At 47.2% G+C, this 271,507-nt stretch overlaps 3 protein-coding genes across 5 annotated transcripts in view; 2 read left to right on the top strand and 1 right to left on the bottom strand.

The window, feature by feature from the left end:
• Positions 1 to 29,075: 29,075 nt before the first annotated feature.
• On the top strand, positions 29,076 to 40,474 carry LOC139392968 (putative uncharacterized protein DDB_G0282133). The gene is made up of 2 exons (XM_071141276.1): positions 29,076 to 31,433; positions 40,433 to 40,474. The coding sequence occupies exons 1-2, from the start codon at positions 29,076 to 29,078 to the stop codon at positions 40,472 to 40,474; spliced, it is 2,400 nt and encodes a 799-aa protein (XP_070997377.1).
• A 21,125-nt stretch (positions 40,475 to 61,599) lies between these two features.
• LOC139392640 (plexin-B2-like) lies at positions 61,600 to 248,364 on the bottom strand. Its single transcript, XM_071140762.1, has 38 exons — positions 247,887 to 248,364; positions 117,849 to 118,354; positions 117,350 to 117,514; positions 116,921 to 117,175; positions 116,204 to 116,401; positions 115,771 to 115,950; positions 109,528 to 109,662; positions 109,297 to 109,397; positions 107,769 to 107,895; positions 107,071 to 107,227; positions 106,718 to 106,829; positions 103,759 to 103,870; positions 102,227 to 102,328; positions 101,161 to 101,256; positions 100,226 to 100,313; positions 99,043 to 99,206; positions 94,259 to 94,407; positions 93,321 to 93,447; positions 91,177 to 91,313; positions 90,761 to 90,949; positions 89,768 to 89,876; positions 86,828 to 87,037; positions 85,918 to 86,097; positions 84,059 to 84,195; positions 82,049 to 82,149; positions 78,107 to 78,336; positions 77,677 to 77,858; positions 76,849 to 76,915; positions 75,885 to 76,031; positions 75,581 to 75,737; positions 73,714 to 73,814; positions 69,801 to 69,885; positions 67,625 to 67,776; positions 66,523 to 66,683; positions 63,426 to 63,638; positions 63,136 to 63,211; positions 62,953 to 63,027; positions 61,600 to 61,704 (listed from the first exon to the last, which is right to left on the bottom strand). Exons 2-38 carry the CDS (start codon positions 118,350 to 118,352, stop codon positions 61,600 to 61,602), a joined length of 5,586 nt encoding a protein of 1,861 aa, XP_070996863.1. The 5' UTR covers positions 118,353 to 118,354; positions 247,887 to 248,364.
• Positions 248,365 to 265,033: 16,669 nt separating this feature from the next.
• The window catches only part of LOC139392639 (ATP-binding cassette sub-family C member 9-like), a 66,619-nt gene continuing 60,145 nt past the window's right edge, over positions 265,034 to 271,507 (top strand). The window contains exons 1-3 of one of the 3 annotated variants that reach the window (XM_071140760.1): positions 265,034 to 265,270; positions 266,046 to 266,087; positions 267,220 to 267,394. In XM_071140760.1, coding sequence (XP_070996861.1) covers positions 267,244 to 267,394 — 151 coding nt within the window. In that variant the 5' untranslated portion in view covers positions 265,034 to 265,270; positions 266,046 to 266,087; positions 267,220 to 267,243. The remainder of the gene's footprint in view (positions 265,271 to 266,045; positions 266,088 to 267,219; positions 267,395 to 271,507) is intronic. The other 2 variants (XM_071140759.1, XM_071140761.1) reach the window with 2 other exon arrangements.

The raw sequence follows: 271,507 nt of genomic DNA, 5'->3' as shown, positions 1-271,507 counted from the left end.
TAGGGTGGGCATTCTATGTTCATTTTCTATGTTTTGGATTTCTGTGTTTGGCTGGGTGTGGTTCTCAATCAGAGGCAGCTGTCTATCGTTGTCTCTGACTGAGAACCATACTTAGGCAGCCTTTTCCCACCTGTGTTGGTGGGTAGTTGTTTTCTGTTTTGGATTCTGTACCAGACAGAACTGTTTCGGTTTCGTTCATTCTCTTTGTTGTTTTTTCATTCAGTGTTCAATTCATAAATAAAGATGAACAAGTACCACGCTGCACCTTGGTCCTCACCTTCTTCAACCCACGACAGCCGTTATAGAATCACTGAGCGATACATCATTCATTATCATTTCTACACACTTTCTACCTGGTTTTAGTTGTTTAAGTCAGATTGGAGTATTCGTCATAAAATAATGACACGTGACCCATTCAAAACCTCCCGCGACCCAAATTTAGGTTGTGAGCCACCTGCTCTAAAGTAACAGGTAATATAGAGATCCTGTTTGTTCACGCTTCTACCCCTGTGCCTTTCTACAGACTCAGTAACTAAACTATTTTTCTCAAGGAATGAGAGAGATAAGGGGAAGACCAGGTGAAGGGGAGACCAGGTGAAGGGGAAGACCAGGTGAAGGGGAAGACCAGGGAAGGGGGAGACCAGGTGGAGACCAGGTGAAGGGGAAGACCAGGTGAAGGGGAGACCAGGTGAAGGGGAAGACCAGGTGGAGACCAGGGGAAGGGGAAGACCAGGTGGAGACCAGGGAAGGGGAAGACCAGGTGGAGACCAGGGGAAGGGGAAGACCAGGTGAAGGGGAGACCAGGTGAAGGGGAAGACCAGGTGGAGACCAGGGGAAGGGGAAGACCAGGGGAAGGGGAGACCAGGAAAGGGGCAGACAAGGTGGAGACCAGGGGAAAGGGAAGACCAGGGGAAGGGGAGACCAGGTGAAGGGGAAGACCAGGGGAAGGGGAGACCAGGGGAAAGGGAAGACCAGGAGAAGGGGAGACCAGGGGAAAGGGAAGACCAGAAGAAGACCAGGTGAAGGAGAGACCAGGGGAAGGGGAAGACCAGGGGAAGGGGGGACCAGGTGAAGGGGAAGACCAGGGGAAGGGGAGACCAGGGGAAAGGGAAGACCAGGAGAAGGGGAGACCAGGGGAAAGGGAAGACCAGGAGAAGACCAGTGGAAGGGGAAGACCAGGAGAAGACCAGGGGAAGGGGAAGACCAGGGGAAGGGGAAGACCAGGAGAAGACCAGGGGAAGGGGAAGACCAGGAGAAGACCAGGGGAAGGGGATGACCAGGGGAAGGGGAAGTAGAGTAGTGTTTCACATACCTCCCACCATACACACAAACACACACACACATAAACTCCGCTCTCCCATACATGCACATATGACAGCCACACACACCCTCAACCATACTCTCCTTGACTCCAGTGACTCACATTCCCCCCGTCACATTTTCATTCCTCTCCTCTAAGGCAACTGATCTTCCCTTAGACCTCCCACACATGAGAACCCAGTGTGGTGCGTGTGTGTGTGTGGACCTCCCAGGTAGCTGGGTCTTTGTGTTCCAGACAGGGCTGAGTTCAATGGGTCATGTGAAGTGTCTGCTAGACTAGAACAGCTGACCCCTCTGTACCTGCAGTGGTGTGACACACGCACGCACGGATGCACACACGAACGCACACACACACACACAATTGTCTGTGAGACTTGATGATCTTGGCTCGTGTAAAGCCTGATACTTCTTGCTCCTGTCTCTGTGTCGAGCCCACTGTCTACTCTGTCTTAGTACAACCTGGTCTCAGGGCAATTCATATTATTATGCACATAAATCTGAGACACTCATTTCCTATGACACGTTAGGGTACATTATGGAATGGAATAGCGGTCGTACAATATCATATAGGACGTATAGTATCTTAATATATTACACAGTCGTACAATAGCATACAAATTGGATAATGTATAGTGTTATCGACTTTCTCTGATTGCTTGATGCACTGTAACAACAAAGGACAATTATGTGGAGAATTTACATTGGCGGTAAGGGGAACTAACAATGAAGATTAGGATCATTTATGCAAAAAAATTTGAAGAATTTACATAGAAGGTTAGTTGAATTGTTTAAGATTAGAATAAGTGTTAGGTAAAATGCTACAGTTGTCCCAGTCCCGACACGACTCAAACGCAAAACTTTTGGATTGCTAGACATTTGCGGTATGCTGCCACCCATCCTCCCCGACCGACCTCCCTACTTCATTTAGTTTCTGTTTACAGTAAGTAGACCATTAGCACATACAGTATCGCATGTCTTGGAGGTGCTCATAAATACATATATTATGATTCGTATGGCTCTGAGAACAGGCTTCTTAGCGAAGTCTTGATCCTGGTGTTGACAGACTAATCATGCTGATTTTTAAATGGGAACACTGAATACCTGATACAGTGAGTACCAGGGGTATACAATACTTGGGGGTGGGGCCATCTGTACTACCTCAAACATCAGATAATGGTGGCCATGAAGGGACATATAGAACCAGTACTTCACACTGGTTTGTGAAGGATATCCAACAAGGCACATATTTACTTCTTCGTACTTAGCACTTCCTCCATGGTCAGTATTACTGGAGGTTACTTCCTGCATAGCGTCAGTCTTACTGGAGGTTACTTCCTGCATAGCGTCAGTCTTACTGGAGGTTACTTCCTGCATAGCGTCAGTCTTACTGGAGGTTACTTCCTGCATAGCGTCAGTATTACTGGAGGTTACCTCCTGCATAGCGTCAGTCTTACTGGAGGTTACTTCCTGCATAGCGTCAGTCTTACTGGAGGTTACTTCCTGCATAGCGTCAGTCTTACTGGAGGTTACTTCCTGCATAGCGTCAGTATTGCTGGAGGTTACTTCTTGCATAGTGTCAGTCTTACTGGAGGTTACTTCCTGCATATTGTCAGTCTTACTGGACGTTACTTCCTGCATAGCGTCAGTCTTACTGGAGGTTACTTACTGCATAGCGTCAGTCTTACTGGAGGTTACTTCCTGCATAGCGTCAGTCGGGCACACTCCCAGATCCTTGACGCACGCACGCACGCACGCACGCACACACACACACACACACACACACACCCCCGTCACTCTGGTGGGAGAAGTATACGTACACCGTGACAGGGTTATAGCATCCCTGGGCAGAGCTAGGACAAGAAGCCAGTGTCACAGACACACGTCATTGGCAGGAGACTGATGAAGGCATGATAGGGGTTCAGACGGAGGTCAACATTAAACACAGTAAAGGGGGTTTGTTCAGGAGAGGGAAAACGTCAGAGGAATTCGTAATAACAGGGTATCAATAGACCAATTAAACAATCCAGCTCTTGAATATGATCTTGTCTTTAAATTGTTGGAGAAAAAAAGCCAGACAGAGATATGAGTTCTTCTTTATAGATTGTTTTTTCTTAAATGAATAAAATCAATACATTTATTTTCAGTATATGGAGATGCAGAACACATTGTTCTCCAAAGTTATCACATCAGTCTGGTATTAGTTGTTTACTGCAGGAGTTATTACTGTAATGGGTGTTGGTGGTGGCAGGGAAGTCAGTGGATACAAAAACCCATCGGTCACCAACACATGACTTGCACAAACATAACATCAAACAATCACCGACAAGGACATGAGGGGAACAGAGGGTTGAATACACAACATTTAATTGATGGGATTAGAACCAGGTGTGATGGAAGACAAAACCAATGGAAAATTAAAAATGGATCAGTGATGGCTAGAAGATCGTTAGCGCCGACCACCGAACAAGGAGAGGGGCCGACCTCGGCGGACGTCGTGACAATTACACCATAATACATTCAGAGACTATAACCACTAGCCAGTAGCCGTAGGTGTCGGCCCCTCCACCCCCATTCTGTCCACACAGCTAGCTAGTACAACACTACTGAGACTGACCAGAGAGGCAATGTCTTTCTGACTGACAGTGAACCACCAGCAGCATGTTGAAACAGGCTGAGTGACTGACAGTGAACCACCAGCAGCATGTTGAAACAGGCTGAGTGACTGACAGTGGACCACAGACCTTTATCAGGAGACCATGGTTAATGGTCCAGTCTAAAGATTACATAATGCTCTTCTCAGGTCAAAACAAGGTGTTTTCCTAGCTGATACACACACACACACACACATTACACGTTTTTTTCCATCTTCAAGCTCTGTGAAGTTGGTTGTTGATCATTGCTAGATAGACATTTTCAAGCTGATTTAAGTCAAAACTCGAACTAGGCCAATCAGGAACGATCAGTGTCATCTTGGTGAAATTTTGGCCGCGTGTTTTAGGTAATTTTCTTGCTGAAAGGTGAATTTATCTCCCAGTGTCTGTTGGAAAGCAAACTGAACCAAGTTTTCCTCTGCCTGTGCTTAGCTCTCTTCCGTTTCTTTTTATCAACAAAAAAACTCCCTAGTCCTTGCCGATGACAATCATGCCCATAACATGATGCAGCCATGTGGTACTCAGTGATGTGTTGTGTTGGATTTGCCCCAAACATAACACTTGTTTTGGAGTATTACTTTAGTGCCTTCCTGCAAACAGGAAGCATGTTTTGGAATATTTTTATCCAGTACAGGCTTCCTTCTTTTCACGATGTAATTTAGGTTAGTATTGTGGAGTAGCTACAATGTTGTTCATCCATCCTCAGTTATCTCCTATCGCAGCCATTAAACTCTAACTGTGTTAAAATCACCATTTGCCTCATGGTGAAATCCTTGAGTGGTTTCCTTCCTCTCCGGTAACTGAGTTAGGATGGGTGCCTTTACCTCTGCAGTGACTGTATTGATACACCTTCCAAAGTGTAGTTAATAACTGCACCGTGCTCAAAGAGATATTCAATGTCTGCTTTATTTTTTCACCCATCTGCCAATACATGCACTTCTTTGCAAACCATTGGAAAACCTCCCTGGTTTTTGTGGTTGAATCTGTGCTTGAAATTCACTGCTCGACTGAGGGACCTTACAGAGAATTGTATGTGTGGGGTACAGAGATGGGGTAGTAATTTCAAATTCATGTTAAATGCTATTATTGCACACAGAGTGAGTCCATGCACCTTATTATGTGACTTGTGAAGCATTTGTTTTACTCCTGAACATATTTAGGCTTGTCATAACAAAAGGGTTGAATAGTTATTGACTAATTTAAGCTTTTAATTTTGTATTAATTTGTAAACATTCCTAAAAACACTGACATTCTGGGGTATAGTGTGTAGATCAGTGACACAAAATCACAATTTAATCAATTATAATTTCAGGCTGTAACAACAAAATGTGAACAATAATCTAGGCGTGTGAATACATTCTGAAGGTTCTGTGTCATCCAGCTCACCTCAGCAGTCATGTCTTCTGTCTCCTGGTTCTGGAAGTAACCTCAATATGGCCTATATTCATGACCTATACCTGTCAGCAGTTTTTCAAAAACCTAAAACAGTTTTTCATGCAATCTAGAGCCATAACCATAAAAACATCTGCAATGGTCATCTAAGCATACCTCTTTCCCTGTTCAATTGTCATTTTAATGACCGTGTCATTCTGACTGTTGTCAAGCACACATCTCAATATACTGCACTTACATGCCTAGGATAGTACATCCACATCACTGTACAGTACATGGTATCATAACACACATCCTCAATACATGCCACTATTGGGAAAGATACTCTGAAATATACTGTATAGTTTACCAAGCTACCAATTACTTCACACTGGAAGAAGTTAAGCTACCCTTAAGAATAACATTGTTTATTTCACTAAACTTTGAAAAAGTAGTTAACATTGCTGCAGGGATTTGCTTCCGAACAGCCACAAGAGCATTAGGGAGGTCGGGCACTGATGCTGGGCGATTAGGCCTGGCTTGCAGTCGGCGTTCCAACTCATCCCAAATCCCAAAGATGTTCGATGGGATTGAGGTTAGGGCTCTGTGAAAGCCAGTCAAGTTCTTCCATGCTAATCTCGACAAACCATTTCTGTATGGACCTCGCTTTGTGCACAGAGGCACAAAGTCTCATCTCAACAATTGATGTTGAGATGTGTCTGTTACTTGAACTCTGTGAAGCATTTATTCGGGCTGTTTAGTTATTAATTTAGTTAAGTTTAGTTATTAATTTAACATCTGAAAAAAAAAAAAAAAACTGGACAAATCTGAGGGGGCATGTGGCCTTTTTGCCCCCAATGGGCATTACTCCACTTCCTGTCAGTCAGAGCCCCAGTCATATAGGCTCTGGACGGGGCCCTTGAGGGCCTGTAGGGGCCAAGAGGGTAATTACCCGTAACAGTCACAGCACCTTTTATGTCAATAAAAAGGACTAAGTGGACGCAGATAAAACAAGATCTGACTTTCATAGGATGAAGTGTGTTGACATGCCATCTCTCTGGTGACAGTTTCATACAACCTATAGAGATGTTATTGTGACAGCCTGGTCTGGCCACTTGTCAAATGTAGTTAGTGACTGAAAAAAAATAGGAAAGTGCTTCTCTCTCACCCTCTCTCTCCCTCCCTCCCTGACTCTTTCTCTCCCTCTATCTCTCTCTCTTTCTCCCTCCCTGCCTGCCTCTTTCTCTCCCTTGACATAGTTACCTGCTGCAGATGTGTGATATAGATTAGAAATGTATTTTAACTGATCCTGGATCAGACGAGGCAGTCGTATTTCTGTCAGCAGAGCAGACTACCAGCACACGCTACACTACAGACCAGTACACTCATCCATCTCTCCACCACACCACAGTCACGCAAGCCTCAAGCATCCGGCCAAGCCAACACATAAAGCTAAGATGGCTGAGTCAACTTCCTGAAACTGTCCCATATTCAGCTTAATCTGAACCTTGGTCCAACTGGAGACTGTGTCAGACTGAAAGAGCTCAGTCTTGTATATAGAATAGTGGGAGGGCAGTGAACCTGAGTTTGACTGGCTGTCACTAGATTGCAAGTGCTTGACCTCTAACCTCTGACCTTTGTCTCTGTAGTAAGGAGAGGTCAGTCATCAACCACACATGTATACACAGGGCCTAAGGAGATATGGAGCTGTGTGTGGTAAAGTAACAGCAGTAAGGACTTTATATAAAAAATGGCGCCGGAAGAAATGGCAGCAGTTTTATGGGCGCCCAACCAATCGTGCTATTATGTGTTTTTTCACGTTATTTGTAACTTATTTGTAACTTATTTTGTACATAATGTTTCTGCAACCGTATCTTACAGCAAAACTGTAATATCCTGTGTTTCACAGAATCGTGGCTGAATGACGACATGGATATTCAGCTAGCGGGATATAAGATGCACCGGCAAGATAGAACAGAACACTCCAGTAAGACTGGGGGGGGGGGGGGGGGGGGTCTGTGCATATTTGTAAACAACAGCTGGTGCACGAAATCTAAGGAAGTCTCTAGATTTTGATCGCCTGAAGTAGAGTATATTGTGATAAATTGCAGGCCACACTACTTGCCTAGAGAGTTCTCAGCTATACTTTTCGTGGCTGTTTATTTACCACCACAGACAGATGTTGGCACTAAGACCGCACTCAGTCAGCTGTATAAGGAAATGAGCAAACAGGAAACCACTCACCCAGGGGTGGCGCTCCTAGTGGCCGGAGACTTTAATGCAGGGAAACTTAAATCAGTTCTAACAAATTTCTATCAACATGTTAAATGTGCAATCAGAGGGAAACAAATTCTAGATCACCTATACTCCACACACTGAGACGTGTACAAAGCTCTCCCTCGCCCCCCATTTGGTAAATCTGATCACAACTCTATCCTCTTGATTCCTGCTTACAAGCAAAAATTAAAGCAGGAAGCAGCAGTGACTCGGTCTATAAAAAAGTGGTCAGATGAAGCAGATGCTAAACTACAGGACTGTTTTGCTAGCACAGACTGGAACATGTTCCAGGATTCTTCTGATGGCATTGAGGAATACACCACAAGAGTCACTGGCTTTATCAATAAGTGCATCAAGGACGTCGTCCCCACAGTGACTGTACGTACATACCCCAACCAGAAGCCATGGATTACAGGCAACATTCGCACTGAGCTAAAGGGCAGAGCTGCCGCTTTCAAGGTGCAGGACTCTAAAACCCGGAAGCTTACAAGAAATCCTGCTATGCCCTGCGATGAACCATCAAACTGGCAAAGCATCAATACAGGGCTAAGATTGAATCATACTAAACCGGCTCTGACGCTCGTCTTATGTGGCAGGGCTTGCAAACTATCACAGACTGCAAAGGGAAGCACAGCCGCGAGCTGACACGAGCATACCAGACGAGCTAAATCACTTATATGCTCGCTTCGAGGCAAGCAACACTGAGGCATGCATGAGAGCATCAGCTGTTCCGGACGACTGTGTGATCACGCTCTCCATAGCCGACATGAGTAAGACCTTTATACAGGTCAACATACACAAGGCTGTGCGGCCAGCCGGATTACCAGGACGTGTGCTCCGGGCATGTGCTGACCAACTGGCAGGTGTCTTCACTGACATTTTCAACATGTCCCTGATTGAGTCTGTAATACCAACATGTTTCAAGCAGACCACCATAGTCCCTGTGACCAAGAACACAAAGGCAACCTGCCTAAATGACTACAGACCTGTAGCACTCACGTCCGTAGACATGACATGCTTTGAAAGGCTGGTAATGGCTCACATCAACACCGTTATCCCAGAAACCCTAGACCCACTCCAATTTGCATACCATCCAAACAGATCCACAGATTATGCAATCTCTATTGCACTCCGCATTGCCCTTTCCCACCTGGACAAAAGGAACACTTATGTGAGAATGCTATTCATTGACTACAGCTCAAGATTCAACACCATAGTACCCTCAAAGCTCATCATTAAGCTAAGGATCCTGGGACTAAACACTTCCCTCTACAACTGGATCCTGGACTTCCTGAGGGGCCGCCCCCAGCTGGTGAGGGTTGGTAACAACACATCTGCCACGCTGCTCCTCAACACTGAGGCTCCCCAGGGGTGTGTGCTCAGTCCCCTCCTGTACTCCCTGTTCACCCATGACTGCATGGCCAGGCATGACTCTAACACCATCATTAAGTTTGCAGACGACACAACAGTGGTAGGCCTGATCACCGGCAATGATGAGACAGCCTATAGGGAGGAGGTCAGAGACCTGGCCGGGTGGTGCCAGAATAACAACCTATCCCTCAACGTAACCAAGACTAAGGAGATGATTGTGGACTACAGGAAAAGGAGGACTAAGCACGCCCACATTGTCATCGATGGGGCTGTAGTGGAGCAGGTTGAGAGCTTCAAGTTCCTTGGTGTCCACATCAACAACAAACTAGAATTGTCCAAACACACCAAGACAGTCGTGAAGAGGGCACGACAAAGCCTATTCTCCCTCAGGAAACTAAACATTTTTTGCATGGGTCCTGAGATCCTCAAAAGGTTCTACAGCTGCACCATCGAGAGCATGCTGACTGGTTGCATCACTGCCTGGTATGGCAATTGCTCGGACCGACCGCAAGGCACTACAAAGGGTAGTGCGTACGGCCCAGTACATCACTGGGGCAAAGCTGCCTGCCATCCAGGACCTCTACACCAGGTGGTGTCAGAGGAAGGCCCTAGAAAATGTCAAAGACCCAGCCACCACAGTCATAGACTGTTCTCTCTACCACCGCATGGCAAGCGATACCGGAGTGCCAAGTCTAGGACAAAAAGGCTTCTCGACAGTTTTTACCCCCAAGCCAAGAACAGGTAATCAAATGGCTACCCGGACGTTTTGCATTGTGTGCCTCCCCCCAACCCCTCTTTTACGCTGCTGCTACTCTCTGTTTATCATATATGCATAGTCACTGGTATCACGTCCTGCTGTTTCACTGATATCACATTCTGGAGATCTGGAGAGGGATGGGCTTACTATTGCCTGGTGACAGGTTGACGGAGTGACTCGTTTTCAGCAGTGTGTGTGTGTGTGTGTGTGTGTGTGTGTGTGTGTGTGTGTGTGTGTGTGTGTGTGTGTGTGTGTGTGTGTGTGTGTGTGTGTGTGTGTGTGTGTGTGAGTGAGAGAGAGAGAGAGCGAGGAGAGCGAGATGGGTGCTTGCTACAATCTAATGGTAAGTCTAATGGTCTATAATAGTCTGTTTCCTGATACAAACCACAATCAACGATCAATGTGCTCAATATCCAGAAGAAACAACATGCCTCCAGGTTAAAACACAATGAAACATTTACTCTGCTCTTCACTAAACCAAACACACCGGCTCTTCACCACACCTGGGAGAAACCAGTGGATATGCATCCCGGCCACCTCTACCCTGGGGTACAATACACTGGGTATATCTACCCTGGGGTACAATACACTGGCCACCTCTACCCTGGGGTACAATACACTGGCCACCTCTACCCTGGGGTACAATACATTGGGTATATCTACCCTGGGGTACAATACACTGGCTACCTCTACCCTGGGGTACAATACACTGGCCAACTCTACTCTGGGGTACAATACACTGGCCAGCTCTACCCTGGGGTACAATACACTGGCCACCTCTACCCTGGGGTACAACACACTGGCCTTCTCTACCTGGGGTACAATACACTGGCAGCCTCTACCCTGGGTTACAATACACTGGCCACCTCTACCCTGGGTTACAATACACTGGCCACCTCTACCCTGGGGTACAATACACTGGGTATATCTACACTGGGGTACAATAATCTAACCATATCTACCCTGGGGTACAATAAACTAGCCATATCTACACTGGGGTACAATAAACTAACCATATCTACCCTGGGTTATAATACACTGGCCAACTCTACCCTGGGGTACAATACACTGGGTATATCTACACTGGGGTACAATAAACTAACCATATCTACCCTGGGGTACAATAAACTAACCATATCTACACTGGGGTACAATAAACTAGCCATATCTACCCTGGGGTACAATAAACTAACCATATCTACACTGGGGTACAATAAACTAGCCATATCTACCCTGGGGTACAATAAACTAGCCATGTCTACCCTGGGGTACAATAAACTAACCATATCTACACTGGGTACAATAAACTAACCATATCTACCCCAGGGTACAATAAACTAACCATATCTACCCTGGGGTACAATAAACTAACCATATCTACACTGGGGTACAATAAACTAACCATATCTACACTGGGGTACAATAAACTAACCATATCTACCCTGGGGTACAATAAACTAACCATATCTACACTGGGGTACAATAAACTAACCATATCTACACTGGGGTACAATAAACTAACCATATCTACACTGGGGTACAATAAACTAACCATATGTACCCTGGGGTACAATAAACTAACCATATGTACCCTGGGGTACAATAAACTAACCATATCTACCCTGGGGTACAATAAACTAACCATATCTACCCTGGGGTACAATAAACTAGCCATTTAACTCAGTTTATCAAAAATAAACTAGTCACATCTACCCTGGGGTACAATACACTGGCATAGAGCGCTCTAAACAAAAGCCACAACAACAAAAATATTTGGGAGACATTGTTTAGTATAGGTACTATAACCTATAGTAACACAAGGCATTTATTAGTGTCAATGGGAGACATTGTTTAGTATAGGTAGCTATAACCTATAGTAACACAAGGCATTTATTGGTGTCAATGGGAGACATTGTTTAGTATAGGTAACTATAACCTATAGTAACACAAGGCATTTATTGGTGTCAATGGGAGATATTGTTTAGTATAGGTAGCTATAACCTATAGTAACACAAGGCAATTATTAGTGTCAATGGGAGACATTGTTTAGTATAGGTAGCTATAACCTATAGTAACACAAGGCATTTATTGGTGTCAATGGGAGATATTGTTTAGTATAGGTAGCTATAACCTATAGTAACACAAGGCATTTATTGGTGTCAATGGGAGACATTGTTTAGTATAGGTAGCTATAACCTATAGTACCACAAGGCATTTATTGGTGTCAATGGGAGATATTGTTTAGTATAGGTAGCTATAACCTATAGTAACACAAGGCATTTATTGGTGTCAATGGGAGACATTGTTTAGTATAGGTAGCCATAACCTATAGTAACACAAGGCATTTATTGGTGTCAATGGGAGACGTTGTTTAGTATAGGTAGCTATAACCTATAGTAACACAAGGCATTTATTGGTGTCAATGGGAGACATTGTTTAGTATAGGTAGCTATAACCTATAGTAACACAAGGCATTTATTAGTGTAAAAGGGAGACATTGTTTAGTATAGGTAGCTATAACCTATAGTACCACAAGGCATTTATTGGTGTCAATGGGAGATATTGTTTAGTATAGGTAACTATAACCTATGTGTCAATGGGAGATGGGAGATATCAATGGGAGATATTGTTTAGTATAGGTAGCTATAACCTATAGTACCACAAGGCATTTATTAGTGTCAATGGGAGACATTGTTTAGTATAGGTACTATAACCTATAGTAACACAAGGCATTTATTGGTGTCAATGGGAGACATTGTTTAGTATAGGTAGCTATAACCTATAGTAACACAAGGCATTTATTGGTGTCAATGGGAGACATTGTTTAGTATAGGTAGCTATAACCTATAGTAACACAAGGCATTTATTGGTGTCAATGGGAGATATTGTTTAGTATAGGTAGCTATAACCTATAGTAACACAAGGCATTTATTGGTGTCAATGGGAGACATTGTTTAGTATAGGTAGCTATAACCTATAGTACCACAAGGCATTTATTGGTGTCAATGGGAGATATTGTTTAGTATAGGTAGCTATAACCTATAGTAACACAAGGCATTTATTAGTGTCAATGGGAGACATTGTTTAGTATAGGTAGCTATAACCTATAGTAACACAAGGCATTTATTGGTGTCAATGGGAGACATTGTTTAGTATAGGTAGCTATAACCTATAGTACCACAAGGCATTTATTAGTGTCAATGGGAGACATTGTTTAGTATAGGTACTATAACCTATAGTAACACAAGGCATTTATTGGTGTCAATGGGAGACATTGTTTAGTATAGGTAGCTATAACCTATAGTAACACAAGGCATTTATTAGTGTCAATGGGAGACATTGTTTAGTATAGGTAGCTATAACCTATAGTACCACAAGGCTTTTATTAGTGTCAATGGGAGATATTGTTTAGCATAGGTAGCTATAACCTATAGTACCACAAGGCTTTTATTAGTGTCAATGGGAGATATTGTTTAGTATAGGTAGCTATAACCTATAGTAACACAAGGCATTTATTAGTGTCAATGGGAGATATTGTTTAGTATAGGTAGCTATAACCTATAGTACCACAAGGCATTTATTGGTGTCAATGGGAGACATTGTTTAGTATAGGTAGCTATAACCTATAGTACCACAAGGCATTTATTGGTGTCAATGGGAGACATTAGTGTCAGACTGGAGCACAGCCACTAATGAAGTAGTGGAGGAGAGGAGACCAACTCAGAATGACCTCAAAACTGTGGCTTTTCTTTGGTAAGTTGACTTTTGATAAAGTGGGTTAACAGGCCAAACACTAGCCTGCTGTTGGTCACCCACGCCCATGTCTTCACACTCTCTGTCCCTGGGTCCAGAGGTCCTGGAAACTAAATTTAGACCTCTGGTATTACAGAAAAAAAGACATAAATCATACTCTTAACTAACCGCCTCCCAGGAGGGTGCTCATATGTAGGTTGGTTGTGACTGTGAGATGAGGTAGGTTAATGTTCACATACTTTACTCCAGAGGAGGCTGGTGGGAGGAGCTGTAGAAGGGCTCATTGTAACGGCTGGAATGGAAAACATGGAACAGTATCAAACACAGAGAAACAACATATTTTATTCTGTTCCATGTATTCTATTCCAGCCATTACAATTAGCCCGTCCTCCTATAGCTCTTCCCACTGGCGGGTTTAGGTACAGGCAACATGGGCAGCCGCCCGGGGCGGCATCTTGCCCGGGGCGGCATCTTGCCCAGGGCGGCAAGGGCACCCGCACAACCAAATTTGGAATGGTGACATTTGCACAATTGGTTTTCTATCGCTCATTTGCACGTCATGTCAATGATATCATGTCACCGTGTGGGACTGTGGGTCAATTAACCTTGTCGGAGTTGGCGCCCTGATTCTAGCTTGTGCGCTAGGCAGGCTACTGGGAAGGTCTCCCACTCAGAAGCACGAGATGGGGAGGGGGACGGGGGTTTGTTGACCTCAGGTCTCCCCACTGGAAGCCAGAGGTAGGGGGAGTGGGGTAGGTTGATCTCAGGTCTCCCCACTGGAAGCCAGAGGGAGGGGGGAGGGGGGTAGGTTGACCTCAGGTCTCCCCACTGGAAGCCAGAGGTAGGGGGAGGGGGGTAGGTTGACCTCAGGTCTCCCCACTGGAAGCCAGAGGTAGGGGGAGGGGGGTAGGTTGACCTCAGGTCTTCCCACTAGATGCAACTAGTAAAATCAGTCACATTACGAAATGCTACCAAATAAACCACAATTCATTCACAATACTGTGAATATAGAGTTCCACAGACATATTGTTGCATTTTTTTTCTGCTTTGTGTGAAATGGTTAAGAACAATATAAAACCAGTCTGCACACCACCAAGGTGGATTCGTTTAGTCTTGACTCTTGGTTGACAGTGTTGGGGGATGGGTAATGTATTGATGCTCGAGTGAAGGGGGGGGGGGGGGTTCGCCCGGGGAGCCATACAAGCTAGAACCGCCACTGCCCTCTTCCCACCAGCCTCCTCTGCTTTACACAGCATAGAAGGCCGGCATTGAAACAACTGTAATGCGATTTCTCCTGTGGAATAACACTGACACTTTGTGGCAGACAGTGGAACAGCAAGACACTTCCGTTTCGACTCTGCTGTTACATCCAACTGAACAACTACCATCAAAACTGTTCTTCTTTCAACATGAAATACTACATATAGTTATATTTCATATTACCCCATCATTTAGTTGTTTTCTAAATCTAGTCATGGGTTGGGAGAATCTTTAAAACGGCCCATCCTGTTAAGTGTAAATGAAATAATCTATCTGTGGACATGTATCATTTCAAGTGTCACAGAAAGCAGTTTATTATGATTACAGTGTTGTTGATTGGCAGTGTTTGGCCTGCAGTTAATGCCACATCACCAGTCAGAAATCCACCATCAATCCCCCTGAGAGATCCTTCAACATCCCATCTACCCCTGCAGCCTCGGGCCAAACCACAAGTGGCTCCTGGTAGAATATGCCCATAGGCACAGATCTAGGATCAGTTTACCCACCACAGTTTCTTATCTGTACATTATATCAGTGTCCAGGGGCAGCTGCCTCCTCTCTGTGATGAGATGTCCCAGTTGTAATGTTCATGCTGTTCCAATGATGTTCTAAAGGCAATAGAACAGTCATGTGACTACCATTAAACAGTGATGATTCAGCGGAAGAGGTCTGCTTCGCGTTGGTGTTTGTAACTAGCAGGGAGAAGTGACTGAGTGAGTGGGATTTAGTGTTGTGAGTCATTGGCCATGTAGGAATGGCATCCTATTCCCTAATAGTGCACTACTTATGACCAAAGCCCTATGTGGGCCATGGTCAAAAGTAGTGTACGACATAGAAAACAGGGTCCCACAGGGGACGTAGACTTTGTGTTATCACCCATTACCTGAGAGAACAGCAATTAGCCACATTGCTGAGACCAGAGGTACTGGTCTACACGCCATTTACTGTGACAAAGAGGTGCGGGGGTGTGTGTGTCAGTGGAGGCTGCTGAGGGGAGGACGGCTCATAATAATGGCCAGAACGGAGCAAATGGAATGGCGTCAGACACCTGGAAACCATGTGATTGATGTATTTGATACCAGTCCACTGATTCCTCTCCCGGCATTACCACAAACTCGTTTGTGTGTGTGTGTGTGTGTGTGCACGTGTGTGCGTGCGTGTGTGTGTGTGTGTGCGTGCGAGTGAGTGTGTGAGTGTCGTTGTTCCTGTCCATGTATTTAATCACCACAAATGAAAGATCTCTTTATTCTCTGGAACAAGGGAGGCAGCAACGTAGGACAGTCTTGAACTCATGAGTTCACACCATGTTTTGCCAATCCGTGTAGCGAAACAGAATGTAAACTCATGAGATCAAGATGGTCGTATGAGGCTACAAGGGAGGTGGAATCAAAACCAACAAGACAGTCAAGATATACAGCGAGGAAAACTATTGCATGTGCATCAACCCATCTCATTGGTTTATTTGACATCATGTTACAACATAATCTGGACAACAAGCCTTAATGGAGCCCAGGAAGTAAAGATGAAGAGGACACACACACACACACACAGATGAGATGTTACCATAGAGACTGTGTATTCTGTGTTTTCTAGGTTGATAATAACAGAGTTGGTGATTATCCAATGTTCCTGGATTAGCCAGTGTTACTGAGAGGTGACTGACACAACACCACACAACACAAAGGAAATGATGTCATGAGAAACCATCTCCTTTGAAAACACAAACTACTTCCTACTCAGCCCTCTACAAGGGTACATAGGTTCCATCCCAGATGGCACCGTTATAAATGGCACCACAATACTTTACCGGCCCTGGTCAAGGGCACAATATAGGGAATAGTGTTCCATTTGGAACGCGACCACAGTCCAGTTACGATAGTTACGGTCTCCAAGGAGTTGATAGTTACAGTCTCCAAGGAGTCCATCGTTACGGTCTCCAAGAAGTTGATAGTTATGGTCTCCGAGGAGCTGATAGTTACGGTCTCCAAGAAGTCGTTATTTATGGTCTCCAAGGAGTTGATAGTTACAGTCTCCAATGAGTTGATAGTTATGGTCTCCAAGGAGCTGATAGTTACAGTATCCAAGAAGTTGATAGTTATGGTCTCCGAGGAGCTGATAGTTACGGTCTCCAAGAAGTCGTTATTTATGGTCTCCAAGGAGTTGATAGTTACAGTCTCCAAGGAGTTGATAGTTATGGTCTCCAAGGAGTTGATAGTTACGGTCTCCAATAAGTCGTTATTTATGGTCTCCAAGGAGTTGATAGGTAAGGTCTCCGAGGAGCTGATAGTTACGGTCTCCGAGGAGTTGATAGTTACGGTTTCCAAGGAGTTGATAGTTATGGTCTCCAAGGAGTCGATAGTTACAGTCTCCAATGAGTTGATAGTTATGGTCTCCAAGGAGTTGATAGTTATGGTCTCCAAGGGGTCGATAGTTAGTCTCCAATGAGTTGATAGTTATGGTCTCCAAGGAGTTGATAGTTATGGTCTCCAAGGAGTCGATAGTTACAGTTTCCAATGAGTTGATAGTTATGGTCTCCAAGGAGTTGATAGTTACGGTCTCCAAGGAGTTGATAGTTATGGTCTCCAAGGAGTTGATAGTTACGGTCTCCAAGGAGTTGATAGTTATGGTCTCCAAGGGGTCGATAGTTACAGTTTCCAATGAGTTGATAGTTATGGTCTCCAAGGAGTCGATAGTTACAGTCTCCAAGGAGTTGATAGTTATGGTCTCCAAGGAGCTGATAGTTACGGTCTCCAAGGAGTTGATAGTTACGGTCTCCAAGGAGTTGATAGTTACGGTCTCCAAGGAGTTGATAGTTATGGTCTCCAAGGGGTCGATAGTTACAGTTTCCAATGAGTTGATAGTTATGGTCTCCAAGGAGATGATAGTTATGGTTTCCAAGGAGTCGATAGTTACAGTCTCCAATGAGTTGATAGTTATGGTCTCCAAGGAGCTGATAGTTATGGTCTCCAATGAGTTGATAGTTATGGTCTCCAAGGAGCTGATGGTTACGGTCTCCGAGGAGCTGATAGTTATGGTCTCCAAGGAGTTGATAGTTACAGTCTCCAATGAGTTGATAGTTATGGTCTCCAAGGAGCTGATAGTTATGGTCTCCAAGGAGCTGATAGTTACGGTCTCCAAGGAGTTGATAGTTACGGTCTCCAAGGAGTTGATAGTTATGGTCTCCAAGGAGTTGATAGTTATGGTCTCCAAGGAGTCGATAGTTACAGTTTCCAATGAGTTGATAGTTATGGTCTCCAAGGAGTTGATAGTTACGGTCTCCAATGAGTTGATAGTTATGGTCTCCAAGGAGTTGATAGTTACGGTCTCCAAGGAGTTGATAGTTATGGTCTCCAAGGGGTCGATAGTTACAGTTTCCAATGAGTTGATAGTTATGGTCTCCAAGGAGTCGATAGTTACAGTCTCCAAGGAGTTGATAGTTATGGTCTCCAAGGAGCTGATAGTTACGGTCTCCAAGGAGTTGATAGTTACGGTCTCCAAGGAATTGATAGTTACGGTCTCCAAGGAGTTGATAGTTATGGTCTCCAAGGGGTCGATAGTTACAGTTTCCAATGAGTTGATAGTTATGGTCTCCAAGGAGATGATAGTTATGGTTTCCAAGGAGTCGATAGTTACAGTCTCCAATGAGTTGATAGTTATGGTCTCCAAGGAGCTGATAGTTATGGTCTCCAATGAGTTGATAGTTATGGTCTCCAAGGAGCTGATGGTTACGGTCTCCGAGGAGCTGATAGTTATGGTCTCCAAGGAGTTGATAGTTACAGTCTCCAATGAGTTGATAGTTATGGTCTCCAAGGAGCTGATAGTTATGGTCTCCAAGGAGCTGATAGTTACGGTCTCCAAGGAGTTGATAGTTACGGTCTCCAAGGAGTTGATAGTTATGGTCTCCAAGGAGTTGATAGTTACGGTCTCCAAGGAGTTGATAGTTACGGTCTCCAAGGAGTTGATAGTTACGGTCTCCAACGAGTTGATAGTTACAGTCTCCGAGGAGTTGATAGTTACGGTCTCCAAGGAGTTGATAGTTACGGTCTCCAAGGAGTTGATAGTTACAGTCTCCAAGGAGTTGATAGTTACGGTCTCCAAGGAGTTGATAGTTACGGTCTCCAAGGAGCTGATAGTTACGGTCTCCAAGGAGTTGATAGTTATGGTCTCCAAGGAGTTGATAGTTATGGTCTCCAAGGAGTTGATAGTTATGGTCTCCAAGGAGTTGATAGTTATGGTCTCCAAGGAGTTGATAGTTACAGTCTCCAATGAGTTGATAGTTATGGTCTCCAAGGAGCTGATAGTTATGGTCTCCAAGGAGTTGATAGTTATGGTCTCCAAGGAGTCGATAGTTACGGTCTCCAAGGAGTTGATAGTTACGGTCTCCAAGGAGTTGATAGTTATGGTCTCCAAGGAGTTGATAGTTATGGTCTCCAAGGAGTTGATAGTTATGGTCTCCAAGGAGCTGATAGTTACGGTCTCCAAGGAGTTGATAGTTACGGTCTCCAAGGAGTTGATAGTTACAGTCTCCGAGGAGCTGATAGTTACGGTCTCCAAGGAGTTGATAGTTATGTCTCCAAGGGGTCGATAGTTACAGTTTCCAATGAGTTGATAGTTATGGTCTCCAAGGAGTTGATAGTTATGGTCTCCAAGGAGTCGATAGTTACAGTCTCCAAGGAGTTGATAGTTATGGTCTCCAAGGAGTTGATAGTTACAGTCTCCAATGAGTTGATAGTTATGGTCTCCAAGGAGCTGATAGTTACGGTCTCCAAGGAGTTGATAGTTACGGTCTCCAAGGAGTTGATAGTTACGGTCTCCAAGGAGTTGATAGTTATGGTCTCCAAGGGGTCGATAGTTACAGTTTCCAATGAGTTGATAGTTACAGTCTCCAAGGAGATGATAGTTATGGTCTCCAAGGAGTCGATAGTTACAGTCTCCAATGAGTTGATAGTTATGGTTTCCAAGGAGTCGATAGTTACGGTCTCCAATGAGTTGATAGTTATGGTCTCCAAGGAGCTGATAGTTATGGTCTCCAAGGAGTTTATAGTTATGGTCTCCAAGGAGCTGATAGTTACGGTCTCCAAGGAGCTGATAGTTACGGTCTCCGAGGAGCTGATAGTTATGGTCTCCAAGGGGTTGATAGTTACAGTCTCCAATGAGTTGATAGTTATGGTCTCCAAGGAGCTGATAGTTATGGTCTCCAAGGAGCTGATAGTTACGGTCTCCAAGGAGTTGATAGTTATGGTCTCCAAGGAGTTGATAGTTACGGTCTCCAAGGAGTTGATAGTTACGGTCTCCAACGAGTTGATAGTTACAGTCTCCGAGGAGTTGATAGTTACGGTCTCCAAGGAGTTGATAGTTACGGTCTCCAAGGAGTTGATAGTTACAGTCTCCAAGGAGTTGATAGTTACGGTCTCCAAGGAGTTGATAGTTACGGTCTCCAAGGAGTTGATAGTTACGGTCTCCAAGGAGCTGATAGTTACGGTCTCCGAGGAGCTGATAGTTACGGTCTCCGAGGAGTTGATAGTTACAGTCTCCGAGGAGTTGATAGTTACGGTCTCCGAGGAGCTGATAGTTACGGTCTCCAAGGAGTCGATAGTTACGGTCTCCAAGGAGTTGATAGTTACAGTCTCCAATGAGTTGATAGTTACGGTCTCCAAGGAGTTGATAGTTACGGTCTCCAAGGAGCTGATAGTTACGGTCTCCGAGGAGCTGATAGTTACGGTCTCCGAGGAGTTGATAGTTACAGTCTCCGAGGAGTTGATAGTTACGGTCTCCGAGGAGCTGATAGTTACGGTCTCCGAGGAGCTGATAGTTACAGTCTCCAAGGAGTTGATAGTTATGGTCTCCAAGGAGTTGATAGTTATGGTCTCCAAGGAGCTGATAGTTATGGTCTCCAAGGAGTTGATAGTTACGGTCTCCGAGGAGTTGATAGTTACGGTCTCCGAGGAGCTGATAGTTATGGTCTCCGAGAAGCTGATAGTTGCGGTCTCCAAGGAGTCGATCTAAAACTAGTCTATAGTAATTTGAAACAAGTAAACTGTACATGAAGTGTAGGCTAGTCATACTGAGGAGATGAATGGTGAGGAATAGGCCTTTCAATTACACACAGAAAAAAACACACACAGAGACAGACACACAACACATGCACGCACACGTACAGAAATCATACGTGAAGACATATGCACACGAGCACACAATGCATTTCCATGAGATTTATTTAAGAATGTGGAAACTATGTTGTGAAAATATTTAACATGTTGGAATACATTCAAGAAAAGAAAACGTGGATGCTACAAATACATATGCTACATATTGATGCTCCAAATACATATGCTACATATTGATGCTCCAAATACATATGCTACATATTGATGCTCCAAATACATATGCTACATATTGATGCTCCAAATACATATGCTACATATTGATGCTCCAAATACATATGCTACATATTGATGCTCCAAATACATATGCTACATATTGATGCTCCAAATACATATGCTACATATTGATGCTCCAAATACATTTGCTACATATTGATGCTCCAAATACATATGCTACATATTGATGCTCCAAATACATATGCTACATATTGATGCTCCAAATACATATGCTACATATTGATGCTCCAAATACATATGCTACATATTGATGCTCCAAATACATATGCTACATATTGATGCTACAAATACATATGCTACATATTGATGCTCCAAATCCATATGCTACATATTGATGCTCCAAATACATATGCTACATATTGATGCTCCAAATACATATGCTACATATGGATGCTCCAAATACATATGCTACATATGGATGCTACAAATACATATGCTACATATTGATGCTCCAAATACATATGCTACATATTGATGCTACAAATACATATGCTACATATTGATGCTACAAATCCATATGCCTACATATTGATGCTCCAAATACATATGCTACATATTGATGCTCCAAATACATATGCCTACATATTGATGCTCCAAATACATATGCTACATATTGATGCTCCAAATACATATGCTACATATTGATGCTACAAATACATATGCTACATATTGATGCTCCAAATACATATGCTACATATTGATGCTCCAAATACATATGCTACATATTGATGCTACAAATACATATGCTACATATTGATGCTCCAAATCCATATGCTACATATTGATGCTCCAAATACATATGCTACATATTGATGCTCCAAATACATATGCTACATATTGATGCTCCAAATACATATGCTACATATTGATGCTCCAAATCCATTTGCCTCATATTGATGCTCCAAATACATATGCTACATATTGATGCTACAAATACATATGCTACATATTGATGCTACAAATACATATGCTACATATTGATGCTCCAAATACATATGCTACATATTGATGCTCCAAATACATATGCTACATATTGATGCTCCAAATCCATATGCCTCATATTGATGCTCCAAATACATATGCCTACATATTGATGCTCCAAATACATATGCTACATATTGATGCTCCAAATACATATGCTACATATTGATGCTCCAAATCCATATGCCTCATATTGATGCTCCAAATACATATGCTACATATTGATGCTACAAATACATATGCTACATATTGATGCTACAAATACATATGCTACATATTGATGCTCCAAATCCATATGCTACATATTGATGCTCCAAATCCATATGCTACATATTGATGCTCCAAATCCATATGCTACATATTGATGCTCCAAATACATATGCTACATATTGATGCTCCAAATACATATGCTACATATTGATGCTCCAAATACATATGCTACATATTGATGCTCCAAATACATATGCTACATATTGATGCTCCAAATACATATGCCTACATATTGAGTGAAGAAAGATTCTTCTCTATTCGACCAATGATACAATGGGAACATTTGATCCAGCTCCTATAGATAGAATTTCTGAGAACTATTGACTCAGAGACAGAGAGAGAAAATCAAGAAATATTTGAATAGGAGTTCTGAGAGAGGTCTTGTTTTGTTTCCTGGTATTGCTGAGATCTGAATAGGCCTATCTGATCCAGTCTGACATTTAGTTCTGAGTAGAAGGTTGTCTTGTCTCATGATCCTGAGTTGTGAATGCCGACTCCAATATCCGTGATGCCCTTTGACCTGGGTCGTGTTCATTAGGGTGCCTGTTTTTAAATTTTGTGTAACCCAAATGAAAACAAGTATTTCTTATTGGACAAGTACCTCTCCCTTTCACTTAGTTTTAGACTTTTTTCTTCTGTTTTGTGCCTATTAAATACAACGCTGATTCCTGAGCAGTCACATCCATGGTGAGCATATGACCCATTGTCTGATTACTCACCTTAGAAACTGATCCCAGGTCAGTTCCTATGGCGCGAGAGAGGAAGATGATTGGTCCCCCAGGGGTTCTACTGGGTCCCATGGAGCCAATCAGAGATCAAAGAGAACAATTGCTTCCTTCATTCTTGCTGACATCATCATTATCCTGAAGGTTCTCTCTCTCTCTCTCTCTGTAGTGGGTGTGAGAGTCCCAAAATATGAACTTCTGAGATTGAGGCAGAGAGTTTAACATAGGATATTGACATCTGATATTGACATCGGGGCTGTTGACATCATACCTTTAGTGAAAGGTGTTTCAATGATGCTTCATTCATCTGTGGGGAGAAAAGAGAAAATGACTAGGACTTGACGTTGACACACGCACGCGCATGCACACACACACACACACACACACACACACAGCTTCATTAAGGCTGTAAGCCCTAGTCTCCTTGAGGTGCTCATCACTTCTGCCAGTCCCTGGTCGAGAGTGGCATTACCAATTACCTGCCACAGGATCCCAGTCTCCTCATTATAACACCCAACGGGACGCACAAACACACACATGACCACACAAATGTGTACTCTCACGCCCGCACACACATACACAATTCAGTCCCAATCAAAATCCTGTTTTCCCTTACCCCTAAACCTAACCCGTTTTCTTACCCAAAAACCTAACCTTAAACCTAACTCTAGCTCCTAACCCTAACCCATAACATAATTCTAACCCTAACACTAATTCTAACCTTAAACCTAAACTCCCTAGAAATAGCATTTGACCTTGTGGGGACTAACAAAATGTCCCCAGTTGGTCTGATTTTGGTTTGTTTACTATTCTTGTGGAGACTTCTGGTGTGTGTACACACACACCTTCACTGTGTAAAACCTGTATCTGTTGCATCAATATCACACACCACCAGATCACTCCCGCACCACCAGATCACTAACACACCCCCAGATCACTAACACACCCCCAGATCACTAACACACACACACACACACACACACACACACACACACACACACACACACACACACACACACACACCTTCACTGTGTATAACCTGTATCTGTTGCATCAATATCACACACCACCAGATCACTCCCGCACCACCAGATCACTCGCCCCATATCAGATCACTAACACATCAACAGATCACTCCCGCACCACCAGATCACTAACACACCACCAGATCACTAACACACCACCAGATCACTAACACACCACCAGGCCACTCTGGCACCACCAGATCACTAACACACCACCAGATCACTAACAAACCACCAGATCACTAACACACCACCAGATCACTAACACACCACCAGATCACTCTGGCACCACCAGATCACTCTGGCACCACCAGATCACTCTGGCACCACCAGATCACTAACACACCACCAGATCACTAACCCACCACCAGATCACTCTGGCACCACCTGATCACTAACACACCACCAGATCACTAACGCACAACCAGATCCCTAACGCACCACCAGATCCCTAACACACCACCAGATCACTAACGCACAACCAGATCCCTAACGCACCACCAGATCACTAACACACCACCAGATCACTAACACACCACCAGATCACTCTGGCGCCACCAGATCACTAACACACCACCAGATCACTAACACACCACCAGATCACTCTGGCACCACCAGATCACTAACACACCACCAGATCATTCTGGCACCACCAGATCACTAACGCACCACCAGATCACTCCCGCACCACCAGATCACTAACACACAACCAGATCACTAACACACCACCAGATCACTCCCGCCCCACCAGATCACTAACACACAACCAGATCACTAACACACCACCAGATCACTCTGGCACCACCAGATCCCTAACACACCACCAGATCACTAACGCACAACCAGATCCCTAACGCACCACCAGATCCCTAACACACCACCAGATCACTAACGCACAACCAGATCCCTAACGCACCACCAGATCACTAACACACCACCAGATCACTAACACACCACCAGATCACTCTGGCGCCACCAGATCACTAATACACCACCAGATCACTAACACACCACCAGATCACTAACACACCACCAGATCACTCTGGCACCACCAGATCACTAACACACCACCAGATCACTCCCACTCCACCAGATCACTCTGGCACCACCAGATCACTAACACACCAACAGATCACTCTGGCGCCACCAGATCACTAACACGCCACCAGATCACTCTGGCGCCACCAGATCACTAACACACCACCAGATCACTAACACACCACCAGATCACTCTGGCGCCACCAGATCACTAACACACCACCAGATCACTAACACACCACCAGATCACTCTGGCACCACCAGATCACTAACACACCACCAGATCATTCTGGCACCACCAGATCACTAACGCACCACCAGATCACTCCCGCACCACCAGATCACTAACACACCAACAGATCACTCTGGCACCACCAGATCACTAACACACCACCAGATCACTAACACACCACCAGATCACTCCCGCCCCACCAGATCACTAACACACAACCAGATCACTAACACACCACCAGATCACTCTGGCACCACCAGATCCCTAACACACCACCAGATCACTAACGCACAACCAGATCCCTAACGCACCACCAGATCCCTAACACACCACCAGATCACTAACGCACAACCAGATCCCTAACGCACCACCAGATCACTAACACACCACCAGATCACTAACACACCACCAGATCACTCTGGCGCCACCAGATCACTAATACACCACCAGATCACTAACACACCACCAGATCACTAACACACCACCAGATCACTCTGGCACCACCAGATCACTAACACACCACCAGATCACTCCCACTCCACCAGATCACTCTGGCACCACCAGATCACTAACACACCAACAGATCACTCTGGCACCACCAGATCACTAACACACCACCAGATCACTAACACACCACCAGATCACTCCCGCCCCACCAGATCACTAACACACAACTAGATCACTAACACACCACCAGATCACTCTGGCACCACCAGATCCCTAACACACCACCAGATCACTAACACACCACCAGATCACTAACACACCACCAGATCACTCTGGCACCACCATATCCCTAACACACCACCAGATCACTAACACACAACCAGATCACTCCCACGCCACCAGATCACTCCCACACCACCAGATCAGTTCCACAGCACCATATCCACATCCCTCTCTCTCAGAATGATCCTCCTCAGTCAGAAGTATTTTAACCAGAACTCTCTCATGCTTCCTCCTGACCTCTAAGGCCTGACAGGAAATTGAGAGTCTTTGTGTCTATAACGGAGGCTGAGAAACACATTGAGACGTGGACATCCTCTCAAACTCACATCCAAACCCAGCACATCTTGTGTAAGAACAATACCCAGCCTATCTCTGTATGACTGTTACCTTGGTGTGTTCCCATCTGGATAGGAGGCATAATGCTCAGGTCTGCTGGTATTCCCACATACACACCTCCATAGTTCCTGAAAGAAGAGGACACACACACACACACACACAACAACACACACACACACACACACACACACACACACACACACACACACACACACACACACACACACACACACACATACACACAGAGTGAGAAATACATAGATAGACAGGTCTTGTTCACAGTGACCTTCAAGCAAACAAAGTCACACACACACAGGCCATGTTACTCACATCCTTTTTTCTTCTTCTTGTGCAGACTCCTCTGTGCTGTAAATGACATCATCAGTCAGTAATAGTCAGTAACAATTCAGTCAGTCAGTAATAACTCAGTCAGTAATAACTCAGTCAGTAATACTTCAGTCAGTCAGTAATAACTCAGTCAGTAATACTTCAGTCAGTCAGTAATAACTCAGTCAGTCAGTAATAACTCAGTCAGTCAGTCATAACTCAGTCAGTCAGTAATAACTCAGTCACTCAGTAATAACTCAGTCAGTCAGTCATAACTCAGTCAGTCAGTAATAACTCAGTCACTCAGTAATAACTCAGTCGGTCAGTCATAACTCAGTCAGTCAGTAATAACTCAGTCACTCAGTAATAACTCAGTCAGTCAGTCATAACTCAGTCAGTCAGTCATAACTCAGTCAGTAATAACTCAGTCAGTCAGTAATAACTCAGTCAGTAATAACTCAGTCACTCAGTAATAACTCAGTCAGTCATAACTCAGTCAGTCAGTCAGTCATAACTCAGTCAGTCAGTCAGTCATAACTCAGTCAGTCAGTAATAACTCAGTCAGTAACACTTCAGTCAGTCAGTAAAAACTCAGTCAGTCAGTCATAACTCAGTCAGTCAGTCAGTCAGTCAGTCATAACTCAGTCAGTCAGTCAGTCAGTCAGTCATAACTCAGTCAGTCAGTAATAACTCAGTCAGTAATACTTCAGTCAGTCAGTAAAAACTCAGTCAGTCAGTAATAACTCAGTCAGTCAGTCATAACTCAGTCAGTCAGTCAGTCAGTCAGTCATAACTCAGTCAGTCAGTCATAACTCAGTCAGTCAGTCAGTCAGTCAGTCAGTCATAACTCAGTCAGTCAGCCATAACTCAGTCACTCAGTCATAACTCAGTCAGTAATAACTCAGTCAGTCAGTCATAACTCAGTCAGTCAGTCATAACTCAGTCAGTCAGTCATAACTCAGTCACTCAGTCAGTCATAACTCAGTCAGTCAGTCATAACTCAGCCAGTCAGTCATAACTCAGTCAGTCAGTCAGTCATAACTCAGCCAGTCAGTCATAACTCAGTCAGTCAGTAATAACTCAGTCAGTCAGTAATAACTCAGTCAGTCATAACTCAGTCAGTCATAACTCAGTCAGTCATAACTCAGTCAGTCATAACTCAGTCACTCAGTCAGTCATAACTCAGTCAGTCATAACTCAGCCAGTCAGTCATAACTCAGCCAGTCAGTCATAACTCAGTCAGTCAGTAATAACTCAGTCAGTCATAACTCAGTCACTCAGTCAGTCATAACTCATTCAGTCAGTCATAACTCAGTCAGTCATAACTCAGCCAGTCAGTAATAACTCAGTCAGTCAGTAATAACTCAGTCAGTCATAACTCAGTCAGTCAGTAATAACTCAGTCAGTCAGTAATAACTCACTCAGTCAGTAATAACTCAGTCAGTCATAACTCAGCCAGTCATAACTCAGCCAGTCAGTAATAACTCAGTCAGTCAGTAATAACTCAGTCAGTCAGTCAGTAATAAGTCAGTCAGTAATAAGTCAGCCAGTAATAAGTCAGCCAGTCAGTAATAAGTCAGCCAGTCAGTGATAAGTCAGTGATAAGTCAGTAATAAGTCAGTAATAAGTCAGTGATAAGTCAGTAATAAGTCAGTGATAAGTCAGTAATAAGTCCATCACCCCCGGGAGCTCTGACACACGGTCAAACACACGGTCACATCAGACAAAGGTTAATGAATGGCATGGCTATGAAATAGTGATCAACTCAGGTCTGTCCAATATGTAAATGTGCGTGTTCATGGGTGTTCACCGTCTAGGGGTCTTTTCTCCACCAGAGACCTGTTTTGAAGCTCTGCAGCAGTGCCGAAACCAGTCTCATTGATGACCTGGCTATCATTATTTTCAGTCATTTAGCAGAGGCTCTTATCCAGAGCGACTTTCTTACTGGTCCTCCGTGGGAATCGAACCCATACTCTCCCACAACCCTGGCATTGCAAGCACCATGCTCTACCAACTGAGCCACATGGGACCCGCTAGGCTTGTTGAGAACTTGGCTTGCCTGTCAATATGTTTATCAGGCAGCTTGTTGAGAACTCTGCCTAACTGTCGATATGCTTATCAGGAAGTAGTCCACAGTATTTGACTAATGTCTGACTCATTAATTCTAGGAAATTGTGTTTTTCCTTTTATAGTTGAGAGGCAGGGCCCTGTGGGCAAGGTGAGGACTGAGTGTGAGTGAGACCGGCTGGAGATGTTTGTGGTGCCTGGCTGGGATAAACAGAGCAGTGACGTGGAAGGTTCTTCACCTTTAATGAAAGAACATGACCTATTAGCTTACAACAACCACATATTCTCCACCTACAGCTGTCATACTGACAACAACAGCACATTCTCCATCTACAGCTGTCATACTGACAACAACCACATATTCTCCACCTACAGCTGTCATACTGACAACAGCACATTCTCCATCTACAGCTGTCATACTGACAACAACAGCACATTCTCCACCTACAGCTGTCATACTGACAACAGCACATTCTCCATCTACAGCTGTCATACTGACAACAACAGCATATTCTCCATCTACAGCTGTCATACTGACAACAACAGCACATTCTCCACCTACAGCTGTCATACTGACAACAACAGCATATTCTCCACCTACAGCTGTCATACTGACAACAACAGCACATTCTCCACCTACAGCTGTCATACTGACAACAACCACATATTCTCCACCTACAGCTGTCATACTGACAACAACAGCACATTCTCCATCTACAGCTGTCATACTGACAACAACAGCACATTCTCCACCTACAGCTGTCATACTGACAACAGCACATTCTCCATCTACAGCTGTCATACTGACAACAGCGCATTCTCCACCTACAGCTGTCATACTGACAACAACAGCACATTCTCCATCTACAGCTGTCATACTGACAACAGCGCATTCTCCACCTACAGCTGTCATACTGACAACAACAGCACATTCTCCACCTACAGCTGTCATACTGACAACAGCACATTCTCCATCTACAGCTGTCATACTGACAACAACAGCATATTCTCCACCTACAGCTGTCATACTGACAACAGCACATTCTCCACCTACAGCTGTCATACTGACAACAACAGCACATTCTCCATCTACAGCTGTCATACTGACAACAACCACATATTCTCCACCTACAGCTGTCATACTGACAACAACAGCACATTCTCCATCTACAGCTGTCATACTGACAACAGCACATTCTCCACCTACAGCTGTCATACTGACAACAACAGCACATTCTCCACCTACAGCTGTCATACTGACAACAACAGCATATTCTCCACCTACAGCTGTCATACTGACAACAGCACATTCTCCACCTACAGCTGTCATACTGACAACAACAGCACATTCTCCACCTACAGCTGTCATACTGACAACAGCACATTCTCCATCTACAGCTGTCATACTGACAACAACAGCACATTCTCCACCTACAGCTGTCATACTGACAACAACAGCACATTCTCCACCTACAGCTGTCATACTGACAACAGCACATTCTCCACCTACAGCTGTCATACTGACAACAACAGCATATTCTCAACCTACAGCTGTCATACTGACAACAGCACATTCTCCACCTACAGCTGTCATACTGACAACAACAGCACATTCTCCACCTACAGCTGTCATACTGACAACAGCACATTCTCCATCTACAGCTGTCATACTGACAACAACAGCACATTCTCCATCTACAGCTGTCATACTGACAACAACAGCATATTCTCCACCTACAGCTGTCATACTGACAACAGCACATTCTCCACCTACAGTTGTCATACTGACAACAACAGCACATTCTCCACCTACAGCTGTCATACTGACAACAACAGCACATTCTCCACCTACAGCTGTCATACTGACAACAACAGCACATTCTCCACCTACAGCTGTCATACTGACAACAGCACATTCTCCACCTACAGCTGTCATACTGACAACAACAGCACATTCTCCATCTACAGCTGTCATACTGACAACAACAGCATATTCTCCATCTACAGCTGTCATACTGACAACAGCACATTCTCCACCTACAGCTGTCATACTGACAACAACAGCACATTCTCCACCTACAGCTGTCATACTGACAACAGCACATTCTCCACCTACAGCTGTCATACTGACAACAACAGCACATTCTCCATCTACAGCTGTCATACTGACAACAACAGCATATTCTCCATCTACAGCTGTCATACTGACAACAGCACATTCTCCACCTACAGCTGTCATACTGACAACAACAGCACATTCTCCACCTACAGCTGTCATACTGACAACAACAGCACATTCTCCACCTACAGCTGTCATACTGACAACAGCACATTCTCCACCTACAGCTGTCATACTGACAACAACAGCACATTCTCCATCTACAGCTGTCATACTGACAACAACAGCACATTCTCCATCTACAGCTGTCATACTGACAACAACAGCACATTCTCCATCTACAGCTGTCATACTGACAACAACAACAATAACAACACGGGCTCAATGCCGATTCCCCCTACTCCCCAAATAATGTGTACACTCGTTTGTGCCCCCTTAAGAATTGAAAAGCAGTGGATTAGTGAGAGAAATATAGTCTTGGGGCCAGAGAGAGACAACCATACTCACACTTCTTCTTTGGAGGCTTCGGTTGGACCTGTGAGAACAAAGGTATATTCATTTAAGATGGTTGAACGGTCCTCTAATACAGGACTAGTAAAGGTCTGTTAATACAGGACTGGTAAAGGTCTGTTAATACAGGACTAGTAATACACGACTAGTAAAGGTCTGTTAATACAGGACTAGTAAAGGTCTGTTAATACAGGACTAGTAAAGGTCTGTTAATACAGGACTAGTAAAGGTCTGTTAATACAGGATTAGTAAAGGTCTGTTAATACAGGACTAGTAAAGGTCTGTTAATACAGGACTAGTAAAGGTCTGTTAATACAGGACTAGTAAAGGTCTGTTAATACAGGACTAGTAATACAGGACTAGTAAAGGTCTGTTAATACAGGACTAGTAAAGGTCTGTTAACACAGGACTAGTAAAGGTCTGTTAACACAGGACTAGTAAAGGTCTGTTAATACAGGACTAGTAAAGGTCTGTTAATACAGGACTAGTAAAGGTCTGTTAATACAGGACTAGTAAAGGTCTGTTAATACAGGACTAGTAAAGGTCTGTTAATACAGGACTAGTAAAGGTCTGTTAATACAGGACTAGTAAAGGTCTGTTAATACAGGACTAGTAAAGGTCTGTTAATACAGGACTAGTAATGCAGGACTAGTAATACAGGACTAGTAAAGGTATGTTAATACAGGACTAGTAATGCAGGACTAGTAATACAGGACTAGTAAAGGTCTGTTAATACAGGACTAGTAAAGGTCTGTTAATACAGGACTAGTAAAGGTCTGTTAATACAGGACTAGTAATACAGGACTAGTAAAGGTCTGTTAATACAGGACTAGTAATACAGGACTAGTAATACAGGACTAGTAATACAGGACTAGTAAAGGTCTGTTAATACAGGACTAGTAAAGGTCTGTTAATACAGGACTAGTAAAGGTCTGTTAATACAGGACTAGTAAAGGTATGTTAATACAGGACTAGTAAAGGTCTTTTAGTACAGGACTAGTAATACAGGACTAGTAAAGGTCTGTTAATACAGGACTAGTAAAGGTCTGTTAATACAGGACTAGTAAAGGTCTGTTAATACAGGACTAGTAAAGGTATGTTAATACAGGACTAGTAAATGTCTGTTAATACAGGACTAGTAAAGGTCTGTTAATACAGGACTAGTAAAGGTCGGTTAATACAGGACTAGTAAATGCCTGTTAATACAGGACTAGTAAAGGTCTGTTAATACAGGACTAGTAAAGGTCTGTTAATACAGGACTAGTAAAGGTCTGTTAATACAGGACTAGTAATACAGGACTAGTAAAGGTCTGTTAATACAGGACTAGTAATACAGGACTAGTAAAGGTCTGTTAATACAGGACTAGTAATACAGGACTAGTAATACAGGACTAGTAAAGGTCTGTTAATACAGGACTAGTAAAGGTCTGTTAATACAGGACTAGTAAAGGTCTGTTAATACAGGACTAGTAAATGCCTGTTAATACAGGACTAGTAAAGGTCTGTTAATACAGGACTAGTAAAGGTCTGTTAATACAGGACTAGTAAAGGTCTGTTAATACAGGACTAGTAAAGGTCTGTTAATACAGGACTAGTAAAGGTCTGTTAATACAGGACTAGTAAAGGTCTGTTAATACAGGACTAGTAAAGGTCTGTTAATACAGGACTAGTAATACAGGACTAGTAAAGGTCTGTTAATACAGGACTAGTAATACAGGACTAGTAAAGGTCTGTTAATACAGGACTAGTAATACAGGACTAGTAATACAGGACTAGTAAAGGTCTGTTAATACAGGACTAGTAAAGGTCTGTTAATACAGGACTAGTAAAGGTCTGTTAATACAGGACTAGTAAATGCCTGTTAATACAGGACTAGTAAAGGTCTGTTAATACAGGACTAGTAAAGGTCTGTTAATACAGGACTAGTAAAGGTCTGTTAATACAGGACTAGTAAAGGTCTGTTAATACAGGACTAGTAAAGGTCTGTTAATACAGGACTAGTAAAGGTATGTTAATACAGGACTAGTAAAGGTCTTTTAGTACAGGACTAGTAATACAGGACTAGTAAAGGTCTGTTAATACAGGACTAGTAAAGGTCTGTTAATACAGGACTAGTAAAGGTCTGTTAATACAGGACTAGTAAAGGTATGTTAATACAGGACTAGTAAATGTCTGTTAATACAGGACTAGTAAAGGTCTGTTAATACAGGACTAGTAAAGGTCGGTTAATACAGGACTAGTAAATGCCTGTTAATACAGGACTAGTAAAGGTCTGTTAATACAGGACTAGTAAAGGTCTGTTAATACAGGACTAGTAAAGGTCTGTTAATACAGGACTAGTAATACAGGACTAGTAAAGGTCTGTTAATACAGGACTAGTAATACAGGACTAGTAAAGGTCTGTTAATACAGGACTAGTAATACAGGACTAGTAATACAGGACTAGTAAAGGTCTGTTAATACAGGACTAGTAAAGGTCTGTTAATACAGGACTAGTAAAGGTCTGTTAATACAGGACTAGTAAATGCCTGTTAATACAGGACTAGTAAAGGTCTGTTAATACAGGACTAGTAAAGGTCTGTTAATACAGGACTAGTAAAGGTCTGTTAATACAGGACTAGTAAAGGTCTGTTAATACAGGACTAGTAAAGGTCTGTTAATACAGGACTAGTAAAGGTCTGTTAATACAGGACTAGTAAAGGTCTGTTAATACAGGACTAGTAATACAGGACTAGTAAAGGTCTGTTAATACAGGACTAGTAATACAGGACTAGTAAAGGTCTGTTAATACAGGACTAGTAATACAGGACTAGTAATACAGGACTAGTAAAGGTCTGTTAATACAGGACTAGTAAAGGTCTGTTAATACAGGACTAGTAAAGGTCTGTTAATACAGGACTAGTAAATGTCTGTTAATACAGGACTAGTAAAGGTCTGTTAATACAGGACTAGTAAAGGTCTGTTAATACAGGACTAGTAAAGGTCTGTTAATACAGGACTAGTAAAGGTCTGTTAATACAGGACTAGTAAAGGTCTGTTAATACAGGACTAGTAAAGGTATGTTAATACAGGACTAGTAAAGGTCTGTTAATACAGGACTAGTAAAGGTCTGTTAATACAGGACTAGTAAAGGTCTGTTAATACAGGACTAGTAAAGGTCTGTTAATACAGGACTAGTAAAGGTCTGTTAATACAGGACTAGTAAAGGTCTGTTAATACAGGACTAGTAAATGCCTGTTAATACAGGACTAGTAAAGGTCTGTTAATACAGGACTAGTAAAGGTCTGTTAATACAGGACTAGTAAAGGTCTGTTAATACAGGACTAGTAAAGGTCTGTTAATACAGGACTAGTAAAGGTATGTTAATACAGGACTAGTAAAGGTCTGTTAATACAGGACTAGTAAAGGTCTGTTAATACAGGACTAGTAAAGGTCTGTTAATACAGGACTAGTAAAGGTCTGTTAATACAGGACTAGTAAAGGTCTGTTAATACAGGACTAGTAAAGGTCTGTTAATACAGGACTAGTAAATGTCTGTTAATACAGGACTAGTAAAGGTCTGTTAATACAGGACTAGTAAAGGTCTGTTAATACAGGACTAGTAAAGGTCTGTTAATACAGGACTAGTAAAGGTCTGTTAATACAGGACTAGTAAATGTCTGTTAATACAGGACTAGTAAAGGTCTGTTAATACAGGACTAGTAAAGGTCTGTTAATACAGGACTAGTAAAGGTCTGTTAATACAGGACTAGTAAAGGTCTGTTAATACAGGACTAGTAAAGGTCTGTTAATACAGGACTAGTAAAGGTCTGTTAATACAGGACTAGTAAAGGTCTGTTAATACAGGACTAGTAAAGGTCTGTTAATACAGGACTAGTAAAGGTCTGTTAATACAGGACTAGTAAAGGTCTGTTAATACAGGACTAGTAATACAGGACTAGTAAAGGTCTGTTAATACAGGACTAGTAAAGGTCTGTTAATACAGGACTAGTAAAGGTCTGTTAATACAGGACTAGTAAAGGTCTGTTAATACAGGACTAGTAAAGGTCTGTTAATACAGGACTAGTAAAGGCCTGTTAATACAGGACTAGTAATACAGGACTAGTAAAGGTCTGTTAATACAGGACTAGTAATACAGGACTAGTAAAGGTCTGTTAATACAGGACTAGTAATACAGGACTAGTAAAGGTCTGTTAATACAGGACTAGTAATACAGGACTAGTAAAGGTCTGTTAATACAGGACTAGTAAAGGTCTGTTAATACAGGACTAGTAAAGGTCTGTTAATACAGGACTAGTAAAGGTCTGTTAATACAGGACTAGTAAAGGTCTGTTAATACAGGACTAGTAAAGGTCTGTTAATACAGGACTAGTAAAGGTCTGTTAATACAGGACTAGTAAAGGTCTGTTAATACAGGACTAGTAAAGGTCTGTTAATACAGGACTAGTAAAGGTCTGTTAATACAGGACTAGTAAAGGTCTGTTAATACAGGACTAGTAAAGGTCTGTTAATACAGGACTAGTAAAGGTCTGTTAATACAGGACTAGTAAAGGTCTGTTAATACAGGACTAGTAAAGGTCTGTTAATACAGGACTAGTAAAGGTCTGTTAATACAGGACTAGTAAAGGTCTGTTAATACAGGACTAGTAAAGGTCTGTTAATACAGGACTAGTAAAGGTCTGTTAATACAGGACTAGTAAAGGTCTGTTAATACAGGACTAGTAAAGGTCTGTTAATACAGGACTAGTAAAGGTCTGTTAATACAGGACTAGTAAAGGTCTGTTAATACAGGACTAGTAAAGGTCTGTTAATACAGGACTAGTAAAGGTCTGTTAATACAGGACTAGTAAAGGTCTGTTAATACAGGACTAGTAAAGGTCTGTTAATACAGGACTAGTAAAGGTCTGTTAATACAGGACTAGTAAAGGTCTGTTAATACAGGACTAGTAAAGGTCTGTTAATACAGGACTAGTAAATGCCTGTTAATACAGGACTAGTAAAGGTCTGTTAATACAGGACTAGTAAAGGTCTGTTAATACAGGACTAGTAAATGTCTGTTAATACAGGACTAGTAAAGGTCTGTTAATACAGGACTAGTAAAGGTCTGTTAATACAGGACTAGTAAAGGTCTGTTAATACAGGATAAAAAAGAAAATGAATGGGCCTCCTGAGTGGCTCAGAGGTGTAAGGCACTTCATCACAGTGCTTGAGGCGTCACTACAGACCCGGCTTTGATCCCAGGCTGTGTCACAACCGGCCATGACCGGGAGTCCCATAGGGCGTGCACAACTGGCCCAGCGTTGTCCGGGTCAGGGGAGGGTTTGGTCGGGGGGGCTTTACTTGGCTCATCGCGCTCTAGTGTGCTCTGGTGGTGGGCCGGGCGCCTGCAAGCTGACTCCGGTCATGAGTTGAATAGTGTTTCCTCCGACACGGCTGGCTTTCGGGTTAAGCAGGCGGGTGTTAAGAAGTGTGGTTTGGCGGGTCATGTTTTGGAGGACTCATGACTTGACCTTCGCCTCTCCTGAGCCCGTTGGGGAGTTGCAGCTTTGAGAGAAAATTGATATTGCTCTGTGTGTGTGTGTGTGTGTGTGTGTGTGTGTGTGTGTGTGTGTGTGTGTGTGTGTGTGTGTGTGTGTGTGTGTGTGTGTGTGTCTGTCTGTCTGTCTGTCTGTCTGTCTGTCTGTCTGTCTGTCTGTATGTCTGTCTGTCTGTCTGAAATCTCTCCCATCCACTGTTTTAAAAAGAAAAGGCAGAGAAACAGAGAAGCCTTGACTGCTTTCAGTGTTCATGAGCTTGGCCATTGTCCCATTGTGAGTGCTGTTGAAAGCATCTTGTCCCTGAGTCACCTATCGATTCTGTACTCAGGCTGTCATCAGAGCACCACTCTCCCCAGTAATAACAGATATATCTGGTCAGGTAGTCATCAGAGCACCACTCTCCTCAGTCATAACAGATATATCTGGTCAGGCTGTCATCAGAGCACCACTCTCCTCAGTCATAACAGATATATCTGGTCAGGTAGTCATCAGAGTACCACTCTCCCCAGTCATAACAGATATATCTGGTCAGGCTGTCATCAGAGTACCACTCTCCTCAGTCATAACAGATATATCTGGTCAGGTAGTCATCAGAGCACCACTCTCCCCAGTAATAACAGATATATCTGGTCAGGTAGTCATCAGAGCACCACTCTCCTCAGTCATAACAGATATATCTGGTCAGGTAGTCATCAGAGCCCCACTCTCCCCAGTCATAACAGATATATCTGGTCAGGTAGTCATCAGAGCACCACTCTCCCCAGTCATAACAGATATATCTGGTCAGGTAGTCATCAGAGCACCACTCTCCTCAGTCATAACAGATATATCTGGTCAGGTAGTCATCAGAGCACCACTCTCCTCAGTCATAACAGATATATCTGGTCAGGTAGTCATCAGAGCCCCACTCTCCCCAGTCATAACAGATATATCTGGTCAGGTAGTCATCAGAGCACCACTCTCCCCAGTCATAACAGATATATCTGGTCAGGTAGTCATCAGAGCACCACTCTCCCCAGTCATAACAGATATATCTGGTCAGGTAGTCATCACAGCACCACTCTCCTCAGTCATAACAGATATATCTGGTCAGGTAGTCATCAGAGCCCCACTCTCCCCAGTCATAACAGATATATCTGGTCAGGTAGTCATCAGAGCCCCACTCTCCCCAGTCATAACAGATATATCTGGTCAGGTAGTCATCAGAGCACCACTCTCCCCAGTCATAACAGATATATCTGGTCAGGTAGTCATCAGAGCCCCACTCTCCCCAGTCATAACAGATATATCTGGTCAGGTAGTCATCAGAGCACCACTCTCCCCAGTCATAACAGATATATCTGGTCAGGTAGTCATCAGAGCACCACTCTCCTCAGTCATAACAGATATATCTGGTCAGGTAGTCATCAGAGCACCACTCTCCTCAGTCATAACAGATATATCTGGTCAGGTAGTCATCAGAGCCCCACTCTCCCCAGTCATAACAGATATATCTGGTCAGGTAGTCATCAGAGCCCCACTCTCCCCAGTCATAACAGATATATCTGGTCAGGTAGTCATCAGAGCACCACTCTCCTCAGTCATAACAGATATATCTGGTCAGGTAGTCATCAGAGTACCACTCTCCCCAGTCATAACAGATATATCTGGTCAGGTAGTCATCAGAGCCCCACTCTCCCCAGTCATAACAGATATATCTGGTCAGGTAGTCATCAGAGCCCCACTCTCCCCAGTCATAACAGATATATCTGGTCAGGTAGTCATCAGAGCACCACTCTCCCCAGTCATAACAGATATATCTGGTCAGGTAGTCATCAGAGCACCACTCTCCCCAGTCATAACAGATATATCTGGTCAGGTAGTCATCACAGCACCACTCTCCTCAGTCATAACAGATATATCTGGTCAGGTAGTCATCAGAGCCCCACTCTCCCCAGTCATAACAGATATATCTGGTCAGGTAGTCATCAGAGCCCCACTCTCCCCAGTCATAACAGATATATCTGGTCAGGTAGTCATCAGAGCACCACTCTCCCCAGTCATAACAGATATATCTGGTCAGGTAGTCATCAGAGCCCCACTCTCCCCAGTCATAACAGATATATCTGGTCAGGTAGTCATCAGAGCACCACTCTCCCCAGTCATAACAGATATATCTGGTCAGGTTGTCATCAGAGCACCACTCACCTCAGTCATAACACACCACACACACACAAAAGGAGAAAACAGCTGGTACTAGTGGTCTACTGTTAGTCAAGGTAAACAAGCCATATCCTCAACCTCAGCTATACTAGTGGTCTACTGTTAGTCAAGGTAAACAAGTCATATCCTCAACCTCAGCTATACTAGTGGTCTACTGTTAGTCAAGGTAAACAAGTCATATCCTCAACCTCAGCTATACTAGTGGTCTACTGTTAGTCAAGGTAAACAAGCCATATGATGGTGTTGTTCATGTGACAGTTGATAATATGTTAACTGTAGTAGATGTTAACCAGTACATCAGTGGTGTCTGGTGTCTGTCTATGGTACTCTCGTTACCTGTTGATTTTCACTAGTATCCATTTTCCATACACAACATTACATGTTGAATTAGAGGTTGAAAATGCCTTCTATTGAACATCAAACCCAAGGCACATTGGCCAAACATATTGAATATAACAGACTAACATAGAACATCTGCTTTCATGAGGGTTTCTCTTTTCACAATGATCATGTCAGGGGAAAGCATTTCAAGGGGAATGTCTATTGGCTTTGATTTCTGAAAGTCTCTCTCTCTCCCTCGGAGTGTTGACGTGTCAATGATATCAAGACTGCTGCTTTGATTCAAACGGACAGTGTGTCTGATTCAACTAGTTTAGCTTCAGATCAACACACACACTCACACACGCCGGGCAAGCACGCACACACGGTTGCACTTGAATGAGCGAGCGCATACACACACACACTAACAAACAAACAAACACAAACAGAAATCATTGCCCACAGACTGTACACAGAAGGTACTTCTGTACCCTACATCTCTATTCATATAAAACTCCATAACTCTCCATAATTATAAATCCCTGTTTCCACAACTCTCTATTGTAAATCCCTGTTTCCACAACTCTCTATTGTAAAGCCCTGTTTCCACAACTCTCTATTGTAAATTCTGTTTCCACAACTCTCTATTGTAAATCCCTGTTTCCACAACTCTCTATTGTAAATCCCTGTTTCCACAACTCTCCATTGTAAAGTCCTGTTTCCACAACTCTCTATTGTAATTACCGGTTTCCACAACTCTCTATTGTAAAGACCTGTTTCCACAACTTTATATTGTAATTCCCTGTTTCCACAACTCTCTATTGTAAACCATGTTTCCACAACTTTATATTATAGATCGATGGCACACTCACCTCCTCCAGCCGTGCTGGTCGTTGAGGAATATCCACAACCCATCTCACATCCACACTGACCTGACAAGATGAACAAGGGAGACACAGAGAGAGAGATGAAGTGGAGAAGAGGGGGAGAGGGGGACAGTAGTAGTGGAGAGAAGAGGTGGAGAGGGGGACAGTAGTAGTGCGGTCTTTGGTTTGCTGCTGCTGCCTCTCTCTGTGGTGCTCTCTGAGTGTCTCCACTGTGAGACTGAAGCAGCATGTTAGGATTGGGGGAGGAAACGTAAAGAGAGGGGAGGAGGAGAGAGCAAGGGAGGAAGAGAGAGGTTAACTGTTGTAACACTGTGTGTGTGTGTGTGAGTGTGAGAGAGAGAGAGAGAGAGAGAGAGAGAGAGAGAGAGAGAGAGAGAGAGAGAGAGAGAGAGAGAGAGAGAGAGAGAGGAAGGAAGAGAGAGGTTAACTGTTTTAACACTGTGTGAGTGAGAGAGAGAGAGAGAGAGAGAGAGAGAGAGAGAGAGAGAGAGAGAGAGAGAGAGAGAGAGAGAGAGAGAGAGAGAGAGAGAGAGAGAGAGAGAGAGAGAGAGAGAGAGAGAGAGAGAGAGAGAGAGAGAGAGAGAGAGAGAGAAAGAGAAAGAGAAAGAGAAAGAGAGAGAGAGAGAAAGAGAAAGAGAAAGAGAAAGAGAGAGAGAGAGAGAGAGAGAGAGAGAGGTGGCGATGGGGAGAGTGGGTATATTCCTCTCCCTGGTGGGGTTGCCCAGGTAACAAGGAGTGGGCATGTCAGGGAGGGGGCTCAGCCAATGAGAGGGCTGTGTGTGTGTGTGTGTGTGTGTGTGTGTGTGTGTTTCCTTGTTCTCTACTTCCGTCTTGAGACAACCAGCCCGTTGAAGCAATTGAATCAATCTATTTCAACCTAATCAAAAAGCTCAACACACCAAAAGCTTACTTGCAAGGAATAACTGTCTTCAAAGGACTACATCCACATCTGTACAGGTCTGATGGCCATATAATCTTACTGAACCGGGCTACATTGTTAACATAATCTTACTGAACCGTGCTATATCACCAATATAATCTTACTGAACCGTGCTATATCACAAATATAATCTTACTGAACCGTGCTATATCACCAATATAATCTTACTGAACCGTGCTATATCACCAATATAATCTTACTGAACCGTGCTATATTATCAACATAATCTTACTGAACCGGGCTACATCGTCAACATAATCTTACTGAACCGTGCTATATCACCAATATAATCTTACTGAACCGTGCTATATTATCAACATAATCTTACTGAACCGGGCTACATTGTCAACATAATCTTACTGAACCGTGCTATATCACCAATATAATCTTACTGAACCGTGCTATATCATCAATATAATCTTACTGAACCGTGCTATATTATAATTATAATTATTATAATATCAAATCAAATCTTATTTGTCACATGCGCTAAATACAACAGGTGTTGAAATGCTTACTTACAAGTCCTTTACAAACAATGCAATTTGAAGAAAAATACCACAAAAAAATAAATTAACTTAACAAATAATTAAAGAGCAGCAGTAAATAACAATAGCGAGGCTATATACAGGGGGTACCGGTAATATGTAGATGTAGGTAGAGTTATTAAAGTGACTATGCATAGATAATATCAGAGAGTAGCAGCAGTGTAAAAGAGAGGGGGGGGCAATGCAAATAGTCTGGGTAGCAATTTGATTAGATGTTCAGGAGTCTTATGGCTTAGGGGTAGAAGCTGTTTAGAAGCCTCTTTGACCTTGACTTGGCGCTCCGGTACCGCTTGCCGTGGGGTAGCAGAAAGAACAGTCTATGACTAGGGTGGCTGGAGTCTGGCAATTTTTACGTCCTTCCTCCGGCCTGGTATAGAGGTCCTGGATGGCAGGAAGCTTGGCCCCAATGATGTACTGGGCCGCATGCACTACCCTCTGTAGTGCCTTGTGGTCGGAGGTCGAGCAGTTGCCATACCAGGCAGTGATGCAACCTGTCAGGATGCTCTCAATGGTGCAGCTGTAAAACCTTTTGAGGATCTGCGGACCCATGCCAAATCCTTTGTCCCCTGAGGGGTCAAAGGTTTTGTCATGCCCTCTTCACGATGGTCTTGGTGTGCTTGGACCATGTTAGTTTGTTGGTGATGTGGACACCAAGGAACTTGAAGCTCTCAACCTGCTCCACTACAGCCCTGTCCATGAGAATGGTCCTCCTTTTCCTGTAGTCCACAATTATCTCCTTTGTCTTGATCACGTTGAGGGAGAGGTTGTTGTCCTTACGCCACATGGCCAGGTCTCTGACCTCCTCCCTATCAGCTGTCTCATCGTTGTTGGTCAACTTAATGATGGCGTTGGAGTCGTGCCTGGCTGTGCAGTTATGAGTGAGCAGGGAGTGCAGGAGGGGACTGAGCACGCGCCCCTGTGGGGCTCCCGTGTTGAGGATCAGCGTGGCGGATGTGTTGTTACCTACCCATACCACCTGGGGGTGGCCCGTCAGGAAGTCCAGGATCCAGTTGCAGAGGGAGGTGATCAGTCCCAGGCTCCATAGCTTAGTGATGAGCTTTGAGGGCACTATGGTGTTGAACGCTGAGCTGTAGTTAACGAATAGCATTCTCACATAAGTGTTCCTTTTGTCCAGGTATGACAGGGCAGTGCAGAGTGCAATAGAGATTGCATCATCGGTGACCTCCCGAGTGGCGCAGTGGTCTAAGCCACTGCATCGCAGTGCTAGCTGTGCCACTAGAGATTCTGGGTTCGAGTCCATGCTCTGTAGCAACTGGCCGCGACTGGGAGACCCATGGGGCAGCGCACAATTGGCCCAGTGTGCGTCCGGGGTTAGGGGAGGGTTTGGCCGGCCAGGATGTCCTTGTCCTATCACGCACTAGTGACTCCTGTGGCTGGCCGGGTACAGTGCACGCTGACACAGTCGCCAGATGTATGGTGTTTCCTCCGACACTTTGGAGTTCGTACGGGAGTTGCAGCGATGAGACAAGACTGTAACTACCAACTGGATACCAAAAAAAACAGGGGAAAAAATGTTTTATAAGAAAAGATTGCATCATCTGTGGATCTGTTGGGGTGGTATGCAAATTGGAATGGGTCTAGGGTTTCTGGGATAATGGTGTTGATGTGAGCCATGACCAGCCTTTCGAGGTACTTCATGGCTACAGACGTGAGTGCTACGGGTCAGTAGTCATTTAGGCAGGTTACCTTAGTGTTCTTGGGCACAGGGACTAATCTTACACATAATGCACTTTTAATGTTTGAGTATCCATGTCTCCAGCCCTCCCTGAGCTTTCTGACACAGTTCACTGTTTATGAAGCACGTGCTGCTGATTGCGTCAGGGGAAGGTTGCGGGAAAGTTGAAGGAGGGTTACCAGGGCATTAGCTACTGGATGCAGCCGTGGATGGGCCCTGAGTGTCGTCAAGATCGAAAGTTTAAAATGAAGGCCAGACAAAATTAGAGAAAACATGTCAAGCACAAACACACACAACTGCTGTATTGCCTTCAATTAAGAGTATTTTAGAAGATTCAAAGAAAAAAGTTCATTTCTAAGAAATCAGAAAGATGGATCTTCAGAAAACGTCATGCGTGTGACTAGATTGTGTAGAACTAGATTGTGTAGAACTAGATTGTGTAGAACTAGATTGTGTAGAACTAGATTGTGTAGAACTAGATTCTGTAGAACTAGATTGTGTAGAACTAGATTCTGTAGAACTAGATTGTGTAGAACTAGATTCTGTAGAACTAGATTCTGTAGAACTAGATTGTGTAGAACTAGATTGTGTAGAACTAGATTCTGTAGAACTAGATTGTGTAGAACTAGATTGTGTAGAACTAGATTGTGTAGAACTAGATTCTGTAGAACTAGATTGTGTAGAACTAGATTGTGTAGAACTAGATTGTGTAGAACTAGATTGTGTAGAACTAGATTCTGTAGAACTAGATTGTGTAGAACTAGATTCTGTAGAACTAGATTGTGTAGAACTAGATTGTGTAGAACTAGATTCTGTAGAACTAGATTCTGTAGAACTAGATTCTGTAGAACTAGATTGTGTAGAACTAGATTCTGTAGAACTAGATTGTGTAGAACTAGATTCTGAATATACAGCCGCGAGGTGGGCTGTAAATTCACTCCGGTTGTCTATCATTAGTCTATTTCAGGTGCACATGGTAGTCATGCAATCACGGCTGTTTGGTTGTTCATGTTATCCATTCTAACCCGTAATGGCTATGACTCAGAGACATCCTGTGTGTGTCCTTTCACAGTACCCTGTCATCTAGGCTTTGGTACTTAATCTGACCAGGATGAAGACGTCCCAGTGGCACCGGAACAACCATGATGGCACCAATTGGAGTTATTTGCCTCAGTTCATTAATGGCATATATATTTAATGGACCGGAACACCATACATTCAGACAATAACACTGTTATTTTCCACATTTTCTACAAAGACCAAGACTAGCAGCAGAACAGTGATTATGACTTGTGTGACCTCGCCTTAGCTCTTATAATGCTATATATGTGTGTGCTATGTGTGTGTATATATATATATATATATATATATATATATATATATATATATATATATATATATATATATATATATCCGACCGTAACTACAGTTTCACAAAACAAACAAAAAACACTTGGAGGAATGAGTCATTCTTTGCAGTAAAGTTGTGTACTATACTCCAAGCAGGGACAGAGACATAAATCCCTCACATTGGTCCTGTTCCCAAAAAATTATTATACATATATATATATATATATATATATATACAGTGCCTTGCGAAAGTATTCGGCCCCCTTGAACTTTGCGACCTTTTGCCACATTTCAGGCTTCAAACATAAAGATATAAAACTGTATTTTTTTGTGAAGAATCAACAACAAGTGGGACACAATCATGAAGTGGAACAGCATTTACTGGATATTTCAAACTTTTTTAACAAATCAAAAACTGAAAAATTGGGCGTGCAAAATTATTCAGCCCCTTTACTTTCAGTGCAGCAAACTCTCTCCAGAAGTTCAGTGAGGATCTCTGAATGATCCAATGTTGACCTAAATGACTAATGATGATAAATACAATCCACCTGTGTGTAATCAAGTCTCCGTATAAATGCACCTGCACTGTGATAGTCTCAGAGGTCCGTTAAAAGCGCAGAGAGCATCATGAAGAACAAGGAACACACCAGGCAGGTCCGAGATACTGTTGTGAAGAAGTTTAAAGCCGGATTTGGATACAAAAAGATTTCCCAAGCTTTAAACATCCCAAGGAGCACTGTGCAAGCGATAATATTGAAATGGAAGGAGTATCAGACCACTGCAAATCTACCAAGACCTGGCCGTCCCTCTAAACTTTCAGCTCATACAAGGAGAAGACTGATCAGAGATGCAGCCAAGAGGCCCATGATCACTCTGGATGAACTGCAGAGATCTACAGCTGAGGTGGGAGACTCTGTCCATAGGACAACAATCAGTCGTATATTGCACAAATCTGGCCTTTATGGAAGAGTGGCAAGAAGAAAGCCATTTCTTAAAGATATCCATAAAAAGTGTTGTTTAAAGTTTGCCACAAGCCACCTGGGAGACACACCAAACATGTGGAAGAAGGTGATATGGTCAGATGAAACCAAAATTGAACTTTTTGGCAACAATGCAAAACGTTATGTTTGGCGTAAAAGCAACACACCATCCCCACTGTCAAACATGGTGGTGGCAGCATCATGGTTTGGGCCTGCTTTTCTTCAGCAGGGACAGGGAAGATGGTTAAAATTGATGGGAAGATGGATGGAGCCAAATACAGGACCATTCTGGAAGAAAACCTGATGGAGTCTGCAAAAGACCTGAGACTGGGACGAAGATTTGTCTTCCAACAAGACAATGATCCAAAACATAAAGCAAAATCTACAATGGAATGGTTCAAAAATAAACATATCCAGGTGTTAGAATGGCCAAGTCAAAGTCCAGACCTGAATCCAATCGAGAATCTGTGGAAAGAACTGAAAACTGCTGTTCACAAATGCTCTCCATCCAACCTCACTGAGCTCGAGCTGTTTTGCAAGGAGGAATGGGAAAAAATGTCAGTCTCTCGATGTGCAAAACTGATAGAGACATACCCCAAGCGACTTACAGCTGTAATCGCAGCAAAAGGTGGCGCTACAAAGTATTAACTTAAGGGGGCTGAATAATTTTGCACGCCCAATTTTTCAGATTTTGATTTGTTAAAAAAGTTTGAAATATCCAATAAATGTCGTTCCACTTCATGATTGTGTCCCACTTGTTGTTGATTCTTCACAAAAAAATACAGTTTTATATCTTTATGTTTGAAGCCTGAAATGTGGCAAAAGGTCGCAAACTTCAAGGGGGCCGAATACTTTCGCAAGGCACTGTATATATATATATATATATATATATATATATATATATAATTTTTTTATTTTATATATTTGTTTCTCTATAGTACTATTAGCCACCCAACCTCATAACTAGAAACCAAGAAGCCATTTCAGGCTATCAATCAAGTTAGAGTAGCTAGCTTGTCTAACAATCTTAGCTGCCATGCCTGCTGGCAAGGTTGGTAGACATTAGAAACATATTTACTGAACAAGACTCACAAACCTTTCAATCTTTTACACAAATTTTAGCAGATGTGTAGAGAAGCATATATAGTTTCTTTAAAAAAAAGAACCAAGATGAATGCTTAGATATGTCGAAATATTATTATTATTATTTTTTTACATAGAATTAAGAATAATGACTATGACTTCAGATTGCAGGAATAAGTGTTTGAAAATTGCAAAATTATCAAATTTACAACGGGGGGCCTAGCCCCCATATGGACCACCCCCCCCAGCCATCCTCATGTACTTTATGCCCTGTCAGATTTTTAAGGTGCATGACGCCCCTGGTTGGGACTGCTGCCTGTCAAAGCTCACATCCACTTTAAGACCATGGGAAACTGCCCTTCTCTTCCTTCAGGCTAGGCTCAAACCCTACATCCCAACCCAAGCACTCCATTCTGCCATCTCTGGTCTACTGGTCCTCCCTACCCTACAGGGGTTTAACTCCCACACAGCCCATGCCCTTCTCTTCCTTCAGGCTCGGCTCAAACCCTACATCCCAACCCAAGCACTCCATTCTGCCATCTCTGGTCTACTGGTCCTCCCTACCATACAGGGGTTTAACTCCCACACAGCCCAAGCTCTTCTCCCAGCCCATCTTCCGTAACCCTACCTCTTTGAAGAGTATCTTAAATAAACCCCAATGCGCCCTCCGCAGTTGTACTTAACCACATATCACAATTGTATTGTCTCACCTAGCTACCTTCAAGTGCCAATCAGCAGTTGAGACAAGGGTATCTACATATATTTCACAATGTTGTGTGTCTCTGGAAATAATCAGAATTCATGTAAACATTACAGTTTAGAAAATTGCCCTCAAAAAAGTGGTCTCTTGGCACAACTTACCGGGTATTGGGTAAGTTGAGCTGTGGGACAGGGTACGTTGAGCTGTGAGACAGGGTAAGTTGAGCTGTGAGAAAGGGTAAGTTGAGCTGTGAGAAAGGGTAAGTTGAGCTGTGAGACAGGGTAAGTTGAGCTGTGAGAAAGGGTAAGTTAAGCTGTGAGACAGAGTAAGTTAAGCTGTGAGACAGGGTAAGTTGAGCTGTGAGACAGGGTAAATTGAGCTGTGAGACAGGGTAAGTTGAGCTGTGAGACAGAGTAAGTTGAGCTGTGAGACAGGGTAAGTTGAGCTGTGAGACAGAGTAAGTTAAGCTGTGAGACAGGGTAAGTTGAGCTGTGAGACAGGGTAAATTAAGCTGTGAGACAGGGTAAGTTGAGCTGTGAGACAGGGTAAATTAAGCTGTGAGACAGGGTAAGTTGAGCTGTGAGACAGGGTAAATTAAGCTGTGAGACAGGGTAAGTTGAGCTGTGAGACAGGGTAAGTTGAGCTGTGAGACAGGGTAAGTTGAGCTGTGAGACAGGGTAAGTTGAGCTGTGAGACAGGGTAAGTTGAGCTGTGAGACAGGGTAAGTTGAGCTGTGAGACAGGGTAAGTTGAGCTGTGAGACAGAGTAAGTTAAGCTGTGAGACAGGGTAAGTTGAGCTGTGAGACAGGGTAAATTAAGCTGTGAGACAGGGTAAGTTGAGCTGTGAGACAGGGTAAATTAAGCTGTGAGACAGGGTAAGTTGAGCTGTGAGACAGGGTAAGTTGAGCTGTGAGACAGAGTAAGTTGAGCTGTGAGACAGGGTAAGTTGAGCTGTGAGACAGGGTAAATTAAGCTGTGAGACAGGGTAAATTGAGCTGTGAGACAGGGTAAATTAAGCTGTGAGACAGGGTAAGTTGAGCTGTGAGACAGAGTAAGTTGAGCTGTGAGACAGGGTAAGTTGAGCTGTGAGACAGGGTAAGTTGACCTGTGAGACAGGGTAAGTTGAGCTGTGAGACGGGGTAAATTAAGCTGTGAGACAGGGTAAGTTAAGCTGCCTACACATTTCTGAAATATTACCACTATCTTTTTTAAACCAGGTCTCTCTTTATTTCCCAAAGACAATTCAACACAATTGTTTTTTTGTCGTATTTTAATCATTTAAAACACTTTTAACAAAGGCCAGACTTTGTTGTTACCTCATATCCCAGAGTCTGTGAATTTCCTGTGAATTCATTTGTTCATGTAAAATATATGTCCATGGCAGTGATTGTTGGTGGAGTTGTTATTCTACTTTTGACCATGTGAGGGCAGCTTTGTCAAGCAACTACATCTACACTCACACCAGCCCTACGAGAGACCCAGCTACATCTACACCCACACCAGCCCTACGAGAGACCCAGCTACATCTACACCCACACCAGCCCTACGAGAGACCCAGCTACATCTACACCCACAACAGCCCTACCGAGAGACCCAGCTACATCTACACCCACACCAGCCCTACAGGGAGACCAAGCTACATCTACACCAGCCCTACGAGAGACCCAGCTACATCTACACCCACACCAGCCCTACGAGAGACCCAGCTACATCTACACCCTCACCAGCCCTACGAGAGACCCAGCTACATCTACACCCACACCAGCCCTACGAGAGACCCAGCTACATCTACACCCACACCAGCCCTACGAGAGACCCAGCTACATCTACACCCACAACAGCCCTACCGAGAGACCCAGCTACATCTACACCCACACCAGCCCTACAGGGAGACCAAGCTACATCTACACCAGCCCTACGAGAGACCCAGCTACATCTACACCCACACCAGCCCTACGAGAGACCTAGCTACATCTACACCCACACCAGCCCTATGAGAGACCCAGCTACATCTACACCCACACCAGCCCTACGAGAGACCCAGCTACATCTACACCCACACCAGCCCTACGAGAGACCCAGCTACATCTACACCCACACCAGCCCTACGAGAGACCCAGCTACATCTATACCCACACCAGCCCTACGAGAGACCCAGCTACATCTACACCCTCACCAGCCCTACAAGAGACCCAACTACATCTACACCCTCACCAGCCCTACAAGAGACCTAGCTACATCTACACCCACACCAGCCCTACGAGAGACCCAGCTACATCTACACCCACACCAGCCCTACGAGAGACCTAGCTACATCTACACCCACACCAGCCCTACGAGAGACCCAACTACATCTACACCCACACCAGCCCTACGAGAGACCCAACTATATCTACACCCACACCAGCCCTACAAGAGACCCAGCTACATCTACACCCTCACCAGCCCTACGAGAGACCCAACTACATCTACACCCACACCAGCCCTACGAGAGACCCAGCTACATCTACACCCACACCAGCCCTACGAGAGACCCGAATACATCTACACCCACACCAGCCCTACGAGAGACCCAGCTACATCTACACCCACACCAGCCCTACGAGAGACCCGAATACATCTACACCCTCACCAGCCCTACCGAGAGACCCAGCTACATCTACACCCACACCAGCCCTACGAGAGACCCAACTACATCTACACCCACACCAGCCCTACGAGAGACCCAGCTACATCTACACCCACACCAGCCCTACGAGAGACCCAAATACATCTACACCCTCACCAGCCCTACCGAGAGACCCAGCTACATCTACACCCACACCAGCCCTACGAGAGACCCAGCTACATCTACACCCACACCAGCCCTACGAGAGACCCAACTACATCTACACCCACACCAGCCCTACGAGAGACCCAGCTACATCTACACCCACACCAGCCCTACGAGAGACCCAGCTACATCTACACCCACACCAGCCCTACAAGAGACCCAACTACATCTACACCCACACCAGCCCTACGAGAGACCCGAATACATCTACACCCTCACCAGCCCTACCGAGAGACCCAGCTACATCTACACCCACACCAGCCCTACGAGAGACCCGAATACAATCACCTCTATGTCCTCTTGACTACTTGACATAAACACCTCATCTACAATCAAATCACATTTAATTTGTCACCTTTCATAACAAACAGGTCACTAACAGTGAAATATTTATTTACCAGACATTTTTCAACAATGCAGTTAAAAAGAACAAATAATAATATAAATAGCAACACAAGGAATAGAAACACAGTAAATAACGAAAAACAATTTGTAAAAATGACATGGCTATATACAGGGAGTACCAGGTAATAACATGGTTATATACAGGGAGTACCAGGTAATAACATGGTTATATACAGGGAGTACCAGGTAATAACATGGCTATATACAGGGAGTACCAGGTAATAACATGGTTATATACAGGGAGTACCAGGTAATAACATGGTTATATACAGGGAGTACCAGGGAATACCAGGCTATATACAGGGAATACCAGGTAATAACATGGTTATATACAGGGAGTACCAGGTAATAACATGGATATATGCAGGGAGTACCAGGTAATAACATGGTTATATACAGGGAATACCAGGTAATAACATGGTTATATACAGGGAGTACCAGGTAATAACATGGTTATATACAGGGAATACCAGGTAATAACATGGCTATATACAGGGAATACCAGGTAATAACATGGTTATATACAGGGAGTACCAGGTAATAACATGGCTATATACAGGGAGTACCAGGTAATAACATGGCTATATACAGGGAGTACCAGGTAATAACATGGCTATATACAGGGAGTACCAGGTAATAACATGGCTATATACAGGGAGTACCAGGTAATAACATGGCTATATACAGGGAGTACCAGGTAATAACATGGCTATATACAGGGAATACCAGGTAATAACATGGCTATATACAGGGAGTACCAGTAGCGAGATGATGTGCAGGGGTACGAGGTAATGCAGGTAGATACAGTATGGACATATAGGTAGGGGTAAAGAGATGATGTGCAGGGGTACGAGGTAATTAAGGTAGATACAGTATGGACATATATGTAGGGGTAAAGAGATGATGTGCAGGGGTACGAGGTAATTTAAGTAGATACAGTATGGACATATAGGTAGGGTAAAGAGATGATGTGCAGGGGTACGAGGTAATGAAGGTAGATACAGTATGGACATATATGTAGGGGTAAAGAGATGATGTGCAGGGGTACGAGGTAATTAAGGTAGATACAGTATGGACATATATGTAGGGGTAAAGAGATGATGTGCAGGGGTACGAGGTAATTAAGGTAGATACAGTATGGACATATAGGTAGGGGTAAAGAGATGATGTGCAGGGGTACGAGGTAATTAAGGTAGATACAGTATGGACATATAGGTAGGGGTAAAGAGATGATGTGCAGGGGTACGAGGTAATGCAGGTAGATACAGTATGGACATATATGTAGGGGTAAAGAGATGATGTGCAGGGGTACGAGGTAATTAAGGTAGATACAGTATGGACATATATGTAGGGGTAAAGAGATGATGTGCAGGGGTACGAGGTAATTAAGGTCGATACAGTATGGACATATAGATAGGGGTAAAGTGAATAGGTAACAGGATAGATCATCAGCAGCAGCTGGGAGCCATTTGATTAGCTACTTATCAGTCTTATGGCTTGTCCACGTGACTCGAGGTGTCCACACACACAATGCTGCTGTTATGATGAAGCCAAGCCACATCTGCAGACACTAAAGAATTTCTCATGTGGGTTGGTCTGATTACTTAACTACTTCAGAGATGCTGCCCTCCCTCTTGAAGTGTCGTAATCAGTGGGCTGACGAGGGACATTCAAATATAACCTCCCAACAGCAATTCCTCAGGATCACATAGGACTTCCATAGGAGACAAGTACTACATTCCAGTATCCACACTAGAACAGCACTTAGAATGAATGACCAATACATTACTTAATTCTAAGTGCTTTACTAGTGTGGTATGGCAGTGAAATAAATCAGTTAGCAGGAGAATGACAGTGATTATGCTCCAAATGGCACCCTATTCCCTACATAGCGCCCACAATTACTGCACTACATAGGGAATAGGGTGTGACTATTAAGATGGAGAGCTGTTGTGATGGTGGGATGTTGACATCCTCCAATAGTCACCCACTTCCCTGGCTATCTCAATCAGTGTCCACCCATCCCTCTGGCTATCTCCATCAGTGTCCACCCACTTCCCTGGCTAGCTCCATCAGTGTCCACCCCTCTCTCTGGCTATCTCCATCAGTGTCCACCCCTCTCTCTGGCTATCTCCATCAGTGTCCACCCCTCTCTCTGGCTATCTCTATCAGTGTCCACCCCTCTCTCTGGCTATCTCCATCAGTGTCCACCCATCTCTCTGGCTATCTCCATCAGTGTCCACCCATCCCTCTTGCCATCTCCCATCAGGTCAGTGTCCACCCCTCCCTCTTGCCATCTCCCATCAGATCAGTGTCCACCCCTCTCTCTGGCCATCTCCCATCAGATCAGTGTCCACCCCTCCCTCTGGCCATCTCCCATCAGATCAGTGTCCACCCCTCCCTCTGGCTATCTCCCATCAGATCAGTGTCCACCCCTCCCTCTGGCTATCTCCCATCAGATCAGTGTCCACCCCTCCCTCTGGCCATCTCCCATCAGATCAGTGTCCACCCCTCTCTGGCAGGACAGAGTTTTGGGAAACCTACTATAGTGTACTCTAATATACTGTACAGTAACATTGATGCAGTGTGTGTGTGTGTGGGGTCTTTGATACGCCCTCTGCTACGAGGGGCTTGTTAACGAGACAAGAACCCAAACACTTTCATCCTTTTTTACTCTTAGTCGTTGGTGCTCTGGGCTAACGAGGATGTCTTTACAGAGCTCTTGCCCCAACTGTTAGGAGGATCTCTCAACAGAATATCATAGTTAACACTCAAATATACACAGACGGGCGTCTGGTCTGCAGAACAGACTGGAAAACATTCAGGACAACGTCTTCTGAACAGACTGTATTGTATACCAAGGGGTTCTGTATGTGGTGTTGAACAGACTGTATTGTATACCAAGGGGTTCTGTATGTGGTGTTGAACAGACTGTATTGTATACCAAGGGGTTCTGTATGTGGTGTTGAACAGACTGTATTGTATACCAAGGGGTTCTGTATGTGGTGTTGAACAGACTGTATTGTATACCAAGGGGTTCTGTATGTGGTGTTGAACAGACTGTATTGTATACCAAGGGGTTCTCTATGTGGTGTTGAACAGACTGTATTGTATACCAAGGGGTTCTGTATGTGGTGTTGAACAGACTGTATTGTATACCAAGGGGTTCTGTATGTAGTGTTGAACAGACTGTATTGTATACCAAGGGGTTCTGTATGTAGTGTTGAACAGACTGTATTGTATACCAAGGGGTCTGTATGTGGTGTTGAACAGACTGTATTGTATACCAAGGGGTCTGTATGTGGTGTTGAACAGACTGTATTGTATACCAAGGGGTTCTGTATGTGGTGTTGAACAGACTGTATTGTATACCAAGGGGTCTGTATGTGGTGTTGAACAGACTGTATTGTATACCAAGGGGTTCTGTATGTAGTGTTGAACAGACTGTATTGTATACCAAGGGGTTCTGTATGTGGTGTTGAACAGACTGTATTGTATACCAAGGGTTCTGTATGTGGTGTTGAACAGACTGTATTGTATACCAAGGGGTCTGTATGTAGTGTTGAACAGACTGTATTGTATACCAAGGGGTTCTGTATGTGGTGTTGAACAGACTGTATTGTATACCAAGGGGTTCTGTATGTGGTGTTGAACAGACTGTATTGTATACCAAGGGGTTCTGTATGTGGTGTTGAACAGACTGTATTGTATACCAAGGGGTTCTGTATGTAGTGTTGAACAGACTGTATTGTATACCAAGGGGTTCTGTATGTGGTGTTGAACAGACTGTATTGTATACCAAGGGGTCTGTATGTGGTGTTGAACAGACTGTATTGTATACCAAGGGGTTCTGTATGTAGTGTTGAACAGACTGTATTGTATACCAAGGGGTTCTGTATGTAGTGTTGAACAGACTGTATTGTATACCAAGGGGTTCTGTATGTGGTGTTGAACAGACTGTATTGTATACCAAGGGGTTCTGTATGTAGTGTTGAACAGACTGTATTGTATACCAAGGGGTTCTGTATGTGAGGTTGAACAGACTGTATTGTATACCAAGGGGTTCTGTATGTGGTGTTGAACAGACTGTATTGTATACCAAGGGGTTCTGTATGTAGTGTTGAACAGACTGTATTGTATACCAAGGGGTTCTGTATGTGGTGTTGAACAGACTGTATTGTATACCAAGGGGTTCTGTATGTGGTGTTGAACAGACTGTATTGTATACCAAGGGGTCTGTATGTGGTGTTGAACAGACTGTATTGTATACCAAGGGGTTCTGTATGTTGGGGCTTTAAGAGATGTAGAGGAATGGAAGTCTGGCTGTTGGACCAGTGTTGGCCAGAGTTCAGTCAGTCATGGCTAAGACTGCAGAGAAGAGGAGCCCCAGACCAGACCTGGAAGGGGCTGGGGTATCTGGCTGGCATTCTCTACTTGTGTTGCCCACTTCTCCTCTGCTAGGCAGGGCAAGGCAGGGCTGGGCAGGGGCATTTGGTTAGAAGTCTAGTTTCCACACAGCCAGCCGATTCACTAACATGGGCGGGAGGACATCTCACCACTCTTCATGCCAACCCAGTCCAGGCCACAGTCAGGAACACCAACAGGCTTAACAGACAGAGGAGGAATCAGATCTGTCTGAGGACGCACGCACACACACACCAGCTGATCTCTTGAACAAAATTAGCCTCAATCAACATTCTCTGACTACAAAACACTCATGTTGAGTATGGGTGGCTCCATAAAGCACTCCACCAAGCTCTCCTTTCTGAACCATTAAGAAGTGGTGAGTATTGGGTTTGTCCTCACTGTGATTGATTAAACAGTTGTTGCTACAGCCCCATCTGCAGCCCAACAAATCTTTCATCTGTAGTCCAAAACACACTGTTAAGATGTAGGGAGGAAAACACTGGTCTGCTGTGTTCAGTCAGTCAACACACATATCACTTACCCATTACAGTGTTGACCGTGTCATGGTTTTACCCATTACAGTATTGACCGTGTCAGGGTTTTACCCATTACAGTGTTGACCGTGTCATGGTTTTACCCATTACAGTGTTGACCGTGTCAGGGTTTTACCCATTACAGTGTTGACCGTGTCAGGGTTTTACCCATTACAGTGTTGACCGTGTCAGGGTTTTACCCATTACAGTGTTGACCGTGTCATGGTTTTACCCATTACAGTGTTGACCGTGTCAGGGTTTTACCCATTACAGTGTTGACCGTGTCAGGGTTTTACCCATTACAGTGTTGACCATGTCATGGTTTTACCCATTACAGTGTTGACCATGTCATGGTTTTACCCATTACAGTGTTGACGGTGTCATGGTTTTACCCATTACAGTGTTGACCGTGTCATGGTTTTACCCATTACAGTGTTGACCGTGTCATGGTTTTACCCATTACAGTGTTGACCGTGTCATGGTTTTACCCATTACAGTGTTGACCGTGTCAATGGGTTTACCCATTACAGTGTTGACCGTGTCATGGTTTTACCCATTAATGTTGACCGTGTCATGGTTTTACCCATTACAGTGTTGACCGTGTCATGGTTTTACCCATTACAGTGTTGACCGTGTCATGGTTTTACCCATTACAGTGTTGACCGTGTCATGGTTTTACCCATTACAGTGTTGACCGTGTCATGGTTTTACCCATTACAGTGTTGACCGTGTCAATGGTTTTACCCATTACAGTGTTGACCGTGTCATGGTTTTACCCATTACAGTGTTGACCGTGTCATGGTTTTACCCATTAGTGTTGACCGTGTCATGGTTTTACCCATTACAGTGTTGACCGTGTCATGGTTTTACCCATTACAGTGTTGACCGTGTCATGGTTTTACCCATTAGTGTTGACCGTGTCATGGTTTTACCCATTACAGTGTTGACCGTGTCATGGTTTTACCCATTACAGTGTTGACCGTGTCATGGTTTTACCCATTACAGTGTTGACCGTGTCATGTTTACCCATTACAGTGTTGACCGTGTCATGGTTTTACCCATTACAGTGTTGACCGTGTCATGGTTTTACCCATTACAGTGTTGACCGTGTCATGGTTTTACCCATTACAGTGTTGACCGTGTCAATGGTTTTACCCATTACAGTGTTGACCGTGTCAATGGTTTTACCCATTACAGTGTTGACCGTGTCATAGTTTTACCCATTACAGTGTTGACCGTGTCATGGTTTTACCCATTAGTGTTGACCGTGTCATGGTTTTACCCATTACAGTGTTGACCGTGTCATGGTTTTACCCATTACAGTGTAATGTACAGGGTACCATTTGAGGGACACCCTAATTCTCTGATAATAAATCAAATAAGCACGTCTTCTCTTTCCTCCGCCCATCATCACTACCTTTATTACCACCAATCCTCTATTCATTAAGAGAATTAAACCTCTGCAATACTGTCAGCATGAGAGAGAGAAAACGAGAGAGGAGAGAGAGAGAAAACGAGAGAGGAGAGAGAGAACGAGAACGAGAGAGGAGAGAGAGAGAACGAGAGAGGAGAGAGAACGAGAGAAAGGAGAGAGAACGAGAGAGAGGAGAGAGAACGAGAGAGAGGAGAGAGAACGAGAGAGAGGAGAGAGAACGAGAGAGAGGAGAGAGAACGAGAGAGAACGAGAGAGAGAGGAGAGAGAACGAGAGAGAGAGGAGAGAACGAGAGAACGAGAGAGAGAACGAGAGAGGAGAGAGAACGAGAGAGGAGAGAGAACGAGAGGAGAGGGAACGAGAGAGGAGAGGGAACGAGAGAGGAGAGGGAACGAGAGAGAACGAGGAGAGAGAACGAGAGAGGAGAGAGAGAACGAGAGAGGAGAGAGAGGAGAGAGAATGAGAGAGGAGAGAGAGGAGAGAGAGAACGAGAGAGGAGAGAGAGAGAAGGAGAGAGGAGAGAGAGAAGGAGAGAGGAGAGAGAGAAGGAGAGAGGAGAGAGAAGGAGAGAGGAGAGAGAGAGAAGGAGAGAGAGAAGGAGAGAGGAGAGAGAGAATGCGAGAGGGACATACATAAGAGGAGAAGAGTGAGAAAGAACCATGGCGAACAAGAGAGAAAGTGACAAAGAAAATGAAAAAAGAGAATGCATAAATGAGCCAGTCAGTGATGACTTGTGCAGTCTGATTGTATTTAGAGATCAAAGGAGTTCCCCTGCTGTGTCCGTCTGTCTGGCTGGTGTGGGTCCTCTAGAGTGGGCAGAGACGGGGTATGTGACTGGCAGCTATAGCAACACCAGACAGTCTGCTGATGCCATCTACCCCCTAAAGGCACTACTTTTTTTAAAACCAGGGCCCTATAGGGAATAGGGTGCCGTTTGAGACTTTTTCTTAGTCATAGCCACCTGCTATGGTAACAGAGGGGTTCTGAGACCAATCACAACCTGAGGATAGAGTCTCAATTCCTGTTCATATTCATGACAGAGTTGCGCAAGTGTCTGAGTTAGGTGCTAAATCATATCCCATATTAGGATTAGTCCTCATTCATCCAAGTGTCTGAGTTAGGTGCTAAATCATATCCCATATTAGGATTAGTCCTCATTCATCCAAGTATCTGAGTTAGGTGCTTAGTCATATCCCATATTAGGATTGGTCCCCATTCACCCATATAGCTGGCAAGCAAGGAGAACCCAGCATCCTCAGATGAACTGAGACTAATCCTGTAGTTGAGGAAAGACTCGAATTTCAATTCAAAAGACGCATTAATATTTATCAGAGTTGCACAAGTGTCCCCATTTGACCCTATGAGTGGTGAACGCAGTAAGGAACAACCTAACAATGCTCAGATGAACTCAGACACACTTAGGCAGCGCCCCAAATACCACTATTATACCACTATACTGCCTTTATAGTGCACTTTTTTGGGGTAGCACACTATATAAGTAGCATTTTGGATGCACCTTAAAGACATAACCAGGTCAATATGTGAGGATATATGCAGCATCACATCATGTACCATAGAGACATTCTATTCATCTACCCCCTATAGCTTCAGCATGACAACACAGCAACACATTGGTTTAGTATTAAAATATATTTGAGGAGTGATTCAAAATGAAACAGTTGCATAGCAGAAGAAACAAACGAGCTGATGACGACGTGACAACTATTTGGCAAATGATTTAAGGATGTTTGAAATCCATTGAAATGGTTTCAGAAGAATTGACAGTGGTGACAGGGATCACTAGAGAAAGGCAGTACCTGTGCTGTAGACAACCTCCACAAGTCATGGTGGTTCACAGCTCAATGATTTACACAAGTACCATTCAATTATATACATAAGTAATGATCATTTTAGCATTTCTCTTTTCCATATCTAGTCTCATGTTTCACACACAGGCAATGGTCTACAACGACAATAAGAGCCATTTTGAAATAAACAGTTTTTAAAAAATGATACAGGAAAAACAATTATGGCATAAAACATACCAGCAAACATTCTATACTATCAGCATTGAGCTAAAGTGGTTACTATTTCAGATAAACATTAATCTATCCACATACATACTATTTCTGATAAACAGAGCCCTGATTCATCTATCCACATAGTACTATTTCTGATAAACAGAGCCCTGATTCATCTATCCACATAGTACTATTTCTGATAAACAGAGCCCTGATTCATCTATCCACATAGTACTATTTCAGATAAACAGAGCCCTGATTCATCTATCCACATAGTACTATTTCTGATAAACAGAGCCCTGATTCATCTATCCACATAGTACCATTTCAGATAAACAGAGCCCTGATTCATCTATCCACATAGTACTATTTCAGATAAACAGAGCCCTGATTCATCTATCCACATAGTACTATTTCAGATAAACAGAGCCCTGATTCATCTATCCACATAGTACTATCTCAGATAAACAGAGCCCTGATTCATCTATCCACATAGTACTATTTCTGATAAACAGAGCCCTGATTCATCTATCCACATAGTACTATTTCTGATAAACAGAGCCCTGATTCATCTATCCACATAGTACTATTTCTGATAAACAGAGCCCTGATTCATCTATCCACATAGTACTATTTCAGATAAACAGAGCCCTGATTCATCTATCCACATAGTACTATTTCTGATAAACAGAGCCCTGATTCATCTATCCACATAGTACTATTTCTGATAAACAGAGCCCTGATTCATCTATCCACATAGTACTATTTCAGATAAACAGAGCCCTGATTCATCTATCCACATAGTACTATTTCTGATAAACAGAGCCCTGATTCATCTATCCACATAGTACTATTTCAGATAAACAGAGCCCTGATTCATCTATCCACATAGTACTATTTCAGATAAACAGAGCCCTGATTCATCTATCCACATAGTACTATTTCTGATAAACAGAGCCCTGATTCATCTATCCACATAGTACTATTTCTGATAAACAGAGCCCTGATTCATCTATCCACATAGTACTATCTCAGATAAACAGAGCCCTGATTCATCTATCCACATAGTACTATTTCAGATAAACAGAGCCCTGATTCATCTATCCACATAGTACTATTTCTGGACCCAAGATGGAAAAATGAAGACAAATGATTTATTTATTGTATAAAAATGAGAAGATGTTCAACTTCAGCTCTACTGTGTATTGGCACTTAGTTAGAGCTCCCACACATGCTTGACTATGTCCAGCAGTTAGTTTCAGTGAGACGTTGATATCAATGGTACAGTATGAATGTGCTTCATCTTTTAGTCCGTTGGGCTGGTTTTACTACCGTATAGGGGAGAGCTGACCCTGAATAGGGACACAGTCATCATGTGAAGAGGTTCAAGGCTGCACCCTATTCCCCTGCATAATGCACTACACTGAGAACCCACATCCAAAATATATCAGCGACAAATACAAATCATGACAAAAACAAAGTGATTAACCAGTCATAACTAGCCAATGGCAATGCAGATTACACAGTAAGCAACCAATCGATTAAACACAGGATATGACATCATGGAACACCCTGCTTCTTCGCTTCTAGAAACTTTTTAAAAACACAAATTAACAAACTTAGTTGTGCCCATCCATCCTTTAAAAAATAATTTCATCTTGGTATGTAAAGCGTATTTTGCATAAAGCCTGTGCCATAAAAATATATTTACATACAACACCACTCTCCTAAGTCGGGTCTACTCTGGAGCACATTAAACATCTGATTCTCTGTGCAAGCTGCAAGTCATCAACACCAGGTTGTATATCATGGGACTGACAGGTATAGTTGTTATGGTTGGTCAGTGGTGGTGTACCGTATATCCTCTGTAGGCTGGGTTTACAGTCTGCTAGCTCACTCAGGGACTATACTGAAGGCCCTTGCTCATTCAGTCTATAGGATCCATAGAGTCAGAGAGAGAGAGAGTGAGACTGATGATTAGGGATCACCCTGTCCAACTTTGGCCCAGTAGCTCTGCTCCTTTACAAGTATTTTGGCCAAAACGCAATAGTTTCCCACAGCTTCTCATGTCTCTAGGGGGAAGAGATATGTGTAGCTCTTCATGGTTGATACTGTAATAGTCTGAAGTCTGCCTCAGTCTCCGGTCCCCCTCATCTTGGTCTACAGTGGTCCCATAGCTCCTCCCCCTTTCTCTAGGGGTCAGGGGTTAAAGGTCGGTGACTTTGTTCTCGAGGGCGGCGGCTATCTGCTGCAGCCGCAGGGTCAGCTGTTTACTCTGGGCGGCTGGGTCCTCATCTAAAGACTGGATGATCTGGACGGAGGGAGGGAGGGAGGGAGGGAGGGAGGGAGGGAGGGAGGGAGGGAGGGAGGGAGGGAGGGAAAAATGAGAGAGGACAGAAAAGAGACACTAGTAAACAGATTTTCCTGCGACAGCAAGTGACATTAATTTGTCTAATTTCCTACAGGATGTAGTCAACCAAGAGGATAGGGCCTTCAAACCACCAAACAAGGAAGTGAGTCCTAAGGTTCTTAACCAAGTGGATAGGGCCTTCAAACCACCAATCAAGGAAGTGAGTCCTAAGGTTCTTAACCAAGAGGATTGGGCCTTCAAACCACCAAACAAGAAAGTGAGTCCTAAGGTTCTTAACCAAGTGGATAGGGCCTTCAAACCACCAAACAAGGAAGTGAGTCCTAAGGTTCTTAACCAAGAGGATTGGGCCTTCAAACCACCAAACAAGGACGTGAGTCCTAAGGTTCTTAACCAAGAGGATTGGGCCTTCAAACCACCAAACAAGGAAGTGAGTCCTAAGGTTCTTAACCAAGTGGATAGGGCCTTCAAACCACCAGACAAGGAAGTGAGTCCTAAAGTTCTTAACCATGTGGATAGGGCCTTCAAACCATCAGACAAGGAAGTGAGTCCTAAGGTTCTTAACCAAGAGGATAGGGCCTTCAAACCACCAAACAAGGAAGTGAGTCCTAAGGTTCTTAACCAAGTGGATAGGGCCTTCCAACCACCAGACAAGGAAGTGAGTCCTAAGGTTCTTAACCAAGTGGATAGGCCCTTCAAACCACCAAACAAGGAAGTGAGTCCTAAGGTTCTTAACCAAGTGGATAGGGCCTTCAAACCACCAGACAAGGAAGTGAGTCCTAAGGTTCTTAACCAAGTGGATAGGCCCTTCAAACCACCAGACAAGGAAGTGAGTCCTAAGGTTCTTAACCAAGTGGAGAGGGCCTTCAAACCACCAGACAAGGAAGTGAGTCCTAAGGTTCTTAACCAAGAGGATAGGGCCTTCAAACCACCAGACAAGGAAGTGAGTCCTAAGGTTCTTAACCAAGTGGATAGGGCCTTCAAACCACCAGACAAGGAAGTGAGTCCTAAGGTTCTTAACCAAGAGGATAGGGCCTTCAAACCACCAGACAAGGAAGTGAGTCCTAAGGTTCTTAACCAAGAGGATAGGGCCTTCAAACCACCAGACAAGGAAGTGAGTCCTAAGGTTCTTAACCAAGAGGATAGGGCCTTCAAACCACCAGACAAGGAAGTGAGTCCTAAGGTTTTTACCCCGTCATAGTATTTGCTGGCATACTGGTAGAGCTGGTGCAAGGCTGCCTGGGTATTCAGCGTGTCTGTGTGTTCCTGGAGAGCACAAAGAAGGAAGGATGAATTTTATTGTTGTATTCTGATGATGCAATAGAAGACTGCCCACACACAAGTACAAACAGATGTGAGGTCACGTGTACGTACCCTGGACACCTCAGCCAGGTGTGTGTTCATGTCCTGGTCACTGACTGGGACCATCTGCTTGATTCCCTTGTAGTAACTGAGGAGAGACGGAATGATAGAGAGATGAGATGTCTGATTGGCTGCCAGGTCCTACAGACCTATCCCCTTGTGTTGTTTCTGCTGCACTAGAAGAGAGTACTTCTTGTGTGTTCTGACTGCAACCTATTCTCTATATTGGCCAAGAGTACTGCAGTATCGGCTCATTTGATGGGCAGTCAATCATGAAAAGGGATGAATATGAGAGAACTCACTCGTCCACCATCTTCTTATAGGTGGAGATCTCCTTTGCATAGAGCAGCTTGTTGCTGGGAGATTCCCGGCTCAGTTTGTGTTCCGTCTTGGTGCAGGCGTCCATGAAGGTCTGAGCGATGACGGACAGCGACGCGTCCACCACCTCCGTCACGTGCACGTCAAAGATGAAGTGAGGGTTCTTCAGGATGTTCACCCAGAAACGCATGGGCAGGCTGGGGATAGAGAACACACACATTAGTATACACACCAACACACACCGCACCGCGCAGAGCAACCCAGCATGAGAGCAAGGTGAAACAGTCGCAGGCTATCCAATCTAAAAGCCAACTCCTTCCCATCTAATTTAACAAGATAACAGATCCCTTTTCCTTCTGCCTCACAGACAAGCTGAGTCACTCAAACCCAGACATCTGAACTCAACCCAGGAAAGCACAACTAAACAGGTGTATGGCTGAATGAAGCCTAATAAAGCAGCCTCAGTCCAAAAATAAATCCTGTTACAGTGGTGTGATGCTCCTCCTCTGAGAAGGACTAGAAGTGCTGTGTTATTAAAACGCTGACTGGGGGAGCCTGCAGGGGTAATCTGATCTCCATCTACCTCTGAATCAGCCTTGGTCCAGCGAATTCCTAATGACTCTACGGTCTGTCTGTCTGTCTGTGTGTGTGTGTCTTATCCTCCAGGTCACCTCGGGGTACACCGAGCTACAGCCTCTTTAAGAATGTATATTTGTTGGCTGGATGCTCACTCTCCCGCTCAAGGTCTTACGTTCTCTCCCTCTATCTGTCTCTTTCCTCTCCGTCCCCTCTAGCCAGCTCAGCTTCACACCTGCTCTAACCTCTACCAACCTCTTCTTGACTGGAGAACAGGCCTGGGGAACATTATCCAGGATACTGGGGGAGAATTAACAAGCCTTTTTAGCTGAATCACATTCACTGAAAGCCCTCATTTAATTGGCTTGCTGATGTCCCCTCTTGCTGATATGCAGGAGAGGGGTGGGAGAGAGAGAAAGGGAGAGGGAGGGAGAGAGAGAAAGAGGGTTAGTAAGTGTGTGAAACAGGAGAGAGACATCTAGGAAGAGGAGAGAAACAGGGGAAGAGTAAGTGAGTGAAAGAAGAGACGATGGATAGTGAGAGAGATGTCTCTAGAGTCTAATGAATTCAGTCTTTCATCTCCTCATCCTGACTAGAGATCTTACTCTGCCACTCATCCCCCAATCCAATACGCATCACAAGCACTATCTATATTTTATAGTTCCCATCAACAGGAGTTAACTTATTCACTCTGATAACGTCCAGGGGTTTCAGGGGAGTTAGGAGTCAGACCCTAGGACTACAACACGGTAAGGAGGAGTCAGACCCTAGGACTACAACACGATGAGGAGGAGTCAGACCCTAGGACTACAACACGATGAGGACAGTCAGACCCTAGGACTACAACACGATGAGGACAGTCAGACCCTAGGACTACAACACGATGAGGAGGAGTCAGACCCTAGGACTACAACACGATGAGGAGGAGTCAGACCCTAGGACTACAACACGATGAGGAGGAGTCAGACCCTAGGACTACAACACGATGAGGACAGTCAGACCCTAGGACTACAACACGATGAGGAGGAGTCAGACCCTAGGACTACAACACGGTAAGGAGGAGTCAGACCCTAGGACTACAACACGATGAGGAGTCAGACCCTAGGACTACAACACGATGAGGACAGTCAGACCCTAGGACTACAACACGATGAGGAGGAGTCAGACCCTAGGACTACAACACGATGAGGAGGAGTCAGACCCTAGGACTACAACACGATGAGGACAGTCAGACCCTAGGACTACAACACGATGAGGAGGAGTCAGACCCTAGGACTACAACACGATGAGGAGGAGTCAGACCCTAGGACTACAACACGATGAGGAGGAGTCAGACCCTAGGACTACAACACGATGAGGAGGAGTCAGACCCTAGGACTACAACACGATGAGGAGGAGTCAGACCCTAGGACTACAACACGATGAGGAGGAGTCAGACCCTAGGACTACAACACGATGAGGAGGAGTCAGACCCTAGGACTACAACACGATGAGGAGGAGTCAGACCCTAGGACTACAACACGATGAGGAGGAGTCAGACCCTAGGACTACAACACGATGAGGAGGAGTCAGACCCTAGGACTACAACACGATGAGGAGGAGTCAGACCCTAGGACTACAACACGATGAGGAGGAGTCAGACCCTAGGACTACAACACGATGAGGAGGAGTCAGACCCTAGGACTACAACACGATGAGGAGGAGTCAGACCCTAGGACTACAACACGATGAGGAGGAGTCAGACCCTAGGACTACAACACGATGAGGAGGAGTCAGACCCTAGGACTACAACACGATGAGGAGGAGTCAGACCCTAGGACTACAACACGATGAGGAGGAGTCAGACCCTAGGACTACAACACGATGAGGAGGAGTCAGACCCTAGGACTACAACACGATGAAGAGGAGTCAGACCCTAGGACTACAACACGATGAGGAGGAGTCAGACCCTAGGACTACAACACGGTGAGGACAGTCAGACCCTAGGACTACAACACGATGAGGAGTCAGACCCTAGGACTACAACACGGTGAGGAGGAGTCAGACCCTATAGACTACAACACGGTGAGGAGGAGTCAGACCCTAGGACTACAACACCATGAGGAGGAGTCAGACCCTAGGACTACAACACGATGAGGAGGAGTCAGACCCTAGGACTACAACACGATGAGGAGGAGTCAGACCCTAGGACTACAACACGATGAGGAGGAGTCAGACCCTAGGACTACAACACGATGAAGAGGAGTCAGACCCTAGGACTACAACACGATGAGGAGGAGTCAGACCCTAGGACTACAACACGATGAGGAGGAGTCAGACCCTAGGACTACAACACGATGAGGAGGAGTCAAGTGTAGAAGAAGGTTGGAGGTACTGAACTATTGTGTGTATACAGTGTGCATATCTGTGGGTGTGGTTACGTGCATGCATGTGTGTGTGTGTGAGCGTGTGTACAGTGTTCATATGCGTGTGTGTGTTTGTGTCAGTGTGTGTGTGTGTGTGTACCTGTTGGTCTTCCAGATATGGACGGTCTCCTCCTCAACGTTGTCGTGTTTCAGAGCCTGCTCATCCAGGAAGTCAAAGAAGTATTTAACTGCAGGAGGAACCACGGCTCCAGAACACAACACACTGCGGAAGAAATCATCCACAAACTGCTGCAGAGTACCCTGCAACACACCGAGGACACACACACATTAGGGGACACACAGTAGGACAACCACATATCATATTAGGTAGTCAGTAGACAGTATCTGACAGACACGGATACAAAAATCAGCTCACATTAAGTACACCAACATACACTTACACCCACCCAATCAGTGTGTCTCCTGTCCACCCACTCAATCAGTGTGTCTCCTGTCCACCCACCCAATCAGTGTGTCTCCTGTCCACCCACTCAATCAGTGTGTCTCCTGTCCACCCACCCAATCAGTGTCTCTCCTGTCCACCCACCCAATCAGTGTCTCTCCTGTCCACCCACCCAATCAGTGTGTCTCATGTCCACCCACCCAATCAGTGTGTCTCATGTCCACCCACCCAATCAGTGTCTCTCCTGTCCACCCACCCAATCAGTGTGTCTCCTGTCCACCCACCCAATCAGTGTGTCGCCTGTCCACCCACCCAATCAGTGTGTCTCCTGTCCACCCACCCAATCAGTGTGTCGCCTGTCCACCCACCCAATCAGTGTGTCTCCTGTCCACCCACCCAATCAGTGTGTCTCCTGTCCACCCACCCAATCAGTGTGTCTCCTGTCCACCCACCCAATCAGTGTGTCGCCTATCCAACCCACCCAATCAGTGCTACATCTTCTACATGTTCCGGGTCAAATCAGTAATGTAGGAGTAATTCTGCACTGTGCTAAAGGTGTTATAACCCTATTATAACTGCTGTAGGTAGTGCTATAACTGCTGTAAGTAGTGCTATAACTGCTGTAGGTAGTGCTATAACTGCTGTAGGTAGTGCTATAACTGCTGTAGGTAGTGCTATAACTGCTGTAGGTAGTGCTATAACTGCTGTAGGTAGTGCTATAACTGCTGTAGGTAGTGCTATAACTGCTCTACGTAGTGCTATAACTGCTGTAGGTAGTGTAGTTATCAGACTGACTAACCTTGACAGAGAGCAGTCGTGTCAGGTAGATCTCAGCGATGGCTTTAGTCGTGGCCTTGGCCTTCAAACTTCCTCTCTTAGATTTGACCTCATCCAGCTCGTCAGCAGGCCGCACCAGGTGGAACACCTTGTCATCTTCCAACAGGGCGTTCTCTACAGGGACACCAGGGACATGTTCAGTGGGCATCAAACGGAAGACAACAGACTCAAACAGGGTGGAACACCTTGTCATCTTCCAACAGGGCGTTCTCTACAGGGACACCAGGGACATGTTCAGTGGGCATCAAACGGAAGACAACAGACTCAAACAGGGTGGAACACCTTGTCATCTTCCAAAAGGGCGTTCTCTACAGGGACACCAGGGACATGTTCAGTGGGCATCAAACGGAAGACAACAGACTCAAACAGGGTGGAACACCTTGTCATCTTCCAACAGGGCGTTCTCTACAGGGACACCAGGGACATGTTCAGTGGGCATCAAACGGAAGACAACAGACTCAAACAGGGTGGAACACCTTGTCATCTTCCAACAGGGCGTTCTCTACAGGGACACCAGGGACATGTTCAGTGGGCATCAAACGGAAGACAACAGACTCAAACAGGGTGGGACACCTTGTCATCTTCCAACAGGGCGTTCTCTACAGGGACACCAGGGACATGTTCAGTGGGCATCAAACGGAAGACAACAGACTCAAACAGGGTGGAACACCTTGTCATCTTCCAACAGGGCGTTCTCTACAGGGACACCAGGGACATGTTCAGTGGGCATCAAACGGAAGACAACAGACTCAAACAGGGTGGAACACCTTGTCATCTTCCAACAGGGCGTTCTCTACAGGGACACCAGGGACATGTTCAGTGGGAATCAAACGGAAGACAACAGACTCAAACAGGGTGGAACACCTTGTCATCTTCCAACAGGGCGTTCTCTACAGGGACACCAGGGACATGTTCAGTGGGCATCAAACGGAAGACAACAGACTCAAACAGGGTGGAACACCTTGTCATCTTCCAACAGGGCGTTCTCTACAGGGACACCAGGGACATGTTCAGTGGGCATCAAACGGAAGACAACAGACTCAAACAGGGTGGAACACCTTGTCATCTTCCAACAGGGCGTTCTCTACAGGGACACCAGGGACATGTTCAGTGGGCATCAAACGGAAGACAACAGACTCAAACAGGGTGGAACACCTTGTCATCTTCCAACAGGGCGTTCTCTACAGGGACACCAGGGACATGTTCAGTGGGCATCAAACGGAAGACAACAGACTCAAACAGGGTGGAACACCTTGTCATCTTCCAACAGGGCGTTCTCTACAGGGACACCAGGGACATGTTCAGTGGGCATCAAACGGAAGACAACAGACTCAAACAGGGTGGAACACCTTGTCATCTTCCAACAGGGCGTTCTCTACAGGGACACCAGGGACATGTTCAGTGGGCATCAAACGGAAGACAACAGACTCAAACAGGGTGGAACACCTTGTTATCTTCCAACAGGGCGTTCTCTACAGGGACACCAGGGACATGTTCAGTGGGCATCAAACGGAAGACAACAGACTCAAACAGGGTGGAACACCTTGTCATCTTCCAACAGGGCGTTCTCTACAGGGACACCAGGGACATGTTCAGTGGGCATCAAACGGAAGACAACAGACTCAAACAGGGTGGAACACCTTGTCATCTTCCAACAGGGCGTTCTCTACAGGGACACCAGGGACATGTTCAGTGGGCATCAAACGGAAGACAACAGACTCAAACAGGGTGGAACACCTTGTCATCTTCCAACAGGGCGTTCTCTACAGGGACACCAGGGACATGTTCAGTGGGCATCAAACGGAAGACAACAGACTCAAACAGGGTGGAACACCTTGTCATCTTCCAACAGGGCGTTCTCTACAGGGACACCAGGGACATGTTCAGTGGGCATCAAACGGAAGACAACAGACTCAAACAGGGTGGGACAACCTCAACTCTTTTTTGTTTCCTCATGCAAAATGTTTGGCCATAATGAACACGACCCAAAGTTGACAAGTTTTTCCAAGATGCTGATCTAAGGTCAGTAGCGCATTACCCACCCTGATAGTTAAGGTTAGGATTGGAGGACAAGGTAGGCTGATCCTAGATCTGTGCCCAGGGATAACATACTGAGGATATAATGAAATTGGACTCACTTTCTTCATGGCTATCCTGGTTCTGGTGGAACTGGCGATGGGTGTGAAGCACTCTGGACAGCACCAGCGTGGCATTGTCTCTCACCTGAAACACACAGTACCACATATAGTTAACACAGTACCGTACCACATATAGTTAACACAGTACCGTACCACATATAGTTAACACAGTACCGTACCACATATAGTTAACACAGTACCACATATAGTTAACACAGTACCACATATAGTTAACACAGTACCACATATAGTTAACACGGTACCACATATAGTTAACACGGTACCACATATAGTTAACACGGTACCACATATAGTTAACACGGTACCACATATAGTTAACACGGTACCACATATAGTTAACACAGTACCGTACCACATATAGTTAACACGGCACCACATATAGTTAACACAGTACCACATATAGTTAACACGGTACCACAAATAGTTAACACCATACCACATATAGTTAACACGGTACCACATATAGTTAACACAGTACCGTACCACATATAGTTAACACGGTACCACAAATAGTTAACACAGTACCGTACCACATATAGTTAACACGGTACCACATATAGTTAACACGGTACCACATATAGTTAACACGGTACCACATATAGTTACCACGGTACCACATATAGTTAACACAGTACCACATATAGTTAACACGGTACCACATATAGTTAACACGGTACCACATATAGTTAACACAGTACCGTACCACATATAGTTAACACAGTACCACATATAGTTAACACAGTACCACATATAGTTAACACAGTACCACATACAGTACCACATATAGTTAACACAGTACCGTACCACATATAGTTAACACGGCACCACATATAGTTAACACAGTACCACATATAGTTAACACGGTACCACAAATAGTTAACACGGTACCACATATAGTTAACACAGTACCACATATAGTTAACACAGTACCACATATAGTTAACACGGTACCACAAATAGTTAACACAGTACCGTACCACATATAGTTAACACGGTACCACATATAGTTAACACAGCACCGTACCACATATAGTTAACACAGTACCGTACCACATATAGTTAACACAGTACCACATATAGTTAACACAGTACCACATATAGTTAACACAGTACCGTACCACATATAGTTAACACTGTACCACATATAGTTAACACGGTACCACATATAGTTAACACATTACCGTACCACATATAGTTAACACAGTACCACATATAGTTAACACAGTACCACATATAGTTAACACGGTACCACATATAGTTAACACGGTACCACATATAGTTAACACGGTACCACATATAGTTAACACAGTACCACATATAGTTAACACAGTACCGTACCACATATAGTTAACACTCTACCACATATAGTTAACACAGTACCACATATATTTAACACAGTACCGTACCACATATAGTTAACACGGTACCACATATAGTTAACACGGTACCACATATAGTTAACACAGTACCGTACCACATATAGTTAACACTGTACCACATATAGTTAACACGGTACCACATATAGTTAACACATTACCGTACCACATATAGTTAACACAGTACCACATATAGTTAACACAGTACCACATATAGTTAACACGGTACCACATATAGTTAACACGGTACCACATATAGTTAACACGGTACCACATATAGTTAACACAGTACCACATATAGTTAACACAGTACCGTACCACATATAGTTAACACGGCACCACATATAGTTAACACAGTACCACATATAGTTAACACGGTACCACAAATAGTTAACACGGTACCACATATAGTTAACACAGTACCACATATAGTTAACACAGTACCACATATAGTTAACACGGTACCACAAATAGTTAACACAGTACCGTACCACATATAGTTAACACGGTACCACATATAGTTAACACAGTACCGTACCACATATAGTTAACACAGTACCGTACCACATATAGTTAACACAGTACCACATATAGTTAACACAGTACCACATATAGTTAACACAGTACCGTACCACATATAGTTAACACTGTACCACATATAGTTAACACGGTACCACATATAGTTAACACATTACCGTACCACATATAGTTAACACAGTACCACATATAGTTAACACAGTACCACATATAGTTAACACGGTACCACATATAGTTAACACGGTACCACATATAGTTAACACGGTACCACATATAGTTAACACAGTACCACATATAGTTAACACAGTACCGTACCACATATAGTTAACACTCTACCACATATAGTTAACACAGTACCACATATATTTAACACAGTACCGTACCACATATAGTTAACACGGTACCACATATAGTTAACACGGTACCACATATAGTTAACACAGTACCGTACCACATATAGTTAACACTGTACCACATATAGTTAACACGGTACCACATATAGTTAACACATTACCGTACCACATATAGTTAACACAGTACCACATATAGTTAACACAGTACCACATATAGTTAACACGGTACCACATATAGTTAACACGGTACCACATATAGTTAACACGGTACCACATATAGTTAACACAGTACCACATATAGTTAACACAGTACCGTACCACATATAGTTAACACTCTACCACATATAGTTAACACAGTACCACATATAGTTAACACAGTACCGTACCACATATAGTTAACACGGTACCACATATAGTTAACACGGTACCACATATAGTTAACACGGTACCACATATAGTTAACACGGTACCACATATAGTTAACACGGTACCACATATAGTTAACACAGTACCACATATAGTTAACACAGTACCGTACCACATATAGTTAACACGGTACCACATATAGTTAACCCGGTACCACATATAGTTAACACGGTACCACATATAGTTAACACGGTACCACATATAGTTAACACGGTACCACATATAGTTAACACAGTACCACATATAGTTAACACAGTACCACATATAGTTAACACAGTACCACATATAGTTAACACAGTACCGTACCACATATAGTTAACACAGTACCGTACCACATATAGTTAACACAGTACCGTACCACATATAGTTAACACAGTACCACATATAGTTAACACAGTACCACATATAGTTAACACAGTACCGTACCACATATAGTTAACACTGTACCACATATAGTTAACACAGTACCGTACCACATATAAACGTCCCATTTCACCACTCTGTCTTTCAAAGATAATTCGTAAAAATCCAAATAACTTCACAGATCTTCATTGTAAAGGGTTTAAACACTGTTTAGGCCCTTCTCCCCCAATTGCTCAGTTTGACCACTGTGTTCTTGGGGACCTTCAATGCTGCATCATTTTTCCCCCTGGTAGCCTTCCTCAGATCTGTGCCTCGACACAATCCTGTCTCGGAGCACTATAGACAATTTCTTAGACGTCAATGGCTTAGGGACCTTATATAAAAAGGAGTGTGCCTTTCCAAATCGTGTGGCATTGTGTGTAGATTGCTTGGGGGATTATTTTTATTTTTTTAATTATTTAAACTATTTTAGAATAAGTCAAGGGGTCTGAATACTTTCTGTATAGTTAACACAGTACAGAAACATATAGTTTGAGTTTCACATAGTTTCATTAAACTGTGAAATAGCAAAACCCAACATTTCAACGGAATATCTGGCATGCTCAACTCCGAACATCTTTAGCCCAGGAACAATTCAACGTTAATAAAGCCAGCCAGTCCTGATAGATATTTACATTAACTATACAGTAAGCTGAGAAGATATTCAGAGAGAACACGAATACCAGGCTGAAGTCCTCAGCCAGCCCTGATAGATATTCACATTAAATATACAGTAAGCTGAGAAGATATTCAGAGAGAACACAAATACCAGGCTGAAGTCCTCAGCCAGCCACTCACGTTGTAATGTGCCAGGGTGTTGAGTCTCTTCCACCTGCCCTCCTTCTGTGATGTCAGGTCCATGTCAGACAGGATCTGCCCTGTAGAGCCAGGCCGCCACTCTGTGGACGGGGTGGGAAGTGCACCTTATACATTAGAATATTACTGAAAGGTGCAGTTGAAGTCAGAAGTTTACATACACCTTAGCCAAATACATTTAAACTCAGTTTTTCCACAATTCCTGACATTTAATCAGAGTAAAAATTCCTTGTCTTAGGTCAGTTAGGATCACCACTTAATTTAAGAATGTGAAATGTCAGAATAATAGTAGAGAGAATGATTTATTTCAGTTTTAATTTCTTTCATCACATTCCCAGTGGGTCAGAAGTTGACATACATTCAATCAGTATTTGGTAGCATTGCCTTTAAATTGTTTAACTTGGGTCAAACGTTTTGGGTAGCCTTCCACAAGCTTCCCACAATAAGTTGGGTGAATTTTGGCCCATTCCTTCTGACAGAGCTGGTGTAACTGAGTCAGGTTTGTAGGCCTCCTTGCTCGCACACGCTTCTTCAGTTCTGCCCACAAATTTTCTATATAATTGATGTCAGGGCTTTGTGATGGCCACTCCAATACCTTGACTTTGTTGCCCTTAAGCCATTTTGCCACTTCTTTGGAAGTATGCTTGGGGTCATTGTCCATTTGGAAGAACCATTTACAACCAAGCTTTAACTTCCTGACTGATGTCTTGAGATGTTGCTTCAATATATCCACATCATTTTCTTTCCTCATGATGCCATGTATTTTGTGAAGTGCACCAATCCCTCCTGCAGCAAAGCACCTCCCCAACATGATGCTGCCACCCCCGTGCTTCACGGTTGGGATGGTGTTCTTTGGTTTGCAAGCCTCCCCCTTTTTCCTCCAAACATAACGATGAGCATTACGGACAAACAGTTCTAATTTCCTTTCATCAGATCAGTGGACATTTCTCCAAAAAGCACAATCTTTGTGTCCATGTGCAGCTGCAAACCGTAGTCTGGCTTTTTTATGGCGGTTTTGGAGCCGTGGCTTCTGCCTTGCTGAGCGGCCTTTCAGGTTATGTCGATATAGGACTTGTTTTACTGTGGATATAGATACTTTTGTACCTGTTTCTTCCAGCATCTTCACAAGGTCCTTTGCTATTGTTCTGGGATTGATTTGCACTTTTCGCACCAAAGTACGTTCATCTCTAGGAGACAGAACTCATCTCCTTCCTGAGCGGTATGACGACTATGTGGTCCCATGGTGTTTATACTTGTGTACTATTGTTTGTACAGAAGAACGTGGTACCTTCAGGTGTTTGGAAATTGCGGCCAAGGATGAACCAGACTTGTGGAGGTCTACAATTTTTTTCTGAGGTGTTGGCTGATTTATTTGGATTTTCCCATGATGTCAAGCAAAGAGGCATGGAGTTTGAAGGTAGGCCTTGAAATACATCCACAGGTACACCTCCAACTGACTCAAATGATGTCAAATAGCCTATCAGAAGCTTCTAACGCCATGACATCATTTTCTGGAAATTCCAACATAGTGTATGTAAACTTCTGACCCACTGGAATTGTGATATAGTGAATTATAAGTTAAATAATCTGCCTGTAAACAATTGTTGGAAAAATTACTTGTGCCATGCACAAAGTAGATGTCCTAACCGACTTGCCAAAACTATAGTTTGTTAACAAGAAATTTGTGGAGTTGTTGAAAAACGAGTTTTAATGACTCCAACTTAAGTGGATGTAAACTTCTGACTTCAACTGTATGTAGACTAACGTACGTGCAAAAATATGAAACTCATTGTTGTTCCCCCCAACTCTTAGCACAGGATAACAGTGGTAGAACCGTGTGTGTTCTCACCAAGAGCAACACTGTCCACCTTGGGTCTCTGTGAGTAGGGCAGGTTGCGGTACACCTGTTCAATGATCTTCTCCTTCACCTGAGAGATGGTGTCACAGTTTAGCACCTTCACCGGCGTCACGTCTGGTCCCTCGCCGTGCACCAGCACCTGCAGGGTCTGGTTGGACACACACAGCTGTCAATCATCTATCATCCAGAATCACACTGAGCTCATGATTAGGTCACACCCATTTGTTTTGGTACATGCTAGCAACATGTTGGGCACAGTCCCCTAGGAGCCCCGTGTCGTTCAGAGTGTACTCACCAGGACGCAGTACTCCACGTCGTCCCCTAGGAGCCCCGTGTCGTTCAGAGTGTACTTGGCCTTCTTCATCTTAGCGTCCACTGGGCCCTTCTCTACCTGGTGCTTGATGGCCTTGAACAACTTGTATAGGGGTTCGCCCGCAGAGTCCTACACACACAAAGTGAAGATGCACACACACACAGCGAGAGGGGAGTGAGCTCATCAGTTCTAATGAGACCGTTCTCTCAGTGTAATTACTGAAGATACGGCTCCATGTTCACTGTCACACATGACTGATTGTTTAAAGAGCGCTTTAATCCAAAAATCAATAAGACCAAATAAATTGGAACATTTCATCTAAAACATTAGAAGAAATGGAGAGAGAGAGGAGCGAGAGAGAGGAGAGAGAGGAGCGAGAGAGAGAGGAGCGAGAGAGAGAGGAGCGAGAGAGAGAGAGAGGAGCGAGAGAGAGAGGAGCGAGAGAGAGAGAGGAGCGAGAGAGAGAGAGGAGCGAGAGAGAGGAGCGAGAGAGAGAGAGGAGCGAGAGAGAGGAGCGAGAGAGAGCGGATAGAGAGAGCGAGCGGAGCGAGCGAGAGAGAGCGAGAGAGAGGAGCGAGAGAGAGGAGTGAGAGAGAGCGAGAGAGAGAGAGCGAGAGAGAGGAGCGAGAGAGAGGAGAGAGAGCGAGAGAGAGGAGCGAGAGAGAGGAGAGAGAGAGAGGAGCGAGAGGAGCGAGAGAGAGAGGAGCGAGAGAGGAGCGAGCGAGAGAGGAGCGAGCGAGGAGCGAGCGAGAGAGAGGAGCGAGAGAGAGAGAGGAGCGAGAGAGAGAAGCGAGAGAGAGGAGCGAGAGAGAGGAGCGAGAGAGAGGAGCGAGAGAGAGGAGCGAGAGAGATAGAGAGCGAGAGAGATAGAGAGCGAGAGAGATAGAGAGCGAGAGAGAGGAGCGAGAGAGAGAGAGCAGGTTTGAATGAAAAAGGTGAGTCTCACCCTGAGGAACTGATACAGACAGATGGACATCCAGTTACACAGCATCCTCTCCACCACCGTCTCTGACCTGCACACACAGTCAACATGTTAACTACGGTCTCTGACCTGTACACACAGTCAACATGTTAACTACTGTCTGACCTGTACACACACAGTCAACATGTTAACTACTGTCTGACCTGTACACACACAGTCAGCATGTTAACTACTGTCTGACCTGTACACACACAGTCAACATGTTAACTACTGTCTGACATGTACACACACAGTCAACATGTTAACTACTGTCTGACCTGTACACACACAGTCAACATGTTAACTACTGTCTGACCTGTACACACAGTCAACATGTTAACTACTCTCTGACCTGTACACACACAGTCAGCATGTTAACTACTGTCTGACCTGTACACACACAGTCAACATGTTAACTACTGTCTGACCTGTACACACACAGTCAACATGTTAACTACTGTCTGACCTGTACACACACAGTCAACATGTTAACTACTGTCTGACCTGTACACACACAGTCAACATGTTAACTACTGTCTGACCTGTACACACACAGTCAGCATGTTAACTACTGTCTGACCTGTACACACACAGTCAACATGTTAACTACTGTCTGACCTGTACACACAGTCAACATGTTAACTACTGTCTGACCTGTACACACAGTCAGCACGTTAACTACTGTCACCACCTGGGTTTACTAGGCACCATACCAAAACACTACGCAACAGAGAGATACTATCGAACCTTGTCCAATAACAAATGCCTGTTTTCATGAAGACAAGCCTGATTGGAAGGCAGGGTGTGTCTCACCTGCGCAGCATGAGTTTGGGGTTCTTGCTGTGCACGTATTCCTCCATCAGCTCCAGCAGCAGGCTTCTCATGATGTCTGTGTAGTACTCTAGTTTACCATGCAGAGCCACGGTCAGTAACGAGGCAAAGTAGACCCTGGACCTGGCATTAAAGTCTGGACGGCCCTCCAAGGTCTTGATGAACTGAGAACACACAGAGAACGGAACAGAGAGATGGGGTTAGCAACTCAGTATAACTCCATAGAACATCTGTAGGTACGACGGCAATACTCAAGCTGTATCTTGGCACAGGTACTTTAGACAGCCAGACAGACTAACAGACAGGCAGACAGAGCCAGACAGACAGGCAGACAGACTAACAGACAGGCAGACAGAGCCAGACAGACAGGGAGAGAAACAGTCAGTCATCTCAGCTAGCTGAGTAAACCTACATTGATGAGGAAGGTCTTAGAGTTGAGCAGGTTAGAGAACTGGTTGAGGGCCTGAGCTACGATGACCTTCCGCCCCTCGGGGATGTCCAGCTTGCCAGTGATCATGACGTCGTTGTCCCCGTCTTTAGAGGGCAGGAAGAAGACTCGGTCTGTGTAGGTCTTATAGTCCAGGAAGGGGATCCTGGCCTCACTCAGGTCATTGGTCTGGTCCTCCATCTCAATCATCAGGTCTGGAGGAAGATACAGAACACAACAAGACTAGCTCCTAGTAGAACCCAAACGCAACAACAAGACTAGCTCCTAGTAGAACCCAAACGCAACAACAAGACTAGCTCCTAGTAGAACCTGAATGCAACAACAAGACTAGCTCCTAGTAGAACCTGAATGCAACAACAAGACTAGCTCCTAGTAGAACCCAAACGCAACAACATGACTAGCTCCTAGAAGAACCCGAATGCAACAAGACTAGCTCCTAGTAGAACCCGAACGCAACAACAAGACTAGCTCCTAGTAGAACTCCAACGCAACAACAAGACTAGCTCCTAGTAGAACCCAAACGCAACAAGACTAGCTCCTAGTAGAACCCGAACGCAACAACAAGACTAGCTCCTAGTAGAACCCGAACGCAACAAGACTAGCTCCTAGTAGAACCCGAACGCAACAACAAGACTAGCTCCTAGTAGAACCCAAACGCAACAACAAGACTAGCTCCTAGTAGAACCCGAATGCAACAAGACTAGCTCCTAGTAGAACCCGAACGCAACAACAAGACTAGCTCCTAGTAGAACTCAAACGCAACAACAAGACTAGCTCCTAGTAGAACCCAAACGCAACAACAAGACTAGCTCCTAGTAGAACCTGAACGCAACAACAAGACTAGCTCCTAGTAGAACCCGAACGCAACAAGACTAGCTCCTAGTAGAACCCGAACGCAACAAGACTAGCTCCTAGTAGAACCCGAACGCAACAACAAGACTAGCTCCTAGTAGAACCCAAACGCAACAACAAGACTAGCTCCTAGTAGAACCCAAACGCAACAACAAGACTAGCTCCTAGTAGAACCCAAACGCAACAACAAGACTAGCTCCTAGTAGAACCCAAACGCAACAAGACTAGCTCCTAATAGAACCCGAACGCAACAACAAGACTAGCTCCTAGTAGAACCCGAACGCAACAACAAGACTAGCTCCTAAGAGAACCCGAACGCAACAAGACGAGCTCCTAAGAGAACCCGAACGCAACAAGACGAGCTCCTAAGAGAACCCGAACGCAACAAGACGAGCTCCTAGGAGAACCCGAACGCAACAAGACTAGCTCCTAAGAGAACCCGAACGCAACAAGACTAGCTCCTAGTAGAACCCAAATGCAACAAGACTAGCTCCTAGTAGAACCCCAACGCAACAAGACTAGCTCCTAGGAGAAACCGAACGCAACAAGACTAGCTCCTAGGAGAAACCGAACTGAACTTTAACTGACCTAAGACAGAGAATTTTTACTAGGATTAAATGTCAGGAATTGTGAAAAACTGAGTTTACATACACCTCAGCAAAATACATTTAAACTTCCAACTTCAACTGTACATATTACCTCGACTAACCGGTGGTCCAGCACATTGACTATGTACCGGTACCCCCTGTATACAGTCTCCACATCGACTCTGTACCGGTACCCCCTGTATACAGTCTCCACATCGACTCTGTACCGGTACCCCCTGTTTACAGTCTCCACATTGACTCTGTACCAGTACCCCCTGTATATAGCCTCCACATTGACTCTGTACCGGTACCCCCTGTATATAGCCTCCACATTGACTCTGTACCGGTACCCCCTGTATATAGTCTCCACATTGACTCTGTACCGGTACCCCCTGTATATAGCCTCCACATTGACTCTGTACCGGTACCCCCTGTATATAGCCTCCACATTGACTCTGTACCGGTACCCCCTGTATATAGTCTCCACATCGACCCTGTACCGGTACCCCCTGTATATAGTCTCCACATCGACCCTGTACCGGTACCCCCTGTATACAGTCTCCACATCGACTCTGTACCGGTACCCCCTGTATACAGTCTCCACATCGACTCTGTACCGGTACCCCCTGTATACAGTCTCCACATCGACTCTGTACCGGTACCCCCTGTATACAGTCTCCACATCGACTCTGTACCGGAACCCCCTGTATACAGTCTCCACATCGACTCTGTACCGGAACCCCCTGTATACAGTCTCCACATCGACTCTGTACCGGAACCCCCTGTATACAGTCTCCACATCGACTCTGTACCGGTACCCCCTGTATACAGTCTCCACATTGACTCTGTACCGGAACCCCCTGTATACAGTCTCGCTATTGTTATTTTACTGCTGCTCTTTAATTATTTGGTACTTTTATTTCTTATTCTTATTTTTTAAACTGCATTGTTGGTTAGGGGCTTGTAAGTAAGCATTTCACTGTAAGATCTACACCTGTTGTATTCGGCGCATGTGACTAATAACATTTGATTTGATAGTGTGTGTGTAATGTTATAGCAGTGTGTGTGGTGTGTGATAGTGTGTGTGTGTAATGTTATAGCAGTGTGTATGGCGTGTAATGTTATAGCAATGTGTGTGTAATGTTATAGCAGTGTGTGTGGTGTGTGATAATGTGTGTGTGTAATGTTATAGCAGTGTGTATGGTGTGTGATAGTGTGTGTGTAATGTTATAGCAGTGTGTGTGGTGTGTAATGTTATAGCAGTGTGTGTGGTGTGTGATAGTGTGTGTGTAATGTTATAGCAGTGTGTATGGTGTGTGATAGTGTGTGTGTAATGTTATAGCAGTGTGTATGGTGTGTGATAGTGTGTGTGTAATGTTATAGCAGTGTGTATGGTGTGTGATAGTGTGTGTGTAATGTTATAGCAGTGTGTATGGTGTGTGATAGTGTGTGTGTAATGTTATAGCAGTGTGTGTGGTGTGTAATGTTATAGCAGTGTGTATGGTGTGTGATAGTGTGTTTGTAATGTTATAGCAGTGTGTATGGTGTGTGATAGTGTGTGTGGTGTGTAATGTTATAGCAGTGTGTATGGTGTGTGATAGTGTGTTTGTAATGTTATAGCAGTGTGGGTTGTGCCGTGGTGGAGATCTTTGTGGGCTATACTCGGCCTCGTCTCAGGATGGTAAGTTGGTGGTTGAAGACATCCCTCTAGTGGTGTGGGGGCTGTGCTTAGGCAAAGTGGGTGGGGTTATATCCTTCCTGTTTGGCCCTGTCCGGGGGTGTCATCGGATGGGGCCACAGTGTCTCCTGACCCCTCCTGTCTCAGCCTCCAGTATTTATGCTGCAGTAGTTTATGTGTCGGGGGGCAAGGGTCAGTTTGTTATATCTGGAGTACTTCTCCTGTCCTATTCGGTGTCCTGTGTGAATTGAAGTATGCTCTCTCTAATTATCTCTTTCTTTATCTCTCTCTCTCGGAGGACCTGAGCCCTAGGACCATGCCTCAGCACTACCTGACACGATGACTCCTTGCTGTCCCCAGTCCACCTGACCGTGCTGCTGCTCCAGTTTCAACTGTTCTGCCTTACTATTATTGGACAATGCTGGTCATTTATGAACATTTGAACATCTTGGCCATGTTCTGTTATAATCTCCACCCGGCACAGCCAGAAGAGGACTGGCCACCCCACATAGCCTGGTTCCTCTCTAGGTTTCTTCCTAGGTTTTGGCCTTTCTAGGGAGTTTTTCCTAGCCACCGTGCTTCTACACCTGCATTGCTTGCTGTTTGGGGTTTTAGGCTGGGTTTCTGTACAGCACTTTGAGATATTAGCTGATGTACGAAGGGCTATATAAATAAATTTGATTTGTGGTGTGTTTTAGTGTGTGTATAATGTTATAGCAGTGTGTATGGTGTGTAATGTTATAGCAGTGTGTATGGTGTGTGATAGTGTGTGTGATAGTGTGAACATACCTGTGAATTCCTTCTTGCAGCGGTCTCTCACGCTCTCCTCCAGATGATCCAACTGGTGTTTCACTTTCTCATACTCTCTCTCTGCCTGCTGGCTCTTCCTCCTGTCACATAGGAACAGTCCATTAGACTACAGACATTAACACATAGGAAACAGTCCATTAGACTACTAACACATAGGAACAGTCTATTAGACTACTAACACATAGGAACAGTCCATTAGACTACTAACACATAGGAACAGTCTATTAGACATTAACACATAGGAACAGTCCATTAGACTACTAACACATAGGAACAGTCCATTAGACTACAGACATTAACACATAGGAAACAGTCCATTAGACTACAGACATTAACACATAGGAAACAGTCCATTAGACTACAGACATTAACACATAGGAAACAGTCCATTAGACTACAGACATTAACACATAGGAAACAGTCCATTAGACTACAGACATTAACACATAGGAAACAGTCCATTAGACTACAGACATTAACACATAGGAACAGTCCATTAGACTACAGACATTAACACATAGGAACAGTCCATTAGACTACAGACATTAACACATAGGAACAGTCCATTAGACTACAGACATTAACACATAGGAACAGTCCATTAGACTACAGACATTAACACATAGGAAACAGTCCATTAGACTACAAACATTAACACATAGGAACAGTCCATTAGACTACAGGCATTAACACATAGGAAACAGTCCATTAGACTACAGACATTAACACATAGGAACAGTCCATTAGAGTACAGACATTAACACATAGGAACAGTCCATTAGACTACAGACATTAACACATAGGAACAGTCCATTAGACTACAGACATTAACACATAGGAACAGTCCATTAGACTACTAACACATAGGAACAGTCCATTAGACTACAGACATTAACACATAGGAAACAGTCCATTAGACTACAGACATTAACACATAGGAACAGTCCATTAGACTACTAACACATAGGAACAGTCCATTAGACTACTAACACATAGGAAACAGTCCATTAGACTACTAACACATAGGAACAGTCCATTAGACTACTAACACATAGGAACAGTCCATTAGACTACTAACACATAGGAACAGTCTATTAGACATTAACACATAGGAACAGTCCATTAGACTACTAACACATAGGAACAGTCCATTAGACTACAGACATTAACACATAGGAACAGTCCATTAGACTACAGACATTAACACATAGGAACAGCCCATTAGACTACAGACATTAACACATAGGAACAGTCCATTAGACTACAGACATTAACACATAGGAACAGTCCATTAGACTACTAACACATAGGAACAGTCCATTAGACTACTAACACATAGGAACAGTCCATTAGACATTAACACATAGGAACAGTCCATTAGACTACTAACACATAGGAACTGTTCATTAGACTACTAACACATAGGAACAGTCCATTAGACTACTAACACATAGGAACAGTCCATTAGACTACTAACACATAGGAACAGTCCATTAGACTACTAACACATAGGAACAGTCCATTAGACTACTAACACATAGGAACAGTCCATTAGACTACTAACACATAGGAACAGTCCATTAGACATTAACACATAGGAACTGTTCATTAGACTACTAACACATAGGAACAGTCCATTAGACATTAACACATAGGAACAGTCCATTAGACATTAACACACAGGAACAGTTCATTAGAGTACAGACATTAACACACAGGAACAGTTCATTAGAGTACAGACATTAACACATAGGAACAGTCCATTAGACTACTAACACATAGGAACAGTCCATTAGACTACTAACACATAGGAACAGTCCATTAGACCACAGAACTGTTCCACTATGTGAATCTGTAGTTTGCACATTTGAGATTATTTAATTGGTCCTAGAGTGTAAACTCCAGACACCCATTTCACCGGGTGAACTAAAAACAATTCACCCATCAGAACTACATGAGTGGTGCTTTATGGGAAGTGTAGTTGTGTACCTGTAGCAGTAGACGGACACAGCTATGAACAGTAGCATAGGGACGATGACAGCTGGGATGATGATAGCCAAAGGAACCTCATACTTCCTCTCATAGTTCACTGAGCCCACCACCCACTCACCATTACCAAACTTGATCTGTTAGGGAGGGAGGGAGAGAAGGAAATAAAGATAGATATAGAAAGCAAGGGAATGAGAGAGATGAGGGGGAGTGTGGGAGAGAGATGGACAGAAAGAGAGAGAGAGGGACAGAAAGAGAGAGAGAGGGACAGAAAGAGAGAGAGATGGACAGAAAGAGAGAGAGATGGACAGAAAGAGAGAGAGAGGGACAGAAAGAGAGAGAGATGGACAGAAAGAGAGAGACAGAGAGAGATGGACAGAAAGAGAGAGAGATGAGGGGGAGTGTGGGAGAGAGATGGACAGAAAGAGAGAGAGATGGACAGAAAGAGAGAGAGAGGGACAGAAAGAGAGAGAGAGGGACAGAAAGAGAGAGAGATGGACAGAAAGAGAGAGACAGAGAGAGATGGACAGAAAGAGAGAGACAGAAAGAGACAGAAAGAGAGAGACAGAAAGAGACAGAAAGAGAGAGACAGAGAGAGAGATGGACAGAAAGAGAGAGAGATGGACAGAGAGAGACAGAGAGAGAGATGGACAGAAAGAGAGAGAGATGGACAGAAAGAGAGAGAGATGGACAGAAAGAGAGAGAGATGGACAGAAAGAGAGAGAGATGGACAGAAAGAGAGATGGACAGAAAGAGAGAGAGATGGACAGAAAGAGAGAGAGATGGACAGAGAGAGAGATGGACAGAGAGAGAGATGGACAGAGAGAGAGAGATGGACAGAGAGAGAGATGGACAGAGAGAGAGATGGACAGAGAGAGAGATGGACAGAGAGAGAGAGACAGAAAGAGAGACAGAAAGAGAGAGACAAAGAGAGATGGACAGAAAGAGAGAGAGAGAGATGGACAGAAAGAGAGAGACATGGACAGAAAGAGAGAGAGATGGACAGAAAGAGAGAGAGATGGACAGAAAGAGAGAGAGATGGACAGAAAGAGAGAGATGGACAGAAAGAGAGAGACAGAGAGATGGACAGAGAAAGAGAGAGAGATGGACAGAGAGAGAGATGGACAGAAAGAGAGAGAGAGATGGACAGAAAGAGAGAGAGAGATGGACAGAAAGAGAGAGAGAGAGAGATGGACAGAGAGAGAGAGAGAGAGAAAGAGAGAGATGGACAGAAAGAGAGAGAGAGAGATGGACAGAAAGAGAGAGAGAGAGATGGACAGAAAGAGAGAGAGAGATGGACAGAAAGAGAGAGAGAGATGGACAGAGAGAGAGAGAGAGAGAGAAAGAGAGAGAGAGAGATGGACAGAAAGAGAGAGAGAGATGGACAGAAAGAGAGAGAGAGATGGACAGAAAGAGAGAGAGAGATGGACAGAGAGAGAGAGAGAGAGAGAGATGGACAGAGAGAGAGAGAGAGATGGACAGAAAGAAAGTTCAAGTCAGCTAAAGGCAAATAGAAGAAAGCTAATTAGCTACAAGAGGTGTATAATTGTGGAGAGTCAGATATACATCAAGGTGTTGGTAGTGATATTTCTCTGTCAGGACTGAGTGGTCCCGGTCAGAAGACTAGGATTATTGTATGGTTGAATCAGGTGTGTTACTGCCTTGACTGAAGTGAATGCCTGCAACAGGACATTGGATTAAGTTTGGACAGCCCTGATTTAGATAGAAATGTACTGGAACACAAGCACCTATCTGAAATACATGTTGAGAGCCAGAGAGACATATCAGCTTGTCCAGTGCTAATGCCTGAAGCCTCTCTCTCTATGCCTTGGGTTTAGACAGAAGGCCAGTGTTGTCACCGTTAGGTCCAAAGGGTCAGAGCTGGTGTCTCTGCGCTGGCGTTTGGAGCGGGCTCTGGGCTGGGTGGACGGAGCTTCCAGGAACAGCTTGTCATCCTGCAGGATGGTCACCTTACAGGACGCATCTCCCACGAACGCCTGGGCTTCTTCAGCTGTCATGGCCTTGCTGAAACCACGACCCTGGGGAGAAAGAGGTGGCTGGTCGTTAACCTCTGGACTGCAGGGACATGCAATCATTTGTAAAAGCAGATATGATTATCTCAATATTGATATTAATTATATCAACATCAATGCACTATAATTGTCTTTTCTCTCCGAGGGGGACATCATAGTCACAAAGCAGAATACATTTGTTTGTTTGTTTGTTTGCCCTTTTTCTCTCCAATTTCGTGGTATTCAATTTGTAGTTACAGTCTTGTCTCATCGCTGCAACTCCCGTACGGACTCGGGAGAGGCGAAGGTCGAGAGCTGTGTGTCCTCCGAAACACAACCCAACCAAGCCGCACTGCTTCTTGACCACTTAACCTGGAAGCCAGCCGCACCAATGTGTCGGAGGAAACACCGTACACCTGGCGACCATGTCAGCGTGCACTGCGCCACAGGAGTCGCTAGTGCGCGATGAGACAAGGACATCCTACCGGCCCAAACCCTCCCCTAACCTGGACGACGCTGGGCCAATTGTGCGCCACCCCATTGGTCTCCCAGGCGCGGCCAGCTGCGACAGAGCCTGGACTCGAACCCAGAATCTCTAATGGCACAGCTAAGACCACCGTGCCACTCGGGAGGCTGAAGCAGAATAACATTTAAGCCACAATGGCCCATGGAAAATGATAAGCAAGTATTACTAGAAATAACCCAAAAACTACTAGACAGTAACCATGACAACACAACCCCATAAGAGTAGTGTTACCGTAACGATGATGATGGAGGTTTCAGTGATGATGTTCTTGGTCAGTTCATTGAAGAATGGGTCGGGGTGGTACTCAAAGGAATTCAGTTCCTCTATCACGTTGTCTAGCTGGAGGAAGGCCCTAAAGGACTGGGTCTCAGAGGACCTGTTCACCACTGGACTGTCAAACAGCAGCACAGTGTCGTTCTTATGTACGGCATACTGGATGAACTGGAGAGGAGGGCAGAGAGAGATAGAATAGAGAGAGAGAGAGAGAGAGAAAGATATTTCATTCCTGGCAGGACACTGTGTCTGTGTTTAGTCTCACAGAGAAGTCTGTAGTCACAGACAAAAACATACAACTCACTGTTGACATGCTAGCTACCTGCCACGGATAATATCACAGCTAGAGTACTGTACACTAGGACATGCTAGCTACCTGCCATGGATAATACCACAGCTAGAGTACTGTACACTAGGACATGCTAGCTACCTGCCATGGATAATACCACAGCTAGAGTACTGTACACTAGGACATGCTAGCTACCTGCCACGGATAATACCACAGCTAGAGTACTGTACACTAGGACATGCTAGCTACCTGCCACGGATAATACCACAGCTAGAGTACTGTACACTAGGACATGCTAGCTACCTGCCATGGATATTATCACAGCTAGAGTACTGGACACTAGGACATGCTAGATACCTGCGATGGATAATACCACAGCTAGAGTACTGTACACTAGGACATGCTAGCGACCTGCCATGGATAATACCACAGCTAGAGTACTGTACACTAGGACATGCTAGCTACCTGCCATGGATAATACCACAGCTAGAGTCCTGTACACTAGGACATGCTAGCTACCTGCCATGGATAATACCACAGCTAGAGTACTGTACACTAGGACATGCTAGCTACCTGCCACGGATAATACCACAGCTAGAGTACTGTACACTAGGACATGCTAGCTACCTGCCATGGATATTATCACAGCTAGAGTACTGGACACTAGGACATGCTAGCTACCTGCCATGGATAATACCACAGCTAGAGTACTGTACACTAGGACATGCTAGCTACCTGCCATGGATAATACCACAGCTAGAGTACTGTACACTAGAACATGCTAGCTACCTGCCACGGATAATACCACAGCTAGAGTACTGTACACTAGGACATGCTAGCTACCTGCCATGGATATTATCACAGCTAGAGTACTGTACACTAGGACATGCTAGCTACCTGCCATGGATATTATCACAGCTAGAGTACTGGACACTAGGACATGCTAGCTACCTGCCATGGATAATACCACAGCTAGAGTACTGTACACTAGGACATGCTAGCTACCTGCCACGGATAATACCACAGCTAGAGTACTGTACACTAGGACATGCTAGCTACCTGCCATGGATATTATCACAGCTAGAGTACTGTACACTAGGACATGCTAGCTACCTGCCATGGATAATACCACAGCTAGAGTACTGTACACTAGGACATGCTAGCTACCTGCCATGGATAATATCACAGCTAGAGTACTGTACACTAGAGGGATTAGAATACACTACTGGCAGGAAACAGAGAACTTGTGGAATGGTATACTAACCTCAATGGGAGTGGACTCTAGAATGGATAGCATGTAATGTATTGTATAATAGGAGTGGACTCTAGAATGATAACATTAGGTGTATTGTATAATAGGAGTGGACTCTAGAATGGTAACATGTAATGTATTGTATAATAGGAGTGGAATCTAGAATGGATAACATGTAATGTATTGTATAATAGGAGTGGACTCTAGAATGATAACATTAGGTGTATTGTATAATAGGAGTGGACTCTAGAATGATAACATTAGGTGTATTGTATAATAGGAGTGGACTCTAGAATGATAACATGTAATGTATTGTATAATAGGAGTGGACTCTAGAATGATAACAGGTGTATTATATAATAGGAGTGGACTCTAGAATGATAACAGGTGTATTGTATAATAGGAGTGGACTCTAGAATGATAACATTAGGTGTATTGTATAATAGGAGTGGACTCTAGAATGATAACATTAGGTGTATTGTATAATAGGAGTGGACTCTAGAATGATAACATGTAATGTATTGTATAATAGGAGTGGACTCTAGAATGATAACAGGTGTATTGTATAATAGGAGTGGACTCTAGAATGATAACATTAGGTGTATTGTATAATAGGAGTGGACTCTAGAATGGTAACATGTAATGTATTGTATAATAAGAGTGGAATCTAGAATGGATAACATGTAATGTATTGTATAATAGGAGTGGACTCTAGAATGATAACATTAGGTGTATTGTATAATAGGAGTGGACTCTAGAATGATAACATTAGGTGTATTGTATAATAGGAGTGGACTCTAGAATGATAACATGTAATGTATTGTATAATAGGAGTGGACTCTAGAATGATAACAGGTGTATTATATAATAGGAGTGGACTCTAGAATGACAACAGGTGTATTGTATAATAGGAGTGGACTCTAGAATGATAACATTAGGTGTATTGTATAATAAGAGTGGACTCTAGAATGATAACATTAGGTGTATTGTATAATAGGAGTGGACTCTAGAATGATAACATGTAATGTATTGTATAATAGGAGTGGACTCTAGAATGATAACATTAGGTGTATTGTATAATAGGAGTGGACTCTAGAACGATAACATTAGGTGTATTGTATAATAGGAGTGGACTCTAGAATGATAACAGGTGTATTGTATAATAGGAGTGGACTCTAGAATGATAACATTAGGTGTATTGTATAATAGGAGTGGACTCTAGAATGATAACATTAGGTGTATTGTATAATAGGAGTGGACTCTAGAATGATACCATTAGGTGTATTGTATAATAGGAGTGGACTCTAGAATGATAACATTATGTGTATTGTAATAGTAGTGAGTAGTGTGTACTGACCTCAACGGGAGGGGACTGAGAGAAGTCATCAGCAGATGGCAGCACCTTCATGGTGGCTCTCTGGATGAGGTCAAAACCACTGCCCACACACACGATCCTCCTGCCTCCACTGAAACACCAGACAACACACACGTCAGCTCTCAATACAACACACACGATCCTCCTGCCTCCACTGATGTTCAACCTTCCTAACTTCTCCCATGTCAGCCCCCTGATGTTCAACCTTCCTAACTTCTCCCATGTCAGCCCCCTGATGTTCAACCTTCCTAACTTCTCCCATGTCAGCCCCCTGATGTTCAACCTTCCTAACTTCTCCCATGTCAGCCCGCTCCTCAACACACTGCACTGGCTTCCAGTCAAAGCTGAATCCACCACAAGACCCTGGTACTTACCTACGGAGCAGCAAGAGGACCTGACCCTCCCTACCTTCAGGCAATGTTCAAACCCTACTCTGTTCTGCCACCTCTGGTCTCTTGGCTCTCCTACCCTTTTTATTTAACTAGGCAAGTCAGTTAAGAACAAATTCTCATTTTCAATGACGGCCTAGGAACAGTGGGTTAACTGCCTTGTTCAGGGGCAGAACGACAGGTTTTTACCTTGTCAGCTCGCGGATTCAATCTTGCAACCTCCCGGTTACTTGTCCAACGCTCTAACCACTAGGCTACCTGCCGTCCCATGTGGTTGTCTCACCTAGCCATCTCAAGATGACGGCACTAACTATGCGGCTCTGGATAAGAACGCCTGCTAAATGACTAACATGTAATCCTCCTGCCTCCACTGAAACACTAGACGACGACACCATATATCAGGGTCATGTTAGGAAGCACAAAACAGGAGAAACCTCTTGAAACGTTTTGAAAGAGGGAGACACGCTCTGAATGTGTCCAATAAGATTTAATTATCCACTTCAAACTGTTTTGCATTCAACTCAAGCTTGGCTTAAAGAGGCGCTTTGACTTCCACCCTCTCTGGGGCACTGTGGACTCCACTCACCATACGAAGCTGGTCTTGGGGCTGTAGTCCGTGAGTTTGGGGTTCTCGGAGTACTGGAAGTTAAAGGTGACGGGGACGTCCTTGGTGGTGCTCTTCCCATACCTCACCGAGACTCTCAGGGACTCCAATGGAACCTTTTGTCCCTTGTATACACCTGTCTCACAGGTGATCTCACTGCCAAACGACAACCTGAGGGAGAAACGGGGACAGAGAGCATCATGGGAAAGGTCAAACAGGGGTCGTAGTGTTGAGGGGAGAGAAGGTCATCTCAAAGGAACAAGTCAAACACAATTACTGTATGGCTAATATATTTCAGAGGTCGGCCTTGAGAGAAGAAGTGAATAGGACATGACTCAGGCAACCTGTCCAGACAGCAACCTGCAGGGGTTGGAAGACTCAAGTATGATCATCCTTACACTTCACAGGGCGTTCCCCCCACGGTGACAATGACATCATTCTTGTTTGCCGTATCCAGGTGTTTCCCAGAGATAGTGATGACTGTTCCACCGGCCACAGGGCCCTTCAGGGGGGAAACTTTCTCAGGGATGGGGTCCTGGAGGGGATAAGAGATGAGACATCAGTGATAAGGTAACATACTTAGGTCCTGGACGTTTTCTTGACTGCATGACCTGACAAGGAAAAACTCCACTTCATGATTGTGTCCCACTTGTTGTTGATTCTTCACAAACAAACACAGTTTTATTTCTTTATGTTTGAAGCCTGAAATGTGGCATAAGGTCGCAAAGTTCAAGTGGGCCGAATACTTTCGCAAGGCACTGTATATGGTTATTTAGCAGATGTTTTCATCCAAAGTGTTTTACAGTTAACAACCCAGAGCCCACTGTCCAACAACCCAGAGCCCACTGTCCAACAACCCAGAGCCCACTGTCCAACAACCCAGAGCCCACTGTCCAACAACCCAGAGCCCACTGTCCAACAACCCAGAGCCCACTGTCCAACAACCCAGAGCCCACTGTCTAACAACACAGAGCCCACTGTCCAACAATCCAGAGCCCACTGTCCAACAATCCAGAGCCCACTGTCCAACAATCCAGAGCCCACTGTCCAACAACCCAGAGCCCACTGTCTAACAACCCAGAGCCCACTGTCTAACAACCCAGAGCCCACTGGGACCACCAGTTAGACCCCATGTCACGTCCCATTACCCTTCACTGGTTTATCACCACAACACAGCTACCGAACACCACTTAGTATTTTATCACCACAATAGCAGCTACTGAACACCACTTAGTACTTTATCACCACAACGCAGCTACTGAACACCACTTTATCACCACAACACAGCTACTGAACACCACTTAGTACTTTATCACCACAACACAGCTACTGAATACCACAACACAGCTACTGAACACCACTTAGTACTTTATCACCACAACACAACTACTGAACACCACAACACAACTACTGAACACCACAACACAGCTACTGAACACCACAACACAGCTACTGAACATCACTTAGTACTTTATCACCATAACACAGCTACTGAACAACACAACACAGCTACTGAACACCACTTTATCACCACAGCACAGCTACTGAACACCACTTAGTACTTTAGCACCACAACACAGCTACTGAACACCACTTTATCACCACAACACAGCTACTGAACACCACTTAGTACTTTATCACCACAACACAGCTACTGAACACCACTTAGTACTGTTTGATGAGAAAATACAGTACTAAGTGTTGCGAGTAGACAGCCAGATCTGGAGCAGACCAACTTAAAACGACGGAGAGACAGAGACGGAGAGAGCGCAAACGAGAGCGAGAGAGCAAACGAGAGCGAGAGAGAGAGCAAAATAATGTTATGTTCCCTAGAAAATCTGAGGCTTTGATCAAATCTATAAGAAGGATAAGTAGCTCAGTACATTCTCATGGGGACATTGTTATTTTGGCAGAAACAAACAAACAAGAAAATACGAACCCCAAAATAAATTAGTGTAAATATTTACCATGAAGTGAAATAGGCTCCCATTATAGATGTGTTTTTAAGTCAATCATTATACTCGTTAAATTCCCCTGTTAAATTCTGTTTCCTTACAACAGATGCTATTCTGAATTCTAAGAGCATCTCCTAAGAACAAAGTACATTGATGAACGTGGAGAAGTAAAACCAGCAGAGAGAGACTAACATAGTGGCTGTATGAGCAGAGCTTTAACCACACTAAGAGCCATGTACAGTATGACACATCAGATCACTCCTGCAGTGTGACTCTTACAACAGTTAGGATTCATGTTGGGGTAAAGAATGGCCCTGTAGCTGTATGAAATGTCAGATCACTCCTGCACAGTGTGACTCTTACAACAGTTAGGATTCATGTTGGGGTAAAGAATGGCCCTGTAGCTGTATGACACATCAGATCACTCCTGCACAGTGTGACTCTTACAACAGTTAGGATTCATGTTGGGGTAAAGAATGGCCCTGTAGCTGTATGAAATGTCAGATCACTCCTGCACAGTGTGACTCTTACAACAGTTAGGATTCATGTTGGGGTAAAGAATGGCCCTGTAGATGTATGAAACGTACCCTGTAGGTGAAGAGGACCTCTGAACGTCCTCTCCTGCCCCCCTCCACCTCCACCTCCACTACCCCCTGGTTGATGGGACCTGGGAGGTCCACTGAAGACCGGACCGGACCGATCTCACACACAACACTGGAGAAGACACAGAACAGCTGGAGTAAGACAAAGGCCCGGTTTCTCCACCACACACACAAGCAGACATACTGTACATCGAAATGTTGTGTAATGAAATATGTTATTCGCTGGACATAAAAGTGCATTAGAGGCAGGGCCGGTCCTTGCCGTTCTGGCGAGACCAAAAATGCCACCCCCCCCCCCCCCCCCCTTCACAAACCGAGAATAGTCCCAGTAAGCAAAATTATGTTGAAAAGACATCTAAAATATGTATTTTCTAGACGTTTAAATTGGGTTCATTTTCGGTTGTGAATTAAAGTTGACAAGACGTACAGTAGTTTGGACACCTACTGTACTCATTCAAGGGTTTTTCTTTATCTATTATTTTCTACATTGTAGAATTATGGTGAAGACATCAAAACTGGGAAATAACACATATGGAATCATGTAGGAACCAAAACACATATGGAATCATGTAGGAACCAAAACACATATGGAATCATGTAGGAACCAAAACACATATGGAATCATGTAGGAACCAAAACACATATGGAATCATGTAGGAACCAAAACACATATGGAATCATGTAGGAACCAAAACACATATGGAATCATGTAGGAACCAAAACATGTGTTAATCAAAATGCATGTTATATTTGAGATTGTTAAAAAGTCGCCACCCTTTGCCTTGACGACAGCTCTGCACAATCTTGCCAACTTGTCAAAAATGGACAGAAACAAACTTGAAACCACTGATCTTGACAACGGGATGAAACCCCTGGACAACAGCTGTGATGATTCATTTTACCCCGCCCCTCCCCCACTATACCTGGTGGAGACAGAGTATCTGTCCCCCTGGTGAACACAGTCCACTCCAGCCACCGTCACCTTCTTAATGTCCTCCTTCTTTATGCCCAGGTTAGACCCTTTAATGGTCACCACTATCCCACCGTTCAGAGGCCCGAAACGAGGGATGATCTGTGGGGAAGAGAGAGAGAGAGAGGGGATGATTTAGATGAGTGGTCACCACTATCCCACCGTTCAGAGGCCCGAAACGAGGGATGATCTGTGGGGAAGAGAGAGAGAGGGGGGATGATTTAGATGAGTGGTCACCACTATCCCACCGTTCAGAGGCCCGAAACGAGGGATGATCTGTGGGGAAGAGAGAGAGAGAGAGGGGATGATTTAGATGAGTGGTCACCACTATCCCACCGTTCAGAGGCCCGAAACGAGGGATGATCTGTGGGGAAGAGAGAGAGAGGGGATGATTTAGATGAGTGGTCACCACTATCCCACCGTTCAGAGGCCCGAAACGAGGGATGATCTGTGGGGAAGAGAGAGAGAGAGGGGGGATGATTTAGATGAGTGGTCACCACTATCCCACCGTTCAGAGGCCCGAAACGAGGGATGATCTGTGGGGAAGAGAGAGAGAGGGGATGATTTAGATGAGTGGTAACCACTATCCCACCGTTCAGAGGCCCGAAACGAGGGATGATCTGTGGGGAAGAGAGAGAGAGAGAGGGGATGATTTAGATGAGTGGTCACCACTATCCCACCGTTCAGAGGCCCGAAACGAGGGATGATCTGTGGGGAAGAGAGAGAGAGGGGATGATTTAGATGAGTGTGGTAGATTAATATAGAATATAATGGTCAGTGCCATCAGTGTGTATATAGTAGAATGGTCCTTACAGTAGTAGATCAGTGTGTATATAGTAGAACAGTCGTTACAGTAGTAGATCAGTGTGTATATAGTAGAACAGTCTTTACAGTAGTAGTTCAGGGTGTATATAGTAGAACAGTCTTTACAGTAGTAGATCAGTGTGTATATAGTAGAACAGTCTTTACAGTAGTAGATCAGTGTGTATATAGTAGAACGGTCCTTACAGTAGTAGATCAGTGTGTATATAGTAGAACAGTCTTTACAGTAGTAGATCAGTGTGTATATAGTAGAACAGTCATTACAGTAGTATTTCAGTGTGTATATAGTAGAACAGTCTTTACAGTAGTAGATCAGTGTGTATATAGTAGAACAGTCGTTACAGTAGTAGTTCAGTGTGTATATAGTAGAACAGTCATTACAGTAGTAGTTCAGTGTGTATATAGTAGTAGTTCAGTGTGTATATAGTAGAACAGTCGTTACAGTAGTAGATCAGTGTGTATATAGTAGAACAGTCGTTACAGTAGTAGTTCAGTGTGTATATAGTAGAACAGTCATTACAGTAGTAGTTCAGTGTGTATATAGTAGTAGTTCAGTGTGTATATAGTAGAGCAGTCGTTACAGTAGTAGTTCAGGGTGTATATAGTAGAACAGTCTTTACAGTAGTAGATCAGTGTGTATATAGTAGAACAGTCGTTACAGTAGTAGTTTAGTGTGTATATAGTAGAACAGTCATTACAGTAGTAGATCAGTGTGTATATAGTAGAACAGTCGTTACAGTAGTAGTTCAGTGTGTATATAGTAGAACAGTCATTACAGTAGTAGTTCAGTGTGTATATAGTAGTAGTTCAGTGGGTATATAGTAGTAGTTCAGTGTGTATATAGTAGTAGTTCAGTGTGTATATAGTAGAACAGTCGTTACAGTAGTAGATCAGTGTGTATATAGTAGAACAGTCGTTACAGTAGTAGTTCAGTGTGTATATAGTAGAACAGTCATTACAGTAGTAGTTCAGTGTGTATATAGTAGTAGTTCAGTGTGTATATAGTAGTAGTTCAGTGTGTATATAGTAGTAGTTCAGTGTGTATATAGTAGTAGTTCAGTGTGTATATAGTAGTAGTTCAGTGTGTATATAGTAGTAGTTCAGTGTGTATATAGTAGAACAGTCGTTACAGTAGTAGTTCAGTGTGTATATAGTAGTAGTTCAGTGTGTATATAGTAGAACAGTCATTACAGTAGTAGATCAGTGTGTATATAGTAGAACGGTCGTTACAGTAGTAGTTCTGTGTGTATATAGAACAGTCGTTACAGTAGTAGTTCAGTGTGTATATAGTAGAACAGTCGTTACAGTAGTAGTTCAGTGTGTATATAGTAGAACAGTCGTTACAGTAGTAGTTCAGTGTGTATATAGTAGAACAGTCTTTACAGTAGTAGTTCAGTGTGTATATAGTAGTAGTTCAGTGTGTATATAGTAGAACAGTCGTTACAGTAGTAGTTCAGTGTGTATATAGTAGTAGTTCAGTGTGTATATAGTAGAACAGTCGTTACAGTAGTAGATCAGTGTGTATATAGTAGAACAGTCTTTACAGTAGTAGATCAGTGTGTATATAGTAGAACAGTTGTTACAGTAGTAGTTCAGTGTGTATATAGTAGTAGTTCAGTGTGTATATAGTAGAACAGTCATTACAGTAGTAGATCAGTGTGTATATAGTAGAACGGTCGTTACAGTAGTAGTTCTGTGTGTATATAGTAGAACAGTCATTACAGTAGTAGTTCAGTGTGTATATAGTAGAACAGTCTTTACAGTAGTAGATCAGTGTGTATATAGTAGAACAGTCGTTACAGTAGTAGTTCAGTGTGTATATAGTAGAACAGTCATTACAGTAGTAGTTCAGTGTGTATATAGTAGAACAGTCTTTACAGTAGTAGATCAGTGTGTATATAGTAGAACAGTCGTTACAGTAGTAGTTCAGTGTGTATATAGTAGAACAGTCGTTACAGTAGTAGATCAGTGTGTATATAATAGTAGTTCAGTGTGTATATAATAGTAGTTCAGTGTGTATATAGTAGTAGTTCAGTGTGTATATAGTAGAACAGTCGTTACAGTAGTAGATCAGTGTGTATATAGTAGTAGTTCAGTGTGTATATAGTAGAACAGTCGTTACAGTAGTAGATCAGTGTGTATATAGTAGTAGTTCAATGTGTATATAGTAGAAGAGTCGTTACAGTAGTAGATCAGTGTGTATATAGTAGTAGTTCAGTGTGTATATAGTAGAACAGTCTTTACAGTAGTAGATCAGTGTGTATATAGTAGAACAGTCGTTACAGTAGTAGATCAGTGTGTATATAGTAGAACAGTCATTACAGTAGTAGATCAGTGTGTATATAGTAGAACAGTCTTTACAGTAGTAGATCAGTGTGTATATAGTAGAACAGTCGTTACAGTAGTAGTTCAGTGTGTATATAATAGTAGTTCAGTGTGTATATAGTAGAACAGTCTTTACAGTAGTAGATCAGTGTGTATATAGTAGAACAGTCGTTACAGTAGTAGATCAGTGTGTATATAGTAGAACAGTTGTTACAGTAGTAGTTCAGTGTAGGGGTCGACCGATTAATCTGCATGGCCGATTTCAAGTTATACAATCGGCATTTTGGACACCGATCATGGCCGATTACATTGCATTCCACGAGGAGACTGCGTGGCAGACTGACCACCTGTTATGCGAGTGCAGCAAGGAGCCAAGGTAAGTTGCTAGCTAGCATTAAACTTATTTTATAAAAAAACATCTTAACATAATCACTAGTTAACTACACATGGTTGATGATATTACTAGTTTATCTAGCTTGTCCTGCATTGCATATAATCGATGCGGTGCCTGTTAATTTATCATCAAATCACAGCCTACTTCGCCAAACGGGTGATTTAACAAGCGTATTCGCGAAAAAAGCACTGTCGTTGCACCAATGTATCTAACCATGAACATCAATGCCTTTCTTAAAATCAATACACAAGTACATTTTTTAAACATGCATATTTAGTTAATATTGCCTGCTTACATTATTTCATTTTAACTAGGGAAATTGTGTCACTTCTCTTACGTTCTGTGCAAGCAGAGTCAGGGTATATGCAGCAGTTTGGGCCGCCTGGCTCGTTGTGAACTGTGTCAAGACCATTTCTTCCTAACAAAGACCGTAATTATTTTGCCAGAATTTTACATAATTATGATTTAACATTGAAGGTTGTGCGTTTGATAAAATACGGAACGGTTCCGTATTTCACTGAAAAAATAAAAGTTTTGTTTTTTAAATGATTGTTTCCGGATTTGACCATATTAATGCCATTAGGCTCGTATTTCTGTGTGTTATTATGTTATAATTAAGTCTATGATTTGATATTGGATAGAGAAGTCTGACTGAGCGGTGGTAGGCAGCAGCAGGCTTGTAGGCATTCCATTCAAACAGCCCTTTCCTGCGGTTGCCAGCAGCTCTTCACAATGCTTCAAGCATTGCGCTGTTTATGACTTCAAGCCTATCAACTCCCGAGATTAGGCTGGCAATACTATAGTGCCTATAAGAACATCCAATAGTCAAAGGTATATGAAATACAAATGGTATAGAGGGAAATAGTCCTTTAATAACTACAACCTAAAACGTCTTACCTGGGAATATTGAAGACTCATGTTAAAAGGAACCACCAGCTTTCATATGTTCTCATGTTCTGAGCAAGGAACTTAAACGTTAGCTTTTTTACATGGCACATATTGCACTTTTACTTTCTTCTCCAACACTTTGTTTTTGCATTATTTAAACCAAATTGAACATGGGAAAGTTGAGGAGGACAGCATGTGTAAGCGAAGAGTAAGACAGTGACAGCTAAAGGGAAGAAGACAGGAAGGAAGAGTGCACCAGACAGAGGAGAACACCTCTAGTGATAATCAGAGACAGAGACTGTTCTCACCTCAGTGATCTTGGGGTTGGGGCACTGCGCTGGTTCCTGGGACCGGCACAATTCTCTGTACACACAGGACCTCATGTTGGCACACCACACACAGCTGTATTTGGGGTCAGCATTTTTACACAGGCTGCAGTCCTCACGACCCAGAGAACAGTTATACAACACCACTAAGAGATGGAGAGGAGAGGAAGAGGGAGAGAAGGAGGATAGAGTGAGAGGAGAGAGAGGAGATGGAAGAATAGGAGAGAGGAAGGGGAGAGGAGGAGGATAGAGAGAGAGGAGAAGGTAGAATGGGAGAGAGGAGGAGGGGGAGAGTGAAGAGGGTATAATGGAGAGAGGAGGAGGGAGAGTAGGTACAGAAGAGCAGGGGAGAGGTGGAGGATAGAGTGAGAGGAGAGAGAGGAGAAGGCAGAATGGGAGAGAGGAGGAGGGGAGAGAGAAGAGGGTAGAATGGAGAGAAAAGGGAGAGTAGGTAGAGAGGAGCAGGGGGAGAGGTGGAGGATAGAGAGAGGAGAGAGAGGAGAGGGTAGAATGGGAGAGAGGATGGGGGAGAGAGAAGAGGGTAGAATGGGAGAGAGGAGGATTGAGAATATATAGAGACGAGAAGGGGAGAGGGGAGAGGGTAGAATAGGAGAGAGGAGGGGGGAGAGAGAAGAGGGTAGAATGGGAGAGAGGAGGAGGGAGAGTAGGTAGAGAAGAGCAGGGGAGGGGTTGAGAGAAGGGGAAAGAGATCAAACAACGACTCCATACCAATAACCCACCAGTCTGTACAGGGTTCACATACCGTATGAATAATAATAATGGCTGAATATTAAACATGTCCAATCCAACGCAGGTCCATTAAGGTGAAAGAGTTGAAATGGATCAACAGTTTGAGCAGAATATTGGCTGGCTGTATTGGCTGGCTGTATTTTATTTATTTTACCTTTATTTAACTAGGCAAGTCAGTTAAGAACAAATTCTTATTTTCAATGACTGCCTAGGAACAGTGGGTTAACTGCCTGTTCAGGGGCAGAAAGACAGATTTGTACCTTGTCAGCTCGGGGATTTGAACTTGCAACCTTCCGGTTATTAGTCCAACGCTCTAACCACTAGGCTACCCTGCCGCCCAAACAGACAGTTGTTTGAACAGTGCATTGAACAGCAGCGCTGCATCAACTCCAGTGTGTCAGACGGTCTGACTCACCAGTCAGAGTGCTGTCAATCTTCTTCTCTGTGTCTCGGTCTTTGATGTGGAAGGACACATTGACCTCCTGCTCCTTGTCGTAGGCAAACTAACACACAGGATAACAGAGAAAACTGACGTCTGAGTTACTGAGGGCCAGAGACATGTCAAAACACACTTCCTGGCTCGCTCTTTTTCTCACTCACACAGGACCCCCCCACCACACACACACACACACACACACACACACCAACACACACACACATACCAAGGTTTCTGTTAGCTGGTTATAGCTGGCTTTTGGACCATTAAAAATCTGACCCAGAGTCTGTTTGGAATAGGCAATTTCTTTCTTGCACAGAATCACAAGCTGACCAATAGGTCAACTGTTCTATTATGGGGGATATTAGATTGACAGGCTGGTGATTCTGCTGTTCTTTACTCGTCTTGTTGTCTGAGGAAAAGTCGGCGTGGACAGTTATTCTATCACCTTCAACGTGAGCATCGTTGCATGTTCTGTTACGATGAAGTACCATTATGTAAATGTTATTTCTGTCATTCTGAGCACCGTGGGTGGACGCCCTAATCAGGTTACCACCCTAACCCTAACCACCCAATGCATATGGGTCCAGAAAACTTCTCAAACGTCTTAAATTATAATACTTCCTGTCAAATATCCAGCACCACATTTTCCTAACAAAAACACTGACATGCACGCATGTACACACAATCTGCACACAACATAGCTTTTAACTCCATACTGGCAGCCTCTCAAACTCAGTATGAAAACAGATGGGTGGAGAGACAGAGAGAGAGACAGAGAGAGAGACAGAGAGGGTTAGAGTACTGGCTGGAGGTGAATGTCTTTGGGACTGAGGGAAAAGACTTGTACTGCTCATGTGGGGCGCTGGGATGTAAAACCTGTGTTGTCTCAACTAGAGGTGGATATTACTGACCTCATAACCCTTGAAGTTGAACTTTAACCCCTCATTAAAGGTGAACTCTTCCTCCGTGTGTTTCATGAGCTCCGTGCCAATTTTAAACGTGTGATCCTGGAGAGAGAGAGAGAGACAGACACAGGACAAGAGAGAGAGACAGAGACACACACAAGACAAGAGAGAGACAGAGACACACACAGGACGAGAGAGAGAGAGACAGAGATGCACACAGGACAAGAGATGCACACAGGACAGAGATGCACACAGGACAGAGATGCACACAGGACAGAGATGCACACAGGACAGAGATGCACACAGGACAGAGATGCACACAGGACAGAGATGCACACAGGACAGAGATGCACACAGGACAGAGATGCACACAGGACAGAGATGCACACAGGACAGAGATGCACACAGGACAGAGATACACACAGGACAAGAGATCATGTATATTAGAATGAGTAGAAGTCAGTCAGGCAGTCAGGCACAACGAACCATATTAGATAAACAGTACTGTACATGATCTAATAGTGAATGAGGAAGAAAAGAGGATGTACTCTCATTAGAGGAACAGCCAAGTTAATCATCAATGATAGACGATGACTAAATAGAGGTGTCTGAAATGTCATCTTAGTCCCTACCGTGAACCCAAAATGGCACCCTATTCCCTACAGTAAACCCAAACTGGCACCCTATTCCCTACAGTAAACCCAAACTGGCACCCTAGTCCCTACAGTAAACCCAAAATGGCACCCTACTCCCTACAGTGAACCCAAAATGGCATCCTGCTCCCTACAGTGAACCCAAAATGGCACCATATTCCCTACAGTAAACCCAAACTGGCACCATATTCCCTACAGTGAACCCAAAATGGCACCCTATTTCCTACAGTGAACCCAAACTGGCACCATATTCCCTACAGAAAACCCAAAATGGCACCCTATTCCCTATATCGTGCACTCAAATGGCACCCTATTCCCTAAGTAGTGCACTCAAATGGCACCCTATTCCCTAAGTAGTGCACTGTATAGGCAATATGGCGTAATTTGGGACGCAAGCCTAAGAGCTGTGTCTATCTCACCTTGTAAATGTCCAGGTTCTTCCCTTGGAAGCTGATGGGGATGAGGTAGCCTACAGGGATGAGATGAGGGTCTGGGTTCTCAAACTGAGGACAGCTATCAGCCTGGAGGGAGAACAGAAGGTAGCTGGTTTAATCAGACAGAGAGAGAGAGAGACAGAGAGAGAGACAGAGAGAGAGACAGAGAGAGAGAGAGACAGAGAGAGAGAGAGACAGAGAGAGAGAGAGACAGAGAGAGAGACAGAGAGAGAGAGACAGAGAGAGAGAGACAGAGAGAGAGAGACAGAGAGAGAGAGACAGAGAGAGAGAGACAGAGAGAGAGAGACAGAGAGAGAGAGACAGAGAGAGAGAGACAGAGAGAGAGAGAGACAGAGAGAGAGAGACAGAGAGAGAGAGACAGAGAGAGAGAGACAGAGAGAGAGAGACAGAGAGAGAGAGACAGAGAGAGAGAGACAGAGAGAGAGAGACAGAGAGAGAGACAGAGAGAGAGACAGAGAGAGAGAGACAGGCAGACAGACAGGCAGACATACAGGCAGACAGACAGGCAGACAGACAGGCAGACAGGCAGACAGGCAGACAGGCAGACAGGCAGACAGGCAGACAGACAGACAGGCAGACAGACAGGCAGACAGACAGGCAGACAGACAGGCAGACAGACAGGCAGACAGACAGGCAGACATACAGCCAGGCAGACAAACAGGCAGACAGGCGTTACAGCCAGACAGACATACAGACAGACATACAGGCAAACAGACAGACATACAGGCAAACAGCCAGACATACAGGCAGACATACAGGCAGACAGACATACAGGCAGACAGACATACAGGCAGACATACAGGCAGACATACAGGCAGGCAGACATACAGGCAGATATACAGCCAGACATATAGGCAGACAGACATACAGGCAGGCAGACATACAGGCAGACAGACATACAGGCAGACAGACATACAGGCAGACAGACATACAGGCAGACAGACATACAGGCAGACAGACATACAGGCAGACAGGCAGAGAGACATAGAGACATACATACAGACATGCATACAGGCAGGCAGGCAGACATACAGGCAGACAGACATACAGGCAGACATACAGACATACAGACAGGCAGACAGACATACAGGCAGACAGACAGGCAGACAGACAGACAAACATACAGGCAGACAGACAGACATACAGGCAGACAGACAGACATACAGACAGACATACAGGCAGACAGACATACAGGCAGACAGACATACAGGCAGACAGACATACAGGCAGACAGACATACAGGCAGACAGGCGGAGCTTGCCAGTTGCCACCTATAAGCCAGAAAGTTGGTAACAGATACAAGCTGGCTCAGAGACAATAGCTCTTCATCAATTAATCTTCCTTCACTTCCTCACGTCCTCTCTTCTGGCCTGCTTTTCAAAAGGTATTGGACCTTCTTCTTGAGGAGGCGGGGAGAGAGGACACAAGGAGTTGTGGAAAGACAAAAGGAGATTGAGCCAAACTGTGTAGTTCACTGAGACAGGGCTTCCTCCTACTTGTTGGGCTTTGACGATGTGAGCTCCATCTACAGAGACATCTCTGTCACTGCAGGTGTGGTCCTGGGCATTCCACTGGCACTGCCACTCACTGGTCACACATGCTATACACCTGGGGACAATCAACCAATAGAAGGAAGAGATAAGGAATCAGAGTTTATATAGCCAATGAGAACAGAAAGGTGTTCGGTGTAAAATGACTGAACAGAATAACAGTCAGAAAAGCGTCATTAACAGGTTGTCTCCATAAAGCAGTGGTCACCCACGGGTCCATCTTCAAGGCATTCCTAGTCGATCACCTTGCACTCCTATTGGTCTTACAGTTCTGCTGGGTAGGCAAAGTGTTCCAACCATTTCATTTGTCTGAAGGGACAAACTCCACGACCAGAGAAAGACAAACAGTTGCTGTTTTTATGAGTGAGTTCTTTAAGCTTTTATTCAGTACTGTCAACACTGTTTTTATGTAACACTTTTACAAAACATAAATATGCTTCTCCCTACTTCCACTCGTGCTGAGTAGCCGTGTATCAACAGGCCTGCTGTTTAATTATCAGCAGCTCGTCACGTCTATTTCAATATCCAGGAATATTTCACTTTTCTGGTCATAGGCACATCATGAATTAGAGCATAAGGCAGAAATAATGTGGTGCGACTTGAGTTTGGCCATCAGGTGGAAGACGGTGTCCCCTCTCTATTGGTCAGCCTCACCGGAGGAAAGGAGATAGTCCCTGCTATGAGAGGTGGACCCTCTCTATTGGTCAGCCTCACCGGAGGAAAGGAGAAAGCAGGGACTATGAGAGGTGGACCCTCTCTATTGGTCAGCCTCACCGGAGGAAAGGAGAAAGCAGGGACTATGAGAGGTGGACCCTCTCTATTGGTCAGCCTCACCGGAGGAAAGAAGAAAGCAGGGTCTATGAGAGGTGGACCCTCTCTATTGGTCAGCCTCACCGGAGGAAAGGAGAGAGCAGGGACTATGAGAGGTGGACCCTCTCTATTGGTCAGCCTCACCGGAGGAAATGAGAAAGCAGGGTCTATGAGAGGTGGACCCTCTCTATTGGTCAGCCTCACCGGAGGAAAGGAGAAAGCAGGGACTATGAGAGGTGGACCCTCTCTATTGGTCAGCCTCACCGGAGGAAAGGAGAAAGCAGGGTCTATGAGAGGTGGACCCTCTCTATTGGTCAGCCTCACCGGAGGAAAGGAGAAAGCAGGGTCTATGAGAGGTGGACCCTCTCTATTGGTCAGCCTCACCGGAGGAAAGGAGAAAGCAGGGACTATGAGAGGTGGACCCTCTCTATTGGTCAGCCTCACCGGAGGAAAGGAGAAAGCAGGGACTATGAGAGGTGGACCCTCTCTATTGGTCAGCCTCACCGGAGGAAAGGAGAAAGCAGGGACTATGAGAGGTGGACCCTCTCTATTGGTCAGCCTCACCAGAGGAAAGGAGAAAGCAGGGACTATGAGAGGTGGACCCTCTCTATTGGTCAGCCTCACCGGAGGAAAGGAGAAAGCAGGGACTATGAGAGGTGGACCCTCTCTATTGGTCAGCCTCACCGGAGGAAAGGAGAGAGCAGGGACTATGAGAGGTGGACCCTCTCTATTGGTCAGCCTCACCGGAGGAAAGGAGAAAGCAGGGACTATGAGAGGTGGACCCTCTCTATTGGTCAGCCTCACCGGAGGAAAGGAGAAAGCAGGGACTATGAGAGGTGGACCCTCTCTATTGGTCAGTCTCACCGGAGGAAAGGAGAAAGCAGGGTCTATGAGAGGTGGACCCTCTCTATTGGTCAGCCTCACCGGAGGAAAGGAAAAAGCAGGGACTATGAGAGGTGGACCCTCTCTATTGGTCAGCCTCACCAGAGGAAAGGAGAAAGCAGGGACTATGAGAGGTGTCCCCTCTCTATTGGTCAGCCTCACCGGAGGAAAGGAGAAAGCAGGGTCTATGAGAGGTGGACCCTCTCTATTGGTCGGCCTCACCGGAGGAAAGGAGAAAGCAGGGACTATGAGAGGTGTCCCCTCTCTATTGGTCAGCCTCACCAGAGGAAAGGAGAAAGCAGGGTCTATGAGAGGTGGACCCTCTCTATTGGTCAGCCTCACCGGAGGAAAGGAGAGAGCAGGGACTATGAGAGGTGTCCCCTCTCTATTGGTCAGCCTCACCGGAGGAAAGGAGAAAGCAGGGTCTATGAGAGGTGGACCCTCTCTATTGGTCAGCCTCACCGGAGGAAAGGAGAAAGCAGGGTCTATGAGAGGTGGACCCTCTCTATTGGTCAGCCTCACCGGAGGAAAGGAGAAAGCAGGGACTATGAGAGGTGGACCCTCTCTATTGGTCAGCCTCACCGGAGGAAAGGAGAAAGCAGGGACTATGAGAGGTGGACCCTCTCTATTGGTCAGCCTCACCAGAGGAAAGGAGAAAGCAGGGACTATGAGAGGTGGACCCTCTCTATTGGTCAGCCTCACCGGAGGAAAGGAGAAAGCAGGGACTATGAGAGGTGGACCCTCTCTATTGGTCGGCCTCACCGGAGGAAAGGAGAAAGCAGGGTCTATGAGAGGTGGACCCTCTCTATTGGTCGGCCTCACCAGAGGAAAGGAGAAAGCAGGGACTGGACGCTCCGCTGCGCTCTCCCTCCGCTGAGACTGACCATCAGTCCAGTAAAATAAAAAAGATAATTATTTCAATTTATGCTCAGCAGAGCCTCGCAAATGATACAACTGATCTATTATGTTATCAAAGCTCGAGTTTTGAAATATAACATGGTCTGAGAAGAACAATAGTCAGGAAGGCATAAAGCCAATATGTTGTGATAATGTAATAGACCTACACAACAGTTTTTATTAGGTTACTGTTGTATAGGCTTACATTATTAAGTCCTGTTTATAAAGAATATCTGAGTGGTCGATCTCGGCTTGGAAAGTGATCTTGCCTCAGAAAAGGTTGGTGACCAATAAGGGTTTTACTGGGGACACTTACGGCGTGTTCCTGGACTTCCTGCCGGTGGCGGCACAGTTGTAGAACTTGTATTCACTGGACGTCACCTCGATGCCGTCGTTGACCAGGATCTTCACCTGCACAGTCACAAAGTCTGAACGCAATACGACAGAATGTCAGTTACCACAGTCCACTGCTCTGAGAAGAAATATTACCCTGGTCACCTGACTGGTTCTGTACTGAATAAAACACATCGTTGCCTTGTTCGGCAAGACAAAGACAAGTTAGTTAAAGAAACAGACTGATATCTCCAGGCTTAAAAACAGTATACAGGACCCATCTACCACCCAAGGAGCTAAGGACCGGGGTTAGGACCAGTATTCAGGAGAACTCACCCTGCTTGTCAGGTGTAGAGGGGATGTTCACAGGGTCAGGGAGGGCACAGATCACCTTCTGGTCCATCACCACAGCTTCACTAGTGTCCGAACCAAACCTGCACTTGATAATGTCAGAAGGGCCGATCTTGGGGAGGGAGGGGATGTAGATTTCAACCTGGACAGGACAGAAACAGAGGTTTTTGAGGAGTGTGAGAGAGAGACAGAAACCAAGAGTGAGAGAGAAACAAGATAATAAACTTCCTCTTGAATACAAAGAGGTCCATTGAGGAAATGCAATTATGTTTCAAGTCACAGAAATGGTTATGTGACAAAAACTCAAGTTCCTGGAGAGAATTGAGATGAAATGAAGTGAAATAAAGGAAGTGACTGATATTCAGGTCTACAGTTTAAAATGTACACAGTTCATTAATCCAGAACTGACCCAGAAAACTAATTTCTGTCTGTGTGTGTGTGTGTGTGTGTGTGTGTGTGTGTGTGTGTGTGTGTGTGTGTGTGTGTGTGTGTGTGCGTGCGTGTGCGTGTGTGTGTGAGTGAGTGAGTGAAATGCACTGGAAGGGAGCAGAGCTTAAAGGAATTGACTAGAGTTAAACTCAGGATGAATGAATTCAGAATGAAGGGATGAGGGATCTTTCACACTGGAGAAGACAGCTGCCAATGACAGGGAACGTAGACATGTACACTCAACCACTCAGTACCTGCTCGGTCTTCCTACAGCTGAGGTTGGGTGGGTTAAAGGCCTGGATCTGAACACACTGCTGGTTGGGGCTCCACAGCCATGTGTTGTCATCCTCAGCCCTGGGACAGTCTCCCTTCCTGGTACACCTGGAGGAGAAGAGACCAGTCACACTCTGGACTACAGCTAACCCTGGACTACAGCTAACCCTGGCCTACAGCTAACCAGGAGTCTGGACTCCAGCTAACCAGGAGTCTGGACTCCAGCTAACCAGGATTCTGGACTCCAGCTAACCAGGAGTCTGGACTACAGCTAACCAGGAGTCTGGACTACAGCTAACCAGGAGTCTGTACCTGTATCCAGGCCCAGTTCCTCACTGATAGGAGCTCAAGAGAGAAAATAGACCTGGACCATCTATAACAGGATAAATCAGTACTAAGCTCATAAGACATTTATATGTTACATTGTATTATTCATTGAAAAGATCAATGAGCAGCAGGAAATATTGCAGCTATAATCAATGTTCCCCCAAAGAATTGTCACTGAGCAAATTTCAAGTCTGTTGACTTCCAGCGCGCGTTACTGTGAACACTGAGGCTGTACCTGCTTTAAGTTACAGTTTTAAACAGTGACTATGTAGGCTACTGTGGCTATTTGATCATAATGTAGGCCTACCAGAGTGGCCTACCATCAAAAACATGGAGAACATTCATTGAACACCACACATTTTAACATGGAAATAGCTGTTCTATCATTCAGCCAACAGTAGCAGCCAATGTGTGGTGTTCAATGTAGGTCTACATTCCATGAGACTTCTGAAAAAACATACAGGGCTTGACATGAACCTGTTCATCCACTTGTCCTTCAGACAAGGAGGGGACTGAAAATGTTGTGTTGATGCGAAAAGCACTTTTCTAAATAAAATGCATTATTATTCCCATACCATTATTACAGAGTATCAGACAAATTACGCTACCCTCTGCCTATTGGCTACTTGGCTTATTCAAGCCTGTCTCAAAATACAACACTGCCCCTTTAAGACAAAAAAAAATTGAATCTGGACTACAGCTAACCAGGAGTCTGGTCTCATGGCTTTTCAAAGATGGCTAGAAATGTACAGGTTGTGTGCTCCTGTAGGAAGCAATCCCTCCCCTATCGTCCCCTATCGTTGACTACAAATGACCTATAACTGGGATAATAACTCACTAACTAGCAAAGGACATGAACAAATGTACCACATGTGGCTACATGCAGCTCTGATTGGTTAAGGTGCACCGGTCTGTGTAGAGTACAGCTCAGCCGTGCCTGTCCATGCAATACAATCCGACACCGTGCGTTCTGCCTCGGTATGTTGCATTGAAAGCGTGGATTCAATCACAATTCCCACAGTAAAGGGAAACATTGATAGTGTTAACTAAAAGTCTAGAAAGTTGAGTGAAGTTGAATCTAGTGCTTCTCTGCGCCGGGCTGGTATTTCTTCTTCGCGACAGTCCGAGAGGAGCTGCACCCTGCTTAGAGGGAACATTGGCTATAACTGGGACTGTACTCACTTGCCCTGCAGCACACACCAGCCACAGTAGGGGTCTTTCTGTGCCACACAGGACTGGCAGTCTGTCTTCAGGTGGCACGCCTGCACTGGCACCTTGGTGATCTATGAGCAAAACAAAAACGTCTGATTCAAACATGGCTTTGATACGGTACTAACCTAAATGCATGGAACGCCTCACACTGATGAAAATCTATGCTATGGAATAAAGTTCCACGTTAAGATCACGGCTCACCTTCTTCTCTGTGGTGATGTAGAGGTGTGTGAGGCTGGTGTCAAACAGCAGGTTCTTGTTGACCTTGTCCCCGGTGTTCTCCCCAGGGGCGCGGCCGTACACCTCTGGACTGGTCGACAGGTGCAGCTTCAACACCTACGTTGCACGAGCAGAGAGAAGACAGAGAAGGCGGCCGGGTCGATGCAGAAGACGTTAGTCAACTATTAAGGAAAATACATTCAACTCAGAGCAGCCTATTGAATAACATTCCAGCAGGACGAGGTTCTGTCCAGCAGACGCTCTTATGTAGAGCAGCCTATTGAATAACATTCCAGCAGGACGAGTTTCTGTCCAGCAGACGCTCTTATGTAGAGCAGCCTATTGAATAACATTCCAGCAGGACGAGGTTCTGTCCAGCAGACGCTCTTATGTAGAGCAGCCTATTGAATAACATTCCAGCAGGACGAGGTTCTGTCCAGCAGACGCTCTTATGTAGAGCAGCCTATTGAATAACATTCCAGCAGGACGAGGTTCTGTCCAGCAGACGCTCTTATGTAGAGCAGCCTATTGAATAACATTCCAGCAGGACGAGTTTCTGTCCAGCAGACGCTCTTATGTAGAGCAGCCTATTGAATAACATTCCAGCAGGACGAGGTTCTGTCCAGCAGACGCTCTTATGTAGAGCAGCCTATTGAATAACATTCCAGCAGGACGAGGTTCTGTCCAGCAGACGCTCTTATGTAGAGCAGCCTATTGAATAACATTCCAGCAGGACGAGGTTCTGTCCAGCAGACGCTCTTATGTAGAGCAGCCTATTGAATAACATTCCAGCAGGACGAGTTTCTGTCCAGCAGACGCTCTTATGTAGAGCAGCCTATTGAATAACATTCCAGCAGGACGAGGTTCTGTCCAGCAGACGCTCTTATGTAGAGCAGCCTATTGAATAACATTCCAGCAGGACGAGGTTCTGTCCAGCAGACGCTCTTATGTAGAGCAGCCTATTGAATAACATTCCAGCAGGACGAGGTTCTGTCCAGCAGACGCTCTTATGTAGAGCAGCCTATTGAATAACATTCCAGCAGGACGAGGTTCTGTCCAGCAGACGCTCTTATGTAGAGCAGCCTATTGAATAACATTCCAGCAGGACGAGTTTCTGTTCAGCAGACGCTCTTATGTAGAGCAGCCTATTGAATAACATTCCAGCAGGACGAGGTTCTGTCCAGCAGACGCTCTTATGTAGAGCAGCCTATTGAATAACATTCCAGCAGGACGAGTTTCTGTCCAGCAGACGCTCTTATGCAGAGCAGCTTGTAGTCAGTGCATTTAACTAAGGGAGGTGAGACCAACCACATAGCACAGTCAGTGCATTTAACTAAGGGAGGTGAGACCAACCACATATCACAGTCAGTGCATTTAACTAAGGGAGGTGAGACCAACCACATAGCACAGTCAGTGCATTTAACTAAGGTAGGTGAGACCAACCACATAGCACAGTCAGTGCATTTAACTAAGGGAGGTGAGACCAACCACATATCACAGTCAGTGCATTTAACTAAGGGAGGTGAGACCAACCACATATCACAGTCAGTGCATTTAACTAAGGGAGGTGAGACCAACCACATAGCACAGTCAGTGCATTTAACTAAGGTAGGTGAGACCAACCACATAGCACAGTCAGTGCATTTAACTAAGGTAGGTGAGACCAACCACATAGCACAGTCAGTGCATTTAACTAAGGGAGGTGAGACCAACCACATAGCACAGTCAGTGCATTTAACTAAGGGAGGTGAGACCAACCACATAGCACAGTCAATGCTTTCCTCAAGTAAAAACTTTCTTCCAAAAACAAGCGATTAACAAAACCAGTTACAGTGCTAGTAAGAAAGACTAGTGTGATTGGTAGCTAGCAGTGACAGGTCAATAGTAAGGTGGTAGCTAGCAGTGACAGGTCAACAGTAAGGTGGTAGCTAGTAGTGACAGGTCAACAGTAAGGTGGTAGCTAGCAGTGACAGGTCAACAGTAAGGTGGTAGCTAGCAGTGACAGGTCAACAGTAAGGTGGTAGCTAGCAGTGACAGGTCAACAGTAAGGTGGTAGCTAGTAGTGACAGGTCAACAGTAAGGTGGTAGCTAGCAGTGACAGGTCAATAGTAAGGTGGTAGCTAGCAGTGACAGGTCAACAGTAAGGTGGTAGCTAGTAGTGACAGGTCAAAAGTAAGGTGGTAGCTAGTAGTGACAGGTCAATACTAAGGTGGTAGCTAGCAGTGACAGGTCAATACTAAGGTGGTAGCTAGCAGTGACAGGTCAACAGTAAGGTGGTAGCTAGTAGTGACAGGTCAATACTAAGGTGGTAGCTAGTAGTGACAGGTCAACAGTAAGGTGGTAGCTAGTAGTGACAGGTCAACAGTAAGGTGGTAGCTAGTAGTGACAGGTCAACAGTAAGGTGGTAGCTAGTAGTGACAGGTCAACAGTAAGGTGGTAGCTAGCAGTGACAGGTCAATACTAAGGTGGTAGCTAGCAGTAACAGGTCAACAATAAGGTGGTAGCTAGCAGTGACAGGTCAACAGTAAGGTGTTAGCTAGTAGTGACAGGTTGATAGTAAGGTGGTAGCTAGTAGTGACAGGTCAACAGTAAGGTGGTAGCTAGCAGTGACAGGTCAACAGTAAGGTGGTAGCTAGTAGTGACAGGTCAACAGTAAGGTGGTAGCTAGTAGTGACAGGTCAACAGTAAGGTGGTACCTAGCAGTGACAGGTCAACAGTAATGTGTTAGCTAGTAGTGACAGGTTGATAGTAAGGTGGTAGCTTGTAGTGACAGGTCAACAGTAAGGTGGTAGCTAGTAGTGACAGGTCAACAGTAAGGTGGTAGCTAGTAGTGACAGGTCAACAGTAAGGTGGTAGCTAGCAGTGACAGGTCAACAGTAAGGTGGTAGCTAGTAGTGACAGGTCAACAGTAAGGTGGTACCTAGCAGTGACAGGTCAACAGTAAGGTGTTAGCTAGTAGTGACAGGTTGATAGTAAGGTGGTAGCTAGTAGTGACAGGTCAACAGTAAGGTGGTAGCTAGTAGTGACAGGTCAACAGTAAGGTGGTAGCTAGCAGTGACAGGTCAACAGTAAGGTGGTAGCTAGTAGTGACAGGTCAACAGTAAGGTGGTAGCTAGCAGTGACAGGTCAACAGTAAGGTGGTACCTAGCAGTGACAGGTCAATAGTAAGGTGGTAGCTAGTAGTGACAGGTCAACAGTAAGGTGGTAGCTAGTAGTGACAGGTCAACAGTAAGGTGGTAGCTAGTAGTGACAGGTCAACAGTAAGGTGGTAGCTAGCAGTGACAGATCAACAGTACGGTGGTAGCTAGTAGTGACAGGTCAACAGTAAGGTGGTAGCTAGTAGTGACAGGTCAACAGTAAGGTGGTAGCTAGTAGTGACAGGCCAACAGTAAGGTGGTAGCTAGCAGTGACAGGTTAACAGTAAGGTGGTAGCTAGTAGTGACAGATCAACAGTACGGTGGTAGCTAGTAGTGACAGGTCAACAGTAAGGTGGTAGCTAATAGTGACAGGTCAACAGTAAGGTGGTACCTAGCAGTGACAGGTCAACAGTAAGGTGGTAGCTAGTAGTGACAGGTCAACAGTAAGGTGGTAGCTAGTAGTGACAGGTCAACAGTAAGGTGGTAGCTAGTAGTGACAGGTCAACAGTAAGGTGGTAGCTAGTAGTGACAGGTCAACAGTAAGGTGGTAGCTAGTAGTGACAGGTCAACAGTAAGGTGGTAGCTAGTAGTGACAGGTCAACAGTAAGGTGGTAGCTAGTAGTGACAGGTCAACAGTAAGGTGGTAGCTAGTAGTGACAGGTCAACAGTAAGGTGGTAGGTAGCAGTGACAGTTCAACAGTAAGGTGGTAGCTAGCAGTGACAGGTCAACAGTAAGGTGGTAGCTAGCAGTGACAGGTCAACAGTAAGGTGGTAGCTAGTAGTGACAGGTCAACAGTAAGGTGGTAGCTAGTAGTGACAGGTCAACAGTAAGGTGGTAGCTAGTAGTGACAGGTCAATAGTAAGGTGGTAGCTAGTAGTGACAGGTCAACAGTAAGGTGGTAGCTAGTAGTGACAGGTTAACAGTAAGATGGTAGCTAGCAGTGACAGGTCAACAGTAAGGTGGTAGCTAGTAGTGACAGGTCAACAGTAAGGTGGTAGCTAGCAGTGACAGGTCAACAGTAAGGTGGTACCTAGCAGTGACAGGTCAATAGTAAGGTGGTAGCTAGTAGTGACAGGTCAACAGTAAGGTGGTAGCTAGTAGTGACAGGTCAACAGTAAGGTGGTAGCTAGTAGTGACAGGTCAACAGTAAGGTGGTAGCTAGCAGTGACAGATCAACAGTACGGTGGTAGCTAGTAGTGACAGGTCAACAGTAAGGTGGTAGCTAGTAGTGACAGGTTGATAGTAAGGTGGTAGCTAGTAGTGACAGGTCAACAGTAAGGTGGTAGCTAGTAGTGACAGGTTGATAGTAAGGTGGTAGCTAGTAGTGACAGGTCAACGGTAAGGTGGTAGCTAGTAGTGACAGGTCAACAGTAAGGTGGTAGCTAGCAGTGACAGGTCAACAGTAAGGTGGTAGCTAGTAGTGACAGGTTAACAGTAAGGTGGTAGCTAGTAGTGACAGGTTGATAGTAAGGTGGTAGCTAGAAGTGACAGGTCAACAGTAAGGTGGTACCTAGCAGTGACAGGTCAACAGTAAGGTGGTAGCTAGTAGTGACAGGTCAACAGTAAGGTGGTAGCTAGTAGTGACAGGTCAACAGTAAGATGGTAGCTAGCAGTGACAGGTCAACAGTAAGGTGGTAGCTAGTAGTGACAGGTCAACAGTAAGGTGGTACCTAGCAGTGACAGGTCAACAGTAAGGTGGTAGCTAGCAGTGACAGGTCAACAGTAAGGTGGTAGCTAGTAGTGACAGGTCAACAGTAAGGTGGTAGCTAGTAGTGACAGGTCAACAGTAAGGTGGTAGCTAGTAGTGACAGGTCAACAGTAAGGTGGTAGCTAGTAGTGACAGGTCAACAGTAAGGTGGTAGCTAGCAGTGACAGGTCAACAGTAAGGTGGTAGCTAGCAGTGACAGGTCAACAGTAAGGTGGTAGCTAGCAGTGACAGATAATCTGCAAACCAACGGCTCTTTTTGAACGGCTGTTTTGGGGGAACGTCGAGAACTGAATCTCATCTGTGAAAGAGCTTTTAATGTGTCTCCCTGATTGGCTCCCTGTGACTCCTGCCGTTTGAGCTCTCGACAACCATTATCTGGAATTCAGTTAGAGAAACATTCTCTGAAGATGGTAACTCCTCAACCATTATCTGGAGTTCAGTTAGAGAAACATTCTCTGAAGATGGTAACTCAACCATTATCTGGAGTTCAGTTAGAGAAACATTCTCTGAAGATGGTAACTCCTCAACCATTATCTGGAGTTCAGTTAGAGAAACATTCTCTGAAGATGGTAACTCAACCATTATCTGGAGTTCAGTTAGAGAAACATTCTCTGAAGATGGTAACTCAACCATTATCTGGAGTTTAGTTACAGAAACATTCTCTGAAGATGGTAACTCAACCATTATCTGGAGTTCAGTTAGAGAAACATTCTCTGAAGATGGTAATTCCTCAACCATTATCTGGAGTTCAGTTAGAGAAACATTCTCTGAAGATGGTAACTCCTCAACCATTATCTGGAGTTCAGTTAGAGAAACATTCTCTGAAGATGGTAACTCAACCATTATCTGGAGTTTAGTTACAGAAACATTCTCTGAAGATGGTAACTCCTCAACCATTATCTGGAGTTCAGTTAGAGAAACATTCTCTGAAGATGGTAACTCCTCAACCATTATCTGGAGTTCAGTTAGAGAAACATTCTCTGAAGATGGTAACTCAACCATTATCTGGAGTTTAGTTACAGAAACATTCTCTGAAGATGGTAACTCCTCAACCATTCTCTGGAGTTCAGTTAGATAAACATTCTATGAAGATGGTAACTTAACCATTATCTGCAGTTAGGGTCAGCTGTAGTTTTTGAAATAAACATTGTGGTCCACGCAATTGTTTTTGCAAAGGTGAAAAAAAATGTCACGTAAACTATTGAATTGAACTCATGTCACAATTTGACATAATGGAAGGCAACCCTTTAGGCTTTAGATGTCATATTGTTCATGGTTTTTCATCCATTTGTAAGAATTACTGAACAAAGATCTGTTTGGGAGCCAAAAGACCCGGCTCAACGAAAAGACTTGGAATGTCCATCACTGTTAGCTAGTACCTCTCCTAAAGTAGTCCCCAGGAAGGCAACGGCGTGCTCCGTTTCCACAGCGACGGCCACAGCGGTCATCAGGCCCTTCTTGATGAAAACGGGGTCGGTTGCCAGGGCGAACTCTGCCCTGCTGGCCAGCGGGGAGGGCAGGAACTCAGCACCACACTTTTGATTGGTCACCATGCCCTTCTGAAGAGGGAAGGAATCAATGTCAGATACATTATCTCACTAGTAGGTAGAAGTGATGATAATGTAGCAGTTAATACATTATATCTACATCCTCTTGTAAATGTCATTGTAGAAGAGCAACGACCATAACGTCAAGGTAAACTAGAAAACCATAAATTGCTTCAAAACTGACAGCACGTACATTCTCGCTCCTCATACCAGAGGACATACAGTACGACTGCCCTTGACTGGAGGGGCTGGTAAGGCTACAAACCTCATTTTCAATTTTACACAGCTCGTCTGACTTGGAGGAGTACGGTGAGTAGACAGCAGACTTGTTGTTTATTTGTCCCTTGGTGCTGTAGCAGGCTCCTATGATCTCCACCAGTCTCTGGTTGATGGCCCTCAGTGGGTACATACACACTGCCGAGCTGGAGCTGTCGTCGTCCGAGCTGAACACCACAAACACAACCTGACAGGAAAACACCAGTCAGTCACTGTTCTTACCTCACTGGTTCTTACCTCACTGGTTCTTAACTCACTGGTTCTTAACTCACTGGTTCTTAACTCACTGTTCCTACCTCACTGTTCCTACCTCACTGTTCCTACCTCACTGCTCCTACCTCACTGCTCCTACCTCACTGCTCCTACCTCACTGCTCCTACCTCACTGTTCCTAACTCACTGTTCCTACCTCACTGTTCCTACCTCACTGTTCCTAACTCACTGTTCCTAACTCACTGTTCCTACCTCACTGTTCCTACCTCACTGTTCCTACCTCACTGTTCTCACGGTTCAGACTTGCCTCCTTAAGTAAAGGTGAAATGCCGCTTTATCTGTCCAAACTAATTTGTGGGATTCAATCTTATTCAAACAACTATTTGTCCCCTTAGGGCAATTCTATTAGGGGTTTTATCATTGAATTGGGGTATAGAATTGAACTGGTTAGTGGATTAAGTTTAAATTGTTAGAGGGGGGAAATAAATAGATACCTTATCCTGGGCTCCAACCGGTCCGTACCAGCCAGAGGAGCTCATATTCTTGGCCAGGGCTTCTCCTGGGAGGGTCACGTAGGCTGCCTGAACCTTGTTGTACTTGTTCCCCGCGCTGCAGTTCAGCTGGAGCTCTGTGTACGAGTAGTAGTTGTGGTCGTTCTCACACATCCTGGAGATGAAGGTGAAGTTCTTGGTTCCTGAATCCTGGGCGCCCAGGGTTCTGGAGAACAGGAAGTAGACAAAGCCCTCGTCCTGGAAGACGAGAGATGGAAATAGAGGAGAGAGAAAGAGTGAGATAGAAGAGAATGAGTTCCATGAATCATTCTTCATCTTTCAGTCTCTTTGTAAAGTTGTATTCACAGACAGGCCCTGAGGGGATGTTTCACACTGCTGTGTGTGTAAAAGGATTGTCTCTGTCTCTCTCACCTTGAAGACGTGTCTGAAGTCATGGAGGTAGCGCAGCGTGAAGGGGTTGGACTGGACGGCCGAGGCCTCAATGATGCTTTCGAACAACACCCAGTCACTGTGGACCTGGAGGATACGGGTGCTGATCAGCTTGGTGCTGTCATGGCTGCCGTAGCCCTTAGCCACCTGAAGAGAACAGAGAGGGGCAAATACAAGTTACCATGGTGACCAGGAAGTAAATACAACATAGTTCAGCTTGGTGCAGTCGTGGCTGACATAACCTCTACACACCTAGGACGAGACCGAGGGAACAGAACATGGGAAATTCTATTATCTAGTACATTTACAATTTTAAATCCCAATACAACATCAGCATTGCGATTGCAACACCAGGATAGTGGGTTTAATTCCTGGGTCCACCCAATACGTAAAACATTTATACAAGTCGCTTTGAATAAAAGTGTCTGCTAAATGACATTATTATTACTGTGATATATCACGGAGCGGTTCGTCCACCTACCAGGAAGACGGTGAAGTTCCCCTTGTCCTTGTTGAAGTAGTAAGACATGACCCCTACTACCGACACACTCTCCTCAGCACTGGCCACGTATGACTTCTCTCCTTTCGTATCGCTGAAGTACAGCAGCTGCTCCACATTAGACAGGTTCCTCAGAGAACAGATTCCTCTGTACAGACTCCCACACACTATCAAGGTGTCTTTGGATGGATGGATGAGGAGCAGTTTGTTATGGTTGTCTGTCTCCACTGCTTCCTCACAGGAAGTCACGGGCGGGGTACACTGGCGGTTGTCCAGTTCGGGTCCTGTTCTGGTGTGTGCCTCGGGGTGCAGGGATTGGTCCAGTTGGTAGAGGGCATTGACCGTGCCCACGTACAGCCGGCTGGTGATTGGGTCCTGGACTACGTTGTTGATGAGGGTGTCGGAGGTGAACTCGTCGTAGGCGGAGCCGAGGAGGGAGAGAGACGACGTCGCCAAGATGGCAGCCAGGACCCACCGCCACGCCATCTCTGGAGGAGAGGAAGAGAAAAATTATTCTGTTACTCTTTATGTCTCTTTGTAACTTGGTAAAGAAAGAAAGAGAGCGAGAGGGGGAGAAGAGAGAGATAGAAGAGGAAGGAAGAAGTGAGAGGGGGAGAAGAGAGAGATAGAAGAAGAGGAAGGAAGGAGTGAGAGGGGGAGAAGAGAGAGATAGAAGAAGAGGAAGGAAGGAGTGAGAGGGGGAGAAGAGAGAGATAGAAGAAGAGGAAGGAAGGAGTGAGAGGGGGAGAAGAGAGAGATAGAAGAAGAGGAAGGAAGGAGTGAGAGGGGGAGAAGAGAGAGATAGAAGAAGAGGAAGGAAGGAGTGAGAGGGGGAGAAGAGAGAGATAGAAGAAGAGGAAGGAAGGAGTGAGAGGGGGAGAAGAGAGAGATAGAAGAAGAGGAAGGAAGGAGTGAGAGGGGGAGAAGAGAGAGATAGAAGAAGAGGAAGGAAGGAGTGAGAGGGGGAGAAGAGAGAGATAGAAGAAGAGGAAGGAAGGAGTGAGAGGGGGAGAAGAGAGAGATAGAAGAAGAGGAAGGAAGGAGTGAGAGGGGGAGAAGAGAGAGATAGAAGAAGAGGAAGGAAGGAGTGAGAGGGGGAGAAGAGAGATAGAAGAAGAGGAAGGAAGGAGTGAGAGGGGGAGAAGAGAGAGATAGAAGAAGAGGAAGGAAGGAGTGAGAGGGGGAGAAGAGAGAGATAGAAGAAGAGGAAGGAAGGAGTGAGAGGGGGAGAAGAGAGAGATAGAAGAAGAGGAAGGAAGGAGTGAGAGGGGGAGAAGAGAGAGATAGAAGAAGAGGAAGGAAGGAGTGAGAGGGGGAGAAGAGAGAGATAGAAGAAGAGGAAGGAAGGAGTGAGAGGGGGAGAAGAGAGAGAGAAATATACAGATAAGGGGAAAATATATAATTAGTTCCTAATCTTAATCATTCCATTCTATTAGTCTTTCTGTGGCTTTGTAACTTAGTCATCACAGACAGGCCTGAGGGGACGTTTCAACAGCTAATAAGACATGAAATAAACATGAAGACATTAAGGTTAACAACGTTTAATAACATCCTCAGAATTATTTTTTATATTTTTTAGCACTAAGTTATTCAGTTCTACTTCAGCGTTCCTACCTTCCATTATTTCATTATTATTCATCCTCATCCTTCCCACTAAATATAAAGGAGGGAAAATCAATTCACCCGCTCCCCAAACTCCCCTCAGATGTTGAGATGTGGATCAGTGAATTTGACACGGCCGATAAAACAAGTTGTTTTTTTTTCAAAAGAAAGAAGCGTTTGCAGCATTCGCTTTGCAGGCAAACTCCTCTTCTCTCCTCCCCTCATCCTTTCATCCCTGCCTACAGGTTTTCGGTAGTCAAACTCTCCTCGAATCAAAGGGATTCGAGGAGAGGTTGAGAAGAGTGGCACAGTGCCAAGGTAACAAAGGTGTCCTGTTGCATTACGGGTACGCCATCAGCATGGGGGCAGAGAAGCTCCTCTTTGCAAAAACTCACAACGATTCACAAACTTTTTTCCAAAACTTTTGGGTGGGTTGTTGTGAGACCCAACCAAATACTTTGTCTGTGACCCAAAGGGAACACTTTCCGACACATTCCTTCTGACCCAGAGAACAAAGCAACATCCTCAGTAGAAACCTGGTAAATGAAGTGTTAAAAATCAGACCACAACACCATGATCTCTGGGAGGGGTGCGTCACTTGAGTGGGTTGAGTCACTGATGCGATCTTCCTGTCTGGGTTGGCGCCCCCCCCCTTGGGTTGTGCCGTGGCGGAGATCTTTGTGGGCTATACTCGGCCTTGTCTCAGGATGGTAAGTTGGTGGTTGAAGATATCCCTCTAGTGGTGTGGGGGCTGTGCTTAGGCAAAGTGGGTGGGGTTATATCCTTCCTGTTTGGCCCTGTCCGGGGGTGTCCTCAGATGGGGCCACAGTGTCTCCTGACCCCTCCTGTCTCAGCCTCCAGTATTTATACTGTAGTAGTTTATGTGTCGGGGGGCTAGGGTCAGTTTGTTATATCTGGACTACTTCTCCTGTCCTATTCGGTGTCCTGTGTGAATTTAAGTGTGCTCTCTCTAATTCTCTTTTTCTCTCTCTCTCTTGGAGGACCTGAGCCCTAGGACCATGCCTCAGGACTACCTGACATGACGACTCCTTGCTGTCCCCAGTCCACCTGGCCGTGCTGCTGCTCCAGTTTCAACTGTTCTGCCTTATTATTATTGGACCATGCTGGTCATTTATGAACATTTGAACATCTTGGCCATGTTCTGTTATAATCTCCACCCGGCACAGCCAGAAGAGGACTGGCCACCCCACATAGCCTGGTTCCTCTCTAGGTTTCTTCCTAGGTTTTGGCCTTTCTAGAGAGTTTTTCCTAGCCACCGTGCTTCTACACCTGCATTGCTTGCTGTTTGGGGTTCTAGGCTGGGTTTCTGTACAGCACTTTGAGATATCAGCTGATGTACGAAGGGCTATATAAATACATTTGATTTGATTTGTAGCTTCTCTATGAGCACTTTGACCTTTACCTGGTTCATAAACCAGAAAAAAAAGACATACCTGGGATCAGGCTAAGACATACCTGGGATCAGGCTAAGACAGCTCTGGGACCAGGCTAAGACAGATCTGGGACCAGGCTAAGACATACCTGGGACCAGGCTAAGACATACCTGGGACCAGGCTAAGACATACCTGGGACCAGGCTAAGACATATGTGTACCATGTGTATGTGACCATTAACATCTGCTAACCCTGTGTATGTGACCAATAACATCTGCTCACCATGTGTATGTGACCATTAACATCTGCTCACCATGTGTATGTGACCATTAACATCTGCTCACCATGTGTATGTGACCATTAACATCTGCTCACCATGTGTATGTGACCATTAACATCTGCTCACCATGTGTATGTGACCATTAACATCTGCTCACCATGTGTATGTGACCATTAACATCTGCTCACCATGTGTATGTGACCATTAACATCTGCTCACCATGTGTATGTGACCATTAACATCTGCTCACCATGTGTATGTGACCATTAACATCTGCTCACCATGTGTATGTGACCATTAACATCTGCTCACCATGTGTATGTGACCATTAACATCTGCTCACCCTGTGTATGTGACCATTAACATCTGCTCACCATGTGTATGTGACCATTAACATCTGCTCACCATGTGTATGTGACCATTAACATCTGCTCACCATGTGTATGTGACCATTAACATCTGCTCACCATGTGTATGTGACCATTAACATCTGCTCACCCTGTGTATGTGACCATTAACATCTGCTCACCCTGTGTATGTGACCATTAACATCTGCTCACCCTGTGTATGTGACCATTAACATCTGCTCACCCTGTGTATGTGACCATTAACATCTGCTCACCCTGTGTATGTGACCATTAACATCTGCTCACCATGTGTATGTGACCATTAACATCTGCTCACCATGTGTATGTGACCATTAACATCTGCTCACCATGTGTATGTGGCCATTAACATCTGCTCACCATGTGTATGTGACCATTAACATCTGCTCACCATGTGTATGTGACCATTAACATCTGCTCACCATGTGTATGTGACCATTAACATCTGCTCACCATGTGTATGTGACCATTAACATCTGCTCACCATGTGTATGTGACCATTAACATCTGCTCACCATGTGTATGTGACCATTAACATCTGCTCACCATGTGTATGTGACCATTAACATCTGCTAACCATGTGTATGTGACCATTAACATCTGCTCACCATGTGTATGTGACCAATAACATTTGATTTGATGGCTCCTCCCCAGGCACTGATGCAAACCAGCCATGAAGACATTTGCAATATACCAACACTGCCTGCCTTAAGTTCTCTCTCAGGGGATTAGGTAAAAGGCACAACTGATGTTCTGCCAGTACCAGCCCAACAGGAACAGCTCAACAGAGAAACACAATGTTCTGTTCTACTCCTCTGTTCCACTGTCTTCTGTCCTGTTCCACTGTCCTGTTCTCCTCTCTTCTGTTCTGTATTAGTAAGACAGTGTGTTCTTGCCCAAGGCAACCCAGATATGACTTCAGTCCGTTCCTGAAATACCTCTGTGGGAACAACGTGATTATATCTCAGTGAGTTCTGGGGCTTGTTAGGACACTTAAGCCCATGAGGAGAACTGACTTAAGGTCAGTTGGTATTTTTCCTCCTAACAGAAGTTAAGGAAGCTAAGCTGATTTTGGACCTGTGACAAAGGGCAACTTCTACGTGGATCAAACAGACACACAGCATAACAGCTCTGACTCAGTCTTGAAGGCTTTTGAAGAAAACAAACAGTCCTAAAAGCTCTATACATGGTGTTAGAGCTCAGACCACCACAATGATGATGATGATGGTCTACAGTATTAATCAGTGCATAACAATGTTTCATGAGGACAGAACAGAGGGACAGAGTGAGAATCAACACAAACTGGGACTCAGGCTCTGCCCTCCAGTCTACTCACAAAAGCCCAAGTGAAGTAAGCTCTCTGAGAAACCATTATGAGGGACATAGTCGAGCTAGACACCACAGTGGCAGCTCTCACTGGGTCTTTGTTATGATGAAATAGTAGAGCTAGACACCACAGTGGCAGATCTCACTGGGTCTTTGTTATGATGAAATAGTAGAGCTAGACACCACAGTGGCAGCTCTCACTGGGTCTTTGTTGTGATGAAATAGTAGAGCTAGACACCACAGTGGCAGCTCTCACTGGGTCTTTGTTATGATGAAATAGTAGAGCTAGACACCACAGTGGCAGCTCTCACTGGGTCTTTGTTATGATGAAATAGTAGAGCTAGACACCACAGTGGCAGCTCTCACTGGGTCTTTGTTATGATGAAATAGTAGAGCTAGACACCACAGTGGCAACTCTCACTGGGTCTTTGTTATGATGAAATAGTAGAGCTAGACACCACAGTGGCAGCTCTCACCTGGTCTTTGTTGTGATGAAATAGTAGCGCTAGACACCACAGTGGCAGCTCTCACTGGGTCTTTGTTATGATGAAATAGTAGAGCTAGACACCACAGTTGCAGCTCTCACTGGGTCTTTGTTGTGATGAAATAGTAGAGCTAGACACCACAGTGGCAGCTCTCACTGGGTCTTTGTTATGATGAAATAGTAGAGCTAGACACCACAGTGGCAGCTCTCACTGGGTCTTTGTTATGATGAAATAGTAGAGCTAGACACCACAGTGGCAACTCTCACTGGGTCTTTGTTATGATGAAATAGTAGAGCTAGACACCACAGTTGCAGCTCTCACTGGGTCTTTGTTATGATGAAATAGTAGAGCTAGACACCACAGTGGCAGCTCTCACTGGGTCTTTGTTATGATGAAATAGTAGAGCTAGACACCACAGTGGCAACTCTCACTGGGTCTTTGTTATGATGAAATAGTAGAGCTAGACACCACAGTGGCAACTCTCACTGGGTCTTTGTTATGATGAAATAGTAGAGCTAGACACCACAGTGGCAGCTCTCACTGGGTCTTTGTTATGATGAAATAGTAGAGCTAGACACCACAGTGGCAGCTCTCACCTGGTCTTTGTTATGATGAAATAGTAGAGCTAGACACCACAGTGGCAGCTCTCACTGGGTCTTTGTTATGATGAAATAGTAGAGCTAGACACCACAGTTGCAGCTCTCACTGGGTTTTTGTGATTGTTGGAGTCCAGTTCCAGATTAGAGATGGGTAACTGTCCCATGAACTCCCTGCACCCCCCACCCCCCCCCCCCCCCCACATGTCATCAGCGCTATGTGGGGAGAGGTCTCCTAAGATGCCTGCACAGCATTGCACTGTGTGTGTCACCTGATGGGGCTGCATTAGTTGTTATTGTCAGCACTCAGAGTGTTGTGAGGCGCTGCGTGACGACTGTTACTCATCAGGGTGTGTGTTCCTTCATCAGCACAAGGCTGAACATTTGATTCCTCTTTCACAACTCTGGACAAAACCTTCTCTCTCGGCTGCTTAGCCCACACAACGCCAAAAGAACACACACAGCAGAAATATTTTAGTCATAATATAAGTCATATAAACCATGTGATGTGGTTTCTCATATCGCAATGTGACCGTCTGACTGACTGGGGGTTGGGGAGATTGGGGTTGTGGGTTTCAGAGATTCGGCCTATTGGTTTCTGTGTGTGTGTCTTCAACATACAGTGTGTGTGTGTGTGTGTGTGTGTGTGTAAAAACATGAGCTGGCGCACACCCAGGAAAATGTGTTTGTGTGGAGGTGCTGACTAAAAGGCAAATAAACGATGAACTATCAAAGTAAAGAAAGTTGCAGACTCCATGTATGAACTCCCAGCAGTTTACTGGTATTTACCAACGTTTCAGCATCGCCGTGCCTCTCAAGGTAATGTCACCAACACTTGAACCAGGTTAAGTAGACGAACAGTGTGTTTGGTGCAACCAATGACAATAGTGAGGGGTGAGACTGTATATAAAAATACATTTAAAAAGGTATATGGCACATGAAATATATTATGCTATTGTTATCATATAGAAACATAATGGAATATTTTACATCGAATTAGCATCAACAAACATTATTGTTTAACTCAATTTCACATAATTGTTACGTATTTAATTTCAGATTTGTTACATGTCATATTTTGGTTCAACCTTAATGTATAATGAGCATCATCAACAGGAGGAACATAGTAGGTGTTCGCTAATAAGCTGTAAAAAGAATATCGATTTATAAGATTTGTTCCTAAGAACGGCCTGAGATCAAAGTCAATATTCAGACCAGTAAGGGTCAATGTTTAAAGACAGGATATCCAGTAACCCTCTCTTTGTGGTAGTAGGATCTCCATGTTACTTCCTCTCCTTGGTAGAGCAACATGCTCAATGCCTGTGTATTTGAGGGAGGAGATTGAACGGTTAGCTTCAACAAAGTGAGCTGCTACTGGACAGTCAATGTTCTTACACCCGATTGAGCTGCAGGGTCCAGCTATGCGTTGTTTTAATTGTCTTTCGTTTGTCCTACGTAGGCTTTTCCACATGAACAGGTAATGAGACTGATTACTCCCGGGGTCTTGCATGAGATGATCCCCTAACAGGGATCTTTCAACCTGTATGTGGGTGTCTGAAGAAAGACGTTTTATAGTGCTATTGCACTGTGCTCATGAGCCACGTTTGTCATTCCCATTTGGGTTAGGTGTCAAGAGTGTCTGAGTGGGCTCAGGGGGCATGTCAGATCTCACCAAACTGTCTCCAAGAGTGTCTGAGTGGGCTCAGGGGGCATGTCAGATCTCACCAAACTGTCTCCAAGAGTGTCTGAGTGGGCTCAGGGGGCAGGTCAGATCTCACCAAACTATCTCCAAGAGTGTCTGAGTGGGCTCAGGGGGCAGGTCAGATCTCACTAAACTATCTCCAAGAGTGTCTGAGTGGGCTCAGGGGGCATGTCAGATCTCACCAAACTATCTCCAAGAGTGTCTGAGTGGGCTCAGGGGGCAGGTCAGATCTCACCAAACTATCTCCAAGAGTGTCTGAGTGGGCTCAGGGGGCAGGTCAGATCTCACCAAACTATCTCCAAGAGTGTCTGAGTGGGCTCAGGGGGCAGGTCAGATCTCACCAAACTATCTCCAAGAGTGTCTGAGTGGGCTCAGGGGGCAGGTCAGATCTCACCAAACTATCTCCAAGAGTGTCTGAGTGGGCTCAGGGGGCAGGTCAGATCTCACCAAACTATCTCCAAGAGTGTCTGAGTGGGCTCAGGGGGCAGGTCAGATCTCACCAAACTATCTCCAAGAGTGTCTGAGTGGGCTCAGGGGGCAGGTCAGATCTCACCAAACTATCTCCAAGAGTGTCTGAGTGGGCTCAGGGGGCAGGTCAGATCTCACCAAACTATCTCCAAGAGTGTCTGAGTGGGCTCAGGGGGCAGGTCAGATCTCACCAAACTATCCCCAATATTGCGACCACACTTATAGACCACCAGTGGGGGTTCCTTGAAGAGGTGTGTGATTTTTGTTGTCTGATTGCATAATATGCCAGTGCTTTATCAGGATTGCTTTCATTTTCACTGAACCCTTGGTGTACTTAGTGCAAAAGACGGTTGTGTTGTTTTTCTTCTTTGGTTGAGTTTTTAGTAATTCCTCTCTTGGTTTTTGAGATATTTTTATCATTGCAGCGTCAAGAGTTTTGTCCTTGTAGCCTCATTTTGAATTTGTCTTTTTTTTTTTTTTAGCTTTGCTGTCAAAATCTGTCTGATGACCACAGATTGGTTTAACCCTGCATGACTGGCTCTATGGTAGAACATTATTTTTCTTTTGACCTTTACCCCCATGTAGCAGGGTATTGCGATCTGTGGGCTTTGTGTATAAGTCTGTGTGTAATGCATCACTCTTTGATGATCCATAAGTCCAGGTAGTTTATTTCTCTCTCATCAGTCTGCATGGTGAATTTGAGGTATTCAGAGCTCTCGTTTAGTAGAGTTTGGAATTAATTTAGCTCCCGCGGACTTCCTTCCCAGAACACAAAGACATCTATGTATCTCTTCCATAGGACTATTTTATAAAGTAAGGGGTGTGTCTCGGTTTTATAAAGGAGTGCTTCTTCAAATTGTCCCACATACAGGTTTGCATAGTTGGGGGAAAAGGGGGAGCCCATGGCTACACCCCAAATTTGAAGGAAAAGGTCTGACTCAAAGACAAAGTAGTTATGGGATAATACCAGTTCAGTAAGTTGTAAGATGCAGTCATTAGATGAAGCAAGGGGAGTCTCTCTGCTGTAGGACATGCTGCAGCGCCTGCAAGCCTCCAGTGTGTGGGATGTTAGTGTACAAGCTCTCCACATCAAAAGTGGCCAGCAGAGTGCCCTCTGGTATCCTTCCTAAGCCCTCTATCAATGAGGTCATGTGACTAGTGTCTGACATAAGATGGGAGATTCTCAACCATCGGTCTAATGTGGTAATCCACAAATGTAGAAATGTTGGATGTCACAGAGTCGATTGCTGCTACAACGGGTCTACCCGGGGGAGGAGACACTGGGTCTACCCGGGGGAGGAGACACTGGGTCTACCCGGGGAGACACTGGGAGACACTAGGTCTACCCGGGGAGACACTGGGAGACACTAGGTCTACCCGGGGGAGGAGACACTGGGTCTACCCGGGGGAGGAGACACTGGGTCCACCCGGGGGAGGAGACACTGGGTCCACCCGGGGGAGGAGACACTGGGTCCACCCGGGGGAGGAGACACTGGGTCTACCCGGGGGAGGAGACACTGGGTCTACCCGGGGGAGGAGACACTGGGTCTACCCGGGAGAGGAGACACTGGGTCTACCCGGGGGAGGAGACACTTGTTTGTGTAATTTAGCGACTGTATAGAAAGTTGGTAACTTAGGAAATTTCACACATAGAAATTCAGCTTCTTTTTTGGTGATTTGTCCTGATTCCAAACAGCTTTCCACTGTGGATGAGATATTATTCTGGAATTCAAGGGTTGGGTCACAATTCAGTTTACGATAGAAGCCACCTTTAGATAGTTGTCAGCGACATTCATTCACAGTCACATTTGTTTTGTATACAAATTCCTCCTCCGTCACATTCTGTTCATGATAATGGAAGGATCTGACTAAGTCCTTAAGAGCCATTCTCTCGTCTCTACTCAGGTTATCATAGGATTTGTGTTTCTGTTTGTCTTTCAGTAGGTCACCTACATCATTTTCAACAATCCTACAGAAGGTTTCTATGGACACATTGCGTTTGGGGGAGGTACGAATGAACTTTTTGCTCCAAATGTGGTTCTCTCAGATTTGTCAGGTACCTCAGCTGGGTTGATGGCTCCATCTCCTCCTTGAGTCACGGTAGGACAGGTAAGTCTATTGATTAGCGTGGTAGACCTGTGTATACATCTCACTGAGGATGACATTTCAACTAGAGTCATGGAAGTTTCACTTACCTAAGAACTCACGCAATCTCAAGAGATCTGTGTCGTCAACATACTGTGTGTGTGTGTGTGTGTGTGTGTGTGTGTGTGTGTGTGTGTGTGTCAGTGTTACTCTATGATTGACTACTGTGTAAAGCTATACTATATCCTCTCTGGGCTGAGGTAATTAGCCCCATTGCCCTGCTGTTAACCTCCAATGTCCTGTAATGTGTGAGAGACAGCTGCTTCCAATCAACACACACACAAAGGTTAAAGTGATTACTCTTCCTGTAAAGAAACCAGTTTGGTCCGGTTTCCCCCCACCTTATACGGTCGGTCGTTCCACCTCAAAAAACTAAATTAAGAGGATATCGACACACACCATCTCAGAATGTTCTGTTGTTACAAACAGATATGATTACCATTCCTGAAACATTTTGTTGAAATATAATTTGATCTCCAAATTGGTAATTTTAATTTCTAGGATTCATAAAATCAGCAAAAAAATAAAATAAAAGTCCTCTCACTGTCAACTGCGTTTATTTTCACCAAACTTAACATGTGTTAATATTTGTATGAACATAAGATTCAACAACAGACATAAACTGAACAAGTTCCACAGACATGTGACTAACAGAAATGGAATAATGTGTCCCTGAACAAAAGGGGGGGGGGACAAAATCAAAAGTAACAGTCAGTATCTGGTGTGGCCACCAGCTGCATTAAGTACTGCAGTGCATCTCCTCATGGACTGCACCATATTTGCCAGTTCTTGCTGTGAGATGTTTATCCCACTCTTCCACCAAGGCACCTGCAAGTTCCCGGACACTTCTGGGGGGAAATGGCCCTAGCCCTGACCCTCCGATCCAACAGGTCCCAGACACTTCTGGGGGGAATGGCCCTAGCCCTGACCCTCCGAGCCAACAGGTCCCAGACACTTCTGGGGGGAAATGGTCCTAGCCCTGACCCTCCGATCCAACAGGTCCCAGACACTTCTGGGGGGAAATGGCCCTAGCCCTGACCCTCCGATCCAACAGGTCCCAGACATTTCTGGGGGGAAATGGCCCTAGCCCTGACCCTCCGATCCAACAGGTCCCAGACATTTCTGGGGAGAAATGGCCCTAGCCCTGACCCTCCGATCCAACAGGTCCCAGACGTGCTCAATGGGATTGAGATCCGGGCTCTTTGCTGGCCATGGCAGAACACTGACATTCCTGACTTGCAGGAAATCACGCACAGAACGAGCAGTATGGCTGGTGGCATTGTCATGCTGGAGGGTCATGTCAGGATGAGCCTGCAGGAAGGGTACCACATGAGGGAGGAGGATGTCTTCCCTGTAACGCACAACGTTGAGATTGCCTGCAATGACAACAAGCTCAGTCCAATGATGCTGTGACACTGCCCCAGACCATGACGGACCCTTCACCTCCAAATCGATCCCGCTCCAGAGTACAGGCCTCGGTTTAACGCTCATTCAGTCGACGATAAACGTTAATCCGACCATCACCCCTTGTGAGACAAAACCGCGACTCGTCAGTGAAGAGCACTTTTTGCCAGTCCTGTCTGGTCCAGCGACGGTGGGTTTGTGCCCATAGGCGACGTTGTTGCCAGTGATGTCTGGTGAGGACCTGCCTTACAACAGGCCTAAAAGCCCTCAGTTCAGCCTCTCAGCCTATTGCGGACAGTCTGAGCACTGATTGAGGGATTGTGCATTCCTGGTGTAACTCAGGCAAACATCTCATCTGTTTCTAACAAAGGATTTCAGAACAATCTGACATGGTGGGGGTCATGGCTTGTTGAAATGACATGGAACAACCTGTCTGTCATCACAAACCATTCCCAGATCCATTCCCAATGGAGCCAGACCAGGACTCCCAGTCAGGGTTGTGAAGGAGAAGTTAGCCGAGCAGGGAATGTTCTGGGGTCTGTTCTCAGTATCCCCTTTGATCTCAATCCATATGGAGCCTACGCCAGGATAATCACATTCTATAGAGAGCCTACGCCAGGATAATCACATTCTATACAGAGTGGAGGGTGTGTTTTATAGTAGAGGATGTGTTTTATAGTAGTGGATGTGTTTTATAGTAGAGGATGTGTTTTATAGTAGAGGATGTGTTTTATAGTAGAGGATGTGTTTTATAGTAGAGGATGTGTTTTATAGTAGAGGATGTGTTTAATAGTGGAGGATGTGCACCCATTGTCAGTGGCTGTGAAGAATAGAGGGTTTCAGCACCTCATGAAATAGCTCAAGCGACGTTATGAATTTCGTCCGCTCACACACAGCAAATAGGTAGTACCCGCTCTATAGAAGCAAGTGTCATGATGTTGGCCTCTTTGGGTATAGCAAGCCCCATCCCCCTCTCCCTGCCTCCCCCTTTCCTCCTTCAACTAGGTTGCTGTGGTCAGAGAGACGTCGTAAATCCCTGAGGATCTCCTCATGGACACACAGTCTAGAGAGAGTAAATCCTTCTACCTCACAGAACTTTCATGTTCCGGAGAAAGTATAAAAGATTGGTGAAGAATCCTGTTTATATAATAGCCTCAGATATGAGGTTTACATCTAATTGTTGTATAAGATGAATGAGTGAGGATGATACTGCTTGTATAATTGTGTAATATGATTTTGGACTGTTTAATGAAGAAAAATACAATTCCCTTTTGATTTGAACTAAATCAGAGGACCGCCCCTGAGCCCAGTTAGGGTCAGGCCTCCTGGGACAGCCCTTTTCTCTGTCATTCCGAATAAAACCCAACTTTGAGAAATGATCATCATGTTTTTCTCCATTGGGGGAGGCCAAAGGTTGTGGACCATTGCTGAATCTTTTAACCATCCCACGTGGTTAAACTCTTAGACTATCGATACCGACAGAATAAGAACAAGTCTTTGATATTAATTACTAGTCTGCAGCTAGGAATTTGGTATCATTGAACGCGAAGAACGACAACCGCCGAAACATCCACTCTATAACGAAACAAATGAATGTCACTCTGAACTCTCCACTATAACCAAGACAGAGAGAGAGAGGACAATTCTACAAAAGAAAAACTTTTCAGCAGAGATCAAGACGACACACTGAGCGTAAATATATATATTGATTGCAATTGTTCCCGAATGAGTGAACGTTCATGTGTAAAGGATTAGCATTTCAATTGTTCTAATTATCACTCTGTAGTGACTTCTTAGTCGACCCCCACTTCTCCTTTTGTCTAACAAGCCGCCATGCCAGTTTAGCCCACTAGGGCACATCCTCCTATCATTACATGACCTTGTTTGTTTGTTTGTTTGTCTGTTTGTTTGTTTGTTTGTCTGTTTATGCATTTCTGTGAATTACTTAGTTTGTAATAAATAAATGATTTAAGACAACTGATGTATGGATGACTCATAGTGAAGACTGGGTTTGTGCAGATAACCAACAATTTACGATGTTTGGAATGAGACTAACGTGAGGTAAAGTAAATCATTCATTAATCAGAAGACTAATTGATCAGATAAAATATCTGAAAAGTTATTTTAGGAAATTATAACTTTGTAATCTGAATATTTTTCCTTGATGCCGCGACTTCCTAGTTAATTACATTTACATGATTAATCAGTTGATTGCGTAATACTAATTACAGATGAAAACTATGTCTTCAGTTTAATGATAGTAAAGACATGACACAAGCTAAAGCCAAAGTTGTCTTTCATTTGTGTTGCGTTTACTCCAGACAGATGGACCTCCAGGGTCACAGAGAGCTACTTAACAGTGACAGCTCATCACATGACCCCCCAGAGTGGGAGAGGACAAGTACCGTGCTACAGACACGACCCCTTTATGTCACACAAGTCAGCACCTTCTTGTCTTGGGAAGAAAACAGCACACAGACCTAAACAATGTCTGAGCCAAGTTTACATATCGATATCACACACATACTGCATGTCAGTGTGGTTGATGAGTAATGGTGAGTTCTTTTGTAAGAGAATCCAAAGTGTTGTTATTCCTGGTGGTGATGTCACCAGGCCTTACAGGACTAAAGATCACATCTGTAATCAGGAAGACCAACACTTAAATCAACCAGAAATAACTACAGTAACTGTAGGCATTTCACTTCCACTGTACCGAAACAAACTCCAGAACAACAATACATACCAAACTGTGGGTCTGGTGAACAGTTACACCCCTAGCGCGCGTGCAGGCACGCACGCACGCGCACACACACACACACTGATTAAAAGGCTGCGTTACGCAAATGTAATTTTCTCTGGTGTATGGCCTTCTCTCGCTTCACGCAAGGATGATTAATAACTGCACTGTGGAGCAACCCCCCATTTTATTAACCTGGCCCAGATAGACCCCTACGAGTGTGTGTGTGTGTGTGTGTGTGTGTGTTCCCACTCCGCTCCACCCTGAGAGATGTAATATGTCTGCCAGCCAGAGTAATTATGACTGGATTCCAATGGGGAAACACTGAACCAACAGTTTCACTGCCTCCTATTCAAAATGTGCAGATTAAACCTTAATCTATTCATTGTGCAGAGTTCATAATTCTGTTCCAGGACAAGAAGAGAGCGAGGTAGACAGAGAGCGAGGATGTGTTTAAAAGTGTCTGTGTGTTTAGGCACGGTTGTGGTTCTCATGGCCTGTTAGAAAACTAACAGGCCATGAGAGACAGAGAGGTAGACAGAGAGGTAGACAGAGAGGTAGACAGAGAGGTAGACAGAGAGCGAGAGAGGTAGACAGAGAGCGAGAGAGGTAGACAGAGAGCGAGAGAGGTAGACAGAGAGCGAGAGAGGTAGACAGAGAGCGAGAGAGGTAGACAGAGAGCGAGAGAGGTAGACAGAGAGCGAGAGAGGTAGACAGAGAGCGAGAGAGGTAGACAGAGAGCGAGAGAGGTAGACAGAGAGCGAGAGCAGAAGTGCTGGTATCGAGGCAGAGAGGTCAAACACACACACTGAACTAATCCTACAGTTTGCTAACAGGCCATGAGAACCACAACCGTGCCTAAACAGACAGACACGTTTAAACACATCCTAGGAATAAGAGTGTGACCTTGTTTCTTTCTGAGAAAGGCATGTGTTAGCATGGATATGAATACGGATTATTCATAATGAATATTTGATGTATGTGAGAATCGTCCAAGAAACTGACAGTGTGTGTGTGTGTGTGTGTTAGTCCTAATGCGAGAGGAGAGAAAGTGAGTGAAAGAATGAGTGGACAGAGAGAGAAGAGAGAGGAAAGAGAGAAGGCAAACAGAAATCAAGAGTGTGCACACAGAACGAGGTTCCAGGGAGAGAGGTTACATACAGAGAACGAGAGAGAAATAGAGAGAGGTTACACACAGAGAACAAGACAGAAATAGGAGACAGGTTACACACAGAGAACGAGACAGAAATAGGAGAGAGGTTACACACAGAGACGAGAGAGAAATAGGAGAGAGGTTACACACAGAGACGAGAGAGAAATGGGAGAGAGGTTACACACAGAGACAGACAGAAATAGGAGAGAGGTTACACACAGAGGTTACACACAGAGACAGACAGAAATAGGAGAGAGGTAACACACAGAACGAGAGAAATAGGAGAGAGGTTACACACAGAGAACGAGAGAGAAATAGGAGAGAGGTTACATACAGAGAACGAGACAGAAATAGGAGAGAGGTTACACACAGAGAACGAGAGAGAAATAGAGAGCGGTTACACACAGAGAACGAGACAGAAATAGGAGAGAGGTAACACACAGAGAACGAGACAGAAATAGGAGAGAGGTTACATACAGCGAACGAGAGAGAAATAGGAGAGAGGTTACATACAGCGAACGAGAGAGAAATAGGAGAGAGGTTACACACAGAGAACGATAGAGAAATAGGAGAGAGGTTACACACAGAGAACGAGAGAGAAATGGGAGAGAGGTTACACACAGAGACAGACAGAAATAGGAGAGAGGTTACACACAGAACGAGATAAATAGGAGAGAGGTTACACACAGAGACAGACAGAAATAGGAGAGAGGTTACACACAGAGAAGAGAGAGAAATGGGAGAGAGGTTACACACAGAGACAGACAGAAATAGGAGAGGTTACACACAGAGAACGAGACAGAAATAGGAGAGGTTACACACAGAGAGAGCAGAGTTCTGCACAGCACCACGTTAACAAGGCTGTCTTTGTTTCTCCATTTGAGGGATTGTTCCTCTGCTACCCCAGGTAGCCCAGCACAGGGAGAAAGAGAACTCTCATTCCTCTGGACATTCTAGGATTTACTGCAACTATCCTTATTAGGGGATTCAACAGAGAAGTAAAGACTAGCTGAACAGACGCAGAGCATGATACCAGACCTCTGGAACACAACTGGAGACTAGAACTGACAGGGCTGAAGAGACTGGAGAACATAGAAAAAAGGTGATTGAAGGCATCATGAGGGTAAAGAAAAAACAAGGAGGAGAGGAAAGAGGAGAGGAGACAGAAGAGGAGGGGAGAGGGGGCGGAGAGAAGAGGAGAGGTGAGGAGACAGAAGAGGAGGGGAGAGGGGCGGAGAGAAGAGGAGAGGTGAGGAGACAGAAGAGGAGGGGAGAGGGGCGAAGAGAAGAGGAGAGGTGAGGAGACAGAAGAGGAGGGAGAGGGGCGGAGAGAAGAGGAGAGGTGAGGAGACAGAAGAGGAGGGGAGAGGGGGCGGAGAGAAGAGGAGAGGTGAGGAGACAGAAGAGGGGAGAGGGGCGGAAGAGGAGAGGTGAGGAGACAGAAGAGGAGGGGAGAGGGGGCGGAGAGAAGAGGAGAGGTGAGGAGAGGTGAGGGGACGGAGAGAGGAGGAGAGGTGAGGGGAATGAGAGAAGAGGAGAGGTGAGGGGACGTAGAGAAGAGGAGAGGTGAGGGGACGGAGAGAAGAGGAGAGGTGAGGAGAGGTGAGGGGACGGAGAGAAGAGGTGAGGGGACGGAGAGAAAATGAGAGGTGAGAAGACAGAAGAGGAGGGGAGAGGTGAGGAGAGGTGAGGAGACAGAAGAGGAGGGGAGAGGTGAGGAGAGGTGAGGAGACAGAAGAGGAGGGGAGAGGGGCGGAGAGGAGAGGTGAGGAGAGGTGAGGGGAAGGAGAGAAGAGGTGAGGTGAGAGGATGGAGAGAGGAGGAGAGGTGAGGGGACGGAGAGAAGAGGTGAGGTGAGGGGACGGAGAGAAGAGGAGAGGTGAGGGGACGGAGAGAGGAGGAGAAGTGAGGGGACGGAGAGAAGAGGAGAGGTGAGGGGACGGAGAGAAGGGGAGAGGTGAGGGGACGGAGAGAAGGGGAGAGGTGAGGGGACAGAGAGAAAAGGAGAGGTGAGGGGAATGAGAGAAGAGGAGAGGTGAGGGGACGGAGAGAAGAGGAGAGGTGAGGGGACGGAGAGAAGAGGAGAGGTGAGGGGACGGAGAGAAGAGGAGAGGTGAGGGGAATGAGAGAAGAGGTGAGGGGAATGAGAGAAGAGGTGAGGGGAATGAGAGAAGAGGTGAGGGGAATGAGAGAAGAGGTGAGGGGACGGATAGAAGAGGAGAGGTGAGGGGACGGAGAGAAGAGGAGAGGTGAGGGGACGGAGAGAGGAGGAGAGGTGAGGGGACGGAGAGAAGAGGAGAGGTGAGGGGACGGAGAGAAGAGGAGAGGTGAGGGGACGGAGAGAAGAGGAGAGGTGAGGGGATGGAGAGAAGATGAGAGGTGAGGGGATGGAGAGAAGAGGAGAGGTGAGGGGAATGAGAGAAGAGGTGAGGGGAATGAGTGAAGAGGTGAGGGGACGGATAGAAGAGGAGAGGTGAGGGGACGGAGAGAAGAGGAGAGGTGAGGGGACGGAGAGAGGAGGAGAGGTGAGGGGACGGAGAGGAGAGGAGAGGTGAGGGGAATGAGAGAAGAGGAGAGGTGAGGGGAATGAGAGAAGAGGAGAGGTGAGGGGAATGAGAGAAGAGGAGAGGTGAGGGGACGGAGAGAAGAGGAGAGGTGAGGGGACGGAGAGAAGGGGAGAGGTGAGGGGACGGAGAGAAAGGGAGAGGTGAGGGGACGAAGAGAAGAGGAGAGGTGAGGGGACAGAGAGAAGAGGAGAGGTGAGGGGACGGAGAGAAGAGGAGAGGTGAGGGGACGGAGAGAAGAGGAGAGGTGAGGGGACGGAGAGAGGAGGAGAGGTGAGGGGAATGAGAGAAGAGGAGAGGTGAGGGGAATGAGAGAAGAGGTGAAGTGAGGGGAATGAAAGAAGAGGAGAGGTGAGGGGACGGAGAGAGGAGGAGAGGTGAGGGGAATGAGAGAAGAGGAGAGGTGAGGGGAATGAGAGAAGAGGAGAGGTGAGGGGAATGAGAGAAGAGGAGAGGTGAGGGGAATGAGAGAAGAGGAGAGGTGAGGGGAATGAGAGAAGAGGAGAGGTGAGGGGAATGAGAGAAGAGGAGAGGTGAGGGGACGGAGAGAAGAGGAGAGGTGAGGAGGGGTGAGGGGACGGAGAGAGGAGGAGAGGTGAGGGGAATGAGAGAAGAGGAGACGTGAGGGGAATGAGAGAAGAGGAGATGGGTTTAATGAAAGAAAAGCAGGTTCCTACTGAAAGTGTCTGCTACCCTGAGAAAGACAAAAAGCAGTCTCTGCCTCGGGCTGTGTTAGATCAAGACACAGATAACACATCTGATACTTTGTCTAATTGATCTCACTTCAAAATCCCCCAGCATCAACCCAGACACCATTATTTAAATCATTAGCAGTTGGCTGTAATTATCTGTATCCCTTTACCAGAGGGCTAATACACACCTTATTAAGCACAGCTCAAACCAGGCCGGGCCGAGAGAGAGGGAGGGTGTGTGAGTGTGCACGTGTGAGTGAGTGAGTAGGGTTGCAAAGGGTCGGAAACTTTCCATGGGAAGTTAAGCCCTGGAATTTGGGGAATTTTGCTTAAATTCATAAAAAAATGATGGTTTAGAACCGTGAACCTTCTTCTGTGGGCTACACAAGGCAATTCTAGGTCTTACGGCATATTTTGGTTAAACTGTCCCCAATTCAATGGAATTGCAACCCTCTGCATGCACAGTGCATTCTTCCATCACATGCACAGTGCATTCTTCCATCACATGTACAGTGCACTCTTCATCACATGTGCAGTGCACTCTTCATCACATGTACAGTGCATTCTTCATCACATGTGCAGTGCACTCTTCATCACATGTACAGTGCATTCTTCATCACATGTACAGTGCATTCTTCATCACATGTACAGTGCATTCTTCATCACATGTACAGTGCATTCTTCATCACATGTACAGTGCATTCTTCATCACATGTGCAGTGCACTCTTCCATCACATGTACAGTGCACTCTTCATCACATGTGCAGTGCACTCTTCATCACATGTGCAGTGCATTCTTCATCACATGTGCAGTGCACTCTTCCATCACATGCACAGTGCACTCTTCCATCACATGCACAGTGCACTCTTCCATCACATGCACAGTGCATTCTTCATCACATGTACAGTGCACTCTTCCATCACATGCACAGTGCACTCTTCCATCACATGCGCAGTGCACTCTTCCATCACATGCACAGTGCACTCTTCCATCACATGTGCAGTGCACTCTTCCATCACATGCGCAGTGCACTCTTCCATCACATGCACAGTGCACTCTTCCATCACATGCGCAGTGCACTCTTCCATCACATGCGCAGTGCACTCTTCCATCACATGTGCAGTGCACTCTTCCATCACATGCGCAGTGCACTCTTCCATCACATGCACAGTGCACTCTTCCATCACATGCACAGTGCATTCTTCCATCACATGCACAGTGCACTCTTCCATCACATGTGCAGTGCACTCTTCCATCACATGTGCAGTGCACTCTTCCATCACATGTGCAGTGCACTCTTCCATCACATGTGCAGTGCACTCTTCCATCACATGTGCAGTGCACTCTTCCATCACATGTGCAGTGCACTCTTCCATCACATGTGCAGTGCACTCTTCCAACACATGTGCAGCTGATTCTCAAGATCTTGTCCACTAATGAGATGCTTTTGAGCCCACACTACTAACTACACTGTCTGAGCCAAGGACTACATGCTTTCTGGTAAGTTTTGATTAGAATACTGGGTGGGGTGAATATATTTTATATGACATACATTATTTTTTCTTAACTAGTAAATAGTAGCCTACAGCAAAGTGTGTTTCAATCATTTCTAACTGTTTCAATAATTTCTAACTAACAATTTCTGCTAGTTAGTTTTTGCTAACAGGTGGGTTTTAGCTTGCTTGAGCCTGCTAACCGAGTGTTAATTCACCTGTTTCCATACATGTTTCATTTTAAAACATTTATCTTACAAAAGGAGTTGTTTAATCTAATATTAACTATTTATCTGTACATAGAATTGTATTAGATTTTTTACTCCTTTTTTTCTAATCTTTACAGGAAAATGCAATGGGCACTATCTGACGTGTAGCTACTGTAGAAGGAAAAGCTGTGCACATTTCCAAATACTGTGCCAATTCATATGTGAAGAATGCAACAAAGATGCAGAATCATCTGGCCAAGTGCATAAAGTTCCCTCAGTGCTAGCCCATCAGGCGCTACCCAGGTGCTAGCCCATCAGGCGCTACCCAGGTGCTAGCCCATCAGGCGCTACCCAGGTGCTAGCCCATCAGGCGCTACCCAGGTGCTAGCCCATCAGGCGCTACCCAGGTGCTAGCCCATCAGGCGCTACCCAGGTGCTAGCCCATCAGGCGCTACCCAGGTGCTAGCCCATCAGGCGCTACCCAGGTGCTAGCCCATCAGGCGCTACCCAGGTGCTAGCCCATCAGGCGCTACCCAGGTGCTAGCCCATCAGGCGCTACCCAGGTACTAGCCCATCAGGCGCTACCCAGGTGCTAGCCCATCAGGCGCTACCCAGGTGCTAGCCCATCAGACGCTAACCAGTATTGATAGAGTATCAGAGGGCTCCCATCCTGTAGTCTATAGTTGGGCTGGAATGACACCAGTATCACTGTACTCCTTAGTATCGTAGCTATGAAACAAAACAGATGTAACTTCTTTAGAACAGCCCTAATGTTGGAAACAAACATCATGATGTTGTCATCCAGAGACACATGTATTTTCCAAGCCACAGCACACAATATGTTACATACAGCAGGATTTTAAAGAACCAAAGACTTGTCTGTTTTCTCTTTTCATTTTTGCAATGGAACAAAAATATTGCAATACTTGTATCATCACAGCGGGAAATGCTTATCATCACAGTACTAGTCTACAGCAGGAAATGCTTATCATCACAGCCCTAGTCTACAGCAGGAAATGCTTATCATCACAGTCCTAGTCTACAGCAGGAAATGCTTAACAAAAATTGGACTGAACCCAAGACTGTGGGTTTCACAATTGAGATCAATGAAGCACTAAAAACCATGTGAAGCTTGGACCTAATGAACACACACACACACACACACAGTGGTGAGGTGCCTAGTGGCTGGTGCCGACCATGACCCACATTCCCCAGGCTTGTGTCCCTCGTCTAAGGAGAGGAAACCGGGGGGGGGGGGGGGGGGGGGGGGGGGGGGTTAGTTCATACCTCCACCACACACACACACCACCCTGTCTCTGTTAGCATCATTTTAATGAGGATTATAATCATTACAACAACCATAAAGATAAACAAAACCCCACTAATATGCTGCTCTCTGTGTTTTTATCCAGGCCTTGGATGTGGTACACACACACACACACACACACACACACACACAGAAGCCTGCGCGAGCATGCAGGCAACACACATGTACACACGCAGCCACACACTCTGAAGTCAATGCTGGCTCAGTGAAAAGCTGTGGAATTGGTATTAATCATGTCTACACACCATAACACAAATCACAAGAACACTCAGAAGACAATAAGCCATTATGTTCATGTATTGAGTGGAAATGTAGAAAAGAACCATCAGTCAGAGAAATGAGGTTGAACCAGACAGAGACAGTGTTCTGTAGGAGAGCAGAGAGTCGATGGATTTCATCAGAAACACAGACAGCTCTCCTCCAGAGAGAAATGTATTACAGTCTGACAACAGGGTCCCCACTGACGGTGGGAGTACATGAGTGCCTGTGTGTGTGGTGTGTGTGTGTGTGTTTCAAAGATGAGAGAGAGAGAGAAATGAAAGAAAGCGAGAGAGCGAGACAGCAGTGTTTCATCTGGGAGTTCCACCCGCTGCCAGGCATCCAGAGGGTTTCAGTCACTCCCCCATCCTGGTGCCATGGCAGGGTGAGATAGGCCTCTATGGAGACGGGCAGGGTGATATAGGTCTCTATGGAGACGGGCAGGGTGAGATAGGTCTCTATGGAGACGGGCAGGGTGAGATAGGTCTCTATGGAGACGGGCAGGGTGAGATAGGTCTCTATGGAGACGGGCAGGGTGAGATAGGTCTCTATGGAGACGGGCAGGGTGAGATAGGTCTCTATGGAGACGGGCAGGGTGAGATAGGTCTCTATGGAGACGGGCAGGGTGAGATAGGCCTCTATGGAGACGGGCAGGGTGAGATAGGCCTCTATGGAGACGGGCTGGGTAGGGACGGGAGAGGGGATGACACCCGCGTTTCATCATCCAGGCTTCCCCCTCAGTCTCACACACACACACACAAACACACACAGAGTGTTTTGGTCACCAGCCAAGTAACTGAGACATGTCTTTACATGAAACAGAACCTGGACTAGAACCAGCCGTCCTCCTCTCCTTCATTCCAATGGGGAGGATCTTTAGGCAACCCACACCATCACCACCCCACACACACCAGGCAACCCACCTCACCACCACCCCACACACACCACCCGACACACACACACACACACCAGCCAACCCTCACATACCACCACCCGACACACACCAGCCAACCCACACCACCACCAGCCGACACACACCACCCGACACACACCACCACCACCCGACACACACCAGGCAATACACACCACCACCACCCGACACACACCAGGCAATCCACACCAACACCACCCGACACACACCAGGCAATCCACACCACCACCACCACTCAACACACAACAGGCAATCCACACCACCACCACCACACACCACCACCACCACTCGACACACACCAGGCAACCCACACCACCACCCGACATGTCACACAGTCACCAAGGTCTCCCAACCAGTGCATCGGTCAGGAAAACGGACACATTGAATTCCAGTCCTTACTGGTAATGTATTGACTATGATGAGACATCTGAGTAGACATTGAAAAGATTGTATAAATGGGGAGAATCACTAAGTCTCACACACAACTCAGCAGAGGCCTTTGCACGGCTATAAGACGACCGAGGTAATACGGAGCTAGCTCGCTCATGTGACTCACATTGTGATTCTCTCTCTGCTGCTTTAGGTTCGGTTCTCAGAGTTAATCTCCATCACAATATAAACCCTGATCAAATCCCTCCACTGTAGGAGGAGTGCTGGAATTACTGTGTGTGTGTGTGTGTGTGTGTGTGTGTGTGTGTGTGTGTGTGTGTGTGTGTGTGTGTGTGTGTGTGTGTGAGAGAGTGAGTGTGTGTGAGAGAGTGAGTGTGAGTGAGAGAGTGAGTGAGAGTGTGAGAGAGTGAGTGAGAGTGTGAGAGAGTGAGTGAGAGTGAGAGAGTGAGAGAGAGTGAGAGAGTGAGAGAGTGAGAGAGAGAGAGTGAGAGAGTGAGAGAGTGAGAGTGTGTGAGAGTGTGTGAGAGTGTGTGAGAGTGTGTGAGAGTGTGTGAGAGTGTGTGAGAGAGTGAGTGAGTGAATGAGTGCGTGAGTGAGTGAGAGATGAGGGTTATCGTAGAGAAGGTTACCAGACAGGTTATCATAGAGAAGGTGATATTTCTCCCAATCTAAATCCCCTTCACGGTGTTCCAAAACACAACAATAATACTGCTGCTGAACCAATGGGCAGCCAGCAACCCTCTGGGTCTCATGCACTGATAACATACACTGTGTGTGTGGCACTGATAACTCAATGGGAGGTGTACAGTCCATTCCAGTTGACAGGAAACAGGGAATGAAAGGCCATTCTCTGCTGAGGGGAACAGTCCTGTAGTGGAGGCTCATATTACAACACAGGAATGGCTGCTCTGTGCCAAAATGGAACTAATATCAGTTTATTTCACTCTCCCTCTGTCTACCTGAATGACTCTACCTCTCTGTACAGCTCTTTATCCTCTCACTCCAGCTCTTTATTCTCCCTCTCCCGCCCCTCTCACCTCCAGCTCTTTATTCTCCCTCTCCCCCACCTCTCACCTCCAGCTCTTTATTCTCCCTCTCCCGCCCCTCTCACCTCCAGCTCTTTATTCTCCCTCTCCCCCACCTCTCACCTCCAGCTCTTTATTCTCCCTCTCCCCCCTCACTCTCCAGCTCTTTATCCTCTCACTCCAGCTCTTTATCCTCTCCCTCCAGCTCTTTATTCTCCCTCTCCCCCCTCCCTCTCCAGCTCTTTATCCTCTCCCTCCAGCTCTTTATTCTCCCTCTCCCCCCCTCTCCCTCCAGCTCTTTATTCTCCCTCTCCCCCCTCCCTCTCCAGCTCTTTATCCTCCCTCTCCAGCTCTTTATTCTCCCTCTCCCCCCCTCCCTCTCCAGCTCTTTATCTCCTCTCTCTCTCTCATATATATATATATATATATATATATATATATATATATATATATATATATATATATATATATATATATATAGCTCTCTCTCCCTCCCTCCCTCCCTCCCTCCTCCAGTAATCATCCCTCTCCTTCATTCCCACAACCAGCTGGGTTCATTCAGTAGTCTAATAGGAGATCTACTTCAGTCCATTATGATGAATGTAATGGTGTTGTACAACTTCCACAACTGTCCAGTCAACCACAGTCCAACCCACATCATTCAAGTAAAAGCCTTCGGCAGCTATCTGACCCCCACGTTACTCATCTCCATCGCACTCCATTCATGCCATCCTACAGTATATCAGATTGGGAGGTTACAGGCAAATTATGACTAAATAATTGGATTTTGCTGTTCAGAACAAAATGTCTACGACACACAACATTCTATAAATGGACATGAATAAACCAAGCTTACAGTGGAAAGGAAAACTGATGCCAAAACTACGACTTCCCTTCTCGATTTTACCATGCAAGAAATGACTAAGAACGATCCACCCAGTCAGCTGATGGCAGGCAGATTCCCTGTAGCCCACAGACCCTTCTACAGTCAGCTGATGGCAGGCAGGGAGATGCCCTGTAGCCCACAGACCCTTCTACAGTCAGCTGATGGCAGGCAGGCAGGCAGGGAGATTCCCTGTAGCCCACAGGCCCTTCTACAGTCAGCTGATGGCAGGCAGGGAGATTCCCTGTAGCCCACAGACCCTTCTACAGTCAGCTGATGGCAGGCAGATTCCCTGTAGCCCACAGATCCTTCTACAGTCAGCTGATGGCAGGCAGGGAGATTCCCTGTAGCCCACAGACCCTTCTACAGTCAGCTGATGGCAGGCAGGGAGATTCCCTGTAGCCCACAGACCCTTCTACAGTCAGCTGACGGCAGGCAGGGAGATTCCCTGTAGCCCACAGACCCTTCTACAGTCAGCTGATGGCAGGCAGGGAGATTCCCTGTAGCCCACAGACCCTTCTACAGTCAGCTGATGGCAGGCAGGGAGATTCCCTGTAGCCCACAGACCCTTCTACAGTCAGCTGATGGCAGGCAGGGAGATTTCCCTGTAGCCCACAAACCCTTCTACAGTCAGCTGATGGCAGGCAGGGAGATGCCCTGTAGCCCACAGACCCTTCTGCTGATGGCAGGCAGATTCCCTGTAGCCCACAGACCCTTCTACAGTCAGCTGATGGCAGGCAGGCAGATTCCCTGTAGCCCACAGACCCTTCTACAGTCAGCTGATGGCAGGCAGGGAGATTCCCTGTAGCCCACAGACCCTTCTACAGTCAGCTGATGGCAGGCAGGGAGATTCCCTGTAGCCCACAGACCCTTCTACAGTCAGCTGATGGCAGGCAGGGAGATTCCCTGTAGCCCACAGACCCTTCTACAGTCAGCTGATGGCAGGCAGATTCCCTGTAGCCCACAGACCCTTCTACAGTCAGCTGATGGCAGGCAGGGAGATTCCCTGTAGCCCACAGACCCTTCTACAGTCAGCTGATGGCAGGCAGGGAGATTCCCTGTAGCCCACAGACCCTTCTACAGTCAGCTGACGGCAGGCAGGGAGATTTCCCTGTAGCCCACAAACCCTTCTACAGTCAGCTGATGGCAGGCAGGGAGATGCCCTGTAGCCCACAGACCCTTCTGCTGATGGCAGGCAGATTCCCTGTAGCCCACAGACCCTTCTACAGTCAGCTGATGGCAGGCAGGCAGATTCCCTGTAGCCCACAGACCCTTCTACAGTCAGCTGATGGCAGGCAGATTCCCTGTAGCCCACAGACCCTTCTACAGTCAGCTGATGGCAGGCAGGGAGATTCCCTGTAGCCCACAGACCCTTCTACAGTCAGCTGATGGCAGGCAGGGAGATTCCCTGTAGCCCACAGACCCTTCTACAGTCAGCTGACGGCAGGCAGGGAGATTTCCCTGTAGCCCACAAACCCTTCTACAGTCAGCTGATGGCAGGCAGGGAGATGCCCTGTAGCCCACAGACCCTTCTGCTGATGGCAGGCAGATTCCCTGTAGCCCACAGACCCTTCTACAGTCAGCTGATGGCAGGCAGGCAGATTCCCTGTAGCCCACAGACCCCTCTACAGTCAGCTGATGGCAGGCAGATTCCCTGTAGCCCACAGACCCCTCTACAGTCAGCTGATGGCAGGCAGATTCCCTGTAGCCCACAGACCCTTCTACAGTCAGCTGATGGCAGGCAGGGAGATTTCCCTGTAGCCCACAGATCCTTCTACAGTGGCCTCAATCTGACACTTCAGAGAGAAAATAGCACTTAGAACCAGTCTCTCTGAGGAGGAGGATGTGTGGAAGAGTACAGTGGTGGAAAAAGTACCCAATTGGAAAACTTGAAAAAAAGTAAAGATATAGAAAATGACTCAAGTAAAAGTGAAAGTCACCCAGTAAAATACACCTGGAGGTAAAGTGAAAGTCACCCAGTAAAATACACCTGGAGGTAAAGTGAAAGTCACCCAGTAAAATACACCTGGAGGTAAAGTGAAAGTCACCCAGTAAAATACACCTGGAGGTAAAGTGAAAGTCACCCAGTAAAATACACCTGGAGGTAAAGTGAAAGTCACCCAGTAAAATACACCTGGAGGTAAAGTGAAAGTCACCCAGTAAAATACACCTGGAGGTAAAGTGAAAGTCACCCAGTAAAATACACCTGGAGGTAAAGTGAAAGTCACCCAGTAAAATACACCTGGAGGTAAAGTGAAAGTCACCCAGTAAAATACACCTGGAGGTAAAGTGAAAGTCACCCAGTAAAATACACCTGGAGGTAAAGTGAAAGTCACCCAGTAAAATACACCTGGAGGTAAAGTGAAAGTCACCCAGTAAAATACACCTGGAGGTAAAGTGAAAGTCACCCAGTAAAATACACACCTGGAGGTAAAGTGAAAGTCACCCAGTAAAATACACCTGGAGGTAAAGTGAAAGTCACCCAGTAAAATACACCTGGAGGTAAAGTGAAAGTCACCCAGTAAAATACACCTGGAGGTAAAGTGAAAGTCACCCAGTAAAATACACCTGGAGGTAAAGTGAAAGTCACCCAGTAAAATACACCTGGAGGTAAAGTGAAAGTCACTCAGTAAAATACACCTGGAGGTAAAGTGAAAGTCACCCAGTAAAATACACCTTGAGGTAAAGTTTAAAAGTACTTGGTTTTAAATATACTTAAGTATCAAAGGTAAATGTAGAAATCATTTCAAATTCCCTACATTAAGCAACCCAGACGGCACCTTTTTATTTACAGACAGCCAGGGGCACACTCCAACACTCAGACATCATTTACAAAGTAAGCATGTGTGTTTAGTGAATCTGCCAGATCAGGGGTAGTAGGGATGACCAGGGATGTTCTCTTGAGAAGTGCAAAAATTGGACAATTTTCTTGTCCTGCTAACCATTCAAATGTAACCAGTACTTTTAGGTGTCAGGGAAAATGTATGGAGTAAAAAGTACAGTTGTCAAAACTATAAATAGTATAGTACAGATAACCCCAAAAACTACTTAAGTAGTACTTTAAGGTATTTTACACCCGTGGTGGAACAGGAGTTTCTTCCCCATATAGAGGCCCAGTAGTAGAACTATTGGTGAGAGACTGCAGCTAGATGTTCATCTCCTGCTGACTGGGCCTTCCCAGTCTCACCCAGCCCAAACCCTCCATCCTGTTATCTGTTCTGGAACATTCTGATAGAGTGGCTACGTTATATTTCAGTGGTCTAGGCCTGACCCCTCTTCCAGTGTGTTTTCTCTCTGAACCCCTCTCTTCTCTCCATCTCTCAGACTCTCTCTCGGAACCCCTCTCTTCTCTCCACCTGTCTCTCTCTCTGAACCCCTCTCTTTTCTCCATCTCTCAGACTCTCTCTCTGAAACCTTTTCTTCTCTCCAGCTCTGACCCTCTCTTCTCTCCACCTGTCTCTCTCTCTGAACCCCTCTCTTTTCTCCATCTCTCAGACTCTCTCTGAACCCCTCTCTTCTCTCCAGCTCTCAGACTCTCTCTCTGAACCCTTCTCTTCTCTCCATCTCTCACTCTCTCTCTGAACCCCTCTCTTCTCTCCATCTCTCAGACTCTCTCTCTGAACCCCTCTCTTCTCTCCATCTCTCACTCTCTCTCTGAACCCCTCTCTTCTCTCCATCTCTCAGACTCTCTCTCTGAACCCCTCTCTTCTCTCCATCTCTCAGACTCTCTCTCTGAACCCCTCTTCTCTCCATCTCAGACTCTCTCTGGACCCCTCTTCTCTCCATCTCTCAGACTCTCTCTGGACCCCTCTTCTCTCCATCTCTCAGACTCTCTGAATCCCTCTCTTCTCCATCTCTCAGACTCTCTCTCTGAACCCCTCTTTTCTCTCAGACTCTCTGAACCCCTCTCTTCTCTCCATCTCTCTCTGAATCCCTCTCTTCTTTCTCTCTCTCAGAACCCCTCTCTTCCGTCCATCTGTCTCTCAGACTCTCTTTCTGAGCCTATAGACCTGGGGGTTTCAGAGAGATAAAGATTGACACAGACAGAGAGAGAAAAATAGTCACTCAACATCTAATCTGTCAGCACCATTAAATGATGACTCGGGCAATAAACAGTGTCAGGCATTTTCTTGTCAAGTTGAGAAGAAATTACAGCCAAGTGTTACAATTTCTTTCCACCAGCGTGAACATTGACACAGCATCTTCCTGAGGCCAGCAATAACAGCTGACATACAGAGGAAAACATCCCATCTTGCATTTATGGGGTCAGAGTCCAGAGATACGAGGGATCAATACTCTGTCACAGTTTTGACATTTTGAGTCCAACTGACAAGCTGATAACAAGACAACACACTGACTGTTCCCTTGGCCTCCACATCTTAGTGCTACAGCACAGCAGAGCCTGAACGCTGTCTGTACTAAACACAGCAGAGCCTGAACGCTGCCTGGACTAAACACAGCAGAGCCTGAACGCTGTCTGGACTAAACACAGCAGAGTATGAACGCTGTCTGTCGCTCTCTAAACTCCCCCGCGTGTCGCTCTCTGCACCCCCCCGCGTGTCGCTCTCTGCACCCCCCCGCGTGTCGCTCTCTGCACCCCCCCGCGTGTCGCTCTCTGCACCCCCCCGCGTGTCGCTCTCTCCACCCCCCTTTTATCTCCCTGATGGAATATCAGTCCTGGATGTAATGATTACATTACATGATTCAAAACAACCCCAACCCTCTGCCATAGCAACGCCTTCTACCAAAACCCCCTCAACCATCTACCCTACTCCCTACCTACTGCCATAGCAACGCCTTCTACCAAAACCCCCTCAACCATCTACCCTACTCCCTACCTACTGCCATAGCAACGCCTTCTACCAAAACCCCCTCTACCTACTGCCATAGTAACAAGCACCATTTCACCTCAGCTGGATAACAGACTGAGCAGTGGACTGCTGCTGCCATCCACTACCATTACAGCTGACAGTGTGGACTGGACTGGCATCATTATAGGTGAATGAGTCAGACCACACATCCATTATAACAACAGCTCCCCCAGGAGGAGAGCTGACTAATACCTAGACCTGAGAGAGGGACGGGAGAGAGAGAGAGGGATGGGAGAAAGAGAGAGAGATGGGAGAAAGAAAACGTAGTGAAAGAGTATAATATATCCCCCCAACAATAGTAACCTTTTCAGTAATTGAATTCTGACCACCTCATTTCTCCCGTATCCCTCGCTCTCCCTCTAACTTTGTGGGACGATCAGATATGGAGCCTAGAGAAATGACCCAGAATTCTCCCCGGCAGAGGGTCAATATTCTCAGATGGGGTTATTTATTAGCAGCTATTGTTGTATAGTTCCAATGAGCAGCCTGAACTCTGATAAATCCCCCAGCTTTGCCTATTGCAGGGATTATCAATCAAAAAGTACACACACACACACACACACACACACACAAACACACACACACACGCACACGCGCACACACAGAAAAACAAGTGACGCAGTGGTTTCTTTTGGCTCTACAGGAAGGCCAGCGAAGGTGTGTGTGACAGAGAAGACACCACGTCCCAGAGATCTGACACAGTGGCAGCTCGCTGTCACACACCGCCCCTCCTCCACAGTGCTGTCGGACTGGGTGTTTCACTGGTCCGGCCACTGACAGGCCCACAGATACACTATATCTTCAGCAGCATGAGAACACCTCTTCAAATGAGTGGGTTTGGCTGTTTCAGCCACACCCGGGGACTGGGGGACAGCCGGGGGACCGGGGGACAGCCGGGGGACTAGGGGACAGCCGGGGGACTAGGGGACAGCCGGGGACCAGGGGACCTGCTGGCGTAGTTGTTTACATGGGTTTATGACTTTAAATACACAACAGTGGAAGTCATAATAAATAAGAATTTGTCCTTAACTGACTTCCTTAGTTAAATAAAAAGGTTAAATAAATCATGTCCAACCTCCTAAAACATGACTCCTGGGTTCCACAGTGCAGGGACAGAGTGGGCCCAACATATTGAAGAGAGAGATGCCTGGGGCTGTGAGTCTGTCTATCCTGGCCTCACTGCAAACCAAAACCACACACCACAGTGAGACAACTCAGCCACAGAGGCCCCACAGAGCCCAACTGGGCTGTTAAACTGGCTTATAGATGGGTTCTATGCCTCAGGTAAAATGGCTTAAGGACAACAAAGTCAAGGTATTGGAGTGGCCATCACAAAGCCCTGACATCAATTATATAGAAAATTTGTGGGCAGAACTGAAGAAGCGTGTGCGAGCAAGGAGGCCTACAAACCTGACTCAGTTACACCAGCTCTGTCAGAAGGAATGGGCCAAAATTCACCCAACTTATTGTGGGAAGCTTGTGGAAGGCTACCCAAAACGTTTGACCCAAGTTAAACAATTTAAAGGCAATGCTAGCAAATACTGACTGAGTGTACGTAAACTTCTGACCCACTGGGAATGTGATGAAAGAAACAAAAGCAGAAATAAATCACTCTCTCTCTATTATTCTGTGAAAAACTGAGTTTAAATATATTTGGCTAAGGTGTATGACTTCAACTGTATATGTGTGAGTGTGTGTGTGTGTGTGAGTGAGTGAGTGAGTGAGTGAGTGAGTGAGTGAGTGAGTGAGTGAGTGTGAGTGAGTGAATAGAGCCCGTCTCTCTCAATAAAGGTCTGTCCCCTACCCACTGTGGTCCCTACTAACCACACACAGTGATGAAGAACATCTCTTAAGGCCACACTACTTAGTCATTCCTCTCTCCCCTGCTCTTTGTTAAGTCTGTGTTATTAGTGTGTGAACAGGGCCAGCAGCTCAGTGGGGAAATGCTATGCTGCCATTTACACAGTATTCAATACCTGCCAGACCCACATTACTGCATTTACACAGTATTCAATACCTGCCAGACCCACATTACTGCATTTACACAGTATTCAATATCTGCCAGACCCACATTACTGTATTTACACAGTATTCAATACCTGCCAGACCCACATTACTGCATTTACACAGTATTCAATACCTGCCAGACCCACATTACTGCATTTACACAGTATTCAATACCTGCCAGACCCACATTACTGCATTTACACAGTATTCAATACCTGCCAGACCCACATTACTGCATTTACACAGTATTCAATACTGCCAGACCCACATTACTGCATTTACACAGTATTCAATACCTGCCAGACCCACATTACTGCATTTACACAGTATTCAATACTGCCAGACCCACATTACTGCATTTACACAGTATTCAATACCTGCCAGACCCACATTACTGCATTTACACAGTATTCAATACCTGCCAGACCCACATTACTGCATTTACACAGTATTCAATACCTGCCAGACCCACATTACTGCATTTACACAGTATTCAATACTGCCAGACCCACATTACTGCATTTACACAGTATTCAATACCTGCCAGACCCACATTACTGCATTTACACAGTATTCAATACCTGCCAGACCCACATTACTGCATTTACACAGTATTCAATACCTGCCAGACCCACATTACTGCATTTACACAGTATTCAATACCTGCCAGACCCACATTACTGCATTTACACAGTATTCAATACCTGCCAGACCCACATTACTGCATTTACACAGTATTCAATACCTGCCAGACCCACATTACTGCATTTACACAGTATTCAATACTGCCAGACCCACATTACTGCATTTACACAGTATTCAATACCTGCCAGACCCACATTACTGCATTTACACAGTATTCAATACCTGCCAGACCCACATTACTGCATTTACACAGTATTCAATACCTGCCAGACCCACATTACTGCATTTACACAGTATTCAATACCTGCCAGACCCACATTACTGCATTTACACACATCTTTATCATTTAACACTGCTCTCTATAGATTTATGACTGTAATCCAGGCTGCTAAATCACACATGCTTACATGATTGACAAGGACTATTAATCAACCCCAGAGCCTGAAGTGGACCTAAGTCCATCAGCAGTCTGCTGGGAAATAGGGGAAGTTTGAAGAATGGAGAATATATTTACAGTCTTTCTCAGGAGGCTGTTTTAAGAAGAGAAAACAAATAGTTTTTGAAAGAGACAGCCTCCACCACCACTCGGCCGGGCCCGCCTCCACCACCACCACCACCACTCGGCCGGGCCGGGCCCGCCTCCACCACCACCACCACTCGGCTGGGCCTGCCTCCACCACCACCACCCCTCGGCTGGGCCTGCCTCCAGCACCACCACCACCACCACCACTCGGCTGGGCCTGCCTCCACCACCACTCGGCTGGGCCTGCCTCCACCGCCTCCACCACCACTCGGCTGGGCCTGCCTCCACCACCACCACCACCACTCGGCTGGGCCTGCCTCCACCACCACCACTCGGCTGGGCCTGCCTCCAGCACCAACACTCGGCTGGGCCTGCCTCCTGCACCAACACTCGGCTGGGCCTGCCTCCTGCACCAACACTCGGCTGGGCCTGCCTCCAGCAACAACACTCGGCTGGGCCTGCCTCCAGCAACACTCGGCTGGGCCTGCCTCCAGCAACACTCGGCTGGGCCTGCCTCCAGCAACACTCGGCTGGGCCTGCCTCCAGCAACACTCGGCTGGGCCTGCCTCCAGCAACACTCGGCTGGGCCTGCCTCCAGCAACACTCGGCTGGGCCTGCCTCCAGCAACACTCGGCTGGGCCTGCCTCCAGCAACACTCGGCTGGGCCTGCCTCCAGCAACACTCGGCTGGGCATGCCTCCACCACCACTCGGCTGGGCATGCCTCCACCACCACTCGGCTGGGCCTGCCTCCACCACCACTCGGCTGGGCCTGCCTCCACCACCACTCGGCTGGGCCTGCCTCCACCACCACTCGGCTGGGCCTGCCTCCACCACCACTCGGCTGGGCCTGCCTCCACCACCACTCGGCTGGGCCTGCCTCCACCACCACTCGGCTGGGCCTGCCTCCACCACCACTCGGCTGGGCCTGCCTCCACCACCACTCGGCTGGGCCTGCCTCCACCACCACTCGGCTGGGCCTGCCTCCACCACCACTCGGCTGGGCCTGCCTCCACCACCACTCGGCTGGGCCTGCCTCCACCACCACTCGGCTGGGCCTGCCTCCACCACCACTAGTAGCTGAGCACAAACACTCCTCTCTGCTCTTCCATCCCCTCTTGACTCTCCTTCTATCCCCCTCCCCTCGTCTCTCCATCCCCTCTCCTCAACCCCCCTTCTCTACTTCCATCCCCTCTCCTCAACCCCCCTTCTCTACTTCCATCCCCTCTCCTCAACCCCCCTCTCTACTTCCATCCCCTCAACCCCCCCTTCTCCTCAACCCCCTTCTCTTCTACTTCCATCTCCTCAACCCCCTTCTCTTCTACTTCCATCCAGCTCAACCCCCCCTCTCCTCTACTTCCACCCCTCCTCTCCTCAACCCCCCTTCTCTACTTCCATCCCCTCTCCTCAACCTCCCCTCTCCCTCCCCTCAACCTCCCCTCTCCTCAACCTCACCTCTCCTCTACTTCCATCACCTCAACACCCCCTCTCCTCCCATCCCCCCTCTCCTCTACTTCCATCCCCTCTCCTCAACCCCCCTCTCCTCTACTTCCATCACCTCAACCCCCCCACTCTACTTCCATCACCTCAACACCCCCTCTCCTCCCATCCCCCCCTCTCCTCTACTTCCATCACCTCTCCTCAACCCCCCTTCTCCTCTACTTCCATCCCCTCTCCTCAACCCCCCTTCTCCTCTACTTCCATCCTCTCAACCCCCCCTCTCCTCTACTTCCATCACCTCTCCTCAACCCCCCTTCTCCTCTACTTCCATCCCCTCTCCTCAACCCCCCTTCTCCTCTACTTCCATCCTCTCAACCCCCCCTCTCCTCTACTTCCATCCTCTCCTCAACCCCCCCTCTCCTCTACTTCCATCCTCTCCTCAACCCCCCCCTCCTCTACTTCCACCCTCTCCTCAGCCACCCTTCTACCCTCCACTTCCATCCTCTCCTCAACCCCCCTTCTCCTCTACTTCTATCCTCTCCTCAACCGCCCTTCTCTACTTCCATCCTCTCCTCAACCCCCCTTCTCCTCTACTTCCATCCTCTCTCCTCTCAATCATTGTGAAGGAGTCTATTTTTAATCTGTCCTTCAGTCATCATTTCCTTTAAAGGATCAGGTTTATTAGTTTATGAAAAGTGATCTGGCCACAATAGGCATTAACTGATGCCAATATAAATGCAATTTCACAATGGGGAGGAATGAATGCAATGTGATGAGGGGAAAGTATTGAGTTGTGTGTGTGTCAGAATGCGAGTATCGGGTTGTGTGTGCGTGTGTCTACGTGTCCGTGCATCCCTGCAAGCTCGTGTATGTGAGTGACTGAGCCTGCATGCGAGAATGAATGTGTGTGTGTGTGTGTGTGTGTGTGTGTGTGTGTGTGTGTTGATTCAGTTGGAGGTGTGTCAGTCTCGTATTTCATTGTGGTCCTTGCCTGTGAAACATTCTTCAGGCTGAATAGACCACTAAGAGCCCAATAGCACACTTAACCACCCTAATGACAAGGGAGGGAGGGAGGGAGGGAGGGAGGGGACGGAAAGCCAGACAGACTGGGCCCCACCATGGCACCCTATCCACTATACAGTGTACTTCTTTTGACCAGGGCTCATAGGATTCTGGTCTAAAGTAGTGCACTACAAAGTGAATAGGGTGCCATGTGGGACACATCCGTGGACAGAGAAAGAAAAGCAGACTTCCAGACAGGCAGACAGACCAACCACCCACCCTCTCACCAAACCAACCACTCCACCCCACCAAACCAACCAACCACCCCACCAAACCAACCACCCCACCAAACCAACCAACCCACCAAACCAACCCTCACCAAACCAACCAACCACCCACCCCCCCACCAACCAAACACTCCCTCACCAAACCACCCTCACCAAACCACTCCCTCACCAAACCACTCCCTCACCAAACAAACCAACCACCTACCTACCACACCACCCCCTTACCAAACCAACCAACCACCCTCACCAAACCACCCACCCCACCAAACCAACCAACCTACCAACCCTCCCTCACCAAACTACCCCCCCAACCAACCCCCACCCCCCCAACCAACCAACCACCCAAACCACCACCAACCCCTTCCCCTCCTAGCTGAACACCCCCTCTTTATTTCACATTCAGCTCCTTTTCTCTCCCTCCCTTTCTCTCTGCTGCAACACAAAGCCCTTGTAATCCTGGTGGTCCAGGCTGGTCTCAGTTTGAACAGAGAAGAGAGCAGAGAGAGAGGCTCATGTACAGTGAATGAGAGATGGGGAGAGAGCAGGGGAGAGGGGGAGAGAGAATATCATGTAGACAGTGAATGAGAGATGGGGGGAGAGAAGATCATGTAGACAGTGAAAGGGAGAGGGGGAGAGAGAGGATCATGTGGACAGTGAAAGGGAGAAGGGGAGAGAGAAGATCATGTAGACAGTGAAAGGGAGAGGGGGAGAGAGAGGATCATGTGGACAGTGAAAGGGAGAGGGGGAGAGAGAGGATCATGTAGAGTGAAAGGGAGAGGGGGAGAGAGAGGATCATGTAGAGAGTGAAAGGGAGAGGGGGAGAGAGAGGATCATGTAGAGAGTGAAAGGGAGAGGGGGAGAGAGAGGATCATGTAGAGAGTGAAAGGGAGAGGGGGAGGCTCATGTAGAGAGTGAAAGGATCATGTAGAGAGTGAAAGAGAGAGGATCATGTAGACAGTGAAAGGGAGAGGATCATGTAGACAGTGAAAGGGAGAGGATCATGTAGACAGTGAAAGAGAGAGGATCATGTAGCCAGTGAAAGAGAGAGGGGGAGAGAGCAGGGGAGGGGGAGAGAGGATCATGTAGACAGTGAAAGGGAGAGGGGGAGAGAGAGGATCATGTAGACAGTGAAAGGGAGAGGGGGAGAAGATTATGTAGACAGTGAAAGGGAGAGGGGGAGAGAGAAGATTATGTAGACAGTGAAAGGGAGAGGGGGAGAGAGAGGATCATGTAGACAGTGAAAGAGAGGATCATGTAGACAGTGAAAGGGAGAGGGGGAGAGAGAGGATCATGTAGACAGTGAAAGGGAGAGGGGGAGAGAGAGGATCATGTAGACAGTGAAAGGGAGAAGGGAAGAGAGAGGATATCATGTAGACAGTGAAAGGGAGAGGGGGAGAGAGGATCATGTAGACAGTGAAAGGGAGAGGGGGAGAGAGGATCATGTAGACAGTGAAAGGGAGAGGGGGAGAGAGAGGATCATGTAGACAGTGAAAGGGAGAGGGGGAGAGAGAGGATCATGTAGACAGTGAAAGGGAGAGGATAATGTAGACAGTGAAAGAGAGAGGATCATGTAGACAGTGAAAGAGAGAGGGGGAGAGAGAGGATCATGTAGACAGTGAAAGGGAGAGAGGGAGGATCATGTAGACAGTGAAAGGGAGAGAGGATTATGTAGACAGTGAAAGGGAGAGGGAGAGAGGATCATGTAGACAGTGAAAGGGAGGGAGAGGGGATCATGTAGACAGTGAAAGGGAGAGGGGGAGAGAGAGGATCATGTAGACAGTGAAAGGGAGAGGATCATGTAGACAGTGAAAGGGAGAGGATCATGTAGACAGTGAAAGGGAGAGGATCATGTAGACAGTGAAAGGGAGAGGATCATGTAGACAGTGAAAGGGAGAGGATCATGTAGACAGTGAAAGGGAGAGGATCATGTAGACAGTGAAAGGGAGAGGATCATGTAGACAGTGAAAGGGAGAGGATCATGTAGACAGTGAAAGAGAGAGGATCATGTAGACAGTGGAAAGGCTTGCCTAAAGAAGAACAGGTCAGTTGAGGACAGGGCAGAGAAACAGATTTTATCAGGCAATAACCAGACCAGTGGGTCTCTAACTTCAGCCTATTTTAATACTGTGACCCACTAAAGCTTTTTAACCAAGGCAGTCATTTTAGACTCCGTTTAGTCAGTGGACACCAACCAATTATCTTGGAAACACTGATGATTTACCGTCGCTACTCCACTCCGGCGTCGCTACCCCACTCCGGCGTCGCTACATTACTCCACTCCGGCGTCGCTACATTTCTCCACTCCGGCGTCGCTACCCCACTCCAGCGTCGCTACATTACTCCACTCCGGCGTCGCTACCCCACTCCAGCGTCGCTACATTACTCCGGCGTCGCTACTCCACTCCAGCGTCGCTACCCCACTCCAGCGTCGCTACCCCACTCCAGCGTCGCTACCCCACTCCAGCGTCGCTACCCCACTCCAGCGTCGCTACCCCACTCCAGCGTCGCTACCCCACTCCAGCGTCGCTACCCCACTCCAGCGTCGCTACCCCACTCCAGCGTCGCTACCCCACTCCAGCGTCGCTACCCCACTCCAGCGTCGCTACCCCACTCCAGCGTCGCTACATTACTCCACTCCAGCATCGCTACATTACTCCACTTCAGCATCGCTACCCCACTCCAGCGTCGCTACATTACTCCACTCCGGCGTCGCTACCCCACTCCGGCGTCGCTACTCCACTCCAGCGTCGCTACATTACTCCACTTCAGCATCGCTACCCCACTCCAGCGTCGCTACATTACTCCACTCCGGCGTCGCTACCCCACTCCGGCATCGCTACTCCACTCCAGCGTCGCTACCCCACTCCAGCATCGCTACCCCACTCCAGCATCGCAACATTACTCCACTCCGGCGTCGCTACCCCACTCCAGCGTCGCTACCCCACTCCAGCATCGCTACATTACTCCACTCCAGCGTCGCTACATTACTCCACTTCAGCATCGCTACCCCACTCCAGCATCGCTACATTACTCCACTTCAGCATCGCTACCCCACTCCAGCATCGCTACATTACTCCACTCCGGCGTCGCTACCCCACTCCAGCATCGCTACATTACTCCACTCCAGCGTCGCTACCCCACTCCAGCGTTGCTACATTACTCCACTTCAGCATCGCTACATTACTCCACTTCAGCATCGCTACCCCACTCCAGCATCGCTACATTACTCCACTCCAGCGTCGCTACCCCACTCCAGCGTCGCTACCCCACTCCAGCGTCGCTACCCCACTCCAGCGTTGCTACATTACTCCACTTCAGCGTCGCTACATTACTCCACTCCAGCGTCGCTACATTACTCCACTCCAGCGTCGCTACATTACTCCACTCCAGCGTCGCTACCCCACTCCAGCGTCGCTACCCCACTCCAGCGTCGCTACCCCACTCCAGCGTCGCTACCCCACTCCAGCGTCGCTACATTACTCCACTTCAGCATCGCTACCCCACTCCAGCATCGCTACATTACTCCACTCCGGCGTCGCTACCCCACTCCGGCGTCGCTACCCCACTCCAGCGTCGCTACCCCACTCCAGCGTCGCTACATTATTCCACTTCAGCGTCGCTACATTACTCCACTTCAGCGTCGCTACCCCACTTCAGCATCGCTACATTACTCCACTTCAGCATCGCTACATTACTCCACTTCAGCATCGCTACATTACTCCACTTCAGCATCGCTACATTACTCCACTTCAACATCGCTACATTACTCCACCATCGCTACCCCACTTCAGCATCGCCACATTACTCCACCATCGCCACATTACACCACCATCGCTACATTACTCCACTTCAGCATCGCTACATTACTCCACTTCAGCATCGCTACATTACTCCACTTCAGCATCGCTACATTACTCCACTTCAGCATCGCTACATTACTCCACTCCGGCGTCCAACCCCACTCCAGCGTCGCTACCCCACTCCAGCGTCGCTACATTACTCCACTCCAGCGTCGCTACCCCACTCCAGCGTTGCTACATTACTCCACTCCAGCGTCGCTACCCCACTCCAGCGTTGCTACATTACTCCACTCCAGCGTCGCTACCCCACTCCAGCGTTGCTACATTACTCCACTTCAACATCGCTACATTACTCCACTTCAGCATCGCTACATTACTCCACTCCAGCGTCGCTACATTACTCCACTCCAGCGTCGCTACCCCACTCCAGCGTCGCTACCCCACTCCAGCGTCGCTACCCCACTCCAGCATCGCTACATTACTCCACTCCGGCGTCGCTACCCCACTTCAGCATCGCTACCCCACTCCAGCATTGCTACATTACTCCACTCCGGCGTCGCTACCCCACTCCGGCGTCGCTACCCCACTCCGGCGTCGCTACCCCACTCCGGCGTCGCTACCCCACTCCGGCGTCGCTACCACACTCCGGCGTCGCTACCCCACTCCGGCGTCGCTACCCCACTCCGGCGTCGCTACATTACTCCACCATCGCCACATTACACCACCATCGCTACATTACTCCACTTCAGCATCGCTACATTACTCCACTTCAGCATCGCTACATTACTCCACTTCAGCATCGCTACATTACTCCACTTCAGCATCGCTACATTACTCCACTTCAGCATCGCTACATTACTCCACTTCAGCATCGCTACATTACTCCACTTCAGCATCGCTACATTACTCCACTCCGGCGTCGCTACCCCACTCCAGCGTCGCTACCCCACTCCAGCGTCGCTACATTACTCCACTCCAGCGTCGCTACCCCACTCCAGCGTTGCTACATTACTCCACTCCAGCGTCGCTACCCCACTCCAGCGTTGCTACATTACTCCACTCCAGCGTCGCTACCCCACTCCAGCGTTGCTACATTACTCCACTTCAACATCGCTACATTACTCCACTTCAGCATCGCTACATTACTCCACTCCAGCGTCGCTACATTACTCCACTCCAGCGTCGCTACCCCACTCCAGCGTCGCTACCCCACTCCAGCGTCGCTACCCCACTCCAGCATCGCTACATTACTCCACTCCGGCGTCGCTACCCCACTTCAGCATCGCTACCCCACTCCAGCATTGCTACATTACTCCACTCCGGCGTCGCTACCCCACTCCGGCGTCGCTACCCCACTCCGGCGTCGCTACCCCACTCCGGCGTCGCTACCCCACTCCGGCGTCGCTACCCCACTCCGGCGTCGCTACCCCACTCCGGCGTCGCTACCCCACTCCGGCGTCGCTACCCCACTCCGGCGTCGCTACATTACTCCACTTCAGCGTCGCTACCCCACTTCAGCATCGCTACATTACTCCACTTCAGCATCGCTACATTACTCCACCATCGCTACATTACTCCACTTCAGCATCGCTACATTACTCCACCATCGCTACATTACTCCACCATCGCTACCCCACTTCAGCATGCCACATTACTCCACCATCGCTACATTACTCCACCATCGCCACATTACTCCACCATCGCTACATTACTCCACCATCGCCACATTACACCACCACCGACCACATTACTCCACCACCGACCACATTACTCCACCATCGCTACATTACACCACCATCGACCACATTACTCCACCATCGCTACATTACTCCACCATCGCCACATTACACCACCACCGACCACATTACTCCACCATCGCTACATTACTCCACCATCGCTACATTACACCACCATCACTACATTACACCACCATCGACCACATTACTCCACCATCGACCACATTACTCCACCATCGCTACATTACTCCACCATCGCCACATTACACCACCACCGACCACATTACTCCACCATCGCTACATTACTCCACCATCGCTACATTACACCACCATCGCTACATTACTCCACCATCGCCACATTACTCCACCATCGCCACATTACACCACCATCGCCACATTACACCACCATCGACCACATTACTCCACCATCGCTACATTACACCACCATCGCCACATTACTCCACCATCGCTACATTACTCCACCATCGCTACATTACTCCACCATCGACCACATTACTCCACCATCGCCACATTACTCCACCATCGCTACATTACACCACCATCGCCACATTACTCCACCATCGCCACATTACTTCACCATCGCTACATTACACCACCATCGACACATTACTCCACCATCGCCACATTACTCCACTCCAGCGTCGCTACCCCACTCCAGCGTCGCTACCCCACTCCAGCGTCGCTACATTACTCCACTTCAGCATCGCTACCCCACTCCAGCATCGCTACATTACTCCACTCCGGCGTCGCTACCCCACTCCAGCGTCGCTACCCCACTCCGGCGTCGCTACCCCACTCCGGCGTCGCTACCCCACTCCAGCGTCGCTACATTACTCCACTCCAGCGTCGCTACATTACTCCACTTCAGCATCGCTACCCCACTTCAGCATCGCTACATTACTCCACTTCAGCATCGCTACATTACTCCACTTCAGCATCGCTACATTACTCCACTTCAGCATCGCTACATTACTCCACTTCAGCATCGCTACATTACTCCACTTCAGCATCGCCACATTACTCCACTTCAGCATCGCTACATTACTCCACCATCGCTACCCCACTTCAGCATCGCCACATTACTCCACCATCGCCACATTACTCCACCATCGCTACATTACACCACTTCAGCATCGCTACATTACTCCACTTCAGCATCGCTACATTACTCCACTTCAGCATCGCTACATTACTCCACCATCGCCACATTACTCCACCATCGCCACATTACTCCACCATCGCCACATTACTCCACCATCGCCACATTACTCCACCATCGCCACATTACTCCACCATCGCCACATTACTCCACCATCGCCACATTACTCCACCATCGCCACATTACTCCACTCCAGCGTCGCTACATTACTCCACCATCGCCACATTACTCCACCATCGACCACATTACTCCACCATCGACCACATTACTCCACCATCGACCACATTACTCCACCATCGACCACATTACTCCACCATCGACCACATTACACCACCATCGCTACATTACACCACCATCGCTACATTACTCCACCATCGCTACATTACACCACCATCGCTACATTACACCACCATCGCTACATTACTCCACCATCGACCACATTACTCCACCATCGCTACATTACACCACCATTGCTACATTACTCCACCATCGCTACATTACACCATCGCTACATTACTCCACCATCGCTACATTACTCCACCATCGCTACATTACTCCACCATCGCTACATTACTCCACCATCGCTACATTACACCACCATCGCTACATTACACCACCATCGCTACATTACACCACCATCGCTACATTACACCACCATCGCTACATCACTCCACCATCGCTACATCACTCCACCATCGCTACATTACTCCACCATCGCTACATTACACCACCATCGCTACATCACTCCACCATCGCCACATTACACCACCATCGCTACATTACTCCACTTCAGCATCGCTACATTACTCCACTTCAGCATCGCTACATTACTCCACTTCAGCATCGCTACATTACTCCACTTCAGCATCGCTACATTACTCCACTCCGGCGTCGCTACCCCACTCCAGCGTCGCTACCCCACTCCAGCGTCGCTACATTACTCCACTCCAGCGTCGCTACCCCACTCCAGCGTTGCTACATTACTCCACTCCAGCGTCGCTACCCCACTCCAGCGTTGCTACATTACTCCACTCCAGCGTCGCTACCCCACTCCAGCGTTGCTACATTACTCCACTTCAACATCGCTACATTACTCCACTTCAGCATCGCTACATTACTCCACTCCAGCGTCGCTACATTACTCCACTCCAGCGTCGCTACCCCACTCCAGCGTCGCTACCCCACTCCAGCGTCGCTACCCCACTCCAGCGTCGCTACATTACTCCACTCCGGCGTCGCTACCCCACTTCAGCATCGCTACCCCACTCCAGCGTCGCTACATTACTCCACTCCGGCGTCGCTACCCCACTCCGGCGTCGCTACCCCACTCCGGCGTCGCTACCCCACTCCGGCGTCGCTACCCCACTCCGGCGTCGCTACCCCACTCCGGCGTCGCTACATTACTCCACTTCAGCGTCGCTACCCCACTTCAGCATCGCTACATTACTCCACTTCAGCATCGCTACATTACTCCACCATCGCTACATTACTCCACTTCAGCATCGCTACATTACTCCACCATCGCTACATTACTCCACCATCGCTACCCCACTTCAGCATCGCCACATTACTCCACCATCGCTACATTACTCCACCATCGCCACATTACTCCACCATCGCTACATTACTCCACCATCGCCACATTACACCACCACCGACCACATTACTCCACCATCGCTACATTACTCCACCATCGCTACATTACACCACCATCGACCACATTACTCCACCATCGCCACATTACACCACCACCGACCACATTACTCCACCATCGCTACATTACTCCACCATCGCTACATTACACCACCATCACTACATTACACCACCATCGACCACATTACTCCACCATCGACCACATTACTCCACCATCGCTTCATTACTCCACCATCGCCACATTACACCACCACCGACCACATTACTCCACCATCGCTACATTACACCACCATCGCTACATTACTCCACCATCGCCACATTACTCCACCATCGCCACATTACACCACCATCGCCACATTACACCACCATCGACCACATTACACCACCATCGCTACATTACTCCACCATCGCCACATTACTCCACCATCGCCACATTACACCACCATCGCCACATTACACCACCATCGACCACATTACACCACCATCGCTACATTACACCACCATCGCCACATTACTCCACCATCGCTACATTACTCCACCATCGCTACATTACTCCACCATCGACCACATTACTCCACCATCGCTACATTACTCCACCATCGACCACATTACTCCACCATCGCCACATTACTCCACCATCGCTACATTACACCACCATCGCCACATTACTCCACCATCGCCACATTACTTCACCATCGCTACATTACACCACCATCGCCACATTACTCCACCATCGCCACATTACACCACCATCGCCACATTACTCCACTCCAGCGTCGCTACCCCACTCCAGCGTCGCTACCCCACTCCAGCGTCGCTACATTACTCCACTTCAGCATCGCTACCCCACTCCAGCATCGCTACATTACTCCACTCCGGCGTCGCTACCCCACTCCGGCGTCGCTACCCCACTCAGGCGTCGCTACCCCACTCCAGCGTCGCTACATTACTCCACTTCAGCGTCGCTACATTACTCCACTTCAGCATCGCTACATTACTCCACTTCAGCATCGCTACCCCACTTCAGCATCGCTACATTACTCCACTTCAGCATCGCTACATTACTCCACTTCAGCATCGCTACATTACTCCACTTCAGCATCGCTACATTACTCCACTTCAGCATCGCCACATTACTCCACTTCAGCATCGCTACATTACTCCACCATCGCTACCCCACTTCAGCATCGCCACATTACTCCACCATCGCCACATTACTCCACCATCGCTACATTACACCACTTCAGCATCGCTACATTACTCCACTTCAGCATCGCTACATTACTCCACTTCAGCATCGCTACATTACTCCACTTCAGCATCGCTACATTACTCCACCATCGCTACATTACTCCACCATCGCTACATTACTCCACCATCGCCCACATTACTCCACCATCGCCACATTACTCCACCATCGCCACATTACTCCACCATCGCCACATTACTCCACCATCGCCACATTACTCCAGCATCGCTACATTACTCCACTCCAGCGTCGCTACATTACTCCACCATCGCCACATTACTCCACCATCGACCACATTACTCCACCATCGACCACATTACTCCACCATCGACCACATTACTCCACCATCGACCACATTACACCACCATCGCTACATTACACCACCATCGCTACATTACTCCACCATCGCTACATTACACCACCATCGCTACATTACACCATCGCTACATTACTCCACCATCGACCACATTACTCCACCATCGCTACATTACACCACCATCGCTACATTACTCCACCATCGCTACATTACTCCACCATCGCTACATTACTCCACCATCGCTACATTACACCACCATCGCTACATTACACCACCATCGCTACATCACTCCACCATCGCTACATTACTTCACCATCACTTCAGTAACTTTTCATGAGCACTTCAACTATTCCTCTTACCATTGTGAATGTAGTAAAATGGTGATAAGATTGTATTATGATTAAACCATTGGCCTGGGGCTGTAGCATGTAGAACAGTAGCAAGTAGAACAGTAGCATGTAGGATAGTAGCAAGTAGAACAGTAGCATGTAGAACAGTAGCAAGTAGAACAGTAGCATGTAGAACAGTAGCATGTAGAACAGTAGCATGTAGAACAGTAGCAAGTAGAACAGTAGCAAGTAGAACAGTAGCAAGTAGAACAGTAGCAAGTAGAACAGACATGTTCTGACATGTTTCTGAAACCTGATCCCTCACTCTCTCACCCAATCTCATTTATGTCAGAGAACCTCCTCTCTGGCGTGGTGTGTGTGGGGAGATTGAGGAAGTGACTATCTTCTCGATAACAAAAGCCAAACTGGTGTGTGTGCAAATCTTTTAGGGATGAGAATATTCTCTTCACAAATCTTCCCATAATCATGGAGGATCCCATAATGCAGCAGGGCCCACTAGAGAGGCTGCTCTGTCTCTGTGCTCCACTGCTATCTCAGACACATTTAACACAGCTTAAAATGGAATGTTGATTTGTCGCGGCCTAGTTCCAATCCTGCACTGGGGAGAGAGGGGGAAGAAAGAAAGATTGAGAGAGGGAAAGAAAGAGAAATGGAGACAGGTTGCTTGGAAAGTTCCAGATAAAGAGCCAGGCGTTCAGACAGTAATAAAGGAACGCTGATAATAATTAGTGCTGTGAAATGATTTCTTATTCGGCCTCGAGTCCCTTTGTAGCGGGTTCTTACCTAAGGGAATACGAAGACAGACTTCACACACGTTGATGGTTCTAACCTGAGGAATACTAAGAGGTTACTCATGACACTGGGGCTCAGACGTGTTTAAACACCACAGTCAAATTTCATTAGCCAACACATCACTCAGGGACAGAGAATCTCATGTGTACCATCACACACACCCACCCTCTACAAGCCTCTCTGCTACCTGAGGAATATTATGTGTGTGGTATTCCAGTACTCATCCTCTGTCTGAGTCAGTCATGTCTTCAGGTTGTTATTCAATACCACTCATCCTAATCCCTTTGGGTACATGTGTCTGTTGGCGCGTCCCTCTGTCTGCGTCCCTCTGCCTGCGTCCCTCTGCCTGCGTCCCTCTGCCTGCGTCCCTCTGCCTGCGTCCCTCTGCGCGTCTGTGCCGGTGTCTCTGTCTGTGTCGCCGTGTCTGTGTAGCCAGCTCCCAGACTAACACAGTGTAGCCAGCTCCCAGACTAACACAGTGTAGCCAGCTCCCAGACTAACACAGTGTAGCCAGCTCCCAGACTAACACAGTGTAGCCAGCTCCCAGAACGAGGCCCCAGCACCTATTCTCCCAGCGATGACAACCAGATGTTGAGGTCCCACATCACACTGCCAATACACACACTTTAACACAAACAACGTAAGTAGAAGGACAATATACCAATGTTTCCACATACACAGAGAGACAGAGAGACAGAGAGACAGCGAGAGAGCTAACTATTGGACATGTGTGGAGTGAAAACAACCCGCCAGAGAGACAGCGAGAGAGAGAGACAGCGAGACAGAGAGAGAGCTAACTATTGGACGTGTGGAGTGAAAACAACCCGCCAGAGAGACAGCGAGAGAGAGAGAGACAGCGAGAGAGAGAGAGACAGCGAGAGAGAGAGACAGCGAGAGAGAGAGAGAGACAGCGAGAGAGACAGAGACAGAGAGACAGAGAGACAGAGAGACAGCTAACTATTGGACATGTGGAGTGAAAACAACCTGCCAGAGAGACAGCGAGACAGCGAGAGAGAGAGACAGCGAGACAGCGAGAGAGAGAGACAGCGAGAGAGAGAGACAGCGAGAGAGACAGCTAACTATTGGACATGTGTGGAGTGAAAACAACCCGCCAGAGAGACAGAGAGAGAGCGAGACAGAGCGAGACAGCGAGACAGCGAGACAGAGAGACAGAGAGACAGAGAGACAGAGAGAGACAGAGAGACAGAGAGACAGAGAGACAGAGAGACAGAGAGAGCTAACTATTGGACATGTGTGGAGTGAAAACAACCCGCCAGAGAGGCTGAACCTTGACAGAAAGGAATCCCTCTGAGGCAGAGCGTTCAGAGAGATAGTCTTTATTTTCTCCCTCTTTCAAACAGTTGAGTTACTGTTAGAAACATCATGAAGCAGGGAGGGACTCAAACTGTTCATATAAATTATGTATAGCAGAAAAATATGGACTGTTTTATTAGTTTCCTCTCCTTCCAGCCGGGGGCCTTCTCTCCCCCTCCCCTTCCAGCCGGGGGCCTTCTCCCCCCCTCCTCCTCCCCTTCTAGTCGGGGGCCTTCTCTCCCCCTCCCCTTCCAGCCGGGGGCCTTCTCCCCCCCTCCCCTTCCAGCCGGGGGCCTTCTCCCCCCCCCCTCCTCCCCTTCTAGTCGGGGGCCTTCTCCCCCCCCCCCCCCCCTTCCAGTCGGGGGCCTTCTCTCCCCCTCCCCTTCCAGTCGGGGGCCTTCCTCTCCCTCCCCTTCCAGCGATGACAACTACAGCCTCCCTCATTAACTATCAACTACAGCCTCCCTCATTAACTATCAACTACAGCCTCCCTCATTAACTATCAACTACAGCCTCTGTTACAGATACAGTTATCCTGTGTGTGTATCCTGTGTTTCTTTTCTCTCCGTCTCCCCTCACAGGTGAAAATCATCACTCCCCAATCAGTCAACAATCAACCCATCAATCAGAAGACACACCTCCTCCTGTTTCCTACCCTATCACAGTTCCTTCCCCATGGTTTAAAAACCCCATCATTTGTTTGCTCTAGAGCTCAATCTCTTTGTTAATGCCATGTTGGTAGAGCTCTGTTCTTCATAGATTTCAGTAGCTCAATCTCTCTCTGTAAATGCCATGTATGTAGACCTCTGTGTTTGACTCGCTCTCTGTGTATTAATTAACCTCTCCTTTTGTTGGAGCACCTCCAAATCACTTTGCCATCTCCTGTGAGTATTGTTTTGGTTATGGTGTTTGTTTGTTGCTGGTGGGAAAAGGGGGAAACCAAGACAAGTCGCCCATGGGCATACACTACCCCCGTAGGTAAACTTTGTTAAACACACTAGTTAGAACTGGGCGGACCACCCACTGTATTTTTGGTTAGTTAGCTGTTGTTAAAGTAGGCTAGTCTAGCTTAGGGGTGTTTTTGTGTACTTATTGTTTCTTTCCTTGGGTCCAGCTCAGCCCCTTTTCATGCTCCCCCCATTACCGTGTGTTTATAAATAAACCCTGAGTTTGACGGTATTATTCCAGTTGTCGTGGTTATTTCGTTCACACTTACATGAGTTATGTTACGGGTCTCATTACCATCCCCCCTAGACTGTCGGGCCAAAAGGGATTCGTAACAGCCTCCCTCACATTAACTGGCAACAACTGAACTACAGTCTCCCTCACATTAACTGGCAACCACTGAACTACAGTCTCCCTCACATCAACTGTGAACACATACCTGATAGATGAACGGGAGGATGGATTAAATTATATTTGACCCACCCACACACACGTGGACACACACTCGTGGACACATCACATATGGATGGATTGTGGATTCACACAGAGTCTTGGCTGGTGTTGAAGTTTGGGGGAGCAGAATTGAAGCAGTTAGAGACTATGCCTGAGAGGGTGACAGACACATCACCGGGACACAACCCAGAGAGCTCAGCCTCTCTCCTGTGGAGCTGGCTGAGGAGAAGACCCTACACACACAGCCAAGTGACATCATTACCATGCGAACATCTAACAGCAGTCCAGATGAAGAGAGAGAGAGACGAGCAGAGTGGTGAGGTAACGATAGAGAGAGACGAGCAGAGTGGTGAGGTAACGAGAGAGACGAGCAGAGTGGTGAGGTAACGAGAGAGAGAGAGACGAGCAGAGTGGTGAGGTAACGAGAGAGACGAGCAGAGTGGTGAGGTAACGAGAGAGAGAGAGAGAGAGACGAGCAGAGAGGTGAGGTAACGATAGAGAGAGACGAGCAGAGTGGTGAGGTAACGAGAGAGACGAGCAGAGTGGTGAGGTAACGAGAGAGAGAGAGAGAGACGAGCAGAGTGGTGAGGTAACGAGAGAGACGAGCAGAGTGGTGAGGTAACGAGAGAGACGAGCAGAGTGGTGAGGTAACGAGAGAGACGAGCAGAGTGGTGAGGTAACGAGAGAGACGAGCAGAGTGGTGAGGTAACGAGAGAGACGAGCAGAGTGGTGAGGTAACGAGAGAGACGAGCAGAGTGGTGAGGTAACGAGAGAGACGAGCAGAGTGGTGAGGTAACGAGAGAGACGAGCAGAGTGGTGAGGTAACGAGAGAGACGAGCAGAGTGGTGAGGTAACGAGAGAGACGAGCAGAGTGGTGAGGTAACGAGAGAGAGAGACGAGCAGAGTGGTGAGGTAACGTGAGAGAGAGACGAGCAGAGTGGTGAGGTAACGTGAGAGAGAGACGAGCAGAGAGGTGAGGTAACGTGAGAGAGACGAGCAGAGAGGTGAGGTAACGTGAGAGAGACGAGCAGAGAGGTGAGGTAACGAGAGAGAGACGAGCAGAGAGGTGAGGTAACGTGAGAGAGACGAGCAGAGAGGTGAGATAACGTGAGAGAGACGAGCAGAGAGGTGAGGTAACGTGAGAGAGACGAGCAGAGTGGTGAGGTAACGAGAGAGACGAGCAGAGTGGTGAGGTAACGAGAGAGACGAGCAGAGTGGTGAGGTAACGAGAGAGACGAGCAGAGTGGTGAGGTAACGAGAGAGACGAGCAGAGTGGTGAGGTAACGAGAGAGACGAGCAGAGTGGTGAGGTAACGTGAGAGAGAGACGAGCAGAGAGGTGAGGTAACGTGAGAGAGAGACGAGCAGAGAGGTGAGGTAACGTGAGAGAGACGAGCAGAGAGGTGAGGTAACGAGAGAGAGACGAGCAGAGAGGTGAGGTAACGTGAGAGAGACGAGCAGAGAGGTGAGATAACGTGAGAGAGACGAGCAGAGAGGTGAGGTAACGTGAGAGAGACGAGCAGAGAGGTGAGATAACGTGAGAGAGACGAGCAGAGAGGTGAGGTAACGTGAGAGAGACGAGCAGAGTGGTGAGGTAACGAGAGAGACGAGCAGAGTGGTGAGGTAACGTGAGAGAGACGAGCAGAGTGGTGAGGTAACGAGAGAGACGAGCAGAGTGGTGAGGTAACGAGAGAGACGAGCAGAGTGGTGAGGTAACGAGAGAGACGAGCAGAGTGGTGAGGTAACGAGAGAGACGAGCAGAGTGGTGAGGTAACGAGAGAGACGAGCAGAGTGGTGAGGTAACGAGAGAGACGAGCAGAGTGGTGAGGTAACGAGAGAGACGAGCAGAGTGGTGAGGTAACGAGAGAGACGAGCAGAGTGGTGAGGTAACGTGAGAGAGAGACGAGCAGAGTGGTGAGGTAACGTGAGAGAGAGACGAGCAGAGAGGTGAGGTAACGTGAGAGAGACGAGCAGAGAGGTGAGGTAACGTGAGAGAGACGAGCAGAGAGGTGAGGTAACGAGAGAGAGACGAGCAGAGAGGTGAGGTAACGTGAGAGAGACGAGCAGAGAGGTGAGATAACGTGAGAGAGACGAGCAGAGAGGTGAGGTAACGTGAGAGAGACGAGCAGAGTGGTGAGGTAACGAGAGAGACGAGCAGAGTGGTGAGGTAACGAGAGAGACGAGCAGAGTGGTGAGGTAACGAGAGAGACGAGCAGAGTGGTGAGGTAACGAGAGAGACGAGCAGAGTGGTGAGGTAACGAGAGAGACGAGCAGAGTGGTGAGGTAACGAGAGAGACGAGCAGAGTGGTGAGGTAACGTGAGAGAGAGACGAGCAGAGAGGTGAGGTAACGTGAGAGAGATGAGCAGAGAGGTGAGGTAACGTGAGAGAGATGAGCAGAGAGGTGAGGTAACGAGAGAGAGACGAGCAGAGAGGTGAGGTAACGTGAGAGAGACGAGCAGAGAGGTGAGATAACGTGAGAGAGACGAGCAGAGAGGTGAGGTAACGTGAGAGAGACGAGCAGAGAGGTGAGGTAACGAGAGAGAGAGAGAGAGAGAGACGAGCAGTGTGGTGAGGTAACGAGAGAGAGAGACGAGCAGAGTGGTGAGGTAACGAGAGAGAGAGAGACACGAGCAGAGTGGTGAGGTAACGAGAGAGAGAGAGAGACGAGCAGAGTGGTGAGGTAACGAGAGAGAGACGAGCAGAGTGGTGAGGTAACGAGAGAGACGAGCAGAGTGGTGAGGTAACGAGAGAGACGAGCAGAGTGGTGAGGTAACGAGAGAGACGAGCAGAGTGGTGAGGTAACGAGAGAGACGAGCAGAGTGGTGAGGTAACGAGAGAGACGAGCAGAGTGGTGAGGTAACGTGAGAGACGAGCAGAGTGGTGAGGTAACGTGAGAGACGAGCAGAGTGGTGAGGTAACGTGAGAGACGAGCAGAGTGGTGAGGTAACGTGAGAGACGAGCAGAGTGGTGAGGTAACGTGAGAGACGAGCAGAGTGGTGAGGTAACGTGAGAGACGAGCAGAGTGGTGAGGTAACGATAGAGAGAGAGAGACGAGCAGAGTGGTGAGGTAACGTGAGAGAGAGAGAGAGACGAGCAGAGTGGTGAGGTAACGATAGAGACGAGCAGAGTGGTGAGGTAACGAGAGAGACGAGCAGAGTGGTGAGGTAACGAGAGAGAGAGAGAGACGAGCAGAGTGGTGAGGTAACGATAGAGAGAGAGAGAGAGACGAGCAGAGTGGTGAGGTAACGAGAGAGACGAGCAGAGTGGTGAGGTAACGAGAGAGACGAGCAGAGTGGTGAGGTAACGAGAGAGACGAGCAGAGTGGTGAGGTAACGAGAGAGACGAGCAGAGTGGTGAGGTAACGAGAGAGACGAGCAGAGTGGTGAGGTAACGTGAGAGAGAGACGAGCAGAGTGGTGAGGTAACGTGAGAGAGAGACGAGCAGAGTGGTGAGGTAACGTGAGAGAGAGACGAGCAGAGAGGTGAGGTAACGTGAGAGAGATGAGCAGAGAGGTGAGGTAACGTGAGAGAGATGAGCAGAGAGGTGAGGTAACGAGAGAGAGACGAGCAGAGAGGTGAGGTAACGTGAGAGAGACGAGCAGAGAGGTGAGATAACGTGAGAGAGACGAGCAGAGAGGTGAGATGACGTGAGAGAGACGAGCAGAGAGGTGAGGTGACGTGAGAGAGACGAGCAGAGTGGTGAGGTAACGAGAGAGACGAGCAGAGTGGTGAGGTAACGAGAGAGACGAGCAGAGTGGTGAGGTAACGAGAGAGACGAGCAGAGTGGTGAGGTAACGAGAGAGACGAGCAGAGTGGTGAGGTAACGAGAGAGACGAGCGGTGAGGTAACGAGAGAGACGAGCAGAGTGGTGAGGTAACGTGAGAGAGAGACGAGCAGAGAGGTGAGGTAACGTGAGAGAGATGAGCAGAGAGGTGAGGTAACGTGAGAGAGATGAGCAGAGAGGTGAGGTAACGAGAGAGAGACGAGCAGAGAGGTGAGGTAACGTGAGAGAGACGAGCAGAGAGGTGAGATAACGTGAGAGAGACGAGCAGAGAGGTGAGGTAACGTGAGAGAGACGAGCAGAGAGGTGAGGTAACGAGAGAGAGAGAGAGAGAGACGAGCAGTGTGGTGAGGTAACGAGAGAGAGAGACGAGCAGAGTGGTGAGGTAACGAGAGAGAGAGAGACACGAGCAGAGTGGTGAGGTAACGAGAGAGAGAGAGAGACGAGCAGAGTGGTGAGGTAACGAGAGAGAGACGAGCAGAGTGGTGAGGTAACGAGAGAGACGAGCAGAGTGGTGAGGTAACGAGAGAGACGAGCAGAGTGGTGAGGTAACGTGAGAGACGAGCAGAGTGGTGAGGTAACGTGAGAGACGAGCAGAGTGGTGAGGTAACGTGAGAGACGAGCAGAGTGGTGAGGTAACGTGAGAGACGAGCAGAGTGGTGAGGTAACGATAGAGAGAGAGAGACGAGCAGAGTGGTGAGGTAACGTGAGAGAGAGAGAGAGACGAGCAGAGTGGTGAGGTAACGATAGAGACGAGCAGAGTGGTGAGGTAACGAGAGAGAGAGAGAGACGAGCAGAGTGGTGAGGTAACGATAGAGAGAGAGAGAGAGAGAGACGAGCAGAGTGGTGAGGTAACGAGAGAGACGAGCAGAGTGGTGAGGTAACGAGAGAGACGAGCAGAGTGGTGAGGTAACGAGAGAGACGAGCAGAGTGGTGAGGTAACGAGAGAGACGAGCAGAGTGGTGAGGTAACGAGAGAGACGAGCAGAGTGGTGAGGTAACGAGAGAGACGAGCAGAGTGGTGAGGTAACGAGAGAGACGAGCAGAGTGGTGAGGTAACGAGAGAGACGAGCAGAGTGGTGAGGTAACGTGAGAGAGAGACGAGCAGAGAGGTGAGGTAACGTGAGAGAGAGATGAGCAGAGAGGTGAGGTAACGAGAGAGAGATGAGCAGAGAGGTGAGGTAACGAGAGAGAGATGAGCAGAGAGGTGAGGTAACGTGAGAGAGACGAGCAGAGAGGTGAGATAACGTGAGAGAGACGAGCAGAGAGGTGAGGTAACGTGAGAGAGACGAGCAGAGAGGTGAGGTAACGAGAGAGAGAGAGAGAGAGACGAGCAGTGTGGTGAGGTAACGAGAGAGAGAGACGAGCAGAGTGGTGAGGTAACGAGAGAGAGAGAGACACGAGCAGAGTGGTGAGGTAACGAGAGAGAGAGAGACACGAGCAGAGTGGTGAGGTAACGAGAGAGAGAGAGAGACGAGCAGAGTGGTAAGGTAACGAGAGAGAGAGAGAGACGAGCAGAGTGGTGAGGTAACGAGAGAGACGAGCAGAGTGGTGAGGTAACGAGAGAGACGAGCAGAGTGGTGAGGTAACGAGAGAGACGAGCAGAGTGGTGAGGTAACGGGAGAGACGAGCAGAGTGGTGAGGTAACGAGAGAGACGAGCAGAGTGGTGAGGTAACGAGAGAGACGAGCAGAGTGGTGAGGTAACGTGAGAGACGAGCAGAGTGGTGAGGTAACGTGAGAGACGAGCAGAGTGGTGAGGTAACGTGAGAGACGAGCAGAGTGGTGAGGTAACGTGAGAGACGAGCAGAGTGGTGAGGTAACGAGAGAGAGCGAGACGAGCGGAGTGGTAACGAGAGAGAGAGAGACGAGCAGAGTGGTGAGGTAACGTGAGAGAGAGACGAGCAGAGTGGTGAGGTAACGTGAGAGAGAGACGAGCAGAGTGGTGAGGTAACGAGAGAGACGAGCAGAGTGGTGAGGTAACGAGAGAGACGAGCAGAGTGGTGAGGTAATGAGAGAGACGAGCAGAGTGGTGAGGTAACGAGAGAGACGAGCAGAGTGGTGAGGTAACGAGAGAGACGAGCAGAGTGGTGAGGTAACGTGAGAGACGAGCAGAGTGGTGAGGTAACGTGAGAGACGAGCAGAGTGGTGAGATAACGTGAGAGACGAGCAGAGTGGTGAGGTAACGTGAGAGACGAGCAGAGTGGTGAGGTAACGTGAGAGACGAGCAGAGTGGTGAGGTAACGTGAGAGACGAGCAGAGTGGTGAGGTAACGTGAGAGACGAGCAGAGTGGTGAGGTAACGAGAGAGAGAGAGACGAGCAGAGTGGTGAGGTAACGTGAGAGAGAGACGAGCAGAGTGGTGAGGTAACGTGAGAGAGAGACGAGCAGAGTGGTGAGGTAACGTGAGAGAGAGACGAGCAGAGTGGTGAGGTAGCGTGAGAGAGAGACGAGCAGAGTGGTGAGGTAACGTGAGAGAGAGACGAGCAGAGTGGTGAGGTAACGTGAGAGAGAGACGAGCAGAGTGGTGAGGTAACGTGAGAGAGACGAGCAGAGAGGTGAGGTAACGTGAGAGAGATGAGCAGAGTGGTGAGGTAACGTGAGAGAGAGACGAGCAGAGAGGTGAGGTAACGTGAGAGAGAGATGAGCAGAGAAGTGAGGTAACGTGAGAGAGACGAGCAGAGAGGTGAGGTAACGTGAGAGAGACGAGCAGAGAGGTGAGGTAACGTGAGAGAGATGAGCAGAGAGGTGAGGTAACGTGAGAGAGATGAGCAGAGAGGTGAGGTAACGTGAGAGAGATGAGCAGAGGTGAGGTAACGTGAGAGAGAGATGAGCATAGAGGTGAGGTAACGTGAGAGAGAGATGAGCAGAGAAGTGAGGTAACGTGAGAGAGAGAGACGAGCAGCGTGGTGAGGTAACGAGAGAGACGAGCAGAGTGGTGAGGTAACGAGAGAGAGACGAGCAGAGAGGTGAGGTAACGTGAGAGAGATGAGCAGAGAGGTGAGGTAACGTGAGAGAGACGAGCAGAGAGGTGAGGTAACGTGAGAGAGATGAGCAGAGAGGTGAGGTAACGTGAGAGAGATGAGCAGAGAGGTGAGGTAACGTGAGAGAGATGAGCAGAGAGGTGAGGTAACGTGAGAGAGATGAGCAGAGAGGTGAGGTAACGTGAGAGAGATGAGCAGAGAGGTGAGGTAACGTGAGAGAGATGAGCAGAGGTGAGGTAACGTGAGAGAGAGATGAGCATAGAGGTGAGGTAACGTGATAGAGAGAGACGAGCAGCGTGGTGAGGTAACGAGAGAGACGAGCAGAGTGGTGAGGTAACGAGAGAGAGACGAGCAGAGAGGTGAGGTAACGTGAGAGAGACGAGCAGAGAGGTGAGGTAACGTGAGAGAGATGAGCAGAGAGGTGAGGTAACGTGAGAGAGATGAGCAGAGAGGTGAGGTAACGTGAGAGAGATGAGCAGAGAGGTGAGGTAACGTGAGAGAGATGAGCAGAGAGGTGAGGTAACGTGAGAGAGATGAGCAGAGGTGAGGTAACGTGAGAGAGAGATGAGCATAGAGGTGAGGTAACGTGAGAGAGAGACGAGCAGCGTGGTGAGGTAACGAGAGAGACGAGCAGAGTGGTGAGGTAACGAGAGAGAGACGAGCAGAGTGGTGAGGTAACGAGAGAGAGAGAGAGAGAGAGACGAGCAGAGTGGTGAGGTAACGAGAGAGAGAGAGAGAGAGAGAGAGACGAGCAGAGTGGTGAGGTAACGAGAGAGAGAGAGAGAGAGAGAGAGAGAGAGAGAGAGAGAGAGAGAGAGCGGTGAGGTAACGAGAGAGACGAGCAGAGCGGTGAGGTAACGAGAGAGACGAGCAGAGCGGTGAGGTAACGAGAGAAACGAGCAGAGCGGTGAGGTAACGAGAGAGACGAGCAGAGCGGTGAGGTAACGAGAGAGACGAGCAGAGCGGTGAGGTAACGAGAGAGACGAGCAGAGCGGTGAGGTAACGAGAGAGACGAGCAGAGCGGTGAGGTAACGAGAGAGACGAGCAGAGCGCTGAGGTAACGAGAGAGACGAGCAGAGCGGTGAGGTAACGAGAGAGACGAGCAGAGCGGTGAGGTAACGAGAGAGACGAGCAGAGCGGTGAGGTAACGAGAGAGACGAGCAGAGCGGTGAGGTAACGAGAGAGACGAGCAGAGCGGTGAGGTAACGAGAGAGACGAGCAGAGCGGTGAGGTAACGAGAGAGACGAGCAGAGCGGTGAGGTAACGAGAGAGACGAGCAGAGCGGTGAGGTAACGAGAGAGACGAGCAGAGCGGTGAGGTAACGAGAGAGACGAGCAGAGCGGTGAGGTAACGTGTGAGAGAGACGAGCAGAGCGGTGAGGTAACGTGTGAGAGAGACGAGCAGAGCGGTGAGGTAACGTGAGAGAGAGACGAGCAGAGCGGTGAGGTAACGTGAGAGAGAGACGAGCAGAGCGGTGAGGTAACGTGAGAGAGAGACGAGCAGAGCGGTGAGGTAACGTGAGAGAGAGACGAGCAGAGCGGTGAGGTAACGTGAGAGAGAGACGAGCAGAGCGGTGAGGTAACGTGAGAGAGAGACGAGCAGAGTGGTGAGGTAACGTGAGAGAGACGAGCAGAGTGGTGAGGTAGCGTGAGAGAGAGACGAGCAGAGTGGTGAGGTAACGTGAGAGAGAGACGAGCAGAGTGGTGAGGTAACGTGAGAGAGAGACGAGCAGAGTGGTGAGGTAACGTGAGAGAGAGACGAGCAGAGTGGTGAGGTAACGTGAGAGAGAGACGAGCAGAGAGGTGAGGTAACGTGAGAGAGATGAGCAGAGAGGTGAGGTAACGTGAGAGAGATGAGCAGAGGTGAGGTAACGTGAGAGAGAGATGAGCATAGAGGTGAGGTAACGTGAGAGAGAGATGAGCAGAGAAGTGAGGTAACGTGAGAGAGAGAGACGAGCAGCGTGGTGAGGTAACGAGAGAGAGAGACGAGCAGAGTGGTGAGGTAACGTGAGAGAGAGACGAGCAGAGTGGTGAGGTAACGTGAGAGAGAGACGAGCAGAGAGGTGAGGTAACGTGAGAGAGATGAGCAGAGAGGTGAGGTAACGTGAGAGAGATGAGCAGAGGTGAGGTAACGTGAGAGAGAGATGAGCATAGAGGTGAGGTAACGTGAGAGAGAGATGAGCAGAGAAGTGAGGTAACGTGAGAGAGAGAGACGAGCAGCGTGGTGAGGTAACGAGAGAGAGAGACGAGCAGAGTGGTGAGGTAATGAGAGAGAGACGAGCAGAGAGGTGAGGTAACGAGAGAGAGACTACTGATGAAAAGTAACTCATGACTAAACACAGTCACACAGTCCCAGCAGGAATACATCTTACTGTCCCTTTAAAAACACACATTCTAAATATCTGACTATTGTACACATTCTACACACAGTCCCATACTTCCCCTTTTCTGTGTCTGTCGGTCTGCGTCTGTCTGTCGGTCTGCGTCTGTCTGTCGGTCTGCGTCTGTCTGTCGGTCTGCGTCTGTCTGTCGGTCTGCGTCTGTCTGTCGGTCTGCGTCTGTCTGTACATGCCACACAGTGAAAACAGACAAGGGATTTTCCACATTCCTCTATGGAGAGAGCCAACCACACCCTCCCAGCTGACCTCTATTAACCAGTCATAAAGCCTACCGTGTTCACAGGCCCACATCAGCCCAGTCACATACACACTCACTATGTTCACCAGCCCCCAGCGGACCAGTCACACACACACTCACTATGTACACCAGTCACACACACACTCACTATGTTCACCAGTCCACAGCGGATCAGTCACACACTCACTATGTTCACCAGCCCCCAGCGGACCAGTCACACACACACACTCACTATGTTCACCAGTCACACACACACTCACTATGTTCACCAGTCCACAGCGGATCAGTCACACACTATGTTTACCAGTCCACAGCGGATCAGTCACACACTCACTATGTTCACCAGCCCCTAGCGGACCAGTCACACACACACTCACTATGTTCACCAGTCACACACACACACTCACTATGTTCCCCAGTCACACACACACACACACTCACTATGTTCACCAGTCACACACACACACACACTCACTATGTTCACCAGCCCCCAGCGGACCGGTCTGTAGAGCTGGCATGTAACTCAGTCACAACTGTCACAGTAAAGACATGTTGTCTTTAAACAAACAGAGCCTGGAGGCCCCTGTAGGCCCTAGTTGAACCCCTGTCCCGCCTAGCTTCCGGTCCAACTGCCGGAGTCAGCTGATGGGCTTCCTATGCCGAGCAGGGGCCTCTGGAGCTCCATCCTATAGGTGGAACCAGTGGACCGGTCCGGAGACGAGCTCAGTCGGAGGTTCAGGATCATATCCACCCTCTCTAGGGGACGAGTGTGTTGTCACAGGTGGGTTGAACTTGAAAGTGATTACACACACACACAAAACACGCTTCAGGACAAGGCCAGGTGGGACACGAGTTGGTGTGTGTGTTCTCCTACAATATTTGTACAGAGAGAAATCCATTAAAAAGTCCTGACAATGCAGAAGCCCAGCAAATGATGAAAACCAAAACAGGTCTTATCAGCTGTGGTTTGTACAGCCAGACAGCCAGCAGAGCTGGATAGGGGGATGAAGGGATGGATGACAGGGTGATGAAGGGATGATTGGATAGGGGATGAAGGGATGGATGACAGGGTGATGAAGGGATGGATGACAGGGTGATGAAGGGATGGATGACAGGGTGATGAAGGGATGGATGACAGGGTGATGAAGGGATGGATGACAGGGTGATGAAGGGATGGATGACAGGGTGATGAAGGGATGGATGACAGGGTGATGAAGGGATGGATGACAGGGTGATGAAGGGATGGATGACAGGGTGATGAAGGGATGGATGATAGGGTGATGAAGGGATGGATGATAGGGTGATGAAGGGATGGATGATGGATGATAGGGTGATGAAGGGATGGATGATAGGGTGATGAAGGGATGGATGATAGGGTGATGAAGGGATGGATGATAGGGTGATGAAGGGATGGATGACAGGGTGATGAAGGGATGGATGACAGGGTGATGAAGGGATGGATGATAGGGTGATGAAGGGATGGATGATAGGGTGATGAAGGGATGGATGATAGGGTGATGAAGGGATGGATGACAGGGTGATGAAGGGATGGATGATAGGGTGATGAAGGGATGGATGATAGGGTGATGAAGGGATGGATGATGGATGATAGGGTGATGAAGGGATGGATGATAGGGTGATGAAGGGATGGATGATAGGGTGATGAAGGGATGGATGACAGGGTGATGAAGGGATGGATGACAGGGTGATGAAGGGATGGATGATAGGGTGATGAAGGGATGGATGATAGGGTGATGAAGGGATGGATGATAGGGTGATGAAGGGATGGATGGATGATAGGGTGATGAAGGGATGGATGGATGATAGGGTGATGAAGGGATGGATGGATGATAGGGTGATGAAGGGATGGATGGATGATAGGGTGATGAAGGGATGGATGGATGACAGGGGGGGGGGGATCAGGGAAAGTCATTGGCCTTTATGAATATAATGTTTTCCTTTCCCCAATGTGAGAGAATGAAAAGAACAAGCTCCAATGAAGGGATGTGAAAACGGCTGACATCTAGGAATGGACACTTTTCAAGCACAAATCAAAACATGCCATGAGGGAGAGAGACAGCGGGATGGAGGGAGAGAGACAGCGGGATGAGGGAGAGAGACAGAGGGATGAGGGAGAGAGACAGAGGGATGGAGGGAGAGAGACAGAGGGATGAGGGAGAGAGAAAGAGGGATGAGGGAGAGAGAAAGAGGGATGGAGGGAGAGAGACAGAGGGATGGAGGGAGAGAGAAAGAGGGATGGAGGGAGAGAGACAGAGGGATGAGGGAGAGAGACAGAGGGATGAGGGAGAGAAAGCGCTCCCAAGCTCCATAAAAGGCCCAGAGTCAAAACTGCCAATATGGCTCTCGCTCTCTACCCCTCAGGTCCTTAGAAACACACCACACACACAGGAAACCCGCGGGCAGAGACTTTGGCAGCTCAAACCCAGCTCTGTACCCAAATGAACCGTGCTCCCATGGTAACCCAAGCCCATGGCCTAACTGTCTTCTGTGCCATAACACGCTTTAACGCAAAGAGACACGTTGCTTCAGCTGAGGATGTGAGAGGAGAGAGAAACAAAGGCCTGAGAGAGATGTAGGAAGAATGCTAACCAATGAGCAGCCAATTCCATTTCACAGTGGATCATGGAGGGGACAGACAGAGAGAGAGACAGAGAGAGACAGAGGGACAGAAAGGGACAGGGTATAAGAAAGTCTGGCTTGTACCATCAGAGACAACAAGCCGTCACACAGAGGGCTGATTAACTGTATGGTGCAGTCAGCCAGCTGTCTGATTACCTTTCAGACCTCTCTAGACATCCATCTGAAGATCACATTCCTAACAGACTCACTGACTCAGAATGAAAGATGAAATCCGGCTCAAAGAAAACCCCAGAAATAAGACAAGAATAAAAAGGAATGAAAATTGGTTTATTTGCATAAACACTCAGATCCAAGAAAATACCATTTCATGCGTCACATTTCAGCGACTTTAAGGTATGAGGTTTTTGACTAGGCCCGACTGCCTATTAATCTGGCTAGTACAGAGTTTGTTCCATTGAGAGAGAAAAGGAGAGATTACCAAACCTTCCATAACAAAGCCATCACCTACAGAGAGATGAACCTGGAGAAGAGTCCCCTAAACAAGCTGGTCCTGGGGCTCTGTTCACAAACACAAACACACCCTACAGAGCCACAGGACAGCAGCACAATTAGACCCAACCAAATCATGAGAAAACAAAAAGATAATTACTTGACATATTGGAAAGAATTTACCAAAAAACTGAGCAAACTAGAATGCTATTTGGCCCTAAACAGAGAGTACACAGTGGCAGAATACCTGACCCAAACATTAGGAAAGCTTAGACTATGTACAGACTCAGTGAGCATAGCCTTGCTATTGAGAAAGGCCGCCGTAGGCAGACATGGCTCTCAAGAGAAGACAGGCCCACTGACCACAAAATGAGGTGGAAACTGAGCTGCACTTCCTAACATCCCGCCAAATGTATGACCATATTAAAGACACATATTTCCCTCAGATTACACAGATCCACAAGGAATTTTAAAACAAACCCAATTTTGATCAACTCCCATATCTACTGGGTGAAATACCAGTGTGCCATCACAGCAGCAATATGTGTGACCTGTTGCCACAAGAAGAGGTTAACCAGTGAAGAACAAAACATCCATTGTAAATACAACCTATATTTATTTATGTGACAGTTGTAATGTCTTTATTCTTTTGGAACTTGTGAGTTTAATGTTTACTGTACTTTGTTTATTTCACTTTTGTTTATCTATTTCACTTGCGAGAGAGACAGAAGGAGAGAGGACAGAGAATGTGACCGAGGTGATTAGCTGAAATGAGAGAGCTGTGTTTTGACTGTCAGGACTCAAGAACCTGGACCCTTGAAAGGCTGGGAGCTTCCAATTAACCCCTTGAACCTCCATTCACCCCGCCTGCCACGCTAGTAGCAGAAGAGACATAAATAAACACTAATGGCATCCGAGAGGAAAGCTGGTCCTTATTTTAATATGGCTCTTATTTCCTGGCATGCAATCAAAAACAGCTTTTTAAGTCAGAGATTAAGACTTGAGTCTGAATAGAGCGCACTACCAAATCCTGAATCATGTGGAGGGAAAGAGGAATAGAGAACAGAGAGAGAGGGATAGAGAACAGAGAAAGAGGGATAGAGAAAAGAGAAATTAGAGAGGAGAGGGTAAAAGAGAAATTAGAGGAGAGGGTCAAATAGAAATTAGAGAGGAGAGGGTCAAAGAGAAATTAGAGAGGAGAGGGTCAAAGAGAAATTAGAGAGGAGAGGGTCAAAGAGAAATTAGAGAGGAGAGGGTAAAAGAGAAATTAGAGAGGAGAGGGTCAAATAGGAATTAGAGAGGAGAGGGTCAAAGAGAAATTAGAGAAGAGAGGGTAAAAGAGAAATTAGAGAGGAGAGGGTAAAATAGAAATTAGAGAGGAGAGGGTAAGAGAGAAATTAGGGAGGAAAGGGTAAAAGAGAAATTAGAGAGGAGAGGGTAAATGAGGAATTAGAGAGGAGAGAGTAAGAGAGAAATTAGAGAGGAGAGGATAAAAGATAAATTGATGATGTGTTTGGTCTGACCAGAGAGAGGATAATGAAGTGAAGCTTTGACACCTAGCAACCTCTTGACCTGTAGGTTACCCTGGCGATGAGATGGTTTTTTGTGTTGCCGAGGTTGAAGTTCGTTCCATTTCAATTTGGTCGATTCACGAATTTCAGGAAGGGAATTTACACTCAAATGTAAGAAATTAAAGCATCCACTAATATCCTGAAGGCATTGACCCTCAACCTCTGCTCAGTACACTGCTGTAATTTGTTCTCAGAGTGAGGTAAACTTTGTTCAGAAACACGTCTCGCACCGTCTCTACCCAGCTGTTGTCTCTAACCTGCTGTTGTCTCTAACCTGCTGTTGTCTCTAACCTGCTGTTGTCTCTAACCTGCTGTTGTCTCTAACCTGCTGTTGTCTCCAACCAGCTGGTGTTCAAACAGTAGTCCAGATTGTCTCCTCATTCGATCTCAGTGAGCCATATGTACTGCAGTACTGTTTGAGTGTAGAGACATATGTACTGCAGTACTGTTTGAGCGTAGAGACATATGTACTGCAGTACTGTTTGAGTGTAGAGACATGTACTGCAGTACTGTTTGAGCGTAGAGACATATGTACTGCAGTACTGTTTGAGTGTAGAGACATATGTACTGCAGTACTGTTTGAGCGTAGAGACATATGTACTGCAGTACTGTTTGAGTGTAGAGACATATGTACTGCAGTACTGTTTGAGCATAGAGCCATATGTACTGCAGTACTGTTTGAGTGTAGAGACATGTACTGCAGTACTGTTTGAGCGTAGAGACATATGTACTGCAGTACTGTTTGAGTGTAGAGACATATGTACTGCAGTACTGTTTGAGCGTAGAGACATATGTACTGCAGTACTGTTTGAGCGTAGAGACATATGTACTGCAGTACTGTTTGAGTGTAGAGACATATGTACTGCAGTACTGTTTGAGCGTAGAGACATATGTACTGCAGTACTGTTTGAGCGTAGAGACATATGTACTGCAGTACTGTTTGAGCGTAGAGACATATGTACTGCAGTACTGTTTGAGTGTAGAGCCATATGTACTGCAGTACTGTTTGAGTGTAGAGACATATGTACTGCAGTACTGTTTGAGTGTAGAGACATATGTACTGCAGTACTGTTTGAGTGTAGAGACATATGTACTGCAGTACTGTTTGAGCATAGAGCCATATGTACTGCAGTACTGTTTGAGTGTAGAGACATATGTACTGCAGTACTGTTTGAGCATAGAGACATATGTACTGCAGTACTGTTTGAGTGTAGAGACATATGTTGGGCTACTGGATCCAGGTGGTCTGCAGTCCACCCCAGAGAAGACCACAGAGCTCCACACCACCTCACCTCATTCAGTCAGATGTGGTTTTAACTGCAGTGTACTCCAGATGGGTACCAGACAACAGTCCACTGCCTAGTTATCAAAGTGCAACATGTCCATCAAGAACCCTCATCCATGAAATCCCCCTGAGAAAGATATCGTCCCCCTAAGAAAGATATCGTCCCCCTAAGAAAGATATCGTCCCCCTAAGAAAGATATCGTCCCCCTTCGTTTGCTGCGCTCTGAAAGGAGATCTGATGTTTGTTCCACTTTTGTGTGTGTGTGTGTGTGTGTGTGTGTGTGTGTGTGTGTGTGTGTCTGCTGCCATTTCATGTCTTTATTGGATTAGGTTTCTCCAAGCCTCAGACTTGGTGATGGCTGGCATGTGTTTGTGAGAGGTCAGAGAGGTCAGAGAGAGTATAGTGAACAGAGTTAGATTATGGCTGGCTGGGGACTTCAGAAACATCTCTCCAAGACCATCACAGAAGCTGTAAGGCTCCATTTAGAAGTTCCTCATAGGAATGGCTCTAGGATCAGCTTACCTGCCCTCAACCTTAAACCTAACCATTAAGGAGAAACACAAAACTAATCTTAGGTCAGTAATTAAAACAACAAATACATGTGCTCTGTGGCCATATAAAGGCATGTCTGTGTGGACCTACTCTATGATGTAATCATCTAAGAGGTTTTGTCTGACCTGGGCTGAATGAGCTCCGTGTGAGAGGTCAGGGGTCAGCTGGATAAGTGTTCTAAAGCCTCCGTGTTCCAAATCCTGTGACAAACTCAATAAAGGGGAGGCCATTTCACAGCTGCAACACAGTAAGATCTCTGCTCTGATTAGAGAGAAAAATAAAATGCCACGTAAGAAAATGTCACAGACGGCAAGAACGCAATATTTAGATAACTTGAATAAGAGAAAGGTTTCCCCAGTCGCTCTCTCAAGGTCCGTCTCTCTCGCTCAACTGGAACTAGACGCTAGTGTTTAACCAGGTAGCTAACTAGTGGAACTAGACGCTACTGTTTAACCAGGTAGCTAACTCGTGGAACTAGACGCTACTGTTTTACCAGGTAGCTAACTAGTGGAACTAGACGCTACTGTTTTACCAGGTAGCTAACTCGTGGAACTAGACGCTACAGTTTTACCAGGTAGCTAACTCGTGGAACTAGACACTACTGTTTTACCAGGTAGCTAACTAGTGGAACTAGACGCTACAGTTTTACCAGGTAGCTAACTAGTGGAACTAGACGCTACTGTTTTACCAGGTAGCTAACTCGTGGAACTAGACGCTACTGTTTTACCAGGTAGCTAACTAGTGGACCTAGACGCTACTGTTTTACCAGGTAGCTAACTAGTGGACCTAGACGCTACTGTTTTACCAGGTAGCTAACTAGTGGAACTAGACGCTACTGTTTTACCAGGTAGCTAACTAGTGGAACTAGACGCTACTGTTTTACCAAGTAGCTAACTCGTGGAACTAGACGCTACTGTTTTACCAGGTAGATAACTAGTGGACCTAGACGCTACTGTTTTACCAGGTAGCTAACTTGTGGACCTAGACGCTACTGTTTTACCAGGTAGCGGTGTAGCTAACTTGTGGAACTAGACGCTACTGTTTTACCAAGTAGCTAACTAGTGGAACTAGACTCGTTTTTAATGCAAAAATAAAATATTGGTCAAGAATGTGCTTCCATTTTAGCATCAGACGGCCTAATTCTCACTTGAAACATGAAACTTCAGTTAAGTAAGAAAACGAGTTTAAATGGTAGTTTTAGTGCAGCTTAACTTCTTCCAGTGTGAAGTAATTGGTCAACTATATCTTCAGAGCATCTTCCCCAACACTCTGTAGTTAACAGACAGCGCGAGACAGACAGTGGGCACAGATTGCAGACGTGGGCATGCTCTACCAAAAGCAGACCTTTGTGGCACTCACCACAGGGTGTTGTGGACACTGGCACGCCTGCCAAGAGACATGCTGGGGTGCTAGGAGTAGCCACACAAAGACAACTAGGATAACAGACACCAAGAAGAGTGAGAGAGCACCAACGTGCACACACACACTTAAAAACACACTCTGGATGATTACAGAATACGTCTGTAAATGCTCTTGTAAAACTGTCAGAGAGGCAGTTCGACATGCAGGGATCTTCACAGACAAAAGGCTGCATTCAGACTCACGCAGAAAATGAGTAAACAAACGGAGATGGATAAACGATGGAGAGGCAGAGAGGAACCTTGGCGGGAGGTCACATGAGGCCTGAGACAGCTGGCAACGAGACCCTCCACAACCCTTACTAACACACCGAGGAGAGGGAGAGAAGGAGAGAAGGGGGAGGCAGAGAGGAACCTTGGCGGGAGGCCACATGAGGCCTGAGACAGCTGGCAACGAGACCCTCCACAACCCTTACTAACACACCGATGAGAGGAAGAGAAGGAGAGAAGGGGGAGGCAGAGAGGAACCTTGGCGGGAGGCCACATGAGGCCTGAGACAGCTGGCAACGAGACCCTCCACAACCCTTACTAACACACCGAGGATAGGGAGAGACCGAGAGAAGGGGGAGGCAGAGAGGAACCTTGGCGGGAGGCCACATGAGGCCTGAGACAGCTGGCAACGAGACCCTCCACAACCCTTACTAACACACCGAGGAGAGGGAGAGAAGGAGAGAAGGGGGAGGCAGAGAGGAACCTTGGCGGGAGGCCACATGAGGCCTGAGACAGCTGGCAACGAGACCCTCCACAACCCTTACTAACACACCGAGGATAGGGAGAGACCGAGAGAAAGGAGGTGGTCCTGGTTCTGAGCTCATCTAGTCCAGATAGGGGGATGAAGGCATGGTTGGATAGGGGAATGAAGGCATGAAGGGATGGATGATAGGATGGATGGATAGGGGGATGAAGGGATGGATGGATAGGGGGATGAAGGGATGGATGGATAGGGGGATGAAGGGATGGATGGATAGGGGATGAAGGCATGGATGGATAGGGGGATGAAGGCATGGATGGATAGGGGGATGAAGGCATGGATGGGTAGGGGGATGAAGGCATGGATGGATAGAAGGATGAAGGGATGGATGGATAGAAGGATGAAGGGATGGATGATAGGGAGATGACAGCGGATGGATGATAGGGGGGATGTAAAGATGAAGATAAATGTGTGGAAACCCAATGAGGAGTCACTGCTCTGTCCAGGGAATCTCGGACACAAATCCTGCTTTGTGCCACTACATCCTCCTCCATCATAAAATCACACAGAGGATGTGATGATGTAACGGTGAAAGTGAGCCACCACAGTCCTTCTACGCAGTCACACACACACACAGACAGAGCAGTTCCGAGGACATTTCTCCAATACCCAAAATGCAACTGTACTGTGTGTGAGTGTGAGTGTGAGTGCGAGCGAGCGAGCGTGAGAGAGAGAGTGAGAGAAAGTGTGTGTGAGAGAGGGCGGAGAGAAACACCACAGTCGTCGTCGCGCCACAGCAGTTTAAACTTTAACCCAATTAATTTCAGCTCCAGCTTTCATGTTGTGAAGATGAAAGAAGCAGAGAGCCAGGAGACAGAGAGAGGAGAGGGGGCAGAGAGAGGAGAGGAGGCAGAGAGAGGAGAGGAGGCAGAGAGAAGACAGAGAGAGGAGAGGAGACAGAGGAGACGGAGGAGACTGAGACGCAGGAGAGGAGAGGAGGAGACAGAGACAGAGGAGACAGAGAGAGAGAGAGAGGAGACAGAGAGAGAGAGAGGGGACCGAGAGAGGAGTTCTCCACTTATTCTGTGTGATCGAGACAGAAAGAAAGACAGCAAGAGGCAGAAAGAGAGACAGGGAGAGAGACAGAAAGAGACAGAGAGAGTGACAGAAAGAGACAGAAAGAGACAGAGAGAGTGACAGAAAGACAGAACATTTTAGATGAACTCTTCAAATCAAACAATGAAAGGTGAGGAAGTGCTCCGATACGACACTCAGGTTGTTGCCTGTTCATGAGGAGCCACCAGAGAATTGATGTTCTCTCCCCCTCTCTATCCATCTTCCTGAATGACCAGATTGTTCAGTAATGGGTTGGAATGGTTCTGTGTGGTTCCGGAAGGTTCTAGGAGGTCAGTGGTCTGTGCTGACAGCGATCGGTGTGTCAGTGGTCTGTGTCTCTGTGCTGACAGTGAATAGCACAACTCTACTGGGACCTCAAATCCACAGTCCTCTAACTTCCTGTTCTGATTACCAGATACTCCCACACCAACCAGGCCTCAACATTCCCCTCCCTCTCCCTTCCCCCTCCCCTTCCCCCTCTTCTAAAGCAAACACACCACTCTCTCAGAAAGTCCTTTCTGGGCAGCCTGGTCATGAATTGCCACAGAACAAGACTAGCAGTATTTGACCAAGAGGCTGGAGGGTGAAACATGGACACCAAATCTCAAACACTTGGAACTGAGCCACTGACCGGTCAAATCTTAATCAGCCACCTTTACACAACCGTTAGGCAACCTTTACACAACCGTTAGGCAACCTTTAGGCAACCTTTACACAACCGTTAGGCAACCTTTACACAACCGTTAGGCAACCGTTAGGCAACCTTTACGCAACCGTTAGGCAACCTTTACGCAACCGTTAGGCAACCTTTACGCAACCGTTAGGTAACCTTTACGCAACCGTTAGGCAACCGTTAGGCAACCTTTACACAACCGTTAGGCAACCGTTAGGCAACCTTTACACAACCAAGCGCTTGTCACGTCTCCAGCTGACCACCGCCAGGAAGACTGGGGAACAACCGGCCCTTCAGCCTTAATGAGCTTATGAAGGGGACAGAGTGAGTTGAAGAAATCAGGTTGACCACTGCAGTCCTGGGTTAGTAAGATCCTTTCTAAGTGAGGAATGTGTTTATGTTACTGATCCAATCTCAGTGCCTGGATCAGTCGTAAGGCCCTATGTGAGAACGGAGAGTGTTTGTGCTGTGGTTTTATGATCTGACCTGGAGTCAGCCAACAGCCTGGCATGTGTCGAGTTGGAGATGAAGAAGGAGGGAGGAGGAATGACAGAGCTGAGATAACACAAACACGGCCTCCCTTCAGCCTTGATATGAGAGTTCTCTCTCTCTTATGACCAAGGCATCCTGCTCCTCTGATTTACCCAGGCAGCGTGAGGGCTGCTGGGGGTGAAAGGGCAGAGAGAGGGGACAGGGTGGAGGTTACACATCTGGTTCCGGTCAGAACGTTTGAGATTCCTCGTCTGGGTGTTTGAAGGAGAGGAGACACACAGCTTTCCCATTCTGCCCAATCAGACGGTCCTAAATCAGATGTTAATGCATTCCATTATCAAAACCTGCCTTTTATCCCAACAATCACATTCTGCAAAATAAATACAATAGAAATCTGATCTAATTTGAGTTCCTCACCATTCCATCACCCAGTACAATGGAGGAAGAAAAACAACTGATAGAATCGTCTTCATCAAAGTTGGTCTGAAATCAATTAAGGGGAAAACTAATGGAATGGCCCATCATACAGGCTGTTCTTTGTGTGAGTCAGATGGAGTCAGACTGTGTCTGAGACCCACATGGCAACCTATTCTCTACGTAGTACACTACTTTGACCAGAGCTCTATGGAGGCCCTATGGGCCCTGGTCCAATGTAGTGCACTATATAGCGAACAGGGAGCCATTTGGGACTCAGTCAGTCATAACAGTAGCATGAAGTCTGAGAGGCTGGCATCTGCAGCTTCTATTCAATACAACTACAATGGACCCGTCATTGTTCTCTAAATTAATACATTTTCTGCAGACCTGCCACCAGAAGTCATGATGGTGTCCCAAATGGCACTCTATTCCCTATATAGTGCACTACTTTAGACCGGAGCCCTAAGGGCCCAGGTAAAATGCTGTGCACTATATAGGGAATAGAGTGCCATTTGGCAAGCAGAAGGAAGCCATATTCTGATGGTCTATGTATTCCACTGTCTTTAACAGTGATGTTTCAAAATGTCTGAATCCAAACACCAGGGACAGTAATGCTACAGGTGTAACTCTGTACATCCTAGGGGTTTCTCCTCGTTCAGATAGCAAGAAGATACTGCTTTCATTTGTTTTCAGACTCACTACCGGTCCATCGTGTCCAACAGTGTGTGTGTGTGTGCTACAGCTGTGTGAGGTTTGGCTGAACTATGTGAAGTCCTCCCTCCACAGAGGAACAGAACAATACAACATGTAGACCCACACCTTCCCTCCACAGACCAGACCAACCAACGCTTTCCTGTGGTTCCACCATGCTCCCAAGACTGAAGACCGGAGCAGAGAGAGGAGATACACAGGGTGAATGAGTAAGGGGGAGGAAAGAGAAAGAGGTAGAATCCCTCAAGTCCTGTGGAGGAAGTGAGGAATTATCCCTGGCCTGTAGAGACGGACCAAGAGAACACAGGGAGGAAGTGAGGAATTATCCCTGGCCTGTAGAGACGGACCAAGAGAACACAGGGAGGAAGTGAGGAATTAGCCCTGGCCTGTAGAGACGGACCAAGAGAACACAGGGAGGAAGTGAGGAATTATCCCTGGCCTGTAGAGACGGACCAAGAGAAGACAGGGAGGAAGTGAGGAATTATCCCTGGCCTGTAGAGACGGACCAAGAGAAGACAGGGAGGAAGTGAGGAATTATCCCTGGCCTGTAGAGACGGACCAAGAGAACACAGGGAGGAAGTGAGGAATTATCCCTGGCCTGTAGAGACGGACCAAGAGAACACAGGGAGGAAGTGAGGAATTATCCCTGGCCTGTAGAGACGGACCAAGAGAACACAGGGAGGAAGTGAGGAATTATCCCTGGCCTGTAGAGACGGACCAAGAGAACACAGGGAGGAAGTGAGGAATTATCCCTGGCCTGTAGAGACGGACCAAGAGAACACAGGGAGGAAGTGAGGAATTATCCCTGGCCTGTAGAGACGGACCAAGAGAACACAGGGAGGAAGTTAGGAATTATCCCTGGCCTGTAGAGACGGACCAAGAGAACACAGGGAGGAAGTGAGGAATTATCCCTGGCCTGTAGAGACGGACCAAGAGAACACAGGGAGGAAGTGAGGAATTATCCCTGGCCTGTAGAGACAGACCAAGAGAACACAGGGAGGAAGTGAGGAATTATCCCTGGCCTGTAGAGACGGACCAAGAGAACACAGGGAGGAAGTGAGGAATTATCCCTGGCCTGTAGAGACGGATCGACAGAAGACTTACGGTTCATGTTGACATGGTTAACAGCTCTGCCTGTCCTCAGCTCCACACACACTATTATACAGAGACATGAGCGCGTGGACCTCCCTTCTTATATAGCGCAAGTGAACCGAAAACCTGCTTTCCAAAAACAACACCTCAAAACGGCCCTCTCCCCCGTGGCTGACATGTGTACGTACCGACACGTGACCTACATGTAGTGTGTACGTACCGACACGTGACCTACATGTAGTGTGTACGTACCGACACGTGACCTACATGTTGTGTGTACGTACCGACATGTTGTGTGTACGTACCGACACGTGACCTACATGTTGTGTGTACGTACCGACACGCGACCTACATGTTGTGTGTAAGTACCTTCATGTTGTGTGTACGTACCGACACGTGACCTACATGTTGTGTGTACGTACCGACACCTGACCTACGTGTTGTGTGTACGTACCGACACGCGACCTACATGTTGTGTGTACGTACCGACACGTGACCTACATGTTGTGTGTACGTACCGACACCTGACCTACATGTTGTGTGTACGTACCGACACGCGACCTACATGTTGTGTGTACGTACCGACACGTGACCTACATGTTGTGTGTACGTACCGACACGCGACCTACATGTTGTGTGTACGTACCGACACGCGACCTACGTGTTGTGTGTAAGTATGTTGCATGTTGTGTGTGTGAGTACCTACATGTTCTGTGTGTGAGTACCTACATGTTCTGTGTGTGATTGCCTACATGTTCTGTGTGTGATTACCTACATGTTGTGTGTGTGAGTACTTACATGTTGTGTGTAAGTACCTACATGTTGTGTGTGTACGTACCTACATGTGTGTGTACGTACCTACATGTGTGTGTACGTACCTACATGTGTGTGTACGTACCTACATGTGTGTGTACGTACCTACATGTGTGTGTACGTACCTACATGTGTGTGTACGTACCTACATGTGTGTGTACGTACCTACATGTGTGTGTACGTACCTACAGTGCTTTGCGAAAGTATTCGGCCCCCTTGAACTTTGCGACCTTTTGCCACATTTTAGGCTTCAAACATAAAGATATAAACCTGTATGTTTTTGTGAAGAATCAACAACAAGTGGGACACAATCATGGAGTGGAACGACATTTATTGGATATTTCAAACTTTTTTAACAAATCAAAAACTAAAAAATTGGGCGTGCAAAATTATTCAGCCCCTTTACTTTCAGTGCAGAAAACTCTCTCCAGAAGTTCAGTGAGGATCTCTGAATGATCCAAATGTTGACCTAAATGACTAATGATGATAAATACAATCCACCTGTGTGTAATCAAGTCTCCGTATAAATGCACCTGCACTGTGATAGTCTCAGAGGTCCGTTAAAAGCGCAGAGAGCATCATGAAGAACAAGGAACACACCAGGCAGGTCCGAGAGACTGTTGTGAAGAAGTTTAAAGCCGGATTTGGATACAAAAAGATTTCCCAAGCTTTAAACATCCCAAGGAGCACTGTGCAAGCGATAATATTGAAATGGAAGGAGTATCAGACCACTGCAAATCTACCAAGACCTGGCCGTCCCTCTAAACTTTCAGCTCATACAAGGAGAAGACTGATCAGAGATGCAGCCAAGAGGCCCATGATCACTCTGGATGAACTGCAGAGATCTACAGCTGAGGTGGGAGACTCTGTCCATAGGACAACAATCAGTCGTATATTGCACAAATCTGGCCTTTATGGAAGAGTGGCAAGAAGAAAGCCATTTCTTAAAGATATCCATAAAAAGTGTCGTTTAAAGTTTGCCACAAGCCACCTGGGAGACACACCAAACATGTGGAAGAAGGTGCTCTGGTCAGATGAAACCAAAATTGAACTTTTTGGCAACAATGCAAAACGTTATGTTTGGCGTAAAAGCAACACAGCTGAACACACCATCCCCACTGTCAAAAATGGTGGTGGCAGCATCATGGTTTGGGCCTGCTTTTCTTCAGCAGGGACAGGGAAGATGGTTTGAAGTTTGAAATATCCAATAAATGTCGTTCCACTTCATGATTGTGTCCCACTTGTTGTTGATTCTTCACAAAAAAATACAGTTTTATATCTTTATGTTTGAAGCCTGAAATGTGGCAAAAGGTCGCAAAGTTCAAGGGGGCCGAATACTTTCGCAAGGCACTGTACGTGTGTGTGAGTACCTACATGTTGTGTGTGTGAGTACCTACATGTTGTGTGTGTGTGTACCTACATGTTGTGTGTGTGAGAACCTACATGTTGTGTGTGTGAGAACCTACATGTTGTGTGTGTGTGTACCTACATGTGGAACTATTAGATGTACACACACTACATGTTCATGTTTATAAATCTGTCAACTGTAAAGTATTTAGTGTGTAATGTCTCGTTGGTTATATGTCGGCCCCAGTAAGACTAGCTGTCCCCACTGGCATCGACTAATGGACACCCTAATAAATCACACACTAATGAACACCACTACCACAATCACAGAGCGGAAAATCAGCCGTGTGCCAACCAATCGTAGTTAGACACACACACACCTCCGCCAGAACACCATCATTCCACCACTATCAATCATTGTAACACCAGCAGCCCTCCTCCACATTTATAAACACTTAATGTGTTGAGGAACGTGGATCTTCAGAGAGGCCTCAGTAAACAGCACAGATTGAGTTATTAGAGTGGATGAGAAGACGATGAGTTCCCATCAGACTGGTCTGGTGTACAACGTGACAGGTTTCTGGACTCTCTGTCGTACACGTCAAGGCTGTTGAAGAGACCACTGTCAGTCTGACAGGAGAACAGACAGATGTAGAGGTACCAATCACCAACGAGAGAGAGTTATTACAGGCTAACGTTTAAATTCATTTGTGTCTTCGGAGGACAGAGAAAAGGGAAGTAGTTAAATAGTGACATCAGTAGCAGCTGAGGACTCCCTGAGGGAGGGAGTGGATGATCACACTCCTGTTGGGAGTTACAACATCTTTGTTGGGTGTTTAAGATGACCAGACACACAGATTGAGTTCTGGAGCAGGTCGTTGGTCGACTCTCTACTCACAGTGGACCATCCCATCACCACGGCAGAAGTATCCTCACAAGGCCCATCATTGGAGGACAGCCAACAGCCCACGACAGAGATGATTGGGTCGTATCTACAGAGGTCAGGTGCTGACTTCCTGTTACAGCTCAACAACTTCCTCTAGCAGCCTTCAGGAGCCTGGTAATGATCACTTCCCCTTTCTGGTGTCGTCCCGCATTGCTGCTGTTGCTAAGTGTCACACCACACACGCTGTCAACACAGCACACACACGATTCACAGTGGAGTCACACGACCTCAGAGCGAAGATCTTTAGTTGTGTGATGACAGAGCATGAAAAGAGCTTTGATGACGGCCTGTAAACTGGGATCTTGAAATCAAACAGAGTAAATGAAGTGGAACGTTTGTAAGCAGTGATGCCGAAACCCCACATTGAAGGGCAGAAATACACTAAATGAAGCTGGGCCACCTGGTAGTGTGGAGGAGAGTGGATACTTTATGGCCCTGCTTTACTTTGTGTTGACGCAGCATGTAGAGGTCATGAGCTGGGTTGAGGAGTCACACAAGTGACTGCAGTAGTTTGTGTGTCGGGGGGCTAGGGTCAGTTTGTTATATCTGGAGTACTTCTCCTGTCCTATTCGGTGTCCTGTGTGAATCTAAGTGTGCGTTCTCTAATTCTCTCCTCTCTTTCTTTCTCTCTCTTGGAGGACCTGAGCCCTAGGACCATGCCCCAGGACTACCTGACATGATGACTCCTTGCTGTCCCCAGTCCACCTGACCGTGCTGCTGCTCCAGTTTCAACTGTTCTGCCTTATTATTATTGGACATTTGAACATCTTGGCCATGTTCTGTTATAATCTCCACCCGGCACAGCCAGAAGAGGACTGGCCACCCCACATAGCCTGGTTCCTCTCTAGGTTTCTTCCTAGGTTTTGGCCTTTCTAGGGAGTTTTTCCTAGCCACCGTGCTTCTACACCTGCATTGCTTGCTGTTTGGGGTTTTAGGCTGGGTTACTGTACAGCACTTTGATATATCAGCTGATGTACGAAGGGCTATATAAATAGATTTGATTTGAAGTGGGCCAGAGACTCCATACTATGGGAGCCCTATAGGTCCTGGCCAGAAGTAGTGCACCATATAGGGAATAGGGTGTCATTTGGGATGCAAGCCCATTCCTCCAGACCCATTAAACAGAGGTTCTCTACATCTACATATCTTCTCAATACAAAACCCACTAGATATTCACCATGTCCCTCTCCTGCCAAGAAAGAATGAGAGGAGTGAGAAGAGACAGAGGAGTGAGAAGAGACAGAGGAGTGAGAAGAGACAGAGGAGTGAGAAGAGAGACAGAGGAGTGAGAAGAGACAGAGGAGTGAGAAGAGACAGAGGAGTGAGAAGAGACAGATGAGTGAGAAGAGACAGATGAGTGAGAAGAGACAGAGGAGTGAGAAGAGAGAGAGGAGTGAGAAGAGAGAGAGGAGTGAGAAGAGAGAGAGGAGTGAGAAGAGACAGAGGAGTGAGAAGAGACAGAGGAGTGAGAAGAGACAGAGGAGTGAGAAGAGACAGATGAGTGAGAAGAGACAGATGAGTGAGAAGAGACAGATGAGTGAGAAGAGAGAGAGGAGTGAGTAGAGAGAGGAGTGAGTAGAGAGAGGAGTGAGTAGAGGTTTAGAATGGGGGTCATAGCTGATCGTCCTGCTCTAAAGACTCCTACAGGAATAACCTAACTGTAGCAACAGAGCCCTGTGAGTCTATCACAAACACTGTCTGTCTCCGCTCATAGAAAATCCTTTAGGACAACAATAGCTCTTGAATGGAGCAGGGCTGGTGTGTGTGTGTGTGTGTGTTGTAAACAGAGCGGTGCTGATGGCTGAGCAGAGGGGTGATGAGGGCCGTGTCGAGGCCCAGGGATGGAGGCAGGGAGAGATAAGAGATCCATGGTTAAACACCGAGCAGAGAACAGACATGTCAGAGCATCCATTACGCTCCACCGTATCACCCTCCCCACACCTGGCAGGCAATTAGTGGCCTTCTGCAGCCACCAAGCTGGTTATTCTTACACGATTAATCACACAGGCCGGTCACTTTCAGCTCTTAACGTCCTAGTGAGTGAGTGAGTGAGAGAGTGAGAGAGAGGAGAGAGAGAGAGGGATAGAGAGAACATTGATGTAATTAAATTAATGAAAAGTACACCAATCAGACTGTGACTCAGGGCAATCAGGGCTCAAGAGTGCGTGTGATCACTCACTGGCTGCATTGGGCTAATCATAACCACCGCGTTACCCCTCCAATCACCCACAGCCTCAACCCTCCTCAACCCTAATCTCTCCCTCAGATGAATCTGCCAGGGCTCCAGGAGAGGGGAAACAGGGGGACAGGGAATGCAGGTCTACGTCTGAAGCGGTTACTACGGTAACGACCTTCAGTAGGTCATACCACTTCATCATCTAGACCCAGAGTGATTGGGCTCTGATTGGTGTCAGCTGTTTGCGGAGGACCATAGTTTATTTTCATCATTGGTGTTGCTAAGGAAACGACACGCTGAACACATTCCCTCTTCATCATGTGTCATGACCGTGGGGTTCTGGTCCAGTTCTAGATAGATGTTTTATAGTGCTGTTCTAGTGGAATGTCATTCACACCGAGGCCACCCAGCTCCTCTCAACCCCAGTCAGTACTATGACTGAGTGACTGGACTGTCAACCAACAGCAGGAACATTCTCCAACATTCTCTAACAGACTAAAACCATTTCCAGAGTACAAACCTCCAGTTAAGCATTTTAAAAGCACCAACAACAGTGTGTACTTACATAACTGACATGAACTCAACCAAGGACAGTGAGAACTAAAAGGTCCACGCTGCTCTCCTTCTCCTGCTGAAGTAAGGTCCTGCAGCCTTGGACTGGGTGATCTACTACACTCATTTCAATCTGGGGTTCTGAGCGATATTCCAAATGCCTGTATTGTAAGAATCAAGGTTTGGTTATTTTTATGTGCTTTTGTCTGCTCATGTCGTATTTTTGGTCTCGTCTCCTTTGTTCCTTCTGTGCTGTGTGCATCTCTCCATTTACACCAGAGATCCGTATATAATGAAGAGACGCACGTCTCCATTTACACCAGAGATCCGTATATAATGAAGAGACTCACGTCTCCATTTACACCAGAGATCTGTATATAATGGAGACGCACGCCTCCATTTACACCAGAGATCTGTATATAATGAAGAGACGCACGCCTCCATTTACACTAGAGATCTGTATATAATGAAGAGACGCACGCCTCCATTTTCACCAGAGATCTGTATATAATGAAGAGACGCAAGCCTCCATTTACACCAGAGATATGTATATAATGAAGAGACGCACGCCTCCATTTACACCAGAGATATGTATATAATGAAGAGACGCACGCCTCCATTTACACCAGAGATCTGTATATAATGAAGAGACGCACGTCTCCAATTACACTAGAGATCTGTATATAATGAAGAGACGCACGTCTCCAATTACACCAGAGATCTGTATATGATGAAGAGACGCACGTCTCCACACTAACAATGGGAGTCGTTGTTCCAAAAGCGGGAAGGTGACAATCTTGGGTCCAAAATAAGTACATAGAAACGCATTGGCCTTATTTTGGACAAAATTCAGCAAGAGTGAAGCCTCTCATGTAGCCTCTTCCTCTATGGTTTACACACACACACACACACACACACACACCAAGCCCCTCCCCCTGCCTCTCACGCCAACAAGGTTGAGATCACATCTTCCTCTATGGTTTACACACACACACACCAAGCCCCTCCCCCTGCCTCTCACGCCAACACGGTTGAGATCACATCTTCCTCTATGGTTTACACACACACGCCAAGCCCCTCCCCCTGCCTCTCACGCCAACAAGGTTGAGATCACATCTTCCTCCATGGTTTACACACACACACGCCAAGCCCCTCCCCCTGCCTCTCACGCCAACAAGGTTGAGATCACATCTTCCTCCATGGTTTACACACACACACGCCAAGCCCCTCCCCCTGCCTCTCACGCCAACAAGGTTGAGATCACATCTTCCTCTATGGTTTACACACACACACACACGCCAAGCCCCTCCCCCTGCCTCTCACGCCAACAAGGTTGAGATCAGATCTTCCTCTCTGACAAGCGGTTTCAACTCACAATTTGCATTTAAGGTTTGGTCCAGAAGAATCTGTCATATGGACACCAGAACAAACTGAATAATTTTACTGGAAGAGAAGTTGACTTCTCCAACAACACCCTTTTTATGTCTCAACTCCTCAAACTGATCTCAGAGCAGTGTGGTACAATTACATCCTTCAGTTAATCACATGACTTTTACATTAGAATGTATTCCTATACTGGTACGTTCACACTGGTTTTCTGAGAGACGACAGAATAGGGCTCTTAGAACCGATGTGTCTGCGTGAACACTGACACTAGATTTACCATGGCTTGGTGACAACATTCCATTCTATGATTAGTGTGTGTGTGTGTGTGTGTGTGTGTGTGCCTGTCGGTGCCAGGGAGAACCCATCTCCACTTTATTTATCCCACATGGAAGATGAACACTGGACTAAATCATCTGAGGGAATGACCTCGTGTTCCAGGTTACAGAAGCACTTTTGTATCAGCGAGCAGTAAATGAACTAGAGACAGATATGTGGCACCATGTAAATGTTGACGTCTGTTGCGTGAGAGCAGAACGTGTCTTTATAGATCTGTTCTTCATCACACAGGCCTGTTTATTGGGGTTTGACCCTGCACTGCTGGCTGACCGTTAACACTCCATTACTGCAGTAATTCAGCAATGATAAAGTTCAATTGTTTTGAAGAAATCTAAAAGGTCTTGTGATTGGAGCCATTACCATGACAACAGACCACTAAAACCGGAGTATCAAATGAACATTGATTCTGGAAAATGAATGCTCAGTTTGTCGCTAGCCACATTTTAGCCAAAGACTGTTATACTAGCTGTCTGGTCTGTTTTATAAAGGTGCAATAAGTCGTTGTGATTCTGAGAAATCAGGTCGGCCACTTGATTTCAACACGACAACGTGGACAGGCTAACATGCTGTTCAAACAGGTGGAGACAGAAGGGTGTGTTCATAACTAGTCAACTGTTCAACCTTGTTAGCAAATAGATCCAAGTTGGCTAAACTTGAACTAGAAAGATTGAGACGCTGCCTTTTAGTATAACACACACAGTTCTCTTAGTGCCATTGGCACGCAGCGTTGGTTGTTGACTTGACCCCTGAAGTCCAACTGGTAAACATTAATGTCAGGACTGAAGAGCTGTGTTCTACTGTGAAGTCAGCTGTACTCTGGGTAAACTAAAGCTGGAGTTCCTCCTCAGGTCAAAACAAGATGTACTCTGGGTAAACTAAAGCTGGAGTTCCTCCTCAGGTCAAAACAAGATGCTGCCATGTTCATGTCACGGTGAAGACCACAGGCCAGGAGCAACACACACACACACACACACACTACCCCCCCCCCCCCCCCCCCCCCTCATTGATTTCGCCCATCCATTCCCTCCATTATCAAGACGTGTAGTTTATTCCAGGCCCCAGGCTGTTGTAGAAGGTGAAGTGGGTAATGATTTATAGAATATCACGTTGTTGGTGTGAATGTATGTTGGATGAAACCCTGGACCCACATTCATATACATGTTTATGTAATGACTTTGAGATTAAATACAGTGGGGCAAAAAAGTAGTCAGCCACCAATTGTGCAAGTTCTCCCACTTAAAAATATGAGAGAGGCCTGTAATTTTCATCATGGGTACACTTCAACTATCACAGACAAAATGAGAAGAAAAAAAATCCAGAAAATCACATTGTAGGATTTTTAATGAATTTATTTGCAAATTATGGTGGAAAATAAGTATTTGGTCACATACAAACAAGAACGATTTCTGGCTCTCACAGACCTGTAACTTCTTCTTTAAGAGGCTCCTCTGTCCTCGACTCGTTACCTGTATTAATGGCACCTGTTTGAAGTTGTTATCAGTATAAAAGACACCTGTCCACAACCTCAAGCAGTCACACTCCAAACTCCACTATGGCCAAGACCAAAGAGCTGTCAAAGGACACCAGAAACAAAATTGTAGACCTGCACCAGGCTGGGAAGACTGAATATGCAATAGGTAACCAGCTTGGTTTGAAGAAATCAACTGTGGGAGCAATTATTAGGAAATGGAAGACATACAAGACCACTGATAATCGCCCTCGATCTGGGGCTCCACGCAAGATCTCACCCCGTGGGGTCAAAATGATCACAAGAACGGTGAGCAAAAATCCCAGAACCACCCGGGGGAACCTAGTGAATGACCTGCAGAGAGCTGGGACCAAAGTAATCCAAATCCTGCAGTGCCAGACGTGTCCCCCTGCTTAAGCCAGTACATGCCCAGGCCCGTCTGAAGTTTGCTAGAGAGCATTTGGATGATCCAGAAGAAGATTGGGAGAATGTCATATGAAACCAAAATATAACTTTTTGGTAAAAACTCAACTCTTTGTGTCTGGAGGACAAAGAATGCTGAGTTGCATCCAAAGAACACCATACCTACTGTGAAGCATGGGGATGAAAACATCATGCTTTGGGGCTGTTTTTCTGCAAAGAGACCAGGACGACTGATCCGTGTAAAGGAAAGAATGAATGGGGCCATATATCGTGAGATTTTGAGTGAAAACCTCCTTCCATCACCAAGGGCATTGAAGATGAAACGTGGCTGGGTCTTTCAGCATGACAATGATCCCAAACACACTGCCCGGGCAACGAGTGACTTCGTAAGAAGCATTTCAAGGTCCTGGAGTGGCCTAGCCAGTCTCCAGATCTCAACCCCATAGAAAATCTTTGGAGGGAGTTGAAAGTCCGTGTTGCCCAGCAACAGCCCCAAAACATTACTGCTCTAGAGGAGATCTGCATGGAGGAATGGGCCAAAATACCAGCAACAGTGTGTGAAAACCTTGTGAAGACTTACAGAAAACGTTTGACCTCTGTTATATACCCTTTGTTGGCAATGACAAAGTATTGAGATAAACTTTTGTTATTGACCAAATACTTATTTTTCACCATAATTAAAAATCCTACAATGTGATTTTCTGGATTTTTTTTTCTCATTTTGTCTGTCATAGTTGAATTGTACCTATGATGAAACTTACAGGCCTCGCTCATCATTTTAAGTGGGAGAACTTGCACAATTGGTGGCTGACTAAATACTTTTTTGCCCCACTGTATGTTAGATGTCGGCTGTGTGGAAACAGCTGTATCCTTGGAATTCCCCCAGAGCCTTTGAATCCATGGTTCTGAGAGTGTTTGTGCTCAGGAATGAGCGAGGTAAACACAGTTAACATTACACCCACTAGCTGAGGAGCATGGGGCTGATTCTCCTCCAGGGTGTAGTGTAGCATAGCGTAGCGTAGCGTAGAGTAGCGTAGAGTAGCGTAGCGTAGTGAGGGAGATTAAATGTATAAAGGGCTGTTCTGACAGGAGACTCAACCTCACACACGCTTCCCCCTCCATCATCACTTAAAAAATGACCTGTTTGTTCAGTAAGATGATAACCAGTGTATCAACGGAGAACAAGATACGGATAGTATCATTATTAATGATCAGTGTATGTTTATGTAAGAAAAGCCTTCTAAAAAAAAAATCAGCCCCAGTAGATGTCCTGGCAAAACATTAACCTGGCAAAACATTAACCTGGCAAAACATTATCCTGGAAAATGTCTGACAGTTAAAGGAGAAGAATAGAAACTTTCAGCAGGTACAGTAGTCAGCAGAGACTTGAACACGACAACAAATTAACAATTCAAAGATACACGAAGGAAACAGACCAGGGACACTACTGTAGGCCTTGTAGAACAAGCTCCACCCTTCTCCGGGCATGTCCCCTCCCTCTAGTCCCACATTAACATGTCCCCTCCCTCTAGCCCCACCCCAAGAGACAGTAACATGTCCCCTCCCTCGAGCCCCACCCCAAGAGACACATTAACATGTCCCCTCCCTCTAGCCCCACCCCAAGAGACACATTAACAAACCGGGGTTTGTTCTTAACTGACTTGCCTAGTTTAAAAGGCTTACCGTATTCAGAGCCATTGGCACAAACACGCCCACACAACTACAAGGTTTATTACACTTTATACTGGAATATAACCCAGAGAGGAACAAAGGAATGAGAGAGGAAGTGGAGGATGCCGACTAGACCTATGATATTTGTCTACATGGAGGAATTCTGTCAGTCCACAACACAGCTGCGCGGAGACGGCTGGGGCCAGCTGCGCGGAGACGGCTGGGGCCAGCTGCGCGGAGACGGCTGGGGCCAGCTGCGCGGAGACGGCTCGAGCCAGCTGCAGGGAGACGGCTCGAGACAGCTGCAGGGAGACGGCTCGAGCCAGCTGCAGGGAGACGGCTCGAGACAGCTGCAGGGAGACAGCCTGTCCCAAATAGAACCCTATTCAGTGCACTCTTTTTGAACCAGGGCCCAATTGGGAAACAGGCAGTGGGAGTCAATCTTAGGCATGACCAATCAGGAGGCCTACACTGCTATACCAAGCTCCATAATAGACAGGCTTGGGATGGAGAGAGATGGGCGATTGAGAGAGCTGGAGGGACTGAAGGAGACAGAGGGCAAGGGGAAAAAGGTGACCCAGTCAGTCACAGGTGTAGTCTAACAGGATACAGGACTGGAGCAGAGGAGTTTCAGAGGAGTGTAAGAGCTCCGCTGACACTCATTCATCTGACACACACAGTTAAACCCCCAGGGCCCCTGGCCAACCAATTAAATACAGTGAAGAGGGCCTCGTCTGACTTGCGACCCTCCTCCTCCTCCGCAGCTCTAACTCCATACTGAGCAGGTCATTCACTGTTAAGGGCTTTTCCTCAGGAGAATAGGGACACACACGTCTGTATAATGTGTGTGGAAGCCGCCCAGACATGAGATTTCCCCACGGCAGTGAGGTGAGGTGTGGAGTGTGTGGGAAGATCAAACACAATGCTGCAACACCACTGCAACCACACACACACAAACACACACACACTCCCCACAGAAGTTCGGGAGACTTAATTACAGTAGAATTCCAAATGGATTCATGCATTATACAGAGAATAAACATCCCATTAAAATTCAGGGATTTTTATAGTTTCTTTTGAAGATTTCTGAAGCAGGGTTGGACACAATGAACTCACACAGCTGGTCTGTTTGTCATGTGTGGGTGGGTGGGGTGGTTGTGTGTGCTCTCTTCCTATGTACTTCCGTGTGTGTGTGTTCATTTCTGTGAGTGGTGTTCCTATAAAAACAAAACAGCTTCTCTTCATCACTTGTAGACGTGTGTAAGTTTGTGTGTGTGTGTGTAAGCGCATGTCTATGCCTGCTGTTCCTAGACCAATAGTTTGTTTTTCCCCTCGGTTGCCTCCTAGCGTGTGTGTGTGTGTGTGTGTCCTTCCGGACTGTGTGTCTCCCACCATGGCACATCCACCCCATTAGGCAGAAATCAGAACACTGTGATAGATGCAGGTGTTCACCACGTTAGGATGATTTAATGAACCGCCGTGCACACACACACGGACTCATTGAGCACTAGCCGAGGCCATCCATCCATCACCGGGCCAGTCCTCCATCCATCACCGGGCCAGTCCTCCATCCATCACCGGGCCAGTCCTCAGCAGCCAATTAGAAAGGTCTCAGACACAAAACAGACTAAGAGAACACAGCACACTGGCCAACACAGACTGGAACATTCCACTACCACTCTCTGTCTCCGTCTCTCTCCCCCTCTTCCTCTCTCTCCCCCTCTTCCTCTCCTCAGACTAGTAAACTCCCTGTTGGCTCTACAGACAGACAGTGAGTCAGAGAGATGTTGCTAATTTTGGCTATTGATTAACCCACTGGCTGAGCAGGAGGACAGTGATGAGAGAAAATCTCTTCCTTTAGTCTGTCTGCTCCTCTGGCTCCCCCTCCACCGTCAGCCCCTCCCCCGTCACCACCGTCAGCCCCTCCACCGTCAGCCCCTCCACCGTCAGCCCCTCCCCCCCTCCACCGTCAGCCCCTCCCCCGTCACCACCGTCAGCCTCTTTCCCCCCCTCCACCGTCAGCCTCTTTCCCCCCCTCCACCGTCAGCCTCTTTCCCCCCCCCTCCACCGTCAGCCTCTTTCCCCCCCCTCCACCGTCAGCCTCTTTCCCCCCCCTCCACCGTCAGCCTCTTTCCCCCCCCCCTCCACCGTCAGCCTCTTTCCCCCCCCCTCCACCGTCAGCCTCTTTCCCCCCCTCCACCGTCAGCCTCTTTCCCCCCCCCTCCACCGTCAGCCTCTTTCCCCCCCCCTCCACCGTCAGCCTCTTTCCCCCCCCTCCACCGTCAGCCTCTTCCCCCCCCCACCACCGTCAGCCTCTTTCCCCCCCCCCCCACCACCGTCAGCCTTTCCCCCCCCCCCCACCACCGTCAGCCTTTCCCCCCCCTCCACCGTCAGCCTCTTCCCCACCCCCCTCCACCGTCAGCCTCTTTCCCCCCCCCCCACCACCGTCAGCCTTTCCCCCCCCCCCTGTCAGCCTCTTTCTCCCCCCCTCCACCGTCAGCCTCTTCCCCCCCCCCCCTCCACCGTCAGCCTCTTTCCCCCCCTCCACCGTCAGCCTCTTTCCCCCCCTCCACCGTCAGCCTCTTTCCCCCCCCCCCACCACCGTCAGCCTTTCCCCCCCCCCTCCACCGTCAGCCTCTTTCTCCCCCCCTCCACCGTCAGCCTCTTTCCCCCCCCCCCTCCACCGTCAGCCTCTTTCTCCCCCCCTCCACCGTCAGCCTCTTTCCCCCCCCCCCCTCCACCGTCAGCCTCTTTCCCCCCCCTCCACCGTCAGCCTCTTTCCCCCCCTCCACCGTCAGCCTCTTTCCCCCCCCCCCCTCCACCGTCAGCCTCTTTCCCCCCCCCCCCTCCACCGTCAGCCTCTTTCCCCCCCCACCACCGTCAGCCTCTTTCCCCCCCCCCCCCCCTCCACCGTCAGCCTCTTCCTCCCCCCCTCCACCGTCAGCCTCTTCCTCCCCCCTCCACCGTCAGCCTCTTTCCCCCCCCCCCACCACCGTCAGCCTTTCCCCCCCCCCCTGTCAGCCTCTTTCTCCCCCCCCTCCACCGTCAGCCTCTTCCCCCCCCCCCCCTCCACCGTCAGCCTCTTTCCCCCCCTCCACCGTCAGCCTCTTTCCCCCCCTCCACCGTCAGCCTCTTTCCCCCCCCCCCTCCACCGTCAGCCTTTCCCCCCCCCCCCACCGTCAGCCTCTTCCTCCCCCCCTCCACCGTCAGCCTCTTTCCCCCCCCCCCTCCACCGTCAGCCTCTTTCTCCCCCCCTCCACCGTCAGCCTCTTTCCCCCCCCCCCCTCCACCGTCAGCCTCTTTCCCCCCCTCCACCGTCAGCCTCTTTCCCCCCCTCCACCGTCAGCCTCTTTCCCCCCCTCCACCGTCAGCCTCTTTCCCCCCCCCCCTCCACCGTCAGCCTCTTTCCCCCCCCCCCTCCACCGTCAGCCTCTTTCCCCCCCCCCCTCCACCGTCAGCCTCTTTCCCCCCCCCTCCACCGTCAGCCTCTTTCCCCCCCCCCCCCCCCCCACCGTCAGCCTCTTTCCCCCCCCCCTCCACCGTCAGCCTCTTTCCCCCCCCCTCCACCGTCAGCCTCTTTCCCCCCCCCCTCCACCGTCAGCCTCTTTCCCCCCCCCTCCACCGTCAGCCTCTTTCCCCCCCCCCTCCACCGTCAGCCTCTTCCCCCCCCCTCCACCGTCAGCCTCTTCCCCCCCCCCCCTCCACCGTCAGCCTCTTTCCCCCCCCCTCCACCGTCAGCCTCTTTCCCCCCCCCTCCACCGTCAGCCTCTTTCCCCCCCCTCCACCGTCAGCCTCTTTCCCCCCCTCCACCGTCAGCCTCTTTCTCCCCCCCCCTCTACCGTCAGCCTCTTTCTCCCCCCCCCCCCTCCACCGTCAGCCTCTTTCCCCCCCCCCTCCACCGTCAGCCTTTCCCCCCCCCCTCCACCGTCAGCCTCTTTCTCCCCCCTCCACCGTCAGCCTCTTCCCCCCCCCCCCCTGTCAGCCTCTTCCCCCCCCCCCTCCACCGTCAGCCTCTTCCCCCCCCCCCCCCGTCAGCCTCTTCCCCCCCCTCCACCGTCAGCCTCTTTCCCCCCCCTCCACCGTCAGCCTCTTTCCCCCCCTCCACCGTCAGCCTCTTTCTCCCCCCCCCTCCACCGTCAGCCTCTTTCTCCCCCCCCCCTCCACCGTCAGCCTCTTTCTCCCCCCCCCTCCCACCGTCAGCCTCTTTCTCCCCCCCCCCTCCACCGTCAGCCTCTTTCCCCCCCCCCCCCACCACCGTCAGCCTTTCCCCCCCTCCACCGTCAGCCTCTTCCTCCCCCCCTCCACCGTCAGCCTCTTTCCCCCCCCCCCCACCACCGTCAGCCTTTCCCCCCCCCCCTGTCAGCCTCTTTCTCCCCCCCTCCACCGTCAGCCTCTTCCCCCCCCCCCCCTCCACCGTCAGCCTCTTTCCCCCCCTCCACCGTCAGCCTCTTTCCCCCCCTCCACCGTCAGCCTCTTTCCCCCCCCCCCACCACCGTCAGCCTTTCCCCCCCCCCCCTCCACCGTCAGCCTCTTTCTCCCCCCCTCCACCGTCAGCCTCTTTCCCCCCCCCCCCTCCACCGTCAGCCTCTTTCTCCCCCCCCCCCTCCACCGTCAGCCTCTTTCTCCCCCCCCTCCACCGTCAGCCTCTTTCCCCCCCCCCCCCTCCACCGTCAGCCTCTTTCCCCCCCCCCCTCCACCGTCAGCCTCTTTCCCCCCCTCCACCGTCAGCCTCTTTCCCCCCCTCCACCGTCAGCCTCTTTCCCCCCCCCCCTCCACCGTCAGCCTCTTTCCCCCCCCCTCCACCGTCAGCCTCTTTCCCCCCCCCCCCCCCCCCCACCGTCAGCCTCTTTCCCCCCCCCCCTCCACCGTCAGCCTCTTTCCCCCCCCCTCCACCGTCAGCCTCTTTCCCCCCCCCCCTCCACCGTCAGCCTCTTTCCCCCCCCCCTCCACCGTCAGCCTCTTTCCCCCCCCTCCACCGTCAGCCTCTTTCCCCCCCCCCTCCACCGTCAGCCTCTTCCCCCCCCCCTCCACCGTCAGCCTCTTCCCCCCCCCCCCCCCCCCCCTCCACCGTCAGCCTCTTTCCCCCCCCCTCCACCGTCAGCCTCTTTCCCCCCCCCTCCACCGTCAGCCTCTTTCCCCCCCTCCACCGTCAGCCTCTTTCCCCCCCTCCACCGTCAGCCTCTTTCTCCCCCCCCCCTCTACCGTCAGCCTCTTTCTCCCCCCCCCCCCTCCACCGTCAGCCTCTTTCCCCCCCCCTCCACCGTCAGCCTTTCCCCCCCCCCTCCACCGTCAGCCTCTTTCTCCCCCCCCCCTCCACCGTCAGCCTCTTCCCCCCCCCCCCCCCCCTGTCAGCCTCTTCCCCCCCCCCCCTCCACCGTCAGCCTCTTCCCCCCCCCCCCCCGTCAGCCTCTTCCCCCCCCTCCACCGTCAGCCTCTTTCCCCCCCTCCACCGTCAGCCTCTTTCCCCCCCTCCACCGTCAGCCTCTTTCTCCCCCCCCCTCCACCGTCAGCCTCTTTCTCCCCCCCCCCTCCACCGTCAGCCTCTTTCTCCCCCCCCCCTCCACCGTCAGCCTCTTTCTCCCCCCCCCCTCCACCGTCAGCCTCTTTCTCCCCCCCCCCTCCACCGTCAGCCTCTTTCTCCCCCCCCCCTCCACCGTCAGCCTCTTTCTCCCCCCCCCCTCCACCGTCAGCCTCTTTCTCCCCCCCCCCCCCCTCCACCGTCAGCCTCTTTCTCCCCCCCCCCCCCTCCACCGTCAGCTTCTTTCTCCCCCCCCCCCTCCACCGTCAGCCTCTTTCCCTCCCCCTCCACCGTCAGCCTCTTTCCCCCCCCCCCTCCACCGTCAGCCTCCCCCCCCCCCCCCTCCACCGTCAGCCTCCCCCCCCCCCTCCACCGTCAGCCTCTTTCCCCCTCCCCTCCACCGTCAGCCTCTTTCCCCCTCTCCACCGTCAGCCTCTTTCCCCCTCTCCACCGTCAGCCTATCCCCCCCCTGGTGGGAGCCATTGATTTCCAATGCCATAAGAAACCTCTTATGGGTTTAAACACAGCCTGTTGGACAGAGAGACACGGAGATGCCTCTAACAGAGAGAAGAGAGAGATTATCTAGACAGAAGATCGACATTGGATGGAATATAATGTGGGCATCGAGGGGTTAAGAGTGTGGAGGTAGTATAGTGAGAGACTGAAAGAAAGCCAATGGAGCATTCTGGGAAACTCATGTAGAATTCCTGCAAGTAATGAGGCAAATCTGGCAACCCCAGAAACTCAACTCGGGCCAGACACTATAACAGCAGCCCTAGGAACAGTTGAGGGGTCTATTTAAGAGCAAGCATCCCTAGGAACAGTTGAGGGGTCTATTTAAGAGCAAGCATCCCTAGAAACAGTTGAGGGGTCTATTTAAGAGCAAGCAGACCTAGGAACAGTTGAGGGGTCCATTTAAGAGCAGACCTAGGAACAGTTGAGGGGTCCATTTAAGAGCAGACCTAGGAAGAGTTGAGGGGTCTATTTAAGAGCAGACCTAGGAAGAGTTGAGGGGTCTATTTAAGAGCAGACCTAGGAAGAGTTGAGGGGTCCATTTAAGAGCAGACCTAGGAACAGTTGAAGGGTCTATTTCTAGCCTGCTAAGTTCTACAGGTCCTGATGAAACACCAGAACTGAGACATTCAGCAGATTCCTGACAATGATAACCATCTGACTAGACTCTTCTAGTGAAGGGTAAGACTTGTACCATACAGTAGGAATAATCACCTATGAAGAGAGAGCGTGAGACAGTAGGAATAATCACCTATGAAGAGAGAGCGTGAGACAGTAGGAATAATCACCTATGAAGAGAGAGCGTGAGACAGTAGGAATAATCACCTATGAAGAGAGAGCGTGAGACAGTAGGAATAATCACCTATGAAGAGAGAGCGTGAGACAGTAGGAATAATCACCTATGAAGAGAGAGCGTGAGACAGTAGGAATAATCACCTATGAAGAGAGAGCGTGAGACAGTAGGAATAATCACCTATGAAGAGAGAGCGTGAGACAGTAGGAATAATCACCTATGAAGAGAGAGCGTGAGACAGTAGGAATAATCACCTATGAAGAGAGAGCGTGAGACAGTAGGAATAATCACCTATGAAGAGAGAGCGTGAGACAGTAGGAATAATCACCTATGAAGAGAGAGCGTGAGACAGTAGGAATAATCACCTATGAAGAGAGAGCGTGAGACAGTAGGAATAATCACCTATGAAGAGAGAGTGTGAGACAGTAGGAATAATCACCTATGAAGAGAGAGTGTGAGACAGTAGGAATAATCACCTATGAAGAGAGAGCGTGAGACAGTAGGAATAATCACCTATGAAGAGAGAGCGTGAGACAGTAGGAATAATCACCTATGAAGAGAGAGCGTGAGACAGTAGGAATAATCACCTATGAAGAGAGAGCGTGAGACAGTAGGAATAATCACCTATGAAGAGAGAGCGTGAGACAGTAGGAATAATCACCTATGAAGAGAGAGCGTGAGACAGTAGGAATAATCACCTATGAAGAGAGAGCGTGAGACAGTAGGAATAATCACCTATGAAGAGAGAGCGTGAGACAGTAGGAATAATCACCTATGAAGAGAGAGCGTGAGACAGTAGGAATAATCACCTATGAAGAGAGAGCGTGAGACAGTAGGAATAATCACCTATGAAGAGAGAGCGTGAGACAGTAGGAATAATCACCGTCAGCCTCTTCCCCCCCCCCCCCTGTCAGCCTCTTCCCCCCCCCCTCCACCGTCAGCCTCTTCCCCCCCCCCCCCCCGTCAGCCTCTTCCCCCCCCTCCACCGTCAGCCTCTTTCCCCCCCTCCACCGTCAGCCTCTTTCCCCCCCCTCCACCGTCAGCCTCTTTCTCCCCCCCCCACCGTCAGCCTCTTTCTCCCCCCCCCCTCCACCGTCAGCCTCTTTCTCCCCCCTCCACCGTCAGCCTCTTTCTCCCCCCCCCTCCACCGTCAGCCTCTTTCTCCCCCCCCCCTCCACCGTCAGCCTCTTCCCCCCCCCCCCCACCACCGTCAGCCTTTCCCCCCCTCCACCGTCAGCCTCTTCCTCCCCCCCTCCACCGTCAGCCTCTTTCCCCCCCCCCCACCACCGTCAGCCTTTCCCCCCCCCCCTGTCAGCCTCTTTCTCCCCCCCTCCACCGTCAGCCTCTTCCCCCCCCCCCCTCCACCGTCAGCCTCTTTCCCCCCCTCCACCGTCAGCCTCTTTCCCCCCCTCCACCGTCAGCCTCTTTCCCCCCCCCCCCACCACCGTCAGCCTTTCCCCCCCCCCCTCCACCGTCAGCCTCTTTCTCCCCCCCTCCACCGTCAGCCTCTTTCCCCCCCCCCCCTCCACCGTCAGCCTCTTTCTCCCCCCTCCACCGTCAGCCTCTTTCTCCCCCCCTCCACCGTCAGCCTCTTTCCCCCCCCCCCCTCCACCGTCAGCCTCTTTCCCCCCCTCCACCGTCAGCCTCTTTCCCCCCCCCCCTCCACCGTCAGCCTCTTTCCCCCCCCCTCCACCGTCAGCCTCTTTCCCCCCCCCCCCCCCCCCCACCGTCAGCCTCTTTCCCCCCCCCTCCACCGTCAGCCTCTTTCCCCCCCCCCTCCACCGTCAGCCTCTTTCCCCCCCCCCCTCCACCGTCAGCCTCTTTCCCCCCCCCCACCGTCAGCCTCTTTCCCCCCCCCTCCACCGTCAGCCTCTTTCCCCCCCCCTCCACCGTCAGCCTCTTCCCCCCCCCTCCACCGTCAGCCTCTTCCCCCCCCCCCACCGTCAGCCTCTTTCCCCCCCCCTCCACCGTCAGCCTCTTTCCCCCCCCTCCACCGTCAGCCTCTTTCCCCCCCTCCACCGTCAGCCTCTTTCCCCCCCTCCACCGTCAGCCTCTTTCTCCCCCCTCTACCGTCAGCCTCTTTCTCCCCCCCCCCCCTCCACCGTCAGCCTCTTTCCCCCCCCTCCACCGTCAGCCTTTCCCCCCCCCCTCCACCGTCAGCCTCTTTCTCCCCCCCCCCTCCACCGTCAGCCTCTTCCCCCCCCCCCCCCTGTCAGCCTCTTCCCCCCCCCCCTCCACCGTCAGCCTCTTCCCCCCCCCCCCCCGTCAGCCTCTTCCCCCCCCTCCACCGTCAGCCTCTTTCCCCCCCCTCCACCGTCAGCCTCTTTCCCCCCCCTCCACCGTCAGCCTCTTTCTCCCCCCCCCTCCACCGTCAGCCTCTTTCTCCCCCCCCCCTCCACCGTCAGCCTCTTTCTCCCCCCCCCTCCACCGTCAGCCTCTTTCTCCCCCCCCCTCCACCGTCAGCCTCTTTCTCCCCCCCCCTCCACCGTCAGCCTCTTTCTCCCCCCTCCACCGTCAGCCTCTTTCTCCCCCCCCCCTCCACCGTCAGCCTCTTTCTCCCCCCCCCCCCCTCCACCGTCAGCCTCTTTCTCCCCCCCCCCCCCTCCACCGTCAGCTTCTTTCTCCCCCCTCCACCGTCAGCCTCTTTCCCTCCCCCTCCACCGTCAGCCTCTTTCCCCCCCCCCCTCCACCGTCAGCCTCCCCCCCCCCCTCCACCGTCAGCCTCTTTCCCCCTCCCCTCCACCGTCAGCCTCTTTCCCCCTCTCCACCGTCAGCCTCTTTCCCCCTCTCCACCGTCAGCCTATCCCCCCCCTGGTGGGAGCCATTGATTTCCAATGCCATAAGAAACCTCTTATGGGTTTAAACACAGCCTGTTGGACAGAGAGACACGGAGATGCCTCTAACAGAGAGAAGAGAGAGATTATCTAGACAGAAGATCGACATTGGATGGAATATAATGTGGGCATCGAGGGGTTAAGAGTGTGGAGGTAGTATAGTGAGAGACTGAAAGAAAGCCAATGGAGCATTCTGGGAAACTCATGTAGAATTCCTGCAAGTAATGAGGCAAATCTGGCAACCCCAGAAACTCAACTCGGGCCAGACACTATAACAGCAGCCCTAGGAACAGTTGAGGGGTCTATTTAAGAGCAAGCATCCCTAGGAACAGTTGAGGGGTCTATTTAAGAGCAAGCATCCCTAGAAACAGTTGAGGGGTCTATTTAAGAGCAAGCAGACCTAGGAACAGTTGAGGGGTCCATTTAAGAGCAGACCTAGGAACAGTTGAGGGGTCCATTTAAGAGCAGACCTAGGAAGAGTTGAGGGGTCTATTTAAGAGCAGACCTAGGAAGAGTTGAGGGGTCTATTTAAGAGCAGACCTAGGAAGAGTTGAGGGGTCCATTTAAGAGCAGACCTAGGAACAGTTGAAGGGTCTATTTCTAGCCTGCTAAGTTCTACAGGTCCTGATGAAACACCAGAACTGAGACATTCAGCAGATTCCTGACAATGATAACCATCTGACTAGACTCTTCTAGTGAAGGGTAAGACTTGTACCATACAGTAGGAATAATCACCTATGAAGAGAGAGCGTGAGACAGTAGGAATAATCACCTATGAAGAGAGAGCGTGAGACAGTAGGAATAATCACCTATGAAGAGAGAGCGTGAGACAGTAGGAATAATCACCTATGAAGAGAGAGCGTGAGACAGTAGGAATAATCACCTATGAAGAGAGAGCGTGAGACAGTAGGAATAATCACCTATGAAGAGAGAGCGTGAGACAGTAGGAATAATCACCTATGAAGAGAGAGCGTGAGACAGTAGGAATAATCACCTATGAAGAGAGAGCGTGAGACAGTAGGAATAATCACCTATGAAGAGAGAGCGTGAGACAGTAGGAATAATCACCTATGAAGAGAGAGCGTGAGACAGTAGGAATAATCACCTATGAAGAGAGAGCGTGAGACAGTAGGAATAATCACCTATGAAGAGAGAGCGTGAGACAGTAGGAATAATCACCTATGAAGAGAGAGCGTGAGACAGTAGGAATAATCACCTATGAAGAGAGAGTGTGAGACAGTAGGAATAATCACCTATGAAGAGAGAGTGTGAGACAGTAGGAATAATCACCTATGAAGAGAGAGCGTGAGACAGTAGGAATAATCACCTATGAAGAGAGAGCGTGAGACAGTAGGAATAATCACCTATGAAGAGAGAGCGTGAGACAGTAGGAATAATCACCTATGAAGAGAGAGCGTGAGACAGTAGGAATAATCACCTATGAAGAGAGAGCGTGAGACAGTAGGAATAATCACCTATGAAGAGAGAGCGTGAGACAGTAGGAATAATCACCTATGAAGAGAGAGCGTGAGACAGTAGGAATAATCACCTATGAAGAGAGAGCGTGAGACAGTAGGAATAATCACCTATGAAGAGAGAGCGTGAGACAGTAGGAATAATCACCTATGAAGAGAGAGCGTGAGACAGTAGGAATAATCACCTATGAAGAGAGAGCGTGAGACAGTAGGAATAATCACCTATGAAGAGAGAGCGTGAGACAGTAGGAATAATCACCTATGAAGAGAGAGCGTGAGACAGTAGGAATAATCACCTATGAAGAGAGAGCGTGAGACAGTAGGAATAATCACCTATGAAGAGAGAGCGTGAGACAGTAGGAATAATCACCTATGAAGAGAGAGCGTGAGACAGTAGGAATAATCACCTATGAAGAGAGAGCGTGAGACAGTAGGAATAATCACCTATGAAGAGAGAGTGTGAGACAGTAGGAATAATCACCTATGAAGAGAGAGTGTGAGACAGTAGGAATAATCACCTATGAAGAGAGAGTGTGAGACAGTAGGAATAATCACCTATGAAGAGAGAGCGTGAGACAGTAGGAATAATCACCTATGAAGAGAGAGCGTGAGACAGTAGGAATAATCACCTATGAAGAGAGAGCGTGAGACAGTACTACTCACTGGATATACTATTGCTTTAATGTATTATAGTTCTTCTCATTAATATTGTTGTTGTAGTTGCTGTTAAATGATAATCCCATTTCCACTACTGCTATTATTTCTGTTGGTCCCACCATTTTGTTATACTTTGACAATGTAATACATTTAACTAGACCATGTCAATAAAGTCTATTGAATTGAGAACCAGGGTGAAGAGATCTGAATCTGTTCTGTATTAGAGCCCCTGTCATACCAGTGGTGTAAAGTACTTAAGTATTACTTTGTCTTTTTTGGGGTATCTGTAATTTACTATTTATATTTTTGACAACTTTTACTTCACTACATTCTTAAAGAAAATAATGTACTTTTTACTCCATACATTTTCCCTGACACCTAAAAGTACTGGTTACATCTGGAATGGTTAACAGGACAGGATTCACCCACTTATCAAGAGAACATCCCTGGTCATCCCTACTGCCTCTGATCTGGTGGACTCACTAAACAGAGAACATCCCTGGTCATCCCTACTGCCTCTGATCTGGTGGACTCACTAAACAGAGAACATCCCTGGTCATCCCTACGACCTCTGATCTGGTGGATTCACTAAACAGAGAACATCCCTGGCCATCCCTACGACCTCTGATCTGGTGGACTCACTAAACAGAGAACATCCCTGGTCATCCCTACTGCCTCTGATCTGGTGGACTCACTAAACAGAGAACATCCCTGGTCATCCCTACGACCTCTGATCTGGTGGACTCACTAAACAGAGAACATCCCTGGTCATCCCTACTGCCTCTGATCTGGTGGACTCACTAAACAGAGAACATCCCTGGTCATCCCTACGACCTCTGATCTGGTGGACTCACTAAACACACATGCTCCGTTCATAAATGATGTCTGAGTGTTGAACTGTGACCCTGGCTGTCTGTAAATAAATTTAACAGAAAATCGTGTCTGGTTTGCTTAATATAAGACATTTGAAATGATTTCTACTTTTGATACTTCAGAACATTTAAAAACAAATATATTTACTCAAGTAGTATTTTACTGGGTGACTTGAGTCATTTTCTTTTAAGGTGTCTGTACTTTTACTCAAGTATGAAAATGGGGTACTTTATCCAACACCCAGTCATACCAGGGAACAGGAATGGATGCGTAGCAGACTTCCCAAGAGCACTGGGGCTTTCTCCTTTCCCTCCACTTCCTGGTAAGTAGGGGACTTTGGTCATACTTTAAATAACATGTAAGCCGACGTCTTTAAGCCGAGCAACAATGTGATCTGATCGGCCCACATTGAACCATACAAGAAACCTTTGTCAGCCCTGTGTCCATCGTGGTGTTGCTCTGACTGACAGAGCACATTGTTGCTAGTTCCAGCCCTGCATCATGTTGGGTAGTGCTACTGGAAAGTAGACAAATCCCTCGTGAGTCATTACACACAGAGAAATAGACAGAGAATATCTCCCTGGAGTTCCCTGTGTTTGCTGACTCGAGGTGGGCGTTTCCCACTGGGCTCAGCAGTAGTTCAGTAGTCTACATTACAGTATCTCTGGGCTCGGCAGTAGTCCAGTAGTCTACATTACAGTATTGCTGGGCTCAGCAGTAGTCCAGTAGTCTACATTACAGTATCTCTGGGCTCAGCAGTAGGTCCAGTAGTCTACATTACAGTATCGCTGGGCTCGGCAGTAGTCCAGTAGTCTACATTACAGTATCGCTGGGCTCGGCAGTAGTCCAGTAGTCTACATTACAGTATTGCTGGGCTCGGCAGTAGTCCAGTAGTCTACATTACAGTATCTCTGGGCTCAGCAGTAGTCCAGTAGTCTACATTACAGTATCGCTGGGCTCGGCAGTAGTCTACATTACAGTATCGCTGGGCTCGGCAGTAGTCCAGTAGTCTACATTACAGTATCTCTGGGCTCGGCAGTAGTCCAGTAGTCTACATTACAGTATCTCTGGGCTCGGCAGTAGTCCAGTAGTCTACATTACAGTATCTCTGGGCTCGGCAGTAGTCCAGTAGTCTACATTACAGTATCTCTGGGCTCGGCAGTAGTCCAGTAGTCTACATTACAGTATCTCTGGGCTCGGCAGTAGTCCAGTAGTCTACATTACAGTATCTCTGGGCTCGGCAGTAGTCCAGTAGTCTACATTACAGTATCTCTGGGCTCGGCAGTAGTCCAGTAGTCTACATTACAGTATCTCTGGGCTCGGCAGTAGTCCAGTAGTCTACATTACAGTATCTGTTCCTCATCCCTTTCGACTCCTCCGGTCTCTCCCGCTCTGTATCTCATCCCTTTCCACTCCTCTCTCCCCGTTCCTCTCTTCTGTTCATTAAGCTATGCTAACTCAGTAATACAGGAAGCTGTAACACAGACAGCCTGGGTCTGCCTCTCAGATATCAATACACATTAACCTTCCCATTGGCAACATCAGACAGTGACTGGAGATGAATAGAGTCTGGAGGTACAGGACTGAACACTGGGCTTTTCCATTCTACTGTGTAGTGATGCTGGAGCTTATGAGAGACCATAGTGAAGGTAACTGCTTTTACACAACAGCCCTCCGCGACGCAACGGCACAGCCCTCCGCGACGCAACGGCACAGCCCTCCGCGACGCAACGGCACAGCCCTCCGCGACGCAACGGCACAGCCCTCCGCGACGCAACGGCACAGCCCTCCGCGACGCAACGGCACAGCCCTCCGCGACGCAACGGCACAGCCCTCCGCGACGCAACGGCACAGCCCTCCGCGACGCAACGGCACAGCCCTCCGCGACACAATGACACAGGTCTACACACATTTATTCCTTGTAAACACTTGTTGCATGGCAAAGTTCTGATTCAGATTCCACACACAAATGGAACACAATGGCTAATCTAACTTTTCAGGTCATTGCGGAGTTGCATTGACACACACACACACGTTTTACTAAACACACATTCCTGAGAGGAGGCCTGTTGATAGTAGACACACATTATTATGGAGAAACCCAGATAAGAGAGGTGCTTGGCCACCGCTGGCATCATGTGATTATGTGGGGGTAAGGCTATTGGCTCATACAGGGATATGGGGGAAGGGTTGTGTCATACACTGGACACAGCGGATTGGCAGTCTGAAAACCCTGACAACAGATCACGGGTATGTGAGCTACTCAGGTACAACCAGGGCTGAGAGTTTGTCCTGGTCAGGTCACATGGTCAGGTGAAACTCCTGGTTCTAGTCATAGCCAGTCTTAGTACTGACAACAGAAGGTCCTAGTCATAGTACTGACAACAGAAGGTCCTAGTACTGACAACAGAAGGTCCTAGTACTGACAAGAGAAGGTCCTAGTACTGACAAGAGAAGGTCCTAGTACTGACAAGAGAAGGTCCTAGTACTGACAACAGAAGGTCCTAGTACTGACAAGAGAAGGTCCTAGTACTGACAACAGAAGGTCCTAGTACTGACAAGAGAAGGTCCTAGTACTGACAACAGAAGGTCCTAGTACTGACAAGAGAAGGTCCTAGTACTGACAACAGAAGGTCCTAGTACTGACAACAGAAGGTCCTAGTCATAGTACTGACAAACAGAAGGTCCTAGTACTGACAACCGAAGGTCATAGTACTGACAACAGAAGGTCATAGTACTGACAGAAGGTCCTAGTCATAACCAGTCATAGTACTGACAACAGAAGGTCCTGGTCATAGTACTGACAACAGAAGGTCCTGGTCATAGTACTGACAACAGAAGGTCCTAGTCATAGCCAGTCATAGTACTGACAACAGAAGGTCCTAGTCATAGTACTGACAACAGAAGGTCCTAGTCATAGCCAGTCTTAGTACTGACAACAGAAGGTCCTAGTTAGAGGTCGACCGATTATGATTTTTCAACGCCGATACCGATAATTGGAGGACCAAAAAGGCCGATACCGATTAAATCGGACGATTTAGTTATTTATTTGTAAATAATTACAATAATATGGAATGAACACTTATTTTAACTTTTAATATAATACATCAATAAAAATCAATTCAGCCTCAAATAAATAATGAAACATGTTCAATTTGGTTTAAATACTGCAAAAAACAAGTGTTAGAGAAGTAAAAAGTGCAATATGTGCCATGTAAGAAAGCGAACGTTTAAGTTCCTTGCTCAGAACATGAGAACATATGAAAGTTGGTGGTTCCTTTTAACATGAGACTTCAATATTCCAAGATAAGAGGTTTTAGGTTGTAGTTAATAATATTATTTATAGGACTATTTCTCTCTATACCATTTGTATTTCATATACCTTTGACTATTGGATGTTCTTATAGGCACTATAATATTGCCAGTATAACAGTTTAGCTTCCGTCCCTCTCCTCGCCCCTACCTGGGCTCGAACCAGGAACACATCCGGAGGAGAGACCCACTCCCCTGGTCCGGAGGAGAGACCCACTCCCCTGGTCCGGAGGAGAGACCCACTCCCCTGGTCCGGAGGAGAGACCCACTCCCCTGGTCCGGAGGAGAGACCCACTCCCCTGGTCCGGAGGAGAGACCCACTGTGCTCACACTGTTAGCCGTCAGCTCCTGTCACAGACCTAGACACAATAGCCAAGCATTAGAGACTTTAGCTGTGGCTGTGTGTGAGGGGGCCAGACACACACCTTATTTCCATAATCTATTTCAGGTGGCAGATTCAATTATTTTGCCCTCTCCCCCTCTCATTGCTGAACTTATTAAAAGCTTCACATTCCTGCTCGGGTCCACTGGCTGGCTGGCTAAAAACTAATTACTGAGTTATAGCCTGCTACAGGACAAAGCTCACAGACAGACAGGACTAGGACACAGTGCCTCTGTTGGGACCTGACAGAGAAACACACTCCTTGGACACACTTGGCTGGTGATTAACAGCCAACTACTGTCCCTGGTCTTTTTCTCCTCTGTCCTTCCCTCGTTCAGACACTGGTTTGTTTAGATGAACACCAACCCCTCGTTTCCACTCCCATGCTCACTGACCCCAGAACTACCGGCCGGCCGGTCCTTATAAGAGCCCTCAGCTGAGCCTGACCGCATATTTACACACACACACTCACTGAACATGGGAAATAATGGTCACATGCTTGGACACACAAGCAGGAAGCCGGGTGGCAGTGTGTAACAGTGTGTGGAACCTAATCCTTCCTCACACATCATTAAGGAGAGAGTACCAGGATGCATCATGTCATTGTTACTGAGAGTAGAAGAGTTAGTCATATGAAGTGAAGTGTCTCTGTTGTGGAATGGGAAACGGTAGAACCCTGTAGAACCATAACATTCAGCTGGATGAACTGTCTGTTGTGGAATGGGAAACGGTAGAACCCTGTAGAACCATAACATTCAGCTGGATGAACTGTCTGTTGTGGAATGGGAAACTGTAGAACCCTGTAGAACCATAACATTCAGCTGGATGAACTGTCTGTTGTGGAATGGGAAACGGTAGAACCCTGTAGAACCATAACATTCAGCTGGATGAACTGTCTGTTGTGGAATGGGAAACGGTAGAACCCTGTTGAACCATAACATTCAGCTGGGTGAACTGTCTCTGTTGTGGAATGGGAAACTGTATAGCACTGTAGAACTGAGGGCAATTCCATGTTCATTTTTTCCTATGGCTTCCACTAGATGTCACCAGTCTTTAGAAATTGTTTCATGCTCGTTTGTTTTTTTAAATTAAGAAGTATTCGTATTCTTCAGAAGGACTGGTCTTTTGGCGTGCGTGAATGAGTGAGTGCTCCTCGTTCTTTTTCTCCAGTATTGATCACAGTTTATTCAGTCTTAAATTTGAATGTTTATTTACATATTAGGCTACCTGAGGATTGATTAGGAACGCTGTTTGACTTGTTTGGACGAAGTATATTGGTAACGTTTGGGATTCATTTTGTATGCATTTTGAATGAGGGGAAACCGGTGGATTATTGAATGAAGAGCACCAACTAAACTGGCTTTTTGGGGATATAAAGAAGGACTTTATCGAACAAAATGACCATTTGTTATATAACTGGGACCCTGTGGATTGCAAAAAGATGAAGATCTTGTAAATCGGACAAAGCGGTTCGATTACCAAGATTCTAAGCTAAAGAATGGTGTATAACACTTGTATTTTTATGAATGTTTAATATTACTACTTTTGTTTTTTGAATTTCGCGCTCTGCAATTTCACTGGAGGTTGTCGAGGTGGGACACTAGCTTCCCAATGATCCGAAAGAAGTTAACATACATTTTAAAGTGAAAAATCTGAGTTAACATCACTCTGTTACCTTTGAATTGACCCTGATCAAATTAGTCAGCTAACCAGGTACAGAAAGATCCCACAGACCAGCGTCGGTCCACGGACCTGAGACTGATTAACACTACTCTGGACTCTACATGTTTCAATTCCATTTCAGTTCATTTAAATCCCACTTTCCAAATTATCTCCTAAATGAATTGCACTGACATGGAATGAACCCATGATCCTCTATGTAATAACAGTAGCCCGGCTCCAGCCAGCCAGAGGGCTTGGGGCTGGCATTGGCCCTGCCCATAGACCTGTAATGCTATTGGCATCCTGCCCGGTGTCCAGCCATCCACTATCCAGGGGTACAAATGCCATGCGTGCGTGTGTACTGGCACGGGCTGGCTGTGGTCCTGGCCATATACTAAGTCCCTGGCACCATACCCTGTGTCTGGGTGTCAGGTGGGGAAGGGTTAATCCAGGTCAAATGCACATTAGGAACCTCACAGCTGTAGCTGCACGGACACACAGAATTCAGTTCTAAATAAATAGTAAAAACTCACGGACGATCAGTAAAGCTCAAACCATGTTTATTCACCCAAAGGGTCAGACAGCTGAACAGACCAAGACATCTTCACACTGGTATTTAAAGCCTTCCTCCTCTGCCCAGTCTCCTCCTCACACATCTGAACAGCCAATCCACCTCTGTTGCTAGACAGAACTTTAGTGATATCTGTTCTTCCTCACATCATCTGACCTGACTTCGGCCCCGAATTCCTCACTCTTCCCCACAGGATCCCTGATGTCTAACAATAACATTCTGACAATGTAAACGTTCTCCATTCCTCTCTCTCCCTCAGTGACATGAATAAGAATATTTCATATTTTCAAGTTTAGAATAGAGGTCGACCGATTAATCGGAATGGCCGATTAATTGGGGCCGATTTCAAGTTTTCATAACAATCGGAATTTTTGGGTGCCGATTTAAAAGAATGTTTATACCTTTATTTAACTAGGCAAGTCAGTTAATTAAGAACACATTCTTATTTTCAATGACGGCCTAGGAACGGTGGGTTAACTGCCTTGTTCAGGGGAGGAACGACGAGATTTTCATCTTGTCGGCTCGGGGGATCCAGTCCTGCAACCAGTTAACTAGTCCAACGCAATAACGACCTGCCTCTCTCCCGTTGCACTCCACAAGGAGACTGACTGCCTGTTACACGAATGCAGTAAGCCAAGGTAAGTTGCTAGCTAGCATTAAACTTATCTTATAAAAAACAATCAATCATAATCACATAATAGTTAACTACACATGGTTGATGATATTACTAGATATTATCTAGCGTGTCCTGCGTATAATCTGACTGAGCATACAAGCATACAAGTATCTAAGGATCTGACTGAGCGGTGGTAGGCAGAAGCAGGCGCGTAAACATTCATTCAAACAGCACTTTCGTGCGTTTTGCCAGCAGCTCTTCGTTGTGCGTCAAGCATTGCGCTGTTTATGACTTCAAGCCTATCAACTCCCGAGATTAGGCTGGTGTAACCGAAGTGAAATGGCTAGCTAGTTAGCGCGCGCTAATAGTGTTTCAAACGTCACTCGCTCTGAGCCTTCTAGTAGTTGTTCCCCTTGCTCTGCTTGGGTAATGCTGCTTCGATGGTGGCTGTTGTCGTTGTGTTGCTGGTTCAAGCCCAGGGAGGAGCGAAGAGAGGGACGGAAGCTATACTGTTACACTGGCAATACTAAAGTGCCTATAAAAACTTCCAATAGTCAAAGGTATACGAAATACAAAATGGTATAGAGGGAAATAGTCCTATAATTCCTATAACTACAACCTAAAACTTCTTACCTGGGAATATTGAAGACTCATGTTAAAAGGAACCACCAACTTTCATATGTTCTGAGCAAGGAACTGAAACGTTAGCTTTCTTACATGGCACATATTGCACTTTTACTTTCTTCTCCAACACTTTGTTTTTGCATTATTTAAACCAAGTTGAACATGTTTCATTATTTACTTGAGGCTACATTTACTTTATTTATGTATTATATTAAAAGTTAAAATAAGTGTTCATTCAGTATTGTATTTGTAATAATGACAATTACAACATTTTTTTCCTTTTTTAATTTAAAATATATATAACATTGTCAGAATGTTATTGTTATATATATATATATTTTTTTATTTTTTTATTTATTTATTTATTTTTTTTTTTTTTTTAAATCGGCCGATTAATCTGCATTGGCTTTTTTGGTCCTCCAATAATCGGTATCGCCGTTGAAAAATCATTAAATCGGTTGACCTCTAGTTTCGAAGTCAGAACCCATCAACGCACAGACAATTCTCTTAACTACAGTACATTACCTTCATTTGACAAACATTATTTGAAAGAACAATCATGTGACGTGGACATGAGTGGATGACCACAACTGAAAAGGACATTGTCTATTTTAAAGTCACACAGTCATACTGTGTACTCAGGGGAAAAACATATTTTATACACAGACCGTGACCAGCCATACAGAAATGAGTTTACATAAACAGAAAAGCCCTGGACCACAGAGTGGTTAACCAGCATATTTCTAATTGACGCACCCCTCACTTAGGGGGGTTTGAGTGGGTTCTGGGAAGATGAGATGTCAGTCAGTCACACACACCGCTGTGCAGCAATCAGGGACAATCATCACTTGACGAAGAGGACAGAGCCAACAAGACTCAGTCAGAAGAAAGACTCTTCAAATACAACCCAGAGAATGACAGCCCTCAGCATGGGGTCATGACAGAAACACAGTGTGTGTGTGTGTGTGTGTTATTCCTGCTCAGAGGGGATGACAGAGACGGGTTGGATGATTGTCGGTCTGTCTGATGTCAGCAGATCTGGATAAGGTAGGATGTGCTGCTGGCAAGCTTAACACCCTCTGTAATGTAGGGTAACATTGTCAGACAGTGAACTGATACTATATACTGGTTGTTGGGGGTGGGATTGGAGTGGTGGGTCTTTGGGCGGCTATTGATCATTTTATTGGATTCCACAGGTCTTAATCATGGTCCAAATCCGATGTTAGGTACTATAGGTATTGAAGATAATATGAATCCTGTTTTTTTGTTGTTTTTTAAATCACTAATTTAAGTGAAATCAATTCGAGATCAAATTACATTTCAACAAAATGTTTCAGGAGTGCTAATCTGATCTGTTTCTAACTACAGAAACGATTTCAGAACAATCTGAGATGGGTGTCGATAGTATTGTGCTTTTTGAAGTGGAATGACTCCTCTCACACTAGGAGACCAATACAAGACCAGCACCACTCTAGCTAAGTACGGTTCAAAACTAACATGCCCCCCTGAAGCTATTCATTAGAGCTCTCTTCTCCTCTAGAGGCACATATCTAACAGGACAAAAAACGGGAGGGAAAATGACACGTTTAGTGGTGAAATGCCACAGCACCACTCCCAGTCACTCAGCTGAAGAGCTCCTGAGGTAAATGAAAGAAGGAAGGGACGGAGTCGTGCTCACAGCCCCCCCCCCCCCCCCCCCCCTCGAAAGGGCCAGGCTCGCAATTACTGGAGAAAGGCAGCCAATCTCAGGCCTCGCTGTGGACTGCATTGGGATTGGGTAATGGGGTGGGGTCTAGGGGCTAGAACAACAGAGTAGGGGTGTACCCTATGGGCCCTAGTCAAAAGCAGTGCCTATATAGGGAATAGGGTGGCATTTGGAACAGCAGAGAGTCTGTGTGTAGAGACTAGAGAGAGTGGATGGTTGAGAGCTACAGCCACTGTGATTATAGTGAGAAGTGTGTGGAGTGACTGGTGTCAGGTTCTTTCAGAGATACTAGTCCACAGCTTGGCATGTGGACGCTGGTGTTCAATGCCCCGTTACAGGACTGACGGTACTGAGAGAGGAAGACTATGGCCACAGTATTCCAGCAGTTCCCTGGTGTTCAATACCACGTTACAGGACTGACGGTACTGAGAGAGGAAGACTATGGCCACAGTATTCCAGCAGTTCCCTGGTGTTCAATGCCACGTTACAGGACTGACGGTACTGAGAGAGGAAGACTATGGCCACAGTATTCCAGCAGTTCCCTGGTGTTCAATGCCACATTACAGGACTGACGGTACTGAGAGAGGAAGACTATGGCCACAGTATCCCAGCAGTTCCCTGGTGTTCAATGCCACGTTACAGGACTGACTGTACTGAGAGAGGAAGACTATGGCCACAGTATTCCAGCAGTTCCCTGGTGTTCAATACCACATTACAGGACTGACGGTACTGAGAGAGGAAGACTATGGCCACAGTATTCCAGCAGTTCCCTGGTGTTCAATACCACGTTACAGGACTGACGGTACTGAGAGAGGAAGACTATGGCCACAGTATTCCAGCAGTTCCCTGGAGTTCAATGCCACGTTACAGGACTGACGGTACTGAGAGAGGAAGACTATGGCCACAGTATTCCAGCAGTTCCCTGGTGTTCAATGCCACGTTACAGGACTGACGGTACTGAGAGAGGAAGACTATGGCCACAGTATTCCAGCAGTTCCCTGGTGTTCAATGCCACACTACAGGACTGACGGTACTGAGAGAGGAAGACTATGGCCACAGTATTCCAGCAGTTCCCTGGAGTTCAATGCCACGTTACAGGACTGACGGTACTGAGAGAGGAAGACTATGGCCACAGTATTCCAGCAGTTCCCTGGTGTTCAATGCCACGTTACAGGACTGACGGTACTGAGAGAGGAAGACTATGGCCACAGTATCCCAGCAGTTCCCTGGTGTTCAATGCCACGTTACAGGACTGACGGTACTGAGAGAGGAAGACCTTGGCCACAGTATTCCAGCAGTTCCCTGGTGTTCAATACCACGTTACAGGACTGACGGTACTGAGAGAGGAAGACTATGGCCACAGTATCCCAGCAGTTTCAACAGCATATCCAGACAGATGTTCACTAGATGTGTGGCCTGTGTTTAATACACTTCATCATTAGGTGAAGGACAGCCAAGTAGAAAACAGACCAGCAGGAACATGAGTCACCTCACTGACAGAGTCTTAATGACAGTTAATTAACCCTCCTTCCATCAGTCAACGTGCTGTCTCTCAGTGACACCACACACACCTTTCAGTGACATGGCCCGCCGATAAAAACACCACGATGCCACAGCATAACTGATACCCTCAAGTAGCATAATTCACTCAGTCCTCATTGATTAGCAGCTTAGTCCATCCATCTAACAAACAGGGAGAGACGCAGATTCACACGTTGGTCTATGACAAGCAATCCTTCACTCGTCTCCCAGTTTTATGACAAACAAAATAGATTCCAATTAAGCAGCAGGCCTTATCTGCCAATAGCACACAGAGAGAGACAACAGAGAGAAAGAGAGAGCAACAGGAACAGGGAAGTATCCACTACTTTAATCTTCAGCCTCTAAGACTGTCACTCACTATCCTGCTTCTGCTAATTACCAACCAAAACAATCTTGGAACACCACAATATAGACTCCCCGGACAGTTTATTAGGTACACCACCCCATTCACAGAAATGATAGTTCCTACAGACTTATGAAGCAGGCATACAGGCATTCAGTTACTGCTCGATTGAACTTTACATTGTGGACTGGATGGATGTACCTAATAACCTGAGTGTATATTCAGTCAGGGACCAGATGGATGTACCTAATAACCTGAGTGTATATTCAGTCAGGGACCAGATGGATGTACCTAATAACCTGAGTGTATATTCAGTCAGGGACCAGATGGATGTACCTAATAACCTGAGTGTATATTCAGTCAGGGACCAGATGGATGTACCTAATAACCTGAGTGTATATTCAGTCAGGGACCAGATGGATGTACCTAATAACCTGAGTGTATATTCAGTCAGGGACCAGCCAGTGTATCTTCCACAGTATAGTGATGATCAAATCTAACATGGAATGTCATTTCATCTTACTCTGCAACCTGTTGGCCACAGAGGAGAGGATCAGGAAAGGAGAGGAGGATTATGGGTAAATGTCAGATGAGGAGGACAGTGTGCGTCAGTGTGCACACTGAGCCAGCCGGTACAGTGAAAGAAACCCAGAACTTTAGAAAACAGCAGCCTGGCAAAAGAGAAGAATCGGCCCAACAGTCTGAAGATTCCAGGTGATGTCATAAACTGTGCCCTGTTTTTGTGAGGATGGATGGAGGGAGGAGAGGAGAGCGAGGACAACGTGTTTAATGGAACCGACAGAGCACAGCTACCTCTGCAAATCACTCCTCCGTCAGCCAGCAGGAACAGTCTGCAGGAACAGTCAGTCACTCCACTCAGTCGCTCCTCTCCGATGACGACACACAATGCACCCTCACATTCCTTTCCTCCTCCACTCAGATAGGTCCACTCTCTCGTCTTTCCTCTCCTCCCTCCGATACAGGCCTGGGGCCCTCACTTACCACCCTATTCTTCCTCTTTCCCAGATAAATCCAGAGGAACCTCCCACAGTCAGAACAACTTAACCCCTCCATCCCTGGCTTGTATAATGAGCTATGTAGTAGGACACACGTTGTACAGCATTTCTATTCAGCCAGATGGAGTATAAATGGTAGACATAATGGGAGAGGTAGGAGGGGAAGCAGGAGCAAACCTTCCTCCTCGTCCTCTGTGATTTACAGTGGGTTGGGTCTTGGACGAGATGAGACTGCCAGAGGAGATCTCTTAACAAACATATATATGACTGTTGAGATGTAAATGAGAATGGATAACTGTCGACAGAGAGATGAATCACAGCTGTAGTGAAGTGTGAGTCTGCTGCTGCTGTGTCCTTGGGAAGTGACAGTGAGCAGCGCTGTCTGTGTGTGTGTGTGTGTGTGTGTGTGTACTCCTTAGTATCGTGGCTAGGAAACAAAACACCAAGCAGATTTAACTTCTTTAGGAAAACAGATCTAGTGATGGAAACAAACATTGTGTTGTCATCCCGAACACACACACACACACACACACACAGCTGAAAGACAGTGGCAGGCAGCAGGTCCTTGTTAGAAGGGACAGACGGGTGGGACAGACAGACAGACGGGAGGGACGGACAGACGGGAGGGACGGACAGACGGGAGGGACGGACAGACGGGAGGGACGGACGGGAGGGAGGGACGGACAGACGGGAGGGAGGGACAGACAGACGGGAGGGAGGGACGGACAGACAGACGGGAGGGAGGGACGGACAGACAGACGGGAGGGAGGGACGGACAGACAGACGGGAGGGAGGGACGGACAGACAGACGGGAGGGAGGGACGGACAGACAGACGGGAGGGAGGGACGGACAGACAGACGGGAGGGAGGGACGGACAGACAGCCGGGAGGGACGGACAGACAGCCGGGAGGGAGGGACAGACAGCCGGGAGGGAGGGACAGACAGCCGGGAGGGAGGGACAGACAGCCGGGAGGGAGGGACAGACAGACGGGAGGGAGGGACAGACAGACGGGAGGGAGGGACAGACAGACGGGAGGGAGGGACAGACAGACGGGAGGGAGGGACAGACAGACGGGAGGGAGGGACAGACAGACGGGAGGGAGGGAGGGACAGACAGACGGGAGGGAGGGACAGACAGACGGGAGGGAGGGACAGACAGACGGGAGGGAGGGACAGACAGACGGGAGGGAGGGACAGACAGACGGGAGGGAGGGACAGACAGACGGGAGGGAGGGACAGACAGACGGGAGGGAGGGACAGACAGACGGGAGGGAGGGACAGACAGACGGGAGGGAGGGACAGACAGACGGGAGGGAGGGACAGACAGACGGGAGGGAGGGACAGACAGACGGGAGGGAGGGACAGACAGACGGGAGGGAGGGACAGACAGACGGGAGGGAGGGACAGACAGACGGGAGGGAGGGACAGACAGACGGGAGGGAGGGACAGACAGACGGGAGGGACAGACAGACAGACGGGAGGGAGGGACAGACAGACGGGAGGGAGGGACAGACAGACGGACGGGAGGGACAGACAGACGGGAGGGAGGGACAGACAGACGGGAGGGAGGGACAGACAGACGGGAGGGAGGGACAGACAGACGGGAGGGACAGACAGACGGGAGGGAGGGACAGACAGACGGGAGGGACAGACAGACGGGAGGGACAGACAGACGGGAGGGAGGGACAGACGGGAGGGAGGGACAGACGGGAGGGAGGGACAGACGGGAAGGACAGACAGATGGGAGGGACAGACAGACGGGAGGGACAGACAGACGGGAGGGACAGACAGACGGGAGGGACAGACAGACGGGAGGGACAGACAGACGGGAGGGACAGACAGACGGGAGGGACAGACAGACGGGAGGGACAGACAGACGGGAGGGAGGGACAGACGGGAGGGAGGGACAGGAGGGAGGGACAGGAGGGACAGACAGGAGGGACCGTTGAGATTGGCTCCAACCACCACTCATCATGACCAGTATTACTTTATTGATCACCTGACAAATAGGGTTGTTATGGATGGATGGCTGGCTGGCTGGCTGGCTGGATGGATGGATGGCAGGCACACGTGTGTGAGTGAGAAGGGAAGTGGATAAGCTATGTCAAAGTGAAATATTTCCCTAAAATAAGCAAGGCTTTCCAGAGACAGGGCAACAACCTTCATAAACTCATTTCCCTCCGGCCCTCACAACTCAGTCCACCTCACCTCAGTCCCCCATCAGTCCACCTCCGCCCCCCATCAGTCCACCTCCGTCCCCCTCCCTCACCCCTCTGTGCTGAACACACCTCAGCCCCTATCTTCCCTCCTTCCCACCCTCTCATCCAGACAGAGACAGGGCAGTGGATGAGGAGTGACGGCTGCTGGTCTTATCACAGTGGAATGCTGCTGGTCGCTGTTCACAGTCTGATAAGACTAAATGGAACCGGGGTCATTTCAGCAGGCTGTGGTGAAATGACCAAACACTGACACAAGGCAGGGACGGAATGTACTGTAAGAGTGTGTGTGTTAGTGGTAGGGGATTATTTGTTCCAGCCTAGTAATATCCTGCCTCTGTTTGTCCGAGGTACATTCATCCCTAGGGCATCAGTGTTAGCCTAAACCACCTTCACCACAACCCACACACTGTCAGAGACCCAGAGGACGTGCTGAGCTTCTGGTCATTGAAAATCAGTTCACCAAGCGTTCAATTAGAGCTAAAACTATCCCTCTACCTGAATGACATACCACTTGTTATATTCATTCATTTCTGGAGAGAGGCAGCATGTTTGTTGTCTTTAAGAACAGGGAGGTGTGTGAGAAAGAGAGAGAGGTGTGTGAGAAAGAGAGAGAGGTGTGTGAGAAAGAGAGAGAGGTGTGTGAGAAAGAGAGAGAGGTGTGTGAGAAAGAGAGAGAGGTGTGTGAGAAAGAGAGAGAGGTGTGTGAGAAAGAGAGAGAGGTGTGTGAGAAAGAGAGAGAGGTGTGTGAGAAAGAGAGAGAGGTGTGTGAGAAAGAGAGAGAGGTGTGTGAGAAAGAGAGAGAGGTGTGTGAGAAAGAGAGAGAGGTGTGTGAGAAAGAGAGAGGGGTGTGTGAGAAAGAGAGAGGGGTGTGTGAGAAAGAGAGAGGGGTGTGTGAGAAAGAGAGAGGGGTGTGTGAGAAAGAGAGAGGGGGTTGGGAGAAAGAGAGAGGGGGTTGGGAGAAAGAGAGAGGGGGTTGGGAGAAAGAGAGAGGGGGTTGGGAGAAAGAGAGAGGGGGTTGGGAGAAAGAGAGAGGGGGTTGGGAGAAAGAGAGAGGGGGTTGGGAGAAAGAGAGAGGGGGTTGGGAGAAAGAGAGAGGGGGTTGGGACAAAGAGAGAGGGGGTTGGGAGAAAGAGAGGGGGTTGGGACAAAGGGTAGAGAGCGAGAGATTTAATTGAATAGAGATTGAAGTGTGAGTTTGGCTGAAAGCAGAGTTTCCATTACCGTGGAAATAAACCAATTCCATATGACTAACTGCCCTCATAATACATAATAGTGGCTGGAATTTACAATGAGGGCCACGAGGCATCCACTACATACGTCCACTACATCCACCCACGACATCCATCCATTCATCCACCCACGACATCCATCCATTCATCCACCCACGACATCCATCCATCCATCCACCCACGACATCCATCCATCCACCCACGACATCCATCCATCCACCCACGACATCCATCCATCCACCCACGACATCCATCCATCCACCCACGACATCCATCCATCCACCCACGACATCCATACACCCACCCACGACATCCATACACCCACCCACGACATCCATACACCCACCCACGACATCCATACACCCACGACATACATCCATCGTCATGTAGAAAACAAATAGCTCCAATCATGGCAGGAAATAAAGGAGAAAAGAGGGGGAACAAAAAGAGAGAAAGAGAGACAGGGATGGAGGAACATTCCAGACAACACACCTCCAGCTCCACTGATCTCAGTTCACTGTAATGAGAGGAGAAAGTCAGCAGGCTCTGGGAGCAGGAAATACCAATCTGATCACAGAACAGTGTTGAGAGGAGAGGAGACAGGCACAGGGAGCAGGAAATACCAAACTGATTGCTGGAACAGTCTAGAAACAGACAGCAGAGCAGAGTGACTGTTCACACTACTCTGAGTAGGTACTGCTTTAGCTGTTGTTTATATAGCTCCCTCACTGGCATGTATAATGGAGGTTTTGTAGGAATAATGATTCATGACTAATGGGCAGATCGTTACTTCATCTTAAAGCTGCAATATGTACCTTTTTAGGAAGCACAACCAAAATCACATAGAAAAGTGTTTCATAGATCTGTCACTCTTTGAAAGCAAGTCTAAGAAGCTGTAGATTATTCTATGTGCGCTATTTCTATGCTAAGCATTCTTAAGTATCGTTTTTGTGTCTTTTACTTTCGGTTTTGTACACCAGCTTCAAACTGCTGAAAATACAACATTTTTGGTTCTGGAAAATATATTTCACAGCGGTTTAGATACAATGTCTCGCTATACTTATACTTGCTTGTTTTGTCAAACTGAAGTTAGGCAAATTGTATTATAATTTTAGCAACCAGGAAATGGTGGAGCGATTTTTACATAATAACTTTAATGCCTTATTAAATAATAAGCAGATGTGATAAAGTATTACAAACCAAGTGTTTGTTATCAGCTTTAATACATAACTAATTAATAAAGCCTCATTTCCCAGCGTAGTGGACTAGCTAGAACCTCCTCCAGCACGTAGCTGGAAAGAGAACAGAGGGGAAGAACAGGAAGTTTGAGAGAGGGAAGGGGGAGGAGGGCTGTGATCCAGTTTGGCTGGGTGTTTGCTGTAAACATGATATCTGTGGTGTAGGGTGTGTCAAGTCCAAGAGGACGCAGAGAGAGACAGAAACACAGAGAATAGAAGGAGAGAAACGCAGACAGACAGACCAACCAAGAGAGTTTCTAGAACAAAGTTATTTAGTCTCTCCAGCTTCAACCACAGCCATTTTTCCTACCAGTCAGGCTCTGTAATTAAACTTCAGTAATGTTGTGATCATCTAATGCGTAAGCCAAGCCGGCATGTAAACAACCGTCCACCCATGCAAACTACACTGCCAATCCTGAAGCATACATTCATAGATTAAAACGTGTGTGTGGGGTGCGGCGCCATCTCCTTGTGATTAGATTTACATTAAGACACACACACAGCAGTCTGTTAGTAGGAGTATGAAGAGCGTGGTAAGAGGCAGTGTGTTAGGAGTATGAAGAGCGTGGTAAGAGGCAGTGTGTTAGGAGTTTGAAGAGCGTGGTAAGAGGCAGTGTGTTAGGAGTTTGAAGAGCGTGGTAAGAGGCAGTCTGTTAGGAGTTTGAAGAGCGTGGTAAGAGGCAGTCTGTTAGGAGGAGTTTGAAGAGCGTGGTAAGAGGCAGTCTTGTTAGGAGGAGTTTGAAGAGCGTGGTAAGAGGCAGTCTTGTTAGGAGGAGTTTGAAGAGCGTGGTAAGAGGCAGTCTGTTAGTAGGAGTTTGAAGAGCGTGGTAAGAGGCAGTGTGTTAGGAGGAGTTTGAAGAGCGTGGTAAGAGGCAGTCTGTTAGTAGGAGTATGAAGAGCGTGGTAAGAGGCAGTGTGTTAGGAGGAGTTTGAAGAGCGTGGTAAGAGGCAGTCTGTTAGTAGGAGTATGAAGAGCGTGGTAAGAGGCAGTCTGTTAGTAGGAGTTTGAAGAGCGTGGTAAGAGGCAGTCTGTTAGTAGGAGTTTGAAGAGCTTGGTAAGAGGCAGTCTGTTAGTAGGAGTTTGAAGAGCGTGGTAAGAGGCAGTCTTGTTAGGAGGAGTATGAAGAGCGTGGTAAGAGGCAGTCTGTTAGGAGTTTGAAGAGTGTGGTAAGAGGCAGTGTGTTAGGAGTTTGAAGAGCGTGGTAAGAGGCAGTGTGTTAGGAGTTTGAAGAGCGTGGTAAGAGGCAGTCTTGTTAGGAGGAGTATGAAGAGCGTGGTAAGAGGCAGTCTGTTAGTAGGAGTATGAAGAGCGTGGTAAGAGGCAGTGTGTTAGGAGGAGTTTGAAGAGCGTGGTAAGAGGCAGTCTGTTAGTAGGAGTATGAAGAGCGTGGTAAGAGGCAGTCTGTTAGTAGGAGTTTGAAGAGCGTGGTAAGAGGCAGTCTGTTAGTAGGAGTTTGAAGAGCTTGGTAAGAGGCAGTCTGTTAGTAGGAGTTTGAAGAGCGTGGTAAGAGGCAGTCTTGTTAGGAGGAGTATGAAGAGCGTGGTAAGAGGCAGTCTGTTAGGAGTTTGAAGAGTGTGGTAAGAGGCAGTGTGTTAGGAGTTTGAAGAGCGTGGTAAGAGGCAGTCTGTTAGTAGGAGTATGAAGAGCGTGGTAAGAGGCAGTGTGTTAGGAGTTTGAAGAGCGTGGTAAGAGGCAGTGTGTTAGGAGTTTGAAGAGCGTGGTAAGAGGCAGTGTGTTAGGAGTTTGAAGAGCGTGGTAAGAGGCAGTGTGTTAGGAGTTTGAAGAGCGTGGTAAGAGGCAATGTGTTAGGAGTTTGAAGAGCATGGTAAGAGGCAGTTATACAGTTCCTTCAGAAAATATTCACACCCCTTGACTTTTTCCACATTTTGTTGCCTTACAAGGTGGGATTAAAATGTATTTCATTGTAATTTCTCTCTCAAAGAACTACACAAAATACTATTATATCAAAGTGTAAGAAAAATGTGAACATTGGTGGGGGGTAAAAATGATGACAAATAAAAAGACAAATATATCTTGATTACATAAGTATTCAGCCCCGAGACAATACAAGTTATAATCCCCTTTGGCAGCAAATACAGATGCAAGTCTTTCTGGGTAAGTTTAGAAGAGCTTTGCTCACCTGGATTGTATAATATTTGCACATTATTATTTTTACAATGCTTCAAGCTCTATCAAGCTGGTTGTTGATCCTTGCTAGAGTCATTTTCAAGTCCTGCCATATATTCTCAAGACAATTTAAGTGAAAACTGTAACTAGGCCACTCACGAACATTCAATGTTGTCTTGGTAAGCAACTTCTGTGCATATTTGGCTTTGGGTTTTAGGTTATTGTCCTGCTGAAAGGCAAATTTGTATCCTATAGTGTCTGATGGAAATCAAACAACCAGGTTTTCTAGGATGTTACCTTGTTTAGCTCTATTCCATTTATTTCCATCCTTAAGTTCTTGCCAATGACAAGCATACCCATAATATGATACAGCCACCACCATGCTTGAAAATATGACGAGTGGTACTCAGTGATGTGTTGTGTTTGTCCCAAATATAACGATTTGTATTTCAGGACAAAAAGTGCATTTCTTTACCAAATTTTTTTGGGAGTATTACTTTAATGCCTTATTGTAAACAGGAAGTATGTTTTGGAATTGTTTTATTCTGTACAGGCTTCCTTCTTTTCACGCTGTTAATTAGGTTAGTATTGTCAAATAACTGCAATGTTGTTGATCCATCCTCAGTTATCTCCTATGACAGCCATTAACTCTGTTTTAAAGTGACCATCAGCCTCACGGTGAATCCCTGAGTGGTTTCCTTCCTCTCTGGCAACTAAGTTAGGAAGGAAGCTTGTATCTTTGTAGTGACTGGGTGTATTGGATACACCCCCCAAGGTGTAATTAATAACTTCACCATGCTCAAAGCAATTTCAATGTCTGTTTTTTTTTTTAACCCATCTACCAATAGGTGCCCTTCTTTGGGAGGCATTGGTAAAACTCCCTGGTCTTTGTGGTTGAATCTGTGATTGAAATTCACTGTTCGACTGATGCAGTCATTCAAAAATCATGTTAAACACTAGTTTTGAACACATAGTGAGTCCATGCAACTTATGTGACCTGTTGAGCACATTTTTACTCCTGAACTTATTTAGGCTTTCCATGACAAGTGGTTGAATACTTATTGACTCAAGACATTTCAGATTTTCATTTGTAATTAATTTGTAAATATGTGTAAAAATATAATTCCACTTTGAAATTATGGGGTATTGGGTGTGTAGGCCAGTGACAAAATGTTGATGTAATCCATTTTAAATTCAGGCTGTAACAACATATAGAACAAGTCAAGGGGTGAGTTCTTTCTGAAGACTCTGCAGCGAGACAGACATAGTTAAGAGAAGTGGCATGACATTTGGTTTTGTTTAAACTCAGCGTTCTGATTCAGAAGGCCCTCTGAACACTGGCTGGCTGGGCCGTTGTTAGGGAGTTCTGGGAAAGAGCTTTGAGGTTGGAGAGGAGAGGAGGCTGCCAATGTCATGCAGAGTGAAACCGGCACTAGGCCAAACACAGGAACAGGAAATTAAGCACATGGACTGAGACGAGATGGTCAGATATGCACACTGTGTGTAGCCTACAAACACGCACAAAAAGTTCACACACAGGGAGGAATTGAATGCTGTCCCTTCAATCAGGCCAGTGATTTCAGTAAACAGTAGTCCTGTAGGGTTTCTTTCCACGTGAGGTCTGGATACAGACATGACTAATTATTACGGAGAATGTATGAGGCCCTGATATAGAACACTCTGATATAGGTAGCATCCTAAATTGCAACCTATTCCCTATTTAATGCACTACTTTTGACAGGGGCCCATAGGGCTCTGGTCAACATTAGTGCACCATGTAGGGAATAGGGTACCATTTAGGATGCAGGCCATACCAGCGTGTCCTATATCAGGGCCTCACACAGCCTCCCACATGTTGGATGAGGTTTTAATGTAGACTGCTCTGAGAACAGCCAGTAACGTTTAGAAATACTCCATTAGCATGGATAAGACCCTAATGTAGATGGATGTATAAGTACAAACACATTAGATTAGTCAATATATGGACTGAACTGAGTACAGTGTGCGTGCTAGGGGATGGGCAGAGGTGTGTGACTGTTAATGGTGGTGGCTGATATTCCCTGCTCCAGGAACACAAGCAGATGGAATGCTACCAACAGTGTGTGCATCTCTCCCATACCCATAGACTACTCCATTATCTACACCCCCTGGAACCTACCCATAGACTACTCCATTATCTACACCCCCTGGAACCTACCCATAGACTACTCCATTATCTACACCCCCTGGAACCTACCCATAGACTACTCCATTATCTACACCCCCTGGAACCTACCCATAGACTACTCCATTATCTACACCCCCTGGAACCTACCCATAGACTACTCCATTATCTACACCCCCTGGAACCTACCCATAGACTACTCCATTATCTACACCCCCGGGAACCTACCCATAGACTACTCCATTATCTACACCCCCGTAACCTACCCATAGACTACTCCATTATCTACACCCCCTGGAACCTACCCATAGACTACTCCATTATCTACACCCCCTGGAACCTACCCATAGACTACTCCATTATCTACACCCCCTGGAACCTACCCATAGACTACTCCATTATCTACACCCCCTGGAACCTACCCATAGGCTACTCCATTATCTACACCCCCTGGAACCTACCCATAGACTACTCCATTATCTACACCCCCTGGAACCTACCCATAGACTAGTCCATTATCTACACCCCCGTAACCTACCCATAGACTAGTCCATTATCTACACCCCCGTAACCTACCCATAGACTATTTCATTATCTACACCCCCGTAACCTACCCATAGACTACTCCATTATCTACACCCCCTGGAACCTACCCATAGACTACTCCATTATCTACACCCCCTGGAACCTACCCATAGACTACTCCATTATCTACACCCCCTGGAACCTACCCATAGACTACTCCATTATCTACACCCCCTGGAACCTACCCATAGACTACTCCATTATCTACACCCCCTGGAACCTACCCATAGACTAGTCCATTATCTACACCCCCGTAACCTACCCATAGACTATTTCATTATCTACACCCCACTGGCACCTACCCATGGACTATTCCATTATTTACACCCCCGCTGTTACCTACACATGGACTAGTCCATTATTTACACCCCCTCTGTTACCTACACATGGACTAGTCCATCACCTACACCCCTCTGTTACCTACCCATGGACTATTCCATTATTTATACCCCCTCTGTTACCTACCCATGGACTATTCCATTTGCTACATATCACTGTTACCTACCTATGGGCAGCTACAATATCTACATTGTTCTTACCTAGCTATGACATGACCTTGTTATTTTTATCTAGTAGCGACATGACCTTTCACGCCTGCTGACCACTGACCCCAGCATCTGTCGTCCTGGGCAACACACACACAAACACGACTGTGTGAGAAAACACAGCTGATGTGTGAAATAGAAACACCTTCTGGGCTACAGCTAGCTCCTCACTACACTATGTTTGCATCCCAAATGGCACCCTATTCCCTGTATAGAGCACTACTACCCATGAGGCCCAGGTCAAAAGTAGTGTCCTAACAAGGGAATAGGGTGGCATTTGAGACACAGACTATGCTGCTGTGCTGTTGTGTGACACAGTGATAAATACCAGAGGGGGAGACAGAGGGGGAGACAGAGGGGGAGACAGAGGGGGAGACAGAGGGGGAGACAGAGGGGGAGACAGAGGGGGAGACAGAGGGGGAGACAGAGGGGGAGACAGAGGGGGAGACAGAGGGGGAGACAGAGGGGGAGACAGGTCTCAGCCGGTAACAGCTTTAAACAGCAGTATTCAGCATCCACCACCCCTCTCAGTCCAGGATCACCACATCGTATCCAACTAATCATCAAGATGTTGATGATTAATCTAAATGAGTTGTTAGTGCTGGGCTGGAACAAAGCCTGCACCTCTTGCAGCTCTCCAGGATTGGGTGTGAGTCTCTTCTAGAGCCTCAAAGCCTGTAAGCAAGCAGCAGAGACAGACAAGAGGTACTCCCACAGTTGAACAGATGATCACAGCAGGTGTACAGTCTGTTAGGGGATGTCACAGACAGAATAGATAATGGCAGAGACACAGACAGTGTGTAAAGAAGTCACTCAGTAAGTTAAGTTCACTTCATAAAAGCCAGCAACCACACCTACTGGCCTAGTCTACACTGTGTTAAAACAGGAGCTACGCTAGTCTACTGGTCTAGTCTACACTGTTAGAACAGGAGCTACGCTAGTCTACACTGTGTTAGAACAACAGGAGCTGCGCTAGTCTACTGGCCTAGTCTACACTGTGTTAGAACAACAGGAGCTACGCTAGTCTACTAGTCTAGTCTACACTGTGTTAGAACAACAGGAGCTACGCTAGTCTACTGGTCTAGTCTACACTGTGTTAAAACAGGAGCTGCGCTAGTCTACTGGTCTAGTCTACACTGTGTTAGAACAACAGGAGCTACACTAGTCTACTGGCCTAGTCTACACTGTGTTAGAACAACAGGAGCTACACTAGTCTACTGGTCTAGTCTACACTGTTAGAACAGGAGCTACGCTAGTCTACACTGTGTTAGAACAACAGGAGCTGCGCTAGTCTACTGGCCTAGTCTACACTGTGTTAGAACAACAGGAGCTACACTAGTCTACTGGCCTAGTCTACACTGTGCTAGAACAACAGGAGCTACACTAGTCTACTGGTCTAGTCTACACTGTTAGAACAGGAGCTACGCTAGTCTACACTGTGTTAGAACAACAGGAGCTACGCTAGTCTACTGGTCTAGTCTACACTGTTAGAACAGGAGCTACGCTAGTCTACACTGTGTTAGAACAACAGGAGCTGCGCTAGTCTACTGGCCTAGTCTACACTGTGTTAGAACAACAGGAGCTACGCTAGTCTACTGGTCTAGTCTACACTGTGTTAGAACAACAGGAGCTACACTAGTCTACTGGCCTAGTCTACACTGTGTTAAAACAGGAGCTGGGCTAGTCTAACAGACTTTAGGCCTTTAGGAACCCTGTTAACACAGGCAACCATAGCTCCAGTTGTTCTAACTGTTAAACAGGTTAGGATAGCTCCAGTTGTTATAACTGTTAAACAGGGTTTCCTAATGGCCTAAAGTCTGTTATTACAACTGGAGCTACACTACTGTCCTGTTAAACAGGTTTTCCTGGAGCTTTCACACACACACAAACCTGCCTACTTTATAATGAATGTCCCCGCTTACACTGAAAACAGGATGGTGTTACCCTGTACCCTTTCTAACCGCATGGTACCCTGTACCCTTTCTAACCGCGTGTTACCCTGTACCCTTTCTAACCGCATGGTACCCTGTACCCTTTCTAACCGCGTGTTACCCTGTACCCTTTCTAACCGCGTGTTACCCTGTACCCTTTCTAACCGCGTGTTACCCTGTACCCTTTCTAACCGCGTGTTACCCTGTACCCTTTCTAACCGCGTGTTACCCTGTACCCTTTCTAACCGCGTGTTACCCTGTACCCTTTCTAACCGCGTGTTACCCTGTACTCTAACAGCTAAAGGCTATTGGCACACAGCAGCAGGGACCTCAGCGTTACCACTACTTTAGTGCTCATAATTAAAACTAAAGCCCCGCGTGAGGAATGTTTGAGGATTAACGAGCGCATTACGTGGTGTTCAAGGGGAGAGAGAAAGATGAAATTCCAGCACCAACAGAATGCAGGAGGATTAAAACAGTGGTGAGCTCTTGGTCAATATCACCAACACAGACAACACACAAAAGGTCCCCAGCAGGTAGGCTAAGCTGCTTTTGACAGTCACTCCCTCTAAAACCTGGACACTGTGGTGAGCGGCTGACAAAGTAATAAACACACACACGCTTGGCGGCTCTCATATATCAGCCATCTGTCAGTGTGTGTGTGTACCTGTATTTCTCCACTGCATATTTAAACACAAAGCAAAGCTTTGATTTTGTCTTTTGATTTCTCCCCTCCCGGAGACTTGATCTAGCTCAGAGTATAAACAAACTATTCCACTCTTCCTTCACTCTGAGGGATGAAAGACAGTGTTGTTCCACCCTGCTCTTATCTTCCTGTTCAACCCCAGCACCACCAAGCAGTCTCTCCCCTGCTCCTCCCTTCTACCAGGGCCAACCAGCCGTCTCTCCCCTGCTCCTCCCTTCTACCAGGGCCAACCAGCCGTCTCTCCCCTGCTCCTCCCTTCTACCAGGGACAACCAGCCGTCTCTCCCCTGCTCCTCCCTTCTACCAGGGCCAACCAGCCGTCTCTCCCCTGCTCCTCCCATTCTACCAGGGCCAACCAGCCGTCTCTCCCCTGCTCCTCCCATTCTACCAGGGCCAACCAGCCGTCTCTCCCCTGCTCCTCCCTTCTACCAGGGCCAACCAGCCGTCTCTCCCCTGCTCCTCCCTTCTACCAGGGCCAACCAGCCGTCTCTCCCCTGCTCCTCCCTTCTACCAGGGCCAACCAGCCGTCTCTCCCCTGCTCCTCCCTTCTACCAGGGCCAACCAGCCATCTCTCCCCTGCTCCTCCCTTCTACCAGGGCCAACCAGCCGTCTCTCCCCTGCTCCTCCCTTCTACCAGGGCCAACCAGCCGTCTCTCCCCTGCTCCTCCCTTCTACCAGGGCCAACCAGCCGTCTCTCCCCTGCTCCTCCCTTCTGCCAGGGCCAACCAGCCGTCTCTCCCCTGCTCCTCCCTTCTACCAGGGCCAACCAGCCGTCTCTCCCCTGCTCCTCCCTTCTACCAGGGCCAACCAGCCGTCTCTCCCCTGCTCCTCCCTTCTACCAGGGCCAACCAGCCGTCTCTCCCCTGCTCCTCCCTTCTACCAGGGCCAACCAGCCGTCTCTCCCCTGCACCTCCCTTCTACCAGGGCCAACCAGCCGTCTCTCTGCTGCTCCCTTCTACCAGGGCCAACCAGCCGTCTCTCTGCTGCTCCCTTCTACCAGGGCCAACCAGCCGTCTCTCTGCTGCTCCCTTCTACCAGGGCTGGGGAACCAGAGCAGAACATGCAGCAGAGCCTTGAAGATGTCAGATGGGAAGCACTTGACTAACATTACCAGTCTTAAATAGAAAACGGCCCAATCTCTGCTCTGCCTCTCATTCTTCAGGACCACATGGAGATTTAATACGCCATGTTTTCTGCTCCGAAACATTCAGACAAATACAAACAAGCAGGGAAGGGAACCTTGCAAAACTTGCTGTGGACGTTAGCTAGTCAACACAACTGTGTGCATATTGATAAAGAAGACAAGGACCAGAGAACTCTACTCTCCATATGGATATAGAAGACAGAGCAGACAGGGACCAGAGAACTGTACTCTCCATATGGATATACAGTGCCTTGCGAAAGTATTCGGCCCCCTTGAACTTTGCGACCTTTTGCCACATTTCAGGCTTCAAACAAAGATATAAAACTGTATTTTTTTGTGAAGAATCAACAACAAGTGGGACACAATCATGAAGTGGAACGACATTTATTGGATATTTCAAACTTTTTTAACAAATCAAAAACTGAAAAATTGGGCGTGCAAAATTATTCAGCCCCCTTAAGTTAATACTTTGTAGCGCCACCTTTTGCTGCGATTACAGCTGTAAGTCGCTTGGGGTATGTCTCTATCAGTTTTGCACATCGAGAGACTGAAATTTTTTCCCATTCCTCCTTGCAAAACAGCTCGAGCTCAGTGAGGTTGGATGGAGAGCATTTGTGAACAGCAGTTTTCAGTTCTTTCCACAGATTCTCGATTGGATTCAGGTCTGGACTTTGACTTGGCCATTCTAACACATGGATATGTTTATTTTTGAACCATTCCATTGTAGATTTTGCTTTATGTTTTGGATCATTGTCTTGTTGGAAGACAAATCTCCGTCCCAGTCTCAGGTCTTTTGCAGACTCCATCAGGTTTTCTTCCAGAATGGTCCTGTATTTGGCTCCATCCATCTTCCCATCAATTTTAACCATCTTCGCTGTCCCTGCTGAAGAAAAGCAGGCCCAAACCATGATGCTGCCACCACCATGTTTGACAGTGGGGATGGTGTGTTCAGCTGTGTTGCTTTTACGCCAAACATAACGTTTTGCATTGTTGCCAAAAAGTTCCATTTTGGTTTCATCTGACCAGAGCACCTTCTTCCACATGTTTGGTGTGTCTCCCAGGTGGCTTGTGGCAAACTTTAAACGACACTTTTTATGGATATCTTTAAGAAATGGCTTTCTTGCCACTCTTCCATAAAGGCCAGATGTGCAAAATACGACTGATTGTTGTCCTATGGACAGAGTCTCCCACCTCAGCTGTAGATCTCTGCAGTTCATCCAGAGTGATCATGGGCCTCTTGGCTGCATCTCTGATCAGTCTTCTCCTTGTATGAGCTGAAAGTTTAGAGGGACGGCCAGGTCTTGGTAGATTTGCAGTGGTCTGATACTCCTTCCATTTCAATATTATCGCTTGCACAGTGCTCCTTGGGATGTTTAAAGCTTGGGAAATCTTTTTGTATCCAAATCCGGCTTTAAACTTCTTCACAACAGTATCTCGGACCTGCCTGGTGTGTTCCTTGTTCTTCATGATGCTCTCTGCGCTTTTAACGGACCTCTGAGACTATCACAGTGCAGGTGCATTTATACGGAGACTTGATTACACACAGGTGGATTGTATTTATCATCATTAGTCATTTAGGTCAACATTGGATCATTCAGAGATCCTCACTGAACTTCTGGAGAGAGTTTGCGGCACTGAAAGTAAAGGGGCTGAATAATTTTGCACGCCCAATTTTTCAGTTTTTGATTTGTTAAAAAAGTTTGAAATATCCAATAAATGTCGTTCCACTTCATGATTGTGTCCCACTTGTTGTTGATTCTTCACAAAAAAATACAGTTTTATATCTTTATGTTTGAAGCCTGAAATGTGGCAAAAGGTCGCAAAGTTCAAGGGGGCCGAATACTTTCGCAAGGCACTGTAGAAGTCAGAACAGACAGGGACCAGAGAACTGTACTCTCCATATGGATATAGAAGACAGAACAGACAGGGACCAGAGAACTGTACTCTCCATATGGATATAGAAGACAGAGAAGACAGGGAACAGAGAACTGTACTCTCCATGTGGATATAGAAGTCAGAACAGACAGGGACCAGAGAACTGTACTCTCCATATGGATATAGAAGACAGAACAGACAGGGACCAGAGAACTGTACTCTCCATATGGATATAGAAGACAGAGAAGACAGGGAACAGAGAACTGTACTCTCCATGTGGATATAGAAGTCAGAACAGACAGGGACCAGAGAACTCTACTCTCCATATGGTTATAGAAGACAGAACAGACAGGGAACAGAGAACACCCGTCTCTAAGAAGTCCTCTGTCTGGAGAGGCCTGCGACATCCTGTCTCTAAAAAGGTGTCTGCATTCTAGGTTCAGTTTGCTCCTAGTAGAACTCGGCGTAGTGAACGTCTGTCTCCCTTAAAAATACCTTTGCTTGAAAAACACCTTAGCAAGTACGCACTTCCTCTAAAATAGTCTGAATGAATCGAAGACAACAAGAAATCTGTCATTAATTTAGATGTTTTTGCCAAGTAGATCTTAGTCACTCAATAGTACATCTAACAGATGTTTGGTGAAGTATTTCTCAAGTGAAAAAAATGTTATTCAATGATAGATGGCTCGTTTTTATGCACAACACTTCATTGAAGAATCCCCACTATTGACCAATCACAGACGATGGGCATAGACTTCGGCTACCGAACTTCAGCTTGCTTCGAGAAAAAACTGCAGGAACAGCCGAAAAACCTTGTTGACCACCAACAATGGCACAGAATGTTGACACGTGGACCCCTTAAGTCCTCTGTCTGGAGAGGCCTACAACACACTATGTATGCGTGTGGGTGAGTTGGGGGGGGGGTTGACACCAGCAGGAGAGAGAACCCCCAGTGTGCTGCAGCAGCTGTCCCCCTACAGGTGTGAGAGGGGGTGTGATCTCACCTCAGACACAATGTTGACACACACCGAGACACCTGCTGACACACACACCTAAACAAACCCCAGGCCATTGAGGTCACACCACCACCCCTCTGCATGATGCCACCACCTCAGGGGAGGTCCCAGCGCACGTGTGTCCAGTAACATCATTTATGTGAGTTTACTACACAGACAGACAGGGTACCAATATACTGAGTCACTTCTCAAATCTGCCACCAAGCCATAGCGTGACATTAAGACCGTCACAACATACCACAGCTTGGTCACCAAGGGAAAGAATACATACAGACACACCAAACACGACAGTAGTGACCATGGGCCAAGTCCACCAACATCTAACAGCAAACAGTGAGTAGCAGTGCAGTGACAGTAGCATGGCAACATAACTAACTGCCCCATATAAAAAGGTGAAGCAAGAGAAAAACAAATAAGACCAAGTAACCTAGTTCATGAATGGTATTTATTTAACCTTTATTTAACTAGGCAAGTCAGTTAAGAACCAATTCTTATTTACAATGACGGCCTAACTAACCCGGACGACATTGGGCCAATTGTGCACCACCCTACGGGACTCTCAATCACGGCAGGTTGTGATACAGCCTGGAATCAAACCAGGGTCTGTAGGGATGCCTCTAGCACTGAGATGCAGTGCCCTAGACCGCTGCGCCGCTCAGGAGCCCAAACATATGAACATGTAAGGACAAGGGTAACATTTACAGTAACCCTCCACACACTGAAACAAGTCAATGAGTCACCATCAATATACCGTCATCCATGGCAGAGCTCAGACTGTGTGCTGGAATTTAGGAATGTCCAGGACTGACAGTAAATGTAGGACAGACAATGGAAACTGAAATGTTCAGGTGGGGATATTCCAAAGTCTACGGGTGGAGAACTGAAGAACTAAAATGATTCCCCATACTGTAAATCCAATCGTATTCAGCACCTGTGCCGTATACAACTGGTGTAGACTTTACTGTGAAATGACTGCTGATGAGCCCTTCCCAACAATGCAGAGTTTAAAATAAGAAGAATGAAAAATTAGTACCAATAAACTCTACTTAGCAACAGCAGAACATGATGCATCTGGTGTTACCCAGGAGGACTGACAGTAATAAACCATGATGCATCTGGTGTTACCCAGGAGGACTGACAGTAATAAACCATGATGCATCTGGTGTTACCCAGGAGGACTGACAGTAATAAACCATGATGCATCTGGTGTTACCCAGGAGGACTGACAGTAATAAACCATGATGCATCTGGTGTTACCCAGGAGGACTGACAGTAATAAACCATGATGCATCTGGTGTTACCCAGGAGGACTGACAGTAATAAACCATGATGCATCTGGTGTTACCCAGGAGGACTGACAGTAATAAACCATGATGCATCTGGTGTTACCCAGGAGGACTGACAGTAAGTACAGGACTTTATAGGAAATGGAAAGTGAAACCGTCAGGTGTGGAGACTACAGACCTTCCCAGGTTGACTTGGTGAGCAAACAGACTGGAATGAACATGTTCAGTGGTCTGATGAGTCAAGTACAAACACATGCATGCAGACACGGCCCCGTGCTTCCACAGTAAACAACCTTTGGACTCTAGCTACTGAAGCCCAAGTACAGGTGACACACACTGCCGGTCACTAATGGACTAAAAGCTAATGCTTCAGTACACACACAGGACGTACAAGCGGCACTAAACAATCCCTCTGTACACCTTTACCTTTCAGACCACTACTGTTCACCTGAACCTCCCTGTAAGAACTACCAGTCCTTAACTGTCCCACTTCACCAGGTGTCCCACTTCACATTTTAGTCATTTAGCAGTTGTCATTGTCCAGAGCGACTTAGTTAATTCATCTTAAAATAGCGAGGTGAGACAACCACATATCACAGGTAGAGAAAGTACATTTTCCCTCAATAATGTAGCTCAGTAGAGTCAGAGTTAGAAAGCAGGGAAAAAGTAAAGTGCAAATTCACAAAAGGGGTGGTGGGATTTCTTAAAATACTATTTGAAGCGGTAGGGTTTCAGATGTTTTCAGAAGACGGGCAGGGACTCTGCTGTCCTAGCTTCAGGGGGAAGCTGGTTCCACCATTGGGGTGCCAGGACAGAGAAGAGGTTGGACTGGGCTGAGCAGGAGCTGCCCTCCCGTAGGAGAGCCAAGAGACCAGAGGTGGCAGAACAGAGTACTCTGGTTGGGATGTAGGGTTTGAACATAGCCTGAAGGTAGGGAGGGTCAGGTCCTCTTGCTGCTCCGTAGGTAAGTACCAGGGTCTTGTATGTGAATCTACTATGGATAGAAAGTGAATGTCTTGTAATATGATGAATATATTATTAAATTGTGGCAAGTGACTATAATGAAACGTGAACGGTGGGAGAGAAAAACAATAAATGAAATACAAAACGATCAATAGACAGGTCATCTGACAACGTCAGGAAAACCATGTGCCCAGGCTTCCAGGGGGCAGAGGCCACGCTTCCATGGGGCAGAGGTCACGCTTCCATGGGGCAGAGGTCACGCTTCCATGGGGCAGAGGTCACGCTTCCATGGGGCAGAGGTCACGCTTCCATGGGGCAGAGGTCACGCTTCCATGGGGCAGAGGTCACGCTTCCATGGGGCAGAGGTCACGCTTCCATGGGGCAGAGGTCACGCTTCCATGGGGCAGAGGTCACGCTTCCAGGGGGCAGAGGTCACGCTTCCATGGGGCAGAGGTCACGCTTCCATGGGGCAGAGGTCACGCTTCCATGGGGCAGAGGTCACGCTTCCATGGGGCAGAGGTCACGCTTCCATGGGGCAGAGGTCACGCTTCCATGGGGCAGAGGTCACGCTTCCATGGGGCAGAGGTCACGCTTCCATGGGGCAGAGGTCACGCTTCCATGGGGCAGAGGTCAGCGTGTCATTGGGATTCTGGATGACCAGATAGCCAGAATGACTAGAAGCTGCCATGTGGGGAATCCTAAGTGACTTATTTCATCTTGTTCTTGATACCATGTATTGTTGTGACTGATTTCATGTCAATCCAGCTAACCAACAACTTTAACAATGTATATGAGTGTTCATTCACCAAATGTATTTGTTTTCAATAAACACTGGAGCTGAAACATAGTTAACATGTGGTCAACAATCTAATCCAACCCGTCTGTTTGCCCCATAGTTGTGCCCTCGTCGGTTCTGTTGCCCTCGTCGGTTCTGTTGCCCTCGTCGGTTCTGTTGCCCTCGTCGGTTCTGTTGCCCTCGTCGGTTCTGTTGCCCTCGTCGGTTCTCTATAGAAATCAAAAGCTGGGTTGTTTTCATTAATTGTGTTCTCTTCTCCCCCACACGTTCTTAAGCAGACAGACACAGGTCTTTGTTCCACAAATCATTATTCTGAATTGTCTACCAAGCGGTCCTCTTCAGATGAGAGACATGACCCCAAATTAACCCTTGTGGAGAGCTATTAGTCTGCCTGAACATTAGGAGCGACGGCCATGTTCACAATTGACAGGGAGTTTTTGAATAGGGAACGGTGTTGCAGTGATTTGAGCCCACAGAAAATCAACACACGACACGTTGTCCACTTTCAGTATGTGTGAGACTCAGACAATGATGCATGGACGTGGTGGAAGGAAACAGCACCTGGCTCTGTGTGGGTGTCCAGTAAGCAGATGGTTGTGTTGGGGAGACCATCCAAGATTTTCCACACACACACACACACCAAAATCTAGCTCTTCAATAATGGACATGTTCATTTAACGTTAATCCCTATGAAGGGTTGTGAAACAAACTTATACAGTCTTATGACAGAGATGACTCTTTATGGGGGATGGAGGAGAGAGGAGAAGGGATGGAGGAGAGAGGAGAAGGGATGGAGGAGAGAGGGAGAGAAAGAAGACATACAATGTTGACTCTAAACAAGGCAGGTCCAGTGACTACAGAAGGGGGGGGGGGGGGACTGTTCCGTTCTAGGGACAGAGGGGTACGGACAACGTGACAGCGCACACACACACTTGGTTTTGAGCAGGAAACATGAATCAATAGCGTCAGTGTATACTGTGTCCATGTTCTGCATGACAGACAAACAAACAGGCCCATTACTCATGGTCAGTCTCAGACACAAACAGAGAGAGAGAGAGAGAAAGAGTCCCAGAGAGAGGAGGGGAAAATGCTCCCTCTGTTTTTGTCCCTCTCCTTTTGACCTTGAGGGGGCAGGGGCTCTTCCTGTTCTGGGTCTGAACCACTACAGCATGTGGTGACTGACTCTGCTTTCTCTACATGGGGTTCAAAGCCCAAAGCTGAACTGCATTCAGCATTAGATGGGATATGGGAATGAGACGGGACAGTGCTCTTACAAGTCACCTACTTGTTGGAATGGCTATACAAGCAGCCAATGTATGTCCATTGACAATGGCATGCAGGCTTCCATTGCAGCCTTTATTATACCTAAATGCATGTGTTCAGTTGACAGACCCAATGGTGGAAGTGATGCCTAGAACATTGGGAAATCCAGATCAGTCCAAACCAGGCACAGAGACCAGGTAACACATTAGCCTACAGCCAGCATGGCTGTATACATACTATTCTCCAGACAACATGTTTCTCCTGAAGTCTGCTTGTCGGACGAGATGCTGTAGGTCGGTATTTTATTAGGATCCCCATTAGGTAGGCTACGGAGTAAAAGCCTTGTCGTTTCACAAATCTGTTGAGCACAACTCCCAACGAGTGAAATGCAAATTGTTGGCCTGTTTTGAAGAGCTCCCAACACCGAGGTCAATGTTTGAAAATCATGCAGTCGTTTTCATGATAACATCCCACTGCAATACACATAGCAAACGCATCTAACGTTACTAAGCTACTTTCACCTACAAACCGTGCAACAGTAGCCCACTCACTGTATCATTGCCACGCAACATTGTAGCCGCGTGACTGGTTAATGAGGAACTGAGATTGGTTCCATTGATTAGGACCGGAACTCACACGCTAGATTTATTACAAAAGTAACACTACACTATAGCCTTCTATGCCCTTTTCTCAACTCGCTCCCCAGTTGTAAGGGCACAAGACATTTCTACCAAGCATTAGGATCCCGTTGTTATCCCTCTGTCATAGAGCCAGACCAACAATCTGTCGATTCCTTCACATCATTCTTAGCCAAACTCAGCCGCAGAGAAGTTAAAATACACGGCCATGACCGGTCGCTTACCTCAGGAATTTGTAGTTGAACACGAACTCGCTGTCCTAATCGGTTCGTCTCCTCTCTTTTTGCAACCAAAACCCAAACGAAGTCCTATTGTCTACGTTGTCACCGTCCGTAAAAAGTTCAGATCTTCCCCGGGAGAGAAAACATTGTGAGATGCCGAAGGGAGCGAGCGAGCAACGACGCTCTAAATCCCGGGAAATATGACACGGTATGGAAGTTTGACACTTTCCCCACGACAAGAGATTTTTTCTTCACGCCCAAAAAAACGTAAATACAGAATGAATTCAAATGTGTTTCATATTCAAAGACGAACACACTGTTGGATTAAGTCCGCCCTGATGAATTGGCAAGAAACTGCACGTTGAACTGTAACGCCCGCGGTAAAGCGGCCAAGAAAAAGAGGGATGGAGTATCTTCTCCCACTCCTCCCCCTCTCTCTCTCTCCCAAGAAAATACACCGAGCCTGTACGGATCAGTTTACACACAAGACGGGGAGAGACTCTGCAAACTGTCGTTGAAGCCAGAGAAAAACAACTGAGCACTCCACCCTCTTCTTTTCAGTGGCAGCGCCCAATAAAAAGAGGGATGGAGTATTTTCTCTCTCTCCTCCCCCACAATGCATTAGACCGAGCCTGTACGGATCAGTTTACTCACACGACCGGGAGAGACTGCAAACTGCCGTGAAAGTCTGAGAAAACCAATTTAACCCTCTCCACCCTCTTCTTTTCACCGGAGACGAGAAGTAACCTCTGGAAGCTCCGCGAGCAGCTTTGTTCAAAGTTCGGAATGAAGTCTGTACAATGCTGAACAATTCCAGAATAAACTGGAACATTGTAGTCTAACGCTAGGCTACATTGTAATCTGTTCTAGTTTTATATCGATGAGATTATTATGCTATATGAACATCCAACCTGGTTGTAGGACCGACTGTCCCCCTTTCTGAAAATGGTTTTCAGACGCCACGGTGGGGTCAAATCCTACTTGACCTTGCAGTCGCCTATAATGCACGGCTCGTGGAGACAATAGTTCCATTGTTTCCTATGTTTGGTTAGGGGGCAGTGTGGAGGTATTAGGTAAATAACATACCTTGAAGGAATGTTACGCAGGCCTAATGTCATTATTGCTTTATCAATTATAACTGAAGCAGGCTAATACACGATGCTTCAACACACCCATAACATCTGTCAAGATGTAATAGATATTTGTTTGTGTGTTTTTCTACTCATTTGTTCATTTGGCTGTGAAAATGTCAAAGAAGTCATTGAAGTCAGCCAGTGTTTGGAGAGGAACAGATTAAGCCTGGCCATGTTAGACTGGGTCCAGAAGAACAGATTAAGCCTGGCCATGCTAGACTGGGTCCAGAGGAACAGATTAAGCATGGCCATGCTAGACTGGGTCCAGAGGAACAGATTAAGCCTGGCCATGTTAGACTGGGTCCAGAGGGACAGATTAAGCCTGGCCATGCTAGACTGGGTCCAGAGGAACAGATTAAGCCTGGCCATGCTAGACTGGGTCCAGAGGAACAGATTAAGCCTGGCCATGTAAGACTGGGTCCAGAGGAACAGATTAAGCCTGGCCATGTTAGACTGGGTCCAGAGGAACAGATTAAGCCTGGCCATGCTAGACTGGGTCCAGAGGAACAGATTAAGCCTGGCCATGTTAGACTGGGTCCAGAGGAACAGATTAAGCCTGGCCATGCTAGACTGGGTCCAGTAAAAACCACCAGGCTGGACCAGGGCTGCTGGACACACTTAGGACAACATTAGGTCTGCGTCTGGTGACTGACTGAATGGGGACTGGGGACTGACTGAATGGGGACTGGGGACTGACTGAATGGGGACTGGGGACTGACTGAATGGGGACTGGGGACTGACTGAATGGGGACTGGTGACTGACTGAATGGGGACTGGTGACTGACTGAATGGGGACTGGTGACTGACTGAATGGGGACTGGAGACTGACTGAATGGGGACTGGGGACTGACTGAATGGGGACTGGTGACTGACTGAATGGGGACTGACTGAATGGGGACTGGGGACTGACTGACTGGTGACTGACCGAATGGTGACTGACTGAATGGTGACTGACTGACTGGTGACTGACTGAATGGGGACTGGTGACTGACTGAATGGGGACTGGGGACTGACTGACTGGGGACTGACTGAATGGGGACTGGGGACTGACTGAATGGGGACTGACCGAATGGTGACTGACTGAATGGTGACTGACTGACTGGTGACTGACTGAATGGGGACTGGTGACTGACTGAATGGGGACTGGGGACTGACTGACTGGGGACTGACTGAATGGGGACTGGGGACTGACTGAATGGGGACTGACTGAATGGGGACTGGTGACTGACTGAATGGGGACTGGGGACTGACTGAATGGGGACTGGTGACTGGTGATGCCTCTGTATAAGGCTGCTCCTCTTACTCAACCCGCAACCCTTTCTGTTCGCACACAGAAGAGCTGGGGCTGTGGTATGTGTGTGTGTGTGTGTACTGGGTGTACTGGGTGTCAGCGGTGAATGATTTATGAGTATGCAAATGAGGCTGTCAGAGGACAGTGTGGAGTCTGCCCTGAAGGCCTGTAAGGGACAGAAAAACACACACATATTCACACACACACACACACACATACTGACATATCAAAGCAGAGACTGACAGACAGAGGGAAAGAATGACTGAATGAAAAAAACAGGGAGAGAGTGAGCGACAGAATGAGACACATGCAGAGGGAGAGAGAGAGTGACAGAATGAGACACAGGCAGAGGGAGAGAGAGAGTGACAGAATGAGACACAGGCAGAGGGAGAGAGAGAGAGAGAATGAGACACAGGCAGAGGGAGAGAGAGAGAGAGAGAGAGAATGAGACACAGGCAGAGGGAGAGAGAAAGTGACAGAATGAGACACAGGCAGAGGGAGAGAGAGAGAGACAGAATGAGACACAGGCAGAGGGAGAGAGAGAGAGAGAGAGAGAGAATGAGACACAGGCAGAGGGAGAAAGAGTAATGACAGCCCGACTCAGAAAATTAAATGAAATTGTGACTGACCATGGAACACTCCACTCCGCTATTTACAGTTATCTGTTGTGGTTCTCAGTAATGAACCAATTGTCTGCTCTCAATGGAACTGTCACAGAGTTGTTTACCAGAGCCATGACAAAGAACCGAGGGTGGCGCAGCAAAAACCATTAAGACAAAGAGGAACTGATGAGGGGAAGGAGGGAGGATGCTGAGGCTCGCACTGTCACGAATCTCAACATTTGTTTTTACTTCTTTTTCTGCAGTTTAACAAATAATGAATATTGATCATGTAATCATGGTGAAGGGGCTATTTTCTTTGCAATCATGTGGAACTGCAAATTGAGTGATTATTCATAGAAAATTACTGTGACAATGACTTCTTCTCATCACAATAGAGGTGTACTAGACAGGTAGGAAAGGTGAACAGGCCTCCATTCACCAATGTTACAGTGACAGTGCCCTCTATTGGTTGAAAATGGTGGTGCATCAAAACAACAACAGTCAAACGCTTGCTGAACAGTCGGAAAGACAAGCAAAATATTTTTGTTTTTTGCTAATCTAGACGCTTATTCTCAAAATTGTGTTTACAGTAATCTGTCTTCCAACCACTTTGTCTTCTTCATCCTCATAGATCTTGGAATGTGGAGCCCAGGCATGTTCATGAGAGACTGCTGGTGGAATGGGGAGAGGGGAGGACTGTCGATGGAATAGGGAGAGGGGAGGACTGTCGATGGAATAGGGAGAGGGGAGGACTGTCGATGGAATAGGGAGAGGGGAGGACTGTGGATGGAATAAGGAGAGGGGAGGACTGTCAATGGAATAGGGAGAGGGGAGGACTGTCAATGGAATAGGGAGAGGGGGGGACTGTGGATGGAATAGGGAGAGGGGAGGACTGTCAATGGAATAAGGAGAGGGGAGGACTGTCGATGGAATAGGGAGAGGGGAGGACTGTCAATGGAATAGGGAGAGGGGGAGGACTGTCGATGGAATAAGGAGAGGGAAGGACTGTCAATGGAATAGGGAGAGGGGGAGGACTGTCGATGGAATAAGGAGAGGGGAGGACTGTGGATGGAATAGGGAGAGGGGAGGACTGTCGATGCAATAAGGAGAGGGGAGGACTGTCGATGGAATAAGGAGAGAGCAGAACTGTCAATGGAATAGGGAGAGGGGGAGGACTGTCGATGGAATAAGGAGAGAGCAGGACTGTCAATGGAATAGGGAGAGGGGAGGACTGTCGATGGAATAAGGAGAGGGGAGGACTGTCAATGGAATAGGGAGAGGGGAGGACTGTGGATGGTATAGGCAGAGGGAGGACTGTCGATGGAATAGGGAGAGGGGAGGACTGTCGATGGAATAGGGAGAGGGGAGGACTGTGGATGGAATAAGGAGAGGGGAGGACTGTCAATGGAATAGGGAGAGGGGAGGACTGTCAATGGAATAGGGAGAGGGGAGGACTGTGGATGGAATAGGGAGAGGGGAGGACTGTCAATGGAATAAGGAGAGGGGAGGACTGTCGATGGAATAGGGAGAGGGGAGGACTGTCAATGGAATAGGGAGAGGGGGAGGACTGTCGATGGAATAAGGAGAGGGAAGGACTGTCAATGGAATAGGGAGAGGGGGAGGACTGTCGATGGAATAAGGAGAGGGGAGGACTGTCGATGGAATAGGGAGAGGGGGAGGACTGTGGATGGAATAGGGAGAGGGGAGGACTGTCGATGCAATAAGGAGAGGGGAGGACTGTCGATGGAATAAGGAGAGAGCAGAACTGTCAATGGAATTAGGGAGAGGGGGAGGACTGTCGATGGAATAAGGAGAGAGCAGGACTGTCAATGGAATAGGGAGAGGGGAGGACTGTCGATGGAATAAGGAGAGGGGAGGACTGTCAATGGAATAGGGAGAGGGGAGGACTGTGGATGGTATAGGCAGAGGGAGGACTGTCGATGGAATAGGGAGAGGGGGAGGACTGTCGATGGAATAGGGAGAGGTGGAATAAGTGGAGTGGAGATATTGAAAATTGAAAGGGGAGAAAAAATACTTTATTTTAAACCCAAAGAGAGAGAGAGAGTCCGTAGTCCGTCTGTGACGGGCCTCAGCTCAGTGGTTCTTGTCACTGTGATTTATTACAGTCAAATATCACAATACTGAGATTACAGAAAGGTAGTGTACGCACACACACACTGTACAGACACAGACAAACACACACACACATACACACACACGCATACACACACTGTACATTCACAAACGAGAAACCGATCAAGAAGCAGGGAGAAACCAGAAACAGGGTTTTCAATCACTGAGGCTGAAACTTCAGCCAATCGTCAAATTGACCCTTAAACTGACAACTTCCCAGTAAATAACATTGTCTTTAAAGTGCTCCTTCCAACTCTTATTTCCACTGCCTCACCCATCAACAGAGACAGAGATTGTGACGGGTTCCCAAATGAAGACAGAGCATTAGTTCATTCTCAGAACTCTGGAGTTTAATCAGTGTGTCGGTAGGGAACAGTCAATCAGGATCCGTCAACCCTTAAGAGCATTCCCATCAGTCACTGGTTCTCTCTGAGGACAAGGTATTCACACCACAGGGATATGACAGCCTTGAGTGTGTGTGTGTGTGTGTGTGTGTGTATCAGATTCTGGAACCATCCCATTAGGTGTGGGATAATTCTGTTTAGGTAAATTAATTGTGAAGAGTTTCTTTGACCCACAACGCAATGCTTCAGTCACGCCACCTCATTTTCACTAGGCCACTGCATCTGTTTGTTGTAATGATTAAACCTGAACACATTTTCTTAATCTCTTGAAATCATAATTTCCCTTAGAATCAGTCCATTACTGCATTTTCTGTATGGTTGGCATCCAATAAGAGGCTTTGCCGAGCAGAACAATCCAATAAAAAGTTCTGAATGTTTAATCAGCGTTTATGCCGCCTTTCCCATAACCTTCATGTGCCAAAAAAAGAACAGATTTTTCATCAAGACTAGCAATATTACTAACTTTCAGAATGACAAATGGGCTTCATCAAATACTTTCCAGCTGCATTAAAGGTCCCATTTGATAATACAGTGGCAAAGATATCACATGCAATAACTTCAGATTTAACGCCCATTGCCTTTTATTGATGTACTGTACGTGTGTTTGTTTGTGTGTGTAGGCTACTGTGCGTGTGTTGTGTGTGCGAGCTTGCGTGCATGTGTGTGTCCATCAGACGACTCAGTCTGTTTGATCACCAAGCCAACAGGGGAAGGTCCCTAGTCTATCAAGCCAACAGAGGAAGGTCCCTAGCCCACCAAGCCAACAGGGGAAGGTCCCTAGTCCATCAAGCCAACAGGGGAAAGTCCCTAGTCCACCAAGCCAACAGGGGAAGGTCCCTAGTCCACCAAGCCAACAGGGGAAGGTCCCTAGTCCACCAAGCCAACAGGGGAAGGTCCCTAGTCCACCAAGCCAACCGGGGAAGGTCCCTAGTCCACCAAGCCAACCGGGGAAGGTCCCTAGTCCACCAAGCCAACCGGGGAAGGTCCCTAGTCCACCAAGCCAACCGGGGAAGGTCCCTAGTCCATCAAGCCAACAGGGGAAGGTCCCTAGTCCACCAAGCCAACAGGGGAAGGCCCCTAGTCCACCAAGCCAACCGAGGAAGGTCCCTAGTCCACCAAGCCAACACGGGAAGGTCCCTAGTCCACCAAGCCAACAGGGGAAGGTCCCTAGTCCACCAAGCCAACCAGGGAAGGTCCCTAGTCCATCAAGCCAACAGGGGAAGGTCCCTAGTCCACCAAGCCAACCGGGGAAGGTCCCTAGTCCCCCAAACAGACCATTTTCCACCATTTTTCCACTTTCCATTTCCTAACAACTCCAGCTATTACTGACAATCCTGTAAACTGCCAGATGCTTGTCAAGCTCTGTTTAAGATAAGTCAATTGAAGGTGAATCAGTGAGTTGCTCAGTGCACTTCCAGCAAACCATGTAAAACCTCCACCTGACCATTTGCAGTTTCAATTTCAATCAGTCCTGGATATTACTGAACAGGGTTCCCCAACTGTCTTCCCTCAGGATATTACTGAACAGGGTTCCCCAACTGTCTTCCCTCAGGATATTACTGAACAGGGTTCCCCAACTGTCTTCCCTCAGGATATTACTGAACAGGGTTCCCCAACTAGCTTCCCTCAGGATATTACTGAACAGGGTTCCCCAACTGTCTTCCCTCAGGATATTACTGAACAGGGTTCCCCAACTTGCTTCCCTCAGGATATTCCTGAACAGGGTTCCCCAACTGGCTTCCCTCAGGATATTACTGAACAGGGTTCCCCAACTAGCTTCCCTCATGATATTACTGAACAGGGTTCCCCAACTGTCTTCCCTCAGGATATTACTGAACAGGGTTCCCCAACTGTCTTCTCTCAGGATATTACTGAACAGGGTTCCCCAACTGTCTTCCCTCAGGATATTACTGAACAGGGTTCCCCAACTGTCTTCCCTCAGGATATTACTGAACAGGGTTCCCCAACTAGCTTCCCTCAGGATATTACTGAACAGGGTTCCCCAACTGTCTTCCCTCAGGATATTACTGAACAGTGTTCCCCAACTAGCTTCCCTCAGGATATTCCTGAACAGGGTTCCCCAACTGGCTTCCCTCAGGATATTACTGAACAGGGTTCCCCAACTGTCTTCCCTCAGGATATTACTGAACAGGGTTCCCCAACTGGCTTCCCTCAGGATATTACTGAACAGGGTTCCCCAACTAGCTTCCCTCATGATATTACTGAACAGGGTTCCCCAACTGGCTTCCCTCAGGATATTACTGAACAGGGTTCCCCAACTGTCTTCCCTCAGGATATTACTGAACAGGGTTCCCCAACTGTCTTCCCTCAGGATATTACTGAACAGGGTTCCCCAACTGTCTTCCCTCAGGATATTACTGAACAGGATTCCCCAACTGTCTTCCCTCAGGATATTACTGAACAGGGTTCCCCAACTGTCTTCCCTCAGGATATTACTGAACAGGGTTCCCCAACTGTCTTCCCTCAGGATATTGAACAGGGTTCCCCAACTGGTGGCCTGCGGGATACTACTGAACAGGGTTCCCCAACTGTCTTCCCTCAGGATGTTACTGAACAGGGTTCCCCAACTGTCTTCCCTCAGGATGTTACTGAACAGGGTTCCCCAACTGTCTTCCCTCAGGATATTACTGAACAGGGTTCCCCAACTGTCTTCCCTCAGGATATTACTGAACAGGGTTCCCCAACGGGCGTCCCTCAGGATATTACTGAACAGGGTTCCCCAACTGTCTTCCCTCAGGATGTTACTGAACAGGGTTCCCCAACTGTCTTCCCTCAGGATATTACTGAACAGGGTTCCCCAACTGTCTTCCCTCAGGATATTACTGAACAGGGTTCCCCAACTGGCTTCCCTCAGGATATTACTGAACAGGGGTCCCCAACTGGCTTCCCTCAAGATATTACTGAACAGGGTTCCCCAACTGGCTTCCCTCAGGATATTACTGAACAGGGTTCCCCAACTGGCTTCCCTCAGGATATTACTGAACAGGGTTCACCAACTGTCTTCCCTCAGGATATTACTGAACAGGGTTCCCCAACTGTCTTCCCTCAGGATATTACTGAACAGGGTTCCCCAACTGGCTTCCCTCAGGATATTACTGAACAGGGTTCCCCAACTGTCTTCCCTCAGGATATTACTGAACAGGGTTCCCCAACTGTCTTCCCTCAGTATATTACTGAACAGGGTTCCCCAACTGTCTTCCCTCAGGATATTACTGAACAGGGTTCCCCAACTAGCTTCCCTCAGGATATTAATGAACAGGGTTCCCCAACTGTCTTCCCTCAGGATATTACTGAACAGGGTTCCCCAACTGTCTTCCCTCAGGATATTACTGAACAGGGTTCCCCAACTGTCTTCTCTCAGGATATTACTGAACAGGGTTCCCCAACTGGCGTCCCTCAGGATATTACTGAACAGGGTTCCCCAACTAGCTTCCCTCAGGATATTACTGAACAGGGTTCCCCAACTGGCTTCCCTCAGGATATTACTGAACAGGGTTCCCCAACTGGCTTCCCTCAGGATATTACTGGACAGGGTTCCCCAACTGGCTTCCCTCAGGATATTACTGAACAGGGTTCCCCAACTGGCGTCCCTCAGGATATTACTGAACAGGGTTCCCCAACTAGCTTCCCTCAGGATATTACTGGACAGGGTTCCCCAACTAGCTTCCCTCAGGATATTACTGAACAGGGTTCCCCAACTGGCGTCCCTCAGGATATTACTGAACAGGGTTCCCCAACTAGCTTCCCTCAGGATATTACTGAACAGGGTTCCCCAACTGGCTTCCCTCAGGATATTACTGAACAGGGTTCCCCAACTGGCTTCCCTCAGGATATTACTGGACAGGGTTCCCCAACTGGCTTCCCTCAGGATATTACTGGACAGGGTTCCCCAGCTTGCGGCCTGCGGGATATTACTGCTATGGCTTGGTAGTGTGGCACTGACTCCATGTTCTTTTCCATTTGTGTGTGTGTGTGTATGAGAGTGTGTGTGTCACTGTTAGAGTTGACCAGTAGGTGGCAGTAAAAGCTTGTTTTAAAAGATCTCACTCTAAACTAAAGGGACAATCAGTGTGTGGTTGCTGTAACTGTCTGACTTGTGATTGTTTTTACAGTCCAGTATGTAACTCTCTTCATAGTGCAGTAAACCACACTTGACAACAGCAGCCCTCTTCCTGAGGATAGAGCTAGCCTGGATGCCATAGACATCACAGGAGGTTGGTGGCACCTTAATTGGGGAGAACGGGCTCGTGGTAATGACTTGAGTGGAATCAGTGGAATGGCATCCTTATTATAAGCCGTCCTCCCTCAGCAGGCTGCTGTGGGAGACATGTCCTCATCAGGAGGGCCATGGTCCACTGTCCCAGCCGTCCTCCCTCAGCAGGCTGCTGTGGGAGACATGTCCTCATCAGGAGGGCCATGGTCCACTGTCCCAGCCGTCCTCCCTCAGCAGGCTGCTGTGGGAGACATGTCCTCATCAGGAGGGCCATGGTCCACTGTCCCAGCCGTCCCCCTCAGCAGGCTGCTGTGGGAGACATGTCCTCATCAGGAGGGCCATGGTCCACTGTCCCAGCCGTCCTCCCTCAGCAGGCTGCTGTGAGAGACATGTCCTCATCAGGAGGGCCATGGTCCACTGTCCCAGCCGTCCTCCCTCAGCAGGCTGCTGTGGGAGACATGTCCTCATCAGGAGGGCCATGGTCCACTGTCCCAGCCGTCCTCCCTCAGCAGGCTGCTGTGGGAGACATGTCCTCATCAGGAGGGCCATGGTCCACTGTCCCAGCCGTCCCCTCAGCAGGCTGCTGTGGGAGACATGTCCTCATCAGGAGGGCCATGGTCCACTGTCCCAGCAGTCCTCCCCTCAGCAGGCTGCTGTGGGAGACATGGCCTCATCAGGAGGGCCATGGTCCACTGTCCCAGCCGTCCCCCTCAGCAGGCTGCTGTGGGAGACATGTCCTCATCAGGAGGGCCATGGTCCACTGTCCCAGCCGTCCTCCCTCAGCAGGCTGCTGTGGGAGACATGTCCTCATCAGGAGGGCCATGGTCCACTGTCCCAGCCGTCCTCCCTCAGCAGGCTGCTGTGGGAGACATGTCCTCATCAGGAGGGCCATGGTCCACTGTCCCAGCCGTCCTCCCTCAGCAGGCTGCTGTGAGAGACATGTCCTCATCAGGAGGGCCATGGTCCACTGTCCCAGCCGTCCTCCATCAGCAGGCTGCTGTGGAAGACATGTCCTCATCAGGAGTGCCATGGTCCACTGTCCCAGCCGTCCTCCCTCAGCAGGCTGCTGTGGGAGACATGTCCTCATCAGGAGGGCCATGGTCCACTGTCCCAGCCGTCCTCCCTCAGCAGGCTGCTGTGAGAGACATGTCCTCATCAGGAGGGCCATGGTCCACTGTCCCAGCCGTCCTCCCTCAGCAGGCTGCTGTGGAAGACATGTCCTCATCAGGAGGGCCATGGTCCACTGTCCCAGCCGTCCTCCCTCAGCAGGCTGCTGTGGGAGACATGTCCTCATCAGGAGGGCCATGGTCCACTGTCCCAGCCGTCCCCCTCAGCAGGCTGCTGTGGGAGACATGTCCTCATCAGGAGGGCCATGGTCCACTGTCCCAGCCGTCCCCCCTCAGCAGGCTGCTGTGGGAGACATGTCCTCATCAGGAGGGCCATGGTCCACTGTCCCAGCCGTCCCCCTCAGCAGGCTGCTGTGGGAGACATGTCCTCATCAGGAGGGCCATGGTCCACTGTCCCAGCCGTCCCCCCTCAGCAGGCTGCTGTGGGAGACATGTCCTCATCAGGAGGGCCATGGTCCACTGTCCCAGCCGTCCCCCTCAGCAGGCTGCTGTGGGAGACATGTCCTCATCAGGAGGGCCATGGTCCACTGTCCCAGCCGTCCTCCCTCAGCAGGCTGCTGTGTTAGACATGTCCTCATCAGGAGGGCCATGGTCCACTGTCCCAGCCGTCCTCCCTCAGCAGGCTGCTGTGGGAGATATGTCCTCATCAGGAGGGCCATGGTCCACTGTCCCAGCCGTCCTCCCCTCAGCAGGCTGCTGTGGGAGACATGTCCTCATCAGGAGGGCCATGGTCCACTGTCCCAGCCGTCCTCCCTCAGCAGGCTGCTGTGGGAGACATGTCCTCATCAGGAGGGCCATGGTCCACTGTCCCAGCCATCCCCCCTCAGCAGGCTGCTGTGGGAGACATGTCCTCATCAGGAGGGCCATGGTCCACTGTCCCAGCCGTCCTCCCTCAGCAGGCTGCTGTGGGAGACATGTCCTCATCAGGAGGGCCATGGTCCACTGTCCCAGCCATCCCCCCTCAGCAGGCTGCTGTGGGAGACATGTCCTCATCAGGAGGGCCATGGTCCACTGTCCCAGCCATCCCCCCTCAGCAGGCTGCTGTGGGAGACATGTCCTCATCAGGAGGGCCATGGTCCACTGTCCCAGCCGTCCTCCCTCAGCAGGCTGCTGTGGGAGACATGTCCTCATCAGGAGGGCCCTGGTCCACTGTCCCAGCCATCCCCCCTCAGCAGGCTGCTGTGGGAGACATGTCCTCATCAGGAGGGCCATGGTCCACTGTCCCAGCCGTCCTCCCTCAGCAGGCTGCTGTGGGAGACATGTCCTCATCAGGAGGGCCCTGGTCCACTGTCCCAGCCATCCCCCCTCAGCAGGCTGCTGTGGGAGACATGTCCTCATCAGGAGGGCCATGGTCCACTGTCCCAGCCGTCCTCCCTCAGCAGGCTGCTGTGGGAGACATGTCCTCATCAGGAGGGCCATGGTCCACTGTCCCAGCCGTCCTCCCTCAGCAGGCTGCTGTGGGAGACATGTCCTCATCAGGAGGGCCATGGTCCACTGTCCCAGCCATCCCCCCTCAGCAGGCTGCTGTGGGAGACATGTCCTCATCAGGAGGGCCATGGTCCACTGTCCCAGCCATCCCCCTCAGCAGGCTGCTGTGGGAGACATGTCCTCATCTGGAGGGCCATGGTCCACTGTCCCAGCCGTCCCCCTCAGCAGGCTGCTGTGGGAGACATGTCCTCATCAGGAGGGCCATGGTCCACTGTCCCAGCCGTCCTCCCTCAGCAGGCTGCTGTGGGAGATATGTCCTCATCAGGAGGGCCATGGTCCACTGTCCCAGCCGTCCTCCCTCAGCAGGCTGCTGTGGGAGACATGTCCTCATCAGGAGGGCCATGGTCCACTGTCCCAGCCGTCCGCCTCAGCAGGCTGCTGTGGGAGACATGTCCTCATCAGGAGGGCCTTGGTCCACTATCCCAGCCGTCCTCAGCAGGCTGCTGTGGGAGACATGTCCTCATCAGGAGGGCCATGGTCCACTGTCCCAGCCGTATTCCCTCAGCAGGCTGCTGTGGGAGACATGTCCTCATCAGGAGGGCCATGGTCCACTGTCCCAGCCGTCCCCCCTCAGCAGGCTGCTGTGAGAGACATGTCCTCATCAGGAGGGTCATGGTCCCCATATGCCAGCTATAGCACATTGCATACAATTAGTTTCAGACCCCTTGCTCATCTGTGTCATCTAATATACACACATCCACATAGACAACACAGGATTCCTTCACTAACTGGGAAACATCTTTAACTTCCAGTTGACTTTCTATTCTCTATAATAAATAGGAATCGACAGAAAGACTATAGTAGTAGTAGTGGGTAGTGTTAAATAGAGCTGTGTTTGGATAACATCGGGTTAATGTGGCATCTGTGTGTTTATGCAAGGACATCTGTGTGTTTATGCAAGGACATCTGTGAGATGATTTCTGAATGTCACTGCTGAAGTTACCACAGGGAGAGAGATGTGTGTGGGACTCCAGTCATACCATTGAAAGGTAAACAGACTCTCTCTGTTCCTCTGGGTCTGCTGTTGGAGCTGGACTTGGGAGTTAATCTACTGGCCACACTGGAGGAGGGAAGAAGGGAGGAAGCGAGGAAGGAGGGGAGGAAGGAAGGAATTGAGGGGAGGGAGGGAGATAGATATAGAGAGAGAAAAAGAGGGAGAGAAAGAGAGAGAGAGAGACACACACAGAGAGAGAGCTCTCAGAGAGATAGAAAATGGAGAGAGAGAAAAAGAGGGAGAGAAAGAGAGAGAGAGAGAGAGAGAGAGAGAGAGAGAGAGAGAGAGAGAGAGAGCTCTCAGAGAGATAGAAAATGGAGAGAGAGTGGGATAAGGATCTGGGGGAAAAAAACATGAAAAAGAAAGATAGAAAGAGAGATACCAACTCTCTCCAAATCATGATAGCATGCATCCATGTTATAACAGACAGGATCATGAGGGGTGTACTTTTGTTGTACGGTACGGGGGAGTGGAACACTGGAAGTAGAATGGTCCTGGGGTCTCACTTCCTGCTCTGGAGCACCACAGACGCCCCTACGGCCCCCAGCTCAACTTTCTCACGCTGGGAGCCAGAGAACACCAGCGAAGAACACCATCACAGATCCTCCTCTATCCCAGAGATTCCCCACTGCCCCTATGCCATGCAGCATCGCCATGGAAACCTGTAATGCACATCACTGTTTTCTGATTTCACACAGATATGGGAGAGACAAAGGTGAACTCAGGTGAACTAGAGTTTGATATGTGATCGTTCTAGATGTGTGTGTAGGTGGTACGTGCCATAACTTACCCTTAGCAGATGATTCATATCATGTCCTTCATACCACAACACTATGAGACAACAATGTTTATGCATCATTGCATTACTTAAGGATGATTTGTTTGTCTTTGGAGCGAGAGAGAGAGAGAGAGATAGAGAGCAGGAGAGAAAGAGAGAGAGAAAGACAGAGAAATAGAGAGAGAGACAAAGAGAGAGTGAGAGATAGAGAGCGGGAGAGAAGGAGAGAAAGAGAGAGAGAAAGACAGAGAAATAGAGAGAGAGACAAAGAGAGAGTGAGAGCGGGAGAGAAGGAGAGAAAGAGAGAGAGAAAGACAGAGAAATAGAGAGAGAGAGTGAGAGATAGAGAAGGAGAGAAAGAGAGAGAGAAAGACAGAGAAATAGAGAGAGAAACAAAGAGAAAGTGAGAGAGAGAGAGAGAGAGAGAGAGAGAGAGAGCGAGAGGATGTGGGCTTTCACAGCTTCCTTAAGTGTCTTGTGGATGACGCACTCACCACCGTAGCAGCATACGTGTTGGGAGCATCAATTCCCAGCACAGCCCTCCGGCTATGAGAATCTGGAAGTTTCTCAAAAAGCTCAAACTGACCTCATTACCCCTCTTCCACCACTCCACACCTCCTCCATCCCTGTCCCCATCTCCTCGTCTCCATCACCTCATCCCAGCCTCTATGTGTCTCACACACACAGCGTCTAACTGCATTACTTCCTCTGACGGGTTAGGGGTCGAGGGTCATAGATCCCCTTCAACTGTCTCCAGGGAAACGCAGGGGGATGTGAACCTCCGTCCGACTCTGAACGCTGTCCCTCGACGCTGTCACACACTCCCCGTGCCGCCCCCAACCCACCCCTGAGGCCTCGCAATACACTCCCACACACCCTCTCTTCCTCCTCACACACACTGAGACACAAGCCCCCGGCACAGTTCTCATGGTGCTGGGCCACATGGTGGTCCACCCTCCACCCTGTCCTCTGACCTGGCTGTCCCCCATGGATGTGTTCTTTATCTCAGATACGCAACAACTCCAAGCCCAGGCCCAGGCACCAGACAGGCCATGTGCTGCTGCCGCTCTACAACAGGGAGGTCTTCATTTACTGCCTTTCTTCAGAGCCTGTGTATGGTTGTTTCCATTCTGGTATTTAATCAATAGTGAATTCATCAGATTTCTCAACAATATCATGAACTAATCAATTGAGTGCAGAGGAAAGACAGAGAGCAGTCGATGCCGAGTGCAGACAAAGTCACACAGGCCCAGAGGACAGAGAAGACTAGAGCACCACTGCTGCACAAACCCAACTGTGTGAGCAGATATTACAATGACCAGACAAACCTACAGGTAATTGCCAAAATAAGGGAAACACCAACAAAAAGTGTCTGAGCCTGCGCCCATCTGATGAATCTCCTGCACTTAGCCGACCTTTCAAAAGCTTTATGAAAAGATCACCTACTGAGAGTGAGAGGACCTTTTTAATAACGGCCTGATACTTCACCAGGGGTTTCTACCTGATCCAGACAAATTGATACTGACACACCATCAAAACAAAGCAAAACGAGCACATCAAAGATCCTAAATCATTCTGTTAAGATGGATAACAGACCATAATCTCTCTGGGGGAAATGTAGAATATATTTCTTTGAAATCAGATAAAAAGCTTTTCAAGATACAGCAGACGTGTATCTCTTAATCCTCCTTAAAAACCAGAGGAGCTTTCATTCAAACAAACAGAAAACACTGTTCCCTCTTTCTCTCTCTCTCTCTCTCACACACACACATACACACACACTACGGGCATGGGGACTAAGAGGAGGAGCTAAAATAGAACATGTTCCCAGAGTGTGAGTTTTATGGAGTTCTCAGGCTACTGAAGTGGTGTGTGTGTGTGCGTGTGTGTGTGTGCGTGTGTGTGTGTGTGTGTGTGTGTGTGTGTGTGTGTGTGTGTGTGTGTGTGTGAGAGAGAGAGAGAAAGAGGGAACAGTGTTTTCTTGGCTGAGGACAGCAGGATGGTTGGTACTGATTCAGTCATGAGGGCACAGAGGGTCAGTAGCCTACATGAGGGTAAAGGGAGTTATGGTGTGTGTGTGTGTGTGTGTAACAGGGTTGATTATGCTTCCACTTGCCACTGCTGAAATATGTATTGAATGTTTATGTACAGTAGTTGTATTATTTGGTTCAGTCAGATGTCAGTAAAGTGGTATGTCATTGGCTACAGGTGCAGATAGGGGGAGGTCCACAGATACCCTAATGAAATCATTCCTTGGTCTACCGCTGGAGAAACCAACATCTTGGCCGTTTGACCAAGATGATCGCAGGACTACATCCCCACGTGACCATGAGCAACCATGACCGACTCATATTGTGTCAGAATCAGGTTTCCGTTTAATTAGGGTAGGAGTCATAACTCATTACTGTCAGTGCCCAGGGTAGGACATGGTCATCTATGATCATTTAATAACACTGTTATAATGAAGCACTATGGAAAGGCCGATCACGGCAACTGGCATAATAATGAATAGCCACGAACCAGAGGCCTATGCAGGAGACAGCGAGCAAGTGTTGTCTGCAAGAAATTGTCTGCTCAATCAGTCATCTTAATCAGGAGAAATCATTCTTTGTTGAGGAAACATGGTCACTTTGTAGCCTAGTGTAGGCTATTACATAATTCAACACTGTAGCTTACATCTTCATATTGTCACACTGATAATGCAACGACCTAAATTCATATTTGCTGATGTTGGTTGCTTTATGTCTGTCCGCGTAATGGGCACGTGATCCATCCATCATGTGTTACCAATTTACGTTTTATTTTAACTTAACGAGAACAGAACTGTCTGAAACGTTTACCTATATCATTTGGGTAAAACGGCGGAATAAAACACAACCGTTAAGTGAAAACTCCCCCTTTTTTTTAGGTGACCTAAATAACGTGATATTGTCATTACACACTCCTCTGTCTGAGTGTTATTTCTGCAGAAAGCCACGTCTTTCCACCGTGTAGGAGTGGACACAATAATCATACGATGCTGCTACTGACGATGCGAGCGCAGTTCTAATGGAATGAATGAATTCGCTTCAGAACGGCAGCGTCCTCCATTGCATCATTTCACAAATCTCACCAGGATAAAATCAATGACCGGACAAGACAAGACATCCCACAACAGGACGCGTCTAAAAAACCGACGGAACACAGCGGAGCCGTAGATAGGGGTAAGTAATGCGGATAGCCTACTAACTGCATACATGGTCTCAGAAAGCCGAATATTTATATTCGACTCGGTCTGATGATAATATTCACACATTGTCAGGTCACATGATGTGTACCCCTTGTCATCTAAACCGCGCACCTCGAGATATGAAACGGTTCCAAAAGATACAATGATTAGTATAATAAACGAAGTTTTTTTGCCTACAATAATTGCACATTCCTAAGGTCAATGGCAAGTTTACTTCACATACACGTCCGATTCATCGTTGTACCTGCTGACCGCATACATCTGTAGGCTACTGGTTCATTGCGCCTAACAATAGAATTGTAGCCTAGAGGTCAGTTGTAGACTTGCCTATCCAAGGTCCTTGTAGGAGTCATGTCAATTCCAAGTATAAACTATATGGACAAATCGTATGTTTATATTCAGTCACAGAATACAGTTTGTGTGTTCATAAAAAAATATATAAATATTTACTGAAGCCTTTGCCTAAGAAATGGAACCCTCTTAAAAATATGAATCTGTTTTATAAAACCGAACCCTTACGTTGTAGCCTGCTACAGTATGTCTACGATTCCTACCCATGTACCTTACCATGTACCTTACCCCACCACATGGTTGGTGCTGGAACCTAGCGGCAAGGGAAGTTTGCCTCACCAGACTTGGTCAAGTTTTGAAATCCGATAGGGGGTAGCAGTATGGCCAGCCGATGCGCTATAAGGCTAAAAATAACCACCTCCAATTTATGCTGTGTGGTTACTGTCTCCAAAAACCAGGCGACCTGAATGAAACCGCGTCAATAAGGACACTTCTCTGAGGTAAGCTACATTGATCTCTATTATTATTCTGTTATGGCCGTCCGTATATGCTATGTTGTGCCATGTGTTCAGCTACATGGTCATATAACTCATAGGAGAGGTCTGAAAACGACTCTTCTTGTGAGTAGTGTTGAGTTCTTATCAGAATAACATTCGGAAAACGACTTTCCAGCTTCAATTAGACAACTACTTGTATAAAATGCATTTGGTATAAAAGCCCTATATAAATATTAAACCTATGAATTTTAACATCGTTTGGCAACATTTGTTTGTTAATTATTTCATGTGATTGGCTCCATTATTTTGAGAGCCAACAGGACTTGTGTTTAGAAAGGGGAGGAATAAGATGAGCAGTTCTTGGATGTCAGTGATGCTTCTCTAGAATAAACCGCAACCTTCTCTATCATCAGACTAGATCATTCCTCATCAAGATGTACCATAATTTCATGTCTTGAAAAACAGAATAAAGCAGAGGTATATTTGTGTAGTAAGATATTCCAGTTTGACTTGTGGTGCCAGTGTAGTTCCTTGAAGAATTGGTGTAGGCGGGTGAAGAACAGTGCACTGCTCTTAGTGTCAGTGTTGTCAACCATGTCAACAGAGGTTAGTGAAGTCTCTGTTGTCAAGGACAGGCATTAACACAAATTGCATTAGAAAAAGTCAAGTCTTGGGAAATAGTATGGTGCATTCCTCCCTTTAATGATTATTGATCCATGTAAACTCTCTAAGCATAGTTTATTTTAAATGTTTTACTTAACCTTAATTTAACTAGACAAGTCAGTTAAGAATAAATTATTATTTACAATGACGGCACACCAAAAGGCCTCCTGCGGGGACAGGGGCTGGGATTTAAAAAATAGGACAAAACACACATCAAGACAAGGGGAGACGCCACAACACTACAGAAAGAGTCTCTATATTGAAAGCACCGTATCCGTTGGCTAATGTTATTTGAATCATAAAAGCACTTTAGTCTTACTAATGTATCCTGTATTTTTTAAAAGCTGATTCACCTTTAAAAGAGCATTACGGCTAGACCACTTTCATTGTTTACTTCTCCATTGTCCAGCCACTAGACAAGCTGGTGCTCTTGACTTGATTGACAGTTTTGTGGCTTGGGTCCTCCCCCCAGGCTTCTCTGGACCAATAAGGTGGCATGGCTGGCCTGTCGTTCTGTGGCAACAATGTGACCAAGAATGCCTACAGTGTGGATACGGGGATGTTGAACAATGGCTGCTTCGTGGACGCCCTCAACCTGGTCCCTCACGTCTTCCTGCTCTTCATCACCTTCCCTATCCTCTTCATTGGTACGTGGACCATGCATAGTCCTTTACCTTCATGATGTGTGTGTGTGTTTGTGTGTGCGTGCGTGCACATGTGACAAACTTTAATCATAGAGATCACACAGAAAAAGGTTTAACAGAAACATGGACAGAATTGGTCCAGAGGGGAACAAAACAGACTCAAAAAGGGACAGAATAGGGGCAGAAGGGGACAGAACAGGCTTAGAAGGGGACAGAATAGGCTCAGAAGGGGACAGAATAGAATCAGAAGGGGACAGAACAGGCTCAGAAGGGGACAGAATAGGCTCAGAAGGGGACAGAACAGGCTTAGAAGGGGACAGAATAGGCTCAGAAGGGGACAGAATAGGCTTACAAGGGGACAGAATAGGCTTAGAAGGGGACCGAACAGGCTCAGAAGAGGACAGAAAAGGCTCAGAAGGAGACAGAACAGGCTCAGAAGGGGACAGAATAGGCTCAGAATGGGACAGAATAGGTTCGGAATGGGACAGAATAGGCTTAGAAGGGGACAGAATAGGCTCAGAAGGGGACAGAATAAGCTCAGAAGGGGACAGAATAGGCTCAGAAGGGGACAGAACAGGCTCAGAAAGGGACAGAACAGGCTCAGAAGGGGACAGAATAGAATCAAAAGGGGACAGAACAGGCTCAGAAGGGGACAGAACAGGCTCAGAAGGGGACAGAATAGAATCAAAAGGGGACAGAACAGGCTCAGAGGGGGACAGAATAGGCTCAGAAGGGGACAGAATAGGCTCAGAAGGGGACAGAATAGGCTCAGAAGGGGACAGAATAGGCTCAGAAGGGGACAGAATAGACTCAGAAGGGGACAGAATAGGTTCAGAAGGGGACAGAAAAGATTCAGAAGGGGACAGAATAGGGTCAGAAGGGGACAGAACAGGCTCAGAAGGGGACAGAACAGGCTCAGAAGGGGACAGAACAGGCTCAGAACGGGACACAATGGGATCAGAAAGGGACATAATTGCTTTAGCTCTGATGGTCTGTGTTTGTGTTTGTGTGGGTGTTAATGTGGGTGCGTTCGTGACAATCCCAAAGCAACACGATTCAAGGATGCCTTTGGTAACAATCCTTTCATCCCCCACACATGCTTCACCAACAGAACACACTGTTATGTTGCTGCACTATATTCAAGCTACTGTCATCCCCAACACCTGCTTCACCAACAGAAAACACTGTTATGTTGCTGCACTATATTCAAGCTACTGTCATCCCCCACACCTGCTTCACCAACAGAAAACACTGTTATGTTGCTGCACTCTATTCAAGCTACTGTCATCCCCCACACATGCTTCACCAACAGAAAACACTGTTATGTTGCTGCACTATATTCAGGCTACTGTCATCCCCCACACATGCTTCACCAACAGAAAACACTGTTATGTTGCTGCACTATATTCAAGCTACTGTCATCCCCCACACCTGCTTCAACAACAGAAAACACTGTTATGTTGCTGCACTATATTCAAGCTACTGTCATCCCCCACACATGCTTCACCAACAGAAAACACTGTTATGTTGCTGCACTATATTCAAGCTACTGTCATCCCCCACACCTGCTTCACCAACAGAAAACACTGTTATGTTGCTGGACTATATTCAAGCTACTGTCATCCCCCACACATGCTTCACCAACAGAAAACACTGTTATGTTGCTGCACTATATTCAAGCTACTGTCATCCCCCACACATGCTTCACCAACAGAAAACACTGTTATGTTGCTGCACTATATTCAAGCTACTGTCATCCCCCACACATGCTTCACCAACAGAAAACACTGTTATGGTGCTGCACCATATTCAAGCTACTGTCATCCCCCACACATGCTTCACCAACAGAAAACACTGTTATGTTGCTGCACTCTATTCAAGCTACTGTCATCCCCCACACCTGCTTCACCAACAGAAAACAGTATTAAGATGCTGCACTGTATACAAGCTACTGTCATCCCCCACACCTGCTTCACCAACAGAAAACACTGTTATGTTGCTGCACTATATTCAAGCTACTGTCATCCCCCACACATGCTTCACCAACAGAAAACACTGTTATGTTGCTGCACTCTATTCAAGCTACTGTCATCCCCCACACCTGCTTCACCAACAGAAAGCAGTATTACGATGCTGCACTGTATACAAGCTACTGTCATCCCCCACACATGCTTCACCAACAGAAAACACTGTTATGTTGCTGCACTATATTCAAGCTACTGTCATCCCCCACACCTGCTTCACCAACAGAAAACACTGTTATGTTGCTGCACTATATTCAAGCTACTGTCATACCCCACACCTGCTTCACCAACAGAAAACACTGTTATGTTGCTGCACTATATTCAAGCTACTGTCATCCCCCACACCTGCTTCACCAACAGAAAACACTGTTATGTTGCTGCACTATATTCAAGCTACTGTCATCCCCCACACCTGCTTCACCAACAGAAAACAGTATTAAGATGCTGCACTGTATACAAGCTACTGTCATCCCCCACACCTGCTTCACCAACAGAAAACACTGTTATGTTGCTGCACTATATTCAAGCTACTGTCATCCCCCACACCTGCTTCACCAACAGAAAGCAGTATTACGATGCTGCACTGTATACAAGCTACTGTCATCCCCCACACATGCTTCACCAACAGAAAACACTGTTATGTTGCTGCACTATATTCAAGCTACTGTCATCCCCCACACCTGCTTCACCAACAGAAAGCAGTATTACGATGCTGCACTGTATACAAGCTACTGTCATCCCCCACACATGCTTCACCAACAGAAAACACTGTTATGTTGCTGCACTCTATTCAAGCTACTGTCATCCCCCACACCTGCTTCACCAACAGAAAACACTGTTATGTTGCTGCACTATATTCAAGCTACTGTCATCCCCCACACCTGCTTCACCAACAGAAAGCAGTATTACGATGCTGCACTGTATACAAGCTACTGTCATCCCCCACACCTGCTTCACCAACAGAAAGCAGTATTAAGATGCTGCACTGTATACAAGCTACTGTCATCCCCCACACCTGCTTCACCAACAGAAAGCACTGTTATGTTGCTGCACTATATTCAAGCTACTGTCATCCCCCACACCTGCTTCACCAACAGAAAGCAGTATTAAGATGCTGCACTGTATACAAGCTACTGTCATCCCCCACACCTGCTTCACCAACAGAAAGCACTGTTATGTTGCTGCACTATATTCAAGCTACTGTCATCCCCCACACCTGCTTCACCAACAGAAAGCACTGTTATGTTGCTGCACTGTATACAAGCTACTGTCATCCCCCACACCTGCTTCACCAACAGAAAGCACTGTTATGTTGCTGCACTATATTCAAGCTACTGTCATCCCCCACACCTGCTTCACCAACAGAAAGCAGTATTAAGATGCTGCACTGTATATAAGCTATTTTTTATTCTTTCTGAGCTTTCAGTCTCACCGTTCATATAAAGCCTTGAAGCATCATAACGCCTACTGACCACCGACTGGGTTTAATCAATTCCACTGTTACAGACTCACAGTCCTGTGTAGAAGATAGGAAACTCTGTGTAAAGCCCTATGATTGATCTTGTGTCGGACATTCAGCACTGGTCTGTATGTGGGGCGGCAGGTAGCCTGGTGATTAGAGCGTTGGACTAGCAACCGAAAAGTTGCTAGATCGATTCATCGAGCTGACAAGGTAAAAATCCGTCGTTCTGACGCTGAACAAGGCAGTTAACCCACTGTTTCTAGGCAGTCATTGAAAATAAGAATTTGTTCTGAAACTGACTTCCCTAGTTAAATAAAAAAATTTGTTCTTCATTGATCTGCTGGCTGTCAGTCTCATTTTCCCCAGTCAACATAAAACAGCTTTCCCCAGACCACAGAACAGCTGGTTAGACTCCTGGCTCTGGCCCAGACTTTATCTAACTGAGCAGGAGGACTGTGGGACTGTGGGATCGTGGTCTCTGAGTTGTTGTGGGACTGTGAGAAAACATAGAAAAACAAGTTTTCTTGAAGAACAGGTCAGATGCAAAATTTTGTAACAGAATGACGGCACCGACAGCACAAGCCATTATTCTGTTAACAAACGTTGCATCTGCACTGGTGTAAATGTGTT

This window comes from Oncorhynchus clarkii, chromosome 33 (genome assembly GCF_045791955.1).
Source record: "Oncorhynchus clarkii lewisi isolate Uvic-CL-2024 chromosome 33, UVic_Ocla_1.0, whole genome shotgun sequence".
NCBI lineage: Eukaryota > Metazoa > Chordata > Actinopteri > Salmoniformes > Salmonidae > Oncorhynchus > Oncorhynchus clarkii.
Note: the sequence above shows the minus strand (reverse complement) of the source record. Positions and strands in the feature narration are given on the sequence as shown.

Excerpts from the sequence above, each read along its gene's own strand:
- LOC139392968 (XM_071141276.1), top strand. The coding sequence starts at position 29,076 with ATGTTTGTGGTGCCTGGCTGGGATAAACAGAGCAGTGACGTGGAAGGT. Across the intron at positions 31,434-40,432 it reads CCCAAATAATGTGTACACTC|ATCGATGGCACACTCACCTC; the intron begins GTTTGTGCCCCC and ends TTTATATTATAG.
- LOC139392640 (XM_071140762.1), bottom strand. The coding sequence starts at position 118,352 with ATGGCGTGGCGGTGGGTCCTGGCTGCCATCTTGGCGACGTCGTCTCTC. Across the intron at positions 100,314-101,160 it reads TCAACTTCAAGGGTTATGAG|TTTGCCTACGACAAGGAGCA; the intron begins GTCAGTAATATC and ends CCTGTGTGTTAG. Across the intron at positions 66,684-67,624 it reads CACGACTGCTCTCTGTCAAG|GGTACTCTGCAGCAGTTTGT; the intron begins GTTAGTCAGTCT and ends GGTGTGTTGCAG.